This window comes from Pelodiscus sinensis, chromosome 2 (genome assembly GCF_049634645.1).
Source record: "Pelodiscus sinensis isolate JC-2024 chromosome 2, ASM4963464v1, whole genome shotgun sequence".
Lineage (NCBI taxonomy): Eukaryota > Metazoa > Chordata > Testudines > Trionychidae > Pelodiscus > Pelodiscus sinensis.
In genome coordinates, this window is record NC_134712.1 from 150,897,159 (window position 1) to 151,185,516 (window position 288,358).

The 288,358-nt window shown below is 42.6% G+C and overlaps 1 protein-coding gene and 1 long non-coding RNA gene across 5 annotated transcripts; both read left to right on the forward strand.

Annotated features, from left to right (window-relative positions):
* Positions 1 to 8,499: 8,499 nt before the first annotated feature.
* TMEM245 (transmembrane protein 245) lies at positions 8,500 to 156,152 on the forward strand. Of its 4 annotated transcripts, XM_075921638.1 has the most exons (18): positions 8,500 to 9,289; positions 19,368 to 19,485; positions 21,830 to 21,931; positions 25,111 to 25,221; positions 27,765 to 27,971; positions 34,142 to 34,311; positions 47,450 to 47,473; positions 57,200 to 57,304; positions 59,588 to 59,670; positions 63,307 to 63,397; positions 66,186 to 66,284; positions 74,429 to 74,560; positions 90,486 to 90,608; positions 101,165 to 101,310; positions 143,661 to 143,761; positions 145,702 to 145,876; positions 149,036 to 149,230; positions 149,704 to 156,152. In XM_075921638.1, exons 1-18 carry the CDS (start codon positions 8,642 to 8,644, stop codon positions 149,747 to 149,749), a joined length of 2,676 nt encoding a protein of 891 aa, XP_075777753.1. In that variant the 5' UTR covers positions 8,500 to 8,641; the 3' UTR covers positions 149,750 to 156,152. The 4 variants fall into 4 exon arrangements, 3 of the variants coding, with proteins under 3 accessions (XP_075777753.1, XP_075777754.1, XP_075777755.1); XM_075921639.1 differs by lacking the exon at positions 47,450 to 47,473; XM_075921640.1 differs by lacking the exons at positions 149,036 to 149,230; positions 149,704 to 156,152 and adding an exon at positions 109,636 to 109,811 and having other exon boundaries at positions 145,702 to 145,839.
* A 40,347-nt stretch (positions 156,153 to 196,499) lies between these two features.
* Positions 196,500 to 197,873, forward strand: LOC142826796 (uncharacterized). The gene is made up of 3 exons (XR_012901047.1): positions 196,500 to 196,588; positions 196,673 to 196,745; positions 197,254 to 197,873. It is a non-coding gene; the product is annotated as an uncharacterized LOC142826796 (long non-coding RNA).
* Positions 197,874 to 288,358: the final 90,485 nt, after the last annotated feature.

A 288,358-nucleotide genomic window follows, 5' to 3' on the forward strand; every position in this document is an offset into this window, starting at 1 on the left:
CACCTCCCCCCTGCCAGCTCTACTTCCCGCCACCCCTTACTCCCGGCCAGCGCCGCCCCCTCCCGGCCAGTCCCCCCTCCCCCGATATCCCGCGGCCAGCCCCGTTCCGCCCGATCCCCCCACTCCATGACAAGCCCTGCTTCCTGTTGGCCCCCCCATCTCCCCTCCCCCCCATTAGCTGTTTCCAGCCCCCCCCCTCCCAGCCAGCACTGCTCCCTTCTTGGCTGGTCCTCCTCCCCATGAAGCGTGTCCGCGTTTCTTTTTTTAAATGATTACCTGGTAACCCCTAGCAGTAATCCAGGTCTTGGAGTTATTTTTTTTTTTTTTGCACAACTTTGATCCCCACCCCTTTTTTTTCTTCAACAACATTTTTTTCCAGTGTTTTTTTTTGGGGGGGGAGGGGCGGTGTTTGGTATTTTTGTTTCAGCCATCTGGCAACCTTATTGTCCCCTCCCTTTCCATTTTATGCAAAACAGTCCCATTCCTGGCACTTTCCATTTTCCAGGCACAACCAAATCCTAACTTTGGTTTAAGATAGGGTAAAAGGAAGCTGCATACCAAATTTAGTGATCCTAACTCTTACGGTTTAGGAGCAGTTCTTGAACAAAGGGACTCACAGACAGACACACTCTAAAATACATGTTGCACCTCTATAAACTGGGACTCTCTGGTCTGACAACATCCATGATCTGGTAGGACCATGGATCAGAGTCCTGGCAGGTTGCAAGGGGTGGAGGAGAGAATGGTAGACGATATCTCCCCCTGTTTCTGCTTCTCCCGAGCAGACAGGAGAAGCCAGCAAGAAAACCCTAATGCTAGTCACTTGCTCTAGGTCAGCGTCTTTTAAACGTGGGTCGTGGGGCTGCCAGGGTAAACCGCTGGCTGTCGCATGCCACTTTGTTTACTTAGCATGCGCATAGCCACGGAGTCTTGCAGCTCCCCTTGGCTGGAAATAGTGAACCATGGCCAATGGGAGCTGCAAAGCTCTGTGGCTACAGACACATTAAGTAAACAAAGCAGCATGGGTCCGCCAGTGGCTTACCCAGATGGTCCTGTGACCCAAGTTTGAAAAGCACTGCTCTAGGTAATGCAGCCATGGATGGCAGATGTTCAGTGTCCCTCACAGTCCTCCTCACTCTCTAAGCCCCAAGTAGGTTGGAGAGAGTGGTGACCTGAGGAGTTACCCTGCCCAGCCATCAGGCAGGGCATGACCCTGGGTGATTGACTGGCTATGAAAACAAGAATCTGTTTTATTGCCAAGGGATGGAAAAACTCATCCATCAGCAGCAGGGAGTCCTAAACACCTCCCTAGTGTGGGGCAGACAGCACCTCCCAGCTCCTGACATCCTAGCAATTCACACACCTTTGTGGAGCCTCAAAACTCCCTTGACTGTAGGACTGGGGATCCCAACCCTACTGATGGGAAACAGGCCTGGGGAGGGGAAGCTATGGGCTCAGGGTCACACAGAGTGTCAGAGCCATGGATGGGACCCAGCAGTCCTTAATTCCAGGCCCCTTCCCTAACTGTTGCTACACACGCCACTCCCTGCCACAGCTGGCAATTACAAGCAGGGCCTCATGCCTGCTCCCCCAGCCTTTGAGAGGCAATGCGCTCTGCTGTAGTGACTGGACAGGTAATTGGGAGGCAGGACTCCTGGGTTCCATTGCTGATTTTCCTATGGACTTGTGGGCCTTTGGGCAAATTGTTCCCCCTCTCTATGGCTCTGCTCCCAGCAGTCAAAGGGGAATTTAACATTTTCAAACTCTTGTAAAATGGTGGGAAAGTCCCCAGGAAAAGCTGCTCTGTCAGTGCTAAGCAGCCTCTGCCCATTAAGGGTCAGAGCTCACTGCCCAGGAGAAGGAGTGTTTGGCTCAGGATTTCAGTTCAGTCCAGTCTATAGAGAGTGGCCCAGCCTGGAATTTGGCTCAAGGAGATCAATTCTCCAATTAGTTAAGGGTATTTTGAATTCCAATACAGTGCTCCAAAGTGCTTGATGGCTGTGCCAGGGTGCAGACACAAAAGTCCCCTTGGGATTGTTCTGCAGTGTGTTGATCATGCCACAGAGGTCTACCTTCTTGTTCATAGGGACTTTCCACTGCCCTGTCCTGCTAGACCATTTTTTCTGGTATCCCCCAGACAAGGCAAGTTGTTGGAGTTATTGCCCCCTGCAGAGCAATGCAGACACTGAATCACTTCAGCTCTGGGAGGATGTAGTTCTAGGGCTCAGCAACCAGGGAACCAATCCTCAAACGGGACCAAAAATCCCCAGATAAATCCGTCTTTCTCTGTGTTAAAGTTTTACACAGTCCCCTTTACCAATGAAAAAGATATACACAATGGGTGTTACCTGTAGATACTGATTATTTACACTGGACCTGATAGTAAGCAAAAGTGTTTTTATTAAGTACAAACTGTAGGATTTGTGTGGTTGCAAGTGAAAACAGACAGATCAAAGTAAGTTACTAAATTAAAACAAATAGAAAACACATAGTTAGTTTTAATTCAGTAAGAAACTTATTGCAAGCAGATTCTTACCCTAGAGAGCTGTTCTTAATCAGGAATATTCTTCAAGTCAGAGACAAACTCTTTTACTTTGACTCTGTATTCTTTTAGAGTTTGCCAGACCATTTCCTAGGCCAGCCAAAGACAAAGGGCTGATAGCTTCCCACTGCTTAAATAGACTCTTCCCCCAGGATCGGAATCTTTATTTTACATTTCTCCTTCTGTGGAAAAGTACCAAGTTCAAAAATGGATCCTAGTACCATGTAGAATGATCATATGTTTTCCTAGGACTAGCCACCTTCTGGACATAAAGGACAAACAAGGCTGTTGACAAGTTGTTAAGTTGATCACCAAGTCGTTAAGCATCCAGGTCACTCATAATGGCTCTCATTAGCACATTTAAAACTATAAACAGACTCACACTTCATATTTCTAACTTTACACTGAAAAATTATACATGCACCAAAATAGGATATACAGATCTAGCAACTGTAACATTAAAATTGATAGGTCACGTGAGATATTTTGTATAAAACATCTTCAGGTTATTCATATTTGTACTCAGAAGCCAATTTTCATAAAGCATTGGGGGGGAGGACGACAATCATGGTGTTGTCTACAAATTTTATAAGTATACTCTCCAGCATCAGACTCTGGATTGATCCCTGAGAGACTCCACTAGATACACCCTGTCAGTTGGACAGCCAAACATGGGGAAGGATTTTGAGTATAGGCTTCCAACTAGATGTGTACCCATATTATACTAATTGCATCCTGAACACATTTCCCTAGTTTGCTTGTGAGAATGTCATTTGGGACTGTTAAACGCCTCATTAACACCAAGATCTATCATAGCTACAGAGTGCCTACCTCCACTAGGCCAATTACACCGTCAAAGAAGGAAATAGGAATAGTTTGGAATGATTTGTTCTTGACTATTTTGTGCTCACTAGTTTTTATAACCTAATTATCCCGTAGGTGCTTACAAATTCATTGTTAATACTTTTGCTCCAATAACTATCTAAGTATGGAATTGAGGCTTGCTAGTCTGTAAACCCTGGGGAACTCTTCGTTCCCCTTTCAAAGATAGGTACTGCCATGTTAATGGATGGAAAGGTATTTTTTCCTGGGATCCCAGAAGAAAACCTCATTTGTTAAGGCACAGAAACAGAGATAGGAACCTTTTATGTCCCCTTGGCAAATAATCAGTTCTGAATGGACTTTAAGAAAGAAAATGGTTAAAATTTGGCCCCAACCACTTCTTGTTTCTACAGACTAGATATTTAGGAAAACTTAGAATTCTTGGCACTCAGAACCTTGAAACACCCTTTTCTCCTTCCCAGAGGGCTTTAATGCCCCTTATCTCACCCAGCCTCACTACTGCCTGGTGCCTGAGAATTGACCCGATTCCCATTGCACAGATTGGGATCCTGAGGTAAAGAAAAGGCAAGTGACCTACCCAGGGTCCAACACAGCAAGGCAGTGGCAGAGCCAGTAAGAGAAGTCACCAGCCCTGACTCCTGCTCTGACAACACCACTCATCCCAGAGGCAGGGGTATAGCCCAGGGAGCCAAGTGGTGAGAAGATTTACACTGGAACAAAATGGCTCTCAGAAAATCCCATTCAGACTAAACCCATGTGTTTCTTGAAATCATAACAACTTGGATCAAAACTCCTTGCAAGAATATTTTCTTGCAAACCAAAAGGATCTCCTGTTTGTCACGGTGTGGTAAATTGTCTTGTTGCACACAAAGAGGAGACACTTGGATCTAGAAAATTGGATGAGAAGTTGAAGTCTGAGCTATGTAGTTGCGACTCTTAGCAATTTCAAAATAATAAAAGACAATAAAAATAGAAGAGTTCAGCTTTAATGTTTGTCATAATCTGATATAACTCAATGTGAAAAGATACTTCTATCCTGCACTGCTCCTACTGATAATCTCCAGTAGATCCCCATCCTCCACCCACTTTGAAGTAGGTGGTAGGAGAGGATTGTCAGCCCTTCTTGGAGGGAGAAACCAAGGTGGAGAAAGAAGACATGATGGCTGCGTCTAGACTGGCCGCTTGAATTTGCGCAAGAGCACTGACTTTGTAATGTACAAAATCAGTGCTTCTTGTGCAAATACTTTGATGCTCCCGCTTGGGAAAAAGCCCTCTTGCACAAGAATACTTGCGCAAGAGGGCCAGTGTAGACAGGGAAGGACTGTTTTGCGCAAAAAACCCCCGATGGCGAAAATGGCCACCGGAGCTTTCTTGCGCAAAATCGCGTCTAGACTGGCCACGGATGCTTTTAGGCAAAAGCACTTTTTGCGCAAAAGCATCCGTGCCAATCTAGACGCGCTTTTGCGGAAATACTTTTAACGGAAAAACGTTTCCGTTAAAAGTATTTCCGCAAAATCATGCCAGTCTAGACGCAGCCGACTAGTTTTAGGTTATACAGCTAGGTAGTGGAAGGGTTGGGAACAGGACCAAGGAGTTCTTACTTTCAAACTAACCATCACAGCTTGAATTTCATACACTGAATGATCAGACTAAAGTGTTCTCATCTGATCTATAAGCCAACAGTTGTTCATAGTGTTACCCCTGGGGCCTGAATAACACTCAAATATGGCCTGCTGGTGAAAGCCCCAGTCAAAAGGAAACAGATCCGCCCCCTCCCTCAGGATCTGTCACCTATGAATTAGGCCCGTAAGGAAGACAAAGGGAAAAGAAAGACAGACTCCAATTAAAGGTGAAAACAAGAAGAAACTGTTTTAGGGATTGTATACAAAAATAGGGAAGAGCGGGGGAAGAAGCCCGGCGCAAACTAATAACCATCAACAAAACAGTGGAAGTGAACAGTAAAAACCCTCTATATAACCACAGTCTGCATGAAAATAATTGGTAAGTTCTACCCCAAATACAAATGGCTACTTGCTCTTCTTGAACTTGAGTGACAGGATCCGGAGAGTGTTGCTCGGGACCTACAACCCTTAGGCTGGTTGAGAGCCCTCATGGAGGTACACCGGGGAGTCCCTTGCTAATGGTAAAGGAATCCCAAAGAGGATGGCAGGCAGGTGGTATTTGCAGGATGGAAGGTGATAGATGGGATTCCTCTTCCGCCCTCCGGATTGGTCTGCAGCTGGATCAAGTCTCTCAATACCTGCGTGAACACTGTCTCTTGGATGGACAGCACCCCTCCTGGGCTGCATCCGAGCTTATATAAACTTTTGGGCAGGAAACCTCTGAGGTGGTTTGCCCTTCAGTCCACAAAAAGGTGGGAAAATCCAGTTCGTACTGGTTCTTGTTTACCACTCCATATGAAGGTCCCCTCCCTGTCCCAAAGTCACGTCTTGCAAACTCCATTTTGTCCGTATCAACTCCATTTTGATATTTACCCAAACAGCCCAAAATACCATTAAACATCATCAACCTATTAACCTATTTTACGTAATAACTATTTATCATGACAGAGGATCAGCCTACAATAGTAAATATTCAGCAAAGATTTTAGGAAAACTGGAAGGTTAGAGAATGATGAACTGCTCAGAGACAGTGGAGAGAATCATCAAAATTTGTCAAATGTGATTGGTTATGACTTATTGCTTGGTCTTAAAAGAGAACAACAAGGACCTGTGTGCCCTCTGCTCAGATAATCAGGATTAAGACTTTGTCAAATATTTCAAAGAATGGCCCAGGTCACCACCAAAGGGGATAACTCTCAGAGCACTATTCTAGCCTCTCCTCTTTGTGAGTGTGTGACGGGTGTCCATGCCCCTCCCTCCTGCTGGTCCGGCTCTGGCGCTGTAGGCGGAATAGGCCCCGCGGCAGTGCTGGTGCGACGCATGCTCCCTGGTGTTCAGGGAGTTTAGTGCCAGCCTGACATCAGGGGAGAAGGGTGGGGGGAGGAGGGACACTGAAGCTACACCCCCCATGCACAGGAGGCGTCCCAGTGGGAGATTTAAACCCACTGGGTGTGCTGGCTGGGGGGGCCGCTGGAGAATGCCGCGCACCAAACCGGGCCCAGAGGGAGTGCAGTGCAGCGAGAGCCTCTGATCTGTGGGCTCAGTCAGCAGCCCCATGGGGAGTGCGGTCAAGTAGGAATAAGAGATCCTCCGGAAAAGGCTTTATTTTCCGGAGAATCACGTCTAGACTGGCGCTTTTCTCCGGCTTATCTCCAAGCCGGAAAAAAGCGGCAGCCATGTTAATGCAAATACCGTGGGGGATATTTAAATCCCCCGCGGATTTGCCTATTCCAAAGTGCTACATTAGCATCCCTTTTCCGGAAGGGATGCCAGTGTAGACACAGCCAAGTATTGTAGTGCTCTCTTTTTACTGTGAAAATGTAACTTACAAATGTAGCTTTTTTTTGTTACAGAACTGCACTCAGAAACAAAACAATGTAAAACTTTAGCGCCTATACATCCACTCAGTCCTACTCTTTGTTCAGCCAATCCTAAAACAAATATGTTTGTTCACATTTATGGGAGATACTGCTATCAGCTTCTTATTTACATTATCCAAGGCTGTCCCTGTCAGTGTTGATGCCCTATACAGTCCAGCACTGGCACAGGCCATTCTCCATGGGGAACTGGAGCTGCAGGGGCTGAAGATGTGGGGGGTAGTGCGTTGCAAACTCTTATGGCTTGGACACCATTGATTGCAATGGTGTTTGGTTTGTCCAGTCCAGGGGAGTTGGCAACCCAGGAGCAGGGCAGGGAAAGAGGCTCACCTGCAGCCTCAGGGCAGTAGGCGGGATGTGCAGGTGGTGGCATGCAGTGCAAGAGTGGAACAGAGAAGAGGGCAGCCACGCTGCTGGCCGGGGAGAATAGGCACTTTGAAAGGGCACCGTTTCTTTCCAGCTGCATGGCTGCCCCTTGCTCCTCTGGAGTCCTCTGGCCTGCGCTTGCAATGCTTACTGCCACCTGATAAACAGGGGCTGGGTGCAGCCTATGGGACTGGAAGAGAGTCAGGCTTGGAACTGTTGGAGTCAGAGCTGAGCTTGAGGGAGTAGCCATTGGATGAGGTCACTGGAGCTATTCTGCCTGTGGCTGCTTAATGTCCTATCTCAAGGAATACACAGCATATAGGTGCCCGAAATTTAGTGGTGAGCCATGTAGCTACTTATGTCAAGTCAAGAAGAGCCCCAATGTCACCTGAAAGTGAGACCAAGTGTTTACATGGCACTTTTGTAGCTGGTGTTGCAAGGTATTTACATATCAGGTATGCTAAACATTTATATGCCCCTTCATGCTTTGGTCACCATTCATAAGGATATACTTCCATACTAATTAAAAAAATCATGTATTGATTAAATTTTTCCCCTCTCTGATCCATTGCTGCCCCCTGTGGTCATTATATTGTATAACTGTCCCTGCTAGCAGAGCCCTCCCTTGCCAATTTATGAAAATCTCATTTCAGGCACATCCCATTGTCCTGCATACCAAATGTGGTGGTCCTACCTCTGACTGTTCAGAAGGAGGAGTTCTTGAACAGACAGACACAGGCTCTTGCCAATATATAACAGATGAAAGAGAGATACAATGTGCACTTTCACTGTGCATTCTGTATTGTAATTTAAATCAATATATTTGAAAATGTAGGAAACATCCCAAAATATGTAAATAGTCAATTATTGTTAATAGCATCACACGCACTTTTACATTTTAATCATGTAATTAATCACAATATGTTTTAAAAAAAATCGCTTGATAGCCCAAGATTAAAAAAACAAAAACGAAGCAGCGAGTCAACAGTGGCAATTTGTCAAGGCACAGGTAGAGGAAGACGACTTCTGTCTCTTTGGGTGGTTTGTATTTTGTCACCAAAACCAGGGCGTTTCTGCCACCAAGCGTCGCGCAGCAGGGTGTACACATGCAAAAGTTCGTCAAGAAAAGCTGCCTGTTCGCCATGGAATGTTGTCGTGTTACGCGCCCAGCATCACAATCCCCCTAGAGAAGGGTGGGGGGGGGGGGGGGGGGAGAGGAGGGGGTGCGTGTGGAGGAGAAAAAGAAACTACATTTCCCGGCATCCTCGGCGAGGAGCATGACAGACTACATTTCCCAGTTTCCCCGGCGCGTCATACCGCGTGCGGCGGCGCCTGTGCCGTTGTCCCCCAGCGGCGGCGGTTAACGGCTGGGTGTGGAGGGGGCGTGAGCCATGGCTGACAGCGGAGAGCCTGTGGCGGGTCCCCGCGTGCCGTCTCCTCCCGGCTCCCCGCTGCAGGGAAGAAGGCGGCCGGGGTCCCCCCCGGCTCCCTGTGCGGGCAGTAGCGGCGGCGCGGCGGGTCCCCCCGGGGCGGCGGTGGGCGCGGGGCCGCGGCTGCTGCTGCTGCCGCCGGCGGCGGTGTCGTCGCTGCCGCGGCTGGAGAAGCCCATCAAGCAGGCCTTCTACAACACCGGGGCGCTGCTCTTCGCCGGGCTGTGCTGCGGCGCCGCCGTGCTGGTCTACTTCATCCTGGAGGCCTTCCTGCGGCCGCTGCTCTGGGCCGTGCTCTGCGGCACCTTCCTGCACCCCTTCAAGAGCTCGCTCACCGCGCTGGGCCGCCGCTGGCTCGGCCGCCTGCACCGCTCCCGCACGCCCGTGCTGCTGGCCGCCCTGCTGCTGCCCATCTGCTTCGCCAACTACGGCGCCGAGGCGCTGGGCGAGCAGGTGCTGCGCCGGCGGCGCCTCCTGCTGCTGCTGGGCGCTGGCGGGCCGCTGCTCTACGGGCTCTATTGCCTCGGCAGCTCCCTGGGAGTCCAGGTGCTGCTGGCCCAGGCCGGGCTCCTCATCTGCCAAGGGCTCGACTTCTTCAGCAGCCTGTGGGTGAGTCTGGGGGGAGCTTACCCTCACTAGGGTCGGTCCCCGTGGGGCTGGCACCCCTGCCTGTGTGTCTGGAGAGGCTCGTGAGCATCACCCAGGTGGCTCAACATCTCTGCCCCGCCCCAGAGCTCCCGTGTGTCTCCTGGCGGGCGTGGTACCAGTCTCCGCCTCAGCATCCCGATCAGAGCCACCTGCAGAAACTTCACCCATCTCCTTGCCTATACACCCTTCAGCTGTTTTAATAAGAGAGGCAGGATTCTCATACGTGAAATCAGTGGGATCTAGGCATGAAAGTCCTGTGCTGGGATTCACAATAGGAGTCCGATGCCTAAATAAATAGATTTTGTTGTTGTTTGGGAGTTAGGTGTCTAAACACTTGTGGAATCTGAGCCTTGAAGCTCAATCTGGAATGAGTGAAAGGGGACCAAAACAAGTCTCAATATGAAATCTATGCTGATGTTACTTTGAAAGACATGAGGAAGCTAGCATCACTTTCACTTCACCTGTATCTGACCTAGAAACTTTTTGTGATCAGTATACCCTAGCAGTGTAGTTTTGTGTTCTAGCAAAAGTTCTAGTCTAGATGCAGTGATAACATAAATGTGTTTATTTAGCTCATTGAGCTGGTGGTATAAGCTACAGCAGCAAAACTTTTTTTTGCTAGTATTAGTGTCTACATTAAGATGGTCTGTTAAAGAAACCTACCTTAAACATCTCAGGAGCACCAAACTGCTCATTCACTCATTCCTAACTTCTAACCATACTTTTATCTTAATGATGGATTGGAATTGTGGCAGACAGTAGGGATGTTAGATATAGTGAAATTTAATACTTGTGTAACTTCATGAAATCTTATCAGTTACACGACTATCAGGGGGCGAGGCTGGTAGTCAGTGTGCTCCCGGTCTCACTCCCAGGAGTGTCTCCCAGGGAGTGAGACCGGGAGCACCCTGCCTTCCCATGTTGCTGCCTCAGGCAGCAGCGCAGGGTGGCAGGCAGGAGTTGGTCCTCAAGGGGAGCCAGTTTAGAAACCAGCTCTTCTTGCAGGCTGGCTGTTTGCTGCCCCACACTCCTCCTTGCGGACAGAGCCTCTCTGCCTCCCACTGAGCAGCCTCTGTCTGCAGTGATCCTGAGCTGGAGGCTGAGCATTGACATAGGTCCATGGTCCAGTAGCAGCCCCTGTCCTGGGGGTGCTGAGCTCCCTGCAGACAGAGGCTGCTTTGTGGCAGCCTCCCCTTCTCCCCTGTGCTGTTGCCTCTGATAGAAGCTGCAGTATGGGGGCAAAGGTGGCAACACCACAGAGCTGGTGCTGGCAGAAACTGGCTTTTAAGGAAGCTAGCATGCATAGAGAGCCAAAAGCTGGCTCCCCGCACATATCGGCTCAAGCCTGCCCTTCTTGACCTTCGCACTCCTGCCTCTCCATCAGAGGCAGCAGCAAGGGGATGGAGGGCAAGGTAGGCAGATATAGTGCTCATGGGGAGCCTACTTAAAACCAGCTCCTCATGGGCACCAGCTCTCGCTCCCCCTTCCCCCTGCCTCTGCTATAGGGATGTCAAAGTGTAGTTGACTACATGATTAACTTATAAGCCTTAGCTTATAGATTAATGTTATTGACTGCATGCACTCTTCCCTCCCCCCCTCCCCCCCGCTGCCTCAGATACAGAGCCAGGGGGAGGGGAAAGAGTGCATTTAGTCAATAACACTAACCAATAAGCCTTGGCTTATCAGTTACTCATATAGTGGACTACACTTTGACATCCCTAGCAGACAGCATAATGTTTTTAATAACTTAGGACACTAAAAATCACTTTGCCCTACCAAGAAAATTCCTTATTGACAGAAATCTTTAATTTACGTGGTATTTTTCGTCCTAGCACTTACCCAGAGTTCTTCCCAATCAGTCTGCTGAGCTTTTACTTTAGGGTATCGCGGAGTATACTACACACCATTGACAATAAAAGGAAATTTTTGGGGCACTGAAGTAAACTTTACTGCTATACAGAACGCTGAGGAATCTGTTCTGCTCATGTAGGGCACATGTGACTTTGAAACTCTCATTCAGAGCAAATACATTAAATGTCTTTAAATGTTTGGCTTGAGGCTCAAGAGTATGGTACTGAACAGTTTATATAAAATTAAACATCAACATTTGTGGCATTGGTGCTGGAACTAGAGGTGCTGGTATTGCAGGAGCATCCTCTGGCTTGAAGTAGTTTCTGTTATACCCAGGATTTACAGTTTGGTTCAGTGGCTCTCAGTACTCTCACTACAAATTGTGCCAGCACCCCTGAGTTGGTGCAGCAGCACATGTATTTAATCCAAGTATTTTATGCATATACCAGTTTCAATTTTTACTTTCTGCCTAGTTATGCATCCAATCCTAAATTGTTGCACAAAGATGGTCTGTAATCTTAAATAGCTTCTGTGTTCTATGCTAGTTTATTTTTACCACTGAGACAAATTGAGTATGATAATATCTTTTATTGGTGAAAGAGACAAAGCTTTTGAGCCTACACAGAGCTCTCTTCAGGTTTTGTATTTTTACAGTTCTTGATTGAGAGAGATGATCCTTCTGTCTCTATTTTTTGCAATTTATTTCAGAGATGCTTAGAGTTGTGAAACTTGGAGATTTTTAGGGCATGACTGACATGAATAAACATTTTGTTTAAAAAATGAGAAATAGAATTTTTACTTCACAGTATGACCATATTGTATGACAGTTTGTACACTGATACACACATTAGGGATGTAAAATCCAGTTTAATAAGCCAACCATTTTAAATGTAATGTTTAACCTGTTAACGGATTTAAAGGGAGGCAACCCCACCCACCTGCCACAGCTGGGCTGGAGTGCCCTCCCTCTCTGCTGCAGACAAGGGTTGCTTTGGCCAGCTGGCTGGAGCAGCATCTCTCTGCCTTTGGTGCGCTGGCCACGCCTTCCATGGACATGGGCTGTTCTGGCTGGCTGCTCCAGCCATGCTACCTGTTAACCGGAACCAGTAAGCTTCACCCGTTAAGGATGAGATTTACCAGTTAACTGGTTAACTATTCATGTCCTTAGCGCGCGCACAGTGTTTTAAAGGCAGTTACTAAAAAGACCTATTAATTTGTTGAGTTTAAAAGCTTTAAGATTGCGAAGTCAAGTACAGTACTCAGAAATCAGGACTATGGATGTGAAAGGTTAACCTGAACAGATAATTCTTACTGGTAAATGGTGGGGGCTGGAGCAGCTCACTGCCTGCTGCAGGCAGGGGGCTACTCAAGCTTGGCAGGAGTTCCATAGCGGACAAGGCTGATCTTGTCTGGGAGCTGGGCGCGGGAGCCCCGCATGCCTGGTCAACCTAATGTTTAACGGGTTAATTAACTGGGATTTTACATCACTAATCAGGACATGACAGAATTAAGATTGCATGGATAGGATAAGATCAGATTTTTTTTTTAACTGGACAACTCTCTTTTCCCTCATGTCATGCACAGGATGAGTGGTATTCCGGGAATGGCTTAGTGAAGTAGGAGATGGTATTGGGCTTTGAGGGGTGGGAGAATATATGACAAGAACTAAAGACATTTTTATAATGTATGCACATATGGGGTCAGATAAGGTCCCACAAGAAATATGAATTCTGGAATTTCCTAACTGGTGAGGGATTAATTTTACAATGTATACATGCAAAAGCATACATTAAAAGTAATTGTTTCTACTAAATTTACAATAAAAATAAATTGCCATTCTGTACACACCACTAAACTGCCATGTACATTTTTACACCACCACATTAGTAATTGGCATTGTAACCAGTCTTGACCAGGCAATGTATTTCTCAACATTTACTTTTGCTAAAGTCACCTCAGTAAACTATGAAAGTTAATGAGAGCGCTTCCCTGTGACAGTTATTAGGTTACTATTTTTGTGCCTTGATCAGTGATGTTTAACAAGAAGCAGTTTTCTTTGAAACTGCAAAGCAGGATTTGAATTGGTTTTCCTCTTTCTTATAAGAAAGGGTTATTGGTATGTGGTAAAATTGAAATGTAAGTTTGTTTTTTAATTTTTTCTGAAAGTTATCAGGATTTTTGGACTTCAATAGGATTTTGTTGAATTACTCTTTCTGCTAAAAAGAACGTGCTTTCTTTTTTTAAAATTAATATTGGTAGGAGAAGGTAGTCTAACAGTTTGGAGACCTGGAGTCCTATACCTGCAGATTAGGCTGATCAGTTCCTGTTTATCCTTATTGCGAAAAGACCTCCCACTCACCATTACTGGTAGTCTCCCTGGTTTATACAATCTGTTGCTGTCCCTAGGGATGTTAATGTGTAGATGACTACACAATTAACTAATGAACCTGGGTTTATTAGTTAATCCTGTCAATTACATCACCCCTACCGCCCCTGCTGCCTCTGTATCAGCTTAAAGCCGGCTCCCCATGAGACCCAGATCTGCAAGCTCCCTCATCTCCTGTGCTGCTGCCTTTGATAGAGATGCAGCAGTGTGAAGAGCGAGGGGAGCTGTCTACACGTGCCTTCTCAGCAGACCTGCCTGCCCCTTCTCATGCTGCCTCCTACAGAGGCAGCGGGGGAAGCAGTCAGGAGCCAGTGTTGGGGAGAGTCAGCTTAAAAGGGGAGGCTGTGGAGTAGCCTTTGTCTGTGAGGGGCTGGTTTGTCAACTGGCTCCCCTCTCAAACTGGTTCCCGCCTGCCTTCTTGTGCTGCTGTCTCTGATAGAGACACAGCAGTGCAGAGTGACAGGGGGCTCCCCAGGTATGGGGCCTGGAGTGCATTGGCTGTTGGCTCCATTTCCGGGGACTATCAAATAGTCAAGTAACTGATTATTTTTGTGCGGTTACATGCTATCTAACATTCCACTAACTCCCAATGATCAGTTTTCTCTGGTTTTTAAAATAGAGTAATGGTTTCTTCTCTTCAATTAACTCTTTCGTTAGTGAATATAATCCATGAATGTATTCCTCTGTAATAGAAACCCAGGATTTGCCATGCTGGAGAAAACCAGTGGTTCATCAAGTTCAGAATTCTGCCTCTTTTACTGGTTGAAATTGTAAGCTTCAGAGAAATGTGACACCCATATTTATATTCTCTCCCTGCCTTTCTAAATTCAAACTTACCCAATTATGTGGTGTCATATAGATAAATATTCTTCCTAATCACAGGCTTATTAAGGCTTAAGTTTTTATGCCTTGAAGTAGCACCCGTGAAAAGATTTTAGCAAGCATAATTACAAGTATTAGTGGAGGAGAGGGGGAAGATCAGACATTTTAAGATGCTTTTTCTGCAATTTTCTAGGTTTGGCTTCTGTTCATGGGAAAATTGTTTGAGCAAAAAAACAGTTGATTCCTGAATGAAAAGGAGTCCACATACTTTTTGCTTTAGTTAAAGACTTGTTTTCAACAACTGAAGCATCTCAGGAAACGTGATAGAAAGTAGAAATTTTGAGACAGTGTCTCTAAATTCAGTGTTTTTAAGCATCGAGTCCTAGTAGAAAATTAGTTTTGATTTGCCTAATTAGTGGTTCCCAATCACTGTGCTGTGGCCTGCTGCTGGGCCCCGGACCTCTGGCTGCTGGGCCATAGTGTCTCTGGGTGCTAGGGTTCACCACAACTGTTAGGAGAGGTGTGTCCTGCCCTGCCTTTCAGCCAGTCTGCACTGGGAAGGGGAGGGGTATCCTCTCAGCCATGGAAGAGCAGCTCCCTATGCGGCAGGAGGATTGCGTGGAGCCACTCTGCATGGTGGAAGGGCCACGTGGGAAGTGCTCTTCCCCAGCTGGGAGGAGACCCTATGCTGCCCTGCCCTTCTGCCTGGCAGGGAAACACTCTTCTGCTGCAGAGGGAGACCCCCCTGCTGCCTGGTGCTGGTTGGTGCGGGGCAGGGCACACTTCTCCCAACAGCTGCAGCAGGAGGGGAGGTGCTGAGCGGTGTACCCCAGACGTGAACAGCAGCGCAGCGCTAGGTGAGTGGGACCAGGCAGGCGCTAGTGGCTCCAGAGGCGTGGGTAGTGCTGGGGGGCTCTGGAGGCTGAGCTAGTAGTGGGGGGGAGGGTTGCGGGGCAGGGTTGGCACTGGGGGGGCTCTGGGGAAGGGGCTGATAGTGGGGGCTGGCTCTGGGGGAGTTGGGTGCCGTGGGGCTCTGGAAACAGGAGGCTGGTATGGGGGGGATCTGGTGGTGGGGGGCTCCAAAGGGTAGGGGGCTGGCATTGAGGCGTTTGGGATGGAGGCTGACACCGGGGAGCTCTGAGGGTGGGAGGCTGGCACTGGGGGATTAAGTGCAGGGGACTCTGGGGTCAGTGTCTGGGACTCTGGGGTCAGTGTCTGGCACTGGGGTGGGTAGCAGAGGTCTATAGGGTTTAGGGCTGGCTCTGGGGGCTGGGCTTTTGGTGATCGAGTAATGCTTTATTAGCATATTTAAATATTCATCATTTGCGTAATTAATTAGGAATGTCGATTAAGCTATAGACTACATGCATTCCCCCCTTCCCAATCCCTCCCCCCACCTTGCCAGTAACTTTTTTAGCAGGCTGGCCAGCAGCCCAGCTCAGTCCCAGCTTGCACTGGGTCCTGGACCTACCCCCGTAGCGGCTTTGCATTTAAAGTGTATTAGGAGCCAGGCAAGTAGGCAGCCTGGCTCATTCCAGATTGTGCCGGGTCTGGGAGCCCAGACCCCTACCCCCATGGGACTACAAAATAGTCGACTAACCAATAAGAATTCATGAGGTTAATCAACTATTCAGTTAACTGATATTTAACAGCTCTATAATGAATATGCAAAAATTCAAATAAAACGTTACCGGTCCGCCAAAAGTTTGTGAATGGGTTTTCCAGTCTCTGGTATCAAAAAGATTGGGAACCACTGGACTACATTATATTTAGGGTCTTCATGTATAATTAAATTTTACAACCATGGAAATTATTAGGCACTTAAACTAATCTTGAATTTTAAAGCTGAAATTTTGATAAATGCTTCACATACTCCCCAAGTTTGAATGGAATTATTTTACTTTTGAAACAAAATACGTTTTAGGAACTCCTTTGAACTTTCTTGCACACTAGCTTCCATTATAAAATTGTAAACTTTATAAAATTCCATTGTAAACTAGGGGGTAGGACCCTGATCAATTCAGTGAGGAATCTGAAGGTCCATGAAAGCCCCATTTCATTTTTGACCAGCTTAAGTTGCTCAGGAAAAGAACCAAGTTGTAAATATGGTGTAAATTTCAGTTGTTAGAAATAATGTACTACAGGTTCAGCCTCTCAAATCTGGGATTCTCTGGTCTGGTAACATCTGTGGTCCAGTAGGACCACGGATGTTGCTAGACCAATGAGACTGCAGCCATTGGGGAGCCCCCGGTCTGAGGATTCTGGGAGTAGAGGGGTTGGCAGTGGCTGCGGAGCCCCAGCAGGGCCAGTGGCTGCAGTTGGGGAGCAGGCTGGGAGTCCCATAGCAAGGGACCACCCCGATTGGGAGAAATCTCACGTTTGGGGTGGATCAGGTCCCGAGGGTGCTGGAGGAGGGAGGTCCAACCTGTACTCATTAGCAAACACCATTATCTAACATAGCATTAATTCACTTAATCCATAATGTCACATGAATTGAATCCTTCACATCTCTGGAGTCAACTGACAGTTGGTTTCTGTGGCTTTTTGGAATGGTATAGCATTATTTGGTTTTGAAATAAGATTGCTGGCACTTGTTATAACAGGAATCTTAATACGTTTGTACACAGATATGAAATGCATTCATTTAATGAACAGTTTACTATAACCATTAAACTTTTGAAAACAAGGACTGAATTATGCTAAATATTTAGATAATTGTTGTTTTGTTTGAAGTGTTGTGATTTGAGAGCTATATATAATACTTGAGCAGTGAAGCATATTTGGTTAAACTTTGGTATCAGAGTGTTTGTTAATACCCTGCTAATAATTGACTACTGATAAAACGAGCAAGAAATGTTTACAATAAGGCTCTAATATCTCATTAAAAGATTACATTCTTATTAACAAAGTAGAATTAAAAAAAGAACATTACAATCTAAAGATCTCTCAACAGTTTTACAAACTGAAAAACAAAATTGACTAGAGACTGTACTAGTCAAATTTGATACCTTGTTAAAGTCAAGGGTTAGATTGATACCTTTTCTCATGATAAGCAGTGGCTTCCTTCTCAAGCCACTCCACTGAACTGTATTGGGGCTACCTGTGATGATGAGTAATATTTAATATGAATAATCGGTTTCACTCTTCACTGTTACGAAGTTTGTCTACATTTTAAGTGTGTGCAGTGTTTGTTCAAAGTTAAATTTCTATGATGGCTTTTCTAATTAAAATGCATGTTGGACTTAAATTCCTAGGAATTACAGTATTAATGCATAAGAATGTAAAAGTGAAACCGACTATAGACTGACTAGTCATTCAATTTTTGTAATCTTTTTCATTTGTCAAAAACTGAATAAAATAAAAAACCCACAAAAATAATGAATAAAGTAGTTTCTAGTTTTTAATAATCTGATGATTTAACATTGATAAAGAAATATATTTTTAAATCCTGTTCCCTCAGAAGTTAGTAGGAGTCTTGCTATTAACTTTAGTAAAGCCAGGTTTTCAACAACCATACTTGAAAAAAATCACCCTCCTTCCTGAACACTGTTTTTGTTCAAAGTTAGATCAGTAGCTCCCAAACTTGTTAGAATGGTGCCCAGCTATGGGGATCTTTTCTGTGTGACCCACTGACCACTTGTACCGGCACCGTCCACCCAGTACCACAATCTTAATTTGCCATATATGGTGGTAGGGGTGTCAGAGAATGAGCCCATCCACCTTGCAGCCATATTTCCTATTTTGCAAGGTTGGGCCGGGCTCCCTATTGAGGACAACTTGATATTGCTAAACTTGAGTGGCTCTGATATTGGGCACCAGGCCACAATACACAGAACCAGAAGATGGCTGTAGCCCCATGGGTCAGGATACATAGTTGTGGGATGAGTGCAAGTCAGACTTGGTCTCCGTCCCCATTAAATGCTTAAATGCTTTCATGAATAGGATTACCTTCCAGAATCTGGGCTGGAGATCAAATATCTCTTAAAATATAAATTTCATTTTTAAAAAGTGTTTTTCCTCTGACTCTTTTCCTTCTGTTCAAATTTCTGCCTTTTTCTGGTTCAGGTTGCTTGTAATTTCCTTCTTTTGCTCCCTCTCATATTTTACTCTTTCCTCCTGTCCAATATTATTTAAGGTAAAGTAGTAGATCTTAAAAGCTTGATAGTTATTTTTCTGTTCCAGTTATTTGAGTAGAGTTGCAAGAGGCAGATTTTAAGCAGACAAAAAGAATCCCGTGTGATAGTTCTGATCTGCTACAACCTGTTAGTACAATAGGACTGAAAGAGTTTATAAAAAAAACCTCATATTTGCTCAGTACATTCCTGTTGCATTTTAAATGGATAACAAAGTGGTATACTGCATTAGTTCATGAGCCATTCTCTATTAAAGGCTCACATTTAAGTTTAATTCAGTAATAAAATATAACTTTTATTGGCCCTGGTAATTTTCACCACTTGCTTTTTGGTTGGAAAAATACATCATTGTGTGCATAAAGCAGAAATGGATGGGATACTGATTCTTTACTTGTGCCCCAATGTTAAAGTTGATTTTACTATTGTTAACAGAAGAGCACATTTTTTTGTTTTGTTTTGCTACACAGGTGATAACTATTTCGGATTACTTTGACAAAGGGAATAGAGACTATTAACAATGATAGGAATAGTTATTTAAAGCTATAGAGTTCGCCTTTCAGAGTAAAACAACTTTGAAGAATAGAACTGAATTTATTGCTAAACTCTAGAAGAGCTTGAACTATGTATATAATGGACAAATTAATATTTGTTGGTATAGAAACAAAATTTAATGGTTGCAAATATTCTAAAATAAAGATTTTATGCATATTTTTCCAAGAGTACCTTAACACAAAAGACCATTCATGAAGATACAGGAGTTCAGATAAAAACCATACAAAATAAGTAAATGTATCCTTGCGTATGTGTATAACATAAGTATGCCCATAAGTATTTTCTTCTTTTAAAGATATGGACTTTGGTTGTGGGATATCTGTTGACCATTTCATTCAAGTGGAATGCAAGCACTGAACGTTACTTAAGAGCAATTTCTATTCCTGTCTGGATAATACTGCTCTTCCACTTAGGTGGGTAACACATCATAGTATGTATGTATAAAGTATAATTCTGAAGCCTAACAAAACATCACTGAGCCAAATTCTCAACTGAGATCCAGCTCTTTTTCCTTCTTCAGATGGCTCAGAGTATCCAGATTCTTATTGTAAATGGTCAGCAGAGAATTTCTCTTGGTGCAGGAGAACTTGTTGCTATTCTAAAGCATGTAGGAGGCAACTTTTGTGCTGCCATTCCCCTGCAGTGGTGAACAGAGAGGAGTCATGGAGAAACTCTGTCACATTTCCTGCCTCTTATCCCTTGTGTGAGTTAGAGCAGCTCCTCTAATGCTGGCTGGGGACAAGTGCTGGTTGGCCCTCAGGATCAAGGATCAGAAACCAGCTCCTTGACTCCCCTCCTCCTCCCCTCCCACGCTTGACCACAGGAGAGAATTTGGCCATTCATCTAACTTTTTACTTCTGTTTTTTAGAGAATCTCAGTAACAAAGATGAAATAATTCTACCAGCCATTTTTTAGATAAGGTGAAAATAAACTCTTCCTTCGATAGCTATTGTGAATATATTGCTGTTCTCAAGGATGTTTTCAAACATGATTCTGGGATGCATTAGCAGGAGTGTTGTGAGCAAGACATGAGGAGTCATTCTTCGGTCTACTCTGTGCTGATTAGGCCTCAGTTGGAGTATTGTGTTCAGTTCTGGGCATCACATTTCAAGAAAAATGTGCAGAAATTGGAGAAGGTCCAGAGAAGAGCAACAAGAATGATTAAAGGTCTAGAGAACATGACCTATGAAGGAAGACTGAAAGAACTGGGCTTGTTCAGTTTGGAAACGAGAAGACTGAGAGGGCACATGATAGCGGTTTTCAAGTACAGTAATTCCTCACTTAACACGTGCCCGCTTAACATGTTTTCATGATAGCATGTTTTTTTTTTTTTAAGGGAACATTGTTCGAACAACGTGACTCATCCCCACAATAACACGATTTCCCCTACTGGCCAGCTGGTTGCCGGCAGCTGTGCGGGGCTTCCCCTGCCTCCCTGCCAAGCGGCAAAGGTTCGCCACTCACTGCGCCATTCCCCGGCGACCCCCTCTGGCCGGATGCTTCGCTCCCTCTCCTCTGCCCCCCTCTTGCAGCCAGCGGCTGGGTTTCCCCAGCTGGCGACTTGCCAGCAGCTGCACGTGTCTTCCCCCTGCCTCCGGAGGTTCTCCGCTCACCGCGCTATTCCCCAGTGACCCCCTCTGGGGATGCTTTGCACCCTCTCCTCCGCCCCCGCTTGCAGCTGGCGACTAGGTTTCCCCAGCTGGCCGGTCGATGGCAGCTGGTCGGGGCTTTCCCTGCCTCCCTACAAAGTGGCAGAGGCTCGCCGCTCCGTTCCCCGGCGACCCCCTCTGGCTGGATGCCTTGCATCCGGTGAGCCGGGGTCACCGAGGAACGGCGTGGCGAGCAGCGAACCTCTGCCACTTTGTAGGGAGGCAGGGGAAGTCCCATGCAGCTGCCAGCGCCCGGCCAGCTGGGGAAACCCGGCTGTAAGCCCCGTCCCCTGTACTTCTCTTCTCTTCTCCAGAGCCAAACACCTCCCCTCCCTGCTATAACCCAGTCTCCTTTCTCTCCCAACCTTATGTCTCAGTCCCAGCTGCTAACAAGTGCAGGCTGGAGCTGCGAGAGCACGTGGGCTTGAAACACAACCCCCACCTTTTCCATTATTTTCAATGGGAAAATTGTCCCTGCATAACACGCTTTCACTTTGCACAAATATTTTCTGAAACGTATCTACCGTGTTAAATGAGGAATTACTGTATCTAAAAGGGTGTCACAAGGAGGAGAGAGAAAAATTGTTCTCCTTGGCCTCTGAGGATAGGACAAGAAGCAATGGGCTTAAATTGCAGTAAGGGAGGTTTAGGGTTGGACATTAGGAAAAGCTGCCTAACTGTCAGTGTGGTTAAACACTGAAATAAGTTGCCTAGGGAGGTTGTGGAATCACCATCTCTGGAGATATTTATGAACAGGTTAGATAGAACTCTATCAGGGATGGTCTAGATGGTACTGGGTCCTGCCATAAGGGCAGGGGACTGAACTAGATGACCCCTTGAGGTCCCTTCCAGTTCTAGTGTTCTATGATTCTATGTTTAATATAACCTCAGTTAAAAAAGGTGTTCTGTTTCTGCCTTTCTAATAGCGTAACTATGTTTTTTCTTAGATATAGAAAAATTTCACATGCTTCTGTGGCATTAGATACTGATATCGATCTATAATTGCTAGGTTCTGATTGTGACTACCTTTTTCAGTATGTCTGGATTACAGTAACATTTTTGTTGCATGTTAAATTCAGTAAATTCTGAAAAGCCTTATTATTTTCAGCTTCTGTGGCTGGTTCCTGGAGGATTCCAGTGTTTCTGGTTATAGTTTTTCTGATGACTGTGGGCATGGTGCATGAGCAACAGAATGGAAAGGAATCTTCTGGTAAGAAATAAGTCCCTTTTCTTCTACCGTCAACTAAGGTCAACTTACAAAAAATGGAGGACTTGAAATTGTTATGAGTTCATTTTAATATATGGCTTATATATGTGTGTTCTTAATTATAGAGAAACTAAGAGTACTTGCATAATTATGCCTCAGCCATTTTGCTAGTGCTGCAGCTGGGGAGGAGAGTTAAATATAAATTATTAAACAATTAAGCATTTAACTTTCTCATGTTAGTTGATCAAACTTCATTTAAAATACAGTAAAGTAAAATATTATGTCCAGCACAAAAGATATCAATGTTTTTTTTATAGCAGATGTGGGGAACCTTTTTTGGATTGGGTGTCACTGACCCACAGAAAAATCAGTTGGGGGCCACACAAGTAAGAAGTAAAAAAACTCTTCCAAATCCTCCCACCTCCAAACCCTTCTCAATTGAGACACCTCACTCCTCTGTGCACCAGCCCCCACGGGGTGAGGGGAAGGGGAAGGGTCAGGGAGTACTGAGCTTCAGGGCTTCCCATAGGCCAGATTTACTTTCCTGGGATTCTGGAGTTAGTGGATTTTGTGGACCCCCTTATGCTCTGGGGTGGGAACAAAAATGAGGTGTTCAGTGTGTGGGACAGGGCTGCCAGTGAGTGGGATGGGGATGCAGGACGGGGTGAGGAGGACAGGGTCTAGAAGGGAGTTTGGCAGTAGGAGAGGGTGTAGAGTGGGGATACAAGAACGGTTTGGGGACGAGAGGGGGAGTAACAGAGGAAAAGGTTAAAGAGTGAGAATGCAGCCAAATAGCTAGATGAGGCGGGAGAGGCAAAGAAGTGGGGAGTAAAGGAAAGTGCATCTTCTGTAAAGTAATATTATATCCCCCTCTCATCTTCCCTCTGCTCCAACCTCACTCCCCTCAGCTCTGTGGTCCCCAGCCCCCAAGCCTGATCCCTTGCATCACCCCATGCCCCTAAGTGCAACCCCAGCCCCCTCCCATCCTGCCCCCGCAGCTTAAACTCTTGCATTGAAACCCCTGCCTCCTCCCATCCTGCCCCCACATCCCTGTGCCCCCAGCACACTCCTCATCAGAGCAGCAGAGCTGGGGTGAGGAAAGCAGCGGGGGCAGAGTCTCTTCCCTGCCCAGCCCAGGCCTTTGCAGGCAGACTGAGGCTCCTGGGCTGGGGCAGGCAGAGCCCGGGGCTACCTAGGGCTGACTCCAGCCCGGGCGGGTGCAAAGGGACACTGGGGAAGGAGCTTTGCAACCCCGCACACAGCCTGTGGGGAGCAGCCCAGGCCCCGGCACGCCACACCACGTGTGCTGGCTGCCCGGTCCTTGCTCTGTGAAGCAGGGCCAGCCCCACCCCCTCTCAAAGCAAGAATCCTGTAGTGCAGGGGTATGTGTTAATCCCTTAGCTCCTGGAGGCTGCACACCCAGATTGGGCAGGGCCAGCCCCAGGGATACATGCTTAGGCCTCTTCTCCCTACCCCTATCTCCCTGCAGAAATATGGAGCTGCAGCATAGGCTCCCTGCTGCACGGGGGGAGGGCGGGCCTGAGCTCCCACCCTGCGTGCCATGTGAAATTGGCTGTGTGCTGGGGGCTGCTTACCCCTAGACTAGTTAATGAGTTGATAAGAGCCGCCAGGCTTTTATACATTTAAAAGTCTGAAGGGGGGTGTCTGTGCATGTCTGTTTGTTGTGGAACCAGGCTTGAGCCCGGAAAGCTAATTCCTGGCTCACGCCCAGTCCCCAGTTACACCTCTGCCTCCCCTACCCCCCTGCTGAGATGATCCTGGGGGAAATTGGCTTTTAAATAGGCTCCCCACAGCTCCTTCTCCCCCTCCTTGCTGCCTCTCTGATAAAGGCAGCAAGTAGGAGGAAGCGACTAGTCAAATCACTAGTTAAGCATATGCTTATTGGATAGTTATTAGATAGTCGACTAGTTGCTTACATCCCTAGTCTGTTGCTCTTCAGCAGAGTCCCCTAGGGAACAAAGGGGATCATAGTAGGCATTCATATTTAAAATAATGTTAAGAACCTAAAAATGTTTACAAAATTTTGTTAAACTGAAATTAAGATTGAGATACATTTCAATACTTGTGTAATTAGCTGAAGCATTGGAAACCCAGGAAGTTCATAGCTAACAGTAAATTTAAACACACTTGAAGATACTGAATTCACAGTTAAAGTTTGTCAATTACTTTAACTACATCGATGATGATGATGATGGGGGTGGGAAGTAGGAATATGAATGGGTAACTGAACCTTACCTGGTGATGCTTACTGAGTAATGATTAACTGGTTCCCAGGGGCAGCTCCATTGGTGGAGAGCAACCTGCTCTGCATGGTTGGAGGCTGATTCAGCCTGGGCTGGAGCGGTTCCTCAGTTTGCAGTTGTGTGTCAAGACTTTTGTACCAATCCTTAAGTTTTTCATCAGTAACCATAAATGCTCACAATTCTTCTGCTTAACCGTTTTCAGTAAGATTAATCTCAACTGACATCTACACTTTAAACAGATTTCTCCTTGTATGAGTTCCACTAGACGGAAGTCTTGTTGTATGTAATTTTGTCTGTACTAGTTTGTATCAAAATACTTGCTTGTTTCTGGGATCTGAGATCTCCTCCTGCTGGCTGCAGTGATTAATTATTGATGGCAGAGTACATGGTCCAATTTACATTTGGCTGATAGTCAGTACTCCAGCACTTTTAAAACTGAGAATATGGATTTTTTTTTGTTGGGAATGCAGCATCTTCCTCTCATTTGCCCCTCACTGTGGCTGTCAGCAGCTGCTACTACTCAGGAGCACTCTGTTCTGGCACCATAGCAGTACCTGGTGGGCAAAAGGTGTAATTTAATCACCTTGCAAGTGAAATATATTTCTTACAGAGAAAAAAAAATCTGCAGAGGACACGAATTCTGCATGTGTACAGTGGCACAGAGTTCCCTAGGAGTTTCCCAGACCACAGCCATGGCATAAAATGCATACCTTTCTTTGTAAGACTAAATTTTGAATAGTGCTCAATGACAGATGATCATACTGGGTCTACATAATACATGTAACTATTAAAATGAATATTTAGGTATTTCAGTTTAACTAGAGTACAATGTCAGTTAATGTTGGGAAATAAAAATAGTATGATAAAAATCAACCTCTTTCCAACCTTTTACTTACTTTTGTGTATTTGTTTTTACAGGGACAGAACTTCCTGGTCAGATGATTTCCATTGCTGCTTCTACAATTGCCATGGCAATATCGGTCACAGGATATGAGTCAAGTAGTGAGAAACACTCACCCCTACCCCCAGGTGACTGAACACTCTGTAAGAAAATATTTGAATTTGTTTAAAAAAAAAAAAAAAATCGAACCAAGAGGAAACTAGAAACAAACTTTAAAACATTCTCCAATACACAAATTATCACACTTATACCTGTGGCGGTAGTTTAAAAGTTATTCAAAAGGCAACAGTATTAACATTTAAATGCGTCTTTTAAATACAATTTTTATGAACTACTAATTTAAATTGTTACCTGAAGAGGCATAAGCTGTGCCTGGGAGAAGTTTTCAGAATGAAGACTCTTATGTGCTTACTCAACAAAACCATCACTGGTGCTAAGTGATGGTTATTAATTGAGGGAAAAATTGATTATTTGAAATTTTTGATACTGATCCTTTCAATTAGCATGTCAAAGAATAGTGCTTCAAACTTTCTGCAAGTGTTGGATTTACCCACAGTGTTAATTTAAAAAAAATTGTTATTGCAGTTTAAGGCACTTTGGTTATACAGACCTTTATTTGTGCTTTTTTTGTTTTGTGCAAAATAAGATTTGACAGTAATCAAGAAACCTGCTATGTTTTTTCTCAACCAAAACCAAGACACCTCATTGTAATAAAACTTGGGATGTGAAAATGTAACCGTGTACACAGTTAACCGTGAGCCTGGGCTCATCAGTTAACTTTCCCGGTTACATGCAGGCTACCAGTGCACACTGATTCCCAGGGAGCCAACACCCTCCACTCTCTGTGCTGTTGCCTCTATATCAGTGACAAAAGTGTACAAGGGTGGGTGCTACCAGGCAGGAGCCGGTGCTCATAGGGAGCCATCTGCCCACCCCTGTATCAGAGGCAGGGAAGGGGAGCAGGCAGGAGCTACTTGCCTTCCTCCATAAATGTGTAACACCTGAAATTTTCAGGGGTTACAAATTGACTTGATGAAACATGTTTTAACATCCTTAATCCCAACACCTCCGTTGAGCTCTGAGTTAGGGTTGAAGACAGAACCATGTGATGGACAGACTAGTATAGGATGCATATTTGTTGCCTAGTTCTTTTGCAGATGTCTACAACCAGAAAAGTCACTTGCAAATTTCTCTTATCTGGCTTTATTAAAATAGGGTTGCAGATTTGTCATGACTTTTTTTTTTTAAATCAAATATCATGGAGCAGCTAAGGTAACCTTAGTAAAAGTCACAAGTGTTTTGTAATTTAAAAAAATATATATATATACTGATACAAATGAGGAAGGTTGCTAAAGAAGATACCCACCCCATGATTCTTCTGCAGCAACAGCTCCAGCAGTTCCTGTTCTCTGAGGCGTGGCTCCTCACTCTGCCTGTTCCTCCTCGAGCAAAAGTTTGTAGTGCCATTTTGGTTTGGTCTAGCCAATCTTTCATGAACACCACTGGGACCCACTGTACCGGGTCAAAACAGCCAGGTAGGGAGCTGGACCTGGCCTTGTGGGACAGAAACCACTGCTGTGGAGTGACTTTAATAAAATTATGGCTGCACAGACAAATCCAAAAATCACAGTATCTAGGACATTTTCCTCACCGTGACAAACATGCAGCCCTAATACCAATATCCCAGAATTGTCTCCGGAAGACTGTCTCTGTATATAGTGATGAATACTATTTTTAATCATTGTTGAGGACCCTTTTTTGTTCAAAATGTTGTTAGGCTCAGTTAACTCTGAGATTCATGGTCTGTTACCGGCTGATTTTTAAGTTCTCAACCGCTTTTGACTGTTTTACGTACATACATTTACTGATGACACTTAGGTGGAAATGACTAGTTTATCTCTAAAAGTCAAAGAATAAAAAGGAGCTGCACAAATGCTTTTGTAGAATATTAGTACACTGTTTATTATAAGTCTCTTTGGGAGTATAGGAATAAAATGCATGCTAATTTTCTGTAGACTGAGATTTTGATTTGGTGTTGAAATACTATACTTTGGTTAAGTAGTCAGCATGTCCTAAATCTAATTGTAATGTGCTCATCTTTGACTTGTAAGCTAGTGAAGATGAATGCTGAGCATTTAGTGACATCTTAGGCATACTGTGACATATTTGTTATGTACTAATTTGAAAGCAGTTTGTTTTCTTTTTGGTATTGTTTCCCAAGAATAATAAAGTATGACATGCAATGTAATATCAATTAGATCACAGCATGAATATTCTATAATTATAATGTGATCATATCTGAAAAGAACACTGCGTGCTACACTTAAATGATTTGTAAGTTGGGAGTGTTCACTTCAAAGGACACTGTGTGTGCTTTGAAGTGTAGGTTTTGATTTAAAAATAGCCAGGAGCATGCATTTGGATTGTATTGAACTAGTAGACAAAATATATTATTCATCTGTGCCATAAGGATAATACAGTAAATTCTTCTTATTTTGCAGCTAACAATATTGTACACATTTTAGACTTTGATTTCCTCAGGAAAATGTTACACTTTGCACTGCTATTCATTTAGCTGTCAGACCCTAGGGTAAATATTGGTGAGCTGCTAGGTAACCTCTTTCAGTTCATCCATAGAAATTAATGTGATAACTTCTGCTTCTTTTTTTAGAAACAGCAGAAAGTGAGCAAGCCTCAACCTCTTCATTTTCTTCCTCTTCATCTACTTCTGGTGTCAAACAAAGACCTGAGATTGGAACTTTTCTTAGAAAGAAGAAAACCAGTGATATCTACTTCGTAACACTTGTATGGGCCATTGTCCTAGTCCAAATCTGGTTGAATCTCTGGATTGTGCAGTTACTGCCAGTGCCTGTTGCAGGTCATTGTCTAATTCTTAATAATGCTAGTTAAACTATAACTTACAATACTGTTGGATTTTTAGAACATCTTACTTACTTTGCGCTTGAATGTGGATGCTTCATTTACATATTTTAGACTATTCTGAAAATACTGTGTGGTTGTAGCACAAATTCACTTAATTTATAATTATAAGCAGTTACATTATGTCCATTATTGTAGGGATAACTTTATAAGTCTTAAAATTAAATATTAAAAATTAGAGAGAACTTGCTTCTCTGCTGCCTTAATCTCTTAATCAGATAATTAAATTAGGAATTCAGTCAGTTGGGGTAAAGTATGTGCAAAATAGTGCTTGTTCCAACTCTTTCTTAAAATGGTAGGTTTGTGCTTCAACATATTTTTGTGGGTAGCCGCTTTCAGAAATGTGCTCTTCTACCAAGAATAACCTTCCTCCAGCACCCAAAGGTTTCTCTTGATACATATTTCTAGAAGAAAAGTGTTTCTAGTTAACTGTGTTTTATAACTTATCTTTTAAATCAGCTTCAGTAACTAATGACTGGAAGACCGCTAATGTGACACCAATATTTAAAAAAGGATCTAGAGGTGATCCTGGCAATTATAGACTGCTAAGTCTAATGTCAGTATCAGGCAAATTGGTTGAAACTATAGTAAAGAATAAAATGATCACACACGTAGAGATGAACATAATTTGTTGGGGAAAGTAAACTTGGTTTTTGTAAAGGGAAATATTGTCTTACTGATCTACTCAACTTCTTTGAGGGGGTCAACAAACATGTATACAAGGCAGATCCAGTGGATGCAGTATACTTAGATTTCCAGGAAGTCTTTGACAAGGTCCTTCACCAAAGGCTCTTAAGTCAAACTAAAATGATTAGGGGTTTGGAATGGGTCCCATATGAAGAGAGGTTAAAATGACTGGGACTTTTCAGTTTAGAAAAGAGGAGACTGAGGGGGGATATGATAGGTATATCAAATCATGAGTGGTGTGGAGAGGGCAAATAAAGAAAAGTTATTTATTAGTTCCCATAATAGAAGAACTAGAGGACACCAAATTAAATTAATGGGTTGCAGGTTTAAAACTAATAAAAGAAAGTTCTTCGTCACACAGTGTGTAGTCAACCTGTGGAACTCCTTGCCAGAGGAGGATGTGAAGGCTAGGACTATAACAGAGTTTAAAGAGAAGCTAGATAATTCCATGGAAGTTAGGTCCATAAAAGGCTATTAGCCAGGGGTTAGAAATGGTATCCCTGGCCTCTGTTTCAGAGGCTGGAGAGGGATGGCAGGAGACAAATCGCTTGATCGTTGTCTTCGGTCCACCCTCTCAGGGGCAGCTGGTGCTGGCCACTGTTGGCAGATGGGCTACTGGGCTAGATAGACCTTTGGTCTGACCCAGTATGGCCATTCTTATGTTCTTATGTAAGTAAAGTAAGTTGTCATGGGATGAGTGGGAATGTCTTCTCATGGATTGATAACTGGTTAAAAGATAGGAAAGAAAGAGTAGGAATAAACTGTATGTTTTCTGAATGGAGAGAGGTAAGTAGCGGTGTCTCGAACGGTGCGTACTGGGACCATTCCTATTCGCTCTATTTATAAATGATCTGGAGAAAGAGGTAAACAGTGAGGTAGCAAAATTTGCAGATGATACTAAACTGCTCAAGATAGTTAAGACCAAAGCAGATTGTGAAGAGCTTCAAAAAGATCTCTCCAAATTAAGTGATTGGACAACAAAATGGCAAATGAAATTTAATGTTGATAAATGTAAAGTAATTCACATTGAAAAAAATAATCCCAAATATGCATACAATATGATAGGACTAAATTTAGCTATAATTACTTGAGAGAGATCTTGAAGTCATTGTGGATAGTTCTCTGAAAACATCCACTCAAAGTGCAGTGGCAGTCAAAAAAGCAAACAATGTTAGGCGTCATTAAAGAAGGGATAGAAATAAGACCAAGAACATCTTATTGCTTCTATATAAAACCATTGTAAACCCACATCTTGAATACTACATATAGGTGTGGTTGCCTCATCTCAAAAAAGATATAGTGACATTGGAAAAGGTTCAGAAATAACAATGAGAATGGAGAGGGTTTTGGAACGGGTCCCCTATGAAGAGAGATTAAAAAGACTGGGACTTTTCATCTTAGAAAAGAGTAGGACTCGGGGGATATGACAGAGGTCTATACAGTCATGACTGGGGTAGAAAAAGTGAATAAGGAAAAGTTATTTACTTGTTCCCATAAACATAAGAACAAAGGGTCACCATGTGAAATTAATAGGTAGCAGGTTTAAAACAAACAAAAGGAAGTTTTTCTTCACACAGCGCATGGTCAGCCTGTGGAACTCCTTGCCAGAGGAGGTTGTGAAGACCAAGACATTAACAGAGTTCAAGAAAAAACTAGATAAATTCATGGAGGTTAGGTCCATCATTGGCTGTTAGCTAGGATGGGTAGTAAACGTGTCCCTAGCCTCTGTCAGAAGCTTGAAATGGGTGACAGGAGAGGGTGAATTCCTTGATGATTCCCTGTTCTGTTCACTCCCTCTGGGGCATCTGGCATTGGCCACTGTTGGAAGACAGGATGCTGGGCTAGATGGACCTTTCGTCTGATTCAGTATGGCCTTTCTTATGTTCTTAGTTTCCTGTTTGAAAATAGCTAAACTTGTATATCTTCCAGAGCATTAAGAAACTTCACAGTGAACAATTATGGAATAACTTGCTCTTGAGGGATTTTTTTCCCCCCTAATCCTTGTGAGTAAAGGCTAGCTTTTGAAGTATGAACATGATTTATTTTAGATATGGCTAGATCACATCCAGTGTAATTGCAGCTGTTTTTATATTTTTGGTTCTATGCTATTCAACACTTCTAAACAATGACATGGATTGAAACAAAGTTTGAGTGTTTGCAAATGGCACAAAAATGAATGATCCAGTAATGAAGCTGGCAGGATCACTGTTATGATTTTGTTCTAACGTTCTTATTTCCAGTCAGTATAAAGTTATTCTCTTTATTTTTTAAACCTCCCTACTTTGACAGCTCAGTTGCTTCTAGTTTACTCTAATATTGAATGATTTACTATTCTAGATTTGGTAGAGTTTATAATTATACCACCCCTTTATAACTTAATAAAATTAATTAAAAAGGCTAGCAAGGACCATTGTGATTTCATCTGGCCTTCTGGCTTTAAAGGAAAATTTACTTGCATTATAAGAGAAGATACTCCTATAGAGAGAGCTTGGTTCTCATAAACTAGATAGGGATGTGACTAAGTCCAGGTTTCAGAAATGTCTAGTACTATGAATACTTCCCATTCAGTTAATTTACACTTCAGCAGCATGTTATATTCTCTTAAAATTATTTTGGTTATGGTTGGGGAATTTTTTAAATAAACATAAGGATAAGAGGAATTTTAATTTAAAATATAAACAGAAGACCATTATGAAACTTCTGAAACCTTTAAGTGCAGCATGTATGAGAAAATATTTGTATTTGTTCTCATGGTCTGTTGTGGTTTTTTTTTGCTGTATTCTAACTCTTTTGTAGTTCATGTTCACTGCCTTTACACAGTTCTAACGTTCTTACTATACCTTGTAGGTAGCTATTTTCCCTCTGTAGGATTCATATGCTTTCACTATTCTCTTTTTTTGTATTAACAAGATATGATTACCATAAATACTATAGACATGGAGCTTTCAGATAAACTTATTTCAGTGGTTTTAACACATTTTTGGGGGGTAAAATTTAGTGTTTTAGAATGTGTGGAATATATTTATTTTTGGACATTTGCTGGTACTAAACCTAGAAAGATAATTAATTGTTAATGCAGTACACATACACAAGTTTGCCACATGGTGGTGCCAATAGTAAGTAAAAGCAAAGCTTAGAAAAATTGTAAAGCAGGTTACTCTATTTGTGAATTGTTTACATGTAAGTCTAGAACTTTGAAAAACTCCCTGTAGACTTCAAAATTTGATCTTTAGGGCAATTACATCTTGGGTATCTGGATATTTCCGGAGGGGGAGGGAGAGAAGGATATTTTTTGTCTCAGACACTTGATCTAATTTGGAGGACTTCTAAATGAACATTATAACAGTTTTACTAAATATTAACATGAGTTGTTAGACTATTAAACTTTATGGGCTATGTCTAGATTGCATCCCTTTTTCGTAAAAGGGATGCAAATTAGACCTATCGCAATTGCTAATTAAGCGGGGATTTAAATCTCCCCCGCTTCATTAGCATAAAAATGGCTGTCGCTTTTTTCCGGCACGGAGCTTTGCTGGAAAAAAGTGCCAGTCTAGACGCGGATCTTTCAGAAAATAAAGCCTTTTTCAAAAGATCCCTTATCCCTTATTTTAAGCGGGATAAGGGATCTTTCGGAAAAGGCTTTATTTTCCGCAAGATCCATGTCTAGACTGGCGCTTTTTTCCGGCAAAGCTCCGTGCCGAAAAAAAGTGGCAGCCATTTTTATGCTAATGAAGCGGGGGAAGATTTAAAACCCAGCTTAATTAGCAATTGCGATATGTCTAATTTGCATCCCTTTTACGAAAAAGGGATGCAATCTAGACGTAGCCAGTCAGTGTAGGAGTACAGAAAACGGTTAATGCTGCATAAGGGGCTCTGTTGCTACCTGTTTCTTAGTATGTTGACTTCCACACAACCATTGTTTACCTCCATAACCGATTTTTGGTTTTGTGCATTAAATGAACAGATTTAAACAAGTCTTATTTACTTTAATCCATTTTATGACCTTCAGCACTTTTGTCTTGTGGAAAAAATAAGCTACAATTACAAGTTGGACCTCTCTGGTCCGGCACCCTTGGGACTCGTTAGTGTAATGCAGCAATTTCCTTCATTTTCCTCTTCTCCATTTTTAAAACAAAAATCGCTTTTATGCCTGTTAGTTTGTAGCTTAGCTTTTCATGTTTTATCAATGTGAAGCTCAGTCTTGTTGGTTTTTTTCTCGCCAATACTTATTTTTGATGTGGATTTTCTTTTGGGTTTCAGTCTTGAGTTGCTTCTATGACTCTTCTATTGGTATATCATTTTGCCATATATGATGAATTTTTTGTTTTTCACAAGAGCAGGCCCTGAACTGCCACAATTCTCATTATATAAAGCTTGGTGACTGTGGGAAACATAGCCAATGGACACCGACATTGTCTCGGGGTGTGCTATCTTTAATCTCTTCCAGACATTTTCATTAGTCATCACCTGTAGGTAGAGTGGCAAACTTTTTGGAAACACTGGTGAAGTGTTTTTGGAAACATTGGCTATACAATTTAGTGTCATACATGTAATCAAATTGAATTGCACTTATTTATATCAGACTTTGATATGGACTGTAACATCCATAATGATGCTATTTGGAGGTAGTCAGTCTGAACTAGGGATGTTAAATATCGGTTAATTGAATACTTGAGTAACCTCATGAAATTTTATCGGTTAGTCAACTATTCTATAGTCCCCTGGGGCAGTGCTAGTAGCCATTGTATCAGAGGCAGCAGTGTGGCGTGCCAGGTGAGAGCTGGTCTGTGAGGGGAGCCCATTTAAAAACCAGTTCCCTTCACGGACTGGCTGCCTATGACCCTGTGCTGCTGCTTCTGAGAGAGGCAGCAGCGAGGAGTGGCAGCAGTCCCTGTCCAGTGGGGGTCTGAGCTCCTGGACCCAGCGTAAGCCAGAACTGAGCCTGCCCGCCTGGCTCTTAACACACTTGAAAAGCACAGCTGAAATGGGGGGTAGGTCGCAGACCCTGCGTGAGCCGGGACCCTGCCCAGCTCCTAGTACACTTGAAATGCCGAGTTGCAGCATGGGTAGGTCCTGGACCTCACAAGCCAGGACTGAGCCAGGCTGCTGTCCAGCCTGCTAAAAGATTTACTAGCAGGGAGAGGGAAATGTGTGTAGTCTGTGGCATTAACCGATAAGCTTTTGCTTATCGGTTAATCGACTACCATATTACATCCCTAGTCTGAACTTAAAATGGCTGAATGTGTTATTCTGCATGTGAATGACCAGCTATTTTTTAAAAGTTGAAGATATTTAGTACAGTTTTTGACGAGGAGTTTGAATTAAAACAATTTGAATTAACTTCACAGTGGGGTAAAAACACATGGAGCATCTCTGAAATCTTTAATTCTTACTTCCTCTTTTTTTTATTTTTCCTTACAGTTTGGGTTCTTAAAAAACTTGTGGTGCACTTTGGCGTTGTAAACTTTATGGCAAAACGCTGCAGTTGTTGGTGGCATGTTCTGGAAAGCTTTGTGAAGGAGCGGCAGGAGGCTCTTGCTCCACGGCCCATCAGAGGGCTTGGAAGAGTCATGCTGAAACTTGACAGTAAGGTATTTCAGTTTATTTTCTTAAGTTGTGTTTCTGAATAAAATACTCTTTATTTTTTGTGCTCTAGAAAGCTCTGACTCTAAAATAAGTGGCACACTAAAAGTGTGTCTTAGATCTTGAACTATGCTTGCTCTTTTGAAGACTATAGCATATTATTAAACTTTATTATAACAAGGGTTAGCTCCCTTGACACTGAGATGATGTCTGTGTGTTAAAAAAATAGCTTTTAAAATTGTTAGCTTAATATGAGTATCAATTTGGATGTTATTGGAGGTTTCCAATTTTACAGTACTTTTAACTGATTTCTAAGGCGATAAACTGAGGGTACGTAGGTATTTGGAGAGGGGAGTACTGATTGTGTTAAGCTAATAAAGTTTAAAAAAAACAACTTTTTTCATGGTGTACCTAGGACTCAAGTTACTTCAGCTACATTTGTCCTTAAAGTGCAAAAGCATAATGATTAAACACAACTATTTGATATTATAGAACAGACCAATCCATTATTGGGAATAAAATACGGTGATGGTCTATTCTCTTGGGAAGCTATTGAATAAGACATTGCACACTTTTTTTTGGTTTTCTAAGTCAGTGGGTGCCACGTTTCAGGAAAGTTGTGGACAAATGAGAGACAGTACAGAGGAGAGCAACAAAAATGATTAAAGATGTAGAAAAGATGACCTGTGAGGGAAGATTGAAAAATTGGATTTGTTTAGTCTGGAAAAAGGAGGACTGAGAAGGGAACATAGCATTTTCAGGTCCATAAAGGATTGTTACAAGTAGAGCCCTGCACATCTGCAGATATCTGTGGCTCGTTTTTGCAGGTATGGATGTGGATACACATTTTCTTTTTTTTTTATCTAGAACCCTGCAAACTTGCACTTTATATCTGTAGGTCTCTGCATCCATGGATGTGGATAACCGCAGCTCATTTTTGCAGATACAGATGCAAGATGCACAATTTTCTGTCCATGCAAGGCTTTAGTTACAAAGAGAGAGAAAAAAGGATCTTCTGCTTAGAGGCCAAAAAAACAGTAGGCTTATATTGGTGGTTTAGGTTTAACATTAAGAGAAACCATTCTGGTAGTTGAGAACTGGAATAAATGGCTTATGGAAGTTCTGGAGTCTTTCATATTGGAGAGTAAATGAGGGTTAGATCAATGGTGTGTAACCTTTTTTCCTTCACGATCCCCATGGGGCCCACTGAATTTGGTGGAACAAAAAAAAAAGAAGCAGCCCCTTTAATTGTTGGGCTGTGGCCACTCTCCCATCGCCCCTCGCTGCGTATACGTCTGATGTCAAGCTGAGAAGCTAGGAAAAGTGGCCGGCTGGATCCAAGCCTTGCGACCCCCCAGGAAGACAGATGTGACACCCAAGGGGGTAGTGACCCACAGGTTGTACACCGCTGGGTTAGACAAACACTTGTTAGGGATAGTGTCAATAATATTAATTCCTGCTATGAGTGAAAGGTATTGGACAAGATCATCTCTCAAGTTTCCGGTCAGTCCTATGAGTTTATTGACACACTGATTCTGTGATGGTAGGTAGAAATAGACTTTAACATCTTAAACTTCCATTACATGCTTTCATTTTTTTGTAACATTTATTCCTAATACATTTGATAGTGTGGTGCTGTAATAAGAGCAAAGGACTAACAAAGGTCAAGCTTTGTTGCCTTATATTTTTTTATCCTCATTTTCTTGATAAGTAAAAGCAAGGTGATTAACTATTTTAAATCTTCCTATGAGTAAGATTAAAATTTAACAGAATTTGGGATCATTTGGGCCTGCTTTCCTGAAAGCACATGTCATTTCTTTCTGTTAGCAAGAGATGAGGGCTAAGGTTCAGCACCAGGAAGCAGCAGAGACTGCAGAGTGAAGAAAACCTGCAGCTGCTGCTGTTTTGATACACAAATAGCTGTCTGAAATGTGTAGTCAAGAAGAAATCCATTACCAAGAGCAAGGGATCCATAGAGTAGGATGGTAAGATTGGAATAGCAGGTGTTCCCATTCCACTTAAGAGGATCTGTCAGCATAGGCAAGAAACTAGGGAAGAATGTTTAATTCCCTTAAGTTAAACTAAGCTAATAAACAACTGAGAAATGGTGAGGGATAGAGCTGCTAGTGAGCTCTACATTGTCTTTCTCCTACAGGGAAGAGGGGTCATATCTCAGGGTAGGGTAAGTCCTGGGTAAGGGCAGTGTTGCTACTTATTCTCTCACTTAACAAGCGATCAAAGGGAAGACTAGGGCAGAGATTCTGTTCTGTATAGTGCATAGCACAAGAAATCTTGATCTATTACTTGGATGTCTGGGCATGATGATAATAAAAATAATAAACCAGAGATAACTGGGAAGGTCTGAATGAAGCAGCAATGAAAGCTTCTTGTGTATTCCATATAGGTCCTCATTAGGTTAGGAAAGTAAGAAGTTTTTAGCAACGTTGGTTTTTATGTCCCTTAGTGCCACTTGTTCCAGCACTGTCCCTGCTGCTAATAGCATCTTGGGAAAAGTTGGGAGCTTCTGCGGAGGGGTTCCGGCGGCGGGGCATCCCAGGCGCGCCTGGGCTGCCTGGCGCCGGCTTTCCCCGAGGCTTTCAAAGCTGCGGAGGGGCTCCGGCGGGGGGGCAGCCCAGGCGCGCCTGGGATGCCCCGCCGCCGGCTTCCCCCGAGGCTTTCAAAGCTGCTGCGGCTTTGCTCCCGGTGCCTCTGGTCTGCTGGGGACCATCTCCAGCAGACCGGGGACACCGGGAGCAAAGGAGGCGGAGGGGCGCTGGGGTATAAGATGAAACCCTATCTTCTAATTAAAAAAATAGGGGGTCGTCTTATACGCCCAGTCGCCCTATACGCCGGAAAATAAGGTAGTCATTTAACTATTCTTGACAGAGTATAGAAGAACTTGATGTGGATGATACTAACAGGTTGGGTAGCCTTTTTGCTATACAGAGTCCAGTGTCAGTATACATCAGGCATTGTACTAGTCTTGAAGTTCAAATGTATCTTTGTGGGACATGGGCAAAACATTACCAGAATATGGAAATACATATAGGCAGGAAAAATCTTCTTCAGAGAGAAGTCCGCATGAATATAAAGAGCTTCCTCAAAAAGTACTGCAAAAGTGATTGCAGTTTGACCAAATTTTACTTCTGCAAATGTTTGGGTTAAAATAAAAAAGGACTTGATTTTTTTGAAAACTAATTTTATGGTTGGGGTAGAAGCAACAACATTTGTGGGTGTATGTGTCAGTATTACAGTGGGAAATAAGCTATGTGGTATATAATGTCTCCTAATCTGAGTTTTAGTGTAGAACATCTGCTTACTTAATACTATTGACATTTTTCTTTCTGTCAGTGCTGAAAACTGGAAGTCCTGTTTCCAGGCTATTGTCATTTGTTGTATTATTTTTTGACAGGAGAATATAACCTTCCTCCCTCAGAGTATGCCAGTATCATGGTAATTAGGGGGGATGTCAGTGTGTAGTTGGCTACACGATTAACTGATAAGCCTGGTTTTATCATTAATCCCATCAACTATATACACTTCCCTCCCCTTTTTTACCTCTGTCAGAGGTAGCAATGACAGGGGAGGCAGGGCTGGTGCCTGTGTGGAGCTGGCTTTTAAACCAACTCCCAACACGCACTGGATCCTACAGAGCCGCCTGCCTTCCCCACCCTCGTGCTGCTGCCTCTGCTAGACAGGCAGCGGCGCAGAGGATGAGGGGGCAGGCAGGAGCCGGTACATGTGGAAAGCTGGCTGCCAACGGAAATCGCATCTCGTGGAGCTGCTTCCCTCCCCTCATACCTGCTGCCTCTCTATCGGAGGTAGCAGTGCAGGGGGTGGGTGCAGGTGGGAGCCAATATGCGTGGGGGAGCTGGCTTTTAAGCTGGCTCTCCATGCATGCTGGCTCCGTGAAGCTGCCTGCCCTCTCCCTTGCTGTCTCCTGCAGAGGCAGCAGGGGGTGGGACTAGGTAGAGACGGGAGCTGGCTTAAGAGGTAACAGCGAGGGGAGGGGAATTGGAGAGCCAGCAACTTCTGTCTGTGGCAGGCCCAGGCTCACCGCACACAGATGCTGCTCCATGAGATGTTGGTGGAGTCTCTGTCTGCAGGAACTTGCCTCCTCTCCCCCACAGACAGGGCTGCTGCCATCCCACCCTGCTGCCTTTGTATCAGGGGCTCTCAGGGAGTGGGGCTGGGAGCATACTGGCTGCTGCCCCTGCCCCTGGGGACCATTGAACAGTCGTGTAACCTCTGAGATTTGATGCGGTTACACGATTATTAAATTAATTGATATCTAACATCCCTAATGTTAATTTCCCAACCTAGAACTAGGATAACAGTTTTCATTGTCGTCTTCTTCTTCTTATTATTATTATTTTATTATTATTATTATTACCACCATTCAGGGAAGCGATGTAATTGATCAGAATACCCTATTTACATTGCATTATAGTTAATGTTGAAGGGGTTCTTATACTCATTGGAATTTTCTACCCAGTTTCCATGGCGGTAAGGTAAGGCAAGGTTATTAATTAAACCCATAAACCACCTTATATTATTTTTCAAGGATACAAAATCCTGTTTCCGTGGAAGGAGTGGAAACAACTCAAAAGCTGATGGCTGAGATTTCTGAAGCTGTTTTGTACCTTTGTCCTTTCCATGCCTGTTTTAATAGGAATGGATGTACCTAAGCCACATACATATATGGGAAAACCGCATAACTTCTGTTATGTATTGTTTATTTAAAATCTTGAACACCTAAGTTTTTAACTGGAAGCTTGTTGATGGGTTAAGCTTGCTTTAATTTGCATTATGAAATTTTGGTTTTATTTGAAACCTTTTCTCTTGTTTACTTTAAAAATCTGTCCCAATTACAGCAATTGGAAGCCAGCAAATGGTGCAAACCTCAGCTATAGACAAAGTCACAATTTGTTTTGATGGTGTGTTGTAATTATCAATAGTATTTGAAATTATTAATTGTGAACCACTATTCCTTTATTAAATCTGAAAATTATGCACAAGTGTTCTAAACATGCCTCAAAAGCCTAACCAATAAGCAATATATTACATCCACATAATAACAAAGTATTTATAAATATTTGACCAAGATATTTACAAATAGATTAAGCCAGGCTTGCTTAGACCCATGATGGTAGGTTTCAACTTGGTTAGGCAGGTATTAGGAAAGCACTCTTGAAGAGATGACTTTTTATATCCCTTTACCAAGAAGTGGTGTCATTGCCAATCACTAGCTTCAATTAAAAGTCAACCTTCAGTGATTCATCCTTATTTCCAGTTTTAATACATGTAAGATTTACAGCCACTTTTCTTCCGGTTTTAATACATGTAAGATTTACAGCCACTTTTCTTCCAGAAGCCTTTCCTCCTCTACTTTTTTGCTATCTAGCAGTTTTTCCATTGCCTGTGGGTTCTCATAGCTTTACCACTGATGTGTGGGTTGCAGAAGAGTCATGTTGACTCATTTTAAGATGGACAGCCTCCCTGCTTTATTCCTTCTGGCCTTTTTGTTTATTATTTTCAAGGTCTTCCTTCGTGAGAGTTGGAACCTTTCTTGGCAATACATGAATATTTTCTTAACAAAATTAATTATTTAGTTTTATACTTATTCTAATGGGGATCATCCTGGTTGCAGCTTGCACCCATGGAGCTTAGATCTTTCATTGTCTGCACTTGTGGTTTGCATTGATGTATTTACATCTTGTCACCAATAGCTGGAATTGAAGTAAAATCTCATTGAGGAATGGGTCTTAGAATAAGTAATTTGGGTGAGAATTAGAGGAGAAATATTTGTCAGTTCAGAAGTATACAGTTCTTCTTGGAGGAGTGTCCCTGTGGGTGCTCCACCTTAGGTGCTTTAGCGTGAGCCCGTGATCGGAGATTTGTGACAGCAGTGTCCATGGCCAACCACGTGCACGAGGAGCCAGTGTGTATTCTGAGGAGGCTATTGCACATATGCCGCCTCCCCCCAGTTAATTCTTAGCCTCTGCCAGCTTTGGTCGCAGATCAGCAGTCTCCCTTTACCTCATTCAGTACTTACCTAGCTGTAAATAAAGCTCCAGGGGGTAGCAGAGTTAGCCTGTACAGGGTAAACTTAAAAAAAAAAAGGTGTGATAGCACTTTAAAGACTCACAAAACATGTAGATGGTATCATAAGCTTTCGTGGGCACAGCTCACTTCTTCAGATGACCAGAGTGTTGGATGTCAAGGACCATAATAGTTTACCTCAAACTATTTCTATATTGTATTGTTGAACTCTTATTAGGTTTTTAATAATAGTTTAAAGTGCATACCAGCCTCGCGCTAACTACCGGCTCTCCAGGATATACCGGGTTTGCCCAAATCCAAGAGGGGTACAGGCTGCAGATTATCTATCTCCATCTCAGATGGGCATGAGCAGTGTGTCCACATTGCCAGAAACTGACAACCCCATCCAGAAGATGGAGAGCTTTAATTAAAAATGCTTCAAATGGAGAAAAAGTCTTGGTCACCTACTGACCCTGAATAATCCGCTCTTCCCACATAGAAATCACCTTGGACAGGGTTGGAGAGAGCGGCTCCCACCAGGCTGAACTCAAAGGACCGGGAGAAGAGTAACCCTAAGAAAAGGTCTTACTCCTCCTCAGGGACTGTCTCTCCACTAAGGAAACACTCTCTCCATACAAATGCTGTACCCCAACTGCCACCATAAAAAGGGTCAGACAAGCAGCGTGTCAGTGGAACCAACAAGGAGTTAAGCTGGGACCCCAAGCGCACACAATGTGCCTCCGATAAATCACTGACAGAGGCAAAGCCTCCTCATCAGCATCGATCCAAAAATCCGTGCCATCACCTGTGGCTCGAAATAAACTGCGCTCACACATGGCACCAAGCATGAGCACTTTATCTGAGGCGTCACCAGAGAAGCACTTGGCACTGACCTCATGCACAAAGCAGCTGACATTTCAATTAACGCTGCTGCACACCCCGCACGCCTTACTCCCTCTGCTACTGTCCGCTCCCCCACTGATATTGCTGTTCACAATGGCAGCAGAACTATCAATCTAGTCGGTACCAGGGATGCTTCTGTTTGGTATGGACGGCACCCTGAGCACCTCAAGGTATACTCTCTCAGCCACTCCAGCTAGTTCAGCGGCAGTGATGTTTAGTGACGAGGAGGATGAGGTATCCAAACCATCACACTGAGACACTGCTCTTGTAAGTCTCAACAACAAACTCAACAATGACAGCCTCCACAGTGGTTTCCACCAGCTACCATGCCTAACTGGACATACTGAGACCCTTGGGCAGCTTATAGACAGCAACAACTTACAAAGCCAAAACACTCATCTGTGACACTGCGGTCCTATGCACCAACAGTGCAGTCCTTAGAGCAATACAGCAGAGGAGCAGGATGTGGATATCTCTGGGGAATGTCACAGTTGACCCTCTTCCCCACCCACACATACTTCAGCCACACTGCCTGACAACACTATCATGCCTCTGCCATCAACCACAGGGGATGATTTTAAGTCGTTCCAGGAACTTTTCAAGAGAGTGGTAGACACCCTAGAGATTGCCATGTTAGATACACCGCAGACGCAACACAAGCTCACAAACATTCTGCACACAGCCAAAATTGGCCATCCCTATGAACCCTGCAAAGAATATATGGCACATTCTAACCACAATCTCACCAACATCCAAATGAGCATGCAGAAAATACTATGTAGCACCCCAGGAAGCAGAATTCCTGTTTTCCCACGCAACACTAAACTCTCTGGTCATAGAAGCAGTGAATCAAAGAAGGAAACAACAAAATACACGTACAGTTCTCTGTGATAGGGATTGGAAGAAGCTGGATACAATGGGGAATAAGGTTTATTCGTCAGCAAGCCTTCAGATCAGAATAGCTAACTATGTGGCATTACTAGCAAAATATACACACCACGTTTTTGATCAACTAACATACTTTATTGACTCTCTCCCAGATAGCAAAAGGGAACAGTTCAAAGTAAATACCAAGGAGGGTACACTAATAGCTTGTACAGCCCTGCAGGCTGCCCTGGACTCAGTGGACAAACCAGCCAGATACCTGGCCTTGTCTGTGATAATGATGAGAGTTTCTTGACTTCAGTTCCTGAGGTTTCCGAGAGAGGTCCAATACACATTCAAGGGTACAAAGCTCTTTGCGGAGTCCACAAACACGTTTCTCTATACCCTGAAGGACTCTATGGCCACACTCAGGATGCTGGGCATCCAGGTTCCTGTTCCAAGAAGAAAACAAAACAGATCATTCTACCAAAGATACAGATCTGCATTGTTCAACCAACAATGATGACAGTACAACAACAGACACTGTCCATGGCAAAACAGACACAGACAGGCTTCTAATCAGTCCTCCACTCAACAGCCATTAACATCCAGGCAACAGTTTTGAAGTTCTGGTTGAGAGTCCAACAATCCCCAAATTTCCAAGGCAGCAGTCCGAGCCATCCACACTGTTTGGCAACGGACTAGCTGACTTTTATCCAGCATGGTGTTCTATCACCACCGACAAATGTGTGCTGGAAATAGAGAACCGTCTACTGCATTCCATTCATAGTTGTCCCCCCACTCCACCTGCCTTGCCAGTCCCTTTTCAGGGACCCCTCTTGTGAGAACTTGCTCATACAAGAGGTGGAACACCTTGTAATGCTAGGTGCTGTAGAAGTAGTACCAAAGCAACACCAGGGCAAAGGTTTTTACTCCCACTATTTCCTCATCACCAAGAAGTAGAGGGGCTGGAGACTTACCTCTTGTCAGATGCCAACACATCAAGATGGTTACTCTGGCTACCATTATATCTGCCTTGGAAAAACGAGTATGGTTGTCTACCTCCAGGATGCTTATTTCCACATATCAGTACACCCATCACACAGGAGGTTCCTCCATTTTACAGTAAAGGACACATACTTCCAATACGGAGTGCTACCATTTGTTCTCTTGACAGCCCCACGAGTATTCTCAAAAGTACCCGCAGTAGTAGCTGCACAGTTGCACAAAAACCACATTACGATATTCCCTTACCTGGATGACTGTCTAGTAATGAGCACTACGCAACAGGAAATACAACAGGTGGTCTTAGCAATCAGAATACTCTTCAACAGATTCAGGCTACAGATAAACACAGCAAAGTGCGCTTTGACCCCTCTCAAACTCTGGAATTCAGAGGGGAACATCTACAGTGTGCAAAGGCCAGGGCCTCCCTACCACACCACAGATGCCTCTCAATCAAGCTCTTGATAGAAAAAGCACAGACAAGCCCATGTATAACAGCACGATTATGCCTACAAATGCTGGGGCACGTGGCAGCGGCCATGTTCATAGTGTCCCATGCTTGACTATGGGGGTACGTCTAGACTACAGGCTTTTTTCGACAAAGGCTTTGTCTATAGATACTGTCGACACAGCCTCTGTCGAAAAAGAGCGTCTAGACTACAACCAGTACTGTTGACAAAGCAAGCAGCTTTTTTGACAGTCTAGACGCTTTTTCGAAAAAGCACACTTTGCATACAATAGCGCCTTTTTTCAACAGAGTACTATCGAGAAAAAGCGTTATTCCTTGTAGAGTAAGGCTTACTGCTATCAACAAAACTTCCTCGTTCTGTCGACTTACTATTGACAGAATGTGGTGGTAGTGTAGACACCAGTATAGTTTTGTTGACAAAAGCCCTCTTTTTTTGTCAACAAAACCCTGTAGTCTAGACACACCCTGGATGTGACCATTACAAGCCTGGCTACGCACAGTCTAATAGCCTTGCATTCATCCTTTGAACAAACATCTCACCATGCCTAACAAGATAAAATCCTCCCTCACAATGTATGCGTAGGAGTCCCCTTCCAACAGAATCTGCCTGTAGTAGCAATCACGAAAGATGCCTCGCTTCTAGCTTGGGGTGCCCATCTATATCTCAAGGTTGTACAGGGTCTGTGGACCCACAACGAGATCAAGTACCACATAAATCTGCTAGAACTAAGTGTGGAAAGGAATTCTTGCATGCACGGTCTTCCCCTGATTCAGAAAGGAATAGTGCAAGTACTAACAGACAACATCTCCACGATGTACTACATCGACAGATAGAGAGGAGCACGCTCACACCATTTATGCCAGGAGGCCATCCACCTCTTGGAATGGTGTATCCCACAAATTATACACCTGGTCGTAACCTACCTCTCAGGCAAGGACAATCCACTAGCAGATAATCTAAGCATACAATTCCTACCAACCCACGATTGGGGGATAAACCAATTAATGCTCACATGCCTCTTCAAGAAGTGGGGGTTCCCAGTCGTGGATCTGTTCACTACACACAGAAATGCCCATTGCCCAAAGTGCACTCCAGAACGGGCATAGGCCTTCTTTCCCTGTGGGATGCTTTTAGTATAGAATAGAACATACACCTGGCATATGCATTTCCACCATTTTCCCCTTATACAATAGGTGATCCTCAAGATCAGACATGACAGAGCCAGAGTAATAATAATAATAGCACCCAAATGGCCCAGACAAACCTGGTACCCGTACCTTTTACAGATGAGTGATCAGCTACCACATCAGTTCCCCTCAGTCACGTCTTTGCTCACACAGCGAAATGGTCAGATGCCCCATCCAGCCATCCACAAGTTATATTTCCAGGTGTAGATGCTAGTTGGTTAAACGCCGTGGAAAGGACCTTCCTGGAATCAGTGCAGCTTATCCTCACAAATTCCAAAAGACCTACAACAAGAAAGACATAACGCAGACCTATTCCTGAGCTCCGTTAAGGTACACCTTGCTTCGATCTCCAATCTTCACACCCCCATACAAGGACACTCGATCTTCATTCACCCTCCTGTCAACATTTTATACGGGGTCTCCACAACATGTTTCCTCCAGGCAAGGACCTGATCCCAGCATGGGACCTGAACTTTGTGCTGAAGGTCTTTACGGGCAAACACTTTGAGCCTCTCACCACCTGTTCTCTACTGCATTTATCAATGAAAGTGGCTTTCCTTGTAGCTATCACCTCTGTCAGACAGGTTGGTGAAATAGCAGCTTTAATGGCAGATCCACCGTACACAATATTCCATAAGGACAAGATGATGGTTCAGACTCATTCCAAATTCCTACCAAAAGTACTTAACTCGTTCCAGTGCAGTGAACCTGTACACTTACCTGTCCTTTTCCCTAAGTCACACAAGAACAACAATGAAGTAGCTCTCCATACCCTGGAAGTCCGCAGTGTACTTGCGTTCTATCTACAACTAACAAAGCCTTTTCAAAAAAAAACCTTGGTGGTTCGTTTAATCAACAGAGAGATCACAGGAATTGCCTATACCAAAACAAAGACTATCAAAATGGGTATCTAGTTGCATTAAACTAGCATATGCTTTAGCCCAGAGAGAGCGACCACCTACCATGTGGTCTCACTTGACAAGGGCAATGGCAGCCACAACGGCATTCCTATAGGGTGTTCCCACAGAATACATCTGCAGAGCCGCCACATGGGCATCAACACATACCTTCATGCAGCACTATGTGCTCCAGCCATTTGCTGAGTCAGAAACAAGATTTGGCCACACAATTCTCTCGGTCATACAGGCTCAGCAGCTGAAGCTCCCACCTCCTACTACGAATCCTGCTTTGTAATCACCTAAGGTGAAACACCCATGGGGACACTCCTCAAAGAAGGGAAGGTTACTTATCTATGCAGAAACTGGAGTTCTTCAAGATAGTTGTCCCCGTGGGTGCTTCACCATCCTCCCCTCTATTTTGGAATAGAATACGTCTGGATCAGAGAAGGTTTCAGGAGGGGAGGCGGGGCATGGCTGCACATGCACAATAGCCTCCTCGGAACATATGTTGGCTCCTCACGCACGTAACCGGCTATGGACACTGCTGTCACAAATCTCTGATCGTGGGCTCAGTGGCGCTGAAAATCCTAAGGTGGAGCACCCATGAGAACAGTCACCTCGAAGAACTCCAGTTACTGCACAGGTGAGTAACCTTCCCTTCCTTTTCAGAAAATGGCTTAGCATCTCTTCTGTAGTTTGACTGGCTCGTTACAGATAGCATATAATAAGTTTTGATTCAAGGAACTCTTGATCTGTACAGCATGCATATTAATGTTTCTATGAATTTTATATTCCTTTTCATAATATTTCTCATTGGCTGTGCATGTAGTAATACTTATAGGATAATAAAATGAATGTATATCACAATAGATATCAAAGGACACGAATATGTCTGAAACTGTATGTTTGGTCAAAGTTGGATTTCAGTCAACTAGTGTCTGAGATGTTGGTTCCTGATATCGCAATAATGTTCCACTGTATTTAGAAAAGAACTTTCACAAGTGTTGCATTGATTTTTTTTTTTAAAATTTGGCCTATTATTATTAATCTGTAACTACTAAAGACAAAGGGATGCTAATTTTAAGAAGTATTAAGACAACTATATAATTATGCTAACAAAATATGCTTGTGAAGTTTATATTCATTCACTGCATTTCTCTTTCTAAATATTATGCATATTTAGGCTTGAAATGATTAGATTATAGAAAAATGTCAATAAATATTGATTTCACCATACATCGAACAGAAAAATATTTCTATACATAATCAATTTACAGTTAGGCAAAGTAAGAAAAATATTGCTTGAAGTTATTAGTATTTGATTTAGGGATATTTGCTTTGTATATTCTGACATGTAATGATGAATTGCATTTTAATCATTATAAAGTTTTCCCTTGTTGATTCTGTGTTTGCCATAATTAAATAATTAGTTTTATCTCTGCATAATCCCACAATTGTGAAAATGTAAATAGATAAAAGTAGAAAAAAAAGCTTTGACGTATTGGTATCTATTATAATTATAAGTATCTTAAAAATTGAATTCTGCCACCCTTTTGCATTTTTCCGATAAATCCTGATGTATTGCATTACAGATTTCACTATTTCCTGCTGTAGTTTACCTTTGGGTGTGGAATTATTTAATTTTCATTCTGTGGATGACTTTGTCTGCCTTCATTTCTAGTCACGCTATTACTGCATTCTTCAATAATCTTCCACTGTCTTCTTGTCTTTTTTTCCCCTCTGCTCCGTCTTCCTTCCCTCTCCTCCCTCCACAAGCTGTGGCACTGGCTTAATAAGAAGGTAAATAAAGTGATTGTGATTCCAACTAAATTGTGTCCTTTTTGCAGCATGAACATGCTTTTCTCTGTAGTTCTCTCTCCCAGTTGTTGCCCTTCCCCTCTCACATCTAAGCTACTGGAGGTCATATAATGCCATCTGATCTATTTCTTTTAAATAAAATGAAAGCATTTAGTTAAATGCCTTGTATAGCAGGATAGTATATTAGGGTTTTTCTTTTGTGGACTTGGGTTCCAATAATTTTTCTTAAATCTTAAAATTTGATCTCTGCCTAATCCCCATCTGTACATAACAAAGCCAATGAATAATTTGACTTTGTAAGCATTTATTTTCAGTGGTATATAAAGGTGTTTACAAATTTACAGGGGTAAGTTGAGAAAGATTTGAGTGGAATTGTACATATTTCCTGCAATATGACTGACTCTGATCAATGTTATTAGGCTTTTACTTTAAAAAGCACCACATTTTCACGTTCTGAATTCTCACATTCTTTTTCAGAGGGACTAATAAAACAAAATATTACTCAGAATGGAATGATTGCTAAAGGAAATGAGGAACACCTAAGACAGCAAGTAGGAGGGAAGACTGCAAAACAGTTACTGTAGTTAAAAGAAAATAATTTCTCTTCTGTGAAGTTCATAGGAAGAAAAATAGCCATGCAATCTAGATGATACACAATTTCATCCTTAACTCATCCTGTGTTGCTGAGGTACATCAGTGTACATATTTCAGTTCTAAACAGGATGAGGTTACTGGGGATGTTAAATTTCAATTAATCAGGTAATCAAGTAGTCGATTGATGGTTCTTGCTACATTTAAAAGGTAGAAGTGCAGTGGTCAGGACCCAACGTGAGTGGGGACTGGTTCAGTCCCTGCTCGTGCTCTTTTCCCACTGTGACCCTACCTTCCTTGTCTCCCCTCCCATGAGATGGTGCTGGGGGGAACCAGCTTTTAAGCCAGGTCCCCCCAGCACTGGCTCCTGCTCCCCTGCTTGCTGCCTCTGATACAGAGGCAGCAAGGGGGCAGGGGAAGCGACTAGTCAGGTAGTGACTTGACTGCCCGTATGCTTATCAGGTAGTCAACTAGTCGCTAACATCCCTAGAAGCTACTACACTCCTGCAAATTGCAGCTTTCATTGTCCATAGTAAGAACTTCTAGCCACTGCAGATGTACTAATGTAATGTGGGCAAACTCTTATTTTTGACAAAGCCTTAGGACAGGTCTGCACAACAGCCGAAGTTCAGTTTAAGGCATGCTATTCCAGCTGAATAAATAACATAGCTGTGGTTAATATACCTTAAATCGAGCTTTGGTGCTCTCCTTGCAGCAGGCAGAATGCATTCCAATTTACTTCCCTAACTCCTCGTGGCATCAAGGAGTACTGGCACTAACAGGAGTGCCTTCAGCATTGGATTTAGCAGGTCTATGTTAGACTTGCTAAATCGAACACCAGAAGATTGACTCCCACAGTGTTGATCTTTCTGCAAGTATAGATGTGTCCTTCGACTCTGGCAGATCATACTAGCTTCACAGGAGAGCTGAAGAAGAATGCTAGTGAAACTTGTATGAAAATCAAGGTGGGAGATCTTGCATCAAAAGTACAGTATTAAAATACAAATTTCAAACATAAATTCCGCAACAGGAAAGGCATTCAGATACACTAATGGTTGTAGATGGGTGGCATGCAGCCTGTGGTCCAGAGAATGTACACAGCTCATTGGGGAAAGCTGCCTGCAAGTTGTTTACTTTGCATCCGCAGGTTTGGCTGTTCTCAGCGTTCATTGCCTTGGTTTACCATTCATGGCCAATGGGAGCTGTGAGAAACGGTATGGGCCACAAGGACTTGTTTCCTACAGCTCCTATTGGCTACAGTTCTCTGCTCCTGGCCAATGAGAGCTGCGGATGGTCATATCTGCTGACGCAGTTTAGTGACCCGCTGGTGGCTTAACCTGACAAATTGTGTGCGGGCTACAGGTTGCCTACCACTGTTGTAGATATATACGGATTTAAATTAATAAATGTTCAAACACAATATAAAGGGCAGGAAGTTAAAGGTTATATCTTAAACAGAAAAAAACACAACCCCAAAAAGCAAAACCAAATAACTGGGAATGAGCTACATTTCTAGCACCTACCTCTATTGTCATTTATATCCGTACTGGTGAGAGAATCCAATTAGCTGCCACTGCATAGAAACTAGATGTTGTCTGTATGAAGTATAGTCTCTTTGATCAGGTACATAATGTACAGCTTCCCTTGTGGACTGTAGTGTGGAGTATACACCTGGAATGTGGTGGCTCTGGCCCATGAGGAAAGATGAAAGGAATACTGTTGTAAAATCAGTCCAGAGTGAAGCTAGGGATGGAGAAGGAGATATAAAGGTGTTTTCTAAACAGTCTTGGTTACAAATAGAGTTGTCAATTAATCTGCATTAACTCACATGATTAACTGAAAAAAAATCCCAATTGCAGCTTTAATTGCACTGTTAAACAATAGAATTAAGTTGAAATTTATTAAATATTTAGATGTTTTTTTACCTTTTCAAATATATTTATTTCAGTCAAAATACCAAATTAATAGTGATTACTTTGTTGTTTTTGTTTGCAAATATTTGCACTTAAACTATATCAATATTTTTTCAGTTCACTTTGTACAAGTATCGGAATGTGATCTCTTTATTATAAGAGTGCAAATAACAAATGTAGGTTTTCTAATTAAATAACTGCACTCAGAAACAGTGTAAAACTTTAGAGCCTACAAGTCCACTCAGTTTTACTTCTCGTTCAGCCAATCACTCAGAAAATTTCTTAGGTTACAGTTTGCAGGCAATAATGCTGCCCCTTTTTTGCTTTACAGTGTAACCTGAAAGTGAGTACAGGCATTCACACGGCACTAATATAATGTGTCTTGCAAGACATTTACATGCCACATGAGCTATAGATTCTTATGTCCCTTGATACTTTTAGCTACCATTTCAGAAAAACGCTTCCATGTTGATGATGGGTTCTGCTCAATAATCATTCAAAGTCTTACAGAACAGCACATGTTCATTTTCATCATCTGAGTCAGCTGCCACCAGCGAAAGTTTGTTTGTTTGTTTATTTATTTTATTTTATTTTATTTATTGGTGGTTCAGGTTTTGTAGTTTCTGCATCAGAATGTTGCTTTTTTAAGGCTTTTAGACCGGGGTCGGCAATAATTTTTTGAAAGGGGGGCCACTTTGCGAATTTCTGAAGTGATTGCGGGCTGGCCTGAAAGGGGTGGGGCCTCAAGGGAAAGGGGTGGAGCCAAGAAACTTCACTGCTCACCGATCCTGATTGGCCTGGGGCTTGGGGAGCATGTGAAATCTTAGCCTCTCTGCCTGCCCTGCCAGGGGCACAAAGTGCCTAGAAAGAATATCCAGCTGTTTTGAGCATCTGGCAGTTCCCTCTGGTTCTGTATACCGCTGGTGGTGGGAAGAGACTTCATACACTCTCCTTTTCCCCCAAGTCTCAATTGACCTGGGAGTGGTAGAGCAGCCACAAGCCTGTAGCCCTTTCAGTTGCTGCTGTTCAAAGAACACTCAACTCTGGCTCCAGGAGCTGTGAGCCCTTTAAATAGCAGCAATTGAAAGGGTTTTCACCTCTCCCAGCGGCTCCCAGGCCATGCATTAGTGGCCGGATTAACGTCGTGATGCTGTGATGCTGCTGCCCAAAAAGCAAACACAATTCTGGAACGTATTAACAGGAGTGTTGTCAGCAAGATACAAGAAGCAATTCTTCTGCTCTGCTCTGATTAGACATCAACTGGAGTATGGTGTCTAGTTCTGGACACCACATTTCAGGAAATATGTGGAGAAAAGAGGAATGAATAATGTCTAAAAAACATGACCTATGATGGAAGACTGAAATAAATGAGTTTGTTTAATCTGAAAAAGAAGACTGAAAGACATGACAGATTTCAAATACCTAAAATAATGTTATAAAGAAGGTGTAAAATTACTTTTCTTAACCTCTTAAAATAGGACAAGAAGCAATGAGCTTAAATTAAATCAAATGGAGGTTTAGATTAAACATTAGGAAAAACTTCCTGACTATCAGGGTGTTTCAGCGCTGGAATGAACTGCCTAGGAAAGTTGTGAAAGCTCCATCATTGGAGATTTATTGTTTTTAAGAGGAGGTTAGACAAACATCTGTCAGGGGTAGAGGGTGTTTGGTCCTGAGCACAAGGGACTGGAATTGATGACCTCTGAAGGTTCTTTCCAGTACTAGTATTCTGTGATTAAGAGCTTTCTATCAGGGGCTGCTTTTAAATGGGGAATTGGGTGAGTAAAAATTACATCTTAATATTACTTACTGAGTCCAAGGCATTGAAGATATTTCAGTAGGCTAGCAAGTCTTGCTGTGTATGGCACTGTTTATGGAGTGGATTTTAAAAATACCTTTCATATTTGGTAAAATCAGCGACTCCTGCACTGGTGTTAGGCAGCTCCCTAGCTTGTACTCATCTGCACTTTTTCACCCTAACCCTGATATCAGAGTAACTGACCTCACTGGTGATAAATTATTTTCTTTTAACAGTCCTAAAAATAATTAATTAAATTAATTCCTTACCAGAAAATATATCCAACCTGATTTATTACTTTATTTTAGGGGAACAAATTAAAATACACTGAAACAAAGGTGTTTGCATAAAAGTAAGATCCTCAGACTGTTTGTATTTTATCACAAATATTTTTCAGATGTCTATATATACACTTTACGTGTGTGTGTGTATATAGTGTAATATTGAAAAACATTTTATGAAATCAGCATTCATATATGTATAGCTGTCATTTTAAGATGCATTGACTTGATGTAATTTTTTCATGATGTTCAGTGCCGTATAAAATATAGAAGGCATAATCACTCTCCTAATTACAATACATTTAAATATGCTTTTTCAAAATTTATTTCTAATACAAACTGTAGCTTTAAAAAAAAACCCATTGTTAGTGTTCATCCTAATTACTTGTTTTCCAAATGATTTTCTCCGTGAACTCTTGAATGCTTGTACTTTGACTCTTCTTTTAGTTTTCAGGAATAATTCATTTGTTAATTTTGGTTTATTTTTGAAATGTAAAGATAAGTTTATACCCTTCCCTTCAAAACTCTGACATTTTAAGATAGTTTCCACTGATAGTTTCCAATGACTGCATCTTAGAAATCCATATTTTTTTTAAAGAGTGAATGACCTTCTGTAGCTTAGCAATCTGGTTTCTTTCTATTCCTTGATTTAGATGCTTTGGCAACATCTGCTTGTAGCTATTGACTAACAATTAAATTAGAAGCTAACATTTTACAATACTGGAATAGCTGCTGACTAATTTTTAGACTGTGTTTTTGTGTGCATGTAATGTATTTTAGGAAAGTCTATAAGAATGAGCTACAGAAATATGCACCAGATTCAGTGGTAAATTTGAACTGGTGTAATTTATACTTATTTTTTTCCACTCCTTCAGCATGTAAATTGAACCACCTGTGAGTTGGAGTTTATTTTTTAAATGGGCCATTACAGTCACGCATGTATAGGAGCTGCTGGGTGCACAGCATTTTTAAAAACTGAGACACTTACTAGGTGACTAAACATGTATTTATCAGCCTTTTTTTAGGCACCCAGGATTTGAAAGTCTTTAAGACTCCCTTAATCTCTCTCTGGTTTACAAGGACGTAACCTGTGCCCCTTATTTCATTCTTTGAGCTCACCTATTGAGAGAGAGAGAGAGAGTCTAAGGCTGCGATACTTGTATTTTGAGGGGCCAGATGAAGGGGGTATATCAAAAGTTAAGAGGAGGCTATAAGTGAATTAATAATAAGGAGATCATGCTTTCATTTACACCTTATTACACCCTTATTCTCTTCCCTTTTCAGCCTTTCCCTATAGACTACCTGCAAGTAGCATAAAATCAGCCTCTTAGAACTTACCTATAGTAAGGACATGGATGACACTACTGGTTCAGTGACTCCAGTGAGAGTCCTACTTTCCAAGACTCTAAAGAGTTCCAGATCAAGCCAACAGTTTATACAACAGTAACACACTAAGCTACTAGATTAATCTATGCTGAAACATTATCATCACTGGTACTGTTCGATCAGTGCTGACTTTGATGGAAATTGCTCATACAGTTCCCTAAAGCAGATATGGCTATGGACTGAATAGCCAGTGGGACAGGTTCAGAGGTGATATGTAAACTTATTAATTGGATGTCTATTTTTCACAGACTGATTCTAATTTTAGCATACCTGTTGATGCTGGAAATAAGAGCTAAATTACATTAGTTTCAATTGTCTCTGAATTTGGCCCTCTGAATAGAATCCACAACTTTTTTTGTAGCCTAAGAAAGAAATAAGGTAAATTACATACATTCAGGTGAACATTTATTTATAATACAATATTTTAAGGCATTATATCTCTTTTATTTTCTGTCACTGTGCTATGAAAATCCTTAGTGTATAAAAACTTGGGAAGGGCAAAACAAACAATTTTCAGTAGTTTCCTAGGATATGTCTACACTGCAGAGCTATTTCGGGGTACTGAAAGTATCCCAAAATAGCTATTCCTCGTCTGAGGCAACTCGTCATTTCAAAATAGATAATTCTGACATCCTACAATCCACGAAGGTTAAAGGGAATTTCACAATAGAAATTTGATGCTGTGTAGATAGTGCCAAATTACAAAATAAGCTATGTAATTTGCGTAACTTATTTCAAGTTAAGAATGTTGTGTAAAGACACTTAGAAAGTAAATAGTTCAGAATTCAAGCTGGTGGGAATTTTTCAAACTACCACCTTGCAGTCAGCTGATCTCTCCACCAATAGCAACTAGAAAATGTAATGGTCACTGAAGCGTTTCAGGATATGGTGACAAACAATGAAAATTTCCATGTTTTTCTCTAAGAATTGTGCTGGGAACTGCAGGTTTTTTGAGATTCCTTTCTGCAGAATATAGTATAATGCAAGTTTCATTGCAGGAATTTGCAGATCTCAACAATTACTTCTCCAAAGAGAGTATCACTTTCACTGGCTCCACACTGTATTCTGAATGGTTTCTCTAAAATGCTGATTTTATGCCTTGAGACAAGAAGTCAGTTGTAATGGAGTCTCTGGGTAAAATCATCAATGTATATTAGGTGTTCATATACGAGATATAATTATGAGATTCAACTACTATAGCTCTCAGTAATTTATCAGTAAACCAACTTAATATGCAGGGATAAGGACAGTAATAGAGAAATAATTCCTATTACTTGAATGTTTGGTATTCCATGACACCAAGGAAAAGAATAGCCACTAAAATTATCAACACAACCACTGAATATATAACCATTTCTCATTTCAAAATATCTGTTTGCAAATTGCCCTTGAACTCAGTTCTATTTTAAAGTAAATGTTTAGCGCACAGGTCCATTTCCCATGCTAATTTATTTTACTCAAGTGCTTTTTCTGATTTCTGAGCCACAAGAAATAGAAAAAATAAATTTTCCTACAGTGAGGTTGAGCAATTTTTATTTAATCAGACTCCTGTCATATTGTTCACTCTTTTCTAAAGTGCTTTCTATACAGCCATGTAGTTAAGATTTTTCCTTCTTTGAATGACACTAACACAACTTCATGAACCTGAAGTTGTGCGATTATGGGTTTGGTTTGGTAAAATCAAAAGGGTACATCTATACTACAGCGTTAATTCGAGTTAACTTAATTTGAAATAGTTAATTCGACTTAAGCTAATTCAAATTAAGACATCTACACACAAAACCTATTTCGAAATAGCACGTGCACACTGTGTGGACCCTGAACCGAAGTTAAGGCTGGCTGGTATCAGTGCCGGCAGGGCATCAGGTTAGGACTTAGTGTTTGGGGCTGCTGCCTGAGTCTAACTGAACTCCGTGCTTAAAGTGACCTACTCTCACCCCGGAAAGACAGTTCTCAGGGTTCCCCGCTTGCTTGTCTACCTCAGAGGGGGACAGCAAAGCAGTCCTGTCTTGGAGTGCCCTGAGCGCCCGCACTCGGGACACCACAGTACTCGGTCACATGGAGCCAGAGCTGCCCCTGGGCACGCCGGTGCGTTTCGTGGGGTTGTTGCCATCAGCCTGGCGGCACTTGCTGTAGGCTGCCATCCAGGAGGTCCATTGGGGGGCTGTCAGGATCCAGGAGGCGCTGCGGGAGAGCATCTACCCCGAGGAGCCCTCAGAGCCACCCCGATCCTCCCCACCGGGGGCTCGTGCCCCATTCCTCCCTCATGTCCTTCCACTTACTCCTCCCTAGCCCTACTTCCTGATGTCAGACAAAAGACACATATGTTCAACTCGGTTTATTGAACAAAACTGGGGGTGGGGGATGAATCTTTGGGGAGACTGGGAAAAGGAGGTAGGAGAGGGGAAGGGGAAACCTGGGGGGAGGGGAAGCTCAGGGCCCAGGGTTGGAGGTCTCGCTGGACCAATTTGATTGGCATGCAAACCTGCTCCTGGGTTTGCATGTGGCCTTTGGTGGCCAGGCTGGCAGCTATCCTGCCATAGATGGCTGCATTCCTCCATCTAGTGCGAGATCATAGATGTTGGGGGCATCCCCCCCCCAAACTTGAATAAGGTCCATGATCTCCACTCTGGACCAGGAAGGCACCCACCTTCTCTAGCCCCTGTCAGGTACCTGGAAGCTGGCAGACTGCTCCTGGAGAGTGGTGGAGAGCTGGCTGCCAGTGGCTTGCTGGCCCATGTTTTGGGGCCACTGGGTCATGGTTCCCAGTGGCCACTGCTGGCTCTGGGCTGGCAGGCTTGGAGCTGGCACAGGCACTGTGGCCAGAGTCTATCCCTTTAATGGCTCTGGGGCTGGGGGAGAGGAGAGTAAGTTTTCCTGGTTGTGCCCAGAGTGGCCACCAGGGCTCCCTGGGAAGGGCTGGAGAACCCCTATTTAGCATTAAGTATCTACACAGCACTTAATTAGAAATAGCTATTTCGAATTTGGTGTTACTCCTTGTAGAATGAGGTTTACCAAATTTGAATTAAGCGCTCCGCTATTTCGGATTAATTTCGAAATAGCGGTTTGCAGGTATAGACGCTATTAAAGTTAATTTGAAATAACAGCTGTTATTTCGAATTAACTTTGCAGTGTAGACATACCCTAAGTGTGTTTGTATTTATGTTCAGGCTGCCTGCACTGAGCTCAGGTAAGGCTTGAGGATGCTTAGCAGCGTTAAAAATTGGGTTACTTATGTAGCTATTGCATAGAGGCTTAAATGATTAACTTCAGCCACCCAAATTTGAAAATTATGGTTGTATAGCCCACATGGGTAATTTCCCAAGTTTTGGGCAGATTATTGTGACCCTAAGTTTCTCTATTATTTGAAGAAAAAAACTAAACCAAAATCTGAGTTGAGAATTAAAATGAGAGCTATTTTCTTTGGATCAGATAACAAAATAATTTAAAATGTATATTTGCTTTGCTGAGAGCTTGCTGTGTGATTCACAGTAATGTTTAAATTTAATTTGAAAAATCATTTGCATTATAACATTTTCCTTAGTTGTCATTATGTTTATTACTTATTAATTGTTTGTATCTAAGCTTGGGCATAAATAATACTTGCTTATGGCCTGACTTTTCAGTCTTTTTGTAAAGAAACTTCCTATGAAATCCAGGATTGTCATATTGGGCCAGTATCATTTGAATAACAAACTGATTTTTATATGCCATAATTTGTTTTTGTTTTTCTGCACAGATGATCGTGTGGCTGGAGAAAATGCTTGATAAAATCATTAGCATTTTCATAATATTTTTGCTAGTGATAGGAACCCTTCTCCTAGCCCTGCTCCTTACGGCAAAGGTACAGTACATCAAGAAACATCAAATTGTTCTTTTAATCCCCTTTTTAAGTGAAAATATTACTGTAGCACTAAAAAGCAAGAAGGCTTTTTTGAAATATTTGATAATCAAATGTTCTTCATTCTATCCTATTAATAATATGTATAGGTGAAGAAAAATTTTTGTATATGCAAAATATGTCACCCTAGTAAACTGTGTAGTTAGAGAATTGTGAGCCATGTTATAATTTTAAAATAGTAGCACTAGAATTATTTTGCAATCTGTTATAACTGCTTGGTTTCAGTGAGTAAGGAAGATACCTTCGGATTCCTTTTGCATCAGCATTTTGTGTGTAGAATATTACTATTATGAAACTACTTCCCATACTTTTATCTGAAGGATGATATTCAAATGCATTGAAAATCATTTTCAGCATAAATCTGTAGAAGTATGGGAAGAGCATACATTTGTATATAAGACCATCTGCATCTCACACTTGTAAATATTTGTGAGGTGTGTCGGTACCCATATCCACATGTAGGTACCCATAATCATTTTGATCTTTTGACACCATATTATCAAATTAAGATATACCCAAATTCATGATCATATTTTCTGAATCTGATTTTATGTAGTTAGTTTTTCTTACCAGTAGAAATCACTCACTTAATGTGAACTTTTTTATCTACAGAATTCTGTGCCACTCTCTACTTGCAGAATTCATGTCCCCCCACAATTTTTTTTCTCTGCTGCTGATGCATTGTGCTGAAGCGGTGATGCAGTTACGCTTCTTGTCTGTCAGGGGCTGTTGTGTTGCCACAACAGAGGGTTGCTGCTTCCATTGAGGAACAGCAAGACAGGAAGAGGGGAGAGGGAGGAGAAGAAGCTGAGCTCCTTGCAGCACCCTGCTCACAGGGCCAGGAGAAGAGGCATGGGACATGGCACATGAAGATTCTGGGGATTAGAGATGAGGCATCAGAAGAGGTAGTAGGGAGACAAACTGGCATGGTATCTGAATCAGGTATGGGGAATTCAGGGTCACGTGAGGGTGGAGGAGGAGCAGGGATGGCTGCATGAAGGTACAGGGATACATGGGGACGAGGAGGTGGGAGAAGTGGCTAGCTGAGTAGAGGTACAAAGACAAATTGGGACGGGGCAGATGTGCCTGATCGAATGAAAGTGTAGGGGTCGACCAGCGGAGGCTCCACAACTCCATAATAATTTTTCCACCCTTCCCCCCTCTCCCCAAAATCCTCTGTTTCCATACTTCTCATACTCATGCCCTACAGCCCTTGAGTTTTACTCCCGAGCTCCTTGCAGCAACTACTTCCCTGTTCCTCAGCTCTGCACTGCTTCTGGGTGGTGTAGGAAATATGTTCGGTATTGTAGTTTAAATAAGTTATTACTCCAAGTTCTGTATTAATAGAGCTAGTAAGGAGTCTATTAGAAAAAAAAATCCTGATTTGTTTGTCTTGTTACACACATTTATTGATGGGTGTTCTGAAATCATCAAATAATTGAAACTAGCCTGATAATATTGTTGCTTTGACAAATATTCAGAATTTTAATTTTTTTTGTGCACAGTTCCTTGAAATGTTTTTGCTGATTGTGTTCACATTAAGGACTTATTGATCATTTTTACTTATACTCTGTTTTTTTTAATTACAGAGCCCATGTGGCCATTCAGTCTGTAGTTAATGTCAATTTTCCCTTTTATATGATGTAGAATTTATTAAGAATATTGAGTATATGAAATCATAAGTTTTAGCAAGTGTGTAAACATTTAACACATCTATTTCAAGATACAGGTAACACTTTTTCTAAGAAATATATTTTATTCTAGAATTAAACTAATTCATTTAATAGCATAGTTGTTCATTGTAGCACAGAAAATGGAGTGACGTTCACATTTCTTTTATTCATGGCTCAAAAATAAAATTAGTAGCGGTACACTTACTTTAGGATTATGTAGACTCTTTATTTTCAGTATCTTACTGGTCAGTGAGTCTAGATCATAGTTGAGAAAACAATTTACAATTTCTGGGTTGTTGACCACTTGTATATTATCCAGATTCACAAAAAAGACTGGTAATTTTGAATTCATTAATTTTTGGATGTAGGAATTCAGCCCTTTTAAAGGGACTCTACTTTGTATCTTTCTGTCTTGAAACATTTCAAGAGCCTGATGTTTATAAATTGAGCACCAGAAATCACCAATCATTCTTGAACATTTTAGATGTAAATATCTTGTTAATTCAGGGTATATAACACTTTATATTGTTTCTTTTGTCTCGGTTTAACTCAGGTACATCAAGAAAGCGTTCACTTGATTCAAGTCACAAGCAGCTTGATCAATGAGACTGTTGCCAATCACCCAGAATGGGCAAAGTAAGAATGCTGAAATTATGAGTAGAGTAAATACTCAAGTTTCAAAGTGCTCTTATGTGCATTTCTTATATTTTTAAAAGACTCATGTTAAATGAGTGACTCTTTCAGGCATGCTGCTGCTTCCCTTCCAACAATTCTGGTGCAAATTTACCTTCCAGTCAATCCCTTGGACTAGTGATCGCTTGTGAATGTGAAAAGGCAGATGGGAGCTGAGCCTAATGATTTAATTGTGGACTGGTGGTGGCAGAGAGTTGTGTAATTTCCTGAGTGGTATCTGTTTTAAAATGGCTTGTCTCCCTGGCTGTAGTTCAGGAGAGCAAAAGGAAGATAGCTACATAATCTGGACCAGAAAATTAACTGGGAAGCCCCTTTATAAGATTGGAGGAATTAAGGCAATGCAAGCCCCTGTAAGGGTACCATGATGTCTGGGAAACTTTTTTGAGGAACTAATAAAATTGGGGGGAAATCTTTTGCAGTGGATTAGCAAAAAAGGAATTCATTTGGAAAAAAATTTAGTGGGAAATATAAGCGAAAATAGTGGAAGGGGAGAAGCATATAGTATCTACATGCAGATAAAAAGTATTCAAGTGCAGAGAAGTAGTGGGAAGTAGAGATGTTAAATTTAGATTAATTGGCTAATTGAATAGTCAATGCAGTTTGACTTTGAAGTGTAGCAACAGCAGGGCACTCCCATGTGCCCAGCAGTGTTTCAAAGCCTGCAGGCAGCCTGCAGGCAGCTGAGGACTCTGGGGAGCCTGGAGTCATGATGCCCAGGGACAGCTGGGGTCTCTGGGGAGCCCAGCATCAGGCTCCACGCGGTGTTTCAAAGTGGCATTGCCACATGGAGCCCGGGGGCAGCAGAGGACTCCCAGCTGCCCTTGGGCTGCACGCAGCGTTGCAAAATGGCAGACCCTGGGCTCCATGCAGCGCTGTCTCTTTGAAACGCTACGTGCAGCCCAGGCCAGCTGGGCACTGTATGTGGTGTTTCAAAGTGGCAGCGCTGCGTGGAGCCCAGGGTCTGGCCGCGATGCTGCTGCTTTGAAGCATCCCGCTCACCTCCTTTCCCCCCTCCCCCCATTGTTGTCTCTTTCTGATAGAGGCAGCAGGGGGGAAGAAGTGACTAGTCGAATAGTGTGTAGTTACTTCCCTAGCAAACATCCCACATCGTTCACATCCCTAGCAGAAAGATTAGAGGGAATATTGTGCAATAAGGAGAGCAAATTGGAATGGAAATGAAGGGAAAAATTAATGGAAAGGTAAAAAGGGGGCAGTTAGGGGAAAGGGAGGGAATCACTCTGTGTGAAGGGAGTGCTCACAGTGGATTGTGTGAATAGCAGAGATTGAAAAGATCGGTCTGAGGAGTGATTTTTCAGGTGATATGATTACAGAGTAAGTTTCATCCTTACTTTTATGGTGCTTTAAACAAATGAATATTGGCTATACTTTACTTTTTCTTTAGTCCCAAATTGTGTATACCAGTGATAGTCAGACAAATAGTTCTTTAAATGTGTCTGTGACTCTTAGCAACATATGATATTAAAACACTGCAGGACTTGAATTATTACCCAATCAGAATGCTTTTACTCTGTTAACCAGTTGTAGTTGATTAAAATAATACTTAGTCATTTTGATGTAAGAATGATATATATATATATATATATATATATATATATATATATAATATAAAACCAAACTTTTCCATCATACTGTTTAAATATGGGGGCTGTGCCCTCTTCTCGCTGTGCTTCCCAGTCCCCCCATGCCAGTCCCCCTATCGTGGGGGGGTAGTCTGTTCCAGCTCTGTCCCCGGCCACCAAGGAGGGCCAGGTTGTGGCTGCGCCAGCCAAGGTGCCCCCCTAAATATTTCCTGGTACACTTTAACATATTACGTTAAACAAAACTACATTGAAGTACACTAGGAAACCTTTAATGCACAACGGGGTTGACATAGACCACTTAATTTAAAACACATTGCTATGTTTAAAAATCACATACAGTATGGAATATTATCCCACCATGTAGACAAGCCCCTGGTTGGCAGCTATTGTAAGATTCAGACCTTGCATTCTGCATACATGGTAAAAATCTGACAAAAATGAGACTAATACAAGTTGGCAGTTGTAGTGACCAACTAGATTAAAATGAAAAACTTAAAAAAACGATCAATAGTCTAGTCTAGATCTGAAGAAGTGGGTTTTGCCCATGAAAGCTCATGATGCCATCTACGTGTTTTGTTAGTCTTTAAGGTGCTACAAGACACTTTGTTTTAAGTTTTTTCTGTTACAGACTAACTCGGCTACCCTTCTGAAGTCTTAGATTAAAATGGCTGATAAGCAGTAGAGTTGCTAGATATCCGTTTCGATTGGAGTGCCTATTTATCAGATTTTTTTCCTTGACTGGAAGATACGATTTTATTTGATTTCACATTGGAAAAAAAATTGATTCAAGCCTTGTTAAATCATCCAGCAGGCTCTTATCAAAAGACTTACCCTACTTGCTTTCGGAGTATGAAGTGTATATAAGTTACAAAGTGGGCAAATGAGAGATCAGAAGCTTCCAATACCATATAACTGTATAGGGTTTTTGTTTTTTTTGACTGTCAGAAGCATCAGTTAATAGCTTATTGAGGTGAATGAAGGCATTTTACACCTCTTCTGGACCAAATACTGCTCCTCCCAGCATCTATGGGGAACTGTATTCTTTTCTGCACTGGTGGGGCAAGATTTGGGGAGCACCGGTGCATTGAGGCTTGAACACTCGTCACATAGGATATGTCAACACAGAAATAAAAGACCCACTGCATGGCTGTGGCTGGCCCTGGTCAGCTAACTAGAGCGTGCAGGTCTAAAAATTGTTGTGCAGACACTTGAAGGTCTTACTGGAGCCTGGACTCCAGCTTGAGCTTCAACACCTACATAGCAGTTTGATAGCCTCTCAGGCCATGCTCAGTGAGTCCTAGTCAGCAGACCTAGGCCAGCTCCAGGTGTTCATTTACTGTGTAGATGTATGCAGATTAGCCCTCTTCCTTTAGAGTGACCTGAAGGGGAATGGGAAGATTTTTTTTTCTCAGTACTAAAAATAGTCTCCAGCACACACATTTTGAGTTGGAATAGGATTTGAGCAGTGAGTAATTTACATAACTTTGTATTTTTAGGCTGTCTGTCAGTTCAGAAAGACCACGCTGTATCTGTTTATAGTCATTTCATATTTGGAAGGCTTTCATTGCAACCATATGAGCTTGAAAGATAAGGTTTCCAAATTATATTTCCAACAAAGCAGCAAATCCTAAGAACCCAACAAGTGGCTAAACAATTATATTATAGCATACACATAGATCAAAAAGATGTCTTCTAAAGTTAAATTTGATAAGTTTGGAGTACTTTTCCTAATCAGCCTTAGAGTGAAATGTAAATGTTATAATCTTTATCCTCCGCTGCTTTGTATATTAAGTTGTTCTGTCATTGTAAGAGGAAGAATTCTAGTTTTAACAAAGATGTTAGTTGATGCATATTTAAACTATAGTTGCTTGTTGGTTGGAAACCTTTTGTAATCTTTAGTGTTTCAGGCATTGTAATGAAATGGTTGAGAAGTATTGGAGATAATTTTATTTATACTTTCCCTCCTTAAAAATATCAGCTGGCTTCCAGAAGCTCAGGTTTTTCAAAAAGCTCTCAATTCGGCTGCTAACAATGTATATCAGTATGGCAGAGAATGGATTACACATAAGGTAAGAACACCTTGCTAATATTTTTTTTTAATTTTAGTGTTTTGGTTTTTATTCTCTTGCAGAATAAGAGAATGATCTATTTCTATACAGTTTTTTCCTCCTTGTAGATGTCAGAGTATTTCCTGGTTTGCTTTAGTTACCTTGAAAAGTTGTTTTGCAGAAAATTGATAAATAGATTGGAACAAATAAGGCTAAATGTGATATTTGTGAATGATTTTAATGATCTTCCCCAGGGCTGCTGGAAGCTGCTTTTAAGAGCTTGAAAAAGGAGAGATTTATCCATCTCCCTTGTGACTATCCATGTAAAATCTATGGAAAACGTAATTTGTTTCAGAAATTGTTCTTAGTAAAGTATTTTCCTGATGACAGAATGCATTTTTGTGAAAATGACTATTTTTATCCAACCCATGATCTTCTGAAGTTCCAGTCTCTAAAGTACAAAGTTAATTGGAGATTGGGAGTTCAGCATTCCTTGGGAGGGTGGCAGTATCTGCTCTCATAAACATTATGACATCTAGCAGACCTCTCGGATCTCCTAGGGAGGATTGACTATATCAGAGTTGGGGAACCTTTTTTTATGTCGGGGGTTGCTGACCCACAGAAAAATCAGTTGAGGGCCACGCACAAGTGAGAAGCAAAGTAAGAAACCCCTGACTTAGAAGAAGAAAGACACTCCCTGCATTCCACTTCCACACCAGAGCCTAAGGGGTCCCAAGCTAGCAGATTTTGTGTGTTCCAGCCCCGTGCATGGGTGGCAGGGGGACTGGAGAACCAATTTAGGCTCCCCAGTTCTGAGCCAGGTAACCTGGGGGCTGCATCTGGCCTGTGGGCCTGAGGTTCCCCACCCCGGACTATATAGTATATTTTGACAGAAGTTTGTGCTTAGTGTTTTATTAGGGAGGCGTCTCATTTCTGTTTCCAGTTAATGTAGCAAAATTCCTTGTTTTGAGTAAGGTCATAGGCATGTGCATGGGGTGTGCTGGGTGTGCCCAGGCACACCCAAATGTCTCGGGCCGCCTAGCCCGACCCATTTTTGCGCCCGGGGCCACACCCGGCCCAGTGGCACGGTGAGGTGCCCGGGAGCACCCCTGCCTGGCCCGGCAGCACGGCGTGGTGCCCCTGAGGCGCCCCGGGCTAGGGCCCGGCCAGCCTGTAGCTTGGGCTGGCTCTGACTCCAGCCCTGCAAATAGGAAGGCAGAAGCTGAAGGTAAGGTAATGGAGGGGACGGGAGGAAAAATAAGAGGAAGGGGTGGGAGAGGAAGGGGCTTGTGCTGAGGGGAGGGGGCAGGTCAGGAGAAGAAAGGGGAAGGCACCAAGGGACAGGGTGGAGGAGAGACAAATGCCAGGGGCCCAAGTGGAGACAATGAGGAAAAGGGCAGGAGGGGAGGTGTCAGTGGGAGAGGAGACAGAGTGATGCTGGGAGAGGAGAGGGTAAGGGCACAGGAGGTTAGAGGGGGAAGGGAGAGGTGCTGGGAGAAGGCTTGAAAGAAGGGGTGGGCATGAGGAAGGCAGGGATGGAGCAAGGCATGTGTGAAGGCACGGGCATGAGGGGAATGGGGGAGAGGGTGGTGAGAGGGTGGGCACCAGGGAAAAAGGGGGCAGGGGTAGTGAGGGAAGGGGGAGGCACCAGGAGGATGCAGGGCTAAGGGAAGGTGCAGGTGCCAGGGAATTCTGGGGGTAAAGCAGAAGGGCAGACACCTGCAGGGGAGGGACCAACACCAGAAGAGAGGGGCAGGGCAGGTGTGTAGAGGGAGGTGTTGGGAGAGGGGATGAGGAGGGGTAGCTCACATGATTAGAGTGGGGCTACTAGAAGAGTGGGCACAGGGGGCAGAGGAAGGCTGATGGAGGGGGGCAGGTCTCAAGAGGGCTGAGGGCAGTGAGAAAGGCAGGAGTCAGGACAGCAGAGGCAGGTGAGCGGTTGGGGGGGAGCAGGCACCAGGGGAGCTGATGGAGCAAGGGGTGGAGACATGGCAGCAGAGGGAAAAGGTAGAGGTTTATGAGATATTTATTAATAACTTGGGTGCCACAGTGGCACATCCAAACAAGCCACATGAACTCAGTACTGGTGCACAACACAAAATTCATTCTGTTCATGGGAGGAAACTCTGAAGGAACACTTTCCCCAGCCTCTCCACCCCCGAGTTAATGTCACACACATTGGGTTAATGCAACTTCAGGATAGTTGCATGAGGGGGGGTTTGGTGAGGGCCAAATTAATACCTGTTGGTAGGAGGATGGTGGGAAAAGTCCTTGGAGGGGGACGTGTCACATGATACCTTTTACTTCTGGTTATGTGCCCATCTTGCCCCCAGAGGGTTACCTCCAGAGGTGTGGCCAATGGGGATCAGGGGCATGGTTAACAGGGGTCAGAGGTGTGGCTAGTGGGGGTCAAAGTAAATTTAAAAAAAATTCTTTGGGTGCACACCCTAATGAAATGTACTGCGCACGCCTATGGGTAAGGTGTTATGTGCAGTAAGCTGCAATATTTAAAATGCATGTTGTGTACTTGGAGACACTATTGACTTGCTTGGTATTTTTGGACCTTAGCCAACCCTTCAGTGAAAATCTAATGTGCAGAGCCCTGTAATCCATGGATATCTGCTTTATATCTGAGTATCCACATGCTTGGATGTCAATGCAGTTATCCGTGGCTCATTTTTGCAGATGTGAATGCGGATGCACATTTTTTTTAATCTGCTCAGGGCTCTACTAATGTTGATGGTTCTGGCTTTAAGTTCAGCTAACTTTAAGTTTTTTTTTAACATAATCAAGAATATCTATATTTTAGCTCCATAAGATATTGGGAGAGAAAGTGAACAACACGGCTGTGATTGAAAAACAAGTGTTAGAGCTCTGGGACAGACTTTATCACTCGTGGTTTGTGAAGGTGAGTAATTGATACCCATTACACATATCACTTTTTATGTCTGACTGATTCAAGATAAGTTTTGAAAACATGCTAAGTAAGAAAGAGAGGTTTTAAAAAACTTGTAATGTGTAGTAAAAGAAATGAATGAAGTGTTAGTCGAGACATATGCACAAATGAGATCTCTCTAGAACCGGGTCATTAACCTTTTCAAACCTAACAGCCAAACTACATCAAAATTGAGAACAAGTGGTCAACAAAGAGCCAGTGTAAGTGTGCCCATTTTTGCATGACTGAAAATAGACAACTTATTATTATTGATAATTGATATGATCAGGGCTCGACGAACCGCGGCGAGATCTACTCGCCAGCCCCACACCATGCATGTGCCAGACCAGCACTGCGCATGCACGCTGCGCCGGTGAACGGGGTGAACGGCTGAAATCTACTCGCCACGGGCGAGTAGATATAGTGATTTGTCGAGCCCTGGATATGGTGATTAATAATGGCATAAATGAAACACTGTACTCACAGCCTTTATTTAATTGGACTTCTGCTACTGCTGGGGGTATACTTTGGGGGGGTGTAGGAGTCAAGTGCCTAGGTGTAGCAGGAGCTCAGAGCAGGGAGTTGGGGTGTGTGGGAGGTTCAGGAAGCAGGGTAGGGCACTGGAGAGAAAGGGGAGAGAAGTAGAATACATGTGGGGTTCCTCGCCAAACTACCTTATCTGGCCAGGGCTGGGCTGCTGCACCCAGGCAACAATGGCTGGATGAGGGGCTAGGCCAGGATCACCACAGCAGGATTATGGCCTTTCCTCCTACCCATTCCTCAGCAGCAGGGGGGTTGCTGCCAGCCTTTCCTGTGGACAGATGGGGACTAGACCGCAGGGACTGCCCCAGAATTGGGGCTGGGTACAGGATGCTGTGGCCATATGGGAACTGGGCACTGATTGGGGCCTTGTTGACAGCTGCCCGAGCAGGGCCGCTGGGGCTGTCCTGTGGAGTCTGCCCCAAGAGCATGGCAGCTGGGGACAGACCATGGCAGTCAGATGGGGGCAGGAGCTAGGTTGCCACAGCCACATGGAGGCATCTGCCACCACTAGCTCCTCTCACTATCCTGACTGGGAGTGCATAGGCATCCCCTACAGTGCGTCCTCAGCCAGCCCTATAAATGATCAGAGTGATTGAGCCAGCTTTTGTTGGAACCCAGCTGTTCCTTACTGGGGCGCACCACCTTACTTTCACCTGTGGTTAAAGGTGAAATAGACAAAAAAGACCATTTTGACATGAGTAATTATGCGTTTTTAAAATGTTGAATTTATTTTCATTTTACTTTAAAAAGTTGTGTATATTTAGGGAATAACAAAAGAGCCATATTTGGTTCTGTACTGATCCATATTTGGCTTGAGAGCCATAGGTTGTTGATCTCTGCTCTAGAATTAGGTTTCCAGTTCATCTAGAATATAATATGTATTTATATGTGCTACTTAAGCGAAGTTTGATGTCTGTTTTAGTATGTCAAACCTTTGCATTGAATTCTTATTCTTTGAAAGTAAAATGAAAGCTATTTGTATGTATATTTGCATAAATGAATTAAATATTTATTTGAATATGTAATATAATAACATAAATGAAACATTGTAATAATTGAATATTAAATACTAATTTGAATTTGTGACAAGCAGTTTTCTAGTTAAGTGTATTTCCATTGAATCTGAATTAAGTATGTGGTAGCATTCATATTATGGAAGATTCTGTATGCTGGAGTCTCTTAGAACACATCAGAGTGAACTTAATTTCATGTGCAATCAATACTCCTTTTACTTAAAACAAAATAAGGCAAGTAAGTAAAGAAACATCCATTAGACAATGCTATTATTGTTTTTCTATGTTTAAATTGTATACCTTTAAAAATTATAGCAACTTAGTAAAATTGCTCTTAATTTCATTGTGTGTGTGTGTGTGTGTGTATATATATAATTTAACTTTTCAAGGATTTTATTTCCCACTCCTAAAATGTTTGTAAATTTCTATGAAGCTTTCTATATTTCTGGTAATAATATTATCTTTGTAGGGTTGCCAGGTATCTGGTATTCTACTGGACAGTCTGGTATTTCCGCTCTTTGTCCAGTAAAAAATCAGAATACCGGACATGTGCAATGTCCGGTATCTCTAATTTTTCTCTGGCTGCACACCGGATGGAAACCTGGCGTGGGCAGGGGGAGCAGCTGGAAGGCGGGGCCACGATTGGTGCTGGGAGCCTGTGATTGCACAGACGCCTGGCGGGGGGAGTGGCTCGAACTCCCAGCCACTCCCCCCGTCCCCGCCAGGCTTCTGCGCAATCACAGGCTCCCAGCATTGATGGCGGCCCTGCCTCCCAGCCTAAGAGTCCTAGCTGGGAGGTGAGGCTGCGGTTGCCACTCTGGGCGCTTCAGAGTCCTAGCCACTCCCCCTGCCTCTGCAAAGCTTCTGAAACACCCAGAGTGCTACCAGGAGGGGAGTCCCAGCTGGGAGGCGGGGCCGTGATTGCTGCACTGGTGGTGGTGGTGGTGGGGGGGAATTCCCTGCCACTCCCTCCCGCCCCGGCTAGGCTTCCGAAGCGCCCAGAGTGGCAATCGCTGCCCCGCCTCCCAGCTGGGGACTCCCAGGCTGGGAGGCGGGGCTGCCATCGGTGCTGAGAGCCTATGATTGCGCAGAAGCCTAGCGGGGGTGGGGGAGTGGCTGGGAGTCCCCCTCTCCACCAGGCTTCTGCGCAATGACAGGCTCCCAGCGCCAATCGTGGCCTCGCCTCCCAGCCTGGGAGTCCCCAGCTGGGAGGCAGGGTTGCGATTGCTGCTTATCTCGCATTCTTTTTTTTTTTTTTTTTCTCAGCCTAAAAATACCGGGTGTCCGGTATTTTTTGGGAGACCATCTGGCAACCCTATATCTTTGTGGAACTGTCAAAATAGAAAAGAAAATTGGGGCTGGTTTTCTTAAAGTGGGGTGGTAAGAGGTAAGCAGATCTGAGGTAGCAATGATCAGGCCCCTAATTTTCTTTAAAAGGTTTAAAAGATAAGCTTTTTGGTAGCAAATTACCACAGCAGGCATTTTTTGGTTGAAGAATAGGTTACATATACAGCAGAGTTACATTAATGATCTCAGAATTAGCCTCTCACGAACCAACAATAGAGAGGCTGTGGCCAGGTCCACACCCCTGCCCCTCAGGCTGCTGCTCCAGCCTTATACATGAGAACTGTGTCACCTTGTGACCTCAGGCTCCACTGGTCAGTGCAAGTTTATTAAGTAGTTTGCCACTCCCCCAGTGTGCAGTTTATTCACATTAGGCTTTGTAAACTGAGCTGAGATATTGCAAGTACTTGCAAAACACACTTGTTTAGTAAAATATAGAAAACATATTTATGAACTACAGAAAGATTTTAAATAAGAGATAGGGGTAAAAGGTAAGAGATAGTTACCCTGAGAAAATAAAAAGTAAGCATGCATTCTAAATTCTTAACTTGATTTAGAAGAGCTGAATCAAACAGCTTTTCTTACTCTGACAAATGTGACAAACCGGTTACAATTTCTCAGTGTGCAGGCTGGGTATTCTTTCCAGTCTTGAACCAAACTTCCCCAGTTAAGGGTCTGTTTTCCTCCCCTCATCTCAATACCAGCAAGCATGTCTGGAAAAGAGTCTAAGTGGTGAAGTCACTGCTCTTTTTTGTACCTTCCTTCAGGTGCTAGAAAGATCCTTACTGTAATGTGGGGGATCAGGCAGTGGCCATTTGTCTAGCATTTGCCATTGTGTACATTTTCGCCTCTGAGAAGCCTCTTTGACAGTGGATGATTGTGTGTTGATCCATTGATGCCTGTCTGGTTATGGATATTTGCAACATCAGAATGGTTATGGATATTTGCAACATCAGAATGTATTTCAGGAACATAAACAGCTCATAAATTTTACATACAATCCATCAAGATATTATTAAATGAATCAAGATTTATATTATGAGGTATCATTTTGTATCATGAACAAAACATAATTATGTGCTGGGGTGAATATGGACTTTCCAGAGTGCTACTGTGAGATGCAGTGTCAGTAGATAAACACAGACAAATTCAAGAATAAATATTAATTGTTTCTCTTATCAGTTAAAGGCTTGTGTCCAGGATTCTAGCACTTAACATGGCTTTGATAATTATTTAAGAGAATTGGCCCTGTTCACCATTTCAATCTTCTTTTAATATGTCCTTACAGGCTGCTTTCAGATCAGGCAGCCTGCTGGTTGCTTAACCCTCTCTGGCAGGGAATCAAGAAGGTGAGAAATAAACCAATATAGATAAGTAGCAAGATTGAAGAGAATTTTTGAGCCAAAAGTAATCCAGTGGAATCAGTAAATAGTATAAATTACAGCAAATAATATGTGAGAGCAATAACGGCCAAAGAGGATTTTGAAGAAGCAAGAGCTAAAGGGGTAAAAATGAAACCAGTTATTCTTTAAGAATATCAGAACTAGGAAGCCTGTGGGAGAATCAGTGGGTTTTACTGGATCACCAAAAGTCAAAGGGAGAAGTTAAGAAGCAGAAGGACATTGCTGAAAAACTAAGTGATTTCTTTGCACAGTGCTTAACCACAGGGGACGTTAAGCCTCTGTTTATCTGGTAAGAAAGGCAAAGCAGTATTAGTGACTCAAGTGCCATCATAATAAAAGATACTGGAACAAATTCTTCATTCAAAGAACAGCAAATTATCAGGCTCACATGATACGTATCAAAGTATTCTGAAGGAGCGTAGCTATAAAATGGTACAGAAAATACATACCTTTTCATTAAAAACTTTCTACAGGATTGGAAGTTATCAAATGTGCATACACTTAACCTAGATCCATAGTGATTTTGTTTGTTTAAAAAGCAGTAAGGCTTGCATTTATACCTGACAGATTGGTTGGAACTAATTACAAACAGGTAATAAAACCTGGGGTCACAATATTACTTGGGGGTTACACGTTTTGTAATGTAAGTTGACTAAGCTTGTTGGATGTGGAAGAGTTCCTTACCTTACCTCATTCTACAAGCTTTCTGTATGCCATCATCCTCTATTTCAGGCATTCCCTACCAGTGCCCTCAGTCTTTCCCTGTCAGGTTTCCGTGGCCCTCTGTTCTTCCCTTTTCCCTTACCACGGTGTCTCATTTTCCGTGGTCCCAGAGGCTGTGTGTGCACTCTATGTCTTTCTGCTATTAGTTGTTCTCTGTTTACCCCTGTTGTGGCAGGGGTTTGGTGTGCTCCCTTATTCCTGATATCCTCCCCCCACTAATACTACTTTGTATATCACCAATGGAAGGAGCTCTGTGTATCCCATTCCTCCAGTCTTACCCTTCAAGGAGTGAGATGATCCTTACCCATGCCATAATCTATATGCATGCCTCGGCTCCATAATACCTTCTTGACCTTCATTCCACCTCCCTGCTCCCCTTATTTCTCTTCAGTCTGAAAGATAAATCATTCAGGCTATCTACATGTTCTTTGCTACTGAGAGAATGGACAGGTGTATTGTATGCTGGAAGAAAATAAGAGTATCGTTAGTAGATAACAGTGGCTTCATGGAATCTAACTAAGCATGTCCATTTTGGAAGATTTAGAAAGCTTGACCTTTAAACTGATACTGTGATGCAACCTTAATTATAGTATTACTGCTGCATCATTACAATTAAAGATCAGGAATGATAGGTGAGCAGGGAGTTAGCAGGACTCCAAGGAACTTCAGTGAGTTAACAAAACTAGGTGAATTTGCATCAAGATGGCAGACTAACGATTTTGGTATGTTAAAAGTAAAATAATGCACATTTTAAAAAACCAACCTACTCCTACACCTTATAGGACTATATTAATGAATCAGCTGACACACAGCTCTCTCTCTTAACTGTGAACAGTTCAAGGAAAACCTTTGCTTGGGGTGCGTCTAAGGTCAAAAAACAAATAAAATATTAGGAAGCAGAAGCTACTGTGTTGAGAATAAAACAAAATAATGTTATACCATTATATGAATTGCTTGAAATAGTTGAGGTAACTATGTATCAGAAGAAATTGGAGATTCTGAAAAGGTCAACAAATTGTTAGCATTGAAAAACTCATATGAAAACAGTTTGTGAAGACAGGGATTGTTTGCTTTTAAAGGGAGTTGAAGAAGAGGTGATTTTAAAAAAGAAAATAGATAAGGTAGAGAGCAGATGATCCCTCCTGTGTCTGAACCGAATAAGAAAAAATTCAGTGAAAGGCAGTAAATTCAAAACCAATAAAAGGAAATATTACTTCATCCACTTTTCTACTTGAACAGATAACGTCTGTTGAATTCGTTGATGCAGAATGTTATTGGGGGGCCAAGAACCTGGCAAGATTCAAAAAGGGATTGAACATTTATATAAAGGGTTTTAATGTGGCCTCTAATTGTTCGATTTTAAGATTAGACCTATTATAGCAAGCTGATTGTCGTATATTTGCCTTATTTGTAATATGTACAGTTAAGTTTTGTGAATTGATAATTTAAAATCCAATTCAGTGCCATCAGAAGTCACTCAACTGGGTGGCACTCAACTGGTTTCTGCGATCATTCGATCAGCTCTTACATGCCCCAAAATCTATTGCATGACCAAACTAAGTCTTAAAAAATGGGCACCTCAGGAGGAATGGTCAATTATTTAAGCTTGCACTTGCTTTTTCCACCAAGGACAATATTGGAAAAAAAATAGTATGCCACTTTCATTAAGTTGTGTAGGTATTCATGTGCAAAATATTAAACAATAAAAATAGCTAAAATTAATCCACACCTAGGCTTCAACAGATAACATCTGGTTAAACTGAATGGGTGCGGTTCACACTTCTCAAATTTTTTTCACTGTTTTCCGTCATTTACTTAACCCCTTTGAAGGCTTTCTTCTCAACCAGATAGGCTGGTGACTTGATACATGTGCTAGATGAAAGCTTAAATTCTGGAGCACAAGAATTGCACTCGAGAGGATAGGATTGTCTTTCCAAATTGTTGTGAACCAGATCAAATTAAACCCTTTTTCGACATGAGAAACACTTTCCTCCAAAACCACTTCAATAGATGTACACACTAAGGCTATGTCTACATTGCGCATTCTTGCGCAAGAAGATATGTAAATGAGGTACAGCGATGAATATTGCCCCACCTCATTTGCATACCTAATGAACCATCAGTTTTGCGCAAACACCTCCCCCGCGCAAGAGATGTTCTTTCTGAAAATAAGCGGCAGAACAGCTCTTGTGCACGAGGAGTGTAGACTGCTCCTTCTTGTGCAAAAGCCCCTTGTGCAAAATGGTGGCTCATTAGGTATGCAAATGAGGTGCAGAGATATTAATCACCGTGCCTCATTTGCATATCTTCTTGCAAAAGAATGTGCAACATAGACGTAGCCTAAAGGAATTCTTAAACTTCATTCTGGGGCAGATTTTCAAGGTAATGTTTAACAGCTAATAAAGGGGAACATAAATATATTAAAAACTTAAATACATAAACACTTATATATTTGTGAAAGTGCAGTTGGAAGTGTCTTGTGCAAATGGTCTCAAGTTGCAATGCAGGAGGTTTAGGTTGGATATTAGGAAAAAACTATTTAACTAGAAAGGTGGTGAAGCACTGGAATGGGTTACCTAGTAGAAATGGAGATTCCACCATGTCTCAGGTTGTCCTGGCTTGACAAAGCCCTGATGAGGACTGGCCCTGCTTTTAGCAGACTCGATAACCTCCTGAGGTCTCCTCCAACCCTATGATCTAAGCTATGTACTGGACATGCACTCTCTCTAAATTAAGTCCCAGTAGCTTGTTTTGGTAAATTGCTATGGCTATGTCTACATTACAGCGGGGATTGATGCTCTGAGATTGATCCACAACTGGTTAATTTAGTGGGTTTAGTGAAGACCACCAAATCAACCATAGATTAACTGTACTCAATGCCCAATGAGAAGAGGAAGGTAAGTTGATGGGAACGTTTCTTCTATCAACCCTCTGTGATGTAAACCCCTTGCTAATTCAACCTGCGTTATGTCAACTCAAGCTATTTTTCTCTCAAAGCTGGAGTTGTGTATTTTAGGTTGACTTTCTGTGGTAGTGTAAACATTGGCTACAACTTAATTTCTGTCTTAAATCTGTTGGTTTTATTTTTCAGAATGTAACATATTCTGGAAGACACAAAGGACAAAAGTTGCATATAAATCGTCAGAACAGCTGGCTGGGTGACATTCTGGACTGGCAAGATATTGCTTCTTTTGTTCATGAAAACATCGAGACATTTCTTTCAGTATGTATCTTTTTTGATCAATTCAACTGTTCATGAATATTCTCTTAGTACAGATCTGAACATCTAACGTGATTTTCTTCCTTTACAATAATGCAATACTCAAGAGTGCATGAAAAGTTAGAGGCAAAAGGAACTGTACCTGTCTGAGAGCCCCACCCCCGCAACCCTGCTGGGCATGCTCCAACTGGAGGACCAGTATAAAGGCCAGTAGAGCAGCACAGTCAGGGCTGACCACTATAGAAGAAGGAGCTGCTGCCAGAATTCAGGAGGAGAAGGGGGAGGAGCAGCAGCAAATAGACGCTGCAGCAGATGTCAGCCAGTGGAGACAGGCTGGGGAAGCTCCCAGTCTGGATGAGGCAAGTGGGGAAGATGCTGGCGATTGTGAACCAGGTAGGAAATAGACCAGGACGAGGAGCTGGAGACCCCGAGAGCTCAGTGTGTTGCAGGCGGATTCTCCGCTGAGCTAATAGTAGGATGCACCCACCACTGATAGGGCCCTGGCCTGGGACCCAGTGGAGAGGGAGGGCCCGGGTCCCCATACTCCACCTTCATTATACCCTGAAAGGATACTACTGTGGTGACTACTAACTTTGGCCGCCAGGCCTTATGGCCCTGTGAACTGGAGGCTGCTATAGACTCAGGCTGCTGCTCCAACAGATGGTGACCCAGCAACAACTGCAGGCGACACAACAATAGGAGCAGCAACAGCAAAGGGAACTTGCTGCACAACAGCAGGCTCAGCAGGATCAATGGATGCACGAGAAGATGATGCTGTGGCAGACTGCACCACCTCCCGTCCCTAGCCCTGCTGATGATGGTGCTGGGGGTGGCCTATGAGGGTTGCCCATATGACTCACAAAGTTGGGACCCCACGATGACCTTGAAGCCTACCAAATGATGTTTGAGTGGATCACTGCCATTGCAGAATGTTCACCAGAGCACTAGGTCACATTACTGTTACCTTACCTAATAGGTCCTGTTCAGATGGCCTACTGGAACCTGGACCCCCCATGAGACACTGGAGTACCCCCTGGGTTAAGGCAGCCATATTAGATTATGCTGGGGTCAGCCCCAAGATGTACTGCCAGCAGCTGTGACAGGAGTGGTACCCTACAGGAGCCAGGCCCAGAGCGATGGCTCAGCAAATCTAGGATCTCTATTGGCAATGGCTGGAACCAGACCAACAGACAGCAGCACAAGTAGCAGAACTGTTAGCCCTGGAGCAGTTTGTGCAGGTCCTGTCTAAGGGTGGGAAAGAGTGGGTGCAATGGCACCTCTCTAAGACCCTTGCCAATGCTGTCTCCTTGACAGAGTACTGTATGGCGGCTGATGAGCCCACAAAGCTGGATCAGAAACCAGAGAGTCCGAGGGCCCAGAGCAAGCAGCAGGACAGGGGGCTTGCGAAGGCTAATGGAGGGAGGTAACCCTCCCATGTCATCCCACTATGGCAACTCAGTGCATCCTCATCCAAAGGAGCCTGTTGGGGATACCTTTGGAAGAGGAGGGATAGACCCACTAAGAGAGCGGAGGGCTTCGCTCAAAGAGGCTTCACCTATAGGACAAAGTCATGGCTGCTGCTATGAGTGTGGCCAGAAGGGACATTTCCAGAGGACTGCATTTATGGGTGGGTGCTGGTGGCAGGATCACGGGCCAGGAAGAGACCGTGCCAATATAGTGGTCTTGGTAAGGGTTAAGGGAATGCTTGTCATGGCGTTGATGGACTCTGGGTACAGCCAAACCCTCATCCAGGCAGGATTGACTTCTCTACCAAACAAACTGGGCCACCTGGTGCAGTTACAATGCATCGATGGGGATGTGAAATAGTATCTAATGGCCTGGATGAATCTGGTGGCCAGGCAACAGGAAGAACGACGCTGAGTGGTGGTGGTTCAGAAATTAGCCTACCCATTGTCTTAGGGTGCAGTTGGCCTGAATTTCCAGATTTCCTGAGAAGTGACAATATTCAGGTCAGGAAAACGAAAGCTCCTCAATGCATTTGGATGGCGCTGATGGGACGAGCCCCACTGGACAACCCAGGTGAAGGTTCCTCAGGGACCCTGAAGACAGATAGATCTGGGCACAAGCCCGTGGCAGCACCAGACAATCCAATGCAAGCGGTATTGGACCTTGAAAGAGATTTCCTTGAGGAACAGAGGAGTGACCTGATCCTCAGTTGAGCTGGAAGCAGGTAGCAGAACTGCCCTCAGGAAGCGATCTGCCATGACGGCAATCTCAGGGTCCCTGGTTTGAGGTCTGCAAAGACCTTTTGTACCAGCAGGCCCAGGACCCACAAACCAAGACAGACGTTTGCCATCTGTTAGTTCCACGGAGGTTCTGGCAGAGGTTACTATGCCTAGCGCATGCAGTGCCCTGGGCAGGGAATTTGGGAAGAAAGAAGACATTACAAAGAATAGCTCAGTGGATTTTTTAGCCAGGGATACACCAGCATGTCTGCGACTACTGTGCATCCTGCCTTGAATGTCAGAGGACCAGCCTTGAAGAAGTCTTGTGGGCGCTACTGGTAGTTGGGACTCCTTTTGAATGGATAGGCTTGGTCCTCGTGGGACCCTTGGAGATGAGCAGTAATGGGCATAGATACATCATGGTTATAGTGGACTATGCCACGCATTGCCCCAAAGCTGTCCCCTTGTGAGCTGCTACCTCCCCCGCTATAGCTGAGCTCCTGAAAGTATTTGCCAGGGTGGGCCTACCAAGGGAGATATTAACTGACCAGGGAACTAACATGATCTCAAGGGGCCTGTTAGAGTTAATGCACTGCCTTGGACAGGTGCTGGGTCTAAGACTGTGGTGACTGCCTTTTAAAGGTAGTAAAAGCCACCCAGCTATTACTACATTTAAACTGCAGAGCCACAGGGGGCATAGCTCTCAGACTCAGCATGAGCCAGGACTGAACTGGGTTGCTCAGTCCTGGTTTGTGCCAGGTCTAGAGACCATGCGGACAGGGGCTGCTGCTGGAGCAGCCTGTTTGCGATTAGCCCAGGCTGCTGCAGACAGGGGCTGCTGCCAAGAAGCAAGTCCTGTCTATGGTGGCCTGGGCTGTCTGCAAACATAGGCTATTCTGGCAGCAGCCCCTGTCCATGGGGGTTCCCAGGCTACACAGTGGAGACGGTGCCAGGAGGCTCTTAAGCAGTCTCTCCCAGGTCACCCCCTGCTGCCTCTGATACAGAGGCACCAAGAGGTGGTAGAGGAAATGTGAGTAGTTGGCTACTCGACTAGTTGCTTACATCACTAATCTCTCCTGCTTTAAACCTGTCCCCTCCCAATAAATCTCATTGTTGCAATATTACTGTGTTGGGTTCAAGTAAGTTTTTAATTTCTGTAAAGCTTTTTTTTTTTCTTTTTACTTTCTTGAAGATAATTACAGTAATATGAATCTCTGGCTACTCTTGTGGTCAAATATTAATTTGCTTCTCTCCCTTCCCAATAAATTCATATTGCTCCTTTTCTGTGGCATAGTTCCTTTCTCACCTCTCTTGGATCATTAATTACTGTTCTTATTCTTATTAGGAATTTATGCCATTAAAAAACACTTTTTGTGGGGGAAGGTGGCGAGTCCCTTTTTTGCCTGGCAAGTAGGGTTTTACATAATTTGTCGACCTCTGATCATTACAGTTGTCTTTGAAGTAAATTTTACCACTTGCCTATCACTGAGGAGAAAGCAAAAAAGTTGAATTAAAATGGCCTATATTTTTGTTTTCAAGCTCCTAAAAAGGAAATAAATGTTTAAGCTTAGTTGAAAAATGCTAATATGGCAACAGCAGACTTAAAAGGTTTTCTATAAGACTAACTTGACCCAACGTAACTTTTTTTTTTGTTAAATTCAGTCTATTTAAGTCATAGCTGAAGGAAATATTGATCAAAGGGTTGAGAGGTTGGTTCCTTAACCTCGTTTTTAAAAATTGTTATTCATTGTTTTGAAAGCAGCTTATTCTTTGTGAAAGTTCTCTGAAGAATGAAATTAATATTTTACACTGTGTGGTTCCCTGAATTAATGCACTGGTCTTCTCACCTCTTCAAGAAAAACTTTTTTTACATTGAAACCAATTCAGACTGAAGCAACTAACTTGTACTTAAATGGCCTGTTAGGTCAAGAATTGTTAACATGCAGAATCCCTACTTTAATGTAGTGATAGAAATGTAGCCGTGTTAGTCTGGGGTAGTTGAAGCAAAATGCAGGACAATGTAGCACTTTAAAGACTAACAAGATGGTTTATGCGCAGGAATATGATATGCGCATCCAGAAATATAATCTATGCTATCATGTGCCGAAAGTGTCCGTCTGCTATGTACATTGGACAAACATCTCAGACACTTCGCCAAAGGATTAATGCCCACAAAACAGATATCAGACAAGATCACAAAGAGAAAACAGTTTCTTGCCACTTTAACCAGAAAGGACACTCTCTAAATGACTTAGCCACCTGCATTCTGCTACAAAGACCTTTTACATCTGCACTTGAAAGGGAATCCTCTGAACTGTCATTCATGTTAAAATTCGACACCTGCCAACAAGGACTTAACAAGAATTTGAACTTTCTCACCCATTACCAAGACAGTTTCCCCAATTATCACCTGTAATACCATTAACTCACAAACATCCCACTCTCCCTACCTTTAATATCAGCAATTCACAGACACTTACCTTCCTTCCTCCCCCTTCCCACCCCCCCGCATCCCCCTTCTGTTCTGCAATGTGATTTGTCCTTTTCATATTTGTTCATTTTTGTAATTGTATCCTTTGGTATATATGGTTGTGACTACTTTCTTCCACTATTTGATCTGAGGAAGTGGGTCTGGCCCACGAAAGCTCATCATCTAATAAACCATCTTGTTAGTCTTTAAAGTGCTACATTGTCCTGCATTTTACTTTAATGTAGGTACTTTGAAATTCTTGACTTGATCACTATAAAACAAGAACAAAAAATGTTACTGTTTGTCTATCTCAGAAAATAACTTCTCTGCTAACATTCAGCATTTCTTGTGGAGGTAATTTAAACTAAAGCTTCCCCTGTGGCACATCTTGTCATGAACTGGTAGGTATGTATTCATTCCTTATATCTTGTGTTTCTAAAGATGTTACAGTTTTGACTCCTGAATATTAAGCAGGATGAAAGTAACTCAAGGGAAACTTACTTCAGTGAACCTTTTACAGAAATGATTTGTTTAACCCCTTCTTTATGTTGACTTAAGCATGCATGAGACACACTTCTTTGACCTTGCCTTTGATAAATAAAAATGTACGGCATGGTGTGCGTGTGTGTGTTTTTTTTTTTTTTAAATCCATATGCAATATCACACCTAGCAAGAGACCTGGAGAAGGAAACATACTTGAATGTGCTAATTCATGTCATTTAATGCATTGCTGGGAAGTGCTTGGATACCATGGTAATATGAGTGTTATAATAACCTGAATAGACTAGAATGACTATGAATTCAATGAAGATGAGGATAAGGGCTGAAATCTAAAAATAAGCATTTAAAAACACATACAATTTCTGCTATATCAGTGTGTTTTCTTTTCAGTTCTGGTTTAGCAGTAAGAAAAACCTGCAATTGACTTGATTTCCTGTTTATAATTGTGAACTCACAACTTATCCTCAGTTACAGGAAACACCTGTACCTTCTCTCTACACTCATGTGCTTTATGATATCCTGTAGACATCATAGCATAGTGCGAAGCTGTAAATTCTGAATCTGTGTGCTTTCTGTGCAACATTCCCTTCTTGGCTCCTGTGTACACAATCCCTTATATAAGTTTTATTCCCTCTGATATTGCAAACTCAGAAATAGATGAAACTCTGATTGTGTGCCACTAGGGCATTGATTCTTGGACATAATAAATGGTTTTGTTTGTTAAGGCCAGTATTACGGAGGTGAGGATGTTTCAATCTAGTATGCAGTAGTACTTTTGAGATGTTAAAGGTTTTAAGGCAAGTAATAACCTTTTATTTAGCTGGTGATTAATTATTCAGTAGAAGGGTTTTGCTAGGGAAGCTAGGAACTCACTAGCAGACTAAATGAGTCCCCAAGGAGCAGTAGCAGTAGCTTAAACTTTTTCTTTAAGATGATCTTTGCATTTTCAAACTTCTAGGCTGCAACCCAGATTTGAAAACTTACGGAAAGCCAGCACTTACTTGGGACTCTTTAAGTGTTCTGTAGGACACGAATACTAAAAGTAACAACAAGCCTATAATTTTATTGTAATTCAAACTATTTTAAGAAAAAAGAATGAGAACTGCTTTTCTGTAGGCATGTCTACTCATAGAACTATGCTGCGGTTAGATGCTCGCAGCTGACCCATGCCTGTTGACGTGGGATCGGGGAGCTGGGGCTGTGGGACTGTTTCATTGCAGTGTAGACTGACCTTCACACCTCACAGGATACTGCAGCTTGTGCTCCACCTCAAACCCCAATATCTGCACCACAATTAAACAGCCTTGAGCCCAAATCCCATAATCCATGTCAGCTGACATGGACCAGCCATATGTTTTTAATTGCACTGTAGAAATGCCCTAAAACGTTCTAAAGCTCTGCAGATAATTCTGGATGCATTCTAAAGGTGTGGACATGCAGATGCAACTCTATTTAGTAATAAGAAACCTCTCTTTCTCCTTCATTGGAGTCCTAATGAGTACTCTTCATTTTTAAGAGACGGGAAGCCCTAAAAGCAGGTGATAGAGAAGACACAGTCATAGGATATGTAAATGAATTAAGAGAATTAGCATTCTGTTACATGCTGAAAGACTACCATAATAGGCTCCCAGATGTACTATTCAGAAGAAGAGATATACTGTAACTGGAAGTTCAGTATGCTGCTTTATTTGTAATGCAGGCTAATATAACATGAACATGTTTGATAAATGTCAGTATAATACCAATGTAGCTCAAAAGGGCTGGTATATTTCACAGAACTTCATATGCTTGGTCAAAATTTGACATTTATAGGTATTTATTACATTAAGGTTCCCCCCCCCCCCCCAAGGGAGAATGTGTTACTTTGTACTGTCAAAATGTTTAAGATAAAATTTGCAAAATGGCCTACATCTCACATTGTTCAAAAGCAGTTTAAATTCTTTGGAGCCTGAGCTTCCATCATGTTTCTACTTTGAACTGTACTCCGTAGTCAAGAGCAGAAATAGTAGCATGGATCCATTTTCCAGTGATCTGTTTATTGTAAGCAGTGCTTTTCTTGTAAGAAAAAAGATGCCGGTATTCTGGGGCAAACTTATTGAGCAAAAAAAGGAAGACTTGTTGAGCCAAAAAAAAAACCCGTACTGGGGGCAAAAATTGGGTCACGGTCCCTTTAAGAGCCATAGTGCCGGGCTGGGAGCCAGAAGAAAAAACACTGCATGTCCCAAGCAAATTTCTGTCAGGAGCCGAGCTGCCCCAGGATAACAGATGCCGGTACGCGCAGGGGAAATCCCATTCCCTTTCTGTGGGCTGGGAAAATAGGTGATGGTACGCCATTCTGGGCAGTACCATCACAAAAAAAGCACTGATTGTAAGTATAAATCATGGCCTGTACTAGCCCTACTCCTGATATGTACAAGGAGAAGGAAAAGGTTCTGATTCCTGCCTCCAGGTTCTCTTCCTGATTTCTCTCTAAGGCTATGTCTACACTGGGAAGATTTGGCGACAAAAGTGCTATCTACATGCAAAGGTTGGCAAACTTGAAAACCGCTCCAACTAGTTTTTCTGCCTCCCATTTTAAACATTTCATGGCCACATTGCTAGCTCCCCCATTGACCGACAGAGCAAAGCAACGTGGGTAAGCATCTCACAGGTCAGTGTTGTGGGAAGGCAGAGCTGATCCCTGCACATCTTGGAATTTTCGAGTTCTCCCACTGCCTCCTCAGCTGTAGGGAGCAGCATCGTGAATAGTTCTGTCAGCAATCCATGCTGAGGAATGTCAAAGCAGCACCGTAGTCTTTCCAGCCTTCCCCTTGCAGCAGCAGTCTGCCTGCTGCTATGTTTCTAGCAGGGCAGAATGGGAGCATTCCAATGATTTGCTCTTTTTGTTTGATCCCCAAATAAAGCAGCTCACTCAGCTGTCATAATTCCTTGAGCTTTGAAAGGGGAGGGGGCGTATGCCTGCAGGGCAGCAGAGATCACAAAACACTGAGCACAGCCATCAGGGCCGGCATTGTGGAATACTGGCTCTTTGACAAAAAAGGGAGGAGAAAAGACAAAAGTCTCTTGCAATGGTTTAAGTTTCTTGTTGCCAAAACTGGGTGATTTTCCTGACAAAAGTTGCATGATAGTGTGTACATTCTCACTGTTTTGTCAACAAAAGCTAGTTTTTGGTGACGAAACATCTCAGGGTAGACAAGGCCTTAAGACTATCCTTTCAGACAAATGGTCCCTGCTTATCACATAGCCAGCTCTTCAAGATTCAACATTTGAAAAAAGGAAATAGTCATTTCTTTTTCTGAATTATTCAGAAAGAAGAGTCATTCCATGTCTGTTACTTTTATAGTTTAAAAAAAAAATCATGCTGGGATCCTTGAGAGCAAAATGACCCTTTCTAAACTTATGAATAAATACTTGAAGCTTTCCAGATGATGAGAGACCTGGCTTATATCTCCTTAGATTGATTCTCTAGCTGCTTTCATAAAGTCATCCATCTTTACACTAGCACTTAATATTGTCAGAGATGTCCTGGACTGGAAGAATAGGGCACTCTGTTACAACTTTCAGTAAGCTGCACCTATTTAGGATACTTTAGCTATTTTTGTTCCAATTCAAAAGCCTGCATAGTGTATTTATGTTCCAATTTGAGTTATTTAAATAGAAAAATTGAGATATGAAAGTAATCCAAGTGTTAAAACTGTGTTTTGGCCCTGGGTCAGCAATCCAGACCTCACATAATAGGAAAATCTTAATTCTAATGGCGTAAGATGTTTTTCCTAAAGAAAGAGGTCTTGGTTTGTCCTACAGCATTGCACTATAATCACGTAAGACGAATATATTTGTGTCTGTAGTAACACATGCTTATTTGGTAGACTTATTGTACCCAACTTTCCTCTAGGGCAGTTCTACATTTTTCTTTTTCTTTTATTTACAGCATAATACATCTATACCAAATATTTTGCACAAAGTCCTACACCTGGTTTCTACTATAAACCTCTTTTTGCTGCTATTTCTAAATTAAGAGTATGATGCATCTTGTAAAAAACTGATAAACTATTTTTCATAATAGTTGTGGTTTTGTATTTGATTTTCTTGGCTTTAATATCTGTTAATAAATATGAATGAAATGTTTACAACCAAACCAGAAATTATGTGAAACTCACCTTGTTTAAGATGTTTGACAGATTCAAACTCAGACCAGATTGGTCAAATGATTTAGAAATCTGTCTTACATGTGTGGGACAATTTATAGTGTACATGTTTAACCATTTAACCATGTGGTGTTTAAGATTAAGTCCAGTGTTGCTTTGAGTTTTTGAGATTGTTAGAACCTTATATTTGAGAGGGGCATAGCCATGTGAATTAAGACTGATGAAGGTGTTGGCACAATTCCTGAAAAGGGATTCTTTTGAGTTTTGCGTAGCTCCATAGTACTATGTTCTTTGAATACTGTACTGAGATATTAAGAGGGCTGTGTTTAAAGTAGCTTGGGGGCAAGGGCTGAATTAATATTAAATAACTCAAATTTTGGCAGTTTGTTAATTGAATATGAATATACACAGTGGGTATATTCTAGACCCTGCATGGGGAAAAATTATTCATGCATAGCTAGTGTTAAATATATTTCAGGAAATGAATTAATGACATGCTTTGTTTAAGAATCTGTATAGGTTTTTATGCCATGGTCCTCACTGTAGTATATTACTACTTTCCAGTGGCACACAAAACTAGTGACTAGCATCTACCATGTGTTTATACTTTCTCTCCCCAGGGAGAAAACTGCAGTGGAGTTATTGGTTTTGGACTTTTTATAATATAATTAGCGATATGTTGCAATATTGTTAGAGAAAGCAAGATGAAAGAAATCTGCTTTACAGTTAAAGCAGAAGGTGGTGAGGTTTGTGATGGTTCTTGTGGGAGTTAATGTCATAATCTTAGGCAGGGCCTGGAGAAAGCACCCTCTTCTGAACAGATAAGCTTTATACTTATTGTAGGAAGTTCCATTATGACAGAGGAGCAAAGCTGTCAACTGCAGTCTTCATTTATACCCAGGCCCAAACCATTGAGTATCTTGAAAGTAAGAACTGAGAACTTGAACTTCTCTAGGAAGTCATTTGAGGATGAGTTTGAAGTATTTGTAATAACCAATGTTGGTGGGGTGACATTCTGCAAGTCTGTGTACCAGTTAGCTTCTTTTGCTCAGGCTTCACTCTCAGGTACATTAAAATACTGTAGTTCAGCCTAGAGTTGTCCCAGTTGTGAATAACTTCACGTATTGTGCATAGGAATTGAGAATAAAACCCATTATATAGCTAAATTTTTCACTTTGACTAATCCAATAGATTGTGTGGAAATTATTAATGCTGAAATCACTAATTGCATTTTCCAGTAACTATTATTACTAATTTAAAATCTGATTTTTTTTCAATCCGATTTAGTTCCTTTCCTCACCCAAGTTGTAATTTCATCATGCACTGGAAAGACTTTGTTGCAATTTTTGATCAGAATGTTCATAGAATCATAGAATACTAGGACTGGAAGGGACCTCGAGAGGTCATCGAGTCCAGTCCCCTGCCCTCATGGCAGGACCAAATACTGTCTAGAGCATCCCTGATAGACATTTATCTAACCTACTCTTAAATATCTCCACAGATGGAGGTCTACAACCTCCTTGGGCAATTTATTCCAGTGTTTAACTACCCTGACAGTTAGGAACTTTTTCCTAATGTCCAACCTAAACCTCCCTTGCTGCAGTTTAAACCCATTGCTTCTTGTTCTATCCCCAGAGGCCAAGATGAAGAAATTTTCTCCTTTCTCCTTATGACACCCTTTTAGATACCTGAAAACTGCTACCATGTCCCCCCTCAATCTTCTCTTCTCTAAACTAAACAAACCTAATTCCTTCAGCCTGCCCTCATAGGTCATGTTCTCTAGACCTTTAATCATTCTTGTTGCTCTTCTCTGGACCCTCTCCAATTTCTCCACATCTTTCTTGAATGCGGTGCCCAGACCTGTACACAATAGTCCAGTTGAGGCCTAACCAGCGCAGAATAGAGCGGAAGAATGACTTCTTGTGTCTTGCTTACAACACACCTGTTAATGCATCCCAGAATCATGTTTGCTTTCTTTGCAACAGCATCACACTGCTGACTCATATTCAACTTATGGTCCACTATAACCCCTAGATCCCTTTCTGCTGTACTCCTTCCCAGACAGTCGCTTCCCATTCTGTATGTATGAAACTGATTGTTCCTTCTGAAGTGGTGCACTTTGCATTTGTCTTTATTAAACTTCATCCTATTTACCTCAGACCATTTCTCCAATTTGTCCAGGTCATTTTGAATTATGCCCCTATCCTCCAGATTAGTCGCAACCCCTCCCAGTTTGGTATCATCTGCAAACTTAATAAGCGTACTTTCTATACCAATATCTAAATCGTTGATGAAGATATTGAACAGAGCTGGTCCCAAAACAAACCCCTGCGGAACCCCACTTGTTATGCCTTTCCAGCAGGATTGTGAACCGTTAATAACTACTCTCCGAGTACGGTTATCCAGCCAGTTATGCACCCACCTTACAGCAGTCCCATCTAAGTTGTTTTTACCTAGTTTATTGATAAGAATATCATGCGAGACCGTATCAAACGCCTTACTAAAGTCTAGGTATACCACATACACCACTTCTCCCTTATCCACAAGACTCGTTATCCTATCAAAGAAAGCTATCAGATTGGTTTGACATGATTTGTTCTTTACAAATCCATGCTGGCTGTTCCCTATCACCTTGCCACTTTCCAAGTGTTCACAGATGATTTCCTTAATTACTTGCTCCATTATCTTCCCTGGCACAGAAGTTAAACTAACTGGTCTGTAGTTTCCTGGGTTGTTCTTATTTCCCTTTTTATAGCTGGGCACTATATTTGACCTTTTCCAGCCCTCTGGAATCTCTCCTGTCTCCCATGATTTTCCAAAGATGATAGCTAGAGGCTCAGATACCTCCTCTATCAGCTCCTTGAGTATTCTAAGATGCATTTCGTCAGCCCCTGGTGACTTGCAGGCATCTAACTTTTCTAGGTGATTTTTAACTTGTTCTTTTGTCAGCCGACGGTCAGGGCTCCCTATATCTGTCCCTTAAGACCGGCTGAAGTTCTTTTAAATTGTACTTGGTTCTGTTACAGCAACTGAAGGAGTCAGGTTAAAACTTAAACCGTTACAGGTTTATTAAAGAAGCTTATAAATCATATGGTTACAATGGCTATTGCTCTATTTCTTAACTACTAGCAAAATATAGATACTGCTAGCAAAATATAGATCTTAAAAATGGTTACAAAGAAGATAAAGATAGAAAAATAGAAATAATGGTACCAAGTAACAGCTTACTCTTTCTATGTGTACACTTAAGACAGAGGACCACATCCAGGTACAATTTTTACCCCCTTCTGTGCTTCTCGACTCCAGCATGTCAGGCCAGGGCCGGTCCCTCAATTCCTAGGAAAGACGAAAATACGAGGTGGGCGTCCCCATAGAACCTCGGGAGGTCAAACACCTAAGCCGACCAGCAGGTAGAGGGTAGAATGACACTCAAAGTGAGTGTGTGCTGGGCCCATCTTTTATACTCATGGGGTCACGTATTTCTCTTTCTTATCTGTCATGCCAAATGGGGCTGGTCTGTCTTTTGTGAGACCAGTTCTTACAAGGGAGTTGTGAACTTAATTTACACTTGTAAGAGAGATAACTAAATTGGAATTACTGGGGATTCTTTTCTCAGTGGGAAATTCCTCTTCCAGGGACTGTGTGTGTGTTCGAATCAACATAGGTGCCAGCCGGTGGCAGTCTCGCATATCCTGATCTCTCCTCATATCTATGTTTCAGCTTCTCAGGATCAGATGAGCCAGCATAGACTATGCTGATTTTAGTGCTCCTTCTCTGTCCTGTATGCTTCAGGAAGGCAAATAAGATGGATGTGGTGGAGGCGGGCTGTCTGGCCACATCTTTTTTTATTTTACCTTCTAAAATTACCCCCTTCCCACTAGCATTCACTATGTTAAGCATTCCTACAGACTTCTCGGAGAAGACCGAAACAAAGAAGTCATTGAGCATCTCTGCCATTTCCAAGTTTCCTATTACTGTTTCTCCCTCCTCACTGACCAGTGGGCCTACCCTCTTCTTGGTTTTCCTCTTGCTTCTAATATATTTATAAAAAGTATTCATGTTTCCCTTTATTCCGGTAGCTAGTTTGAGCTTATTCTGTGCCTTTGCCTTTCTAATCTTGCCCCTGCATTCCTGTGCTGTTTGCCTATATTCATCCTTCGTAATTTGTCCTACTTTCCATTTTTTATATGACTCCTTTTTTATTTTTAGATCATGCAAGATCTTGTGGTTAAGCCAATGTGGTCTTTTGCCATATTTTCTATCTTTCTGACACAGCAGAATAGCTTGCTTTTGGCCCTTTAACAATGTCCCTTTGAAAAACTGCCAACTCTCCTCAGTTGTTTTTCCCCTCAGTCTCGATTCCCATGGGACCTTACCTACCAGCTCTCTGAGCTTACCAAAATCCGCCTTCCTGAAATCCATTGTCTCTATTTTGCTGTTCTCCCTTCTACCCTTCCTTAGAATTGTGAATTCTGTGATTTCATGATCACTTTCATGCAAGCTGCCTTCCACTTTCAAATTCTCAACTAGTTCCTCCCTATTTGTTAGGATTAAATCTAGAACAGCTTCCCCCCGGTAGTTTTTTCAACCTTCTGAAATAAAAAGTTGTCTCCAATGCAGTCCAAGAACTTATTGGATAGTCTGTGCCCCGCAGTGTTATTTTCTCAACATATATCTGGATAGTTGAAGTCCCCCATCACCACCAAATCTTGGGCTTTGGATGATTTTGTTAGTTGTTTAAAAAAAGCCTCATCCACTTCTTCCACCTGGGTAGGTGGCCTGTAGTAGACTCCTAGCATGACATCATCTTTGGTTTTAATCCCTTTTAGCCTAACCCAGAGACTCTCAACACTTCTGTCTCCTATGTCCATCTCCACCTCACTCCAAGTGTGTTCATTTTTAATGTATAAGGCAACATCTCCTCCCTTTTTTCCCCTGTCTGCCCTTTCTGAGCAAGCTGTACCCTTCTATAGAAACATTCCAATCATGTGTATTATCCCACCAAGTTTCTGTGATGCCAACAATGTCATAATTGTACTTATTTATTAGCACTTCCAGTTGACAGTCTTCAGGATGATCCCAGCCACTACCATGCACTTCTTGAGCATTTCATTTACTCCAGTGCCCTTCTTTATCTCTACTTCCTTTAATTTCCAGCATCCTTCCCCTCATTACATCTGACCTTATTGCAGGCAAAACAAAAGAATCATTGTCCAACAGCCAAAGACAACCAAAATGTTGCTATTTAATACGAGATACTTAATTTTGTTTTGCTAGAGAAGCTGCTGACATCAGCTTAAAATATATCCTAATTGCAGTGATGGACTAATGCCTCTGATCTAAAAATGTAAATCAACCTCCCACTTAACCTGCATTTAGTAATATAAAATTTAACTGGGTGTTTTTCTTGACTTGACCCGCTACTTTGTTGAATGGCTTCTGCGTCTTAACATTCTGCACTCTGACCTTGTATTTACCTCTGAGCATTGAAGTAATCTTGGAGTATAAATTCATTTGCACCCTTTACAATGGTAAGCTCAGTAGGTTTTCTTTAGCCTCTGTCATATCCTATCTGTTATTATCTGAGCACTGCTCGTTCTTGCATTTGACAATTCTTACCTTGCTTACTGCAATTCTTCCTTTAGGGCCTCCCAAAAACTGTTACCTAAAATGTGAATATTAGTCTTTCAACATCATGTGGGTGCATGCATGCACACTGTACACATTGTTGTATCCTTACCAACTTCAGTATCCACTGAAAAACTGTTGTAGGAATTTTGAAAATGAGGACCTTTTGTCATAACTCTTCCTACTACTTCAGTTTATTTCCACTCAGTTTTACCTTTTGCAGTTCCAAGCTCCCTGTGCTATCCTTTTTTGGACATCACACCCTGAGAAAGCTTATTGTAACAATCTGAACTAAGTCTCTCTCACTTTTTTTTAAAACCATCTCACAACCAATCTCTTCCTTGTCACCTACAACTAGAAAGCATTGTCAGTTCCCCAAAATATCATTTGCTGATTTTATGAGCTTATGTACTCAGCTAATCTAATTTATTAATTTACCATTACACATCATAATTTCTATATTGTGTTAATTGTGTGAACAAATTAGACAATAAAATAGCCCAAATTAATATAAAACTTATTTTTTCTTCAGAGTTATAAATAACAGTATTTTATTTAAATTTTGCTTAAATAGTTTTAAATCTGCTAATAATGTTACTATAGCATGTTTCTTGTCTTAACTGGCATATCTGCTTTTGAGGAAAGGGTGAGATTTTTATCTCCCACAAAGTTCACTGCTTGTAATGAAAGTGGCAACAGAACTGCCTTCCCGGTAAGAATTGAAGTCTTCACATAATCTTGTGAATTGAAATCACGCTATTTTATTAGAATTGTCAAAATAATCCATTAAAACATATCTGACAAAAGGGCTTTTATGAAAAAATTGTTTTGTGAAAAATCTTAGCTTTTGATTTTTGACAAAAATCTGTCTTTTTAAATATATTCTTTGTAGCTGTGTTGTAGGGAGAAATCATTTTCTGGCCATGTTTATATTTCAGATAATTTTAGTCCAAGTAATGATTTCAGATATTTGACTTTTTTTATTTTCTTTCCAGATTCTGGAATCCTTGTGGATAGTGATGAGTCGTAATTTAAGCCTACTCTTTACCACAATAACAACATTAGTGACAATCCTCTTCTACAGTGGGACAGCCCTTCTCAATTTTGTGCTCTCACTGGTAAGTAACATGCAGTGGATGGTTTATACAACTTGTCTTACTTCCCTATAAGTTGATGTAGCTTTCAATTCATCTTTAGAACACAGAATGAAAGGTTTAAAGAACATATTTAGTATTGGTGAATTCTTGTTCACAGATTAAACTGGGTTTTTTTTAAAGTGCTTTTGTTTTGTATATCCGAGTAATGAATATTTATACAGAATAAAGGTTTTATAAGCATGAGGTTTTAGGATAACCATTTTGCCCATTCATAAATAATTCAAATAATCCTGTACTTATAAGTGCCTACATCATCAACTGCAGCTATGCATCCAGCCTGAAGAAGGATGGAGATAGTGGTGTATTTACCTGATCCTGGAACCAGTTCATTCTTTGGCACTATTTAAATATCTTGGAAGCTACTGACAATTACTTTATAGGTGTTGCTATTTCCCTAGGGACTGTTCTAGAAACTGGGTCATTCTAGGGTATAGGAATGTTCTTCCCAAACATCACCTATTATGGGTGACCGAAGAAGAAAGTATAGTTTTACTTGCCCGAAGGGTATATCGAGAAGCTAATTAATCAAGCTTTCCAGCTGATTTGTGCCAGCAGAATGGTGCAAGGCAGGCAGAATAATCCAAAATTATTTATTTCAAATCATTATGTATTCTGCATATGCCTGAGTCCTACTGCCTATAAAGCTGTGTATTCTCATTGCCTAGAATCCACCTTCTGTACCAGTTTTATAGCAAAAGGAGTAATAAAAAGAACATCTCTCAAAAGTCCTTTAAATGTGATCTAAAATAGCTTTTAAAATTAATAAAAATGCCATGACATCTAAATCTGTTACCTTGGGACTTTCTGGGTTTAGCAACAATAACTGTACCCCTCTTTGCCACCATTCTCATTGGGGACATTGTTAGTTCCTCCTTTGTAGTTTTACAAATCTCCTATTTCTAGACCTGCAGAATCCTGAAAGATTAGACCTTAATCATATCATTGGCTTATAATATAACCTATCCTGAATTTAGACACAGAATAATTTGGGCAGAGGGGAGTGGGAATTCTACTGTTTGATGGAAAAGGAAGGAACATGTAATTGGTAAGGGTTTTTCTTAACACCTCCCTTCCCCCCCCTCCCCCCCCAAAAAAAACAAAAAAAAATCTGTCAAAACATGGTCAGGGAGTTAAAATAAGTCCTTGATTGGACAGGTGAGCAGAGTATGACACCTGAAGAAGTGGGTTGTACCCACGAGAGCTCATGATACCATCTACCTGTTCTGTTAATCTTTAAGGTGCTGCTAGGCCAGTGGTTCTCAAACTTTTTGGGCTCCAGAGTCCTTTACATGCGTAAAAATTTATGCGGAGCCCCAGCGGTCCACTGATTGTATGTGTTGTACCTATCAATGTTTCCAGTTTGTCAACTTTGTGGAGCCCCTGGAGATGTCTCACGGAGCCCTGGGGCTCTGCGTAGCAGTTTGAGAAACACTGTGCTAGGCTGTTTTTTTTTTTTTTTTTTTTTTTTTTTTTTTTTTTTCTGATACCAAGAACTGTACAAAGTATTTCTTTAGAAAGGGGGAAAAATCAAATGCTCAACTGCAAAATAGAGAATAACTGGTGAGGTGGGAATACTGCTCGTATGTAAAACATAAAAGGTAACTATCTTGGTCTACTCAATTTAGGTGGTGATAAAAGGTTTAGAAAATGTGACCTATGAAGAAAGGCTAACACAACTAAGTATGTTTGGTCTTCAGTTTTTTCTAAAGGAAAACTGATAAAACCCTGTCTGAAGACTGTTACAGAGAAATCTGTGACCAATTATTCTCCATGTCCACTAAAGGTAGGACAAAAAATTGGCTTTATGTAGCAAGGAATATTTAGTTCATATATTAGAAAAAAACTTTATAACTTTATGGGTAGTTATATGATGGATTAGTATTCCAAAAGGAGGTTGTGGAATCCCCATCACTGGATTCCACTACTGATGCTCTGTAGTTTCCTTAGGAAGTCAGTGGTGTCTCGAAAATAGCTAGGAGTGCTGGTACATTAGAGTTTGCAGAGAGTGTCAACAGGGCTGGATATTCCTGCTGTAAGGATACCAATGCCAAGCTAAGCATTAATCTATCCAGCCCCACAGTATCATTTTAAATTAGTACATCTAACATAACTTGTATCCTCAGCCTGTAACCTTTCAGAATCCTTTTAGTCTTGTTGAAAATTTTTGACAGTTTCCACTTATTTTGCTTATAGTTCATTCTAAAATCTAGTATTGTCAGTTTTTCCATAGTACATCTCCAAAGGCATTTTCTCTAGGGTAAAATTATCTGGAATTGTAAGCAAAATTACTGATTACATAGTTACTGTTCCGTTGCATTCATTAAGAAAGCATTTACAATAAATTAATTTTTATTTTCCAACTTTTTTTTATTACAAGATGCTTTTTGGACTCGGGTATTAACACTAGTGCACATATTCAAATAATGCTCTTATACCTTTTACTAAAAACAAGCTTTTGTTTAAGTGTGTATCACTTTGTTTTTTGTGTAATGTGGCTTAACTTTTTTTTTCTAAATCTGATGGTCACATCTGTGTGGAGAGGTTAGGAATGTTAAAGGTGATTGCTTTCTTTCCATTGCAGCTGTGTGTTGACAGCTGCTACTTTAAAATAACTTAATGGCTGGAACAGAGCCTGTGGCTTGTGATCACTGAGCTAGCTTGGGTCAAGGACTCTGGTCTGAGTGTGTGTTTTTTTAATCTAAACAAACACTGACCTTGGAAGCATGATGGAAATCCTGCTGGTGTTTTTGTTATGTGTTTTAAAATATGTTTTGAATAATTGTAAGAAAATATAGGCTTACTGTTAGACTAACTTCAGCAGTTAATAGAAACAATGAGAAGAGGATGCAAGATCTTTTTCCATTTGTTTAGATAACTAAGACTGTATAACTTGAATCAACTCCAGTCATCTGAAGAAGTGGGCTGTGCCCACGAAAGCTCATGATACCATCTATATGTTTCGTTAGTCTATAAAGTGCTACCAGATCATTTGTTGTTTTTTTAATCAAATGCTAATTCAGGGCATTTGTGGTGGCCCACAATAACACTTGGGTAAAAAATAAGAGTGGGCCGTGAAGATTTCTTAGCTGAATTGCTACCCTAAGTTACCAAAAAAAATTTCTTACATCTATTAATAGTTTTGCTGTTCTGCAATTGTCCCTTACTTCAACCAGGGGAGAGAAAGCATCAAAAATAAATAGTGTATACAAATATTTACATTTCTTCCTGGGTCTAATATTTCATCCCTGGTGAAACACTGAAAGTGGTGTTTGTTGTCTAGTGAGATTATATTAGAAATAAAAATATTTGAAGATGAAGTGAGCCTGATGAACAGGTCTTCAAGACCACATCTTTACCCCATTCCTGAATTTCTACCTTTTTTTTTTTTTTTTTTTTTTTTTTAAGAAGGGTGTGGGTGGGAAGGAGGTATTTTTGATCCTCTTCTATCTTCTTTGCTTTCATTTATGAATCATTTACAAACATTCTTACCGAAAAAGGAGAACACGCTGTACCATAAAAACTTATGTCAAATGTTTAAATTAAATGTAAACATTAAGTTCTCCTAATGGTAAACCATATAGTAAAAAAAAACTTATTTAAAATTATTTATGGTTATAAAAGAGGAAAAAAGGATATCCTTAGGTTAAGCAGTAAATCTGTCTACTGAGCCTGGTATACAGGGATCCAAACAGTTCACTGGGACAGTTATTAAAATCAACATATTAGTTGTCATTCTCAGAGCTCTGGAGAGCTGGATTTGTTGAATTTAAATTCTTTCCTAGCAAAATATCAGCTGAACTACCATCCAGAGGATGATTTTTCTTTTAAAAGAGCATACATTATTTCCAGAAAAATTCTTGGTCTTTCCACTTATCTCTTCGTGTGGTGCTTTTCTAATGTAATAGGTTTGAGAAGTGCAGTATATTAAGGCATTAGTAAGTGATAACTATTATAGATTTTGCATCTTTTAAGATTCACTCCCTATCATGTATATCAGACGGTATCAGTAATCCTTCATAAGTTCCTCTTCCTTGAGCTTGTATGAGGGGTCCTTACAACTTGTTTCCACATATACTAGATTGTATGAATATCTAGTTTGTGAATATTAGCTGTAATCTTTTTCTATAACCTCTGAGGCTCAGAATCTGTATTCTGAATTCAGTGGATGTGTTAAATCCTGACTTGGTTCTCTGAAGTTTCCAGTTTTCCCTTTTTATTAAAATTGTTTTAGTAACAAATTCAGTATGTTCTAGCCTCTACTTCTTTTCTTTGAAAACACTTGAAATTAAAAGGTTGACAGTTTTTCAGAAACTCACTATTTTCTAGCAAGAAAACATTTTTGTAGAGATTTCATCTTATCTGCAGCACCAAGATAATGTTGTCTTAAAATATTCAGACTATCCTTTCAATTCAGCCAGTAGTTAGGAGAGGAACATTTTGCCAAATGCACTATGCTGCTACTCCTGGATTGAAAAAGCCTGAGACTTGTTTTCCACTTATTTCCTCCTATTTTCTGCTTACATCTACAAAAAGTACAATAGATGCTTGTGTGTGATTCGATTTTTTTTTTTTTAAGTCTCTGGAGTTGCTTTTTTCTCTGGGTGCTAAGTTCTGTATCCCCCACCACTTCCTCCTTTAAAAAAAATGGATGCCATCAAGGTGTAACTCAAGGACTCGGGATACAACAGGCCTAGGGCACCAGATTGCATAGGGATACAACGATGCCCTAAGTTCATCATCAAAGAATGTCAGGAAAGGTCTCCACTAAAAGCCTGTGTGTCAGGGGTTGTCATAATCACTGTGCGATGTGTGTGTGGATAATACTAGCAGACTTACCCAGAGTTGCCCAGGTCCTTCAGGGCAGGGGCCTGGTGATTTGGGGTTCAGGACTCAGGGCAGGGCCTTGGGGATGCGAGGAGGCAGTGAAGAAGACTGGGGGCAGAGGAGGGTGCAGGACTTCAGGTTGGGAGTAAGGAGGGGTTCAGGGTGGGAGGTTCCCTCTGGCACGGGCCTTTTCTCTTCCTTCCCCCAATCCTCCTAGCTGCTAGGGGTGCTTTTCTCTTCTTCTCCTGCCCCCTGGCTGCCAAAGGTTCTTCTTTTTCTCCCCCCCCCCACCCCCCTATAGTGCTGCGGCCAAGGGCCGCGGGGTGGGGGGGGGGAGAGAAGGGCTTGGGGTGAGGGGCTACTTAATCGGTGTGCTCACAGGCAAGATGGCAGAGCCCCAACCTTGCTGACCACTCCCTTGGTAGCATAGCTGCCCCCAGTAGTCACTCTGAACATCCTGCTCTGAACTCCTTGGTTGTGAAAGCCTCTTACCAAAGGAACAAGCAGCAACATTATCACTCTACTCCTTCAGACAGGGACAATAAAAGGCTAGACCTCTTGGTCTGGAAAGTATATGCTGCTTCTACACTCCAATTTAGTGGCCCTCCTTAGTAAATACAAACACTAATTATTCCAAATTCAATGACTTAATGATTAACATTCCTGAGGCAAAAAAACAGCTTAAAGCGGTACTAAAAGAGTCATACAATTTCACACATCTCTCTATATGCTTCTTTTAATGCCACTGACACAGCAGTAAGATCCATAGCTACAACAGAATTCATGAGGTGATCATCGTGATTCAACTTTTGACTTCCCACGTGAGATACAGTCCATGGTGGAGGATCTCCCATTTGATGGAGAGAAACTCTTCACCATAAACACCAGTGAGGTCCTCCATGCTATGAAGGACTCCAGGGCCATACTTTGATCCTTCGGAGTCCACACATCAGCACTTAGACATAGATAGTATAGATATCAGCCATTCCCACGCCATGGTATCCTGCATACATACTCACAACAACCACAAAGATCACATGACCAGCATCAATGCCAGCAAAACAGAAAGATGTCTCAACGTCAGTGTCTATCCTCAGACACTGCGCCTCAGTCCCCTCAAATTTAAGAAACAGATTTGAGGAATTAGTCAAGAGTTTGGAAAACGGCTTTCAGTCTCCAGCTCCATTGCTCTCTCCTAAATTATTCAATTATGATGTCCTTGCATTCTGTGGAAATTGACAAGCCATAACCTCAGATAAATGGATGTTGCAGACAGTAGAATTAAGCTACACCATCTCCTTCACCCCCCAACTTGTCCCTCTTCAGGGACCACTCTCACAACCTGTCCAACTGAGAGCCACAGAACCCGTTCTGACCCAATACAAAGGGTTCTAGTCTTATTAGTTTCACTTAGAAAAGAAGAGTGGGGGATGGTGCCCAATTCTTGACCTCAGAGCTCCCCAACAAATATGTGAAAAAGCTGAAGTTTAAAATGGTGACCCTCACACCAATTATCTCAGAGCTGGACAAGGAGGTTGGTTTTCATCCCTCCATCTTTCAGACATTTGTTTTCATGTTTCCATACAACTAGCTCATAAACATTTTCTCTGATTTATCCTAGGTCCCAATCACTATCAGTACAAGGTCTTACCTTTTGGTATCAAGTCTTTTTTCCAAAATCCTGGTGGTAGTGATTTTGCGTCTCAAAGAAGCACATCATTATTTTTCCTTATCTGGATGATGACCTCCTGAAGACACAATCCATGAAGGGACTCTCAATGAAATACTTTCATCATCATCTGATGCTTCCACTCTCTCAGCCTACAAATAAAACAAAATCAACTTTCACTCCCAACACAAAAGGTACATTTAATAGGAGCTGAACTCAATGCAACAACTGTGACTGTTTCTCTGCCACGCAACAGATTCAGAAACGATGAAGTGCAGTTCCCAGGTTACGGTCCACTATTGTCTCCCAACTATTCAGACACACAGCCACCTGTAATGTGGTTGTCCCGAATGCACACATCTCTGTGCAGTGCTTACTGGAATGGCTTAGTACAGTTTACAGGCCGAACATACGCATTCACCAAGGTCCTTTCCACCTCCACCCAAACCCATCATCGGTCAAACAGTTTCTCACATGGACACATGTTTGCAACCTTTGGTCAATGATCCTGTTCACATGACAAGATCCCTCTGTGACTATCATCACAGATGCCTCCCTTACTGGATGGGGAGTATACTTGCAGGACCATATCACTCAGGGTCTATAGTCCACCTCAGAAAGAGCACTACATACATATACATACTGAGCTCCAGGCAGTACATTGGCAGCCAATTTCCTCCTTTCATCAGCAACAAGCATGTCAGAGTCTACACTGGCAACTATTTTATATAAATAGACAAGAGAGTGCTTGATCCCACACCCTCTGCACAGATTCCATGACATTCTGGAACTGGTACCTCCAGCACAGAATAACAATATCTGCCTTTCACCTTCCAGATGTTCTCAATGCTACTGCAGACACACACAGCAGAGCTCTTCCTTGAGGACATGAATGAGAGATAAGCACTGCTATTATCAACCCAATCTTCAATCTGTAAATCACCCCAGGATCAATCTTTTTGCCACTCACAGCAACAAGAAGTGCCAGACTTCTGCTCCAGAGCTGGAAAGGGCGAACAATTTTTGGGAGATGCACTCTAATAAAATGGGATTATGGTCTCTCTTATGCCTTTCCACCAATATCCCCACTCTGCTGAGTAGTACAAAAAATACAGAGGGACGGAGCCACAGTTATTCTCATAGCCTCTTCATGGCCCAGACGACCCTTTTGTACTCTTTCTTTAGCAGGATGTCTGCCTTTGCACCAATCACTCTTCCACCCAATCACAATCTTCTATCATGTCCAGGAACCCAGGCACAATACCCTAGCCAAAATTTGTATTTCTATACTAGTATTTATATATAGTTCTCTTTAACATTGTTTAAGACTAGTTCAGTAGTTTGTATGTTTGTTTTATAAATTTTAGTTGAATTTTCTCTCTTCACCCAGTATTGGGGCTTCAGCTTCATGGCCGAAGGAAAATCTCCTGGGTTTAAGTATGTCTTGCTTCCCCTGTATGATGGATGCAGAGTTTATTTCTTCTCTGAGGAACACATCACCCAGAAATTTGTTTTCAAAACCAATTTTAAAATCACAAGATATTCAATTAAAGCTCTTCACCCTAGATATGCCTAAGGCCTGCCTACAATCCTGGAGAGCAAGCTCCTTCTGGGTCCAAGCAGTGTTCTGCAAAACGTGTTTCAGCAGTAACTGCTTGTGTTAGCTTCCAGGGCTGCTACCTAATCAAAGCCTTCTACTGTTGTCCTCCCCCCGCCCTCTCCCTCCCATCCAGAAAGGAGAAGAGTTCAGCATTTTTCATCCAAAGAGCGTAGATGACAATTTACATGAAAGACATCTCCCCTTTCAACCAGGAAAAAAAGGACAACTGAAAGCTTTATCAAGCATTTTTCTGGTGTCTGCAGAAACATGAAGTTTATACCTGTGCTGCTGATGAAGTCATTCTATCTCTGGCTTGTGTGTAGAGACTTAAGTATCACCCCATGGGTTTTCTCTAGTGCGGATTGGCCCATTGGTTCTGGTACCAATCACTTTGGCACCACTCAATCTGGTATTAACTATATCTTGTTTCCTCTTAGCACATATGCCATCAGAGCCAAGATTTACAGTGTCAGAGGGGTTGGTTATATTGGTCTTATCTTAATAATCTTTGCTTTCTGTTAAGATTACTGAGCTGCTAATGCAATTACTGAGCTGCTGGCCTGGTGCAGCATCTCTCCAGCTGTATCCCTCATAATACCTTCGTTTTAAATAAAATCCTCACTGCTTATGTCCAAATAGACCAGGTGTGGGGAACCTTTTTTGTGTTGAGCACCTCTGACCCACAGAAAAATCAATTGGGGGCTACACACAAATGAGAAGCGCAAATAAAATAAAACAACCCCCCTCACTGATTTGGCCCCTAATTAAGAAGGAGAAAGACACTCACCACATTCCTCTCACACACCAGAGCCTGTGCAGGGGGAGGGCGGATTAGTAGATTTTGTGTGCTCCAGTTCCACAGGGGGATAATGGAGGACTGGAGCACCAGCTCAGGCTCCCCAAAGCTGGGAGGAGCCCCAAGTCTTGGGGCCAGATGTGTGTGCCCTTCTCTCTCCCCCTCCCTTGCCTGGATCCAGCCCCCCGGACCTTAGGTTCCCCACCTCTGAAATAGACCAATTGTCTTCATTTAACTCAATATTCCTCTGGGTTTATCGGCAATTCAACTTAGTGCAAATAGGAACGGCTCTTTTTTTTTAGCAGTATTCTCTCAAACCAAGGCTGATTTTGATCCTCTAATCAGTGACACAGGCTGACTGTTTTGTTACTGTTTTAAGTAGAATTGAATTTACACACTTTCTGCAGAACAACAGTGAATAAAATTGGTTCAACTCATTTTTACTGCAGAACAGGAAAATACAAGTGCCATTTGTCAGAAAGAGACCTACAATTCAGTTGGGGAATATGGACATTTTCAACACAGATTAAAAAAGTCAGCAGTAAAACCCCTGGACAGAAAGTAACTCAGTGAACAGCAGGAGTAGAAATGATTTGCAGTGTACAGAGCTGTCTCGCACACAATTAAAGTATACTAATATATAGGGCTAGGTTATATATTTTAGTACAGAATCTTCTCGCCAGTCCCTTTTCTTACTGCCTCAATTATGACTTAGAAGTTTAATTTTTACACAGTGATTTCTTAATTTAAAAATTCAACTAAGTGCTCTATAAAATGCAAAGATTAGCTTATCTGGTTATCTTCAGTGTCCTCTCTCTCTCTTCTTTTGTTGATCCACAATTGAAATTAATAGAGCTATATGTTACTGCTTCTTTGGTGGTTAAAGTGATTCTGAAATTTTTCAGAATATTGTGGCAGAGTTCTGGCTGTGCCTGAGTGACCTGTGCTTCTGGCAGATAGTGTTCAGCCGGAATAGCCTCTTCTTTTTCTAAAGGGAAGATCCACAGCCTACTGAGCCACACTCATCACAGGATAGTCCATAACATGGGGTGAAACTCTGTAGTCCTGGTCCTCCCTACTCAGGGACAGTCTCTGTAGTGGCATGGAAAGGGTTGGGGAGAAGCCAGGGCCACCCACTACTCCAAGTTCTGGCCCAGGAACTGTAAGGCTGTGGCAACAGTCAGGGCTGTTTTTTGGGTTTCTTTTTTAAGCCAAGACAACTGTTGCTTTTTCAAAGAGAAGGTTTACTTTCAGATGTGTCCTCTGTATGACTTGCCATGCATTTCTCGAAGTCTGTGTGTCTAGTAGCATTTTTTGTGTTCCCCAATTATATTAAATCATCTGAAATATATTTGTATGCTATTGCAGGCAGCCCCTGACTTGCAACGCAATTGGTTCTTGGGGAAGTGTCGCAAGTTGGGGGCGTTATAACTCGAATCAGCATTTACAGTAGGCGCTGTGTACTGTCACAGATGCAGGCTGAGGATGTAAGTCGGGGGTTTCGGCCCTTTCCACACTTATAAAAGTGGTCGTAAGTGCAGGGGGTTGCAACTCGGGCTGTCATAATGTGGGGGTTTCCTGTATCAGCATGTTTAATTATTTTTTTTAAATTGTGATTTGTTTTACAGGTGATTTTCCTGACCACGCTGTTTTATCTGTTAAGTTCCAGTGATGAGTATTATAAACCAGTGAAGTGGGTGATTAGCTTGACACCTTTGTCACAGCCAGGCCCATCATCAAATATAGTTGGCCAGTCTGTAGAAGAAGCCATAAGGTATGATGTTGTTGCTTTCCCACTAGGTGTGAAAAACAGTTGTTCTGTGAGTGAAATATTTTTGTTGTATGAATATTGAATAATTTTAGTTTCATTTAATTTTAACTGGTCATGCTAAGGGTGTACAGTTGTGGTTGCTCATATTTCAAGGACTTAATATATGTTAACAGACCACTGTTTCCCTATTGGGATGAGGCAGAGAAGTAAATCTTGATCCAGATTGTTCCATACTAAACATGCCATCTCTGTTCTGCCTGCCATAAATTATTGGAACTTTTTTGAAAAATACATTTTACTGAGACATCTTATGATACAGCTATTTTTATGTACTGTTACTTATTTTGTAATAATTAACTAAAGATGTTCCTACATATTCTTTCACTTTAGCAACTTACAAACATAGATATGGTTGAACGATACTTGACTTTTTACTTTTTGTCCCATGATATGAGAGGATAGGGGAGCTGTAATGGCAGAGGCTATCATCTTTGATTGATTTGTGTGCATCTCATTGGGTTACTAAGTAGAGGTGCACTAAATAAACTCATCCTGCTTCTGTACTTCAGTGCCCAGTCAGTTTCTCCCATATTGTCTATCCATGACCCTGTACATTTTATATAATGTAGACCTGAATGTTGTGAGCTAGGGTTTATGGCTCGCCACTGGCCATATTTGACCAGAAGATACTTAATTGTTATCCCAAACCAGGCTACAGAGAGAGAATCCAGAGGGTTCTATCCTAGAAGACTTAAATAGAGGACAGTAACTATTCCTTAAAACCTTTATTGAAATAAGTAGAAGAGTAACAAACATCAAAAAGCATATAGTTGTTAAAACATAATACACTTCAAGAACTCCCTCTGGTAACATTACTAAATTAGAGAATTGCTTAATTCAGCATACTTAGACCCCTTCCTGAAGACCTGTGGTTAGGTGATAGAGGATCAATCTTTCCCCTGACATACCATTGAAGTTGAAAGTGTAGGCAGGTACAGTGGAGATCAGAAGCTAAGCTAATAGTTGATCAATGTGCATGAGCAGTGTAGAAGTAGTAGTGCAGGAGAATGAACCAGAGCACCCACAAAGCTCACTAAACCAAGCAACATGGATATTTATAGGATCTTGGCATTACTTTATCCTGACCCAATCTACCATGATGATCTTTTATTTCTACATCCTAAGAATTTATGGGTACACGTATTCTATAGGTTAGCAGTACTGCCAATATAGTGCTGTAGCAAAGCTACTGCTTACTTTTTTTTTCTGTGAATACTTTAATTCACATGTCCCTGAGGCTGTAGCTAGGTTGGCAGAAAGGTCAATGGAAGAATATAACCACCTTTACATAGAGGGTTTGGTTGACCTAACTGTGGTGTTGTGGGCATGAAGCTTTCCACAGCCCTTAGCTATGACACTCTAATTTTTAACTATATACTAGGCATAACGTGGAATTTTGATGCCATTCTCAGAGTAGTAATTAATGGTTCACAGTCATGCTGGAAGGGCATAACAAGTTGGCTTCTGCAGGGGTCAGTTTTGGAACCTGTTCTGTTATCTATCTTAATGATTTAGATATTGGCATAGAGAGTACACTGAGAAAGTTTGCAGATGATCTGGAGCTGGGAGGGGTTGAACTGCTTTGGAGGGATCTGACAAAGTGGGTCTTTGCCCACGAAAGCTTATGCTCCTACACTTCAGTTAGTCTATAAAGTACCACAGTACTCCTCGCCGCTTTTGCAGATTCAGACTAACACGGCTACCCCTCTGATATTTGGAGGGATAGGTTCATAATTCAAAAGGATCAGGACAAACTGGAGAAATGATCTGAGGTAAATAAGATGAAGTTTAATAAGAACAAATGCAAAGTACTCCACATAGGAAGGAACAATCAGTTTTACGTATACGATGTGAGAAGTGACTACCTAGGAAGGAGTACTGCAGACAGGGATCATGGGGTCATAATAGACCACAGGGTAAATATGAGTCAGCAGTATAACACTGTTACAAAAGAAGCAAACATGATTCTGGGATGCATTAACAGGAGTGTTGTGAGCAAAACCCTTCTTCTACTCTATTCTGCACTGATTAGGCCTCAATTGGAGTATTGTGTAGAGTTCAGGGTGCCACATTGCAGGAAAGATGTGGAGAAATTGGAGACAGTCCAGAGAAGTGCAACAAAAATGGCTAAAGGTCTAGAAAACATGACCCATGAGGGAAGGCAGAAATAACTGGGTTTGTTTAGCTTCGAAAAGAGAAGACTGAGAGGGGACATAAGTTTTCAAGTATCTAAAAGGGTGTTACAAGAAGGAGGGAGAAAAACTGTTCTCCTTGGCCTCTGAGGATAGGGCAAGAAGCAATGAGCTTAAACTGCAGCAAGGGAGGTTTAGGTTGGACATTAGGAAAAAATTTCCTTACTGTCAGGGTAGTTAAACACTCGAATAAGTTGCTTAGGGAGGTTGTGGAATCTCCATCTCTGAAGATATTTAAGAGCAGGTTAGATAGACATCTATCAGGGATGGTCCAACGGAACTGAGTCCTGCTATGAGGGCAGGGGACTGCACTCGATGACTTCTTGAGGTCCCTTCTAGTTCTAGTATTCTATGTTTTAAGAATTACTTTGGGGAAGTTTAATGGCCAGATCAGATTTGATGATCACACTGGTCCCTTGTGGTATATTAGCTGCAGCCTTGAGGGTGGAATAAATACAATTGATTATGATGAGTGGCAGAAAAGAGAATGAAAGGACTTGTAGTGGTGATCCAGTTGTCATAAAGCAGCTTTTGTTGAACTTAATGACCAGTTTCTTGAGGACTAATGATCAGAATAGACTAATGATGCTGACTTATCTTGAATTATTATTCCTAGCATGGTTGGATGCTTATTGCTTTATACGTCGGATGGTTCATTGTTTGCCAAAAGTCATGCCATTTGGAAAATAATTGAGTTTGTCAGTTCATCAGTTTGTCAGTTCATCAGTCTGTCTGGGAAAATTGCTTGCTTGTTACAATGTAGTAAGTATCTTTTAAAAAATCTGTTGTTAATCTCAAAGGAAAGTAGTAAGCTAAAAACGGTGTGTGCATCTGATATGTTTTTATATTAAATCTATAGATGCATTTTTGTCATAGTAATATTATGAATAATTCACAGCACAATTTTGTCAAGAAATAGATAATTTCACAATATGATAATGGGAACCTTGTGGACCCTGCTGCTGCATGTTAACAGTTGGTTAGTTTACTTTCATCTAGTCCTCTTTGAAATTGTAATTAGATCAGAGCAAACTAGCAAATTGCTAATGCATGGCAGCTGATCAAAGCAGACTAACAAACTGTTAAAGCACATAAATGGCAGTACATGAATGGCAGAATTCACAGGTTCTGTGACAGTGGTGACCTCCATGCTATAATTATATATCTAACTTAAATCACATGGTGATGAATAGTAGTCTGGGATGTACAGTAATGGGATCAAGCTACTCTGATGGTATGAATTATAACATTATAATGGCACTTCTCTAGTTCCTTTCATCTTAGGCTCTCATACCATTTTATAACCATTAATTGAGCCCAAAACATCTATCTGCACCAACCTCTTCCAAGTGACCTAAAGAGATTAGTTATGGGGGCTACCCAAAATGGAGCTTGTAACCTTTCCTAATGTATCATGAATCCATAATTTTCACTCTTGGTCATGGGCAGTGGGTGAACTCCTGGCTTGCTGAGGCAAGCTATGGTTAGCCCCTCAGCCCTGCCCCTTCTGTCTGAGTTCCCATCCCTTCAGCACAAAATAAGTCTCAACACTTTTTAACATCCCTATCCTAAACTTAACTTGAATTATTATGAAAGAACTATTCCAGTTAACTGGATTGTTTGGCAATCCAAGGGTGCAATGAATAATACTTCGGTAGTGAAGCATATTTTTAAAAATTCAGTGAGACTCAGTAGTGAAAGATAGGGCAGTTAATTTCCCATGAAATAGCATGTTTGGAAAACTTAAATGATTCTTCTGGATTGTTGCATACTAGAACTAACCATTGGTACTACAATAACTGATTCAATGAACGGAGTTATTTATCATTAATAATGGTGACTGGAATTTCCATCGATTAGGTAAGACCAAGGGGACTAATCTTGAATTGTTTGAAGAAATAAACCAAGATTTGCCATATGTCTTGACACTGAAGCTGTATGTGCTTATATATTATAATTAATCCAACTAATTAGAATATAATCAGATCAGTTCTACATCTGTACACTAGTTGCTTATTTCTTTAATTCATTCACAAGAGGGCCAAGTAAATTGAAAATTAGTGTTGATTTGGTATTCTGTATTTAAATTGATAGTATTGTTAAAAGAAATTGGTGAATTTTGGTTGTTTAAGAAGCTTGTCCTAACTCGTTCAAAGTAATCATCTGTACTGAGTTCTTCTGTGCATATGGGATAGGAATCAAAATTATAATTAAAATATTGTTTTGAGCTAACTCAGTCATTTTTTAGTTAGTGCTTTGCACTGCCACTTAGGACTTATTCTCTGGGCCAGAAGGTCTTGGGGGTGTTGCATGGGTAAATGCTTCACTGTTAGGAGAGAACATACCTTCTATTGTTCCATACAGATCTTTATATGGCCTAGCTAGCAGCAGTGTGGTGCATATTAGAAAAAGAAACCTATATTGTTTGTTGGCCAAAGATTTAGATGACAGTTTTGAAATAATTGAAATATTTGAGTTTTTCACTCAGATCTAACAAGAAAACTTGTTTCAGATATGAACCCACATCAGGGGAGGGCAAGACAGCCCATCCAGGCCAGATCTGGCTCACTAAGCCGGTTGATCTGGCCTCTGTGCCGCCCACAGGCCAGTCAAGACCTGGGAGTGCAAGAGTGTGCGCAATCTCGTCTCCCCGGCCAGGGCGTGCAGCACCAGAGGGAACCACCAGCTATTCAGAACAGCTGGTGGCTCTCTCTAGGGTTCCATGTACCCCTGGTAGGGCAGGGAGTGTGAGACAAAGACTTCATGTGCTCCCTGCCCCCAGGTTAGTCAAGGTCTGTGGGTGGGGGAGCATGCAAAGTCTCCTGGCCCAGCTCCTTTTACCCAAGGCCCCACCCCTTCTGGGACAGGCCGCAATCACTTCTGAAATGGATGAAGTGTTCCCCCCTCTCAGATTATTGGCCACCCCTGATTCACATTATTAGATTTTACAGGACTATTATTTTGGTATTTATTAGCCATTAATACTTCAGTAAGTGGAAAAAAACTCAGAATATAATTGTTTTTAAATAAAGCAGTTAATTGCTTTTCCAGGGCACTAGAGGCTTTTGATTCAGGTTTTTAATTCCCTTGTATGGAGTTAGTTCCTAATACTAAGCTACTTCACTATGCCTTTGACTATTACCATCTTGATACATGTATCCCTAAAAGTAGAGGGTTGGTGTTTGTCTCCTCATTTCTGATTGGATGAAGTGGCATTTTTCAAGTTCATGGATCTTTATAGTAGCAGCATGCACACCTTTGCCTGAACCATTTTCCTTTCCCTTGGCAGCATGTCGTTCTCTTCCTGAATGCACCATACCCTTCTTCCCTGAAGCTCCCATTCTGCTTGCTCTGGTGGAGATATTGCACATTACTAAGTTGCATGTTGTCACGGCCTCAGTGCAATTTAGTGTGTGCGATATTTTCACATGAGTGCATGCACACGGGTATGGCTGTGGCTTTGGTGGGGGCAAACTAGTGTTGTAAAAGTTGTAAGGCCAGTTCAGTGTTTTGACTAGTTTCTTAAACATACTTAACAAAAGTTCAAGTTTTATAAAATCACGAAAATGATCTCCATTTGAGAAATGCTACCAATATTTTCTTTATCCAGTTAGAATACACTTCAAAATCGTCAGATTCATAATTGGTTATAGGAAATTCTCCTAAATGATCAGAGTTTTTCCTAAAAAGCAAATGGAAAAATTGAGAACATTCTCCTGACAGAGAGGATGAACCAAAGTTGCCTAAAAATGAAATGGGGATGTTGTGGAGAGCTACAGTGCCTTGATTAAACAATCAAGTTTCTATTATTTCTTGCAAACTTGTATTTAATAACTTAAAAAGATACTATGAGCTGTGTTGTGCAAAAGTCTCATTAATCGCCTAAATGTATCCATGCCATTGGTCTCAGAATAGTCAAATAATGGAGAAAATTAGTTCCCAGAGAAAACAATTCTCTTCCAGCATATGACGGGTAAAAGTAGATAATGTGCTCAGGAAAGCTAAAATGTGTGAATTTGACTGTAGTATTAACAATATATCTTTTTAATTTAGTGAGGTTTTTAGGAAGCAAATGTTAACCAAGTCTTCAAAGAAATCTGCATGCACTGTACATCCTTTCAATACAAGAAGAGTCTCTTACAGAGACTTACTTTTCTTATAAATAGCATTACATTTTAACAATTTATAGTTCCTGTATCTATCTGCATAGTGTTCATTTGATTTCAGTGGGTATAATGTATGAATAGTGTGGAGGCAAAAGGTTATGTATCAGGACAGAATCTACCTTTTGAACCATATTTCTATGCTTTGGCCTTTCTGATTGACATTCAAAGTAATTACTGATGTTTCAGATTGTGTGCAGAATGAGGCAAACAATAGCTCTGAGGAAAGGGTCATCTACCTGAGAAAACCTAATGATGATAATTTAAATGTCAATAATTACTTTTGGCTAATTACTGCCAGTAATTTTAATACAAATAACCAGTTAACTTGCTTATTTCACAAGTTAAAATAGCTTCCCTTATCTTCCTGTGTTTGAGAATACTAAATTTACCCCCACTTTATTTTAAAACTCCAGTTTTCCCTGAATATTTCCAATAGATGGATTAATGCCATTCTTTTACGTTGCTTGAGTCTCAGTATCATGGTCTATCTCATAGGCTACATTGGGTTTTATTCCCAGCTCTTCCACAGGCCTGCTGGTTGACCTTAGTCAAGTTGCTTTCCTTTTCTGTGCCTCTGTTACTTCATCCCTAATATAGGTTAATGACAATGATCTTTCTAAAGTGTTTGAGATCTTCTGATGAAAAACAGTAGATAAGAGCCAGTTATTGTTGAAAATTAGTGTTCAGAGGGAATATAAATTTAATTGTCATATACAATTAAATAATGTTAAGGCATACTTCAGTTTATTAATTCACTTTATTGTGCAAACCCTCTCATATTTTTTAATTTATCCTGAGCTACCACAGAATTTCTAGTCTTCTGCAACACTGAAGTGCAACATTTAGGTCAAGCTTGCTAAAAGTATATACAGGCAGTCCCTGGGTTACGCGGATCCGAGTTATGTCGGATTCGTACTTACGAATGGGGCTTTTCTCGCCCCGGAGGACGCGGGCGGCGGGACCTCCCAGACGTGCCACGGTCCCGCCGCCCGCGTCCTCCGGGGCGAGAGAAGCTGCTCCGCGTCTCCCTGGTCTGCTGGGGTGTCCTGATTCAGCCGCTGCTGAAACTGACCAATTAGGACGTCTGGGGCAGAGCAGCTGGGGTGCTGCTGGGTTGGTCCAGAAGCGCCGAGGAGCGGCAATGCGGGGACCTACCCGGCAGTGCCCCAGCTGCTCTGTCCCAGGTGTCCAGATTCAGCCGCTGTTGACACTGATCAGCGGCTGATTCCAGGAAGCCCGGGGCAGAGCAACTCTGCCTCGGGCTTCCTGTAGTCAGCCGCTGGTCAGTTTCAACAGCGGCTGAATCTGGACGCCAGTTCCGACTTACATACAGATTCAACTTAAGAACAAAACTAAAGTCCCTATCTTGTACGTAACCCGGGAACTGCCTGTATAGGCTCTTAGTAATCTGTTACTCTGAGTACACAAAATCATTTGCATGATCTGAAACAGAAAATTCTAACACAGTCGGTACTGTAACTGACCTAACAATCTGCATGATATATGTTTATAAGTCTATATAAATGTATTTACATACATACAATTTTCTTTTCCTTTAATGCTCTGGGAAACAGGATATGCCAGATTAAGGAAGTTTTGCAGATCATGGAGGGTGCTAGAGTGGGATTTGGGAGGAAGGGTGCATGGCAGGGAGGGATAGCTCAGTGGTTTGATCATTGGCCTGCTAAACCCAGGGTTGTGAATTCAATCCTTGCGGAGGCCATTTAGGGATTTGGGCAAAAATTTGTCAGGGATGGTACTTGGTCCTGTTGTGAAGGCAGGGGACTGGACTCAATGACCTTGCAAGGTCCCTTCCTGTTCTAGGAGATAGGCAATCTCCATTAATTTAAATTTAATTTAAAATTTAAAATGATGGGGATGGGTCACCTTACTTTGCACCTTGCTTCCAGGGATTTACGTGACTGTGCCCCCTGCTGCTCCCATGCACTGCCCCCTGCTACTATGGGGATGGAGAGGGGAAGGGAAGGGGGGAAGAAGCCTCTAGTGAAGTGGCTTGCTGAACTGCAGTTCTCCCAGCTGGGGAAGACAGGGAGTGGCAGCCCACAAAGCCACAGACCAGCTGCAGGTATGTAATAGCAGTGTAGATGTATCTTGTGTTTCTTTAGTCGGTCACATAATTGGTATTGAAATAGTGGAAAACCTCTTCTAAGGAATCATGTTGGAGGATATCTTTTCAAGCTGATACAGAATCTAAATTTGAAAGTTGGTCCAAAACTGTTCCATTGATTTATTTGAGGATATTTTATGTCTCTTCAACACAGGATTGTCTTTATCAACACAGAGACTACGTCTACACTGGCCCCTTTTCCGGAAGGGGCATGTTAATTTCAGAAGCCGTAATAGGGAAATCCGCGGGGGATTTAAATATCCCCCGCGACATTTAAATAAAAATGTCCGCTGCTTTTTTCCGGCTTTTAAAAAAGCCGGAAAAGAGCGTCTACACTGGCCCCGATCCTCCGGAAAAAAAGCCCTTTTCCAGAGGATCTTATTCCTACTTTAAAGGGCTTTTTTTCCGGAGGATTGGGGCCAGTGTAGACGCTCTTTTCCGGCTTTTTTAAAAGCCGGAAAAAAGCGGCGGACATTTTTATTTAAATGCCGCGGGGGATATTTAAATCCCCCGCGGATTTCCCTATTACGGCTTCTGAAATTAACATGCCCCTTCCAGAAAAGGGGCCAGTGTATACGTAGCCATAGTGTACATAACTATCTCTGCTTATCTTTTTATTGTGCTGGGGATGAGGCTAAGTCTGTTTTTTCCTCCCCCTCCTTCCTCTTAGTAAAGTGGCTTCTTAAGGATCTGATAGTGTATTCCCAGGTTTGCAAATGGACAAGGGTATTTAAATTTCACAAGTCTAGTACAATTTGAGAAATCATCTACCTATTTCTTCACAGTGTTCATTCAAAAGCTTTTTTCTTTGTTGCTGTAACATTAGTTAATATATTTTTCTCAACCGTGAGCTCTGATAGCACACAAGCTTGATCCTGTATATACCCTCTCTTGAGGAAAAAGTAGCTTTGATCTCATCTCTATTTGTTTAATAGAGTGGTCTCTGAATTTTACTGTGTCACACTATTACTTCATCATTTTTCCTTCCACAACTTCATGGTAGAGCAAACTCTTTTAAGAGGGCTAAAAAGGATTGTGGAATCACCCTCCTTTCTCTCCCCCCTCCCCCCAAATAAAAAAAACCACCACCAAAAACCAAAACAAAAAACTTAAGGACAAGCCACTACTTGCAACTTATTTCCTGTTTCACAAAACAGTATTCTTTCAATAATGTTTCATATAATGTCTCTCCATTTCTTCCAGTTCAGCTGATAGCAAAAGAAATTCTGTCTTACTCCCTAGATCTGCTTCCTTCCCCCTCCGTACTCTAACTTCATAATTATAATTTAGGGTTACTAGCAGTTCTCCCAATGTAGTCTCCTTTCCGCAAGTTACCTGCCAGTTATGGGTTTCCTTTGCCTTTCCTCTGAGTCCTGCTGTTGCCAAATGTTAAGTGGCAATTTTCAGCTTTGTAATTAGTTTGCTGTCTTGTAGCCAGCTTAACTTCTAAGATAGCAGATTGCTGCTAAATCAAGTGTGTGTGGCGGGGGGGTGATTGAAAAGTTTACTACTACTTGAAGTAGGCTAGGTCTATGTTGCAGGCTTCTTGCACAAGAAGCTTTTTGTGAAAGATCTTCCGCAAAAATTTCTTGAGCAAGAGCGTATCCACACCACAAAAGTGCATGGACTGCTCTCTCGCAAGAAAACTCTGATTGCCATTAACAGAATGGCCATGAGGGCACCTGTGCTTGTTTTGATAAGCTATTTTTGCACAAAAAATCCCTGCTGCCCGTCCACTCTCACCTTTTTGCACAATAACTATTGCACAAAAAGGAGTTATTCCTCATAGAAAGAGGAATACCTATGCTTCAAAAAACCCTCTGTTCTGTCGATTCACTGTAAATTTTTTTGCGGAAAAAACACACTTGAGGGGTGGATATGACCAAGATATGACTTCTGACAAAAGCAAAGGCCCCAACGGCATAGGCTTCAATGCCAGCAGCAACATGAAACAGCTGCAGCCCAGCCCTCCACATCCAAACAGCAAACTTGAAGGTTCGGTCAGGAGCCAGAAAGAAACTCTCCTTGTGGTTACACCATCAACCAACCATCCACAATTCAATCACTGCCTCCGCCCCTTCTTTCAACAATGGGCTCAAATCACATAGGACAAATGGGTGCTACAGCTCATCCACTATGGTTATTCTATCCCTTTCATTTCTCTTTCCCCTACCCATCCTCCCTCCCCATCCCCCTCTTCAGGGACCCTTTTCATGAGACCCTCCTCGTGCAAGAGGTGATTCACCACCTCCACCTACGCGCCATAGAACTGGTACCAATAGAGTTCCATGGCCAAAGGTTTTATTCAACTTATTTTCTGACACACAAAAGGAATGGAGAATGAAGGGCCACTCTAGATTTACAAAAGCTCAACAAGTACATCACTTATCAACGATTCAAGATGGTGACCCTAACAACAATAATCCCAGCATTGGATCAAGGAGATTGGCTTTCGGCTCTCGACTGTCAAGATGCATACTTCCACATCATAATCCATTCTACCCACAGACATTTTCTACAATTCACGGTTGGTAGTCATCATTACCAATACCGAGTGCTCCTTTTGGGCCTTTCAGTGGTCCCCAGGGTATTTTCTAAAACGCTAGCCATTGTAGTGGCATGCCTTCGTCATCAGGGAGTCATAATAGTTCCATACTTATATGACTATCTCATAAAAGGTACATCTCTCAAAGAGACAAAACACGTGACTGAGACTGAGACTATCACAAATATTTTGCTTCGGCTTCCACATAAATTACGAAAAATCCACGCTCCATCCCACACAGGTGCTGGAATTTACAGGAGCTCACATCGATACCATCGCAGCCAAAGCGACTTTGCCCATGTACAAATTCAACACCCTATGCAACCTCACAGCAGTAGCTTGAGCGACCCCTACCACAACAATTCGCAAATGCCTAAAAATTTTGGGCCACATGACCACCACGACCTACATTGTCAGGCTGGTGAGGTTCCACATGAGATGCCTTCAGCCTTGGCTCGCCACACTTTACACTCCATCCAGAGACCCACTCTCCAAGTCAGTTAACATTCCACCACGGGTCCTCAACTCCTTGGACTGGTGGATGTCTTAATTGGCGTTCCCTTCCATCAGCCGATCCGTATACTTACCATTCTGACCGATGCGTAGCTCATGGGATGGGCTGCTCACCTAGGAGCTCTGGCTTGGGCCACGGAGCTCTGGCCCCTGTCTCTCTGCCCCGGCCGCAGAGCTCCGGCCCTGGAGCCAGATGGCTGCGGAGCACTGCCCTGGCTGTGGAGCCAAGCAACTGTGGAGCTCTGCCCCAGCTGTGCAGCTTTGACTGTGGTGCTCCAGCCCTGGGGAGCTGAGGCAGCAGCAAGGGCAGGCTGGAGCCATTGCCCAGTGGCAGCACAGCCATGAGGAGATGGACCTTCCCTGGTCCAGCAACTCCCATCGTTTGGGACCAGTTCTATTCCGAGGATGTCAGACCAGCAAGGTCCAACCTGTACAGTGTATTTTGAAAAGTTTAATTATATGCTTATCCAGTGTTGAGAGAGGGAGAGATGGGGGTGGTAGTTTAGGATAACGTCCAATAAATCAATCCCTTGCAGGCTCACTTTTACCTCTCAGATGAAAACTCTCCTACCAACCCAATCCACTTGTGCCCAGGAAAAACTTTATAAAACAAATAGGCCTTGCTGAGCATTCTGCAAGTAAATAATAATATTTTGAGCGTATGCATAAAATACATTCCACAGTCCAGAAAACCTCACTTGTGAGTGTTCTTCCACCTTTTCTTGGTTAGAGTAAGGACTATTGGCCTCCTCTGAGCTCAGAGAATCTCCTGGGGGGAAACTTCAGAGGGTAGCCAAGTTAGTCTGTAACTGGAAACTCGTAAAAAACAACAAATAGTGTAGCAGCACCTTAAAGTCTAACACAACGTGTAGATGATACCATGAGCTTCTGTGGGTAAAATCCACTTCTTCAGATAAATGGTGTATTAAAAGTCCGGTTCCAAAATAAATATGGGATATGGGGGGGGGGGGGAAGAAAGGGGGAAAATAGTGAAACAGAGAGTTCATGTTACCTGAGGCTGATAGAGAAGGTGCAAATTGTTCTTAACAAACCAAACAATGGGTACTTAAGTCATTAGGATGTGTAAGGTAGTGTGCTAGCCAAGTAATGTCTTTATTCATACCTTTGTGAATTTGAGAAAATGATCACTGTAAATTTTAATAAGCAATTTAACAGGGAGCGTTAGCCTAACTGAATTAATTTTAACCCTGTACTAACTGGAAAAAGTCAGGCATCACCATAGTAAGCTACAAAAAAAAAAAAAAAAAAAAAAAAAACCATTGTCCACAACTTTATGGTTTAACAGAAATGATAGTGTGTTTCTAGCCAGTGCCTTTGTGAACTATTCAGAAATGGATCGGGATCCAACATGATTTTGCCCTCTCCCCCTCTTTCCCCAAATTTTAAGCTTAAATTACACAAGATGAGCACTTTTGCCATTCTTATGTTTTCTCATATGTTGTATGTCTTTTTAGTTTTAAATAAAACCAAGAATACCAAGTTATACTATACATCAGGGTTTCCCAACCTATGGGTCAGGACCCAAATATGAGTTGCCATTGCATTTCAAAAGGGTCACCAGCTATCTCACCTGGCTGCTCTTAAGGAGCTATTCACACATTTTTTGAATTGCCCTGCATCACCAAGTCTTCCTGAATTGTCAAAATGGGTCCCCATCTGGAAAAGGTTGGGAACTGCTGCCATACATGGTTTGTTCCTTAATTTCAATTACAGACCACTACTCCTCCAAATGATGTTTCATCCATATGATGTTCATAAGTGATTAAATTTTGCATTTGTCTTTCTAACTTCTTTGATACATGTGTAAACTGTTTTAAAAGTTGAAATTAATCCTTCCTGGTTTAGTGAAAATATTAGCTTACTGAATTTGCTCCAAAAGGTCTGCCTTTCTTCGTGGTAATATAGAACTTCATGATTTTTGCATCAAGCCCACTACATGCCCTACAACCTACTCCGAGTATCTGTCATCACAAAGATGGAGGAGATAATGCATAATATTGAAATCAGTTTCTAAAATGTCTTACTGGACTCTCATTCAGAGATATGCTTCATGGTTTTGATAGGAGAAATTGGATCCAAATTTGGCAAGGTTTGAATGTAACAAATTTAAGTCTGTACAGTTAATTTCCTGGGTTCTGTGATTGTAATAGCATATGCATAATTAATAACTGGCTTATCAGTTAAACCAGTTTCTCAAAGTGGTCCACGAAACCACTTTGAGAAACACTGATGTAAACATGATTATACTTAAATGCACTGCCTATTGCATTATCAATAAGTAATAAACAAAGTAATTCATCTATAATAAATATGCAGCTGTAAAGACCTGTAGTGATGATTTTATGGTACCACCGAGATTAGTTTTTAGTCATCTGCGTAGATTACATATTCCCCACGGCCCCCCGGACACCCCTCCCCTGCCAGCGCTCCTTCCCTTCCCCCTTCCTCCGGGCCTCCCCTCCAGCCCCACAGCCCCCAATCTCCCCCCAGCTCTGCTTTCCACCCCCCTTCTGGCCAGCCCTGCCCTCTTCCCTTCCTTGCGTGGTGCCCGCCCCCCTTCCTGTTCCCCTTCCTCCGTGGCACGCTGTGGTGGTCCCACTGGGCCCAGCTGAGTGGTGCTAGGCCCTGGCGGGTGAGCAAGTGGCGGCAAGTGGCCCTTTGAGGTCTGCGCTCCCTATGCTCAGCTGAGCGAGCGGCACAGTGCACCAGGGAGGGAGGGGAAGTAGAGTGGGGCACCACTCAGGAAGAGGAAGGGGGGTGGGAAGCAGAGCTGGGGGCGGATTAGGGTCCATGGGGCTGGATGGGAGGAGCTGGCGGGAAGCAGACCTGGAGAATGGGGGGAGGGTGCAGCCACTGGCCGCAGCCAGACCCCAAATGGCCGCTTGCTCCCCGGCCACAGCCCAGCTGAGTGGCACTAGTGCTGTGCTGCTCAGCTGAGCCCCGATGGGACAGGAAGGAAGGCAGGGCGGTGATGTACATGGCCCAGGGGTGGGGCCGTACACGTCACGGTCCCCCTTTCCTCCTCCCGCCATGGCGCTGAGTGATGAGCTCCTCAGCCTGGCTGCTGTGGGAGAGGGGTGGGGGGTGGTGATGTAGACAGCCCCGCCCCCGGCCGTGAATGTCACTGCCTCGCCCCTCTTCCCCTGCAGCGTCCCGGCTGAGCATGCAACACTCAGCTGAGTGCCACAGCGGGAGGGGAAGGGGGCGGTGAATGTTGCGCACTCAGCTGGGCCGCCATGGGAGAGGAGGGGCAGGGTGGTGACGTACACAGCCAGGGGGCGGAGCTGTGTACGTTACCACCCCCTTCCCCTCCTGCTGTGGCACTCAGCTGAGTGCTGCGCCCCTCAGCCGGGCAGCCAGGGGAGCCAGCAGCGCAAGGGGCTGTTTGGGCTCCCTGGAGTGGGAGGGGAAGGGAGGACGGTGACGTACATGATCCTGCCCCCTGGCCATGTACGTCACCACCCCGCCCTGCCCCCCTCCCTCGCGGCAGCCCGGCTGAGCAGGCAGCACTCAGCCAAGCGCCATGGCGGGAGGGAAGGGGAAGCGGGGCGGGGAGAGACGGAGGGGAGAGAGAGGCAGGAGGAGAAGGGAAAGGGAGAGTGAGAGGCAGGAGGGGGAGAAGAGAAAGAAAGAGACGGAGAGAGGCAGGAGGCGGAGGAGAGCTGAGAGAGGAGGGGAGGCAGTAGGAGGAGAGAGAGAGAGACAGAGTGAGAGAGCTCAGGAAAAGACATGAAAATCCTGTCTTATGACGGGCTAATTGGCTAGTTATAAAAGACATGTCTGAAATGCCTGCATTTTAAACTCTGAGTTCATGGCATAATTGTATGCAGTTCTTAAAGATTTCACTTTGTTCCTAAAATGAATTTGGTCTTCTATTTCAAATGCTTTCTTGTGTGTAGAAAGCAGATTTGCAATTGTTTGCTAAGCCACATGTTTATATTTAGAAATCCAAAGGGTGTTTTTTGGCTCATGAAGCTGTTTCTGTTTAGTGTTGCATTTATCATAGTAGGACAGTCATGTTTTATTTTTTTCCCTTCCAGTAGGATATAAGGAATGTTAAGTAACTGAGAACTCAAAAATCCCTTTCAAGTAGTTATACAGATTGAACCTCTCTAGCCCAGCACTCTCTGGTCTGGCAACATCCATGGTCCGGCATGATTTCAGTTAGACAGATGTCCACTTATGGGTGTGGCCATGTTTCCCGCAGTCCCATAACATTTATTTACAGCTTTCAGTATTCCGTGTTATTTAGTGCTATTTTACCCCTCAATATCTTCTAAAAGTCTAGTAAGCAATGAAAGTGGTAGTAATGCTGCAAGATCATATTGACCTCCTATCATTCAGCAGATTCTCTGGGTCAGCAACTGGTCAGGTCCCAAGGGTGCTGGACTAGAGAGTTTCAACCTGTAGATGCAATGGCTTAATTTATAGTGAAGTGGTACCTCAGACACCTGCCTCAAGACAGAGTTCATAAACTGAAAACTAATATCCACCCATTCTCAAAAATCTCTTTGGAGACCGTTTATGATGCTATTTTTGGCAAATTATACAAGTATATTCTAAGAAGAAGTAAGCAGACACACACTGTGGGGATACTTTTCAGTTATTTTTGGCTGGACATAACTTCAACTTTATTTGTGTAGCAGTTTGTATTCAGTTTCAAAGGATCATATAAACCTGAGTATTTAAAAGTTGTATATTAACCTATACTGAAACCCAGCAAGTTTCTGCGGCCTGCAGGAGGTTGCAGGGGGCTGTGCCTTTGGATCTCAATATAAACTAGTGTCCAAACAGCAAATTACCGTGACGGGCTGCGTGCCAAAAATTGTTGACCCTGGCTTAGGGGTTAGAAGAAGATGAGAGGGAAGAGATCAGTTCTTCTGTTGCCAGGAAGAGAGCTCTCAGTTGGACTAGTTGAAATTTTTTTGTTTGTTTCCTTTTGGGCTTGGTGGTGCATTTGTAGCACCTCCTCTTTGAGCAGCTGTGAAGTCTTTCCTCATCAAAATCTCCATTAGTGCTAAGACTTTCAATCAGTAAACATCTTAGGCATGGAAATTTACTTCAGACAAAATTGTATATAGAGTTTAAACTGATACCTGCCATGCTATTTTTGAGAAGCTAGTGCTTCAGTTGATCAGAACAGAATTTACATTTTTTCAAAGACTTAGATATGGTTTCAATAGATAGTATAAGTAATTAAACAGAACTAGTTCTTTAAAAAGGCTCACATGACAAGAAAATTATATACTTTAAGCTTCTTTAGAACTCAAATTGGCATATTGAGTTCAATGTAATATATAAAAAAGAAGAGTACAGAAATAATGTTCATTATTTCATCTAATAGTTGAAATTTGATAATATATTAATATCTGGAAGTTTTTATACAAGCTTAGATGTTTTGGTTGCTGCTTGTAATTGTTTTTTTCCTTGTGAAGATTTGAGCTGTTTTCTTTGTAGCATAATGAAAATATAAAATATATTTTGTATTAACCATGCCCTAACGTATTTTATTTCAGAATACATTTCTTCATGTGATACCATGGTAATTGAAATCATCTAAAGTGCTCAGTGTTTTCAGTGAAGCATCAATAGCATTGCAAACTACCCTGCCACCCACATAAGTCTGAATTTGTTGACTTTCAGGTCACTCTGGAAAACTTTTTTTTTTTTTTCCCCTCTTCCTTGCCCTGTCTTTTCTGGGAAAGTGGCTGAGTGGTTTGTATTAGATGACAAGCTTGTCGTTCACGTGTGTTTATAAGGATTTCATATTTGGAACATAGGTCCTAATTTTAAGTTGTCTGTATATCCACAACTTCAGATCGGTACTACAGCTCTTAAAATCTGGAATTAAGGTGGCAACCAGAAGAGGATAGAAGAAAGTTGAAATCATTGTGTTCTTAAGCTCCTGCAGAGAGAGAGAGACTCATCTCCTGCAACATGTAGTAGACGATTAGTCAGGGAAGACCGGTAAAGCCAGTAAGTAGAGCTCTATGAAAGTTTGCAGATGATATCAAGATAGGAGGGTTTTCAGGTGCTTTGGAGAATAGGATTATAATTCAAAATGATTTGGACAATAGGATGAAATTCAGTTAGGACAAATATAATTTTCTGCAGAAAACGACCTAGAGATTACAGTGTATGAGAAACTGAATATGTCAGCAGTGTGCTTTTGTAGCCAAAAAGTCTAAAGGCATATTTGGGGTGCATTAGTAGCAGTATTGCCAGCAGATCCAGGGAAGTGATTATTCCACTTTATTCAGCACTGGTGAAGTACTGTATCCAATTCTGGGGCTCCCATTACAGAAAGCATGTTGTTACATTAGAGAGGGTCCAGTGGAGGGCAACAAAAATTATTAGGAGGCTGGAGCACATGACTTATGAGGAGAAACTGAGGGATTTGGTGTTATTTAGTGTACAGAAGAGAGAGGTGTGGGTGGGTGGGGAGGGGGGAGAGGACTCAATGATGTCCTGAGATCTCTTCCAACCCTATGATTCTATATGAATACTCCGTTTAAGAAGGAACGATTAGTTCTTCCTTGAGCAGTGTCCCGTGGGTGCTCCACTGTAGGTGTCAGGCTTGTCCTAGCACTGCAGATCGGAGAGCTTTTTAAGTCTTAGTTCGCTAGACCGCGCATGCGCGATGTGCATCTCGTGTCTTTTGCACTGTTTCTGAGTGCGCAGTCCATCTCCTGCCAGTTTACTCCATCTGCGGCCGAGGACGGTCAGAAGGAACACTCTCATCTAATCCTGTCAGAGATTGAGAGAGAAAATTGTCGTTAGTTAGTTAGTTGTACAGTTATTAGTTTACATAGTAATAGTTAGTTTCTTCTAGTGTCAGCTTCGTTTAAAAAAAAGAAGTAATATTTGTAGCGTAGTCAGTTGTTATAGTTCTTCCTCGGTTTGGGGATGGAAGACGCTCTCCGGTCGAGCCATGCTGGGCTCACCCGGTTTTAAAAAGTGCGGCAAATGCCACGAGCCCGTGTCCGCATCAGATGGGCACTTGCTCTGTATACGGTGCCTTGGTGAGGGACATATCCCACAAAAATGTCCCCACTGTTCAAAGCTCACAGCACGAGCTAGACGAGACAGGGAGATGAGGCTGAAAATGCTTCTATTTGAGAGAGCATTACAGCCGCCTGAGACTGATTCTTCCCGACCCCCTGAACCAGCTGTAGCCAGCAGATGTCGACCTGCTTCGCCCAAGCCTGCCCACGCGAAGAGGAGGCTTTCTTCTTCACGCTCTTTGCCTCCAACTCGTGTCAGCACAGGGGAGAAATCGGGCACATCAGGCACGGCTGTTTGCTGCCAGCCCGATAAACACAAGCAGGGCTGGAGTACCTCGGCACCAAACCCGGCACCGCCCAGAGACTCGGTGCCGAAAACCTCTGCCACATTTCGTCCGGCACCGAGCCCTGAATCGGTGCCAACAATGGCACTGATTACAACCTTGCCACCAGCACTAATGACAACTATGGTGCTTGTGGCATCAACAGTGGCACAGAGTCCTCCAGCTCCGACTGCAGCGTCACCAATATTACAGCTGGCACCTCTGTGCCACCAAGGGTCGGTACAGGGAACACGTTCTGCACTGCTGCACCACTCATTGCTGGCACCTACTTTGCACACGATTGTGCACTTGGCACCGACGCTAGTGTTGACACTGACATCACGCAGTCACCAGCACCAACCAAAGTGCGCCAAAAATCGCGCAAGCTGCCAACTCCATCACCCAGTCCGGACCATGCTGAATTTTCCCTGGAACTACCTTCTCCATCTCCAGCTCGATCTTTTCGGTCCAATCATTCAGCAAGGCACCAGACCACAAGATGAGGATACTACTGACCGCCTTACACTTTGCCACGTTACCATCTGTCAGCTGACGGTCAGGGCAGTGTGTGTGTGTATGCTTCTGAGAAAAGGTTTAACGTCTGTGTCTTTACTGCTAGGACCGGGGTCCCGTCGCAGAGGGTGGCCAGCAGGCCAACAGACGCCTCGTTATATAGAAAGAGCTTATTACACCTTAGATTTTAACTGCTAGAACACAGGGGTTCCTTTGCAGCGGGCAGCCTGGGAAAGGCTGGAAAGGTGCCTCAACGGATCTTGTCACCTGGGAGTGACACAGATCCAAACGCTTAAGCTCTCTTTATGTCTGTCTCTTTATGACTGGCTGAAGTTCTTTTAAATTGTGCTTGGTTCTGTTACAGCAACTGAAGGAGTCAGGTTAAAACTTAAACAGTTACAGGTTTATTAAAAGACTTATAAAAGCATATGGTTACAATGGCTATTGCTCTATTTTTTTAAATGCTAACAAATACAGATTTTAAAAATGGTTACAAAGAAAATAAAGATAGAAAATAGAAATAATGGTACTAAGTGACAGCTTAATCTTTAAAGAGCTCTAAGTCTATGTATATATATACTTAAACAAAGGACTACATTTAGGTACAATTTTTACCCCTTTCTGTGCCTCTCGACTCCAGCGTGTCAGGCCAGGGCCGGTCTCTCAATTCCTAGGAAAGACGAATACGAGGTGGGCGTCCCCTTGGAACCTCGGGAGATCAAACACCAAACCCGACCAGCAGATAGATGGTAGATTGACACTCAGAGAAAATGCGCTGCTGGACCTATCTTTATACCCCTGGGGGCCCGTATTCTCTTTCTTATCTAAGATGCCGAATTCTACTGGTCCGTTTTGTGGCGCCAGTTCTTACAAGCAAGTTTCAAGTTAATTTACACTTGCAAGAGAGATAACTAAATTGTGAGCACTAGACATTTTTTTACTGGGCGAGAGATTCCTCCCCCCACGGATGGATGTGTGTTCGTATCAATATGGGTTTCAGTCAAGGGCACTCCTTGGCAGCCTCTTGGTCAGCAATTGGCGTATCTCTGTTTACAGCCATTCACGGTCACACAGCCTGGGCCTTCTGCTCTGTGTGCCCTGTATGCTCCAGGCAAGCAAAAATGGATGTTACAAGGGGGTTCCTGTCTGGCTACATTCCACCCTCTGATACGACACACCACATCCCAGGATACAAGATGGCGGTGATACCAGCACCTCTTGCCTACCTTGGGGGAATCTAGAAGTGCCCGATGGCCGGAATAGAAGGTTCAGGATCTAGGAATTGGCTAGGGTCTTTTCCTAGTGCTGTATATCGAATGTGCACAAAAAAGGTAGCTGCTTTAACTAGGCATTGCACAATACATAGAGCTATGCAGAAAATGATTACAAAAATTACAGTGGTTAGAGCAGTGGTTATAACAGAGTGTAAAAAAAATGGAGTTAGGGAAAATTCTAGCTCTTGGGCTAAACAATTTAGCCATGAGATGTTTACATTCTTAGTTACAGCATGTCTTACCTTATACCATCCATTGCCACTTCCTTTGCCTCCCCCCAAAGTTATTTTGAGGATTGCGGTGGTCGCTGTTATCGAACTATACCGGTCTCTATTGGAAGATGTCACTCTTGTTCCATCAGTTGTTTTGGGCTGAGAGGGACAAACTCGATTCTCAGTCTAGTAGAGGAGTTAAGTAAGGTGTTCTGGTACAGCAGTAGCAGTTGGGATGAGGAAGAAGACCATGGCGAGTTGAAGTACTATGTCTTGCTTCAGCTTAGGTTTCTTTTTCTATAGTTCAGTCTATAACAACAGCGATTGCAAGCGCTGCAACAGCAAGCAGTATATATACAAAAAGTTCATGATGGTTTCTCGGATCTACACTAGCTCTGGGAGGGATACATCCCACTGGAGCACTGTTCAGGGCCATTGCCTCAGTTTCCTGTAATAAAACAAAAAAGTTCGCCGGTCTTGGATACAATCCAAGCCTCAGTAGTGGTTATTGGTGTTAGCCCAGCATCTGCAGTGGTCCAGACTCCTTTTCTCTTGTAGGAGTGCAGTACGTAGGTTTGCATTCTTAAACTGGGGTGTTTGATTACTACAGTGTCTTCAGGTGCATATTTAGAATCTTTGAGTGGCACAGTGTGGCTAGGAGAGGTTCTCCCTGTAGGGAAGAAATTTCTTACTGATCGGACTGCCTGTAGGGGTCTGCCGATTGTTTAATCTTTGCACCACAGTATCTAATCTGTTTTCTTATTTGCCATCTGTGGGCCTTTGGGTCCTCATGGATTCTCTACTTTCCCACTCCCATGGGTAGGCACGGAGGAGATGGGGACTCACCAGCATAAGGGCTGGGTGGTTAAAGCTATCTTATTCTTCAATACTGGCCTTCTAATTCTTTTAATTTAGTTCCATTAATTAACAATCTAGTTAGTCTCTGGTCTAAATATCTGGTTAGATCTAGTGAAGTGGACACAGAGCTGGACAGATCTTTCAAACTATCTAGGATCACTTGGTTGGCTTGGCTGGTGTGTAGGCCTTTACAGGCACTGGATATTACTGCATCTACCAGCCTGTATTCTATACAAACTTTAACTCAGAGGACTGTGTATTTGTTCTATGTATGTGACTTGAAGGAGGTTACGTTGACTAGAGTCACTGTTTCTTTTAAAGGACCAAGCATGGTTCACAGATATTTAATTGTTAACCTATGCAATTCTATAATTCTTGAGGCCTTTTAAGGCATCAGGCACCAGTAAGTAGCAGGGCAAGTAGCTGTTATTGCAATGGTGAGGTTACTAGTTTCCTCATTGTTGTGGGCATCTTTACTTAAATATGCTGATGTCCCACTTGCCTGTGTTGTTTCGTATAGATTTCTTATTATCTCTGGCGCTCTAGAGCTATTAAAGCAAAACTAATCTGGTGGGGGAGAGGGCTGTTACCCCACTCCCAGTCTTTCTGTTCACGTGATGCACTCCTTGCTTCTTTCTAGTTTCTTCTTTATTCACCTGTGGAGACATTGTTAACATTCTCCTAGCCTAAACAATTTCCAAACTATTATCCTTTCACTGAATTTTAAAGTTGCCAATTGATTGGGCCCAATTATTAATTTTGATGGTTTAAATTAATGCTTCTGCTTTACTCAAATTATCCTTTCATTAAAACACTATCCTACACACAACAATATTTGCAATACGTATTACAATTAAGACACACAAGACAAACTTGGACAGAACACAAACTTATTGTGTCATGACACAGAACCATGGTTTTTTGTCGTTGTTGTTTGTTGTTTTTCTTCAGCTGGCACCAGCGCTTTCTGATGATCTGAAAGACAAGAAAACATTTCTACCCCTGTCGGGGTGGTCTATTATAACTTAAAATACTGCCTAAGATCTGCTAGGGGAATCGGTTACAGCTAGTTCCTTAACACTTCTATGGGCGAGTGAGCTACAACTTTACGAGAACAAGAGCGCTTCATCGGTACTCGTGACCTTCTACTCCCTCGAATTACCTCTAGAGTTGCTAGCCTTCCCCAACAGTGGCATGCCTCAGTTTCCCTCTTGTACCACAGATCAGGCTTAATGTGTAAAGCTATAGTGCTTTTCCTTAGCACAAGGTGTTGGTTGGCCAGTTACTGTTCCTGCAAGCAAAAAGCTTTTATTTTCTTGAAAAGAATCATATGTACAATGTTACAGGCTTACTTATGAGGGACAGTTGGTTTCAAACCTCTTCAGAACAGACAGGCAGTCTGCACCCACTTACAACCTTGGATCTGAGAGCAAGCTAAAAGTGTTATCAACTCAGCCTTGAACAAAGATACAGTGAATTTTCAGTTTGGATTCTTAAAACAATAACTTGGTTTTCTTAGAGAGCAAATTTAACCTTAAAAGTTGAATGCCTAACACAAGCACTAACTAATTTGTGCTTTGTCTGTTTGCAATTTTAAGCAAGAGGACATTATCCAAAACAAAATAAAACTAGTTCATTTGAAACCCACAAAATAAAGTTACAATATATAGAGCTCATTCTTTGGACAGTCATTTTCCTTTGGGCTATTCCTGGTGGCAACTCCTTTCCCTCCAATATGGGCTTAATGATTGGAAGAGGATTGTGAAGTGTTATGGCTTGAGCTTGGGTTAACTCCTCTGTTTCTCTTAGTGCTGTGTAGGCTGCCCGAAGCACTTTTTATAAAGCGTGTAATTTAAGTGTGACCCTTGCCATAACTTCGAGCCAAACTGTATGGGGCGGCGGGGTACAGTTTCTCCTTCTTGCCATAAGGCATAGGACATCTCTGTGTTTCCCACAGTGAGGTTCAAATGAAATGGGGCATTAGGGTAAAATCGGACCTATAGACTGATAAGTGCGTATCTCGTTATCAGCTGTCTCAGAGCTTCCTCATGGGGGGGGGGACTCATTCCCAGCGAGCATGCTTCCTGAGCAAATTATACGGGGAGTAGGTACGAATTAAGATTCCCTGTTTTTCTAGATCTTTAATTAGTTCACAGAGCGGAGCCATAGCTTCGGCTGGAATGCGGTACTGTTTTATCTTGGTTACAGTGGAAGGCGGGAGAGCGGGGGTTTGAGCTAGCAAAGTTTTAAAGCCAGCTCCAAAAGCTCATTTTTCTCCATTAATTACTTTCTCCTTCCCCTCTCTAGCTTCAGGAGGAGCCGTTCCTGTAGGTGCTCTATGTCCTTATTTAGGGTTCACACCCGGGTATCCAGGTTCTGGCATTGCTCCCAGAGTTTGTATCTCTCTCTCTGCACCTTTATCAGCTCTGTTTCTAAGTTCCAGTAGCTAGAGCAGGCTGCTTGCCACACACCCTTTAACAGCCAGATGCAAGCGCCTTTCCTTAACATCTCTTTATCCCACTTAGGGTTGCCCCATCCCTCTCGGGCAAACTCCTTTTCTATACAGTTAAAATCCATGTCAATCGTGACTGGCTTCATGCTGCTGTATTTGAACCAATAGCACAATCCTGCCGACTACGCCAATTCTGTCAGCCGACGGTCAGGGCAGTGTGTGTGTGTATGCTTCTGAGAAAAGGTTTAACGTCCGTGTCTTTACTGCTAGGACCGGGGTCCCGTCGCAGAGGGTGGCCAGCAGGCCAACAGACGCCTCGTTATATAGAAAGAGCTTATTACACCTTAGATTTTAACTGCTAGAACACAGGGGTTCCTTCGCAGCGGGCAGCCTGGGAAAGGCTGGAAAGGTGCCCCAACGGATCTTGTCACCTGGGAGTGACACAGATCCAAACGCTTAAGCTCTCCTTATGTCTGTCCCTTTATGACTGGCTGAAGTTCTTTTAAATTGTGCTTGGTTCTGTTACAGCAACTGAAGGAGTCAGGTTAAAACTTAAACAGTTACAGGTTTATTAAAAGACTTATAAAAGCATATGGTTACAATGGCTATTGCTCTATTTTTTTTAAATGCTAACAAATACAGATTTTAAAAATGGTTACAAAGAAAATAAAGATAGAAAATAGAAATAATGGTACTAAGTGACAGCTTAATCTTTAAAGAGCTCTAAGTCTATGTATATATATACTTAAACAAAGGACCACATTTAGGTACAATTTTTACCCCTTTCTGTGCCTCTCGACTCCAGCGTGTCAGGCCAGGGCCGGTCTCTCAATTCCTAGGAAAGACGAATACGAGGTGGGCGTCCCCTTGGAACCTCGGGAGATCAAACACCAAACCCGACCAGCAGATAGATGGTAGATTGACACTCAGAGAAAATGCGCTGCTGGACCTATCTTTATACCCCTGGGGGCCCGTATTCTCTTTCTTATCTAAGATGCCGAATTCTACTGGTCCGTTTTGTGGCGCCAGTTCTTACAAGCAAGTTTCAAGTTAATTTACACTTGCAAGAGAGATAACTAAATTGTGAGCACTAGACATTTTTTTACTGGGCGAGAGATTCCTCCCCCCACGGATGGATGTGTGTTCGTATCAATATGGGTTTCAGTCAAGGGCACTCCTTGGCAGCCTCTTGGTCAGCAATTGGCGTATCTCTGTTTACAGCCATTCACGGTCACACAGCCTGGGCCTTCTGCTCTGTGTGCCCTGTATGCTCCAGGCAAGCAAAAATGGATGTTACAAAAAAGTTCCTGTCTAGCTACACCATCTTCGACACCGAAACTCCCTAGAATGTTCCATGCATTCAAGGGGCAAATCACGGTCACCCAGGTCTCTCTCACTCTCCAGTTACTATAGACGCCACGATGTTCATAGGAGCAGATACTCCTCCAGATATTCTCCGCCTTCTGCACGTCACTATGACCATCCATGCAAACATGACTGCTATTATGACGGATGTCATTTATACTCCCCTCGACACAACACAGTAAGATCGCCTTCCTGTCACCAGCCTCAAACTTCAGATAACAGGACAAACTCTCTAGCTCCATCAGTAACCAGGCCTCCTACTCCAACTGGAGTTGCACCCCCTGTTCCATATCAATCTGAATCCTAGGAGGGTCAACTGTACACTACAAAAAGGATGCGGAAGCATTGGAGAGGGTCCAGCGGAGGGCAACCAAAATGATTAGGGGGCTGGAGCATATGACCTACGAGGAGAGGCTGAGGGACTTGGGTCTGTTTAGTCTGCAGAAGCGAAGAGTGAGGGGGGATTTGATAGCAGCCTTCAACTTCCTGAAGGGAGGTTCCAAAGAGGATGGAGAGAGGCTGTTCTCAGTAGTGACAGATGGCAGAACAAGGAGCAATGTTCTCAAGTTGTGGTGGGAGAGGTCCAGATTGGATATTAGGAAAAACTATTTTACTAGAAGGGTAGTGAAGCATTGGAATGGGTTACCTAGGGAAGTAGTGGAGTCTCCATCCCTAGAGGTATTTAAGTCTCGGCTTGACAAAGCCCTGGCCGGGTTGATTTAGATGGGATTGGTCCTGCCTAGAGCGGGGGGCTGGACTTGACGACCTTTTGGGGTCTCTTCCAGTTCTATGATTCTATGATAAGGGGATGGTTGGATGAAATAACATGATCTTGGTAACTAATTGACCATTCATTATCAGTTGGAAATAGGTCAATGGAGGGATGATAGGAGTTGCTATAGGGAACTTTCTGGGTGTCTGGCTGGTGAGTCTTGCCCACATGCTCAGGGTTTAGCTGATCGCCATATTTGGGGTCGGGAAGGAATTTTCCTCCAGGGTAGATTGGCAGAGGCCCTGGAGGTTTTTCGCCTTCCTCTGTAGCATTGGGCACAGATCACAGCTGAAGGACTCTCTGCATGTTGGGTCCTTCAAAGTATTTGAATGCTTCAATATCTTTGATATAGGTGAGAGGATTATTCTAAGAGGGGTGGTGGAGATTCTGTGGCCTGCACTGTGCAGGGGGTCAGACTAGATGATCATAATGGTCCCTTCTGACCTTAAAGTCTATGAATCTATGAAACTGTTGGACCCACAGTTATTTCATCTTTGTCCCGTGACGCCGCCGTCTTCCCCAGTGACTTATCTCCCACTGCTGACATCCAACAGTTCCAAGAGTTTTTCAAGTGAGTCGCTGATAGCCAACAAGTGCAACTCTCAGAGGTCCAACAGAAACAACACCGTTTACTAAGAAACCTACAACCGTCCCAGAGGTGGAAAGTCGCCCTTCCACTTGATGATGCAATTTTGGAAATAGTGATTATATATGGCAGAGACTGGCATTGACTCCTGCTACAAATAAGAAAGCGGACAAGAAATACTTTGTACCCGCTAAGGGCATGGAATTCCTCTTTCCGCACCCACAACCAAATTCTCTTGTTGTGGATGCAGCAACAGAGAGCTAAAGCTCCTCAATACAAGAGTGCTATACTGACAAGGAAAGCAGACGTCTGGATCTTTTTGGAAGAAAAGTTTACTCATCAGCCATATTAACTCTAAGGATGGCAAATTACACTGCGCTACTGGCCAATCACAATTTTGACAATTATTTGAAATTGGTCCCACTTCTTGAACATCTGCCAGATAGTAAGCATGAAGTTCTCAAGGCTGTAGTACAGAAAGGATACACGGCTTCCCAAACAGCCCTCCACATAGCCATAGATACTGCGGATACAGCAGCATGAACCACTGCCACATCGATGGTCATGTGCAGAACATCTTGGCTGCAGCAGGCGGCAGTGCCAAAGGACCTCCTGCCAAAGGTCGAAGACCTTTCCTTTGACAGGCAGAGCCTCTTCGCGGAAAAGACAGACCAAGTCCTCCATTCTGGCAAGGACTCCAAGACAACACTTAGGACGTTGGGGATGTATACACCACCATATTGCAGGAAACATTATATGCCTTACCAAAACAAAGGCCATTCTCACACCCAATGCCTCATTACAGACAACAGGAGCACCAATGGACCAGGCAAAGGCAGCAGGAAAGATGACCACAGTTGATAGCGCCTAACCAACAGAACACCAGACAATAGGTTTGATGCCTTGGTCAAGGAACTATAGACCGCTGACTGCTCACCATCATGCCACAAACGTACTTTTTCACCATTGCCTGAGACTATTCCACCAATGATGAGCCTCGATTACCACCGACCGATGGGTCCTACACCTAATTGTGTTGGACTACACCAACCCCTTTGTCACTTCCTCCCCATCCCTCTTCAGGGACCCATCTCACGAGTCTCTCTTGAAACAGGACATAAATCGTCTTCTAACTATCGGAGCAGTGGAAATGTACTGGATGAGTTCAAGGGCAAGGGATTTTATTCCCGCTATTTTTTGACCCAGAAAAAATCAGGAGGTTGGAAGCCAATCCTAGACCTTTGACGCTTAAATCAGTACCTTCGCAAACGTTTCAAGATGGTGACCCTAGCGACTATCATTCCAGCATTGCACAGCGGAGATGGGTTTACGTCCCTTGACCTCCAGGATGCCAATTTTCATGGGACCATTCATTCAGCTCACTGACGCTTTCTACATTTTCAAGTTGGTTCAGAGCACTTCTAGTACAACGTCCTGCCTTTTGGTCTATCATCAGCCTCCCAGGAAGTGGTGACAGCTTACTTACGGCACGTGGGATTTATTATATTCTCTTACCTTGACAATTGCCTGATCAGAGCACCTTTTTTTTGATGAAGCACTTCAGGCTACCAACATAACAAGAATCATATTCGAAGCATTTGGTCTTATAATCAACCTCACAAAGTCATCCATGTCACCTCAGCAATCCATAGAGTTCATAGATGCATGCCTCAACTCCATCATGGATCGCGCATACTTAGCAACAAACAGGTTCCAAACTATCCAAGATCTAATACAGGTTCTCTCCATCAGCCCCAGAACCCCAATACTTACCTGTCTACAACTCATGGAGCACATGGCGTCTACGACGTACGTCATAGCACATGCAAGGTTGCACTTCAGATGCCCTCAATATTGGATTGCCTTGATTTGATATATGCACCAAACGGTCACAACATCCACAGGAGGGTCACGGTGCCTTGTCACACAGAAAATTGTTGGCATGGTGGACCATCCCCGACAACTTGATAGATGGCATACCTTTTCATTGACCTCAACCAACTATGCAGATTACCACTGACACATCACTTCTAGAATGGGGCGCTCATCTACAAGACCAACAAATCCAAGGCCGCTGGTCCGCTCAGGAATCCTTGCAACATATCAGCCTGCTCAAGTTGAGCACAGTCTTCAATGCCTGCAGACACTTCCTTCCCCTGATACATGGTCGTGTCATTCGTGTTCTTATTGACAGCATGACAACGGTATACTACATAAACCGACAGGGTGGGGCTCGATCTCGATCCTTTTGCATGGAGGCAATGCAATTATGGAACTGGTGCAACCAACACAGAGTTACAGTTATCACAACATACCTCCCTGGCAAGCAGAACATCAGTTGATGCCCTCAGTAGGCACTTCTCGACAAAGCATGAATGGGAATTGCACCCAGATGTGGTTCACACCTTTTCTGCCGCTGGGGATATCCATCCATAGACCTCTTTGCCACGCACCACAACGCAAAGTTCCCTCAATACTGTTCACGAGCAGATATTGGACCAAAGTCGATGGGAGATGGCTCCAGTCGCATAGGAGCGCAACACCTTCTATACGCTTTCCACCTACTCCTCTCATTCCCAAAGTTCCGGAAAAGATAGCAATGGAAGGAGCCAGAGTGAAACTAGTAGCCCCCTATTGGCCATGGCAGGCATGGTTCCCTTACTTGTTTCGCATGTCAGTCCATCCTCCGTACCATCTTCCCAGATGCCGCAACTTGCTGACGCAGAACGACGGACGCTTGATACTCCCTCAGCCTCAACCACCTCGCTCTAATGATATGGTACCTAGTTGGTTCCAACAAACAGAGATGAGATGTTCCCAGTCAGTAAAACAGGTCCTGTTACATAGTAGGAGATCCAATACACGCAATACTTCCCTGCATAAATGGTGACGATTCTGTTCATGGTGTTCTACTGCACAATTGGACCCCTACTCGGTCCTTATTCACCATATTTTGGACTATCTCCTAAATCTCAAATGCTCTGGCCTTGCATGTTCCTCCCTTAAGGTTCACATTGCGGCAATCACTGCCTTTCACCACTCTGTGGATGGCTATTCTGTGTTTTCCCACCCAATGATGAAGAGATTTATGAAAGGGTTGGCTAATCTCTTCCCATGCCACAGGCACCCTGTCGATCTGTGGAACCTGAAGCTAGTTTTGGACGCCTTAATGGGGACCTCTTTTGAGCCCAACTTGTGACTTATCCACTCTAACCATGAAGGTTACTTTACTTTAGTTGGAACTGTTTTTTTTTTCTGTACTGTTTTCTGCAGCCCAAAAATGTAAACACATAAAAACAGAGAAAATACCAGACATAATATGTCTGATATTTTCTCATTAGGAAAGTTTTTTATTATTACTAAATGTATCAGTTTGTAGTTTCGAACTGCCTGGCTGGTAAATGTGCTCAGACTGCATGAGTGTGTCGACCAGCCAGCCAGTTCACAACTACTCGAGGGGGTGTGGGGGCGGGGGGCACAGTAGAATCCCCAGGCCGGACTCACTCGTGCTTTCTGGGGGGGGGAGGGAGAAGTGCCCCGAGATCCACATATGGCCGGGTCAGTCCTGCTCCCCGCTGGCCGATTCGCTCCCCCCGCTGCGCCTCTGGCCAGCCCCTCTTTCCCCAGTCCTCTCCTGGACAGCCAGTTCTGCTGCCTGCGTCTGGCCCTGTTTCCGGTGGCCGCTTCTCTCCCCCCACCCCCCATCTTCCCCGGCCATCTCCCTACCTCCAATTTCGCGCCCCCCCCCCGGCAGCCCTGCTTCCACCAGCCCCCCCAGTCTCTCATGGACAGTCCCGATGCCCCAGGCAAGCCCTGCTTCCAGCAGCCACTTCTCCCCTACTCCTTATCCCAGTCACCCCTGGGCAGCCCCCTGCCCAGCTCTGCTTCCGCCGGCTGCCCCTCCCCCAATTTCCTTGGCCCACCCCGATTCTCCCGTCCAGTGCTGCTTCTGATGGCCGACTCTCCCCTCCTCCTCTCCCCCTACCTCCCCTAGCTACGCATCTGCCGGGAGCCAGAAGATCCAGCTGCAGACTCCGCCCAGGCCAGCCAAGGGTTTGGGAGACCTAGCGCCACACAGGCACTCTGGGAGCCCAGAACACCCTGGCAACCACACTGAGGCCTGGTACTTGTTTCCTGCGGCCCAGTACTGGGCCGCGGCCCATAGTTTAGGAAACGCTGCTTTAGAGGATCAGGAAGAACCAATGGGAGCTGGACCGCGCACTCAGAAACAGTGCAAAAGGCATGAGATGTGCATCGTTCATGTGTGGTCCAGCGAACTACAGCTGAAAAAGATCTGCGGTGCCGGGATAAGCCCGACACCTATAGTGGAACACCCACGGGACATGCATCTTGAAGAACCGTCGTTACTGTATATGGTGAGTAACTTCTTACTTATATACAAAATGGGAAGTATCAACCTAGCAAGAAGTACTGAAGAAAGGGATCTAAGGATCATAATGGACCACAACTAAATAGGAGTCAGCAGTGTAACACTGCTGCAAAAAAGCAAGCATCATTTTGGGATCTATTAGCCAGCAGTGTAATAGAGTATAAGAAGTAATTCTTCCACTCTAATATGCATTGATTAAGGTTCAACTGGAGTATTGTGTTTAGTTCTGGGCACTACATTTCAGGAAAGATGTGGAGAAACTGGAGAAGGTCCAGAGAAGAGCAATACAAATGATTTAAAGCTTAAGAAAACATGACCTGTGAGGGAAGACTGAAAGCATTGGGCTTGTTTAGTCTGGAAAAGAGAAGACTGAGAGGGGACATAACAGTTTTCAAGTACCTTACATATAGTTACAAGAAGAAATATTTTCCTTTACTTCTGATCATAGGACAAGAAGAAATGGACTTAAACTGCATCAAGGGAGGGTTAGATTGGACATTAGGAAGAATTTCCTGTCAGCGTGATTAAACACTAGAATAAATTTGCCTAGGGAGGCTACGGAATCTCCATCATTGGAGATGAAGAGCAGGTTACACAAACACCTGTCAGTGATGTTCTAGACTCTAGATCAGGGGTAGCCAACCTAAACCTGAGAAGGAGCAAGAATTTATGCATATTGCCAAAGAGCAACAGTTACGTCACCAGCCCTGATCATCTCCCCACCACCTACTGGCAGCCCACCGGTCAGTGCTGCCTCCTCCTTTTCCTCCTGCCCACTGTGATCAGCTCGTTCTGAGGGGGAGACGCTGGAAGGGGGAAGTATGAGTGTGAGAGACTCGGTGGAGTGGTTAGGAAGTGGCAGGATCCTGGGGGTAGGGTGGAGGGGAATGGCGCCTAGAACAGAGCTGTGGGTTGAACAGTGACCACACTCCAGCCCAGAGGAATGTTGGCATCTGTAGCTCCAGTCCTGGATTGGGTACCTATGTAAGGAACCACATATTAACTTCTGAAGAGCCGCATGAGGCTCTGAAGCCGCAGGTTGCCCAACCCTGCTCTAGATGGTGCTTGGTCATGCTATGAGTGCAGGGGACTGGATTTGATGAACTCGTGAGGTTCCTTCCAGTTATTTCATTCAGCTGAATTTTCAGCTCACATGCAGTTTAGAAAAAAGTGGGGGAAAATCATTTTTGGTTGAACCAAATCTGACAGTTATGAAAAATTTGGCAGATCAAACAATCTGCTTTGGGTTGAATGCAGCATGTTTTGTTCAATCATGAACGTTTTTTATTCCTTATAAAAGATTATAGTTACAAAACAGGAGTGTGGCTTACATACTCCCTTAATATTTTATTTGTATTATTTAAGTGTCCTTGATCTAGTCGTATCTGTGCAATCCAGTACTACTCAACATTTTCATTGAGTTGGATGATGGAGTGGAAATCATGCTTATAAAATGTGTAGGTGACCTTGAATTAAGATGGTTTTGCTAGAACTTCAGAGATCAGGATTAGAATTCAAAATAACCTTGACAATTGTAGAATTGGTCTGAAATTAACCATATTACATTCATTAAAATCCAAGTACAAAGAAGGATTTAGGAAGGAACAGTCATACGCCCAACTACAAAATGGGGGTTAGGCAGTAGTACTGTTAAAAGACTCTGGGGGTTATTGTGGATCACTAGCTGAAGCGGAGTCAGCAGTGTGGTTCAGCTGCAAAAAGCATTAATTCTGATGTGTATTAATGGGATTGTCATATGTAAGATATGGAAAGTAATCTTTCCACTCTGTTCTGCACTGGTGAGGTCTGAACTAGAGTACTGGGTCCAGTTTTGGGTGTCATATTTTAAAAAAGATGTGGACAAATTGGAGGGAATCCAGAGGAGAGAATCCAGAGGAGAACAACAAAGAGTATAAAAGGTTAGGAAAAACTCATCTATTAGGAGAGTTTAAAAAATGGGCGTGTATAGTCTTGAGACAAGTAACTGAGAGGACTTGATAAATCTTTAAATATGTTATGAGATAATGTGAAGGAGAGGGTGATCAATTGTTCTCCAGGTCCACTGGACGTAGGATAAAAAGTAATGGGGTTAATCCAAAAATAAGAGATTTAGGTTAGATCTTATTAAAGCTGTTCCACTGTATATAAATAATTTACTGAAGCAGTACTTGAACTATAAAAAATAGTAATGTTAAATTAAAACTGAAGGTGCTGTAACCACTGGTCTAAACGTCCTCTCCCTGCAACTCTGTCCTGAAAAACATTTCGTTTTGGCTGAAATAATTCGGTGAAAACACATATGCTTGGAAACGTTTTCTTTTTCTGCCAAAAAAGTCATCTAGCTATACGAATACTCCAGAGAAGAGTGAAGCTTGACTCTTGCATGTCTCATTCTGTTTAGTTTTTCCCCACTGCTCTCTCAGGCTAAGTTTACACTGCAGAGTTTTTGTGCAAGAAGTCTTTTGTAGAAGAATTCTTGCGCAAAAGTGTGTCCACTTGTCAAAGCACATCGCTTTTGTGCAAGATAGCGTCCACACTTCCTGGACGCTCTTGTGCATCTGTGCTTTTTCAGATAGGCTCTTTTTGTGCAAGAAACCCCTGTGGAGTGTCCATGCATGCCTTTTTGCACAAAAGCTGTAGTGCAAAAAGGAGTTATGCCTCATAGAAGGAGGTATAGCTACACCGCAAAAAGCCCTCTGTTTTTCTTCAGTAGTCCCCGTGGGTGCTCCACTGTAGGTGATGGGCTCGTCCCGGAACCACAGGTCGGAGATTCTTTAGCCATGGTTTATCCAGACTGCGCATGCGCGGGTGCATCGCGTGCCTTTTGTGCCATTTCTGAGTGTGCGTGCAGTCCAATTCCTGCCTGTTCCTCCTAAGTGTTCACGGTCGCAGGTGGAGTGAACTCCTTCTCCTCAACCTGACAAGAAAATGTTTAGAAATCTGTAACTAATTGGTTTAGAGTTAGTTGTTAGATATAGTTAGTCGTTCTTTATACATAATTACTCTTCTAGTTGAAAAAAAAAATTCTCCTCCATTTTTCTCTACTGTTAGGCTTACTAGTTAGTTATATTTATCAGAATGCCGGGGTCTCTTGGATTCAAGAAACATTCCTCATGCCATGAGGCAATGCCAGCTGTGGATGGCCATGATAGCTGTATCAAGTGCTTGGGCGAGGGTCATATCCCTCAGAAGTGCCAGCACTGCTCCAAGCTCACGGCGCGCACAAGACGAGACCGCTAAATGCGCCTGAAGATGCTGCTCTTCAATAAGGCTCTTCAACTCCCTGAACTTGAACCTTCGGCAGCCTCTAAGACCATGAGCAAACTGGCAACGACCCATAGAATAAGCATGGGTGACAAGCCAGGTACATCTGGCTCCTCTTCTGGCAGTCAGGCTCAAACACATAAGACAAGCCGTACATTCTCAGAGCCAAGCCCGTCTTCACGTAGAGAAGTGGCACCGCCATCAGAAAGGCCTCCAAGGGCTGATTTGGCACCTGCGCCAACGAAATTAAAACTGTTGGCACCGAGCAGACCGGCACTGAAGGAGCGCCTGATGGCACCGGTCCCGGCACCAAAGCCATTGACTCAGGCACCGCCCTTGAGTCCCTTGCCATCCTCTTCCTCGGCGCCTAGTCCAACGGTGCTTAGTCCCACGACACCAGCGCCGACAGCACCAATGACAACATCTCCGGCACCTCGGGTGTCGGCTACGTCTGCACTGACGCACGCGGCACCGGCACCGCCGCATACGGCACCGATGTATGCAGCACTGACACCTTCCATGCCGCTCGCTGCCGTAACATCGCACTGATCGGCACTGGGAGAACCAGCACCGGGCTTTGATGATGAATCAACTCGAACGGTGCTGCTGACACAGTCAGCACAACAACAACAGAGAAGGTCTCGCACCCACACGCGAGTATCTCCTGCGGCACGCAAGGCTGCTTACAAATCCAGGAGGGTACTTATGCCTTCTCCTAGCCCAGAACCAGCTGCATTCTCTTCACAACCGCTATTACCAGCCTCAGTACTCTCAGTTCACTCTCACCATAGGAGCCCTCCTAGATCCTGCCACAGAGGATCTCCACAGTACTCACCCTCTCCGCACTGTTATCATAGATCACTTTATTTGCCTGCGTACTCCAGACGGAGGTCTCGCTCCCCTAGATCTCCTATGAGATCGTCCTGCACTTAGGACAGGAGATATTCTCCATATTACCATTCATCCTGGCATTACCACAACAGGTATTACCATCACCAAGGCTACTACTTGCACAACTGCTTGTACAGTCACTCCCGTTCCATCTCCCCACACTATCACGGAAGATGATCTTATAGTAGCGCCAGGCTGCCATCATCTCACCCATCTATCAGACCACCAACTCTCTCAGGGGATACTCCTGCTCCGGTGGACCACCCCGATGAGCATCGGGAGTCTCTCCAACAACAACCGCAGCCTGAAACGGACTCAACTAACATGTTATCTTCTTCCCCAGACGACACAGTCTTCCCTGGTGATACTTCCCCAGTGGATGACATTAAACAATTCCATCACCTTTTCAGGAGGGTGGCAGAGTCTCAGGAGGTGCAACTTGGTGAACTTAAACAGAAACAGCATCGTCTGCTTAAAAACCTGCAGCCATCACAGAAGAATAAGATGGCCCTCCCCTTAGCCGAAGCATTCCTCGAGATCGCAGATGACATATAGCAGTCACTGGCTTTTTCCTGGGCCACGCATAAACAGGCCAATAAGAAATATTTTGTGACTTCAAAAGGGATGGAGTTTTTATTTACCCATCCACAACCAAATTCCTTGGTTGTTGACGCCGCTCAACAACGAGCAAAGAACCCTCAGCACAAAAATGCTCCCGGTGATAAAGAGGCCAAGCGTTTAGACCTGTAAGAGGAAAGTCTATTCATCCTCCACATTAACGCTTTCAATGGCAAACTATTGCGCTCTCCTCTCTAATCACAGCTTTGATAACTATTCAAAGCTCATGGCACTCCTGGAGCATCTTCCGGAGGACAAACGCCAGTTACTAAAGTCAGTGGTAAGGAGGGCTATATGGCATTGAGGACTGCCCTGCAAATTTCCCTGGACATTGCTGATGCTGCAGTTCAAACCTCTGCTACATCTGTGGTGATACGACGCTTCTCCTGGCTGCAGATGGCGGCGGTGCCTAAGGAGCTTCAGGCTAAAGTGGAGGATCTGCCATTTGATAGGCAAGGTCTCTTCGCGGCTAACACAGATCAGGTCCTCCACTCAGGAAGGGACTCTAGGACTACCCTCAAGACACTGGGGATGTATATGCCACCGTATCGCCGAAGGTGCTATACCCCTTACTACAGGCAGCGGCAGTTCTCCTTTACCAACCCCATGTTCCGGCAATATGAACCCCAACAATGGGGCAAGCCACGTCAGCAGAGGCGACGCCCGCAATCTACGAGAATGCCTGCTCAACACAATAACAAGCAGCAATTTTGATGGGCTAGTCGAGGGACTGCAAATCATCTCTCTAACCGCTCGTACAGAGACCGGAAAACTTTTTCACCATCGTTTACGCCCATTCAGACTCAGGTGGTTCTCCATCACCACCAACTGATGGGTCCGTGAGCTGATAACATCTAGCTATACCATCCCTTTCCCCCCCCCCACCAGTCCCCTGCTCCTGTCGATCTTCAGGGACCCTGCTCACGAGGCTCTCCTCATGCAGGAGCTTTCACGTCTCATCGATATTGGGGCAGTGGAGAGGGTACCTGAGCAATTCCAGGGCAGAGGGTTTTATTCCTATTTCCTAACCGAGAAGAGATCAGAGGGGTGGAGACCTATCCTGGACCTTCGATTGCTCAATCAGCATCTCAGAAAGTACAGATTCAAGATGATGACACAAGCTTATATCATTCTGGTGCTGAACAGGGGAAACTGGTTTATGTCCCTCAACTTACGGGATGCATACTTTCACATTACATACACCCCGCACGCAGATGATTCCTCAGATTCATCGTTGGCAACCAACGTTTTCAATACAGAGTCCTGCCATTTGGCCTCTCATCTACTCTGAGAGTCTTCTCCAAAACAATCGTGGTAGTATCAGCCTATCTTCATCGCCAAGGCATTACGATATTCCCATATTTGGACGATTGCCTGATCAAAGCAACCACTTACCACCAGTTGCTCCATGCCACCCATGTGACGAGAGCTATTTGTGACACTAGGACTTCTAATAAATGTCCAGAAGTCGTCATTCATACCCCAAGAGTCCATCGAGTTCATTGGGGCTCGGTTAGGACTCTTTAACAGCCAGGGCTTATCTTCCCATAGACAGATTCAACAAAATACGAGATCTAGTCCACATCATATCTGAGTCCCAGAATCGACATACTTACCTGTTTACGACTCCTGGGACATACGGCAGCCACCACTTACATGGAACAGCACGCGAGGCTCCATCTCAGATACCTACAGCATTGGATAACTTCTGTGTACTGCCCACACAGCCAAAGTGTTCATAGAATGGTAATGGTACCACCTATGGTACGACAGACCCTTAAATGGTGGGCATCCCTCGCCAACATGCTTACTGGTCTTCCCTTCCACAACATGTAACCCGACATACAAATCACGACAGACGCCTCTCTGATAGGATGAGGAGCTCATTGTGCAAAGGAACGCGCTCAAGGTCAATGGACAGTGACAGAGGTGCTCCAACATATCAATTTATTGGAGCTAAGGGCCATATACAATGCATGCAAGGCATTTTCATACACAATCCGAGGACATACAGTCCAAATCTTTACTGACAATACCACCATGGTCTACTACATCAATTGCCAAGGCGGCACCAGATTGAAATCCCTCTGTGTGGAAGCCACCAAGCTATGGAACTGGTGCATTCACCAACAAGTCAGCATCATGGCCACATATCTGCCTGGCAAAGACAACATCACTGCAGATACGTTCAGCAGACATTTTTGTCTTCAGCACGAGTGGGAACTCAACCGATGTGTAGCACACTTTCTCCTCCAGAGATGGGGGTACCCCACCATAGACTTGTTCGCAACCCACCTCAATACAAAATGCCCGAAGTATTGCTCCAGAGCAGGGATTGCCCTGAAGTCTCTAGGGGATGCGTTCCTGATACATTGTGGCCAAAAGCTACTCTACGCTTTTCCTCTATTTCCACTTCTTCCCAGAGTACTGGAAAAGTTAGCCATGGACAAAGCCACAATTATACTTGTAGCCCAATTCTGACCCAGACAGATGTGACTTCCCTTTTTGATGCAAATGTCTGTACAATCTCCGTATCACTTACCAGAACATCCAGATCTCCTGACACAATGGGGATGGTCTGTTACACACTCCCAGATCAACCGACTACATCTCATGGCTTGGCTCCTAGCTGGCTCCGCCGCGCAGAGATGACCTATTCTCAACAAGTAAAGGAGGTATTGATACATAGTAGACAATCCACACGCAAGACCTATCTGTATAAATGGCACCGATTTCATTCCTGGTGCACTGATAATAACCTGAATGCTTTGACCATCCTTCTCCAACGTATTCTTGGTTATGTATTACACCTCCATCACTCTGGACTGGCGTTGTCATCAGTCAGGGTCCACGTCTCAACCATCTCTGCCTTCAGGCAACCCATTGAGGGCTATTCGTTATTTGTCCACCCCATGACCAAACGATTTTTGAAAGGACTCATGAACCTTTACCTTCTACGCAGGACTCCTCCTGAACCTTGGGACCTGAAATTAGTTCTGGACACACTCATGTACCCACTGTGTGGTAAGTATGGCAAGTTCACCATACTTACCATGAAAGTCATCTTTCTCCTGGCGATTACATCGGCACGACGCGTGGGTAAACTCGCTGCCCTTTCGATGAAACCTCTTTATATTACATTTTCTAGCCACGGAGTTGTACTAAGACTCCACCCCAACTAAGACTCCTTAGTTGTACTAAGACTCGGCAACTTCTTGTCGAACGTCAATTCAGAATTTCATGTTCATGAACCTGTAGTACTTTCAACCTTCTACCCCAAACCTCATGCCTCACTGCGTGAGGCCCGCTTATACTCTTTGGATATTTGCAGGGCGCTGGCTTTCTATTTGGAGAGGACTTGTCCCTTCCGACAATCACAGTGCTGACGCTTATGCACGAATGACCGAACCAAGGGCCAACCCTTATTGTCGCAATGCATCTCCAAATTAATTGTAAAATACATCACACACTGCTACTCGTTACGCAACAATTCTCTACCTACCTCTCTCTGTGCTCATTCCACGAGGGCGATGACTACAGCATTTCTCAGAGGTGTTCCCTTACAGGCCATCCGACGCGCGGCAACCTGGTCTTCCGACATGACCTTCGCAAAACATTACATGGTAGATGCAATCCTCCAAGACTCAGCACTGGCTACCACAGTGCTCTCCACAATTCACACATCATAATTCTGAGCCCTCCTCCATAGAACAGACAACAGCTCACCTACAGTGCAGCACCCACAGGGACTACTGAAGAAGAGGAAGTTACTCACCTTGTGCAGTAATGACCATTCTTCGAGATGTCCCCATGGGTGCTCCAGGACCCACCCTCCTCCCCGCTTCGGAGTCTCCTCTTTATATTTTTCAGGAGTAACCCGATTAGGAGGAACTGGCAGGAGCCGGACCGTGCACACACTCAGAAATAGTGCGAAAGGCACGTGGTCCGGCTAAACCACGGCTAAAGAATCTCCAACCTGAGGTGCCGGGACGAGCCCGTCACCTAGAGTGGAGCACCCACGGGGACACCTTGAAGAACTGTCGTTACTGCACTAGGTGAGTAACTTCCTCTTCTGTCGACTGACTGTAGATTTTCCTGCATAAAAATGCGCTTGAGGTTTGGACGCTCTGCGGGTTTTTGTGCACCTGTTTTTGCACGAAAACCTGTAGAGTAGATGTAGCCTCAGAGATCCTAAAATTGCAGGTAGATGAGGGAAGCAGTGAGAAACGATTTATGCTGGCTCTTGACAAAAAGGGAAACTGGTACAATTTGTGCAACAATGTAACAGTATCACACATGGAGTTCAGTTCTGAAGGAAAGATCCTGGGGTTTTTCTGGATAATTCTGTAAAGCTGCTTTTCCCCAATATGGAGCTGCAATGTTTTTTTTTAAAAAGGCAAATATTTTGATGCTTTTTTCAAGGGACTAAGTATTGGCAGTATATAACAACATGTCTGTAGTTTGAATATCATTTCAGTGTTGATTCATAGAACAAAATGGAGAATGAGTAGAGACATAAATATTGAATGCGGAGGCAAAGCTGTGAGAACTAGTTTGGAAAGGGAGGCATACAGAGTAGAGTAATAGCATGTATAATATAGTGGAAAACAATCAGTTACTACTTTTTACTCATCGCATTGAGCAAAAGAACATCCAAAGAGAGTGGAAACTTAAATGAAAATTTAAAAGCATTCTATATGTAACATGTCATCAATTTATTGAGTTTATATCTGCATGAAGTCAAAGCAAATGTTTCATGAATTTAAAAAATAAAAGCCTAGATAAATTTCTCTAAGATACTTTCGAAAAAGCCTCTTTCGAAAAACAGCATCTAGACTGCAAGCAATACTTTCGAAAAAGCAAGCCGCTTTTTTGAAAGAGAGCACCCAGGCAGTCTGGATGCTCTCTTTCGAAAAAGCACAGTTTGCATTACATAGCGCCTTTTTTCAAAAGAGCACTTTTGAAAAACGTTATTCCTCATTAAATGAAGAGTACCACCGTTGAAAGAAAAGCCGCGTTCTTTTGATTTAATTTCGAAAGAACGCGGCTGTAGTCTAGACGCAGGTGAAGTTTTTTGAAAAAAAAAAGCTACTTTTTCTTTTTCTTTTTTTTTTTTTTTTTTTTTTGAAAAAATCCTGCAGTCTAGACACAGCCTAATAGTGGGAAGCTATTATATTGGTTCAAGGGTTAATGAGCCTTATGCTTCAGAGAGTAAAACAAGAGAGGCCATGGAGAAGTGAAGTGATGCATTGTAGCAGAGTTAAAGCAAGGGTTTCAAGACAACTGAGACGCACCCGTAAACGAGGTGTGATTATACTGAAGCAAAATGCAGGACAATGTAGCACTTTAAAGACTAACAAGATGGTTTATTAGATGATGAGCTTTCGTGAGCCAGACCCACTTCCTCAGATCAAATAGTGGAAGAAAATAGTCACAACCATATATACCAAAGGATACAATTACAAAAAATGAACACATATGAAAAGGACAAATCACATTTCAGAACGGGGGGGGGGGGGGAGGGGAGGAAGGAAGGTAAGTCATCAATTCACAGACACTTACCTTCCTTCCTCCCCCCCCCCCCCCCCCCCCCGCATCCCCCTCCTGTTCTGAAATGTGATTTGTCCTTTTCATATGTGTTCATTTTTTGTAATTGTATCCTTTGGTATATATGGTTGTGTGACTATTTTCTTCCACTATTTGATCTGAGGAAGTGGGTCTGGCCCACGAAAGCTCATCATCTAATAAACCATCTTGTTAGTCTTTAAAGTGCTACATTGTCCTGCATTTTGCTTTAGCTACCCCAGACTAACACGGCTACATTTCTATCACTATTCTACGTGTGATTATACTTTGAACCTTCTCTACTTACTGTCTCCATTTAAATCTAAACAATTCTGCAGTACTAGATCTCACAAATAGTTCCTGGGAACGGCTGAGCACTGTCCCATAACAAAGCCACAAACACTAGAAAGTTTTCCTTGGTATGTTGAAACTCCTCAATCATTGTTTGCTTTAATAGCAAACAAGATGGATGCTCATCCTTTGGCATAGGGAACAAATGGATAATGTATTCATTGTTAGAATTTGAACCAGGTAACTTACTGCACTACCGATATGATTCAATTATTCACATGGATGTTTGTTTTGATATTTCCCCCACTTTTGTAATCAGCAATTTAATTGGGTTTCTTTGATCATTCTAGAGGTGTGTTTGATGCTTCTCTCAAAATGGCTGGGTTCTATGGACTGTACACCTGGCTGACTCACACCATATTTGGAATTAATATTGTCTTCATACCATCAGGTAAGAACCAAAGCAAATGTTATTTAATTACAGATGGCAGCTATGCATCCATTTATTGTGCAGTGGCAGTACTGGTTAAATATTGCCTGAATGAAGATCTTAGTTTGATATATTAATAATTACATAATATAATACATAGTAATACATAATATATAATTACACATGCAAACTATGCTTAAAATAATGTTAAGGCTTCAAATTTGAGTATTCAGAATTAAGAAAATGCCAGAACAAAGGTCCTTTGTGTGGTCCTATGCTCACTGGACATCTTCTCCTAATCTATTCCTCCCCCTCCATCCAGTCCCATTTTTGTCCCTTTGCAGTAAGATTGCTACCTTTTGCCATGCTTTGAGAGTGCCATTTGTGGATTATCATTGAGAGCAGAGGAGTGAGGCTTTTTGGTGTCACCATCCTTGCCTGGCCTCACTACATCCTGGAGCAGTCACAGCTTTGTCCTTGTAGCCCTGGGCTAGTGTGCACGTGTGCTCTGTGGGTATGGCATAACACAAGCCTGTTCGTTCTCTCTCTCTCTCTCTCTCTCGTGCAAGATGTGAAAGGGTAAATGTGTACATGGTTTACTGATGAGCCTGGGCTCATTCGTTACATGCAGGCTCCCAGTATGTGCGGGGAACTGACTTAAAAGCCGGCTCCCACTGTTTCCTGGGGAGTCACCTGTCTCCTTCCCCTCCACACTGCTGCCTCTATATCAGAGGCAGTAGCATGGAGAGGATAAGCAATCGATGCACACAGGGAGCCACCTACCCTTACTTTCTCCCCATGTGTAATGCCTGAAATTTTCAGTAGTTATATAATTAAACACATTTTAACATCACACACATGCACATGTGCACGCTGGGCGGGGATGAAGTATGCTCACTTGTTCTCTCACTCTGGGTTGGCACCTGCCTAGTCTGACGTTAAGGGCTCATCTAGATTACAGGGAACGGTTGAAAGAAGATATGCAAATTCTTCAGGAATGTGCATATTTTCTTCCAATCACACTTTCGAAAGCGGAACTTTTGAAAGTGAAAGTAATTAAAATTCTCTTTTTTGAGAAAGCTCAGCTTTTTGACAAAGGGGGCAGTTTGCCGAAAAAGCCGCGTCTTAATTACTTTCACTTTTGAAAGCTTTGCTTTTGAAAGTGCGATCGGAAGAAGATATGCAAATTGAATTTGCATATCTTCTTTCAACCGCTCCCCGTAGTCTAGATGAGACCCCTGTGCTGTAAGAGTCTAGATCATGCTCAGTGAGGACAGAATCTTTCTTTGTTTGGCACTTAAATCCTTTGAAATCTCAGTTCATGTGGAAACTGATCAGTTTTCAAAGGCATTTAAGTCAGTCAACTTCGGGTTCATTCTTGGAAATGGCTGAAGCTTTTTTATTTATTTATTTAAATGACTTCCTGAGACTTACACATGACACCTACAATTTCAGTGGAAATGATTAAAATTTAGCAAAGTTATAAGCAACTGGAAACAGGGCCTTGAAAAAGGGGAAATGTTGGGCAACCATAATTACAAGTCCTATCTATGATTAAAAACTATTTGGGAACAAAAAAACATATTGCCTATCACAACTGTATTGGTGTATAAAATACAAGTTTCTACCATCGGTTGACAAGACTGTTTCTCCAGCTTGCTTTTTTCCCCCCATCCATTTTGATGTCATGATCAATCATTTTTTATGTGGAAAGAATTTAAGTATCAAAATATTGGAGAAGGTTAGCTGTGATGTGTTTAAAAAGAAAAGGAAGAACTGTATATTCCAAATGCCTGATCTGCCACCCTTTTTTGTTCTTATTCCAAGTGGACCTGTTGATTTAAATGGGCTGTTTTCACAGCAAAGGTGGCAGAATCTCATCCAAAGTATTTTTTTGTAAACTGTTTATTTTTTCAGTTCTCTCCTTAACATCTGACTTATAGTGTACTCTATTATGTTAGCATTGGCAGCAATCCTTGGAGCTGTTCCATTCCTGGGAACATACTGGGCAGCTGTACCTGCAATTCTAGATCTGTGGCTCACCCAAGGAGAAGGATGCAAAGCCATTTTGCTTTTGGTTTTTCACCTGTTGCCAACATACTTTGTAGACACAGCAATCTACTCGGATATATCAGGGTAAGTGTCTCACTGCAGACTTCTCAAAGTAAGGTGTTTTTTAATGTTGGATTACACTCTTCCCTTTATTAACTATTGTGGGGATTTTCAGTGTTTTGAAGCACACTGAACGGGTTTAATAAGACCATATAATAATAAATCTAACTTTTCAGAATATCAGTACTACCACGAGACTCTTCTCTCTAACACACAATCAGAAAGTCTGTATAACATAAGTCTTACATCATACCCTGAAAGTCCACCAATTCTGTCTTTGCTTGAGCATGAATGGAAGCAAATATAGGAGCACAGGAATTGCCATATGTACTGAATTAGACCAATGGTTCATCTAATTTAGGGTCTTCACTCCAGAATGACCAGTACGAGATGCCTAGAGGAAGACACAAGAAACTCAACAGTAGGCAACTATGGATTAATCAGTCCATAGTGGAAGTTTCTTTCAAACTCCCTTTATGTAGAGATTGACTTACTCTCTGAAGTCTGAATACCAAAGTCTGGGGCTCTCCTTAAGAATGTTCTGGCACCTACCACCAGACATAAAAATGTCAGGACTACAATTCAGATTTTTAAAGATATCTTTAGATGCCTAAAGATACAGACAGGCACCTCACCCCCATTGTAGGTACCTAAATATCTTTTAAAAATCTGGTCCTGTCAGCTTGATCTTCTTCCTGATTTCAATAATTGAGAGAGAAGAAAAACTCCAAACCTATGTAAAGTTGAAATCCAACCCCTTCAGTGGCATCTAGAATAATGGGCAGCTGAAACTTTCAGGTGGTCTTCCTCTATGTATAACACTAACTAGAGCTCATTGCAGTGATCTAGTCTGGAGGTGTCAAAAATAACTCTGAGATCCATATCCGTGAGGAATGATCACAAGCTCGTAGTGATGTACAAATATAAAAATATGCTCTTCAGCACTGCTACTGTCTCTGCCTTTGGGAGCAATTGTAAATCTTTTAGGACCCTTAAATTATTTTAGCAAGATGCTTGAACAGCTTAATTTTTAATGTAATGCACCTAGGGATGTTCATTAAATCAGAGCAGTAATAATTCTGTGAAAGTACAAGATTTGCCATAGTCTTAAAATCTTTTGGAGTCCTCCAACTGGGCCAGGTAATGATACTGTGCAGAGAGAACTGGTCCTGGTCTTAAGTTTCTTCGCACTATGACATTAGTTGCTTTTCTTGTGAATTTGTTCAAGTAAGTGAAGTATAAATTACTACTGTTCTCCTAGGATAGATTATTTATGCTTGTAGGGACAGTGCTCATTAAAAGGTCAATCACTTCATTTATTTATTCATTAGAAGTTTGTTTTTCACCTGCAGTAAGATGGCTATGTTTATTTCCCATAAAATGCCTGTGATGGACATTTATTTACTGAGGGTCAGAGCAGAAACCCTACTTTTCCCATTAAATAAAAACAATCTTAAATTAAGTGCATTAGAAATAACTATAATTGGGTTATGCAGGGTTCTCTAAACGTGTAAACTGATATTGGTCCTCTCTCATCAGGCAACTTTTTGCAGCAGCTGCCTATGCAATTTAACAATCTGAACCAAAAAAAAAAAGTTGACACATCAATGGAGAAAACGTACAGTTAAAGAACTCAGGATTCAGTGACAAGTTGACTTTTTTTAGTGAGAGAAACAAAAGATATGTCTAAATCCCACCTTCTCATAATCAGATGGTTTACTCCTGTCCCTGCTGTGTATTAGATCTGATTTATGTCACAAGCGAAGCTCAGTTGTGTGTTACGTTTTGAGCTCCCAGTCTGTGCAGTAGTGCCAAAGATCAGAGCAGCAGTAGTGGAGGTGGTATAAGTCCAGACTATCATGTCTCTTCGGCACTGTGTATAGAAGTTTCATAGCAATTGCCAGAACTGTGCCTGACTAGACAATATTCTCATTCCTTTATATTCATTTTCACCAAAGCATGTCAATTACTTACTTTAAACTACAAGCTTGACCTGGTGGCTGGTCGGTCCTGTCACTCTTGTTCAAAGGGGGTTTGGTGCATCTTCCTCTGCCTTTCCATTTCTTTTTTTAAGTGGGGAGATAGCCAGGCCTTCAAACCTCAGGACATCATCTTTGAGACAATTGCTACAATCTTAGAGAGCATTTGTTGCTAGATTGCTCCCAAACCTATGTTACCTAGACGGCTTTAGATATTTTCTTTCATTTATCCAGTTTCATTCCACAAATAAAAATTAATTCTAATGAGAGAATATGAAATGTTGTGAATATACAAACTACTCTTGTTAGTGTATATCAAGGTTAGAAAGCACATGATAAATTATTGTTCAGTAATAAGAGGTTATATGAAGACAAATATTGTGACCCATTTTACAAATTGTAATTCAAACCTTTTTTTTAAAAAAAAGGGTTTTATGCTAATCCTTTAGCATTTCCCTTTCGAAAATCTGAAGCCTACCTAGAATCAAATATTTGGAATAAAGTCTTCCCTTCTTCAATATATGGAATGTGTCTACTACATTGTGGACATTACCAAAATCAAAATTTAATTAATAATACTTAGAATGTGTGTACTCACAACATTGATAGTGATCTGTAGTTATATCCGCTTGATATGCTAAATAACATTTGCTAATCAATCCACATTTCTATAGATGATACTACAGGTTGTACCTCCCTTAACCGGGACACTCTGGTCCAGCAACATCCATGATCCAGCAGGACCAAGGAAGTTTCTAGTCCACAGGGACCCAGAATAGGGAGAGGTTTGGCTGTAGGGCAAGAGTGCAATTATGGGGAACCAGCGACTCAGCCAGAACCCCTTTCTAGAGGGGGATGTGGGTGGTACAGCAGGGAGTTCTGGCCCCGGCAGCTGTGCGGTAATGGGGAGCTGGCCCTGGCCACGCAGCTCTGGTCCCCATGGCAGCTAGGGATCTCCAGCCCCAGCAGTAGTGGGGCCAATGGCAGCTAGAGAGCTCTGGCCCAGGCCAGGCAGCAGCAGCAGGATGGGGCTGGAGCCCCATTCAACATGCCCACGTGGGGAGGGACCTACCCATCTCTAGCAAATCCCCTAATTCAGGACCGATCAGCCCCCAAGGGTGCCAGACCAGGGATGTCCAACCTGTATTCAGCAATGTTTTATAATAGCAAATAATAACTTATCCTTCTTGTGCTGTAATTCCAGAGGTGGCCATCCCTACCTGACAGGCCTTGCAGTAGCTGGTGGAGCATATTACCTTGGATTGGAAGGAGCGATCATAGGACCCATACTTCTTTGTATACTGGTGGTTGCCTCTAACATATACAGTGCCATGTTAGTGAGTCCAACAAATTCAGTTCCTACCCCATCACAAACTTCATGGCCTTTGCAGATATACCAGTAAGTAATAGATTAGTGTGGTGTGAAATGAATCACTGACTGTATAGGAAGAAACTTTTTAAAAATAATGACTATTCATTTTGGGGTTTAGGAAGAATTGGTTATTCTATAATACTCTAGAAATAAAATTTAGGGGGTGGATCGTGGTTTCTAAAGCAGTCTAAAGAATAGTACTGCAACCACTGATATAAATAACATTGGGAAGGTAAGATTAGGGATTGTGAGTTTGAGCCTGCAATTAATGTACATGAAAAATATCAAAATCTCCAACAGGGGCTGCTCACATGAACAAAAAATAAAGAATAGGCCCATTGTAAATTTGTCTTGCTTTGTGAGTGTTATAATGCTTTCCATATTTATGCAGTCCCACAATATACATTACTCCTGTAGCTATCCATTGTATCATTCTTTTTCCTTTGTTGTGAAAAAGCATTTGTTTGCTTTCCCTCAGTAAGTGAATTTTTTTCTTTCAGGACATCTAGAGAGAATCCCGAGGAGATGAAAATAGCCACTGAGTGATATTTATGCTATCTTGCACCTCATCAGCATGAAGTTGTCATTCTCTTCTACCTGGATTGAGTTCAGAACAGTCATGGCCTTCTGTCCCTTTTTCACCTGTGCCTAGTTACAACTCACGGTGAAGCACAATTAAAAAAACAAAGCAAAACCCATCTGCTGGCCTTATATTAGTAAGCACTTTGCCTTTGCAAGAGAGACTGTCTGCTTCCCATCACTTTGCATATTAACACATAGACTTAAAGTTCAGATGCCTTGTTTATAGAATTTTTCTTCATAAAAATGAAGGACAAGTAATATCCACTGAGTCAAGGATACCATCTGCTGAAATGACTACCTTGGCTTTTATTTCTTTGGAAGTTAGCATTATTAGATTTTTTTTGTAATTTTATACAAGCTAACCCCCAAGTCTTTTGTTGCTGGAATATTTAGTTGATCTAAGGGTATATTTACCCGTGGAGATGCTAAAACTTTTAAAGGTATGAAGCATCGGCTGTTAAAAGAAAATGTAGTGTAATTATCACCTGTTTCTTTGAGAGGTGTGACAGTCTCCATTCAATAAATAACGTGAAACTTACTTTATGTATACACTAACCGTGTTCTTGCTGTAAGGGAGTGGTAGTTCCAAGTGTGGGTTATTCTCATGTGGAATAGGAGTATTTGTGAAAACAATTTAATCCTTGGGTTCACTTTTGCAGTTAAACTTAGTATTCTATTGTTTTAGTTTACTGATGAAACTTAATGCATCTAAGATGATATACCTGAAGTCCCAATGGATTTTGGCCAAATTTAACCAAAGAACTTAAATATTTCCAGGCAGATGATGCTGAATGATTGTGTTCACACTATTTTTTTAATTCCCATTTATTGAGAATGTAATGAGATGGTGGGGAGAGCGGAAAAGTGCAGGATGGACAGACCTCAAATTCCTAAAATTTATTTTGTACTGAGCACCAAATTCAAGTACATTAGAACTATTTTCCTGATCTGCTGTCCTTACATTACAGTTTTAGTGGCACTGAGGCTTCCCATGCCTTGGTTATTGATGCAGGTTTGGAATAGTGGTTTATTAGCATCAAAAAAGTAATTTAAATTATTTTTTGTGTAAGTTCTTAAATTCAAAAGACAGATACAGTTTGTAATACCAGAGCAAAACCATTTAATTCCTGATAGATTGTACCTTGAATTTATGGCAGGGTTTCTTTTCTGATTTATACAAAATACAGGCCATATCATGCACTTATCTCTCCTTGCATTATAAAACAGCGATAGTGCAAATCTTTCCATATATTAGACCCTGGAATCTGGTTCAACCCAAGAGTGAGAGGTTGTTATAGATCACTATTGGGTATTTGATATGACATTGCATGTATTTATATATAATATTTCTAAGACTGAATTTTAGTTTTCCATCTAAACAGTGCTCTAAAGCAGTCTAATGTGTTTAGTACTTAGAGAAGTACTGATGTAGACTTGTCAATAAACTAATGAGCACTATGCATTCAGATATTTAAAGAAGATAACTTTGAGAAGTAGTCAAAAATAGTGCCTGCAGTTTTTTACATGAAACTTCTTATGTATAAATACAGGGTTATTACACTTAAAACCACAGGAACAAATTTGGAGGCTAGAATGACACCCTTTCATAAATTTTGCAGGAAGGCTTTGACTTAAACTTGCTAACTCAAGGTACAGTGTGTATTTTTGAAGGAAGTGATGGCTTTAACTTAGAATTTCCTTGCTTTTGTGAAATAAAATTAGAGCCTTTACATTATTTGACATTTTGTTTCATAAATGACACAGAAAAAGTCAGGATCTCACTAAGAGTATTAGTATTCCTGTAGTACACAGGCTAGTATATGAATGATAGAAAATAATTGCTTTTGGGAAATTGCTACATTTGGTTATATTAGTTTATTCTATTGTGCTGAGCAACCTTATGAATCTGTTTTGATTTATCAAGTCATTGCGTACCCAGGCAGCTTTTGAAGAGGGTTGTCACTTGAGAGAAGAATGCATGCAACTATCAAGAATCCTTAAGCTTCAGTAATACTTACACTTTTCCCTTGCTGCTTTTTTGTCACTATTAAAGATTGTGTTTTCTACATTAGACAGCATGTTCATTTGTAACCTGATCTTCCATATTCCTGGGTTACTGAACTTGTGATGTCAATTATTTCCATATTATCAGACTTATGTAAATGTATACCTTCCTTGACTATCTAGTATGTGACTCATTGTTAGTCTGTTAGTGTAAAAAAAATTGTTACTAGTAACTAATAGCCTGCACATTTTCACTTTTAATAAATCCGTTTTCATATATGAAAACATACAAAATTGGAAATATTTTTAAAGTCAGCTTTCCAGCAACTTAAAAATTATTTCATCCATGCTGTTCTTTAAAAGGCAAGAGAGAGAGGGAAAGAGAGAATAATTCAAGGTGTGATACTTTTTTATGAAAAGAAGCATGATTGAGTAATTTTTAACCCAGGTGTAAAGATCCCAGGGAAAATGTGTAAACTCTTTTTGAGCAGCTCTTTGGCATTCTGAATAGGGACCTCCCTCTACTCAGTATTTATAACCTCTAGCATAATAAGATTTGATTTAGTCTGGGTGGTCTTAGCATTACCATATAAAGTGTTTCTATAATAATAGGCAAATTAAACACTGTGTGTGCAAATAGAAATGCAGTCATTTTTAGATGGTGCTCAGCAGTGGAATAATGACAACATAAGGTTGCCAGCTATGATGCTATCATGTTTTTCTAGTTAACAATTATTGGATTAGGAAATCATTAATTTCTTACAAAACTGCAGACCGCAATAAAAAACTGTAGAAAATGTAACTGCTGTCTCCAGTGATAAACATAACGAATGCTATCTTCATTTTCAAAAAATGTTAATGCAGCAAAAATGTTAAATCGTCTTTTTAAAAGGCTGAGCCTAAATTGAACAACAACACCTTTTAAAAATGTAAAAGAAAATTCTGGTCATAGTTCAGGTTAAACTCCTTATCTTCTCAGATAAAGTTGCCGCAATGCTAATCCCTAGCACTATGGTTATTAGGCTACTTATTAAGGCTGCCACCCCAGCAGACTTATTTGTACACTGGAGCTGGAAGGACACCATGATGCAAGAGTCCAAGATGGCACTTTGCATCCATGCATGGCAGAATGGCCCACCACTTCCTTCATAAAATATTGACTGTTAGTACTATGAGTATACCTGTTTACATATAGTCCCCCTCACTGCAGAGCACAATGCTGGACTCATGGTAACAACTCTGAAGTTAGACTATATTTTAATGTCTTTGCATTAAAGATGTGTATTTTCAATTAAATTTCACAGACCTTATTTAATATTGAAAACTGCATTTAATTTTCTGTAGACAATTTCAGGGATGCCTGTAGTCATAACAGAAAATAATGATTTCCTCTCTTCCAGTTACTGTTGACATTCCTTAAACCTACAGATGGATCTTCTCCAGAGCTCCCTTCTCTGATTTGGTTTACTTTGAGAATAAAAACAGTGTTTTCTCTTCCTCTTTTGGCACTCCAGTGAATTACAGAATGTAGCAATGCAGTTCCCTTTCATTCCCAAGATTTCTGTGAAATAAAATGGCTTGAAGCTTTTAAAGTCATGTGGATTTAATCTTTAATGTGGCATTGTTTCTTATTGTCAGATTTAGTCAAGTTCCTTCATGCCTTACAATGAATGTCCACAAGTATTTTTTTGAAGGTAAAACAGGAAATATATGACAATATTTGGAAGCATGAAAAATGAGCTAAGTGTTTTTAAAAATCAGTAGTAATCCCAGAAGTAATGATGGTATTCAAGGATTCCACATTAGTTGGTTTTTTTAAAACAAAAGTGCATAAATATGATCCACCTGTTTTTCTTCAGATTATTTTTAATACAAATTTTCTTTAGTGTTACCTAGTAATGAAATGTTTGTTGCCTATAAATAGTGAATATAAACATTTTCTAGAACTTATCTGTATAAGGTATACAATAAATAGGTAGAGACTGGGGAGCAGCTGTCAGGTGACTAAGTAAACTGCTCGGATGTAATAGTGGTACAAAACAAGTCATTGTTAGTCTTTTTAGTAACAGCTCAAGAACTAGTATTTATAGCCTGTTCAATCTGTACTTCAAAGAGTAGACACGACTGGTTCCAAATGAGGGAGTTTGCCAGACCAGGGAAGGTCAATTCCATCCCTTTGCTAACAGGTCTCTGGGTTCTCCCAGGGTCCATCGGTAGACCAAGTGGAGCTCCCTTGCCCCCAGGCTACCAGCTCCCAGCTCTGCTGGCCAGTCCCCTGGGGCCATCAGGCTCCACTCACACTCGGGGCTACCATAGCTCCAGTGACCAGCAACTTCTGGGACCCCACTGTCCCTGAGCTGCCGCGGCTCTCAAACACTAACACTGCCACAGCTCCAGAGTGCTGAGGCTGCTATGGCTCTGGGGTTGCCGGGATTCTGCTGTGCGAGGCTGCTGGACCCCATTATCCCGGGGCTGCCACGGCTTCCCAGCTCCAGGGCTGCCATAGCAGCCATGGCTCTGCTCCCCAGAGCCACCGGGGTTCTGCTCCTTGGGGCTACCAGGGCTTCTGCAGATTCACTACCCAGGACCCCTGGAGCTGCTGTGGATACGCTTCTCTGGAGGTCCTGGGGCTTCACTCCTCAGAGCCGCAAGGGCTGCCACAGCCAACCCCCATGGCCACCCAGCCCTCTAGTCCAGGGGCTCTCTGGTCTAGCAATATTTGTGGTCTTGCTGGACCACAATTGTTGCTGGGCCAGAGAGTCCTGGACAAGAGAGGTTCAACCTGTATTTGCACTGGTCCACCATAGCATTTCTAGCCTTAGTAGGTCATGAAATGCTAGGCCTTCAAATCCCCAATGTTGTTGGGTTTTTTCCTCCCCCACTTAGTTTAACATTTTATTACCTGGTATCTTTTATGAACTACTAGAATTGGAGTTAATTGCTTTGTCTTTTTTGTAAAATATGTTCCAAAATTCAGAGAGCATTTCTCTTTAGGACAACATTTTAAGTAAATTCCATTTTAGTCCATATTAAAGCCACATGTATGCTTCAGAGCTTCCCTAAACTAGGGAAGGACTTAAGCGCACATTTAAATGCTTGTATTCTGGTACTGAAGATGGAAGCATTTAGAGTCGTGTTGGAATTAAAGCAGGTGGGATAGGAAAATATTCAGATCTTGCACCTTTCCATTGGAATACATTCATTGTATATCTACGATGGGTTTTCAGTATGTTGAATTTAAAACTGTTTTAATAGTGGCCTTTGTCTTTGTTTTTATTTTCTCATCACTGGATCAGGGTGAACTATAACACTGGACTTCTGGTAAAAATAACTTCCATTTTTACCAATAACTGTGGAAGGCTTTGACATAGTCACAATGTTACAGCATGATACAGAGTTACATCAAAACAAAAGTCTGTTAAATGAAAAAAAACCAAATTGACATTCAGGAGTCAGTGCTGAAATAATAAACAAAACCTCTATAGTTGGCCTCTCTGCTGCTAGTCTCAGCACAGAGCACCTCTCTTCTAGAAGTACCTTGTCAAAGCAGCATCAGGGAACATTATTGCATTCTTACTGCCTGTGACTTATTTTTTCTGTGGATGGATGTCTTCAGTCTCCAGTGTCAGTCTGATGTATTTCACATGCACCAAATTCAGTCAAATGTTCACCTTTTTAAAAATGTAATAAAACATTACTCTGCAACATTCAGTAAAAGTTAAGTCTTTGTGTTTAACTGAGTAAGAGCTAAGCAATTAGCATATATATATACTCACCAATATTTGGTGTGTTGATAGGAGGGCAACACAGCTTCTTTTCTGTACATGTTTGGTTACAACTAAACCCAAAGAAATTGTGTAACATTGAATTCCAGTACTAGTTTGGTTAATATCACCATAAATCTTTTGAATTACTAACCATCAGTTATTGTCCCTGACTTGAGGTATGCATTCCTATTTCAAATTATTTGTAAGGATTTAGAAAAGTAACTTCTACTACCCATTGTGTGTCAATTAACATGATGCATCTTCAGAATAAGAATTATATTCCAAAGTAATATCTGGATTGGCATTTTATAGTAATTGTTACTGCTTGTATCATTTGAAAAGAGAGCCCCTGTTGCCATCTATAGTGGAACAAGAAATATCAGTTGCTATTGATAAGAATTCTTGAGTAGACTGAATAATTATTTTAAAAACTTATTTTATTTTTGACTACTCGGAACATTGTTTCCTAGTAAATAGGTTTCATGTAGCAGCTATTACAAGCTTTTAACACAATATTGTATGACTAACAGAGTCCTTTGTAAACACAATGTTTAATATGCTTTGAAATAAAAATCTATACTGAATGTTTGAAAAAAGTCTGGGCCTTTGTTAATGATTGAATGATAGCATAGTTGAACTGAATAAGCATTATGGTAAATTTGAGTAGATTCCTGGATGTAAATGTTCAAATAGATACAGTACAGTAACTCTCTACGGCAGGGGTGGGTAATCTTTTTTGGGGTTGGGAGCCACTGACCCCCTGAAAAATCATTTGAGAGCTGTACACTTTTAGAGCATTTCACCTGACCATAAAAGAGAAATGGTCAAATACAGCCTTTGTGGTTCCTTTCATCTTTAAAAATGTGGGGGCTGAAGATTAAGCTTGCAATATTCCAGTTTGGTTAGGCCAGTAGTGTTTGGCTATGTATATTTATATATTTGATACAGACATTTTTAGCAAATGTAACCTCTTTTCATAAAGCAGTCATCAAAAGGCTCCCAAATTACAGGATGTGGTGAACAGTGCATACACAGTTAGGGTACGTCTAGACTACATGCCTCTGGCAACAGAGGCATGTAGATTAGACTACCCGGCATAGGAAAATGAAGCGGCGATTTAAATAATTGCCGCTTCATTTAAATTTACATGGCTGCCGCACTGAGCCGATCAGCTGTTTGTCGGCTCAGCGAGGTAGTCTGGATGCTCCGCGGTCGACATCAAAGGCATTTGTCGACCTCCCAGGTATGCCTCATCCCAGGAGGCATACTTGGGAGGTCGACAAATGCCTTTGATGTCGACTGCGGAGTGTCCAGACTACCTCTCTGAGCCAACAAACAGCTGATTGGCTCAGCGCGGCAGCCATGTAAACTTAAATGAAGTGGAGATTTAAATCGCTGCTTCATTTTCCTATGCCGGGTAGTCTAATCTACATGCCTCTGTCGCCAGAGGCATGTAGTCTAGAGGTACCCTTACTGAGAAGATCTTAAAGTAACTTCTTCAAATTACTTAAAACCAGTCTATTTTCTCTTGTGTATCCATGCAAGAGGAGTGTCCGTGATCAGTACTAATCTAACTCCTTTTTAATTGGGTATCAACACAAATAAATGTCCATTTTTGATAATCAAAAATATACCATGTTATTGTGAGACCTCTTTATATTACATTTTGGAGCCAGATCCTATAGGAAATGAATTATAACCTTTAACATTGTGTGTTTTCTGCTGAGTGGAGGCCAATTTGTTAATATAAACAATGGGATTTACAGACTGAGTAGTTCACACTCCAGTGAATTATACCCCAGATTTATTTGGACCAGTTGACATAGAGCAGTGGTGGGCAATAATCTTTGACCGGGGGCTACTTCAGAAATTTTTCAAATGGCCCCAGGCCTTCAGGGAGAAGGGGTAGGGCCAGGATGCTTCATGCTTCCCTGCCCACAGGTCCTGAGTGGTCTGGGGGTGGGGGAGCATGTGAGGTCTTTGCCCGTGCCCCCTCACAGAGAGAACTGCTAGCTGTTCTGAACAGCTGGTGGTTCCCTCTAGGCACCCGCGCCCCTGGAGGTGGGAGGAGACTTTGCGTGCCTCTCCCCCAAGCCAATCAGAACTTGGGGGTGAAGGGAGTATGCAAAGTCTCTTCCCGCCCTGCCCCAATCCTGCAAGGAGCGCACAGCCAGGGGAGTGCAAAGTGTCTCTCTGCCTGCCTTCTGGCGTACAGTGCTTAGTCAAAACACCAGGGTTGACTCTAAGCACCATGCACTCCCTGGTCCCTAGGCCATGATTGGCCTGGGGGTAGGGAGTGGCAGGACTTCTGTGGGCTGGATCAACCCTCTTGGGCTGGATTCAGCCCACGGAGGCCCTTTTGCCCACCCCGACACAGCCTTTTGGTGCTAAAGGAGTATGATCAACACTGGATACTTGTGAACAAAAGAACTAAGGGAAAGACCCACTTTTCAGGAATTTTCAAATGCTGAATCTATTTTGTGCATTAGAAGACCTCCTGGCACCATGTCTCTTTTCAATGTCTTATCTTTTGTATTTGCATGTTGCCATTTCTGACTTAAATTAGTTCTCAGGTCCCCCCTCCCCCCAAGCTATTTAAGCTGCCAGTATTGAGCTAAATTATGTGAGGAAAATGGGAAAAGTGTGCCAGCTGTAGCTTCTTATTGCATTATATTATCTTTTTAAGAGATGCAAGTAGTTGGTACATTCTTATTGGACATCAGTCCTTTTTACTGTTACCATGAAGGACCTAACATTTGGGAATCCTAAAAAATCTTCTATGTACCCAGCCTTGCATGCATACAATCTGCATCTGTAATAATTTTTCTCTTTTTTTTTTTTTTAACTGAGAATGTTATTGTCTACAGATTGGGGTGTAATAAAGTTGAACAGTTAGGCTACGTCTAGACTGGCATAATTTTCCGCAAATGATTTTAACGGAAAAGTTTTTCAGTTAAAAGTATTTGCGGAAAAGAGCGTCTAGATTGGCACGGACGCTTTTCCACAAAAGCACTTTTTGCGGAAAAGCGTCCGTGCCAATCTAGATACGGTTTTGAGCAAGAAAGCCCCGATCGCCATTTTCGCGATCAGGGCTTTTTTGCACAAAACAATACCGCGTTGTCTACACTGGCCCTCTTGCGCAAAAGCATTTTCGCAAGAAGGGCTTTTGCCCGAATGGGAACAGCATAGTATTTCCGCAAGAACATTGACAATCTTACATGAGATCGTCAGTGTTCTTGCGGAAATTCAAGCGGCCAGTGTGGACAGCTGGCAAATTTTTCTGTAAAAGCAACTGCTTTTGCGGAAAAACTTGCCAGTCTAGATGCAGCCAAGGTGTTAGTATCACAGTAAATTTTCAAAGCAGAGCAAAGCATAAGTCTATAATACTTTTAACTGTAGGTTCTAAAAGATCAAATGTTGCAGGTTTCAGAACATGATTACTTTTGTTTCTTAGTGAAGGTGGAAACTAAAGATGGGCAGTTTTTTGCCCCAACTTGTACCATTCTCAACCCCTTTGAAATTATTGTTGCAACAGGTATAAACCAGAATAAAATTATATGAAACAAATCTCTTCATCTGTTGCCTTCTCTAAGGATACCCCATCTCAGAGATCTGCAAAGTGATGACATGGATGTCTGTCTACACCTTTGCATAACAGGGTGCTCAGGGAGCAGTTAACCCTATTAAGAACATAAGAACGGCCATACTGGGTCAGACCAAAGGTCCATCTAGCCCAGTATCCTGTCTGCTGACAGGGGTCAATACCAGATGCCCCAGAGGGAGGGATCACAACAGGCAATCTTCACGTGATCCCTCCCTGTCCCCCAGTTCCAGAGAAACAGAGGCTAGGGACACCATTCCTATCCATGCTAGCTAATAGCCATTGATGGACCTAACCTCCATGAATCTATCTAGCTCTTTTTTGAACCATGTTAAAGTTCTAGCCTTCACTTCATCCTCTGGCAAGGAGTTCCACAGTTTGACTGTGTGCTGAGTAAAGAAACTTGTTTTGTTGGTTTTAAACCTGCTGCCTATTAATTTCATTTGATGATCCCTAGTTCTTATATTGTGGGAATAAGTAAATAACTTTTCCTTAATCATTTTTCCCATACCAGTCATAATTTTATAGACCTCTGTCATATCCCCCTTTAGTCTCCTCTGTTGTAAGATGAAAAGTCAAAGTCTTTTTAATCTCTCTTCATATGGGACCTGTTCCAAACCCCTAATCATTTTTGTTTCCCTTTTCTGAACCTTTTCCAATGCCACCATATCTTTTTTGAGCTGAGGCGACCATATCTGTACGCAGTATTCAAGATGTGGGCGTACCATGGTTTTATATAGAAGCAATAAGATATTCTCTGTCTTACTCTCTATCCCTTTTTTAATGACTCCTAACATTCTATTTGCTTTTTTCACTGCCGCTGCACACTGAGTGGATGTTTTCAGAGAACTATCCACAATGACTCCAAGATCCCATCATATTGTATATATAGTTGGGATTGTGTTTTCCAGTGTGCATTACTTTACATTTATCAACATTAAATTTCATTTGCCATTTTGTTGTCCAATCACTTAGTTTGGTGACATCATCTTGAAGCTCTTCACAGTCGGCTTTGGTCTTAACCATCTTGAGCAGTTTGGATTCATCTGTAAATTTTGCCACCTCACTGTTACCGGTTTCCCTAGATCATTTATAAATAAGTTGAATAGTATGGGTCCCAGGACAGACCTTTGGCGGACTCCACTAGTTACCCCTCTCCAATCTGAAAACTTACCATTTATTCCTACCCTTTGTTTTCTGTCTTTTAACCAGTTATCAATCCATGAAAGGATCTTCCCTCTCATCCCATGACAACTTACTTTACTTAAAAGCCTTTCGTGAGGAACCTTGTTAAGGTCTTTCTTGGAATCTAAGAATACTATATCCGCTGGATCCCCCTTGTCCACATGTTTGCTGATCCCTTCAAAGAAAGGCACAATTTCTCTTTACAGAAACCATATTACTTTCCCTCAACAAATTATGTTCATCTTTGTGTCTGACAATTTTATTCTTTGAGGGTATGTCTACACTAGCCCCCTAGTTCGAACTAGGGTGGCTAATGTAGGCATTCAAACTTGCAAATGAATCCCGGGATTTAAATATCCCGGGCTTCATTTGCATGTTCCCGGGCTGGCGCCATTTTTAAATCCCCTTAGTTCGAACTGACTGCCCACGGACTTGGGACTTAGTTCGGATTAATTTCTGACTGCCGCGTGTAGCCGCGGGCAGTCAGTTCGAACTAAGGGGATTTAAAAATGGCGCCCGCCCGGGAACATGCAAATGAAGCCTGGGATATTTAAATCCCAGGATTCATTTGCAAGTGTGAATGCCTACATTAGCCACCCTAGTTCGAACTAGGAGGCTAGTGTAGACATACGCTACTATACTTTCAGCTAACTTGCCCGGTACTGACGTTAGACTTACCAGTCTTTAACTGCCAGGATCACCTCTAGAATCCTTTTTAAATATTGGCGTCATGTTAGCTATCTTCCCGTCATTAGTTACAGAAGCTGATTTAAAGGATAGGTTAAAAACCACGGTTAATAGTTTTGCAATTTCACAGTTGAATTCTTTCAGAACTCTTGGGTGAATGCCATCTGGTCACAGTGATTTGTTACTGTTAAGTGTATCTATTTGTTCCAATACCTCCTCTAATGACACCTCAGTCTGGGACAATTCCTCAGATTTGTCACCTAAAATCAATGGCTCAGGTTTGGGGATCTCCCCAATATCCCCAGCTGTGAAGACTGAAGCAAAGAATTCATTTATCTTTTCCGCAATGACTTTATCATCTTCGAGAACTCCTTTAGTATCTCGGTTATCCAAGGACTCCACTGGTTGTTTAGCAGGCTTCCTGCTTCTGATGTACTTAAAAAACATTTTACTATTACTTTTTCAATTTTTCGCTAGCTATTCTTCAAACTCCTTCTTAGCTTTTCTTATTGTATTTTTACACTTAATTTGACAACGTTTATGCTCCTTTCTGTTTTCCTCACTAGGATTTGACATCCACTTTATCTCACACTTCTTTTACTCGGTTGTTAAGCCACAGTGGCACTTTTTTGGTTCTCTTACTAATTTATTTTTTTAATTTGGGGTATACATTTAAGATGGATCTCTATTATGGTGTCTTTGAAAAGTTTCCATGCAGCTTGCAGAGATTTTACTTTTGTCACTGTACCTTTTAGTTTCTGTTTAACTAACCTCCTCATTTTCATGTAGTTCCCCTTTCTGAAATTAAATGCAACAGTGTTAGGCTGTTGAGGAGTTTTTCCCACCACAGGGATGTTAAATTTTATTATATTATGGTCATTATTTCCAAGTGGTCAAGTTATATTTACCTCTTAGACCAGATCCTGCATTCTAGTTAGGACTAAGTCAAGAATTTCCTCTCCCCTTGTGGGTTCCAGAACCAACTGCTCCAAGAAGCAGTTATTTAAGATATCAAAAATTTTTATCTCTGCATCCCGTCCTGAGGTGACGTGTACTAGTCAATGTGGGGATAGTTGAAATCCCCCACTATAATTATTGAAGTTTTTATTTTGATAGCCTCGCTAATCTCCCTTAGCATTTCATAGTCACTGTCACTGTCCTGGTCAGATGGTTGATAATAGATCCCTACTGCTATATTCTTATTATTGGAGCATGGAATTACTATCCATAGAGATTCTATGCAACATTTTGCTCATTTAAGATTTGTATTTCATTTGAGTCGACATTTTCTTTCACGTATAGTGCCACTTCCCCACCAACACAGCCTGTTTTGTCCTTCTGATATATTTTGTACCCGGGTATGACTGTGTCCCATTGATGGTCCTTATTCCATCAAGTTTTTATGATGCCTATTATATCAATATCCTTCTTTAATATGAGGCACTCTAGTTCACCTATGTTATTATTTAGTCATCTAGCGTTTGTGTATAAGCACTTAAAAATGTTCACTATTTATCTGTCTGTCATTACCTGATGTGTTGGATGCTTTCATTTGATTGTGTCTCATCTGATCATACCCATACTTCCATCCTCTCCTCCTGACTAGAACATAGAGAATTTCTATTAATAGACCCTCCCCTAAGAGATGTCTCTGTCCGATCCATGTGCTCCTCCACACCCATCGACTTTTGCCCAGCCCTTAGTTTAAAAACTGCTCTACTACCTTTTTAATGTTAAGTGCCAACAGTCTTGTTCCATTTTGGTTTAGGTAGAGCCCATCCTTCCTATATAGGCTCCCCTATCCCAAACATTTCTCCAGTTTCTAATGAATCTAAACCCCTCCTCTCGACACCCACCCAGCCCTGTGTGTAGAACTGGAAGCATTTCAGAGAATGCTACCAAAGAGCCCCTGAATTTCTATTTTTTTCCTAGCAGCCTAAATTTGGCCTCCAGAACCTCTCTCCTACCCTTCCCTATGTGATGGGTACCTAAGTGTACCATGACCACTGGCTCCTTCCCAGCACTACACAACCAATCAATCTAGATGTCTCAAGAGATCTGCAACCTTTGCTCCAGGTAGGCAAGTCACCATACAGTTCTCCCTGTCATCAGAAACGCAGCTGTCTGTTTCTAATGATCGACTCCCCCATTACTAACATTTGCCTTTTCCTAGTGACTTGAGTTCCCTCCCTCGGAGAGGTATATTCAGTGCAAGAGGATATTACAGCACATTTTGCATTATAGAAATAGTATGATTTAGACATATTTAGGAGTAAGATATGTTTGCCCACTAAACCTTAACTTTTCTATTCTTGACTTCAAGATTGACTTCGTTAATGTTGACCTTTGGAGTTCAGTCCTATACAAAACTGCAATTTTGAAGAATTCTAGCTTCATGTTAGTAACACTAATTCTGTCCTTTTATTGTGATGTGACTCGTACAGTTTAATTACTGAATACATTAAAATATAACTGTAATGATTTTGTGCTAGAGCCTAGACGCCCCATGAGGCTGAAGGTTCATATTAGAAATTGTACAAACACCTACGTGGCCATGGTCCCTACACCAAAGAATGTTGCTTTGCAATCTAATTTAACAGGTGAATGAGTGATATACAACACTAGGAAGAAAGTTAATTTCTGGCTTCAGTCACTGGACCATGGCCAGAGTTGGGAAGGTCATAGTCTGGCCATTATTACTCTACTGAATTAAAGGGGAGCAGCAACTCTGCTGTACTTAACTTTTAAATTTCTTATTTTAAAAAAGATGGCTGTTCTAGGTGCTTTAAAATCCACCTGCTTACTCAGATTCTGTTGCAGTTTGCTGTGCCTCATGCTGGGTGCTTCTGCTCCTAGAGGAAAGGTGAGGTTTGATGAGTGTAGGAGAATGTGGGGAGGCAAAGAAAGAGTCAAAGTTGTTCAGTGGAGAATAAAAGGAAGGGCTTCAGCTTTTCCTCTAAAATTTACCACAGTCCTGTTCTCTTTCCCTCCTTCATCCACTATTGTCCCTCATTCTAAACCTGTTCCCACAGTGCTGACATCAAGATGGATAGCAGCAAACTGGCCTGTTCCATGCATGGCATGGCCCTCCACACACTGAGATCACAGAAGGGGAAAGAAAATGCCCCTGAAGTGAATGGAGCAGTTCACGCCTCTCAGCACTATCATTTTAGGCTATATTTATTTCTGTGGGGTGTTCTCATTTAGCACAGAACTTTGCATTTCACTTCTCTGAACCATACATTATTCAGATGGTTGTACAAAGCCCCTCCCCATACACTAGACCACATCAGGCATAAGGACACTGCATCTCCAGGCGCTCTTCCTGCCTCAAACTGAAGTACATGCTCCTCACAGTCCCATGTCCTTCCCACTTCTCCCTGGCTTTCCCTAATTTACACTGGGCATGAACTGGCAAGAAAGAAGGTGGAGGTGGTGTGCATGTTGCATTACTTTGTCCCCTGATCTTTAGAGGTCTGAGTGTAGCTGAATGTAACATTCTAGAAAGGCACTGTCAGGATCTTGACAATGGTTGGAGTAATGTCAAGTCAGAGGCCAAAAGCAGCAATGAAGTTTATAGTCGAGTTCCAGATTGGGGTTGAGACTGAATTGGGTTTTAGGTCTGGGTCAGGAAGCAAGATCCAAATCCATACAAGATTGAAGCCAGTAATTAGAGTGCAGAAATGGTCATGGCAACTACAGAAGATCCACATTGGGTCCCCAACAACCAAGGGGCATTTCTGGAGGTGTCTGGGTAACTAACAGAAGCCAGGAGGCTGCCTGTCAGACCCTTTGGAGTGAGACTTCCCATTGTCTCTGGGTAGTGGAACTCCAGAGAGACCCAACCAATTCAGTATCAAGGACTACAGCCCAAAGGGGATATTTGCGATGCCAAGAAGTGGAGTGTAAATCAGTAAGAAAAATGTTGGAGGCCAAGTTTTGAGAAAGTAGGACAGGATGTTGGAATAAAATCTCCTTGTATAAAAATTGTTTGAAGTAGAGCAAAATTTGGATTTGAAGTTTAATAAGTAAAACCGCTTGGATGCATTCCCAACAAAGAAAAGAGCTGAAACAATAACTCAGTTTCCTTAAAGGGGGCTTAATTATTTAGCCTGGTTGAATTTTGAGAGCTTCCATTCCTGTAGAAATGTTTTGGTAAAAATTGAACCATGATACAGCTCTGACATCACATTTATTGTTTGCTCAGGTCTTTCTCCCCTCTTGAGTTACAGCTTTCCATAGCCTTTGTTTATTATTTTAGAGACAAACTGACTCTGCTCCATAACTTGGCATAGGCCATGGATATGAATCAAGTATTTTTCTGGCCAGAGACTTTCAGGAACTGGTACAACTGCAGGAAATTTCTGAAGAGTCTGCAAAGCAATAGATTGGTAACAACAAATAACCCCCTGTGTATAGCCCACAAAACCTAGGGCTGGGATTTAATCAATTATTTCTTTTTTTGATTTTTTTTAATGAAGAGGATAACTGATGGTAGGCTGTAGTTGCTATTCTCTTGTCATAACTACAATTGTGTTGGTTGCTATTCATGTACCGTATTTTCCGGCATATAAGACGACTTTTTATGCTAAAAAACATCCCCCAAAAATCAGGGGTCGTCTTATACGCCGGGTATACAGGCAGTCCCCGACTTGCAGGTAGGAACGGGGCTTTTCTCGCCCCGGAGGACACAGACTGCGGGACCTCGCGGTCCCGCTGCCCGTGTACTCCGGGGCGAGAAAAGCTGCTCCACGTCTCCCTGGTCTGCAGACCAGGAAGACGCGGAGCAAAGCCGCGGAGGGGCTCCAGCAGCGGGGCAGGGTCCCGCGCCTCTGAGGCTGTGCCAGAGCAAAGCCTCAGAAGTGTGGCACCCCGCTGCCGCTTCGGCTTTGCTCCCGGTGCCCCTGGTCTGCTGGGGACCGTCTCCAGCAGACCAGGGACACCGGGAGCAAAGCCGGGGAGGCGGAGGGGTGCTGGGGCGCTGCCGGTTGGCCTCTTAAGGGGGGGTAGTCTTATACGGCGAGTATAAGACGAAAACCTATCTTTTAACTAGAAAATTAGGGGGTCATCTTATACGCCCAGTCGCCTTATACGCCGGAAAATACGGTAAGCTACCTTTTCCCACTAACTGTAAACAACAAGAAAAATACTGTTTTACATAGTAAGTCATTTTAAATTAGGTTTGTTTTCTTTAAGATGTCCATAATTGGCTTGTTTCTAGTCATCATTAATTGATGCCAATAATTATGTAATTTATGTAATTAATAATTGATGTAATTATCCTAATTAAGTTAGATTTTTCTCTGGAAATGGTAATAGTTAATAACAATTACTTTGCCTATACACATTCAATAGATACAGGTTGATTTAGTCACACAGGTCCCATTAATTTTAAGTGGAAGTTTATGGATAAATCCTTAGCTGTCATGAAAATCTTAAGCATAGGTATATAGCTGCCTAGAGAAAGACTATTGAGAGGGCAGAAAATTCCTCCTAGGCACTCAACAGCTTCTTGCTTGTCATCCCAAAAAGTCAGTGGTCTTAAGTGCTTAGAATGTTTTTTTTTCCTTTGGAACATGTCAAGCATTTTAATCCTAAACATATGCAAGATGCACATGGCTAATAAGATGAAGGCAACTGGGAGAATAAGGTAGTATTACTGTACTGGGATGTTGGGTTGTGTATTGGTGGTGAGCTTTTGTTTTTCCCTTTACTTAATTTGTGGATGCTCTAAAAAAGGAAGAGGAGGAAAATAGCATATCACCAATGCCACTGCTCACACTTCCTCTCCTTGCATTGGTTTCCCTTCCCATTCACCCCCAACAGGTATCCTGAACTTGGAGGCTTCCACCTAGGACCTGGTCATGACCATCTGGGATTGTGTCCTTCATGGCCCTGCCAACACAAACCCCTGATATGAGAGGTGTCTATTGGTGGAGCCCCTATAGGAACAGGTCAGAGAGTTGCAGAAGAAGGTGGCTCATCTGCATATCATCTAAGAACATGGGGACTTGACTGACAGGATGCATGTAGAGACATCTTGGATGGAGAATGCTAGCTGATTACAGTATGTAAACCCTTTCAATGTATGGACACCAGAATTGGACACATTATTCTGATAGTAGTCTCACTGTATACAGAGGGAATATCATCCCTTTACTTATACATATTACTCTCTTTATATGCCCACTAATCAAGTTTGGTTTCTTAACCACAACTTTACAGTGTGAGTTTGTGTTCAGATGGCTATCCACAATGAGCCCTAACTCTTTCAGTCATTACTTTCCGAAATACAGCTCCAGATCGTCTGTGTGTGACCTATATTCTTGTTCCTAGGTATATAATAATTCATTTGGCTAGAATAAAATGCATGTTGTACAAATAAGACCAATTCACTAAGCAGTCCAGAGGACTCAGTAGAACTAACCTGTCCTTATAATTATTTATCACTCCACCAACATGTGCTTTTGGCAAACTTTACCAATAATTAATTTATATTTTCTTCCAGATCATTGAGAGAGATATTGAATAGCTTTGGGCCAAGAACTGAGCTTTTTAGTCATCATTAGAAATATCCCCTTTACAATTATGTACTCAGAGCAATCAGTTAGCCCATTTCTAATCCATTTACTGTGTTGCATTGATTTGGTATGGTGCTTTTTAAAAGCCAAATATTATGTGATACTCATTCAGAACTATAGACTTCTATATATATATTATGCCAACACAATTATTTATCAACAAAAACAGAGAATATTTAAATCTGCTATAGGTTCATATACCGAAAAAAATATTGAAGATTCCTTAGTTTAAAGGATCGGAAGTCACGCTCTGTTTTATTTCATTCTTATGAATAATTTATCAGATTTTTATGTTTCATCGAAGTCTGGTGCTGAGGTAAGGCTGGGTCTGTTGAGAACTTCTTTGTCCATCTTTTTGTGTGTGTGTATGTTCTACTCTGGTTGTAAGCATTTTTCTAATTTTGATTTTTATTGGCCTATTTCCTTTTTTTGAAATTTCCTCATAGAATTTTTAGTCATTTGGTAAATAGCTCTAGGGTTTCCTATCATAGCAGCAGCTTCAGTTGCTACGTCTTCAACATGTCTCCATTTGTCTTACCCAATATTGCTTTTTTACTACTTTGTGTGCTTTAATGTTATCCTCCTTTGGTTTTCCTCCTGACATTGTAACTTTACAAGCGGATGAAAACATGGGGGAATTCCACCAGTACTGATATTTTTAGAATGAAGCTCAGTTTTAGGGGAAAAATTGAGCACATTTTCTACTGCAGCATCTTTATTACAGACATTACTTTTATTGAATAAACGAGTCTCTTCGTCTGCTACTTGTATAAATCTGTAAGCAAGACTAGATCTGCTAATAAAAATTTTGATTTTAAAACCAACTTGTCCCTTAGGCATTCAATTTACAACCCAAACCATTTACAGGCAGTCCCCGGGTTATGTACAAGATAGGGACTGTAGGTTTGTTCTTAAGTTGAATCTGTATGTAAGTCGGAACTGGCGTCAGCCGCTGCTGAAACTGATCAGTTTCAACCGCGGCTGAATCTCGACGCCAGTTCTGACTTACATACAGATTCAACTTAAGAAACCCAGGCGTCCCCAAGTCAGCTGCTGCTGAAACTGATCAGTGGCTGATTCCAGGAAGCCTGGGGCAGAGCAGCTCTGCCTCGGGCTTTCTGTAGTCAGCCGCTGGTCAGTCTCAGCAGCGGCTGACTTGGGGACGCCTGGGGCAGAGCAGCTGGGGTGCTGCTGGGTTGCTCCAGTAGCGCGGCTCCTCGGCGCTACTGGAGCAACCCAGCAGCACCCCAGCTGTTCTGCCCCAGGCGTCCTGATTCAGCCGCTGCTGAAACTGACCAGCAGTGGCTGAATCAGGACGCCTGGGGCAGAGCAGCTGGGGTGCTGCTGGGTTGGTCCGGAGCGGTGCTGCGGGACCAACCCGGCAGCCCCCAGCTGCTCTACCCCAGGGGTAGGCAAGAAAAGCCTGGTCTTCTGGGGGGGGGGGCACTAGCTGCACCACCCCCCCCAGCAGACCAGGGGGACAGGAGCAAAGCCGCAGAGCACGCCGGCAGCGGGACAGCCCAAGCGCGCCCGGGCTGTCCCACTGGGGGCGTGCTCCAAGGCTTTGCTCCTGTCCGCCTGGTCTGCTGCGGGGGTCCAGCAAAGCCGCTGGACCCCCCCAGCAGACCAGGGACACCCGAGCAAAGCCGCCGCCTGGGCGGCTTTGCTCGTTTGCCCGGGAGCAAAGCCGCCCAGGCGGCGGCTTTGCTCGGGTGTCCCTGGTCTGCTGGGGCAGTCCAGTAGCTTTGCTGGACCCCCCCAGCAGACCAGGGGGACAGGAGCAAAGCCGCCCAGGCAGCGGGAGTCCCGCTGCCTGGGCGGCTTTGCTCCGGGGCAAACGAGCAAAGCCGCCCAGGTAGCGGGACTCCCGCTGCCTGGGTGGCTTTGCTCGGGTGTCCCTGGTCTGCTGGGGGGGTCCAGCAGCTTTGCTGGACCCCCCCAGCAGACCAGGGACACCGGGAGAAGCTTTTCTCACCCCGGAGGGCACGGGTGGCGACCCGCCGCCCGTGAGCTCCGGGGCGAGAAAAGCCCCGTTCGTAAGTGCAGATCCGACATAAGTCGGATCTGCATAAGTCGGGGACTGCCTGTACTGGATTAATAGCAAGCTTTTTTGTTGGAGGTGCCCATATGGTCAAGTTATCACCTATGCCAGCTATGTTCTGGGCAACATAGATGCCAAAAAAACTCTCTTCTCATCTTTCATATAAGGATCTTTGTGTAACTCTCAGACAATGGGAGTTTTACCATCAGTGTCAATGGGAACTGAGGTAGGCCAATCTCCAGGCTTTTGAAAATCCCTATGTGACTTATAGCAAGCTATTGATGGAATTGGAAATGGCTCAGGAGCTGTACTACTGAGCTCCTATTAGACAATTTGGAGAGGTGTTGTTTGTTTGTTTTTGTTTTGTTTTGTTTTTTGTTACCAAAAAGTGTTTCAGTGGGTGAGGTCCTTTCAAACTGTCCTATACATCCCTGAAACTCAATTCAGGTTAGAACTGTGTTAGTGTTACTAAAAGAGGGTGTTGCCCCATCCTCTCATTTTTACACTTGATGTTAAATGTGCTGGTAACGTGTCCCTATAGATCTTAAGTGAAGATTATTAAGTTTTAGACTTATGGCAGCATGGTGAAATTTTCTTCCTCTGGTGCTTTTCTTAAATCACAACTGTTTGTTGTTCATAGTGCAGAAGGAGTGCTTTTCTTCTGTTCTTGGTGTCACAAAGTACTATGTATTACATGGCCTATGGAGCAGAGTGAGCAGTTTACAATAAGGGGCAATATAATAGGGAACAGTTTTATAGGGTCTAAATCCACTTTTTTTTCCCATGTCAGATTTATCTACTGTTCTGAAAACCCAGCCCCATTCAAAGATGCTCCATTGTCTCTAAAGACTCTGTATTTACAGAAGCAGGAAACACTCTCTAGAAATAGCTGCTTTTCAAGAATGAACTTGAAGTGACATAACAAATAGGAGATTGATCTTAAAAAAAAAAAAAAAAAAAAAAAAGAGCCCAGAAGGGACCGTTGCAATACACTGCTCTGACGTTCTGTATAACTCAGGCTGTAGGACTTCCCTGAAATAATTCCTATTTGAACTAGTGTGTTTCTTGCAGAAAAATGTCCAATCTTTATTTACCAGTTTCCAGTGGTGAAGAATCCATCACACCCTTGGTAAACCAATCAAATGATAAATTATCTGCACCCCTTTTCTAGTGTGAATTTATCTAGTGTCAAATCCCAGCCATTGGATCTTTGTTATACCTTTGCTGAATTAAAGAGCCCTCTGCTCTAAAATATCCATTGCCCATGTAGATGCCATGGTGCCTGGTTGGCCACCTCAGCAGAAATACCTTTTTTAGTTCCCAAAATGCACAACCTCAAGTGCAGGGCTTTGCTTCCACTTTTGGGGGGATGGGGCCCTGTGGTCCAACCATTCCTCAGTGAGGTCTTCAGGTTGCACCAACCAGTAGCCCATATCAGTCCTTAGCAGTCCCAATGAGCTTGACACCGGTACAAATTTGTTTTTGATCAATATCAGTATGCAGTGACCTAGAAGAAATTTCTTCAAAACCAAGTATGATGTCTTTTGCCAAAAAATTCACAGCACTTAGAGAAGTATATAAAATAAGATACCTACACACACATTTTTACACACATGGCTAGATTCCTTTTGAGCCCCTATGTAGGACGTGACATTTTATTTTGGGAACGAAGTTGTAGCCTGCTTGCTTGTTCTCAGTCAGTGCATGTCATCCTGCAGCATGCTTTCTGTGAGTCTGCTACAGGGCATGTGACCTTTCTCCCTGCTCTCTATCTGCCAGAGGCACCTTTTAGCAGAGGACAGTCTTGCTTTTTCGTCTCAGCCTGGGCTGTGTTGCCAGCAGAGGTGAAATTAAGGAGGTGCGCCTGAGCTGGCTGAGCTGTGGCAAAAGCTGGCAGGGACCCCAGTTGCAATAAGACAGTATCTGTAAGTAGTGCTTTTTTTGTGATCATACTGCCCATACGCAGTACTGGCACCTCCAGACGCAGTACCGGCACCTCCGGTCAGAGCTCAACAACTTTTCCCCAAGAGTACTGGCACTTTTTTTTTTTAAATACAAAAAAGGCACTGCCTGTAAGAAATGTTAAGTTGCTTTCATTGCTGGTCACTAGAATACGAAGAGTCCTTTTTCACAGCTATAAACTTCTCTATTTTATTTGAGCAGAGGCTCCTTCTCTGGGGCATCGCTTTTCCTTTCCTGCATAGTTAATTTAACACCTTTTTGAGATAATTATGCCTTCTGGCAGGGTAGGATCACACAGATACACTGAGGGCAATGTTCCCTCTAATCTTTTCAGTCCATGTGCAGATTTTTTTGCATCCATGCATGGAATAAAATTTTTATGTGCACCGAGGCACATGACGATGTGCACCACCAACAGAAATGCAAAACTCATGTGTGGGAGCTCTGCTAATCAGCTGGATGGAATTTGAATTTTTTCTGAGTGGCCACAGAAGTGCAGAGCTTATAGGGAACACTGACCAAGGATAATATGTTGTTGAAAAAAACACAAATATTTCCCAGTTCTTAACAGTAGGGATATTGTGAGACTATAACTGTCATGCCTGAGCCTTCTTGTTGTTCACCTTAGTAAATTGAGCTCCTGCAGTCTATCATTTTCCAATCCAATAATCATTCTCATCCTGGCTCTTCTCTGAACCCTTCCTAGGTTATCAGCACTCTTGAATTGTTGGCACCAGAACTGGATACAGTATCCAAGCAGATGCTGCACCATGCCAAATACAGAGGTAAAATAACATCTCCACTCTTACTCAAGATTCCCATGTTTATTCATCCAAGGATCCCATTAGCCCTTTTGGCCACAGTCACACTAGGAAGCTCATGTTCAGCTGATTATCCACCACAAAGCCTCCAAATCTTTTTCAGTCAGTTTTCCAGCATGGAGAGCCCCCCTATCCTGGTAGCAATGGCCTGAATTCTTTATTCTTAGACGTATGACTTTGCATTTGGCTATATTGAAACATTTATGAGTAGCCTGCACATATATCTTACCAAATCACTCTATAGCAGTGATCCCCAACACAGTGCCCACGGGCGGCATGGTGCCCACGGGGGCATTTGTGTGTGCCCGCCAAGTGCTCGGGGCTGGCCCGGCCCCGGACACGTGGCGCATGCGCTGTGCCAGAGCCGGCCTCGGGCGCATGGCGCACATTGAGCGCCAGCCCCAGGAGTACGGCGAAGTGGCCGCCCGTGTTCCGGGTGCACGGCGCATAGGGAGCGCCGGCCCCGGGCACGCGGCTATGGGGGGGGGGGCGCCGTCCCTGGGCATGCGGCGAAGTGGCCATCTGTGCTCCGGGCGCGCGGCGCATGGGGAGCGCCGGCCTCTGGTGGGTGGCTTTGGGGAGCGCTGGCCCCAGGCACGTGTCTCATGGGGGTGTGGCATATGTGCGGCCCTGCCCCCTGGTGCGCAAGTGTCCCCGCCCTCTGGTGCCCAGCAGGTGAACGGCCACGCCCCCTGGTGCCTGGCGATGTCAAATGGTTGGGGACCACTGCTCTATAGTGATGCCCTATCCCTTTCATTATTTACTTGCTCCCCCAGTTTGTTACCTAAAAACTTTCAGTGATGATTTTGTTTTCTTGCTCAATCATAGATAAAAATGTTAAATAATAGAGGGCTAAGAGCCAATCCCTGTGGGACACAGCTGCTTAATGATAATGAGTAGTCTTATGGCACCTTAGAGACTGAGAGTGAGAGAGAGAGAATATATATATATATATATATAGAGTGAGAGAGAGAGAATCATGAGCTTTCATAGGAAACCCCACTTCTTCAGATGAGCTTGGGGGGGGGGGGGAGGGGGAAGGAGGACCCAGAATTTTTCAACTCAAGCTCATGTGAAGAAGTGGGAGTTGGCCACGAAAGCTCATGATACTGTATAGATTTTTGTTAGAATCTAAGGTGCCACAGGACTCCTCGTTGTTTTTAAAGTTACTGACTAACACGGCTACCTCTCTGCGACTGCTTAATGATGACAGGTTTCAGAGAGTAGCCATGTTAGCCTGTTTCAGCAAAAACAGCAAGGAGTCTGATGGCACTTTAAAGACTAACAAATATATTATGGTATGAAAGCATGAGTTATAACTCACTTCCTCAGATGCAAGCTTGTGAAAGCTCATGCTCTAATACCCCAATACATTTGTTAAAGTGCTACAGGACTCCTTGTTGTTTCTGCTTAATGATGATTCCCCATTTAGAGTTTCACTTTCAGACAGGTGAGTTGGCCAGTTTTTAATCCATTCAATGTGCGCCCTGTTGATATTTTTAGTTTCTTAATCCAAATGGTGTGTGATACCAAACCAAATGCCTTACAGAAGTCTAAATATACTACATCAACACAATTACATCTATCATTCGCACTTGTAATCTCATCAATAAAGGTATGAAGTTAGTTTGACAAGATCTATTTTCCATAAACCCATGTTGCTTGGAATTAAAGGAAGGTAAGACAATGCTTTATTAATAGTCTCATATCAGCTGCTCTATTTTGCCTGGGATCTGTGTCAGGCTGATGGGCCAATAATTGCCCTATTTATGGTGATTACCCTTTTAAAATATTTCCACAGTCTTCATTTTCTTCCTGTCCTCTGCATGGTTTATTTAAAACCATCATTAATGGTCCAGAGTGCTCCTCAACTAGCTCATATTAAAACTCTTGGATGCAAGTTATCTGGGCCTGTTGGTTTTAAAAATATCTAGCATTAGTAGCTGCTGTTCAATGTCCTCCCTAGTTATTGTTGGAGTGGAAATTATTTCATCCTTACCTGATATGACTGTCATCTGGCTTTTTCCCAAATACAGAACAGAAGTAATTACAGCCCATTTCTGCCTTTGCTGAATTAGTGACAGTTCTATTATATCCATCTAGTAATGAACCAGTGCAGTTGTTTGGATTCATTTTGTTCCTAATATCCTTTAAAAGCTTCTTATTGTTGATGGCAATAGATTTTTCCTCATTCTATTGCTACCCTTGTCAGTTTTCTATAGTTCATAGATTCTGATTTATATCAATTACTGTCAATTTCCCCTTCCTTCCATTTGTTCTCTGTGGTGGTACAGTTTCTTGTTTTGTTTTTGTTAGTAGCTGCTTTTATTTCCCCTCTAAGCCAGGTTGGTTCTGTAACCAATGTGCCCTTTTTCTTAATTGTGGGATTGTGCATTTTTGGGCATCTAGCACAATATTCTTAAATAGTTTCCAATTATTCATAATTTACCATTTAAATTCTTTCCCCCGACTGACCTGGTTCATAATTGTTTTCAGCTTTGTGAAATTGCCCTTTCTAATGCACCAAGATGGCTTAGTTCTTAGTCATTTGAAAACACAAATACCAAGGTAATATGTGTGAACCTGTTGTCTAAAGTTTCATTTTTGGAGACTATATTTTTTTCTCCTTCAGAGAGTTTGTTTACTTAATGCTTTAATTTGCATTTGCTGCTTTCTTTTCCCCATCAAAACACTGAAAAGCAATCATGGATATATCCAAAACTACCAGTGCTGCTCTGTCTGAGACTACTAAGAATATCTATCTAAGGCACCAGCCTTCATGCTGAGCTGCTTCTCTTCCTGTGTATCAAATATTTCAGACTTAATCCCTGTTTTGATGTTTTGTTAGGTCATTTTATAATAATCAAAATATTTACTTTCTGCCATTATCAAGTGGTGCTCGCAATCTCTTATTTTCTGTGGTTGATACAGCTGGTTGGCTTATTTTCTTGGGAGTGTACATACCATTGTATTCACTCTTTAAATTGAAGTGTTTCACCTCTCTTCCATTCAGAGTAAATAGTTAAGAACACAAGAAAAAGTAAATTGTCAAGATTTGTATAAAAATTCAGAGGTGAATTTTCTTCAGCCTGGTCTCATGTTGTTTTCTACTTTATAGATGTGCTTATAGTCTCACTATATATTTTAGAAATGTGAGTCCATTTGTTCAAGAATTCTGCCTAAACAGTAAGTGCTAGGACCACCAAATTTGGTATGCAGCTTCCTCTTCTAACTTAAAGCAAGGTCAGGGTTTGGTTGTGCCAGGAAAACGGGATCTGCCTGGAATGGGAAGGCTAGGTCTGGCGGGGATAATTATACTGTAGAATCTCCTGTCAACCTGATTGTCTCCTGTGGAGGTGGAGTGCCTAACTACAGCTCTTCTTAATAGTGCGATGTATGGCTCAGAGTCATGGATCATATATCACCGCCATGTTTTGAAACTCGATCAGTTCCATATGCACTGCTGTCACACCCCAATGGCCCTCACTCTCAAGGGGTCCCCCTGGGGAGACAGGTCAGCACTGAATATTGCTAACACTGTTGCAAGCATCGCAAGGCACTTTGGGGAAGGGTGAAAGGTATATGTGTGGAGTGAATGAAGGATTCCTTTGCAGGTTGCGAGAGGCCAAGGGCAGGTGGGCGGGGGGTGGGCTGAAGAGAGCAGAGAACGGGTAACTCCACACTTCTGCTAGGCCTGAAGATAAGACGTTGGCTCCAGCCAGCTCAAGGCCACAGCACACATCTGACTCTCAGCTGCAAGCCAAGAAAGAGGGGGGCCTGGAATCCACGAACCAGCCATAAGAGAGACAGATTCAACAGAACAAATCTGCAGAGCCAGCCCATAACAAGCAAGAATAGCGAAGGCCAGCATGGAGGAAAGCAAAGAGAACAACAAAGTCTAGCTGGTGTGTTTTGGAAATGTCAAGGAGACCACAGAAAGCTGGTCTGGACTGTCACAAAGAGCACCAGGACCAGAGGTCGCAGAATGAAACACCCCCAAAGGAGCCCAGGCCTTAAAACCCTCCTGAGAGCTGGAGCAATTTGGAGAGATCACAGCGGACCCTGATCTGTGCGCACAGGACTGAACTCCCATCCACCCTTCCCCCTCTTCTTCTTTTGTTACACCCAGGCCTGGCCAGCCTCTGGTAGTGAGTGTGTGAGTATAGAAGTGGGTTAGGGCTGAGGATGCTAATGTTTTCTTCCTTCCTCTAAGTGACGTGGGAAGCACCCATCACTCTCCACTGTTATTTTATTATTTTATCAATAAAGCTTTAAAATGTAGACACTTGGTGTGTTCCGTCATCTCCTCCTAGTGATCCTGTGGCCTCAGCCCGATCACCTGATGTCTCAAGGAGATTGGTAATAAAAATCTGTCTCACTGCCTCAGGAAGATTGCCCACATGAATTGGTGGGACAAAATTCCTATCATGGAGGACCTTAAGCTGCGTGATATCATAACATGGAAGCAATAGTTCAGGGCAGATGGTTCTGGCAGCAAACTATTGTACAGGCTCCTGAATGCTTTGAGTCAATGTATCCACACATTATAAAAAAGCATAGGATCCAAAAAGAATGTACAACTACCCCCCACATACGGCAGATTTTTGTGTGACATCTGTAATTGGAGTGGCTGATCGCGGGTTGGCTTAGTCCCTCACCAGCAGCATCACAGATGAGAGCCATGTGTAGTGTTTTGTAGACAAGCCCTCAATATCAATAAGCTTCTATTTATGAGAAATAGGAATCTCTTACATCTCATTCAGAACATCCAAAAATGTCCATATTAGAAGACTTGACACTTTCAGAGGCAAGGTAATAAAAAATGTAAAGCACATCCTACTCTCAAAAGTTATTCTCTAATTAGGGAGAGTTTACTAGACCTAGAAAACACATTCTGTTTCCGTAAATCCTGCATATGTTTATTTGCATGTCCCTATATCCACTCAGAACCAGCCACTGTGTCATAAGCTCCATGAGATGACATCAGTGTTAGTACGGTGACCACTGCTGCTCATCTCAGAAAACAGACTGTTCCTATTTCATATTTATATGACTATCCAATGAAAGTAACATCAGAAGCAGAAAGGGAATTTCAGAAGTATTTGTCTACATTGTTTATACCGTTTTTGCCAATAGTTCATTATAGGCCTCACATTGGAGGCAGTTCTGAATACAGGAAAAGGAAAAGCCTTTCCTTCAAAAGAAAGCACAGAAGTTTTGGCTGTGAGTGGTGATCTTACCTTATACCATACCAGCTACCATCTCTGTGATAAATACCTTGTGAGCAACCCATAGGCTGAAATATGTTCATATAAAGTGTTAGTAGAACATTGCTACAAATCAGATAACTTGTAGATAACTTGGAAACAGGAAAAAAAGGCTAGGTTTGGACAAAATGTTTGCTCCAAACACATGAGCTATCTATAAATGGAGTCTCCAACCTAACTATGCTTTCACTCTAGTCCCCTGATCCAAAAGCTGTTATAAAAGGTGGATATAGAAATGGGTTCACAAATGATGATTCTGGGTTTTTTTGGCCAAGGATAGCTGCTGAAAAAGTGCACTGACTTGAGATTAGACTTTTCTCTGACCAGGCAATGTATTATGAGACTGTTGTCTCGCTTAGGGCTTGTCTAGATGTTGCCGCTGTACCACCGTAGGACTTCAGTGAAGATGCTAACAGGAGCAGTCTGTCATTATAGGAAGTACACCTGTTTGAGGGGCAGAAGCTAGGTCAACTTGAGAATTCTGTCAACCTTTAGTGTGGACTACACTGACCTAATTCCCAGTGTAACTGCATTGGTCAGGAGTATGGCTTTTTCACACCCCTGAGTGAGACAATAATACAGGCCTAATTTCCTAGTGTTACACTCGGCTTTATCCTCTTGGGTAGAGATCTTGTGTTTTGCATGTTTTACAGCACTTACAGCTCAATAAATAACCATGATAATATTATCTCCAGTGTTAGCAGAATAATCATGCAGGAACCATTTAAGTGCCCAGACACACATCCAGTGGAATTATTGGCTTAGCTCTTTAGCAGTCAATACTTAAGTAGGAGTAGTACTGTTGCACCCTTGAGACTAACCAAAATATATAGAATCATGAACTTTCATGGGTCAAACACACTTCATCAGGTAGATTGGAGCCCATCAAATGAATTGGAGCGTAAGTACTTGAGTCTTTGTTCCAAAGAGGCATTACAATATTCATTGCACAATAGAGCAACGGTCTTACAGACGTAAAGTAACATTATTATCACTGAAAAACACCTTTTGACTCAGCAGTGCGGAGTCAAAGTTTAGGCAACTTATGCATTGTTTAAGGAGTGAAATGCACAATTAAAACCTAAAATGTAAATCTCACTGTTATCCATGGTTTTTAATAGGCAAAGCTGTCATTCACTTGAATCCCATTCTTTTTTTGAGGTTTTTATCTTTGAAAGATGGTGCTGTTTTGGGATCAACTCTTGCTCACAAGTAATTATTGGAGGTAGGAGCTCTTCAGTCTACTCTTTCTGATTTTTAATAAGAACCATGCTATTCTCCAGATACCTGTACATTCCAACTGTTGAGTTGTTCACCGGGTTTTCAATTCTTATCTCAACAGAGGATGATTTTGCTTTGTTTAAAGAGAATGAATAGGCAAGTCCTAATCTAACAAAGATCAGCTTTTGCATAAAAAAACCCTTACAAAATAGTTGGAGGGAACACTCCAAGGAACATCACAGCCAGCTCGAAACTGTGTCTGCATTGTAAGGAGAGAGAACTCAGAATATTTCAGCAGCCTGAAAAATATCAGGCTGCAACTGTTTCAAACCATTTTATCAAGAATTTGAAACAAAATGGTTTGGCCTCAAGAGATGATGCCTTTAGCCACTAGATGCTTGCAATCTTCTCTGTCAGTATGAAGACCATGGAAGCCCAAAATTCTGGAACTGTTCTTTCCTGTGGCCTTCAAATTTAACTCTTAAGTACAGTAGGCTCTAGTGGTGCACAAAAAGTGTCTCTGAGTTTCCTTTCTCTTCTCTGAGGGAGAAAAGCTTTAAGGGTTTCTCTAGAACTTCTCTCCTGCTTTGGGAGCTGTTCTTTCCTTGTAAGGAGTAAACCCAACCCTCAAAAGTCTGCACATCCCTTCATGCTTTATGTCTCACACTGCTGCCAGATGGTAAATAGCATGACTCATGTTGTGTGAGGTGTGGAAGGTGCAGCAAAGCATTTAAAACCCATACGTTGTTTCTGCCTTTCTAATTTTAAATGGTTCAAACTGAATTTAGTTAATGAAATTTCTTTGGATTTAGGCTTTCCAAGCTCTAGCCAGGAGCAAAATTTTAGTACTGAGTTATAAACCTCAGAAAAATGGGTTTTATAATAGAAGTGATTACAGAAAAAGAGTAAGAATTATAGGAGTGTTTCTAGTATTGCTGTAATTCATGATCTTTCTTACTGCTGCTTTTTGTAATTTTTATGTTGTGCCACAAATTTTAACCATTTCTATTACAAGCATGCACACACCTGCTTCTGTTACATTTCTTTTCTCTTACCGCAGGTAGCTGATCTCCATTACTATGGAATTTTATTTCTAAAGCTGTATGTTACTTACATACTAAATATTAGATACTTTCATAATAATTTGCTAATATAGCATTTAAAAATTCCCTACTCAGCAACTTTCCTTCCAACATGAGATTATGTAATTAATATTAATAATATTAATATTTATTAATACTAATTTTTTAGTCATGACTGCAATCAGTGGACACTTAACTGAGAGAAACAGTTTTCTGTAAGTAGTAGTGAAACTAGTTACTGTAAGAGATTCTGCATTGGTTAGCTTGTGTGAACTTAAGAAGTTTTAAAAGTTTTAAAATGAACAATCTTCCTGCTTACTCACATTTGAAAGTGCTCATTCTTTGGTCTCAAATAGCACAGAGGTTATCAGATAAAATAATATTCCAGGTGCATCCAGGGGTGAAAGTAATTTAAAATTTCTTACAGGCACTGTCCTATTGCAACCTGGGTCCCTGCCAACTCTTTAAATATTTCCCTGATGGCTTTTGCCGCAGCTCAGCCAGCTTTTGCCGGAACTGCACAGCAGGTCTCACCCACTTACTTTTACCTCTGGGTGCATCAAATGCCCAGCATACACCTGCAGAAAGACACCTCAGAGTATTTTCTGTTTAAAAAAAAAAAAAAAAAAAAAAAAAGCTAGTGCTGCCGACACTTTCAATTTACTCGGGAGTCTCATGACAATTGGGGTTTCTCTTAGAGCCTGAGCTTCTAAAATCAAGGGATTTTAAAAATACAATTTCTAGCATTGGAGCTGCAGAGCAAAGCTTGACCATGTGATCTCTAAAGACTTACAAACAGAAAGCAAATAGAAATACCCTGCAAATTTATTATTTTTAAAATCTCACAATGTTGAAAATAATCTCTTGATTTTGGGGGGCTGGACACATGATTTCTGAACACTTCACACTAGCAGTACTGTAAAGGCCATGGGAATGGGAGACAAGATGACCCTCATTCCTACAGGGCAATTGCTGTGCCTTGGCAGAGCCTTATGTGCCAGTTCAGTAGTCTCCCTATCATATTACTCAATTTCAGGGTTCAGGCCATAGACTCTGCCTCAAGGAGTGGCTGAGGTTTCTCTCTCTCTGACCAGTTTTAACCCTAAGTGAAGGAGGCAGTAAAACTACGGCTTTCCTTTCTTTGTCTTGCATAAGCTACTGTGTCTAACAAATTAGCATTCTGAAGAAATCCCCATGAATATTGCATCATATCCCAGTCGTAATTTAAATCCAGTCATTAAACAATTCTAACCTGTAAAACTCACTGTGAAACAAAGGGCTCAAACAACGAGCTTTTGAAGAAGAGAACGGAACAAGATTTGTTTTGATTAGTTATTTTTTCCATTGATGTTTTCCTTTAAGCAGATGAAATAGATCTGTGTATCAAAAATATGGCAGTTAAGGCCTTCATCCTGCCACAGCTATAAATTTACCCACATGAATAATCCCATTCTGCTCAATGGGCCTACTTGGGTGAATAAAGTTAGGCACATGTGTTCTCAGGATGAGGGCCTGACTAGAGCCTCTAAGGAACAGAATTACACATTCATAAGTAAAGTGGGAAATTTCCCCTTACACTATTTAAAAAACGTTTTAAAAGAAAATGCTGAGAAATGCACAAACAAGAGCCAGAAGCCAAGAAGGACACTCTTACAGAAAAAAGTTTCTGTAACCACATCTCCAAAACGTGATTCAGTGGGTGAAGAGAACTGGGGAGATTTTAATTTAATTTATAATAAACTTCCTTTTAACCATTCTCTTCCTCACCCCTTCTCCATCACTGTCACTATGCTCTCTTTACAAACTTTTCCCTCTTATTCTGCCATCTTGGTTAAATCTTTTTTTTTTTTAAATCTTCTTCCTGTGATGCATACGAACACCAGCCACACCACTTCTGTATTGTATGATGCTCACTTGGTTCTCACTCAAGTAAGTCATCTAGAGCAAGGAACCTGCTGTTTGGTTTAACCTTATACAAATACAAGTGATGAGCTTTGTACAAATTAGTCAATACCCTTTTTTCTGCCATGGAACTAAACTTGTTATGCCCTTGTAACAAAACAGAAAATGTTCAAGATACTTTGCAATTATTCTACATCTCTTCTGTCCCTCTGGAACTGCTAATGTGTACTTCAGAGCTACAGTAATAAATACATTATTATTAATTATTATATATTATTTATAGAGGGGTCTTATGCAGAGAGGTAGAATAGCCTGAAATTGGGACAGGAGGGTATATATCCTGTCTTTGATTGGTCACTGCACATTGGGTCATTTTATTTACATGAATGTCAAAAATACCCATCCTCCCAGAAGGCATTATACAATTCTGCTACATGCTAAGCGTCCTATTGACAGCAGTGAGAGTGCATAGTTCTCAGCAACTTGAAAGCTCAAGTTCTTTATGGTCAATGCTCTTTACTGTTGTGTTGCATACTATGGATGTATGTAAGAGCTTGGTATTATTTCATTTTATTATTGGTTATTACTATAACAAATCATTTATCTGATCATCTGTTAGAAGCAGGAACCAGAAGTAGGCGTTAAAATCACTCATAGCTTTTCATACAGCATGTTCTAAGCAAAATGCAATGAGACTTGACAAATTTAATAACTACAAACAGGAGACTTTCATAAAAACCTGGAAGCAGGTAGACGGTTTCATAAATCTGTGATCAAACTTTTTTCTTCATCTGAGAAGGGGGGAAAGTGACATTTTAATAAAACCTGTGTCCCATTGTGATTTTCCTCTTACTTTGTTTCTCAAGTTTGAATAAGTCCAAGTTGCTATAACGAGCAGTTGTGCTTTAAGTCTATTTGTGCCAAACTTTCTCAGAAGCAGAGACCAGCCTCAGGGAAAGGAAAAAGGTTGGAAAGAGATGCTTCATGCTTAAAGGAAACAGACTGTAATTACCAACTAAATAAAGCAATTTTCTGTCCCACAGGGCTGCAGTCCTGTGAAGCCTGCTAGGCTGCTGCTGATATTATAAAATAAACCTGCCAGAAAAATAAATTCATCTAAGCAATGTGCACAAACCTTTGTAAACAAAGAACCAATGAAAACATGTTGAACAGAGTAGCTATCTTATCTAATATTAATAGCGAACATCCAGGCCTTTTAAATTGTTAAATCCACTTCCATGAATATTGATTTAGGTAATAAGAAATCTTTCCTTGGGGGAATACTTGATAAAAGATCTAAAGTGGGAAAGAGAAAGGAGGAAGAGGGAGGAGTCCGTGCAGGAGCTAACTTCAAAAAGAGAATATTTAAACAAAAAGCTATCATCAGGATCAGTCATTTTCTGCATTCCCTTTGCTACAGTTTATGTATTTGAGGCAAGAGCTGGTACCCTCACAGCCCAGCATCTTCTTGTTTACCAGACTGGTGTTCACTGGGCATGGTCCCAAATTTATCATCCTGATTTCTTCACCAGCGCAAGTTGAGAAAAGGAGCTGGGGATGAATCAACTCTTACACAAACACACAGCATTTCTGGAGCGCTCAGCTGCCATTAAAGACCTGAGTAAGTGACCAGCATTTCAAAAGAATAAGAAGGACAGCTGGCAGCTGATCCCTTTGGAAAATGCTGCCCTTAACAGGAGACAAGAAAATGGAGCTAGATCAATGGTATGGCAAGAAATAGGGCTCTTTGTGGAGGATTAGTAAGAATTAAAGGAGGGTAATATAGTGAATGCCAATCAATATTGGCTTATGGCAATACATCCTGTCCAACAAACACATCTTTTGTTTTAGTGATGAGGTGATAGACTTAGACTCCAGTAAGGCATTTGTCTTGGTACTGCACAACATTTTGATGAAAAAAATAATAGAATAACATACAACTAACATGACACACAATGAATGGATTAAAGGTGGCTAATAACTGGTCTCAAAATGTAATTGTAAGCAATGTATCATCGTTGAGCGGATGTGTGCCTTGTGGGCTCCTGCAGGAATTGGCTCTTGGTCTATGTTGCTTAATATTTTTGTCAATGACCTGGAAGGCAACATAAAATTACTACTCATCAGTCAAGAATGGATAATTTTTTGTTTATAAAAGAGAAGCTCTAGTTCAAACTGGAATTAATTCAGTGAAGTCTTATGGTTCCTCTTGGCCTTGGAATCTATGACTCTGAAACCTGTGAACCACAGAGTAGGCTTTTCAGATGCAGCCACTGTTAGCTTACCTTTGCTCTCATTTAGCCACTGGAATTTTACCATTGACTTTGATTTGAGCAGACTTTACCCAATGCTGAACACTATTGAAAATAGCATTTCTTATGCTGAGTTCATGCCAAAATAGTAAGGTGATGGGCATGGCTGAAATACCTGATGGGTGAGGTGGGGGTGGGAAGGGAAGGAAGAGATTAGTAAATGGGGGGGGATGGGGAAAAACAAATAATCAGTAAATGTTTGTTTAAATGTAAGGTGTTTTAAATTTCATCCCTTATTAAAGTATTTATTTGGATGTCCGTAGCAAATTTGTAGCAAAATTGATATTGAGAATAAAAAAGCGACATTTTCTATGAAAGCAGCATTCTAATTGACTTACATAATGCCACTGAAGTTAATGGAACTTTTCCTATTTAAGACAAGGTCCTTTCCCTGAGTTCCTTGCACTCTAATTTATGCAGCTGGTTAAAGTGAAAACAATAGCCTGTTGAGGTGGTACAGGGGAGCATAAAGAATAGCGGAGATAAGGTCTTGTAGAAGCTTTCTTTTGGTATATGATGCCTTGGTATTGCTTCCTGGCACTGCTTTGTTAACTTCTTTGTCTTTCTTGCTTTTGTTTTATTTCATAACCCTATTATGGCATGGTAAAAAGAAAAGATCCAACAGATTACTGGTGAAAGTCAGTGCATGTACCGATCTGAAAGACAAGGTGCAGCAGGAGATAAGGCACAAATGCGAGAAGGAAGTAGAGGATGAATACAGGTGAGGTAGAGGAGGAGTTCTAGAAGATGAACTTTGATGCAGCCAGTGCATCACCAGGGAAAACCATGAAGCTAATGACAAAAAGGGTTGAAGGGGGTGTGGAAGGAGACGATGCAAATAAAGGAGGGGTGGGCAATAGATTTTCACATGGCCTTCTCTTGCACTCCAGGACAGTATCACCCAACTGCAGCAGCCTTGTGTGAACAATAACCCCTTGGGCCCCCTACTTGTTAATCCCTCTACTCTGAGAAGTGAGATATTTAGCTGCTACTCTGTTTCTTGTCACTTCATCATTTTTAATACATGAGCATAACTGAAGTAAATGGAATAGTTCTGACTTACTTATTTTCCCTAATACTCTTTTATGAGAGACCTTATCAAAAGCTTTTTGAAAGTCCAAGTAAATGAGGTCACTTTCACAAAGTAATTTTAGTGTGGGGTTTTTGGTTTTGTTCTTTGTGCTTCGATGCTTTCTTTGTACTGTATTTAGTCCAGTGGAACAGGGAAGCATCATTCTTTCATCATTACTTTTGCTGTGTTCAAAGACTCTCTCTCCCCCTCTGAGTGTGTTAAAGCTCTTCTTACACTGGATTTTTTAAACTGCTCACTAAAGAAATAAACATTTTTTGTGAACCTAAATTACCTTGTAAGTAATGTTCTGTGACATTGCTGTTCTCAAGGTTGAAGAGAGACAGCATGGATTGTAGTCGTACATATTTAAAGAGATGTGCAAAAGCATTTATTTCTGAGACTCAGTACATTTGACAGTTGGAGACATAAGTTTTCCTAAATGCTTCTTACACATATTCTGTATAATTTCTGAAGGTATTTTATGGTACTTGTTAATGAAGAAGACTGACTTTGAGGAGATCAGGATTAAACATGTTTATATACACATGCAGAAATGGAGAGGACTTATATAAGAAAACTTATATTTTATATTGTGTGACCATTACAAAAATGTCTTTCACTAAAATATGCCTAGGATTTACTGGCTTTCATTCTCAACCTACCATGCTATCCCTGTCTAAAGAAATGTGTTTCAAGGCTAATTACATGAAATTGATTCAATCAAAGAGAGTCAAGACTTGTTTCTCTTTGTCCTTGATGGAAAGAAGTTGTTGAATTAAAATCAATATTGTTTACTTTCTCAATTATCCTGGGTAAACTTGAGTTAATTCTGAGCTTTTTGCGCTTTAATTACCTCAACCTTTAGTATATCAAATGCCAGCTATTCCGAAATAACACTGCTGTGTAGACATACCCTCTATGTTTGTTGTGAATTACACAGAAATATTTACACCAGTCAGTAGAATATCTGAGAAGAATCCCGTGTCTTCTGTCTTTCAGCCAAGTCATTCTTCACCTAGGACAAAAAGAGAGTCATGAGCATATTTTGCAGATTTGCTGCTGTTTATTTTTGTAAGGGAGAATTTTTAACCCAATGACGTAAAGGCAAAAAGAGGCAGGTGTTTTAATGAAAATCTCTTACCTACATCCGGGAACACCCATGGTAGAGACCAGGGCTACTTAACTTTGGAAGCCATGGGGGCCACAGTGATACTCACAGCACATGCCGAGGGCCACAACTTACGCCTGGTTGCATATACATGCAAATATATATGCTAATATATGCAAATAGCTTATTTCACACAGGCAGACATGAATACAAAGATTAAGGCAAGACTACACAACATGCAGGCCCCATTTAAGTCAGTTCTGCTGATATTAATAAAATTTAATATTTACCTGATTTCCACCCAATTTGCACTTTTAATGAGCAATGACAGTCCAGGAATTTAACTACTAAAATGCATATCAACAGAAGACCATTATATTGACTTGCCGTTGTGGAGCGTGTTCGCAGTGGAGGTCATATGCAAAGGATCCCACCTGTGGACAGCGTGTTGAGCCCTGTGTCAACCCAAACCACATCGCGGGCCACAAACAAACAGGCCACGGGCTGCAGGCGACCCATGTGTAGAGTAGCCCTGGTATGGACTCTGGCTGGAAGAGGAAGAAGCGGCTTTGCATACTGCTGTTCCCCCTCCTTCCCTGTTGGGGTAATAGCAGTGCGATTAAGAGCTTTACCGGAGACTTTTCCCTGCTGCTCCATAGTGGCAGAGGGTGGTGTCTGGGATTGGTGGGGGGCATGGAGCCATGTGTGCCCCCATGAGTGGGGTGCCAGGTAAGTATCACAACCTAAACTCCTCATACACCTTTCCTCCGAAACCCTGCCCCAGCACCCTCCATGCTCCACAAAACTTCCTTAATCTGGCATACTCTTTTTCCCAGGGTTGCTGGATTGAAGAGGTTCAAGTGCATTGGCTTGTGGCTTTGAACAAAGTTAAGTGCTGAGGAAATGTTAGTAAATGTCTCAGTCAGTTTTCTGTTGCTAGGTAAAGGCTACATTCTCTAGTACATTTATCAGAGAGACAAGTTGGGTGGGCCAGCTTTCATTGAAGATAAATACATGGAAGATGCAAGGTTTTGAATTTACACAGAGCACTTCAGTTCTGGGAAAAGAATCTGAGTATCTGAGCTAAAGGCAATGGCTACGTCTAGACTGATATGATTTTCCGCAAATGCTTTTAACAGAAAAGTTTTTCCGTTAAAAGCATTTGCGGAAAAGAGCGTCTAGATTGGCATGGGCGCTTTTGCGCAAAAGCACTTTTTGCGGAAAAGCGTCCGTGCCAATCTAGATGCGGTTTTGCGCAAAAAAGCCCCAATCGCCGTTTAGCGCAAAACAGTTTTTAGCTGTCTACACTGGCCCTCTTACGCAAATACATTTGCACAAGAGGGCTTTTTCCCAAACGGGAGCAGCATAGTATTTGCAGAAGAACACTGACAATCCTACATTAGATAGTCCGTGTTCTTGCGCAAATTCAAGCGGCCAGTGTAGACAGCTGGCAAATTTTTCCACAAAAGCGGCTGCTTTTGCGGAAAAACTTGCCAGTCTAGATGCAGCCAATGTGCGGCAGATTGTTAAGCATTGGAGGAGGGCACCTGAAATGAAGTGGTCCTTTGGATAGGATTAGATTGTTGTGTGTAAAGTGTTGGAAGTAGGCAGTTAAAAGTTGCAGGCAGTGTTGTAACGAGCCATAAAACCAGTCCCCCTGTTAAGTTTATGGCTTTTGGCTGTCTAACAGAGGTTATGAGTATAAGGGCTTGTCTACACATATAGTGCTGCAGCGAAACCATTGTAGTTCTGAGTAAAGACTCTTCCTGTGACAATGGGACAACTTCCCCTGTCAGCATAGGTTCTCCACCTCTTCAAGATGCAGTAGCTGTGTTGATATGTGAAGCCCTCCCATTGACACAGTGCTCTCTACACCACACCTAAGCAGCATAGTTACACTAAGAGAAGTTGGTAGTGTAGATCAACCCTAAGTTCCCAGGGTTACCATTTCAAGGTGTTGTGGAGATTTCCCTTGCGGACAAGTATCGAAAGATCATATAAGGGGGGATTTGCTTTATGAAAAGTGTTCAACCACAGTTGATACCATGGTCATCATTTATCTGTGCGAGCTCATTCAAGAGAGTAGTGATTGTTTGGCTTCACTCATTACATGTGGTATTTGGATGAAGCACACCACATCAACATAACATTAATACAAATGAACATGTGTAAGATGCGTGAATTTTGCAAGAAGTGTTATGGGGTGTTGATTGTTGTAGTAGTGAAGCTATGTCTATAGGTTTTGCATCTATTGTGGCAGGACTGGTGCCATTTAGAGTGGATGCATCTTGGTCTGTGTGGAGTTTGCCTCTGGTTGTGAGCTTGGTAAAGTTGGGAGGTTGAGGGCTAAAAGAGGAGGGCTTGGAAAGATTTCTTTCAGCATGTGGTCCTCATCAAATGTGGGTTGTAACAGTTTGATACTTTCTATGGGTTCCAGTGTGAAGTAGTAGATGATTATTATGGGTGTGAAATCAGTGGGAATTTTCCTGTGCCGAGAGGCATTCCTCTTGGTGCATTATTTTGCTCTTCAAACTCAAATGATATAATTTATGATGTGTATTTCTGGAAGTATGAATTCACTTGGTATCTTGTCATACACAAACTTGTTATCGGCCCTGGGGCATGATACCCAGTCCTGGGTTTTAGCTTCTTTCTCCCAATATTTTTAGTGGTAACCTTCTGACTTCTACAACATGTGGAAGATGATGATGATGATTGTTTGCATGTATTTCTATTGAAACTCTGTCATTCTGCAAAAGGCAATTTTATGCTCCTTTCTTTCTAAATGGAGGGACTCAGCCTTCATTTAGAAAGCATGAGCTTCAATTCTGTGGGAAGGCAGGGGAGTGTGCATCTATGGGGAAAAATCTACTGTAGAATGTGTATAGCAATTACCATAAAAGTGAACAAGGAATCTGACAGAGTGAACTGAAAGAAAATCAAATATAAAACATCCATAGAGTTAGATGGTTGTCAAGCAGAAGGAGCAATTGCTGGAGCACAGCTACAATCACCAATACAGACTCAGAATGCCCACAGCTGAAAAGGAATAAGTAACTAGAGGTTATACAAGTCCTTATTTCTATAGTTGTGGAATGAACATTTGGCCAAGGTTTAAAAAATTTAGAATTGGAGCTATTCAGCTGAGAAAAGAAAAAGCGTTATAATTAATATACAAGAACCTAAAGCAAACCTTCTCAAATTCAATGTATTTGTGTAGGAAAATGGGAATTTGAAGGGGAACACTAATGCAGTGTATGTTATCAAGGTAGCATGCAGTAGAAGGTGCTGCTGCTTACAGTCACTAGATGAACAGGAGGGAAAGACAGACAAAGAGGGTGTGGCTCTTTCTTTCAGAACAATGTCACAATGCCCTGCATTCCCTTAGAGGCTGGAAATACAATCAGAGGAGTAGTCGCATTGAGAGAGTCAAAACAATGGCAAACTATGTTCTTTCACTATGTGTAGAGTACAAGGGTTCAGTAGTGTCCCTTTAGAGTTGTGGGCTTCCTTATTTTCTACAGCTGAAGGCCCTGGAACCTAGCAGAATAGCCGCGTATTGATATTACCTAGCTAAGCCTTGTGTGTTTGTACAGTGCTAATAAACATGGCTATTTGGAAGTCAACCATGTCTTCATAGTTTCCTCATATCCTTAATGTGATGACAGCAAAGGTATAACTCAGTTAGCCCACTGTGGCACTATTGCTGTGGCTGCCTTACCTCCCTGCCTAATATAATGGAAAAGTAGAAAGGCTGAGATTTTTATCTTGCCTGGTTTCTGCCTCCTTCTGGGCTTTTCTCTATCTGAATTTTTAAGTCAAATTTAGAGGTTTTTTTAATTAGGAAAACCCTATAATTTACTGTGTGTAAGTCCAGATAACAATGGGACTTCGACCATAGCCATTAAAACAGTCTGCGCTCATGTTATTTCAAGATGTCTCCAGAACACTGAGTGTAGGTTAGGTCCATCAAGTCACCTTGAAGATATCTGATGGAGCACGATGGGCCACTGGCCTCCCTGCTTCTATCCAAGTGACCATCATCAGGTAGGAGGTATTCAGGGCCTGTTTGGGGCAGGAGATTTTTGGGGAGAATGAGAGAGGGATGAAGGAACGTAAGGCTCAGACAAGCAGCCATTCTTTTGGATGCCTATCTGAGTTGAACCCAAACTCCAAACCTTAAGTCTTCAGGGGTGGGGAACTTTTTTTAGGTCGCAGGCCACTGATCCACAGCAAAGTCAGTCGGGGGCAGCACACAAGTGAGAAGAAAAAACCACAAAAAACAACCAAAAACCAAAAACCACACTGACGTGGTCCCTTACTAAGAAGGAGAGACACTTCCCACATTCCTCTCCCATATCAGAGCCTTCGGGGGCCTTGCCAAGTAGATTGTGCGCTACCGCCCCACAGTGGAGCAGTGGCAGGGGGGAGGGTGAAGCTGGAGTGCCAGTGCGGGCTACCCAATGCTGGGCTTTGAGGGCTAGATCAAGGCAAGCCAGGGGATGCATCCAGCCCCTAGGCCTGAGGTTCCCCACCCCTGCCTTAAGTTGTTTGCCCGGCACTAGTGATAAGTATTTTACTGCTAGACAGGGGGGCAAGGGAGGAGAGAAAGGACAATGGTTATCAAACTCCAAAATTCTTTTGATTCTCACCATGAGCAGATCTAATGAGTACTCTGTTAATTATCACAGAGAAAATTGCTGTGCCAGTCAGAAGATTACTTTTATCCCCTGTACACTCATAGAATTTCTTCAAACTAAAAGCTGCATGAGGAGTGAGGCATAGGGTACTGATCTGAGATCCAGGGCTGGGAGCTAGGGATTCTTAAAATTGAATTGGGATTCTAATACTTTCTCAGTGGCTTTGGGCAAGTCATCAAATTATGTCTCAGTTTTTCTGTCAGTAAAATGGGCCTTGGGCTTACTGATATCATGGATCTCCTATGAAAGATTAATTAGTATCTTCAGAAGGTTAATGTTATATATCATATTTATTACTGTGTTCAGTTTTGCTGTCCACACTTTTAAAAGGGTCTTGAGAAATTGCAGAGTGAAGAAGAGTGACAAAATTGTTAAAGGGCTAGTGACCAGTGTTCCCTTTGATTTTTCCTACACGTGTGTGGAATGAATTTTGTTATGTGCACCTATGCGGATGTGATTTGTGACACCTGCGGGGACTGGTCCAAGTTCTGCTGCATCCCCCTTAGGGTGATGTGTCCCACAGTTTGGGGACCACTGCTTTAGCCAATCACAAGTTATTGACTCAAAGAATTTCTGTAAAGTAGGGATATAAAATCCCATGTAATTAGTTAACTGTCAAATGTTCTGTTTAATGAGTTAACCAGTTAAAGGAGGATGAGTGGCCAAGTGGGGGCTTCTCTGACTGACTAGAGTGCCCCTTCTGGCAGTGGACTGGGCCTGTCGTGGATGGAGGGTACTCTGGCCAGGCTGGAGTGCACTGTGGGATGCTGGGCAGCACATACAGGGGCTGCTTTGCAGGGCTGGAGTACCCCCCACCTCTGATGGACTCTGTGGCAGTAGGGCGGCTGCTCCAGCCCCCACTGGTTAGTCATAACCAGTAAGCAGCACTCAGTAAGGCTGATCCTTACCAGTTAACCATGCACATCCCTACTGCAAAGGACACGTTGTAACTGAAAAAGCAGAGAACAGGAGATGTATGGAGAACCCCACAGGCTGAAGTAATATTTTTAACTCATGACTCAGGGGAAGAGATGATAGATTAAGAAGGGGATTAATGTGAAGGAAGCGCTGGCATTGGGAGATCACTCAGCTCACAGTGGACACGATTTTGACCTGTCACTTGCCTTTCTCATCACACTCCATTCCCTCGGTTTCCTTTTTCCTTTATCCCCTTTTTCCCTGATCAAAGGCTTTTATTTTAATTTAAACATAATTCTTGACAATGGTTGGCAGCTCTCCAGCATATCTGCATGCATGCTGCAGTGGGCTGGCACCAGAGAGCAAGGATGGAGAATGAGTAACACATGGTGAGGGATGAGAGAACTGGTGGGCTCAAATAAGAGATTGTCAAATTAGAAAAGTTGAAACTTTAACTGCATCCCTTTTAGCACAAAAAGGGTCAAGAATACTGGAATGGGCTTCAAATGTTCAGAGACCATGCTTAGGACAAGAATGTGTACACTCTGATTTTTGGAAAGCTACATCAAGAAACAGCACTTAATCCCAAGAAGCAGCATCCAGGCTCAGACTGAAATGACAAAAGGCCTGTATTTGATCTGCTCTCATTTATGTTGGAGTGTAGCTCAGTCCAGCCCAGCCCAACCCAAGGAGAGCCAATACCTGTGCTCTTTTGGGCTGTGTAACCAATGACAACAGCTTAACAGTTGTCGGACAAGTTTGCCAACCTGCACTGGAGAGGCAGTGTGCTGCCAATTTCCATGGAGTTGAATGGAAACAAGGCTAACACTTCTTTAAACCTATTCAGCTTCTCCTGTAATTCTCACCCTCAGGATTGCTGTGTAGCACAGGGCATTGACCTAGAACTACAGGAAACCTGGGTTCTGGCTCTAGCATCCTGGATAATCTCAGACAAATCACTTTGCCACTGAGCCTCAGTTTCCCCATCTATAGAAGGATTATACTAATCACAGAATACTAGGACTGGAAGGGACCTCGAGAGGTCACCAAGTCTAGTCCCCTGCCCTCATGGCAGGACCAAGTACTGACTAGACCATCCCTCATAGACATTTATCTAACCTACTCTTAAATATCTCCAGAGATGGAGATTCCACAACCTCCCTGGGCAATTTATTCCAGTGTTTGACCACCCTGACAGGAACTTTTTCCTAATGTCCAACCTAAACCTAATAGTGATGTCCCTTATGAAGTGCTTCAGTATCTACTGGTGGAGAGCACTAGATGTTATTAGCACTGCTAGCAATATGTGTAAAGGTTCTTCCCTACTCCAAACAACTCATCCCATGTGCAGAAATCAAATACTGACAGATTTTGAGCAACAATGTCTGTATTGAGCAGCTCTGTCTGCCTGGTCAAATGTTTCCCCCTTAGCTCTAAACTATCTGCATTTCTTTCTCTTTCTTCAGATATATATATGCTTCCTGTCACCACCTCATCGTGCAATTTAGAATATGTATGACTGGTATTACAGCTCTCATTTTAACTCGGGGAAAGGGACTATTCAAAGAAATATTATCTGGAAACACAATCAATCCTGTTTATAGCAGTGAGATCCCATTCAGAATATGCTCCAGTTACGAGTGTGGCATCTGCTTTATACCTTGGTGTATCAACTTTGTTACAGAACCTGTTGCCCTTTTCTTAGGGGCTCCTGGGTTAAACTAACCCTTTTTTGTGAGAGAAGAGAAGTTTGTACATTTCTGGTGATGTTTAAGTTTATTAGAGTATAGAATTAACCACCCTTAAATAAAAGAGACACTGTCAACTTAAATCTAGGCCAATGCTATCATCCTGTATAAACAAGCTGTAAAAAGCTAAAGTTGATAGAAAAAATTCAGAGTGAACAGTTATTTTTAAACACACAAATATTTCCAGGCATTCACTGAAATTCAAATACTGAAGTAAGGAGAATCTGACAGGGAAAGTAAATGGAAACCAAAGTAGAAGTGAGTCCATTGATTGTTTTTTTTCTTATTGTCCAAAATGAGAGAGACAATAAATAAAAAACTCTTTCCCTTTTAATAATCCCAGCTGGTATTGGGGAAAGTGGGAACCTGGCTACTGCTGCTACTATTCAGACAGTGGAAAGGAGGCTGTTCTTCAGGCAGCCGGGTAGGGTTGGAGAAGGGAGTCCTTTGCTGCTGTTTGGGTGTCTGAGGTGGTGTGGACATGACTATCTCCACCTCTTGTAGCTGGGGTCTCCTGTAATCCCCGCTGAGATGGGCACAGAACACTCATACAATCCATATGATCACACACACACAGGTCCCATTTCTCTCAGATGGGGTAACAGTGCTGCCAGCCAGTGGCTGCTCTCAGCATCCTGTAGCCATTGTTCCTGGATCAGTCTTTCTGTTCCTTGCTTTGTCAACACCAAATGTGTCCTGCCAATAATAATCTCTTCCTCAGGTCCTGTCTCTTCTTCCTCTTCTGCTCCTTCCATGCTCACTTTCTGCACGTCTGATAGTTGGCCTAGGGATATTCAGAAAATGTGCAGGCTGGGGCAATGACTCCACCACAGGGTGTGAAAAGAGCTTCAGGGAAGAGGCCTTTGTGTCCGTCTTAGCTCAGGACCCTGCAGAACATGGACTGGCACCTACTGCTTAATTCAGTTGGCTAGAATACAGCATGAAAGCAATATTCTCGATAGCTACAGGATGCTGTACAATAATGGACCGCCAGTGCACTCCTGGAACCTAATGCATTATAAGAATGCCCAGTTCAGTCTTTAGAATCATAGAACACTAGCACTGGAGAGGACCTTGAGAGATCACCAAGTACAGCCCTCTGCCCTCACAGCAGGATCAAGCACCATCTAGATCATCCCTGATAGATGTCTGTCCACAGCCTCCCTGGGCAATTTATTCCAGTGTTTAACACACACACCCCCACCGACGGTTAGGAAGTTTTTCCTAATGTCCAGGCTAAACCTCCTTTGCTGCAGCTTAAGCCCATTGCTTCTCATCCTACCATTAGAGGCCAAGGAGAACAATTCCCTATCCCTCTTCCTTGTGACACCCTTTTAGATACCATTGATCATTCTACTTTAACTTTGTGGGTGTATTAAGAGAATTGGGAATGAGTGGTCTAGCTCAAGCCTGGCATGCTCAATCTCATCATGTAAAACTAAACAGCTCAGTAATCCACTTCTAGGTATTATCCAAATGGTGGATATGAAGATGTGTTAATTGCTTGTTAGTAATCTGATCTGCAGCAATTCTACCCAACCAGGGAGCTGATCTAGAGGAGCTTGCCTGCAGGCATATTGACAAGCTCCAGGGAACCTGCTGAAAACAGCTAACGTTTGACCCTTGGCATTGTGCATTACATGCAAAGGCAGGGATCAGAGGGCTTCCTTGCTGGGCGGTGCACTTGTTCCATGCCGATGCTCCTTGTGTGCCTGCAGCTGATAGCTCCAACATTTATGGCAATTGGCCCATTTAATAGATACTGTGAATTGGTTTAAAGTGGTGCTGCTTTTCTATGAAAAATCAATCATATGGAACATCCTCAGAACAGCATCGGTGAAGTGTATCATTGCAAGCATTAGCTAGGCAATAAGTGCCTCCTGAAGAGCAGTGTCTGGAGTAATGCCCCCCCTGTCACTAGGGAGCCTAAGGCTGCTGTTACCTTGACAACTGTAGACAGGACATGATTCATCCTGGTGTGAATCTGAATCCTATTATAATTCCTGGCACTGATCACAAACTGTCCATTTATCAAATCTGTGGCAGTGGCACGCTTTTACTTCAGTGATTGAGGGAAATGAGGGTTTTGGGTGGACTTCTTTCCTGGCTTGATGCTACAATGAAGGATTATAACCTTGTGCTTAGGGTTCCTGGCTCTGTTATTGACTCCCAGTGTGATTTTTGGCAAATCATCTTTTCTCTTAGGGCCTCAGTTCCCAATCTATAAAATAGGGACACCAAAACTTCCTTGTGTCAGAAAGGGTAGTGAGGTTCAATCAGTGTTTGTGGCACTGAGAGATACTATGGTAAGGATGACTTGCAAGTAATTAGACAGGTGGAAGAACAACCTGGAAGAATACTATGCTACTCCCAGGGATCAGCATAGAGAAGGGTGGCTAGCTAGAAGGAATTGTAGGCCTTACCGATTAGTCATGATTTGTGCTTCAGGAAGGCTGTCCTCACAGCCACTTGATGAGTTATATTTTTATATTTATTCTGCCCCTTTTTTAAATGCTTGAGGATTCATTATAAGCAGATTTGGATGGCCCTTGTACAATGACAGGTAAACTTAGGGTTAAACCCCTATCTCATGCCTGCAGAAATCCCACAGCTGCCAGCTATTAGCATTGGCAGCAGGCCTTCTCAGGAACTCAGTGCCGGCTCATCAAGATTAATTGCCAGCAGCACCTGAGTTCCCAAGAGGTTGGCGATACAAATCCAGCAGGGAGAGACTTGAAGGCACAAGATATGTTGGTTTCCTAGTGCACCCCAAAGAAGAAGTGTTCTCTGACCCTCCCCTCCCCACCTCTCAGGAAACATTCATGTAAAGTTGAAGACTAGACCGATTGGGCAAACTCCTCTCTGAAAACAGCTTTTTTTCATCAAACTCTGATCTTTCCCTTTTTAGCTGCCACCTTAGAAGAGACAGGACCACCAGATGTCCAGAGTTCACCAAAAAATGTAATATCTGTGGATACAAGGTAGCTACCATTTTTATTATAGAGAAGTTCTCATTGAATGGAAACTATAATAATGCATGTGGACTAGTGCTCCCTGATGTACTTTCAGTCTTGGTTTCCAGGGAGTGGAGCTGTTTTCCCAGGTTTCCCTTAGATACAGTGTAAGTGAAATGTGAAGGTTGTTGGTAGAATGTTCTTCCTGTTAGTGTGGGATGCCTGGCATTTTAATGTGTGATCACCTCTGCTCTGAAAGGCATTTAGCTGTAGAACTTTTGTTTTCCTGAGGACAAATATATGTATGTGAGAGGGGTATACTGGTGTTTTCTTCACAGTCATGTTTTAAATTGGTCTCTCATGTTTACCTCATTCCTTCCTGCCTTCTCAGATTTGCTGATGCATAATTATATTCTTTTCTTTGTGTTTCTCCTGGAAACAGCTAGTTGTCTTTTCCCTGCCTTCATTAGGAGAGAAAGAACATGACTTTGATTTTAGCTCTTTCCTGTGTTTCGGTCCATTTCCATCATTACAGAGTGTGACCTATACTGTGTGAATCCGAGGATTAGCAGAATCAGAGGTGTTTTACCACTCAAGCTGTCTGAGAGCTTCCCATGCACTGCAGCAGTGTGAAAAAGATGCCAAGAACAGAATTCCAGCTGCAGAAGCCAAATACACATTTCAAATAATGCAAATTAACAAATGGAGATAGCTTGGATATGTGAAAAAGGAGTGTTTACTGAAGATTTATTGCAGTACTAGATTGTCCGTAACATGAGCAGAACATTTTACTTAAATAAAATCCATAAACTAGAATCTTGAGAGCCTGTGAGCAGGTTTCTGCATACCCCTGAGCAGAATTTGCCACAGAATCTACCCCCTATTACAGAACTGAGTACAGAAGAGAAAACCTTTGCTTTCCCAGTATAGCACCTTTCCAGCATTCATGTCTGCTAAAATCATCTTGAAAATATGAATGCAGAGCAAAATGGTACCATTGTCTGCTGAAAGCTGGAACCAACAGGTGGGCACTGCCCCATTCTGTGCCTGATGGCTGAATTTGAAATTGAAAATGGTATCAAGGTCGACATTGCTAACTCTTGCACTGTGGGTCACTTTAAAGGAGGGATCCTGAGTTTTGCCCTCCTACTGTCTCCTATCCCACCCCATGTGTCAGAGCCTCCAGCTTCTCCGATTTCTTGTAGTTGTGCATTGTCCACACCTCCATTCTGGCAGGTGGAAAGCTGCAGAGGAGAGCAATGGAGTTGGAAAACAGTAGCGTTTGGGGGGGGGGGGGGAGGAGAAGGTGCATCTGCTTAGCAAATACGGAAATCCATACTTTTCAGTACCAGACTAACAGCCTCCTTTCTTGCTGGAAATTCGGTACCGTCTTCACTTAAATGTGCAGTGGGCACAGCTCTGTGGAAGCCAGTGGGCTGGTTGCTGCAGGACGTGGGTTCTGCTTGCCATGAGGCGGGAGGGAGGGAGAGGTGTTGGGTGTGGGGAGTTTTCTCTCCCGGGGGAGTAGGGCCATCCCTCGACGTCTTGGTGCCCTACACATCCTTCCATAGGTAGGAGGGGTTGCAGGAGCGGAAGGGGTTGGGCTCATTCCCACACTCGCAGGCAGTGGTGGGATGGGGGACCTTGGGCCATCAGCCCTTAGCGCCATCAGAGCATGGCACTGCACTCCCACAAGTACTCAGAGCCGTGCAGAGTGCCCGGCATGGTGTTCCGGCAGCAATTGAAAGGGGCCCAGCACTTCGGCTGCCTTATGGGCCCGGGATAACTGCCCCCCTTGCTCTTCCCCTGTCAGCAGCCTATCTGGCGGGAAGCCCCTGTGGCATCTGAATCCAGCAGAGATGATTTTCCACCTCATTCATATGGAGTTCTGGTGGGCATAGCACAGATTTGACTATAGCTTTTTGTGTCAAAAAGATACTCAGCGAAAGCTTCCCTGTTTGGTCTCTGCTGTCAGGGTCTGTTTTATTGGAGTCTGTTTGACTGAGCAGAAGTTTTGTTAGATAACAGATTTTCAATGGGGACTATTTGGTCACTGAAACTATTGATTCTCCCTATTGAAGGTGAAGGAGTGGCACTGGGTGTTCCTAGGCATTTGAGAAAAATCTTCTGATTTAGCTTTTGTCTCTCCTTTCATGATGATCCTATTGCGTACTCTCTGGGGTTTAATCTCCAGTCTCAAGAACTCATTTGGGGTTCTGTACTTGTGTACCTGCTAGAGTCTGTGTTCAGACAGAGATTTCCTCATCATTCCCCGCCCCCAGGCAAGTTAAGTCTATTACTTGACAGGCCCACTGGCGGTGGGGGTGTAGGTGGGGGTGGTGGAGGAGTAAAGGAAGCAATTTCCCTGGAGCCCAGGTATTCAAAGGCTCCTGGCTGCCACTTCTGGTACTGTGGTAACAGTGGTGGCTGGAGCTCTGGGCCCTTTAAGTCGCTTCAGGAGCACTTTGGTGTGTGCTCTGGGTGACTCTGAGGGCTGGGGGTGGAAGGTGGGCACTGAGCTCTGAATTGGCTGTCCCTAGCCTTGCCCCTTCTGTCTGAGGACTGATGGCTCCCCTGTACTCAGTATAAGGGGTTTTGTGCACCAGATGCTGCTAAGTGAAAAGAATATGGGGGATATGGGGGAGGTCTAGGTTGGATATTAGGAAAAACTCTTTCACTAGGGGGTGGTGAAGCACTGGAATGGGTTACCTAGGGAGATGGTGGAATCTCCATCCCTAGAGGTTTTTAAGTCCCAGCTTGACAAATCCCTGGCAGGGTTGATTTTAGTTGGGTTTGGTCCTGCTTTGGGCAGGGGGCTAGACTGAATGACCTCCTGAGGTCTCTTCCAATCCTAGGATTCTAAAACAGTGTTTCTTAAACTTTTTAAGACTGAGGAACACCAAACAGTTTTTTTATGAGGAACACCAAGGATTTTTTGGTGGCGGAGATGGGGGGGGGGGGGGAGTTATTTGCGGGGGGGAAGGGTCAGGGGAAGTTTTTGAGCAAAAAAAAAGGTCGCCTATCCCTTTAAGGGCAGCCATTTTTAATTGATTGCCTTGTGGCACACTGGTGAACCATGGAACATAGTTTAAGAAACACTGTTCTAAAATGATCCATGTGATAGAAAAATTATCCTCTTGCACCTCTGTGTGCACCTTTCCAAGCCCTGTGTTTTAGGGACAGGTAGTGTTGGGATCCATCCTGCAACTGAAGTTCCTGGTTATGAATTTGAGTGACTCAGTCTGCCAATTTGAAAACTAACTGGTTTTGGGAAGAAGGGAAGGATTAATACTTCCTGTGGCTCATAAACACTAATACAAACTCAGTCCCTCCTGTTTATGCCCTTCTGCTCCTATCATTGACATTCACTTCTTTTAGCTCAGCTGTCACATTGGGCTGCCTCTAATGGATCAGCAACAGGCATTCTTCTTTCTGTGTGTGTGTGTGTGTGTGTGTGTGTGTGTGTGTGTGTGTGTGTGTGTGTGAGAGGGAGGGGGAAGGTGGCTGAGAACAGTGATGACCCAAATTATCCAATGCCATTGAGCTAATGAAAGCAGAACTCAAGACAACTTGGCCAAGTTAGCTGTAGGCTACAGCAAGATCATTATAAACTTTAAAAAATAGAAATAAAGATGTTTCAATTGTACAGGCTGCTTGGAGTGGTTTGAATGGAGGATAGAGCTGTGGGAAAGGTGAGGTTCAAGACAATGTGCTTGGATGGTTAAAAGGAAAGTGGCAGAGAGAGAGAGAGCGAGAATGAAAACACTATTTAAAGACTAACTTAAACACCTCCAAAACTGAGGAGCTACTTGAAAGATGGGGAGGAATGTGTAACAACGGGGCTAACAATATCTTCTACAAGTTTCAGGAAGGACAAGATGAGCTCAATAAGTGGGTGGTTTTGTTAAGCACCAAAACTCTAATTTTTGTCGTCAAATGTTAAAGGGGCAAAAAAGTCAACTGTTTCGAATAGCAGAAAAGAAATCTCTTGCTGAGAGGTGTTATATGGCAGGAAAGTAATTCATTGAGAGTACAGTTAACTTTATCACAGAAAAGTTACAGAGACTGCTAAAGGATGTGGCTACAGTATTTACCTTAATTAGGAAATTTAAGAAGGCAATTTAGAGAAATCTATTTTACTTTGAGGAATGTATTTTATCAATGTAACTATAGACTGATTTCTGCAAAATTTGTCCAAGTGGTGAGTGAAAGAGGAAGCCAAGAAGGGAGAAAATCTTTGATGGTAAGTGTTTGGTTGGGATTAGGTTGGGTGGGTTGGCCTCTTTCTTTGCCAGCATGCCTGTAAAATTTACCATCTAATATTACAGTTAATAAATTTCAAAGATTAAAAATTGGTTAATTTAATTACATGGCCCATTAACATCAGACATGCATAAACTCAGTTCAATGTAATCCTTAAAATAACAGTACGCAACAACTAAAGTAAAACCACAGTGAAGCTTGAGAGGCACTTGTTAAATTCTAAACATAGATGGTAGACAAGAAAGTTGATGATAGCTATGCTCAGAAAATGCTGAGAACAGGTAGCTGATAACATAGTAAATTGAATTTGAGCTACATAATTCATCTTGTAATATTGATCTAGAGCCATGTCTAGGTGGTTTAGTTCAATACTTTGCAAGTGATGTGTTGCTAGGCGCTGTCTTCTGCCCATGCAAATATGCATCAGAAAAAAACTTAGAATCTTCATTCTCAAAATACTCTAGTACAAGTGCCTCTGACAACATTCTTGGATGCCAAAACACTTTCCTCTTTCAAAGCAGTCTTTTCAGTGGAGAATGTAACTATGATAATCCAAATGTATGTAGATATGTGGGCAGGTGAGATTCTGTGGCCTGTGATGTGCAGGAGATGCGACTAGATTATCATGATGGTTCCTTCTGTCCTCAAAGACTATGAATCTCTCTGTAAGGTTGTCTTGTTTTGTGATTGTTCCACATCTCAGAGCCCTTGGTTCTCCTTTGTCAATGAGCCATGTCTATTTCTTTGAAAGGCTGCACAATATTATGCAGTCTCATTGTGGTGCCCATTGCTGTCATCTTGACTCACAATTAATCATTATTTCTACTCCATTCAGATCCTCAGAAGCTTTTCAGTATGATGCTTGGCACATTTTGGTTACTGAGGCAAAACAAATCATTTAAATGTGTATCTACCAAGAGGGGAAAAGGCAGCCTTGAGTTTCTGTGTTGAACTTGACCTGCCAAAACATTTGACTTGCATACAAAAATGAAAATTCCATTGCATTTTGAAAGTTAGACATAAGAGACAATTTTTAAAAGCATCTTAATTACTAAGGACCCCAGTCCAATCAGGCAGTTAACATATTCAAAATGACTTTTCAATTACCTCCCATATGTTGTTATGGGCAGTACTTGTGTTCAGTGCAGTGGTTCTCAAAGTATGGTCTATGGACTATTAGTGGTCCACGTCCATCTAGTAGGTGGGTCACTGGCTCGGGGTTCCCCCCTGCAGTGGTGAGTCTGCAGTGGCACTCCAAGCCTGTGCCCCCTCAATGAGATTAAAGTACCAGCGCTGGCTTCCCACTGTGGGGGGAGGAAGGGTGAGACTTGTGGACCAGGTCCACCTTGTGAGGGTAGGAAGTGGCTCCGTGTGTTGCCATTCTCCCTTCCCCCCAGCTGGGGCAATGCCAATGCAGGAAACTCTTGCCTGGAGGCTGTTCTCAATGCTTCCATTGGCCAGAATCATAGCCAGTGGAAGCAGTGGGTGGTGGTAGTGGTGGGGGGGAGATAGTGTCTGGGAGCAGCAGGAGGTTCAGAGCCAGGTAAGCACCCCCATCTCCTTCACACCCAGACTCCTCACCCTCATCCCACTCATGCACCCTTCCTCCTGCCGACACCCTGCATCCCCACCCTGCTCCTGCACACAACTTCCTGGCCAGATTCCCCCCACCCTCAGCCCATTCCTGCACCCATTTTCTCATCAGAGGTGGTTGGCTGGGTAATCTTCAGAAAGGTCTGCATTGAGTGCGCTAAAAGGTTTGAGAACCACTGGTTTAGTCTATATTAGGGATGTTGGATTTACATGGTTAACCAATAATCCTGGTCTTATTGGTTACTGTGAATGATTACATGCAGGCTCCTGCCCTGCCACATCCACACTACTGGCCCTATATCAGAGCCCACAGTGTGTGATGGGAGCTGGGAGCCAGCTTAAAAGAGGCTGTATCATGGGACTGCAGGCAGGAGCTGGTGTGGCATCAGGAACCAGCTTTTAGGATGGCTCCTGGCATGTACCAGCTCCCTGGGAGCTGGCGGACACCCTGCCTTTGCTGCCTCTGTACACATCCTGCACTGTGTGTACCCAGTTACCTGCTTTTTAACATTCTTAGTCTGTGTATATCTTTAACTTGCTGGGTTTTATTACACTGGTTAGTCTGTTAGCCTGATCTGTTGCTAACTGTCCTTGCTCCTTATTCTTTCTCTTCCTATCCAGATCAGTACTTGGTTGTGATGGTGTATTTCATATTCTGTATGTAAATATGCTGATAAATACAAATATGCTTTATGCAAAATATTGCATGTAATATGATTGGAGAGCTTGTAATCCCTGAATGTGTATATTTGTGTGTATGTATCATTCCTATATTTGAAATTTGAAGCATAAACCTGTTTACTCATGTAGGCATACTAAGTGAGGACCAATAGCAGGATTAAGGAATTTAATGGCCCAATATTTGAAACAATCAGGAGTTACATGATAACACGCATTTTAACATCCCTAATACTCCATATCATATTGCAGCCCAGGGTATATCAAAATAGTTCTTTGGTCTTTCTTCATAAACCGAAGAGTCTCCTGCTGTGTAGTTCATTCCATAGACTTCATGATCTCGTCAGTTTTGCAGTCTTAGGTAGCTCGTGACCAACGTGAATAACTTAGGCTACGTCTAGACTGCAAGCCTCTTTCGAAAAAGAGCGTCTAGACTGCAAGCAGTACTTTTGAAAAAGCAAGCTGCTTTTTCAAAAGAGAGCACCCAGGCAGTCTGGATGCTCTCTTTCGAAAAAGCCCTGTTTGCATTCAAGAACGCCTTTTTTCAAAAGAGCACTTTCGAAAAAAGGCGTTCTTCCTCGTGAAATTAGGTTTTCTGCCGTCGCAAGAAAAGCCATGTTCTTTCGATTTAATTTCGAAAGAACGCGGCTGTAGTCTAAACGCAGGAGAAGTTTTTTCGAAAAAGGCTACTTTTTTCGAAAAAACCCCTCGAGTCTGGACACAGCCTTAGTGCTCAGCATGAGGGTTAAAGCTGCTGCCCTGCCAGCTGTGTCTTCCACCAGCACAAATGTGATGGACTGGTGCCAAAGCATCCCTGGGGATTTATGTCCTCTGTCAGCAGCTTTATCTGTGATATGCCATGACCATGCACTCAATTGTAGCAGAGATCTCTACTAAAGCACCAACCAAAATTTAACCTGGAATGTTACAAATCTTGACAGGCACGGTCATCAGGTTCCTGTCTCAGTATATTGTGTTGGCACATCAATTGCTGGCCTACCAGAAGCAAGGTTGGTAGATCACAGATACCATGAGGGTAGAAGATTCATTGCTTCTGTATTCTGGTGGTGGCAAGCACTTACATGGAGTTCCATTACTACTGCGAGGTTAGGCCAAGTCATCTTTTATAACTTGGATGCCTGTATCATCTTGAACATTTATTGCATGTTTTAAACATAGGCTTGGTCACCTTGCTGTCACAGTAGTCTATGCACTGACAGAGGAATGATTTAGTCCAAGATCTAAGTCATTAGATAAATCATAAGTCATTTAGTCATTTCTGTGATCACTTGGGAACACTGGTATACACTACACCTCCACATGATAATCTCAGGATCCGTGGCTACCTGGGTCCCTGTAAAATGGCTTGAAGAGGTCATTGGCCATAATGGTTCTAGAATACCCAATGATAACTCTTGCAGCTTGCTGACATTATGTGCCTTTCAGAAATCTCTGTTCTCACCTCATCATTCAAGCAATGATACATACATTGGGTGTCCCAGATCTCTCACAAAGGCATCACACAAAAGGAGTTGGACCTCATCACACATGACAGGTATGTCTTCATCTCCTGCGGTGTATATCATGGTGCAGAATGTGCTGCAAACATGGATCACCACTTAGTAGTTGCTTGCATGGTGCTGATGCTTTGAAAAGTAAGCCCTCTGCAATGAGGAAGTTTGACATGAATTCTCCAGGTACCATATTTGGCCAACAGGTTTTGTATCAATATCAGATTCTTGGCCCTCACCAATCCACTAAATGATGTTGAGGTTGCCAGGTCCCTGTTCACTTCTATCCTCCACCAATCTGCCAAGCAGACAATCGGCTATCGTTGCCAAGAATGTCAATCATGGCAATTGGAGGAGGCTTTCCTGGCAACTACGTTGAAGGCCACAGCCTACCAGCATGGTGCTAAGTGAGCTTGTAATAAGGCTGTGCCATCTACTGTTGAAGGTAGTGACTATATTTATAGAGGTGCAATCCCCAGCTCTTGATGCCTATATACAGTATAGTGGTGTATGTTCCTCACTGTGATGTGATAGTAGCTCTGGTCATAGCATAACAGTTTAGAAGACAGTTATAAAGAGCTGTAATGTTTTGGGATGGACTTGTCAAACAACTTCAGGATGCTCTTCTCAAAACTTAACCAAAGTAGAGTCTCTCTAATGGCCCACTAGTCAGGATTTGGGACTCCCATCTCCATGATTCAGGTTCAGTTCTCAGTCAGGTGAAGCTTTCTCCTTAAGATTCGAAAGATGGCCTACTAGATAATGCACTGCACTGAGACTTGGGTTAACCTTCTTTGTGACCTTGTGAAAGTCACTTAATCGGCATTGTTTATCCCCAGGTATTCAAATATATCAGAAAGATTTGCAACACTGAATAATGTACCTTTTGCTTTAATTCCCTGTCTGCAAAATGGAGGTATTGCTAGCTGGAAGGTAGGTAATTGTTTTACTGATACTGGGGAAACTGAAGCATGTATCAATTGACTTGCTCAAGGTTGGATAGACTGGCAGAACAGTGCTTTAGTCATAAACCATTCTTCCTTGTTGTGGAATTAGTTGTTTGCGTTAACCTATTACTCCAGGCCTGGGGGGAACAAAGATAATTCAGTTGTGAGCAGGTCTTGTAATGAGTACTTCATGAAAATATCAAGAGTTCGATGTCAATGGACATTAACAATGAATTGTTACACTATTATATTGGTCATGCAATTTTTGTATCTATTGGTCTATCTCTAATAAGCAGAAGTAATTTTAAAGTTTTTAAGAAAGCAGAGGCAAACATACTAATTAAAGGGAAATAGCTTATCTACCATCAGTCTTTTTTTTAACACTAATTACAAACTGAGGCATTTATGCATCTGGGTAGCCCATATTGATAATAGTGAGGAGCAAGTGTTTGTTCATGTTCACACCAGATGCCCTAATAATCATGTACTGTAAATAGTTTCAAACTTGAGGATTTCCCCTCCCCAATTTGAAGGTGAGGAACACTTAAGGGTTTTTTCCACTTGAAAAATATTTGTAAGAAACAGCACTGACACAAGATCTTGCAGCAGGGTCTAATAATCTCTTAGGCTATGTCTACATGACCAGGCTATTTTGAAATAAGTTATTTGGAAATAACTCCCAAAATAACAATTTTGAAATAAGCTTATTCCTCTTCACAAGTAGGAGTTCTTATTTCAAAATAACAAGCCCATTATTTCAAAATCAGAGTCTGTAGTGTGGATGCTCACCTTGTTAACTAGAAATAAGGAGAGTTATTTTGAAATAACTCCCCCATGTAGACATGCCCTTATATAGCACTTTGTAATCAATAGATCTAAAACCACTTCACAACACCCTTGTGAGATAGGGAGGTACGACTACCCCCATTTTTAAAATTTGGGAACAGAGGCTAAGTGACTTGTCCAAGGACATCTGTAGTTGCACTGAACACAGGTCTCTCATCCTAGGCTAGTTCCCTAGTCATAGATCCATCTGCCTTCTCATACAAACTGCTTTGGGCAGCTACTGGCAAATATCTGATCCCTAGTAGTGATGACCTTGAGCTAAGTTACAATTAAATAGCACTGGAAACAGTCAAGAGACTTTAAAACCAATCTTAATTTGTCACGGGCTCAGCTCTGGCATACTTTTTCACTCCTGGCCACAGTTGAGTACCTCTTCTGTCAGAGGTAGGTGGAGCAGGCTTTGATGTGAGAGGTCATGTTGGGTAGAGAACACTGTTGCTTGGGCCCTTTAAGCAATGATTAACTTTTCATGTACTTGTTTGTGGTGAGAACTTGCTTTTTGAAGGTGCTGTATTGTCTTGCTCTCTCCCCTCCCTCACTCCTAGAGTGTATTAAAAAACCCTATTCCTTGAAAGTAAATTCACTGGCTACTTCTAAGGAGAGCCTTTTATTCAGCACCTTTGCATTTATACGTTGTGACACAGTTGCTACTGTGTAGAAATCTTAAAACCTGAATTAAACTAGATCACCAATTAGATACACAAAACACATGTTTGGCACTAAATCTACAGAGAATGACAAGTTGGCCAGTCAACTAATCCTCTCATTACCTTTCAATTCTCTCTCTCTCCCCCTCCCCCCTTGTTTTCTGAGATCAAGCCCTCAAGTACCTTGCAAGGAGACAGTCAGGTTGGTAGGAACCAAGGTGAGGCCTTTGGGTTGTGAGCAGCCTGCTGGTGCCAAGGCCCTGAGCCAAAGCTGGATAGCACAGAAACATCGAGGATTATAGCATAGGTCGTGATATGACTCCTTATTGGTTTGGGTGAAGCCCCAAAGCATTACAGCTACAATATGATTTGGCCCTATCCTCACAAACAAGATAGAATACATGATCCTGATAACTGACACTGTAAATACTGGTTTGTACCCAGGACACAAAATGGCCACTCCTTCACGTTGTTCTGTGTGCAGCAAGAACTCCGTCAGATCCATTACTTTTTCTCCTGAATGCAGGCCCACATTATTTTCAAATTTGTGCATGTTCAGAGCCCCAGGATGAATTTTCTCATCATGTGGAATGCCCAGAACTCCAAAGATCTGGACATCTGACTTGGATCAGAAATGGAGGAGATAGAGGCCCTCAGATGGATTTCAGCAGCAGAGAATGCAGCCCACTGGATGGTGAGTATTTATCCAGAAAACTTTAGAACAGATTCATTCATTGTTGGCTGAAGAATAGGGCTGAATGCAGGGACCTGATCCAATACCTATTGGAAAGAAACAGAATCCTCATATTAGCTTCAAAGGGATCTGAAGCATACAACAGGTTCACCGACTTGTTTTTTTCTGAGCAGATCTGGCCATTTCCAATAATAACCTTGTACAGTCCCCATCATAAAGCAGCGTTAGAAGTAGCCAGGGCCAATCTAGCAAATTGTCCTGCTGGTAAAATAGTCACAGTTATTACTAGATCATGCACGATTGAGGGTTGTTTGGAATGTTATGACTTCTAAGCTGTAAATTGTGCTGATTGTGTCTCAGCCCCATACGTGTGTTTGTTCAGTAATGATGAATTATTTTAAATGTTATTTGGTTCTAATAAGACTCTCACAAATGTTGTTCTCTGACCTCATTCTCCAGAGTAGTAATCACAGCACACTTTCAGACAGCCTAGTTTACAACTGTGGTATTTTAAGAAGTAGTCATTAAAGTACAGTATAATTTGCCTTTTGTATTACTTATTAGCACTAGGTTTTATAACTCTGTGTATTCACTCTGAGCTTGTTTTTCAAGAAACATTAAACAGTGTATTAATTCAGATGATTTTTCTCTCTGGCTGTGATTCTTTTTGAGCTTTAGGGATTACTTCCTAAGTTTAAGCAGAGAGCAAAGTAATTATTTCTTGTCATATTTTTGGATGGTGGTTATCTTGAAATAAGATTTGTTTCAAAAACATTCACAACTGAGCTGTTTAGCAATTCAGCAGTTAACACCTGAACCGACTTGTGTTTGAAGAAAAGCTGGATGGATGAGCTACATTGAAACACTAGGAAATGAAATAAAGGCATAGAGAGTTCCGGGGATATTCTAAAACATGAGAACCACAGTGATCAGAGGTTTAGATTATTGATTGCTAACACGTTGCTTGAGCTGGAATTACCCTTATGCATTAATTTGTTTAATACATGGAATGGAAACTGCCTTTAAAGTTCAATATTTTAAACATTTAGCTTAGCATTAAAGCTTAACATTGTAGTATTAATGAAAGGAGCCTAAACTGAAAGCCCTGGAGGTCAGTCCACCTACCCAATAGAGACAGTATGAATAACAGTAATGCACGTTTTCTCGTGTGGACCACAGATAGGCCTCAGACTTGACTTAGAGGTACTACAATGAAGGCAAGAAGACAGTATAGCCTCTGTCAAATTCCCTATTTGGATCTCCCCTTATCTAATTTAGAAAGGATTCTTAAAAATTACACTACAACCCAAGATGCTCACATAATGTAAAAATACTCCAATACTGAAATGATTCACTCTACTAAATGCATCTTCATCCAGCCAACACGTGCTTAATTAATCTGGTGTATACAAGTAAATAGTGACTCCACAGTTTGGGATTTTAGAGACTTGATTTTTTTAATCCCTGCTACAAATGTAATCTGGCATTGTATCCCTGGAAAATCACTTTTACATCATGGTGGTTTGGTCATTTATGTGAAACGAACTGGAAGACTTGCATCAGATTCTAAGTAACTGAATACTGTGAATAATCAAACACCATTCTGTGTGAACAGGGCCACTACTTCCCTACCTGAAGCTATAGCAGCATTTGCTGTGTGTTATAAGCAGGTCTAGATCTGTGTGTTGTAAGCAGGGCAGATCTAGATTGTTTCCAAACAATGCTTTGTCAAACACCCTTCTATCCTTCCTACCCTGTGCTGGAAAAGGCTGTTCTAATCAAGGCTCATAAGAATTTATGGTCAGTTTCTATCTCTGTTTACCATAGACCTATTGATAAACCCTTCCATGTCCAAAAGTAGTAGAAATTATCTTTCTAGTGAAATATAGTCTCAATTGTCAGCTGGTTACTACTCTTGATTTGTTATCACATTCACCCTTCCTTGGCTTTGCTTCTGCCTTTCTCGTTTTGTTAGTCATTAATAGAATGGACTTTTTCAATGAGCTGGCTTTTATTTAACGACTTCCATGCCATCTGTTGCTTTATTTTCTTTCTGGTTAATCATGGTTTTTATTTGTAATTTAATAACTTCTTCAGATCAGCTGCTTTAATTAACACTGTGTGGCTCTGCTTAGAAATTATGTCTTCACCCTAGGATTATTTAGCACTACAAACCACCCTATTTATCTTGTGCAGGACATTAGACTAAGTAAGAATGATAAAGGTCCCTTCTTACTTTAGTGAGTTTTCTATTGTATTTTAATCTCCCACTTTTTCCTGGTGTACTTTCTTATAAGACAAGATACAAGAAATAGCGGTGACTTCCTTATTTGCTTTACATACAGAATAGCATATTAACACATGCTGTCAACATACATTAGTTGGGAAAATTAGCTAACATAAAAAGTGCTCTGATCTTTAAATTGTGGAACTAAGGTACAGTATATTCTACAATGCACTAGAGAGGGTTGTGCTGCTTTCCTCTCTAACACAGAGAGCTTTATGCAGTGCTTATTCCAGATGCAAAGGACCAACTTCTTTCAGATGGAACTTTGTGCCATGAAGAACTGTGATGTCTCCTACATATATTGTTTCCTAAGCACTAATCAAACTTATTTACAGCCCTATCTAGCTGCTCTTTAATGCTCCCTCTTAAAGGTGAATGTGTGTTAAACCTCTAATAATCTTTCTTCCACCACATACTGTGAAGCAAACTTGTCTTGAACTCCACAGACTTTTCTTCTGGCGGCACAGCCATTAAGGACAGCAGAAATATTATTGTCATAAACACTTCCTGTAAGAGTTTGCATGAAAGGGGTTTGTATTTTTTTCCCCTTAGCTTGCTTGAGTTTCATTTCCCAAAATTATAATGCTGTATTCAAGGAGTGGCCATTTTGGATCCTATTGATTATAAAATGTAGGACTGAAAATGACCACAAGAAGTCATCTAGTCCACGCCTCCTCAATGAGGCATACCTGACAGGCATTTTGTCTAGCCCATTGTTCAAAAAACCTCCAAGGAGAGGGATTCCACAACATCCCTAGCATAACCTGTTCCACGGCTTACCCAGGGCTTAGCTACCATGTAATGTTGTCATTGACAGAGAGGGCATGTGAATTCCTGAGATCTCATACTCCCAGCCTGTGGGCCATGGCTGGCTGGCATGATTGTATAATCCAGCCCAGGACTCCTGGTGGGGATGGGAGGCTGCCTGTTACCAGCCCCTAGCCTGCCTCTTCCTGCCATTAGCACACCCTCTCCCCCATGTCACTCCATCCATGAGGATGCAGGTTCGGGGATCATGGAACGGGGGAAGGCTTAGCTCTGCTTCCCCCATAGCTCCTGCTACCATGGAGTGTGCAGGGGAATGCAACCGCTGATGAATTCTCCTTTAGGTCCTTTTGAACCTTTTCCCACAGAGGCAAAATGAAATACTTCTGTGTCTTTCTCTCAGTGAAACAGTGAAGGACTTGAGTGGCATTTTTTTGTTTGTTGGTTGGTTTTTATTTAACTGATTGCAGCAGTCAAATACAGATTCTTTCCAGTCAATATTGCAGTGATCTTGTTATGCAAGGACTTGCCGAAATGCATTTCACAAGCCAACTGTGGACTGCAGATACCAGTCTCAAACTTGGACAAAGCACTACATGATGGGAACTGTAGTTTTCACATGAGGTATCAGTCTGCTAAAAAAAAAAGTCATCATTCCATGTGAATTAGCGGTAATATAGACTGGTTTGTCAGTAGAGTAGTCTTAGAAAAAAAATGAGTTTTGTTAGTGTTATATAGAATTATTGTAGAAATTAACATAATAAATGTGTTTAAACATTTGAAAACTGCTTCCCTGATGAAGATTATTTATAGAGTAAAAGTAAGGATTAAGGATCAACATGTTAACCTTAAAAAGCATACCCTTTTTAAAACCTAAGAAACATTAGTTAAAATTGATTGAGAAGTTAAATGGAGTATGGCAATAAGTTTTGATAGTCCTTTTTATCAAGTTCTCCAATTTCAACAAATCTACTAAAGAAAACTAAAACAGCCTCATTCTACAGTGTGCAAATGGTCTATCAAGTGATAAAACTGACATCAGAACATGTGAATGTTTTCTTTCATTTGCATTTACTCTTATTTCTTTCATTTTCACTCATGAGAATCAGGATTTTTCTAGATGTCAGCCCTAAGTAGCTACAACAGATCACTTTCATTTTGCCCAAAAGATTAGTTGCAGAAAAACCGCCACCTGCAACTAAATATGTTTGAGTGCTAAACTAGATCTTTTTTTATCAAATCACAGACAGTCAGAATTGGCCTCTGAATTATTCTACTCCTGAAAGCTTGTTTGTAAAGAGAGAACTCTAACTCAGCATAAGAACCTCTTGACGTTTTGTGTGTATAGATTTTTGCAAAGCCCTTCTTTTACTTACACAGTTCCTGAAATCCTCTTCTCTCAAGTGTTTCTCATTTGAAGAGCTTCCCTGTGATAAGAAATAATATACTTTGAAAAATTATGGACTCTGGTTCAACATCAAACACATCATATGATTTAAGATCACATTCTTACCCCGCTTCTCCTCAATTCAATATGAATCTTTTTTTAGGAGTGCTCATAGATAGTCATGCAAACTGGGAGAAATGATGATCAAGTACAGGCAGTCCCCGGGTTACGTACAAGATAGGGACTGTAGGTTTGTTCTTAAGTTGAATTTGTATGTAAGTCGGAACTGGTACATATTGTAGGGGAAACTCTAGCCAAACATTTCTCCAGACCTCAGTTTTATTCTCCCACACCTCACTTCCCTCAGTCCTTTATTCTCAAGCTGAGGTGTCTGCTGTGAAAAGCTGCTCTGCGTCTCCCTGGTCTGCTGGGGGGAAGCAGCTAGTGCGGGGTTGCCTCACCCCGTTTGTAAGTAGGGATCCGATGTAAGTCGGATCCATGTAACCCGGGGACTGCCTGTAGTTTACCCACCCTCTGATGCTCTATTTCAGTCCCCACATGCCTGTCCTGGTGTCAGATGGGACCACAGCAGAGGCAAATGCCCGCTACATTACACATCAACTCCTGTTTCCAACTGTGAACATCCTAGATTAGAGGGACCCAGATTCAGACCTGGATCCAAATACCTGAACTTTGCTGGAAGGGCAGATGAGGTTTTAATTTTGGCCATTCATGCCAGATTTATTTGGAAAAAATGACCTCACCTGAGGAAGCTCTTTCCAGAACTTGGTCCTGGAAGGGCCTTTTAAAGCACTTTTTAAATTATTTTAATTGCAGCTCTGTAGTGTTAAACCAGTGGGACCTGCTGAAGAGGGCCGTTTCTATGCTAGTTCTGCAAGCTCCCTCTCTGTAGGAAGCAACGTAGTGCAGTACGGATTTCCTGTCATTCCTGCAAAATCTCCCAAATTCCTCCCTGCAGAGATTTCACTCACCAGCCCTGTGTACTGAAAACAGACAAGTGCCAGGAATTTGAGTTAAAGCTGACCCTGTCCCTGGCTCAGAGTTTTACGTAAGCAATTCAGCTTTTTTGATACAATACAAATTCACCCACTGTTCTTTCAATGTTTCCACTTGGTAACCTTAACGCTTTAAACACTGGGAGTTATATGCTCTTGACTGGCATGTATTGCGTTAATGGCAACATATAATGTCTATGTCAAAGAGTTAACTATGTATCTTTATTTTAAATGTCTTCCTGGCCTTTAGTCAGTTTATAAGAAAAAAATTAACACCCTCTTAAAATATTATGTTTTATATTGACACTTGCTTAGAATAGTGTACAAGAGCTCTAATCCTACTGTAAAGTGTTTGATATGTTACTGACCAAATCCTGCAGAGTACGCTCAGGAAAAATACCTATTACTATTGATAGGCGCTCTCTGCACATAAATAAGGTAGGGGTAAGAATGACCGTATTTGGCCATATAGTGAAGTCACTTCATGTACCATGTAGCCACTTCCAGGTTGAAACACAGCAGCTTTTAACAATGAACAATCACTAAGGACAGGAAGTGAGGAAGAGTACTAAAGTCACCTGAAACCACAGAGGAAACTGGTATGTAAATGGATTTGTATTGGACATTATTGTGGCTAGCACCCTGATGCTTGTGAAAGGTGCTACAGAATGTTTAGTGTCTACAATTTCTCACTGAGGCTCTTCTTGGATTACAAAAAAATAGTCTTGAAAGACAATTTTATCTGCAAGCCCTCAGTGTAACATGCCCTTCTACGTCATCCTTGTAACCATCAAATGTGACAATTCCATGGAGCTCTTGTGGGGGAGCCTGGATGGCCCTGCCTTGACACATAATAAAGTCTGCTTTGACTGCAGTGCAGCTCTCTAATAAAGCAAAACCAGGCCTGTCTCAAGTCTGGTGCATGTAAGCAGCATGCAGGTAGGGTTGCAGGGGGGAAAGGGGAGAGAGAAGCTTTGAGAGGCAGGATATTTTTTTTTTTTTTTTTTTTGGTACAATCATGCCAGATAGAGCATGGTACAGTGAGACCATGCAAAGGACATTAGGAGGAACTTTGTACTCGTACTTTTATTTTTGATAGGCAAAAATTCCAGATACAGTCATAAAACTGTTAACCATGCACATAGTTTTTACAACATCCTGAGCAGCAGGTTGTACCCCAGATAAGGGCATTGGGCATTTTCAGTATCTTACATAATATGTAATCAATTGGTAAATATCTAGTCTTGCTTTGCTATAAAATGGGCTTAGTAAGGAGAATCGATGGGAGGTAGTGAGCAGGATTGACCCACAGGTCCTGCTCGTTGTATCTAGAAGTACAAGACCCTTCACACTGGCTATGGCAATGCCTGGCATCCCAATGCGTGGGAGTAAAAGGCATCACAAACCTCCTTCCTGGTACTGTAGGTGGCATACAAGTGACGTGTAAGTGAACTAGGCTTAATTATTATAATATCATAAATCTTCTATTAATTGCTTTTGTATTGTTTTGTGCTGTACTAATTGTTTTAGAAATTACAGTCTTTAAGGTTTAAATTGTATAGTAATTTGTTTTTCAGGTTTGTAAAATGTGAACAACTATATTAACTGCTGAAAGCTTGCAATAAGTAAGGAAGTGGTCTCTGGAGTGTCCTGGTTTCCCTCGGATCTAAAATAAATTGACCCACACGACAGCTCTGTTGCACCAACCAGAGTGATCAGTTGATGACATGACATCAAGCACTGAGGCTATGCCTAGACTGCAGGCTTCTTTTGCAAGAAGCTATTTTTGGAAGAGATCTTCCGGAAAAACTTGTTCCAAAAGACAGTGTCCACACTGCAAAAGTGCATCAAAAAAGCGATCTGCTTTTTTGAAAGAGAGCATCCAGACAGGACTTAAATCTGTGTATTGGATTGTGATTGCTGTGTGTATTGGATTGTAAGATGTGATTGCTATGGATGGAATGGCCACCAGGGCACTTGTGCTTTTGCCTCTCCTCCTCTTCCGAAAGAACTCCTTCTTCCCCGTCCACACATGCCTTTTTGAGAGAGAGTGCTTTCACAAAAAGGCTTCTTCCTTGTAGAATGAGAATTACCAATGCCGGAAAAACCCCTCTGTTCTTTCAATTTTCTTGCGGAAGAATGCAATTGCAGTGTGGAAGTTCCTCAGAGTTTTGTAGGAAAAAGGGCCGTTTTTCTGACACAACTTGTAGTGTAGACATACCCTGAGTAGTGAAGTTACCCTGAGCTGCACTCGACAGTGTGTGGACACGCACCCTTTTGAGCATTGACAGAGAGTTTGAAAGCACCATGTGCTGGGGTGCTTTTTTCCATACTTGTGATGTGGCTGAAAAGAATGCAAAACAGCTTTTGAATATCGTGAAGGAAGATCAGATCTCTGTGAGATTGGCATTTGCCTAAAGTCAAACCACTTTATGCTAGCAATACCGAAGGATTCCAGTTGCCCGAAGTCTGTCTATAAAAGGGGGGTAGGTTTCTGATTTATATGGGTATGTCTACACTACAGCGTTATTTCAAAATATCTTATTTTGAAATAGTTAATTCGAAATAAGTTATTTCGAAATAACACGTCTACACACACAATGCATTTCAAAATAGCGCGACCACACTGAGTGGACACTGAATAGCATTTAAGGCTGGCCGGAACCAGTTCTGGCAGGGCACCAGGTCAGGAGTTACCTTATGTGGCTGCTGCCTGAGGCTATCTGAGGCCTGTGCTTAAAGGGACACTCCCCACCCCTGGCCCGGACAGCCTTTCCCTGCTTGCTTGCCTACCTCGATGAGGGACAGCAAAGCATTTTGTCTCTGTGTCCTTTGGTTGCCCTCACTCGGGACACCACAGTGCTCTGCAACCTGGAGCCAGAGCTGCCCCTGGGCACTCTGGTGCTTCTTGTGGATGCGTTCCTGCAAGCCTGGCTGCACTTTCTGCAGGCTGCCATCGGGGAGGTCCATCGGGGGACTGTCAGTATCCAGGAGGCCCTGTGGGAGAGCTTCCACCCAGAGGAACACTAAGAGCCTCCCTGGTCTGCCCCACTGAGGGCTTGTGCCTCATTCCTCCCTCATGTCCTTCCACTTACCGCTCCCTAACCCCCCTTCCTGATGTCAAATAAAATACATGTATTTTCATGAACACAAACTCTTTATTTAACAAAACTGGGGGGGGGGAGGGGAATGAAACTCTGGTGAGACTGGGGAAAGGAGGTGGGAGAGGGGAGAAGAGAAGGTGGGAGGGGGGAGGAGGAAACCTAGGAGGAGGGAACTGGAAGGGGGAAGCAAGGGGAAGAAGCGGGAGGGGAAGCTCAGGGTTGGGGGGTCTCGCCAGACCAACTTGATTTTCATGCAAACCTGTTCCTGGGTTCGCATGTGGCCTTTGGTCACCAGGCTGGCAGCTATCCTGCCATAGACGGCCGTGTTCCTTCATCTAGTGCGGAGTTCATGGATGTTAGGGGCATCTCCCCTACCCCACAACCCTGAATAAGGTCCATGATCTCCACCCTGGACCAGGAAGGCACCCACCTTCTCTGGGCCCTGGCAGGTCCTGGGAGCTGGCAGACTGCTCCTGGGGAGCAGTGGCTTGCTGGCTCATGTTTTGGGGCCACTGGGTCAGGGGCCCCAGTGGCCACTGCTTGCTCTGGGCTGGCAGGCTTGGAGCTGGCACAGACACTGTGGCCAGAGTCAACCCCTTTAAGGGCTCCAGGGAAGGGGGGAGGGAGAAGAGTGTTCTTGGTTGAGGCTGGAGTGGCCACCAGGGCACCCTGGGAAGGCTGGAGGCCCCCTATTTCGAAATAAGTGTCTACACAGCACTTATTTTGAAATAGCTATTTCAAATTTGGCATTATTCCACGTGGAATGAGGTTTACTAAATTTGAAATAAGTGCTCCGGTATTTCAAATTAATTTTGAAGTAGTGGTTTGGTTGTGTAGACACTAGTAAAGTTATTTTGAAATAACTTTGCTGCGTAGACATACCCTATGGTAGTATACAAGTTTGATAGATCCTGAAATTTGTCGTGGCCAAAAATGTTTTTTGCATTCGGGAGGTGGCAAGACCTATTCATCAAAGAATTATAATTTACTGTGACCATTTGAACTGTGCTTTCAGCCTAGATAGATGAAGTTGTCAGTGTTCTCCTTGGTACTCAACCTTATCTGCAGCCGGGGTTGTGATGGCCCAGCTCAGAGATTCTATGATCTGGTCTTTTGCTATGAGAAGTTAACTCAATCGTGCAGATAGTGCCTTTGAGTGCAGGGATGAAATTCTGACTTGTCCACAAGCAAGAGCTCCAAATTTAAATCCAATTCAGAGATACTTAAATGAATTAGCAAAGCCTATAGTACAGAGTTGTAAGTGCAAAAGTCCTAAGTCCCGGTGTGCTGCTTTGATTGCCCTACAGATAGCACAGTGCCATAGACTGTGGCCTACAATTTTTAATTTGTTATTTCATATTGTGCCTGGTAAAATTCTCATTTTCCATTAGGGTCTCCTATTAAGCATTGTTGGAACCTGGGCTTATCTAACTCTATCATAATGTGGTCAATGACTTCATAGTCTCTTGTGGACTCCTCTCTTCCCGTTTGCAATCCTGTAACTTTCTCATAGCAGCTACAGCCATCATTTGCATGAAAAAATATATCTCAGATGTCCATCAAGTCAAGAGATGTTTCTCATTTTTACTCCTACTTCACTGGTGTTGCCTAGCAGTTTGGAGTCTCCCTCACTTCTGTTGTTGCAAATTCCCACTAGAACGAGAGACTTATGAAACTGAAATGATAGAATGTAACAATTGCCTGAAATTTCAATCACAATTAATTTAAAGTTTCTTGCATAAATCATGTGATTTTTGTCCCTTTTTGGGGTCTTTATCACACATGTAATTTAATAGAAACAAGAAGAGCTGGCTCACGTGACAAATGTTCTCCATGACAAATGTTCTGTGGACTCTCACTACTTCATAGACACAGTTTGAGATGCATCTGTTTTCTCTTCCAACACAAAACAAACCTGCATGGATCGAATACTTCCCACCTCTCAGATGAGGGGCAACAATGATCAAGTTGTAGGTGACAGCACGTCTTTCGTGTATTGAAATGCCATCAGGCTATTTAGGAAGTAGTGGTCATAAAAGTGCATAACCAACTCAAACTCTCCCAAAGTTAATATTGAGCAAGTACATAGCAAGTAACTTGAGGGTGTTTAGGGATTAACAGGGCCATCCTTACCAATATGCAAAACACACCGCATTTCATGGTGCCCTGTGCAGCTGGGTGCTGCGTATGGCTCAGTGCTGGTTCTGGCTCTATCCCCTAGCCTGGACTCCTGCCCATGGACTGCTCCTTTCCCCCATTCATCAGGGGGTGGCAAGCGGTGAGTGTGGGCAGGAGGATTCAGGAGGAACAGCGCTTCACAACACTGCTTCTCTCCAGCCACCAACTGTGTAGCCACCTCTGCTCCTGCGGCCCATGCTCATGCTGCTCACTGCCGCCTGCACCTCCCCGCTCCTTCCCAGAGTCTGTCAGGTGAGCCTCCCACGCAACACTGCTCCTGTCCACTCCCCCAACCGGACAGACTGGACTCCATCTGTGGCAATGGCATCCAGTCTCTGCAAGTTGGCAACCCTACTCCTGTCCCCTACCACAGCAGAACGGTTGCTCCCCCCGTTATTGAGGGTGTGTATATGCTGGTGCTGGGCTGCATAGGGCACTAGCATTAGTAGGGAGGGGACTGGGTGTTAATACTCCATTTGCCGTATCTATTTTTTTTCCTGCTGAGCAATTTTAGAGCAAACCCTTTAGTCCAAAACTGCACAAGTCTAAAAGGCTTTTGGGCACAGAATGCCTTACAAATACTTATCTCTTAAAAACAATTCTAAAACATTGTAGTTTGAACTGAAACAAATACAGTAACAGACCAACTTTGTTCTCTCTTCCTCCCATCATACCTTTCTGTCTTGTTCCATATCTACCAAGGAGGGTACAAATAATTTTGTTCCAAAAGGAATCCATGGGGGGATGGGGAGAATCGCAGCCACTTGTCTGTTTTCCTTGGTACTGCACAACTTAAAAGTTTACAAAAATATCTATTTTTAGTTAACTTTTATGGTACCTAGATCTGTAGACCAGTGGTTCTCAACCTTTCCACAACCTTACTGTATCCCTTTCAGGAGTCTGATTTGTCTTACATACCCCCAAGTTTCATCTCCTTGAAAAACTACTTACAAAAAGTGTCCCAGTGCACTGAAAATTTTGTCTCATTTTACCATAAACTGTACAATAAATCAATTGGAATATAAATATTGTACTAACATTTCATGTATAAAAGTTTCAGAGAGGTAGCCGTTTTTGTCCGCAACTGAAAATAACGTTAAAAACAGTGAGTAGTCCTGCAGCACCTTAGAGACTAACAAAAAATGTGGATGGAATCATGAGCTTTTGTGAGCACGGCCCACTTCTTCAGATGAATCACGTATAGTATGTAGTGCAGTATAAACAAGTCATTTTCTGAAATTGTAGTTTGTGCTGACTTAGCTAGTGCTTATTATTTAGCCTGTTGTAAAAGTAGGCAGCTATCTAGAAAAATTGATGTGCCCTGTGGAAGACTTCTGTGTATCCTCAGGGGTACGTATATCCCTGGTTGAGAGACCTTCAACAGAATAATGATGCTTTAGTGAATGGTTACCTTCATTTCTAGGTAGTTGGAGAATTGTGACCAAATATTATTATCCAAATTGGTGGTTTTTTATGCTCCCTTTGTCTGTCTGTCTGTCTAGGCACATGTTGCCCCTTGTCTGTGTTCTGATTGTAAGATCTTAAGGGTAGGGACAATTTTTGGTTATGTTTTTGTCTGGCATGTAACACAGAGGGACCGATGACTTGGTTCCATAAGTGCTACTGCAATGCAAATAAATATCCCCAACATGTGACTAGGTTTCTGCAGGGGGCTGTTGTTTGTTTGAGCAAATGTCTGGATGACAGACACTCCTAAGATCTAGCACTAGCTCTGGCACTAGCAGTGTTACCAACTTTTGTGATTTTGCTATCAATCTTGCGATAGAAGGTAATACTCTTCTGTCACTGGAGTAATGTGAGCACATGAGAATCTTGACTTTCATTTAGAAGGAGTAAGTTTTTCACCTTAATGCTCATAGAGAAAAGCTGGATAATCTAAATGCTGGAGGCTAGAGCAGAATTGGGAATTTTCTGACTAGACACGCTTTTTGTCTCAAAATTCAGGATCGTAGGAAAGGGTTGGTTTTGATAAATCTCCTGATCAGGAAAAAATGTTTTGAAAATGTCGAAACAAGACATTTCAACACTCTATAAAGGAAAAGCTGTGTTTTGTTTTGAAACCACAATTTTTCTGGTTTATTTTAAAATGGTATTTAATGTGTGTTTTAAAAGGTTATAACATAAAGGTTGAAAATAAGTGGATTGAAACACAGTTTCAATCATTTCAAAAGGGGGTCATCTGATTTATTATCCATTTGGTTGGTGAAAACTTTCAAGAGTTCCTCCCTCCATTCCTAATTAAGATGTAAACTACAAAATCTGAAGCTTTCATAAAATAAAAAATTCCTACCCAAATCCACTAGAAGCTCAAAAACCAAAAGAACCCTAAATATACTATTTTTATTATTTGATGTTCCATGAGCTGACTTGTGATTTAGGAATCCTTGAGGTTCTCAATAATGCTAGCACTCTTTGTGACTGTTGCCAATTTCCTAATCATGCTCTCCTATTTTGGCCCTTCCTAAAATGGGCTGATGATTATGACTTGTACAGAAGATTAGTTAATGTCTGTAAAGTGGTTTAAAGGTGAAGAGTATCTCACATAATGTATTGAATATCATTCATGAGAATATTTCTTTGATCTATTTGGTTTTATGCTTCATACTTGCTGATAAAGCTAGTATGAATAAAGCTAAACTATCATCTGATTAAAGATGAACTGTTGTGCACCTAAGAACTCTTTCCTCATGTCTGCTTCACATATTAAGGCCTTGCCAACTTTTCAAAATAACTCTTTAAAATTAATTTAAAAAATGCATTTTGGAATTAAAATTTACAAGACAAGCAAACTCTAGTGCATATTGACTTATCACTCTGTAGGCAATACTGAAAGTTCACATGCCACCCAGTGAACACGCAACAAAATATTAGTTTTTGTGCAGCCCCATCACCTTTACGTTCCACTCTATTGTTGACATTCATGCCATGTTGTTTACCCCAGCAAGTAATTCTGTGGGTTGTGCCTCAGACATAAAAAAAGCAGTACACTCTCTCTCCCCTTTGTTAGCTATTCAGTGGCAAGAGGAGTTTAAAAACATTTTTTTTCTACCCATAAAGTAAATAACTGTCATAGGATGTTGAATACTCTGAGAGCAGATACAGTGACATACAATATAGTCACTTTTCAGAGAAGAATCCCTCTTGAAGGATTCATTTAGTTTAGTGGCAGTGACTTCGTTACATAAATAAGATTTCTGACCGTTGTAATGAGTACTCAAAGCGCCAAAAATGTATCCACTGATGTAATAAATGGCTGTGCTGAAAGCTTAAGGTAAATTACTGAACATGTTGTCTGTTTATAGAAGAACATAAGAGGACTGTGTACGTGGTTGGAGGATCATCCTGAGTTTGTTCAAATCAAAATAAAAAGTTTCTTTTTTATAAAATACAGGGCTAGCTATCCTCCTTTGAAGTGTGCACTTCAGACTGTACTGCACATAGCTTGTTATTAAAATGCTTGACTTTTGTAAGCCTTCCCATAGGGCTAATACAGGTTTGTTTATTAACACACAGATTTCTCCCTTTATCCCTTGCCTTAGAACAATACAGAGCTTATTTAATATGAATGTCTACTGGAAGCAGAGACTCCAATTCAAACACTTTGGCTGGCAGACCAGCAGAGGAGAAGTAGATTAGAGGACTGATACATTTGTTAGCCTGTGGGAGAGATGGAAGCAGGGAGCTCTGATAATGCTGCTGTAGAAAGTTGTCTGCACATCATTTTTTGTTCTGCTTCATACAGCCATATTGGTACTGCATCTGGGGCAGTCACTCACCAGTACCTTAAAGAGAGAGAGAGAAAAGGCATTTAAAGAGGCTAAGAATCTATCATTCATCCTCCACTGCTTTCTCCGCACCCATCTGCAGATGTGCACTGCCAGTAATCAGATGTGTGCAAAGCTAATTTATGTGATATTAGCAAAATGTCATGTGTGAAGCATTCACAGCTAGTACAGGTTGAACCTCTTTAGTCTGGCACTCTCTCAAGACCTGATGGTTGCCGAACCAAAGAATTTTTCAAACCACAGAAGATCAATATTGTAGTGAGTGGGTCTCTCTTTATTTTGGAAGGTGATAAACAGAACAGTGCTGGTCATGTATGATACTGATACACCTTATGTACAGATACACCTTATATAAGCCTACACCAAGCCAAGTCTTAATCAGCTGTCTTTATAACAAAGTGTTAGTGTTGCTACACAATGTTACTGTATTGGCAAGTAGATAAAGCATAAAAACCATGCTTATTCTTAGCAGCATTACCAACATTTCATTGCTTACTGGGCTCTAAGACATTTAGGGGTAAATTAGAGCTAAATAACAGCACAGAACAGTGAGAACCAGGGCTGGTGGCTGTCAATAAACTTTATGGGACTACGGGAAACACCCAAGGTAAGTGGACATCCAGATGACTAAAATCATGCTGGACTACGATCATGCTGGACTGAAGAGATTCAATCTGTACTATCAACATAGATTTCTTTTAGGAAGAGATGGGGAAAGGACGACAGGATAACAGAGTACAGAAATAGCATCTTATTAGGAACAGACTTGCTGGCCAAAGTGGGCATCAGAACCGATTAATGAATAAAGTATATGAATGCTGTGCAGGTGCTGAGTGCAATACTTTTGACTTCGGTGATGAAACTGGACTGGGTATTGAGACAGAGGAGTGTTGATGTAGCTGGCTGAGTTGTATTTATTTGGGATTAGGTATGTGTTGTAATGGTTCTGTGAATAAGAACCTGGAATGGGAGGTGGTGATACATGGGAAAGGAAACAGCTACTGCTGACTTGGTTATATCAGTGAATTGATATGGGTGGTTAATTTTAGCTTTCATGGCCAACAGAGTTGGGAGCCAGTCCTCAGATGTAAATTATCATAGGTCTACTGATTTCAATAGAACTATGAACAGGGGGCCTACCCTGGATTCCTTTCTGCTGGTGTAATCCTGAGGAAAGTATCACAGAGAGAGGGTTCTTATGTTTTTATGGATGTTTGAGGGTCAAAGTTACTTTAAAAACTATCTTTGGAAACACTAAATATTCTGGATAACCCCAAAGTATTTGATTTGTGAGATGCATTATTGCCACCCATAACAGTTTGATCTCAAGCTGTAGCAGCTCATGCTTTTACATGTTGGTTCAATCCCTGGTGTGTCGACCAAGATGGTGTCCTTCTCAGTTGGGTCCTACCAAATATACATCCATGAAAAACATGTCACAGGCCATGAAATCTGGTCTTTTGTGTGCTTTTACTGTATACTATACAGTTTTATGGGGGGAGACCAGTGTTTCTCAAATTGGGGGTCCTGACCCAAAGGGAGTTATGGGAGGGGGTCACAAGCTTATTTTAATGGGGTCGTGATATTGCCGCACTTAGTTCTGCATTGCAGCCTTCAAAGCTGGGCAGCTTGGCTACGTCTACACTGGCATGATTTTGCGCAAATACTTTTAACGCAAGAGTTTTTGCATTAAAAGTATTTGCACAAGAGACAGTCTATATTGGTCCGGGACTCATCGTAAGAACGATGTGCTATCGCAAAAAAGCACATCTACATTGGCGGGATGCTTTTGCACAAAAACAGAAGTCCGGAACCATTCTGAAGAGGGCAAAAGGGCAGCAGCCCTTTCTGGGGGTGGGGGCTGGAGCTCCTTTGAGACACGTGCTAAAAGGGATCTCCCCGGACAGCTGTTTCTCTCCTGCTGTGTGCTATAGGAACTCTTGCAGGGACTGACAGCCATAGCACTTCTATTTGTGGTTGCCCTCTGCGTTCTCGGACACCACTGCCTCGTGCCTTTTAGTGCCTTTGGTTGCTTTTTTTTTTTTTAAATCTCAGGTTGTTTCTTGTGCCATGGAGCCAGGGGTGGCCTTGTGCCTGCTCCGGCTCCTTCCGGCCATTTTGGAGTGCCTGCAGCTGCTGCTCCAGGCTGCTGCACTCCTCCTCCAGGACCTCGAGGCGCAAGTCGCTCTGGACTCCCTCCCCAGGGAGGCCATGGTGTCCTTGTGCCATCCCACCGTGCAGAGGTCCTTGTGGAGACTGGACACCAGTACCGACTGGTGGGACCGGCTGGTCCTGGGGCAATGGGACGACCAGCAATGGCTCCGGAACTTTTGCATGCGAAAGCAGACGTTCCTGGAGCTGTGCGCCTGGCTCGCCCCTGCGCTCCAGAGAGCCACCACCCGGCTGCGGGCACCCATCCCAGTGGAGAAGAGGGTCAAAAGTAAGGGTGGTAATAACATACCAGGCCATCCTTACTTCTGTGCTGCTGCTGCTGCTGCTGCCAGTGGAGGCTCTGCTTTCAGAGCTGGGCTTCTGGCCAGCAGCCACCACTCTCCAGCTGCTGAGTTCTGAAGGCAGCGCCACTGACAGCAGCGGTGCAGTCGTAAAGGTAGCAGTACCGCAGCCTTTACCCCATTACTTTGGAACCCCTCCCACAACTCCTTTTTGGGTGAGGACCCTACAATTACAATGCTGTGAAATTTCTGATTTAAATAGTAGAAATCATTAAATTTACAATTTAAAAAATCCTATGACCATGAAATTAAGCAAACTGGACCATGAATTTGGTAGGGCCCTATCTAAAACTAAGAATGTGTCCATTGTAGACAACAGTGAAATTCTTGACAGTTGGTATTTGCCATAGTATTCCCCCATTCCATTCATGTAGCTAGCCTTTCCAGTAGCTTTGAAAATTATATAGTTGCTGGTGTAGAGAGTGCCAACCCCCTTTTTTCCCCCAACAGTAGCTGTACAACACAACTTCTAGATAATTCAACTTTATCTGTACGGGGGACTATGGTTGTCATCTGTGACCATGTCACTTTCCTAGGCTGTAATGTTATGGTTTGTGGGTACACTGGCGCTGGAGGTGTAACTTCCAGTTTGGATAGATGTAAGTACACTGGCTTTCACTGTCGTACCTAGGATCCAAGGTGGGATAATACTCTAGGCTGCTAAGTTCTCCTGCCTCCCATGCTGCTGCAGCTATGCTGCTAATAGCACGCCAGCTCAATCAAAGCACGTGTGCAGACATCTACCTGAGAGAGAAGTTTCACCCCCACATTGAGTGTCGGTATCTTTGTAAGGCAATTTTTATTTCAGTGTGTGAAATAATTAAACACTCTCTCCTTTTGCTGTCTCTCAGCTGTATAACTGCCATCTAAGTAGGGTTTTCCTGGGATCTTGTAAGGATCTCATACACTCTGCTGATGTCCTGTGTTTTATGCCTACTGCATCAAGTATATCAGTGTGCCCACATTATACTTAAGTTTGTGTACCTGCATTTGCTGAAAAGAAGCAAAGTTTGGGGCAGTAATGAGTGTGTGGATTTTCTCTATTGATTTGCATATAAAAAACCCTAGTGCTTTTATCATCAGACTATATGACAAATAGCAATTTATTCCACAGTGATGTTGGGAGGATAAAGATTTGCTATCCCCATTTTTAAGCAAAGTGTGAAATGACTTGCCTAGGAAAAAGGAATAATTGTCAAAAACAGGATTAGAGCTTGAGTGTGACTCCCCGACCAGCGCTCAAAGTGTCAGGTAATTCTGTGTTTCAAAACTGTAAAACCTGTTGTGGTTGATTCATACTACTCAATGTTAGTTGACAGTGATTTGAGGAGAGCTGCAGGGTTACACATTCACTAGGATTTTTGACACTTGGGCTGCTGAGTTTATTTTCACAGGGATAGGTTCAGACTTGAGAAGATACAGAAAGTTCAGAAGAGCAATACAGCTGCTAAAGAGGGACTTGAGTACCTTTCCAACTAGACACTTATCCGACAGACAGCTCCAAGGGAATGAAATGCAAGAGGGGTGATGCAGTGAGATGGATACATAAATATGTGATCATAGCTTAGGAAAGTGCATCTTGTTTCCTGAACATGCATAAAGTTTTAGTTGTGTTTTTTTTATCTTGATTTTTATGTAAATCCAGTGCTATAAGGAGATTTTGTTTGGAAAATAGAACATTGTGTGCAGCATATGGCATCAATCCACATATGCCGTAATAAAACTCAAGAAATGGTTGAGCTCTTTTCTGCTGACCTACTACATACCACCACCTGCCATTGCTGCATGGGAAGAATACAGAATGAGGACCCCAGGTAACTTTCCATAATCATACTGCTGGGGTTTTTCACAGTAAATTTTTAAAATCTCTGCAGCATATAATTTGTCTGGGAGAAAAATCAAGCTTTTATTTAAAGTAAGTGTTGGCAAATAATTGACAAGTGGGTGAGATACATTTTGGATATAGTACATTTTTCACATGCTATGGCGCTTAAACCGAGAAAAACAGCTTCTGAATCCTGATTGCTGCTGCTCTGGGCAGACATTCAAATACAAGTTTGGTCACCCTATTTTATTTATCAAGTGAAACTTCCAGCTACCAATAAAACAACGAAAGCTCCTCATCAATAATGAATTCTAGAATTTTTTAATAAATTTTATACCCAGTCTATAGAGGCCAGACCTGGGTATCACTGACTCGTAGAAGTATAGTATGGAGGATTAGTGTAATTCAGAAATGTGCACAACTATAATTTATACACTAGGGAAGAAAGCCACAGGCTCAGATCTGCATGCTAAAAAAATTGCAACCATTCTAAATAAGGCTTATATTCCTTCAGCAGCTGATCTTTTCTCCCTCCCATTGCCATGACATTTAAGTACATGAAGGATCTCTGTCAATCTAAGTACAGGTTGAACCTCTCTGGCTTGGGGCTCTCTGACCACAGATGTTGCTGGATCAGAAAGCATCAGGAGGCCAGTGGCAGGGAGCAGCTGGCCAGTGGCAGGGAGCAGTCCTGTCCAGCTCCAGGACTGGCTGCAGAACCTGACAATCTGCTGACAGAGACCCCAGGAGAGCCCAGAGTCTGTCAGCAGAGGGGCTGATTTTCCCTGCTCCGGCAAACTCCCTCCTTCCGGATGGGTCAGGTCCCGAGGGCGCTGGACCAGGGAGGTCCCACCTATATTTCTATGGCTGTTGTCATCTTTGAGCATCTCCCAAGTACTGAAACCTAGAAATAAGAATGTGTCCCTTCTAAGTTTGTGGAGAAATGTCTTGATTAGGAGCCTATCGTTACACAGAGACCAAACTAAAATGAATAAATTAGTTTAGTTCCAGGGTCATTCTTTTCTCCCATGGCTGTGAGTTCCTTAATAAATGGCCAGCTCCTGTGAGATTCTGGCCTCTCCTTGCCCATGGGCATCTCCCTATGGGTAGATTCTTGGACTGCACAGAGCTTTCATGGAGGGGATCGTGACTGTGGAGGCAGAGGTGAGCACACTCAGCTAGCTAGGGGTAAGGCTCGTTAAGGGTTTTGACTATCTGTACAGAGTGCTGTAGTAGCTCCCATTCGATAGAGAAGATGGAGCACCAAGATGAAGTGTTCATGGCCGCCTGTTCTTCTATGCAAAAGCATTGTTGCATTGTGCACCCTGCCTTTCTCATGGGGTGTCACTTCATTCCTCATTGTGGTTGCAAGAATCCAGCTCGAAATAGGTGGCTCTCCATAGCCAGTGCTATCCCATAAGATGAGGTACAATCGTCTGGCTAGTCACAGGTGGAAGTGGGTGACTTTTGCTCCCTTGGCTACTTAGGCATCCATTAGCCCTGAGGAGGTTAAAAGGAGCCTGAGGTTTTATATAAGTTTAATAGTCTAAAAGCAGGTGCCCTGAGTACAAGGGTTTTGTTACACATGTGGAAAGTTGCAGGAAGCACTTAATTTCACTGCTAGTATCAACTCTTTGTTGCCTGGGTTCTGCTTTAGGCAGGTGCTGATGTTTTGAAAGACGGAGACAAGGTGTGACTTTTTTTTAAATCTAAAAGAGGAGGAGAGTTGAGTGTCACTTGCATGCTGCTGGTAGGTCAGCTAGTGCTGTCTCTCAGCTCTCCCACCAGCTGTGTATAGCTGTTGGGGAAAGGACTAAGCTTGTGGGACTCTGCAGGAGTTGTTCTTTCCCACCTCCACTTTTCTTGACAATTTGGAAGTAGTGAGGCAGAGATGACTTTGGAAGAATGATTCATAGTCAATTCTGTCTCCACCTTGTGCCACTGTTCTGAGGAACCATCTGCGATGGGAGGATTTAAATCTTCAAAGGTCAGACTAGTCTGGTCATCTAGATCCTGGCAAAGGAACGTGCTGTGACTCTGACTCTAGGCAGGAATGTATGTCACCATGTCATCATGGGCACAGGGGATTTTCCCTTCTTTTGTTAATTTGAAGGCCTCTGGCTCCAGAAGCCTTTGACAGCCCAACACAATGGCCATAATAGAATCCTAGGAGTTTCCATACTGCATCAGTCCTGTGGTCCATCTAGTCCCGTGCTGTAAGAGTTGGGTGATGTAGCATGTTGGGGGAATGGGAGGTGCCAGTTAATCAAATATTATAACTGAAAGTTATACTTTACCAAAGAATTAGAACACAATGAAATGAATGAAGTACAAAATAGCACACAGGTACACACCAATCCGGTGGTAGTACTGCACTGAAGAGTGGTTGCTTTCTTGAAGCTCTTAGGTGTATCCTTAGATTTTACACTTAGGGAACATTTTCTACATGGTAGGTTATCTTATGACCCTACGTATCACTATGGGCAATGTATGGTGTGCATCCCGCTTACTAAAATATACTTAACACAAACTATAGTGAACATAAGTGAATCTTTCTTTGATACAGAAGGCACTTTAGGATCTTGCAGTGCCAAAGGATCATAATTATCAATATCAGGTATCACTGTAGATGCTGGTGATTGGGCTGACTCTGTAATGACCCTATGACACTCAGAACACTGCTTTTTTATTTTTAAGTAAATCCCTGATTTTAGCCTTTCTATGTGTCTTCTGTCTCTTGCATATAGTGCAGAATGTGCAACTGCATAATGTGCTGGTCAGTCCACTAGTCCCAGTTACTAGATTGAAGATTTGTATTGGAAGATTAAGAAATGGTGGTTAGTTGAGCGCTCTGTCTGGTAGAGCACTGAATAACACAGCTTTTACATGATACAGTAAAAGCTCAGCTGGAACAGCCGGCTAATAGGAGCTGAGAGACTGGCCTGCGGAATGGGGGCAGCACAAGCCACATCCCCCTCCTGGAGCAGAGAGCCAGATGGAGGGAGCAGCCTGCAGTTCTAAATGATTTCTGTTCGTTCTATTTCTCTAAATGCAAAATCTGCACATCCCCGTAGCCCCAAGAGGGTGTCTCCATGTACCAACTCTGCAGTGCCCATTGACCAGAAACTGTGGCCAGTGGGAGCTGCAGGGATGGTGCCTATGGGCAGCAGCACGTACACAACCCCTGGATCCCAGTCAAGGAGTCACTGCGCAAGGGAGGCGCCAATCACTTTGGGGAGCCACCTGAGATAAGCATAGACACCCTCCCCCCCCAGCCTAAAGCCCTCATGCAGGGTCCTCCTCCTGTCCTGTGCTCAAACTCCTTCCCAGAGCCTGCATCCCACACCCCATCCACCACACTCCAACTCCCACCCCTCTGGTGAAAGTGACGGAGGGAGGGTGGGGAACAGTGAGTGACGGAGGAGGGAGGAGGGAGGAGCAAGCTTGTGGCTGGACCTCAAGATGGGTGAGGCAGGGGTGTGGCCTCAGTGAAAGGCTGAGGCAGTAGGTGGGGCAAATGTCTGTGGGTTTGTGCAATTAGACAGTTGGTACCCCTTCTGGGTGGGCATGTGGCAGTATGCGCTGTCCTAGCAATGCGTGAATGTCAGGCAGACTGCACAGCTACAGCTTGTGCATGTGTGGTAGCGATTGACTGTTCTTCCCTGGGACCCTGCTTTTGGTGAGCCTGGCAGTGGAACAATTCTCTCTCCACTTGCTTAGGAGGTTCTGGTGATTTTAAGTTAAATAGGGCAAAAGTTTGATTCATCCACCCCTTTATCTGTCTCATGTTCACAAAATTGAACAATTTCTAAATCTTCAGCAAAAATGTTTTTCTCTCCATTATGCTTCATACAGTGTAGAAATATAGTGTCTTTTTAAATAAATTGCCTTTCTTTTTCTATTAAAAGGCATTAGCAATAGCAATCTTCTGGAAGTATCAGTAAAGATGTATTTCTTAGGGGTTTGGGCTTTTTTTGAGCAAGAACCATAAAAAGTCGCACTTGAGTTGTGAGAACCTCGTAGTGCATTAACAGAAAATAAGTCACTATTTAACTGACTTTTAGCAATTCTCAAGTCAAGCGGGAAGAAAGAGAACCTGAAACCGGCAGCATTTTATTTAAGAAGCCCATTTGCTTTAAATGTGACCAGATTGCTCATGTGGTTTTGTGTTTTGCTGCTAGCAAAACTCCCTCCTACCTTCCCCAACACACACGGTTTTTGGTATATGTTGAAGTAAACAGTAACATGTTTTTCTTTCTTTTAAAGCTTCATCTTCCCCAGAACAAACTGTTTAATGTGTTGCCTTGTTAATAGCTAGACGCTGACGGCAGTGGGAGCAATGGGTGTTTGGAACCAGTCACAATCAACGCAACTATAGAACACTGGGTGTGTTGTGTTTTGGTCCTTCTCTACTATACTTGAGAGAGCAACTTGATGGATTAATGGGTTTGTTGCCTCGACTTCCTCTCCCCTCTGCTCATGATTCCCTGCTACTTGCTAACATTCTTCCCTGGACATGCTAACTAGTCACCTGGGTGTCTGTCTTCTCTCCTGAACATTCTGCCAGACACCTCATATTTTTTCCCCCTCTTGGTGACTCTCTTCCTGCTGGTGGCTCTGGTTTATGAAATAGGCTTCCTCTCATCCTTTTATTAAAGACACATCACTATGCTGGCAGGTACTTTACAGGGAAGAGCCTAAACACCTATAGAAACTGCTGCAGATGATGGAAGCCAACTCTTTGTGACCACCCAGCTCAATAGGGAGCACTAGCAAAAGCGTTATAGATCACACTGTAACAACCTCTCATCCAGTGGGTTATTCAAATGCTACCTTATCTTAGCAGAAATACTGTCCCTTGATTTCCATTGATTTCGGTGTAATTGTGTGCTCTTCAAGGGGAGTTCAGAAAGTGCTCAGCAGTTGCAGAATTACGGTTCCTGATTACTTAAATCTGATTAGGCAGATCTTGCTGTATGTATCGGTTTCCTCTTACCTTCGGTGTTTCTAGACCAACGTTTGTGTTCCTTCTTTAATATTTATTATGCTTAAATAAAGTCAATAACACTCTCTTTATTCTGGTGTAGGAAAAAAAGGGAATCTGCATACTTGCCATTCTTCCCCACTATAAAACTCTCAAACTGTTCTTGATCTATGGAAATTAACATGCTCACTGGCATTCTATCAATGGAGAAACTGAAGGGCAGTATTATTCAGGTGACTTTGAGGTCAAACAGCTGAACAATGGTAACTAATGATAAGAAAAGGTTTTCTGACTCACCTAGCAAATGTCCACAGGGACAGCATGTAAATAAAAAGTCTGTCAGCCAAAATAAGAACTATAAATGTCTGGGAGCCAAACAGGGAATCTTGAACAAAAAGGTGAACCAGATGCCTGGTGATTGTATAGGGCGTTGGTATAACAGGCACTGCATGAAACATGGTGGAATGACACACATTGATCACTGGACTATCAGCTCTATGGGTAGAAGAGATGGTCACAGAGGTGGGAGAGTAGTGCTGTGTGTAGGATTATCTTTAACTCTTGTGGAGTGTATAAAGTGGAGAGCTAGGTCTGGTTGCAACCTTAATGTTCAATTAGCACATTTTTTCCTGTGGCTGTACTTTGATTGGATTCTTTAGAAGGCTATGCATGAAGTCTGAGCTAGTGAATACAAGATTTTACAGTGTGTATATGGCTAAACTATTTAGTTCCACATCAGCTAAGTGGTGATGTACACAAAGGTCCTAAGTATTGTGTGTGTCTCAGTTGAGCAGTTAAATCTATATTGTCATGGGGAGCCACTCAACCTTCATCACTGAATTAATAAGGATGCTTTTGGTGAAAAACCCTTTTCCCTGCCAGAGAAAATGTGCAATTACAGTGGGAGCTGGGAAAAGGAGTAATTGCTAAACATATCTTTGGACAGGACTTGGTTTCCTAGCAATTAGTGAGTGTCCCATACAAATTAACCTTTTATATAGATGGTGCTCACTCAACAGGTCCTCCATGTTCTAGATTAAAGCTGGAGCGGCTGAAACTCTCCATGGTGAACCAAAGAGGTGTTCTGACAAGGCAAAATCCTTTGTTTACCACCCCCCCCCCCCCCAAAGACAACAAGGTGATTGAGTGGTCCTTAACAATTCTTTTAGTCACTGGATGAGGAAAATGCAGACCTCAGCTAGCTCCTGCTTTACATCAGAGATGGATGCGATTTAAAATTCTCATCTTTTTCTTTCTCCTACAAAGGGCTAGTGGCCTGTTTAATATTAATTTTCTATAGTTTTTATAGCCCTAACATCTTATTGTTACCAAAAATGTTTGAATACATTTTAGATAAGCAGTTAATTCATGGTGTTGGGGATATAAGGACCTGGGGCACTCTCTAAAAATCATGATAATCAAAAAAGAATTGGCATTGCAAATCAATGTAAGATCTCTTGCTCTATAATATTTATCCCTTATTTAAGGTTGAAAATTGTGCTAGCAACAAAATAGCATTTGAGACCCAGGATATTCACACTGCATTCCTACCACATAATGTTGTCAGAACTTGATGTTAAATAGAGGAACTGTTGCATGATAGAATCCAAAACCCTCCTATGGAATAAATGTTGTCTCTTGATACAAGAATATTGAATTAAATCTGAGATACACTAACATTATTGAGTCATGGGACTATATCACTCTGGACTGCATTGAAAATTGTCCCAAATAGCAGGATTATATTGAGCAATTAATCTGTGCCAATCACACAGCCCAGCTTCCTTACACAGCCTGTGAAAGAGGGTAAGGGCAAGAGTAATTCTTGATATAGGCTGTCTAATGTAGTGGTGCTGACACTGTAGGGCACTTAGAGGTTGTGAGAAAAGGTTCTGATTTAGTTATTAGAAAAAATAAAGATGTTGACTCAGCAGATGTGAAAGTGCAGTAGAGCTGAGTGAAATCAAGGGAGAACTGGGAAGCAAATGAAATTGAGGAGAATTGGAAAAGAAAGATAAAGTAGCGTATGTTCAAGAGTTATTCATTTCATATAGCAATAACTACTCTGGGAATTAAAAGGTCAATATGAATGAATCAAGAACTGCAATGAGTAATTAATGATGAGAATGAAACATGTAAGGACTAAATCATGGTCTGCAGAAGACAGATTACAGAAAAGGTAAACAGTTAAGAAAGGGTAAGAAAAGCAAAGGCAGAGAGAAAAAGGACAAATACTGTACTCTAGTGTGTGTGTGGGGGGGGGGGGTGCGCGCGCGCGTGTGTATATATAGAATAAAATATTAATGCAGGAGTCTGCTGGGTGTTTGACAGGGCAATGGTATCTTCTTGATATCAGAAAAAGCTGCTAGACTCTACACTAAATTTAAATTTTGTCTTTTGTCTTGTTTACCTAAAAGGGTAGGAGACAGATATTTGGGTCTGATTCTCCACTCTTACACAAGTGTAATTTCAATGAGATCATGACAAGGTAAAACTAGGAACAGAATGAAACTTCAGCTCTCATATTTCTTACAGGAGGAAGAAGATAAGAATAAACTGGAGAATAGGCCCAATTTAGAAATAATGAAGAAAAAAAAATGGTCAAAAATGGAGTGAAACCCCAGATCGTCTGAGATGGAATTGTCTATAGAGTTGAAGCAGTGTGGCGGTGGTGGAAGGGAAGGCAAGTTGTATTAACTAATACGTTTTTAAATACGCTGTCTGGAAAAAGTATGGATGACAATGGAGAGAAGAGAAAACTGTACACCTCCATTCCTGTATTCCCTCCCTCCTGAAAGGAAGCTCACCAGCCCTTCTTCAAGGTAAAGAGACCTCAAACCCTTCATTTAGTGGCAGTAAAGCTTTTATGAGGGGAGGCCACGCATTCTGTCCCTCAGTAGGACTTGCCCTCGTTTCAGGACCCAGTAGCCTTTGTGCTTCACATGCTTTATTTGTATCTTGCTTTCTTCCTTATTTTATTCCAAGGAAAACAATGAACATAATTAAAACAAAGTCCTCAGAAAACTGCCCTCACCCTACTGGAGGGCAAACCTGCTAGAACTGTGAACAAATGAAACACTGATTTTAAATGACCAGAGGCCTTTCAGATATACATCGGGCCTTCTGGAATGTGACTGATTAAAAAGCCAGAATTCAGTGCTAAGTATGTAAGGAATAGCACCAAGGCCAGCCCACAACATTTTGGCACCTGAGGCTGGGAGCTCAAATGACACACCTACACCTCTTCGCTTGGGCCAAAACTTTGAAAGGTCTCAATTCTGCCTTCTTCCCATTCTACTCCTCTCATGGTACTGTTCTGCTACCTACCCCAATAAAGGAGAACTAACAACTTAAAATGCCTTGTTCAAAAATTTTAAGTAACACTTAACTTTCAAATGCCTGAACAGCAAATATAACTTTTCTTGTCTGCATAATAAACACTGGCATTTTGTTTGAATAATCAAAGTGGTGCTTTCCATGTCGTCTTGGTTGCAAAGATTTGAACTGCTTCCTGAAGGTCCACTGTCTGGGCCAGCTCATGCTCTATTGACATGGTTGCAAGGCTGACCAGCCTCTCCTGTGTCATTGTGGAGTGTAGACATGTTTTTATTAACTTCAGCTTGGAGAAGCTGCGTTCTCCACTGGCAGCTGTTACAGGAAGTGTTAGAAGTATGTGCAGAGCAACAAAAGTATTTGGAAAAAGAGTGGTCATCTTATTTGTGCACATATATTCCAGAACAGCATTTGGAGTTGATCCTACTGAAATGTATCTTGAAAAGGCTTTCAATTCATCACCTAAGTCACTCGCATCAATATCGCTCATTGTCATTGTGTCAACACTGTCTCTTGTGCTCTGCATTGCTGGTGTAGGTCATCTTCAGGTATAGCGAGGAGTTTTGGGATATCCTACAACATCCCAAATATACTGCTGTGTTCCTTGTGCTGCATGAAACGTTCTTCAACTGACTGTATTGCACAATCTAGCACCTGGTTAAAGAATTCAACTTTGAATTGTTGTTTGGGATCTATTAGGGGATTATCCCATACCTCGCAATCAAAATGTTGTTGTCTTCGGTGACTCTTGTATTCTTGAATGGGTGGGAAAATAGCTTCAGTGTGAAGTTCCTCTGCCAACTTCTGTGCACTCTTCAGAATGTTTTGAAATCCTTCATCGGACTGGTAAGACTGTAGGTATCACTTTGCTTTGTCCAGTTGTTCCATTGCTCCAGATATATCAAGGTCAACACCTTGGAGTCTCTTGCTTACAACATTTATTTCAAACAGTATGTCATGCCACAACACTAAGCCACACAGAAATTTGAAGTTACATATGTTTTTGGTGATTCCATTTCCCTCTGCCACTGTTCTCCCACGAACAGTTCCTGTCATAGCATTATCCTCCATAATGGCAACTATGGCATCATTTATCTTCCCAATTTGGTGTTTGATAGGCTTTCTCGCCTCCACTCAACTTTCCCATTGTATGGCATTCAGTGGTTTCAGTGTCAGAGAGGATGTTCCCAGATGTTGCTTCAAAATTTGCCATCAATGAGTTGATGCAGAGAAAAATACATAGATGCTTTGCATTACATTAAAAAAAATCAGTAACCACACTAGAAGCTGATGCTGCATCACTGACCACCAGGCTCAATGAATGAGAACTGCCTGGGACAAAAAAAAGCTGGAGGGTTTAACTCTCGGATTCGTGTCTGCACTCCTCTGTTCTTTCCTCTCATGTTGGCACCATTATCATAGCCCTGACCTCTCATGTCAGCTATCGCAATTCCTGTATTTTCCAGCTTTTTAAGAAGCACATTTGTCATACCAGCTCCTGTAGTATCATCTATGTCAATAAATTCTAGAAAATGCTCTCTGACAGTCACCATTGCAGGGACATTTTCACTAAGTTCTGTTGTTGTTACAAAACGCACCATTAAAATAATTTATTCCGTATGGCTGATGTCAGGTGTGCAGTCCAGAATAAGAGTAATATCTTGCTGACTTCAGATCTGCCACAATCTTCTGTTTGACTTTGGTTGCCAGTAACTGTATGATCTCATTTTGAATTGTTTTTCCAAGGTAGTGGTGTATGTACATTTCTTGGTTGGAGGCTCTTCTTAGATGCTCCTGGAGTACAGCATCAAACTCAGCCATCAGCGCCACAATTTTAAGGAAGTTTCCATTGTTTGGTGCACATAGCTGATCTGAAGTGCCACGCAGTGCTAGGTTTTGGGTAGCAAGCATTCTCACAATGGCAATGAGCCTTTTCAGAACATTTTGCCAGTAAAGAGACTCTGATGCAATCTTCTCTTGATGCTGATCATCTATGGTGGCCTTTAACCTTAGTCTCATCTCAAGCTCTTTCCATCTATGGAATGCTCTCTGGTGATTTGCTACCTTCTCATGGCATGCCAGATTTCTAGCCAGATTTTTCCAGTTCTTTGTTCCTGTAGAACCCGATGTGGCTGGAACTGGAAGAGTTTGCAACAAAAACAGTATGCAGCATTCTGGGGTTTTGAGTACATAAGCCATGGCCTCTTCATTTTGGCACCACTGGGGATTTCATGCCAGTAATGTGTTGGATGGAAACTTCTATTTTCATTGTCTTTGGGGAACATGAACTTTTTCAGTTGCTGTGGCCCATGCAGTACAAGAAAGTCCCTCAGGCTACTGCTCAAGTGGGTCCGTAGTCCTGGATCATCTAGACTTAAGGAACTAAACTCAGCAGCAGCTGTTTCTTGTGCCTCCACCATACACTTCTTCAATCTTCACTTTTCTCCAGGAATGTGCATGGTTACATCCATTTGAGATGGAGATATGGATGCTGCAATAGCTGCCAGGTCTCATGCACTCTGACTAACTGGAAGATCAGGCATCTCCTCACCACTCACATCCTCACTGGGGCCTGAAGGCTCACTGTGAACATTTGTGTGTCTGTATCTCAGGAGAGCTCCTTCCTGCTTAGATAGAAAAGCTTCCTTTGCTTTCTTTCTTTTTCTGAATGAGGGGTGTTTTCTTCTTTCACTCATAACTGCTGTTCTGTGCCAGCTATAGTGGCTCTCAACACTCCGTTGAAGGGGACAAATAGGCAGACTGGTAGCAGGGCCTGAGTGAGGGAAGATATCAGCATCTTAAGGGCTTAACTGGCTCCTACTACTTTGGTTGACTGCCTGTTCTCCTCAAGTGGGTTCAGGGAAGCAGCAGGAAACAGGAAGCTCCCTGAGAAGCTGGAGTTAATCAGTCCAGGATTCTGAGGATGCTAGAGAGGTACATAAGAGGCTTCTTCTCATCTCTCTCCCTGCAGCTCTTGCTGCTTTCTGTTATTTCCTCTCTCCTTTTCTCCTGCCTGCCTGTTATGTCTCTTATGCCCTCCTTCCTCCAGCACAGCACTCCACCATCTCTGTGCATCTAGAGCAGAGAGAATATATATGCACCGGCAGCAGACACAATTTTCTACACTCTGGGTCCTAGTGGTGCTCCCTCCTCCTCCGCCTCCTCCCCTCCCCCCAAGTCTGGCACCTAAGGCGGCCACCTCAGTTTGCCTCATGGTAAGACCAGCCCTGAATAGTACCAGAATCAAGCAGTGTGTGTGTGTGATTTGCTGGTTCTCCAGTACAGGCAGTCCCCGGGTTACATGGATCCGACTTGCATCGGATCCCTACTTACAAACGGGGTGAGGCAACCCCGCATTAGCTGCTTCCCCCCAGCAGACCAGGGAGACGTGAAGCTAGCGCCCCCCCCCCCCCCAGCAGACCAGGGAGATGCGGAGCGGCTTTTCTCAGCAGACACCTCAGCTTGAGAATAAAGGACTGAGGGAAGTGAGGTGTGGGAGAATAAAACTGCGCTCTGGAGAAATGTTTGGCTAGAGTTTCCCCTACAATATGTACCAGTTCCGACTTACATACAAATTCAACTTAAGAACAAACCTACAGTCCCTATCTTGTATGTAACCCGGGGACTGCCTGTACTAAAATGGCCCCTCTGTGTTTGAGTGGAAAGGGTAGCCGGAATTACAGGGTTTGCCTGGGAATCAGAAATCTGTTTTGAAGGGAGAATGTATCCAAATTTGAAGAGAGATAGAGGATGTGTGTGAAAGTTTGAACTACTGCTTGTCTTGCCTAACCTGTTCAGTGCATAGATAGATATGGATGGATTCTGTTGGAAATAAAGAAAACTGAGGATATTAAACCATAGCAAAGTGTCTCAGTTATGGGTATAATGGGCCTTGGGTCCCTTTCTTTCCTCTTGAGTTGAGTTCAGGGACAGGCCTGACTTTCTGCACTTCACCCTGGGTGGAACCATGTGGGCTAACTGCTCTTAGCAGGGCCAGCCTTAGGGAAAATGGTGCCCTGGGAGAATGTGTATTTGGCCCTCCCATAGACCCTGACCACTGCAAACACAACATCCCACCTGGGCTGGGTATGGGGAGGGCAGTAGAGCAACACCTCCTGATGTTCTCCTCACAGCATAGCCCAGCCCAGGTGGGAAAAGTGACCTAGATGCAGAAGGCTTGATGTTACTCCTTGCTCCCACTCTCACAGTCCCTAGGACGTGTCAAAGGAACATTTAGGTGGGGAAGGGGGGGAGCAGTATTTGTGTAATGCAGCAGAATCAAGCCTGGGACCTCTGGGAACTTAGTGCATTAGCCACATGTGGCCTCCACAGGTTTGCAGTGCTCTTCTGCCAGTTGGCAATGTGCACGTCTGCACTGCTTGAGCCAGGTAGGGAGTATCCTCCAATTATCCTCATTTTTCTGTCCAGGACTCTCCTGTGTCATTGTTCTGCCTTTCCTGCTTGGCTCCTTTTAACAGTCCCTTTGATTCAACTCCAAAGCGAGTAACCCATTTGTGAACAAACACACAGCAGCATATTAATAAAAAAATAATGCAGACATTTCCCAGTCTGTCACATCAAGCAAAGGTCAGCTACTGGAAAATGGGTTATATATTTATTGAAAGGACAGATCAAATGCAGGAAGTAGTTAAAATATGGAATAGGCCACCAAACCTGGTCTGGTATTCTAATCCATGTCAAAAATGAGTTATAGATGTGCAACATGATGAAATGAAGTAACATGAGGGATGGAGGAAATCTGAGATTCTTGTATTGGCAAAACTGTTTTGTGTATTTGGGGCGGGAAGAGGAGTATGTAGAGTATCAATATATGGGAGAGAAACTGATGAACTGGGACCAGCTGTATTTCACAAACATTAGATGAAAGGGACCCCTTTTCCAGCTCTGATGCTGTCTTCCCTTCAGGTGAAGATCCTCTCCCACAGCCAACCTATATACAGTACAATTTTGATTAACCGAGACACCATTAACCTACTCTCTGTTTAAATAAGAGTTTTGGTTAGTGCCTTGAGGTTGCACTTTCAGTCTGGGTGTCTGGTATCACCTTCTTTGTGCATGGAGTCCTGTGACTTTGGGACATGTTTTCCCTAGTAGAGATAGTGTGTGTCTGGGAAATCTTCTATCACTAGGATCCTCCTGACAAGCCTGAACTGCTCCCTTGGATCTCCATATATCTGGTGCCCTCTTGATATCTTTTGGGCCTGAGCTGAGGCACTTATACTCGGAATGGATTTCCTCTGCAAGTGACAGGGTCAGAAATGGCTGTGCTATTTACAACCCCTATCCAGATATAGAGAAGGGTCAGCCTGAATGGCAGTTGTGGATTTTTGGCTGCGAAGTTCTTCTTTTCCTCTGAGGAATTAGGAATCCTGTGAGGCTACAGCTATTTCTTCCAGAAATCTTATGCAAATGAAGCACGGTGTGGAATATCTCCATGCTTCATTTGCATAATTAATTAGCAGCCACTTTTGCGCAAGAGTCTTTTGTGCAAAAAGGAGCAGTATAGATGGCGCCTTTTTGTGCAAAGACCCCCTCTTGCGCAAGGGCTGTCATTCCTCATTTTTTCAGGAAGAAGGGCTTTTGCGCAAGAGGGGTTTTTTGTGTGAAAAGGATCAGTCTACGCAGCTCCTTTCTGAGCAAAAGCCTCTTGCACAAAAGCGGCTGCTAATTAATTATGGAAATGAAGCACGGCGATATTCCACACAGCACTTCATTTGCATAAGCTTTTCTGGAAGAAGGCTACAGTGTAGCCATAGCCCCCATGTTTGGGGGGGGGGGGCTCTCCTGGATATCCTTCTCAAATCCCTACTGCCTCTGCAAGGACAAAAGATTGAGACATAAGAACAGCCATACTGGGTCAGACCAATGGTCCATCTACCCCAGTATCCTGTCTGCCAACTGTGGCCAATACCAGAGGGAAGGAACACAACAGATAATCCTCACATGATCCCTCCACTGTCACCCATTCCAGACAAACAGAGGCTAAGGACACCATTCCTATCCATCCTATCTAATAGCCATTGATGGACTTAACCTCTGTAAATCTATCTAGCTCTTTTTTGAACCCTGTTAAAGTTCTAGCCTTCACCACATCCTCTGGCAAGGAGTTCCACAGGTTGACTGTGCAGAATCAGGCTACCATCTGTAAACCCTAGGCTTGTATGGGAATTCTTCTTTGTGGGTTCCATTGGCTCAAACTATGTCTGGGGATAGAATTCAACAGTACAAGAATTGCCTGTACGTAGTAACACTTGAGAGAGGTGAAAGGGGCCAAATTCTTTTTATACTTGTGAAATGGGAGAATTTAGCCCAGTCTATTTAAGTATGGCAGTATGCAGACTATACCACACACAAGCTCAACCGAAAATAAAATACAGATGGAATGATGGTGGCAAAAATGAACATACCAAAAGAGTATCTTAATTTTGCAATAGTCATTTCTCCTTTAAGCCACCAAGAATAATTTGCTGGGCACATTGTCTCATTTATTGATAAATGCATGAGTAAGGCAAAAGCCACAGGAAAGCAGTTTGATACCTCTCACTGGCTATGCAAACACAAAACTATTATCTTCAGTAACTATTTTATTTCATTATAATGGAAGAATGGATTATTCCCTTGAATACCCGCAAGAAGGATTAAAAATTGAAGGATCTACTTGGATAATAAGCAATCTCACTCTCGCTATTAATGCATACAAATTATATAGCAGACAAGTCTTAATTCATTTAACACAGCAATTTCTATCATTTTAATGTATCTACAAAAAAGACAGGAGCAATATTTTAAAGAGATGGTCTGTTTTTAAAAAATTTACTTACTGTTCAGTGGCTATGAAATCACTCTAGGAGGGCCACTTTAGGAGTTAATTTCTGTAGACTGGACTCCTCAAATACTAGAACTGGAAGGGACCTCAGTCCCCTGGACTTACTCAGTGTTGCTCAGGTCCTTAACTCCATTAATTTTTGTTTCCTTGAAAAATAAAATGAAAATGTGCATGCTTCATTGAAATCATTGCTCTGGGATGGAGCTGGGGATGAGCGGTTCAGGATGCAGGCTGCTTGGGGGAGAGAGGACAACCCCAGCCCTCTCTCAATGCAGCAGCCTGGGCCGGGTAGGAAGCACCTTTCCATGGCTGCTGCAGTGGGAACAGCCCAGGGAAGAGTGCCCGTCCTCTGCCTGGAGCAGGTCCAGGTTTATTTGCCTCCTGCACTCCTCAGCTAGAGTGAGGAATGCAGCAAACTGTGCACTTCCCCTTTGTCAGAGAGTAGGGGAAACAGCCAGCAATGTCCCTGTATGAATTGGGGATAAGCTTCAGCCCCCCCTCCCTTAAGGGTAACCGTGGTGGTGGTAGGCTGGGGGCAGTCCTGGATGGAGGGAGTGCACCCCCAGCCAGTTCTTTCATCTGCCTGGTGATTGTCTATATTTTCTGTTGGACTTTATGAGAAGCAATCCCATTCCAGGCACATCCCATTTTTGTGTCACAACCAAACCCTCAAGTTGCTTTAAGTGATGATGAGGAAGCTGTATATCAAGTCTGGTGGTCCTAGCCTACCATTTAGGAGGAGTTCTTGAACAAACACATGCATAGACAAATTCTCTCAAATATATAGCAGGTTTTTGCCAGCCTTTGATCCTGGAGATGTTCTTGCATTGGAGGTTGAAAATAAGTGTCTCCTTCAATTGTCCACTTAATGCCACTTGCCTGTCTCAATGATGCATTTCAGTGAGGCAGCTGAGCACCATGTCGATGTGAGTCTCAATGCGTATGAGGTGATGGGCACAATAGTGTGTAGATCATGGAAGCAGACAGAGGAAGGATCCCTGGATTGTACTGCTCCCTTCTGCTAGACTTCACTGTGGTTATGGAGGACTTTACCCACCATAGGACATGGAGACATACTTCCTTTCCAGCAGAGGAAACTCCTGTATGAAGCAAATTCTCATTCATACCTGCAAGGAAGTGGGGCTGATGGGTAGCTCCTATAGTAGAGTAAGAGAAGGGGTGGTGCTGCCTCTGCCACAGGGCATGAAGAGGAGTGTGGCATGCTTTTTGTCCACAGTGAGCAAGGAACTGTAGACGGACCATAAAGGAATATGTAGTAGCTGCACATTGCAGAGTGGAATGGTGGCTTGCTAAGACCATGCTAAAAAAGTCTTATCTCCAAGTCCCTTGTGCAGGGGGATGGCAGCTGGAAACTCAGCAGTCCATGCCTGTTGGATGTGATGGTGCTACAGAGAAGAGAGGCCTCTGGAAGATTGCAGATGAGTCAAGGCAAATGGGAACTGGGTTTTAGGAACAGGTGACAGGGATTTTTCTAGCACATATCCAGGCATACTCAGGGTCAGGATTCAGAGGAGTGTACAGCATAGAAGCCGCACCTGTGGAATTTTCACATGGGTGCACAGGCAGTGGGACTAATGAGTAGACTGGAAAATAAGCAGGTGAAGCGGGAACTGGCTCAGTTCTGCTGAAACCAGTATCAAGAAGACTAATTTCAGATGGAATGTCAAGTCATAGGGGAGGCAGCTCCTCTAGATATGTGTATAGCCTGCAGAGGAAAGAGGCAGAAGAGGCATATTCTGGGCCTTCAGAGTGAACCAAAAGGCCAGGGAGCCAAAGAGACTGGAGAGATGCCGGGAACCATTGAGAGGCCTGAGCTGTTCCATGGTTAGGATGTTCTTTGTCAGGGACAGATGCAGTTTCTTTCACTGGGCTGAGAGTATCCTCAGCTGCTGACTACAGACAAATGACAAGGAGAGTTTGGCTGACCCGACATAAAAGTGAGGGTAGTGCTGCTTCTAGACTGGGAAGCTTAATCTTCCCTCCTCCCGACCCCCCGCCAGTCTAGCTAATTGTTTTTGCAGAGCCCATGACCCTGACATTTTTATCAGCACATCATGCAAGGAGGAAACTGAGGCAATCTCCATAAGCAATGTTTTGGGATTGCTGGCCAAGAGAGGGGGCTTAACTGCAATTAGAGGGCCATAATCCAGCCTAATGGTGAGCACCCTGGCTCAGGCACTTAGAAGGAGGTTGGGATACGTATCGGATGCACCTCTACATTTTAATTACCTAATTCAATGGTAAGACAGACAGTTCCATTTATTGACCTTTTTGTGGTAAGCACAAACTCTGAGGCAAGGGGCACAGTAGAAAGAGGCTCTAGAACAACCCAAAGCATTGGTTTGAGTTTCTTTTCTGTATTTGTGACTGGTGTAGAGGAAATCTGGGATCCTTGAGAAATGCACGTGATGATTGCTGGTACTCTATCTATGTGCCTCACCTTCCTCTTTGACAAATACTGGGTAGGACGAAGGACTAGAATGGAACCCAGTAATAAAAGGAGCAGAAGCTGAGCCTTTGAGAGCTGTTGCCCAAGACTTAGAGATCACCAGGTGACTGCCAGTCTTTGGACCAGTATTTGGCTATGTCTAGACTATGTTCTCTTTTTGAAAAAGGATATGCAAATTCCATAGATAAGATTTGCATATCTTATTCTGATCTCGAAAGTGAAAGTAGTCTGGATGCAGTTTTTTCAGGGAAAAAAAAACCCTTTTTTGAAAAAAAAAAAACCACTCTTCCTTAAAAAATGAGGTTTACGCGATTTTTTTCAAAAAGGGTTTTTTTCTGAAAAAGCCGTGTTCAGACTACTTTCAAAAGTGAGGAAATGTCCCCTGGGTGTGTGTGGATATTTGGGTGGGGAGGCAGGCTTGATGAATAATGACATAAAGTTGTTGAACTGGGGAAAGCAAGTAGCTACCTGTAAGGGACACTGAAGGTGAGCCTGCCTCTGGCCAATTTACTATATGCCAGTCGTCTCCTCAGTCGTGTCTTCCTTCCTGAAGTTGCCACAGAATGTAGTACCATTGCTTTCTGTTTTGAGGGCAGCTCAGCCTGTTTGCGGAGCAGCGTTACTTTTCCTCATATGAATTGGCATGGTGTGTTTTGATGATTTGGTTCCACCTTCATGTTTAGTGAGTAATACAGAAGGAACAGAAAAAAGCAGGTTTACATAAAACCAGGGTTAACAGCCTTAACTTTAACTAAGATTTTGACTTCACTTCCAAAAAATGTGTGTTCCTGCAGGATAACTGATGAATGTTCGCTATCTATTTGGGTACTTCAATGACTCACAGCACCTGAGCACCTCATGATCTCAACTTATTCTCATAATACTCGTGTGAGGTGAGGAAGTGCTGTTGTGCTGATTTTTACCAAAGCACAACTGATGCACAGAGAGGATAAGTGATGCCTAAGGTAAATAAGAGATTTGTGGCAGAGCAGGGAACCAAACCTGGGTCTCCAAAATATTAGATTACAGTGTCCACCTCTGGATGTCTTTCCCAGCCTGCTGTAAATGCCTTGAGGTGAGATCAACCATTGGTAGAAGGTGGGGACTAGTGTTGACCTCACCTACCTATCTGATGGAGGAAACTGCAGGTGTCTTGTCCACAAAGATTTTAAAGTGTTTGTTATCCCACAGCTTAAAAAAACCCATCCTGTTTGCAGTGAAGATGTAGCAAATGGGAACATCAGTTCCACCTCTGCGAGCTGCTGTTCAGGTAACCAGAAAGGAGCTAGTGCAGGATCAGAATGTATTTGAGCTTTAAAGGTTACAAATAGAAGGTCTCACCAATTCATAGAGAAGTAGTAGTAATTGTGGAGTACATTGAAGGTATGTTGAACCAAACCCATCAAATGACAAATGTGTGTAGCATCTAGAAGTTAGCCCTAAATTGGTTGGTTCATTTTAGAGGAAAGAAGGATGCCTAAGATGATGTACAAGTGCATTAATTTCTATATAATATTGAGTATTAAACAAGTGTATCAACAGATGGCTGCTTAAAAGAATCTTGATTTGCCTCATTTCTTCAGTTAGGGACCTCAAGGTGGAGCTTTTAAAATATGCTCTCAATTATGGTCTATCTTTGTATGCATTAGCTTCCAGCTCATTTTTGGTACTTACAAGACAGTACTCAGCATCTTCAGGGGGTAGCCGAGTTAGTCTGTTACAGAAAACAACATCAACAAATGGCCTGGTAGCACTTTGTAGACTAACAAAACATGTAGATGGTATCATGAGCTTTCGTGGGCACAGCATCTGGCAATGATCTTGCCGACACAGCATGAGAGCGCAGTGCTGACTAAGTTCACAGGCGCCTCAGCTTCCACCACAGAGGTACCCAAAGTACCAAAACTGCCCTTGGCACCAAGGCATGATTCAGCGCCTCAGCCTCCGTGCCTTCCACTATGGCACCAGAAACACCTGTTGGGCATTACACCCAACACAGGGACTTATTAGTCTCATCCATATTTAATTTGCCATTTTTACAACCTGAGTGCTCTCCCCCTATGTTAACATCACAGAGATCACTCTCTCTCTCTCTCTCTCGAGAGATTTTCATCTGAATCTGACGATGACTTCTCTGGGGGGTTTTCACCAGAGAATTCTCCTTACACAGCTCAGAGTATTTATTTACCCAGATTTGGAAATATGCCTCCATATTATGGCAATCTCTGGGCACCTCCACCTGAGCTTTATCCATACTGGAAATACTGAGACAAATGGCAATCTTATCAGAAACACCAGCAGGGCAGGAAGCAACACAGTGTGCAATACTCCCCCTCCAAACAAATACAGGAACATATACAAATATTGGGAACAACTCTCACAGGAGGCTGTGACTCCTCCTGACCCAAAGGACTCCCCCTCCAGTGGAAGGAGGGCCTCTGGCCTCAGCTTCAATGACTTTAGATGACGCTGCACATTTCCAAGACTTTTTTAAACATGTAGCTGTGGAATTAAACATTCCTCTCCAGGAGGTTGTGGAAAATCAACACGACCTAACAGACATACTGCACTCAGTAACACCATCAAAGATAGCATTGCCAATTAATCCAGCAATAATGGAACCAGCAAGGACACTGTGGCAAACTCCGGTGTCAATCTCTTCTACAGCTAAGAGAACTGATAAGAAATATTATGTCTCACCCAAGGGTTCCGAATTCCTTTTTTCTCACCCAGCACGTAATTCTCTTGTGGAGGAGGCTGCTTGATAGAAAATATCGGGGAGTTGGAGGTCCATCCTGGACCTTCGAGCACTCAGATTTGTACAGAAACAAAAATTCAAGATGGTAACGCTTGCTACCATATTACCAGCATTGGAAAAGGATGACTATCAATACAAAGTGCTTCCCTTCAGACTCTCTGTGGCCCCGAGGGTCTTCTCAAAGGTGCTGGCAGTTGTCATAGCATACCTGAGGAAACACAGTGTTGTTATATTTCCTTATCTAGACAACTACCTCCTCAAGTTGCTCTCTCGCAATGATTCCTGCCGCTCTGTCAGTCACAAGACACCTATTCAGATACCTGGGCCTTCAGGTGAACAAAGCCAAATCATCGCTCTATCCTACACAAAAGATACAGTTTATTGGAGCATGCCTCGATTCAACAATGGCCACCACATTCCTACCTACAGACCGTTTTCAAAAAATTGTGGCCTTGGTAAATACCTTATGGTCCAGCCCCACAAAACAGCACTCGACTGCCTTCAGCTGTTGGGACACATGGCAGTGCGCAACTTGATAGTTGGTAATGCCTGTCTGCACATGAGATGCTTACAGGGCTGACAGGGTCAGGTGTACAAACCTAATGTCCATCCGCTATCCAAATCCCTTGATCTTCCAGGGGTAGTAAAGGAATCCTTACATTGGTGGCTGAGCCCATGGAACCTGTGTTCCAGAGTCGTCTCCTGCCCACCAGAACCATCTGTCTCTATGATAGATGCATCTCGTGCAGGAAGGGGCACCCATCTGCGTCATCATACCTGCCAGGACCTGTGGTCCAGCACTGACAGAATTTGCACATAAACGTCCTAGAACTGCAGGCAGTCAGAAACACATGCCTCAAATTTCTCCCATTGGTCACCAACAGGCACGTCAGACTGTACATAGACAAAGTAGCAGCAATGTTTTACATAAGTCATCAGGGTGGAGCCTGATTTTGAGCACTGCACAGAGGCCATAGCACTTTGGTACTGGTGTGTGAAATGCACTGCAATGATAATTGTGTTATATCTTCCAGGTGCCCTGAATACAACAGCAGATGCACTCAGCAGAGCCTGCCTGGTTAAGCACAGGTAGCAAATGAACTCGCACATATTGGTGGACATCTTCCACCTGTGGGGTCACCCTACCCCTATTCTGTTCCAGGGCAGGAATAGGTAAGGAGTTAATGGGGGATGCCTTTCTCATTGCATGGACGTCCCACCTATTCTACGCATTTCCTCCAATGCCCCTGTTGAACAGGGTAGTTCACAAGATAAGGAGGGACAGGGCCTGTCTCATAGCACCAGCATGGCCACGCCAGCCATGGTTTCCTTCATAGCGGCGATGTCCTGCACCCCACCTATCCACTTACCTTGCATCAGGGATCTCCTTCTTCACCTGGGCTCACATGATGCCCACCTGAACCTCCACTTACTACACCAAAAAGCATGGCTCCTGGATGGTTCTCTGATCTAGAGTTGACCTACTTACAGCATGTACAAACAGTCCTTCTACACAGTAAGGGCATAGAGCACTGGCAAGACTTACCTTAAAAAATTGAAAAGATTCTTAACGTGGTGTGCTCATCACCAGCTGGTTCCTTCAACATTCCCCTTACCTACCATCCTCAACTATCTTCCGCCCCTTAAACAAGCAGGTCTCACAATAAGCTCCATTAAAGTTAACTTTTCGGCCATTACTACGTTCCATTCCAAGATAGACAACTCATCCATGTTTGCCCATCCACTCACCAAGAGGTTGTTAAAGGGCCTACAGGCACTTTATTCAGATATCAATCCACCAATGCAACCATGGGACCTGCATTTAGTATTGAATGTTCTAACTAGGCTGCCCTTCAAACCAATGGCGACCACCTCATTATTACACTTGTTCATGAAAACTGTTTTCCTGGTAGCTATTACCTCTGCTAGACGGGTAGGAGAGATCGTGGCCCTAATGGCAGATCCTCCATACACCATCTTTTTTTAAAGACAAGGTCACTTTATGTACCCATCCCAAATTCCTCCCTGAAGTACACTCATCCTTCCATATCAACCAGAAAATACATCTTCCCACCTTCTTCCCCAAACCACACATCAACTCTTTCGAGATGAAAATGCAAACTCTTGACCTGCGCAGAGCGCTCTCTTTTTATCTTCAGTGAACGAGACTATTCCAAGCGTCTCCCAGACTATTTGCTTCAATAGCAAACCACAATAATCATCACAAAGACACTCCCACTGGATCTCAGATTGCATCAAGGTTTGCTACACACAGTCAGATGTGCTCCTCCAGAGAGCATAAGGGCACACTCAACCAGAGCCATGGCTACCTTAATGGAATTCCTCCTTAAAGTACCCATAAGAGACATCTGCGCAGCTGGTTTTGGAGTAGAGAAGGAACTGAGGAAGGGAGGGAGGGGCTTACGTGTGACTGCTGGTGCATGTCTGTGTGGCCCCAGGGACACTGCTATGAAATCTCCGCTCTGAGGCTCGGCAGCGACACACCGACATAATGTGGAGCACCCACAGGGATGCTTATCTCAAAGAACATCCGTTACTATCGAGATGAGGAATCTCCTCTTACATCGGCCACATTTGCAAAATTTGAGTTTGATTAATTTAGTACTGTCCCTCATTAGCTCTGAGAAATCTCAATGAGGCATGTTAGTGGTGTTCTCTCTTCACGATGTTTACATTAACATGTGTCTGATACCTAACAACTAGGACGCTTTAATGAACAATTGCCTGAACATACATGCAAAAAGGACAGCATGAATCATGTAGGGCAAGTACGGAATGATTTCAGAAAGGAAGGCTCTATCATACTGTATCATTTTTGCAGAAGAGGAAATGCAAATAAAGCACTCATTAGCATTTCCCGTGCTGTCACTTACACATTCTCTTCCAATCCTTTTTGTGCAAGAATCTTTATTCCTCATTTTTTTGGGGATTCTTGCACAAAAGGATTTTTTTTGCAAAAAATGGCCCCATCTACACTGCATTTTTTTCTGCCAGAAACCTCTTCCACAAAAAGGATAGGAAGAGAATATGAAAATGAGAGCGTGAGAAATGCTAATGAGCGCTTCATTTGCATTTCCTCTTCCGCAAAAATGAGGAAAAAAAATGTGGCCGTGTACACACAGCCAAAGTGTTAAATAGAAAGTGTAGTGTTTTTTCACATCACATAATATTTTTGTTGGCTTGTGTGGATATAACAAAGGAAGGCTCTCTGTCTCTTTGAGTTTCTTAGGTATAGATTAAGGAACACATTTATTAGTGAACATAGCTGTGACTAAAATAACAATTGACAAAAATAATTTCTTCAAGATGCAACTACTTTTGCATTCAGTTAAAAATAATTTGTATAACTACTTGTTATACTGTCAACCCGACACTCTGAGTAATGTTAGAAGAAATATTGAAGAGATTTTTTGATAGCAGGAAAAAACGGATTTTGAGCAAAAGAGCTGACAGTTTAGGTGATGCTAGTCAGTATCTCTGGCAATCACTGTTAAGAGAAACATGCCTTTGTTAATGTTCTAAAAATCAACTCATTATGTTGACTGGAATAGCTAGGAGCCTTCTCACTGCAATTTGAAGTTGTACAATTGAAAAATAATCAATTTCAGTAATAGAAAATGATGATTATCAATTGGGATCTTGTAATATGTGAGGTGAAGAAGAGAACTGATTTGCTCCGATTAAATATCCCACCAAATGGAACTGAAAAGTGGTTGAAGGATATAACCCTTCTCCAAAGTGCATAGCAAGCGCCCTGTTTTTGCCTAAATCGGTCTCAAGGGTTCAACAGCTCTGACTTCTGAACTAGGGATTATATTAGCAAAGGAATGGAGTATAGGGAGGAAAGCAAAGCATTTCTCCTCTTCCAATTTGGAAAACATGGGAATGTAAAATTGAATAAATAGCTCACTAGAGCCCAGAAGAGACGCTAAGACCACACCATTGTCAAAAGTTGGTGACTTTTAAGAATCTGACCGATCTTCTGATTATAGAAGAGTTGAATCAGGTTGGGCTAAGATCTGGACAGGAAAATGATGTAGGAGGAAGGAAAAAATGCCTATTGTCCTCAGGAAAATTGGAATGTAATTTTTACAAGTAGTTGAGTCCTCCAGTGCCCACCTTTTTCCATTACATGTATGCCTATCTACCATTTCCCCCGATTATGGAAACATTATTTTATTTCCCAGGGGGAACAAAACAGCACATTCTCTATTTGATTGTGTATTTTTGCAGATGAAATTCTACCCTGTGCAAAACCACACTAATTCCTAGAACTCATTGATATTTTTCATATCAGTTTTTTTAACTTCAATAGTCATTAGAGTGGTGTTCCATTAAACAGTGTTCGCTACAACCCTATGCTGGGAGGAAGGGGATCTACCAGCATGTTGCTATCAGGGTAGGCAACACTCCACTCTTGATTCTGCTTAGAGAAAAAGACCCTGAGGCACAACACAGTCATCTCTCTGAGTCTGGTACTTTTGATAACAAACTTAAAGAAGGAATGAGGCCCATGTGAGAAGGTTGCTGTGTGCTCTACATAAGCCAGGCTGACAGGCCTGGGAAGGGGCAACTGCCTGGGGTCTGGGCAGTTTAAAAGGGTGCAGGGGGTCCAGACTGCTGCAAGTGCAGTGGGGCTAAAACAGGCCAGAAGTGGCCAGCACTGACCCTACAGTTCCTGGTGGGGAAGGATGTGAGGTCTTTGCTCAGTGCCCTCACCGTGAGCATCAACTCCACAGCTCCCATTGGCTGGGAACTATGGTCAATGGGAGCTGCTGGAGCAATGCCTGTACGTAGCAGTGCATGGAGATCCCTGACTAGGAGCCACTGCTAGAGGGGTGTGCCAGTTGCTTTTGGGGGCCACCTGAGCTAATAGCCAATACTCTGATCACCCTCCCTGTCTCTACTCAGAGCCCACACCCCAAATCCCACCCCAGCCTAGAGCCCATGTTATGCTTATAATAAGCATATGGGATATTTTGGGATCTTTTAGGAGAAAAAGGAAATGCACTGCATTTACTGGGAATACAAAGTAAAAAGCACACGCACACATGTACTAGTCCTGCTGATGTTGTTATACTTACCAGCCTATGGCTTGGACCAATCTATTGACCACTTAGATTGGGCCCAAGTGGGGGAGCCAGGTTTTGTCAGATGCTCAAGGCTGTGGGCAGGATGAACCAAAAGTACCATGCAAGGCTCACAATCTCTAATAGGAATCCCATCTCATGAAAATCTATTGGATTTTGCTGCATCATAGAATCATTGAAGATAAGGGTTGGAAGAGATCTCAGGAGGTCAGCTAGTCCAACTCCCTGCTAAAAGCAGGACCAACCCCAACTAAATCATTCACTTTGTCAAGTCCCACCTTAAAATCCTCTAGGAATGGAGATTCTATCACCTCCCTAGGCAACCCATTTCAATGCTTCAACACCCTCATAATGAAATAGATTTTCCTAATATCCAACCCAGACACCCCTCCTGCCCCGTAGCATGATACCATTGCTCCTCGTTCCGTCATCTGCCACTAAGAAAAGCCTTTTTCCATCCTCTTTGGAACTCCCCTTCAGGTAGTTGAAGGCTGAGATCAATCCCTCCTTCTCCCCCCTTCCCCCATTCATCTCTTCTGCAGACTAAATAAGCCCAGTTCCCTCAGCCTCAGCCCTGTAATCATTTGCATTGCCCTCTGCTGGACTCTCTCCAATTTGTCCGCATCCTTTTTGTGGGGGGGGGGGGGGGCAAAACTGGATGCAAAATACTCCAGATGTGGTTTCAGTAGTGCCGACTAGAGGGGAGTAATCATTGGCAATGCTCTCAGTAATTCAACCCAAAATACTGTTAGCCCTCTTGGCTACAAGGGCACACTTTGACTCATGTTCAGAAAAGGACCTTGGGATTATAGTAGATGAGAAGCTGAAGAACTGCTGCTTAGCCATTCAGTCCCCAACCTGTAACAGTGCTTGGGATTCTTCTGTCTAACATGTGGGACTCTGCACTTGTCCATGTTGAACCTCATCAGATTTCTTTGGCTCAATCCTCCAAATTGTTTAGGTCACACTGGACCTTATCCCTACACTCCAACGTATCTACCTCCCCCAGTTTAGTGTCATCCACATACTTGCTGAGGGGGCAATCCATCCCCTCATCCAGGTCATTAATGAAAATGTTGAACAAAACCATCCACATAACCAACTGCTGGGACACTTTGCTTGACTTTGGCTGCCAACTAGACATTGAGCCATTGATCAGTATACATTGAGCCCAACAGTCTAGCCAGCTTTCTGTCCTCTTTAAAGGCTGTTCATCCAGGCCATACTACTTTAACTTGTCAGCAAGACTACTATGTGAGATCATATCGAAGGGTGAGGCAAGGGTCTTTGGATTTGTGTGACTGGGCATATGGAAGCCCTGGCCAGGCCAGAAGAGCATCACCAGCAGTGCGGCTAGCAGCTTGCTGGGCACCAGCCAGTAGAGGCGCAGCACTGCCCACTTGTCAGGGGGATCGCATCAGTGCGGCAGAGCTTGTGTGCACACAGCGGCCCATTGAACATTTTGCCCCATGGCCCAAAACTGCAGTCGGTAGGACTGGCTCTGCTAAGTAGGCGGCAAAGAAAACAAGCCATTTGAAATATCTTATTACCTTGAGAGAGGCAACCCAGAATCCCATGGCCGGTCTGGGAGATTTTCTCTACGGGTATATCTACACTAGCCCCTTAGTTCGAACTAGGGAGGCTAATGTAGGCATTCGAAGTTGCAAATCAAGCCCGGGATTTAAATATCCTGCGCTTGATTTGCGTCTTCCCGGTCGGTCGCCACTTTTTGAAATTTACAAGTCCGGACTAACTGCCCACGTCTACACGTGGCAGGGACCCTGTATTTCGAATTAAAGCCTTAAATCGAACTCCCTGTTAAACCTCATTCCAGGAGGAATAACAGATAGTTCGATTTAGGGCTTTAATTCGAAATACCGGGTCCTTGCCACGTGTAGACGCGGACAGTTAGTCCGGACTTGTAAATTTCCAAAAATGGCTACCGGCCGGGTAGATGCAAATCAAGCGCAGGATATTTAAATCCTGGGCTTGATTTGCAACTTCGAATGCCTACATTAGCCTCCCTACTTCGAACTAAGGGGCTAGTGTAGACATACCCTAACAGTCACATTGTTGGAAATTGACTATACTCTTGTTGAACCTGAGAAAATCCTAGACTTGGAGAAGACTGTTCTTAATCTACATGCTCTAGTAGTTTTCCCCCTATTTGTGTGCGGAGGGGCGTGGTAGGAGGGTTGAGGGCATGAGAGTGTATGTACCTTTGCCCAAGTTCCTTTAATAATGTCAGGGTAAAGATCAGTTTCTGAGCAGGTATCACCACTGACATTCCTACCGACTGTCCCTGGAATTCATCCCTTGTTGATTTTTGAATGGTCTGTCATTGCCTTAATAGCAGCATCAGACTCTTGGCTGGGGGGGTTGGGCTGGGCACACCTTTTGTGAAGGCTGGATCGCCCCCTAACCCACATAACAGGAGATTTGGCAAATAGGCAAATCCATTTTGTGGAGAGTTAACTTGTTTTGTATGTTCCCCAGTTGGAGTTAATGGATTAATTTTGTGTCCCCCCCCCCCCCTTCCCCCCCCGGTAGTGAATCTTTCTGATGTTATTTACCTAAGCGGGAGCAGAGGCTTTTGCAGACTTGATTTTTAAAGGCGAGACAATTACAGTACTTTTTCCTATGTATATCAGACACCATCAATCACAGTGAAAGGTGACCTGCAACTACTGTATGCATGTGTGGGGAATTGGAGGCCTTTAGAAATATGTGCTGAATGCTCTGAGTACCCAGGCAGAGCAAGGGGCATTCAACACATTTGTCATGTTGCTTAGTTTTCTTTTTTAGGTATGAGACTTCCAGACCTGCCACAGATCACTGACTCCACTTAGGGTGATGCATTAGTGTGGGTTATTTTGGGACCATACAGCCCATAATGCTAAGGCACTTTTAATTTATATTTTGTAGAGAGGTGGCTTTTGCAGTGGGTTATGGATGGCTCTTTTCACCTCTCACATTCTGGCTTTTAATCCAGCCTACCCGTGTGAGAAACTGGAAGTCTGTTGCCCTCTAATGGCTGTGTGAAATGAGTTGTTGGTCTCTGTCCAATTCTTTGTAGACATGTGTCTATATTATGAAACTACCATCGTTAACTAACCACATTGCTGGCAGGGCAGTATCAGCACAGAAACCAAGGTGTAGAATTGAACTGTCTGCAAACTCAGATGTGTTTCTCTTCTCCCTCTACTGCTCTCCCTTTTAGGGTATTTATTCTGTGGATAGACTTCATTCTCCAGAGTTGTTTCTGTCGTGTCTGTCTGAGCACTAAATTAACTGGGCTCTCGTGAGGGGTCAGAAACAAGGAGTTTAGGTGGCATAGGGGTGCTCTGGGCTGGGACCGAACGATTTGTGGGACAGAGGGGAATCAGGTCTGAGACAGGGAGTTTAGGAATTGGGGAGGGGAACTCACTCTTCCAGGATTGTCGCAGCTCATTGGAAAGCCCAACTGGGTCTCTGACCTCTCCGCCTCTTGCAACTCACAGGATGCTCCTTCTCTGGGGATGAATCCAGGCTGTGTAGTGCTGAAGGTAGATAGGAACTCTGCCTCATTTGTTGCAGAAATTAGAAGTCTCCTTCCTGGCTCCTTTATCTAGTGCCTCTCTCCCTCTGCCCCCTTGTCTGATCTGAGCCCAGATCTCAATCTCCATCCCCCTAGTTCTAGTCACACCCTGCTCTTTTTTCCTATCCCCATCCCACTGGTTCCAGTCTCCTTCCTTGGATCCTTGTCCCATTCTTAGACTAGCCAGTCCCAATCCCTCTCATGCACCATCTTCCCATCAGCATTGTCTCCCTTCTCTGCTTTCTTGCCATCTCCTCCTCCCAGCCCCAGCCTCCCTCATCTTTCTGCTCAGTACGTTCAGCTCTTGTTTCGCTGCATTCAGTTCATCCAGCCATGGGAGCAAGGGCAGCACAGGAGAGACTAGTACCCTGCTCTTAGTTCTGGTGCTTGGATTTGGCTCCTAGAACAGCTGGGTGTTGCAATTTGAGGGAAAGCCTTGTATAGTCCCAGCCCTGGAGCATGCTTATTGCAAATGGAATCTTCAGGGGGGTCCAGCTGTGAAGCTCTAGCAGTCTGTACCAAACCTGCAAACTGCAATTTTTTAGATGCTTAAAACTTGGACAAATGGAGGAGGATTTATCAGGATGGCTAAAAGCACCTTCTTCCACATTTCAAGTCTCTTCTGTACAGTGGAGTGGCACTAGTGTCTCGAAGAAGAAAAGTCATCAGAATGTGGCCCAAAACAATGTATTTCCCCCCACCCTTTTTTCAGAAACAGCTGAAATTTTCTGGACAAGTTCAGCCTAAGGCAGACACCTAGCATAGGAAAAAATCAGTCTGAATGATTGAAGTGTGGCAAAGTTATAAGCAACTGAAAACAGGGTGTTATGATAGGAAGTGGTAGGCACTTTTAATAAAAGGCTTTGCTCCCAGCCTGAGTATAATCACACTATATTTTCAAGTGGTACCTGATTTATAATCTGCCATTTGGATTATGATCTATTAAAGTATACTTTTTAATAAATCACTGGCTGGTAAATGACACTGATGACCAATACCATGGCATTTTTGAACAGTTCTGAACCACAGATTTACAGCGAAAAAAGGTTGGCGATCAAGTGAGTAATAGAACCAAGTACATATTGATGGATTGTGTTCAGAACCACATTTCAGAGCACACTCTTGGGCTCCGTTTTCCAGCATATTTTATTTGCCTTGACCTTTGCTCAGACTTCAGAAATGTTGACTAACTACCTCTTGCTGACAATGTCATTAAGCATTTTGGAGAGAAATCTTATGCAAAGGCTGAGATCTTTTGCGGACTTTCAAAAAATATCTTAAATGCTGCAAACTTTTATGGAATATTAACACTGTGACCTTTGCTTCACAGCTCCAATAGCAAAGAAATCTCATTAAAGCCACTACAGTGTAACTTCAGTTTGACTCTGTTTTTTCTTTCTAAAAACCTGCTGAAAATGTAATTCAACCCTTAAGGAGAAGATATTTTTTCCTATAGTTTTATGAGGGCTTTTCTTTTATTGCAAAATGAGTTGTATTTCACAGAATGGTAGACAGCTCTATAACAGTTTTTGAAGAGAGCCTGGAGTAGAAATACTTTAAACTCTATAGCCATCCACTTCTTTAAGTGCTGTGGCTAATATGATAATCCAACTCAGAGGATAAAGCCTAATTAGTCACCTATCCTATCCACAAACCTTCCTCAAACAGAATTGATGGGATAGCTCATTTTACGGACTAAAGGTGATACTCTGACACTTGGTTACAATCACACAACCCACTTAAATCAATGAGCTTTTATGGCTCTTACAGCAGTGTTTGGCTCTAGTGTGGCATCATGTCTGGCTATAAACCCAGATCCAGACCTTGAAATCTCCACCTCACAAATCTGGAATTCTCCAAATTAGGTTTTTGTGCAGCCCACTATAAAGGAACCATCCTAGCTGTTGTTTTGGCTCTGCATTCAGTTTCTGTTAAGTGAGGTATTCCTAGTATACCAGCCTTCATTTTAATGTTTTGGTTGTCAATGCAACTAAATCCCAGGAAATGAAAAAAAATATTTAATTTGGTTACTTACTTAGTAGCCATTTAAGGAGCTAACTTCAAACAGGCCAGTTATGGAATATTAAGAATAATAAAATCCAATTAAATCCTTGTACTTTTCTGCTTACCAGTGTTTAGCCATGGTATCTTTTCCAGGAATACTGTTTAACAGGATCAACTGTTAATAGTTTGTAGTGGCCCAGTAAAGTTATTACAAGTCCTTGCCAGTGTGTCAGCTAATTTCCTCTTGCCAGTCCATACTGAAATCTTAAAGGTTTTTTTTTAAATCTATTTTCTTCTTGAGTCATCTCTGTTTTTCAAACAACAAGAAAAGGCTTTTGAGAAGAGAAGGATGTTTTTTTCCCATCTAAAGTGCTGATTTGTAATCTGAGGTCAGGATTATATTCCCCTCTCTGTCATGTACTCTGTGCAATTTCTCCCAAAATCATACTCTTCAATACTTACAAAACCTTCCACTAAATCTGAGTGCTTTCGTTTTTGGTTGCCTGACTAAAAGCAAAGAGAGTCTGACATCTGAGACCTGAGTTGCTCATCATTTTATGTTTTAGTCCAAAATTTCTCATCCTCAGTCTCCAAAAATGAAGACACTGAAAATTAATGTGTACTTAAAAACAACAGCTTTCGGTGCCTTAGTTTACCCAGTGTCAAATGTAGACTAGTTGGGAATGGGAATTTCCATTCTGTGTGAAATTCTGACACTTCAGATAGAAAATGTTTGTTTGATTCAGAACAAAATGTGGAAACCTGAAAATTTCCCACAAAATGGAAATTCTGGAAAATTTTGATTTGGGACCATTGACATTATTTTTGTTCAGAGTTCATACATTTTATATAAATGCTGTTAATATATTTTAGATAAGTGAATAGATCATTAATATTTTAATACAATATGAAATCCATAAAGAAATGAATTGAAAGTCTTTCAACTTCTCATTGAAATTTTTTGTTGAAATTGACATGTCCCATGAAACATTTTGATTTGGAAGACTGAACTCTTCAGCAAGAAAGCTTCTGTTTAAAACTTTGCAGTCAGCCCTAATGTGGATGTTTACCTCGCTCCAAACCTGCTGTGAGTCTTAGCATTCATCAAGTGTCTTGATAACCTTGTATGGGAGGCTGTTATGCAAATGATTATTTTATGATGGGCATGGATGGATGAACAAATATAACAAGCTTATATGAAAATCTACAGCAATACCAAGACAAGTACTGGAAAAAGCACTGATCTTGCATATTTAATCTGGACCCATCGTAAGTGTCCTGACATTTCTCCTCCTTTCTGACAGTTTTAGGTCTTTTGCTTAGCCTGCTGTGTGGACAGGTGAATACCAGAGTCATTTCTCCACAGTGTGTCCCTGTCTTGGAAGGGCTGAGTGTTTGATGAAGGCAGATGTGGCTTAAATCTACTGCTTGAGCCTGGGAGATGTGTGAATGTAAGCAGCTCTTTCAGAGGGATGTGTATAATTGAAGTGTTAAAAGAACTTGATATTATTAATGACCTCTGCTGAAAAGCGCTGTTGAATTACCATCTGTTAGTTCATTACTGCCAAATCCCTGTAAGACTGGGCTGGCTGAATGTAAGGAGGCAGAACTGGAAGCATTGAAGGCTTGTGAAAATGGGGACGCTATTGTGAAATAAGCAGAAGGGTGTGAATTTTTAAAACTAACTTTCTATGTGGACACTTCTTTTATACTGAGAACCTTTTTGCTATTTATCTTTATCCACGAAAAATCATTCTTAGTACAGAATGCGGGTATACGTATAGGGAGCTAGTATTGAATAACTATTTCAGGCTGTTACTGAGTGTGGAGAACCCCTTGGGTTCTGTTTTGCTTAGGCAGTAGTGGTAATGCTGATGGTGTATGGTTTGCACTTGTTGGAGAACTTACTTCTGTTTAAAATCAAGGGAGCTCTGCTTAAATAAGGACTAATAAGGATTACAGGATTGTGTCTGGTATTTTCAGGACTCTGTATGGTTGATCTAAATGAGTCTGATACTTAGGGAAATAAAACAGCACAGCGAAACTTGTGGTGTGGAGAATGACAATGTTAATAGAAAGTGTGTGTTTGTCACCAGTAGAATTCAGTATTATACATTCCAAAGATGGCTATTTTTCCTCTTTCTTTCCCTTTTTGACCAGAGGCTTTTTGTTTGTTTCATGTCATGCAAATAAGTAAAATTTGGCATTTGGTTCTGAGAATAGAGACTTTCATGGCCAGAAGTGAGTTCCAATGCTAGAGACCCAGGCTCGCTGTCTGAGGGGAGAAAGGAGAAATTACCTAGGGGCCTGAGCAATTTAAAAGGGCCCCGGGGCTCCTGGCCTCCATCGTCATCACCAGCAACACAGTGGAGCAAAGACAAGCTTCTGGAAGTAGCCAGCACTGTCCCTGAAGCCCCTGGAGATGTACAGAGGAGCCCAGTGTTACCTGTAAGCTAAGTGCTTGGATGGCCATCCAGGAGAAATTCAAATGCTGTCCAGCTGATTAGCAAAGTGCCCAGAGCACCCACAGTGGGCAGCATGTTTCTACTGGGGGTGCACATTCACACATGCCTTGGTACACATAACAAAATGTATTCCACACATGGATGGAAAAAAATAGAGGGAATTGGGGGAGAGGGAGAAGTCTCATGGGAAGATGCAGAGTAGAGGAAGGGCACGGGGCAAAATAAAAGTCAGGACCTAGCGGGGTTTCACCTTACTTTCCAGGATGGGGCAAGGATAACTTACAGGGTTAAACTAGTGTAAATGATTCTCTGTAACTTGAAATCTTTAAATCACGGTTTGAGAGCTCTAGAACCTTAGCCAGAGGTTAGTGGTTACAGGAATGGGTGGGTAAAGTGGGTGAGGTTCTGTGATCTGCATTGTGCACCTGGTCATACTAGATGATCATGACATTGCTTTCTGACCTCAGAGTCTATAAATGGGTCACTTTCCGCAAAAATCACACTATTTCCAGATTGCTTCTAGTCCAAAAAGACCAGTTACTTACCTCAGATCAACTAGTCCCTCGTTCATCATCCACCAGAGACAATAGCCAGTCATATAATAAACTAACCAAAGGTTTAGCTTAAAAAATGAAATGAGTTATTGAGACTAAAATATATTTGTAGGTGAGGCACAGGCTCTGATTCCGAATGGTAGCAGAGTTGTAATAACTATCAGTGTTCCAAAAGCGTCTCAAGGCTACCCAGAATAATTACGAGAAGACTGAAGCCCCCAGGAGTTATTCCATTTTCTTAGAATCCACATAGTCCAAAGATGTAGGCTCCTTCCCTGAATCTATGCTTCTTATAGAGAACTAGTTGTCAGAAGAGAGAGAGAGAAAAGTTCTGTTGACGTCTGATCATGACACGCAATGACTGCTTGCCTTCAAATGTAAAAGAATTAGTCCTGTACCAGGGAAGTTCTTTATTTGCCTGACACAAGGTGTCTTTCTTTTTGAGGTTATTAAGTTACAGGCGTATAAATAATGTAAATATTTGCTTTTTTGCATTATAACAGGATACAGATTAAAAAAAACAGTGCATGCAGCATCCCATTAGTTTTTATTCATTCATATATATATATATATATATATATATATATATATATACTTACACATTTTATAATCCGTTTGATCACTAGTATTACACATGTGAATTGATCTGGTTTCTAGCTGTGAGGTTTGTCAGGTTTCATGAGAGATGGCATCAGCATCACAAACTCATCCCAATTTCTAGGAAAATATTCACTATTCAGTGAACACTTGGGATGAATGTTTTCCAGCCTGTTGAGTTTTAGCAAGCTGTTAACGCCATTGATTTTCAGCACATGTAGTACATGTTTGGTTAGCAAAGTCACTTGATATCCTGTGTGTTCCCTGGTTAGATGAGTGAAATCTCTGAAACTAGGATATGGCAAATACACCATTGTCCAGTGTAAGTCTTGAACAAAGAAACATGCTAAGGTCCATGAAATATTTGAGGCTTGCAAACATCTTCATGCAGTTCCTTAGCTTAATCACATGTACATCCTCATGGTTCATTTTTTTTATATTCTACTAGCTCTACCCTTGATACCCATCTATAACTAAGGATATGTCTTCACTACGTATTTAACCTAAGTGTTTACTTGTGCTTTTAGCACAGTATCCTACCATCCTCACAGAAACTTCCTTTCCTGGGGATGGAGGTGCTTTAAGCCTTGGTGAGCTGAATCAGCTGGAGATGTGGGTTAGAGCCGGGTCCCCATTTTCCCCTGACTGTGGCCTGCCCAGTTTACAGTGAGCAAATTCACTTGTAGGCTGATAGTCTTCCCATGCCCTTTCCACAATTCTCTGTGAAAGACAGACACGCTTTCCTGCAATGGACACAGCTGACAGGAGATATTCTTGGAGCAGCTCAGACCAATAAGCCCTGTGATATCCTCCTGGACAAGGACTGGTGCAATAACAGGAGAGGCATAGAAATGTGGAAGGAGCTTTCCTGTGGGGATGCTCACCCCTAGGCTAGGCTAATTTGAGTGTTCAGACGAAGGTTCACTAGGACAAAGACGCAGCCTGACACCTATCTGTATGGTCACAATCTTTTTTTCCCTCATCTAGCTCCTCAAACAAAACAAGATTCTACACTGAGACTTCTAAAATCCACAAAACCTGGAGGTTTTGCAACCCAATTTCTGTATTAGAAAATAACACCTGGGCCAGATTTTGCCCTGGAGAAAGCAGGTGCAATTCAGTTGATTGCATCTGAATAATAGTCACACAGAGCTGGGCTACTTAGCCCACTGTGCATAATGATAAATGTTATACAGTAACCACCTGAAACCATCTCACAGGAGCTCTACCCTCTCCCAGCCCTTCTTGCTGAGAAAATAGAGTCTTAAAGTATTTTAGCCAAAGAGACTGAATTGCTAAGGCAGATGGTAATCACATGTTCAGATTTAAGCCGACAGGAGACATGAAAGAGGGAGAGAATGAATTGAGGAAGCTTAAAAATGCCTTTGTAGAGACTAAAATTCCCAGTTTTATACCCAGTGAAGCTGCATGCATACTCAATAAGACCTCCCTCTTCTTGGACATGGAATCAGTGAAACAGCTTTTATCAGACCTTACATCTGCCGGTGCCCCAGGATATTCAAACAGTAACTAATGCCAGAAAGCCAGATATGTGGCTAAATACAGGCAGATTGTGTTTTATGCGGTTGGGTTGTTTTGCTGGAATTCTCTTAAGTGTACAAATAAACAGTTTGAATATATGTATTTTTTCCTCCTGTTAGCTTGAGTAAATGTATGAGACTTTTTGCTCCCTTTAGCAAGGTGCTAGGTATGTGTGAAGTATAGCATTTTGGATTATTTATAATTGCTCTTCCATGCATCAATGAGATATCTGTTCCTCCCCAAACTCTGGATGGACAAAAATACCTCAGACAGTAAATGGACAACCATTAGACATTCTGTTGTAGCTTCCGGTTGTATTTTTAGTTTTTAGTTGTTTCTCCCAAGCAGACTTGGATTTCTATGGTTTAGGACTATAGCAAGCATATCACTTATTTCAAATGTGTCTTCCAAAAAAGGGCTCATCATTTTCCACTATGTCCTCCAAGACCCTTAGTCACATGCTCCCGCTCAGTGGTATAGTGCAGCAAAAAGACAACATGTGGGGTGCTGTAAAGAAGGAAAAGGCATCTCTGCAGTAGCAGGCCTCACAGTGCAGCTGTATTTGATCTTTCTGTGCCAGGCAGGAAGGAATTCAGCTCAGTATATTTGAGAGCCTGGAAAACAGGCACTCAAAGAGACAAGATGACAAGTGATGTGGGAAGTTTCAAGCCTATCTCCCTTCCTGAGAGGGTTTGTTTCCTCTCATTCCTGTATTAAACCCCTTTGCATAAAGGGGAGGAAATATACTTAGTAAATGTGATGAATGTGAGGGTGCTCAGTGGAGAATATGGATCTCTGCCCCACAATGTGTGGTTTTATTTTATATATACATAAGCAGGCTCTGAATGAACTCTGCCCTGACAGCCAGTTTAGGAGAGGGAGAGACTTCAGGAGCAAACTCTATTTACAGGAACACACCTATTCCACATAGGGGTCTAACAGACAGGGGCTGTGTAGCTGAAAGTGCGCAGCTTTGGCTGGTGTTGGGTTATAAATTACTTTAGTACTGACTGCAGGGGTAGTTAGCCATTGTTATCTTCAGTGGATGACTAATGGGGAGAAGAACTGTGCTGAGCTTGTCCCAACTGAGGGATTACTCTCAGCTGAAAGGAACTTGCTCAGCCAGGGGCTCGCATGCCAGGCCCCTGTGAAAATAAGAGGGGTGGGGTCAGTTGTCCCACCCAGCAGGTGTGGACTCTCTCCAAGGGTTCTGGGATGGTTTAATTGGTTCCTCCCCACTGTTCAAAGAGACAGCTAAATAGGCTTCCTTAGGAGCCCTGTGTTGAAAGTGCTGAAATGGCTTGTGGCGTCCAATCTGCAGAGCACTGAAAATTACTAAGGACCTCCAAAGGTGACTTGTGGTAGCACTTAGGAGGTGCTCCACCCTCTCATTCCCCCACCAAAATTTTAGTTGCTAAATGGGGTGCCCTCATACGTCCCTATGGGTGGTCCTTCCTGCACCACCTCTCCTTGCAGTTGTCACCTGTTGCTTCTGAAGGGACTCGTGCAGAGTCACAGCAGAAGGTGACTCATGGTTGGCCGGTGAATGAGCAGCCAGTCGGAGCAAGTGCTCATACAGCGGAGCAAGTACGGTGCCTTTTTCTTCGGGTAGGAGATGAACTCGCTTCTGAACCCAGGGGTCCTCTCTGGCTAAGGAGAACCACTGGGAGTGGGGTTTGGTGAGGGACCAAAACTGGGGTGGGGGGCTCGGGCTGGTTCTGGGTTGTATTATTGAAAAGGAGGCCATAGATGTCGAACCCCGCCCTGGCTGCTGCTGGCTTCCCCTGGCAGAAGGGTTACATGTGCGGTTTCTGAGGTGGTGGGTGGGAATGTCAGGGAAATGGACAGTTTCGGCATATTGCCCTGTGGTCACAAGGCCTGGGATTGCAAGTCATTAAGGCGGAATAGGTCTAGCTGCCAAACAATGGAACATGTCTTAGATCGGGGGTTCTCAACCTTTTTCTCTGAGCCACCTCCTCCCCTCCTCCCAGAAGGCTATACAAACCCCATGGCACATCCGTGTCACAACGACTCCCTTTTTTCTGCATATAAAAGCCAGGCAGTGTTAGGGGGTAGCAAGCAGTGCAGCTGCTTGGGGTACAATGCCACAAGTGGACCAGAGAAACCAAATTGCTCAGGCTTCAGCATTAGCCCCATGGGGTGGGGCTCAGGCTTCAGCCCCAGACCCTAGGGAGTCTAATGTTGCCCCTGCTCTCTGCTTTATTTTGGTGGGGCCTCTGAAACCTGCTTGCAGTGCACCAGGGAGCCCCAGACCTCTGGGTCAGAACCACTGTCTTAGATGACCTGGTCTGACAGATTGGAGTGTGGGGGAGAGAGTCTGAGGCAAAAGGAAGTCCCTAAGTCCTTGACCTTGAGCAGAGGAGGAGAAAGGCCGCTGAATGAGATGGTAATTGGGCTCGGGCTCATGCACCAGCAAGGAGGGGCTTTGAGGAAAAAAAGAAGAGGGAGCAGTCTGGGGGGCAGGGAACATGCTTCTCTGGAAGGAAACCAGAGAGAAGGCTGGGACCCAGGTGCTCCTAGGCTTCCTACAATAATGTTATTTGCATCTCTTCTTTCCCAGTTACTCCCAGAGGGAAGCCCATCTAACTTAGCTAGCAGTAAAGTATAAGACTAGATGAGACTAAATATGTATGCTGGCTGTTTTGAAATTACTTTCTCTAATGCTTTGTTCCATTTGCTAATAAATGTTTGTCACAGGCTCCTAAAAGTGGACGAGACAGGTGTCCAGTTGGACCTGCCCAGTTACAGGTTGTGGCATAGCTGGGTGTTGTTTCTAGATCATAGTTACATCAGAAAGAGGTCAGAAATATAGTCCACCTTGCAACCATATGTGTTTTTTTTTATAGAACTTCCCTCTACCCCACTATTGCTTCTCATTATTTTGAGTATTCCTGGACTGGAGAGGGCTATTGACTGGGAGTAGTGTGTGTGGTGAGGGAACTGGAAGTTGACAAGGCAGTTAGGAAAATTCTGGAGGGGAGAAAAAAATCAAATAGCTCATGCATTTTATATCATTTCTATATTTTTTCATTTTTTTCCCTTAAATTGGATTAGACCTTGCTGCTGCTAATACTTGTGCATATACTTAGCTCTAAACACCAGAGTAGTCCCATTAACTACAGAAGGACTACTCATGCACCTAAAGTTAATATGTTTAAGTACTGGGAGAAATGGGGCTCCAGACATGAGAAAGATGATCTAGCTCTCACAATTATTTGCTCTTTGCTTCACTCTTTGGCTTGGTCTCCTCCTCGCTCTGAGTTCGCTGGGTAGGAAAATAGCATGAAATTAGCTGATTGCATGACAATCCTCTTGTTAATGCTTTTGAAAGCCAATAAATGTGAAAATTATCTTCAGAAAGTCACTGAAATACCATAAAATGGAAATTCAGTATTTCTACCCTTATTGTCAGTCTCTTTTGACTCTGTGTATCCTAAATAGGCATTGATCTCCTAGTTGCCTGAAAAGAAAAGAAATTAAGATACGTGGAAGACAAAAACATTTCTAGATGTTTCTTTTTATAGCTCATTTCTCACCTCACCTCCAGACACTAATACTTTTGAGCTAATTAATTAAAAATTATCAAAGCATAGTAGAAAACAGTTGCCAAAGCATTTTTCTGTATGTTCTTACCTTCTTTATACAAAACTTCCCTAAGTCCTAACTAAAAACCCTTTTTAGATCAGCAAAACAAATGACAAATCTGAAAGCGATGGTAATAGAAATATTTTCCAGGAGATTTTAATCTTGCAACTTTCCCTGTCTCTCTCTGACTCAGTCCTTATTTGTTTCTACACAGAAATTAACTCTTCATAAACCAGCAAACTTTCCGTTAAAGATCAGTAAATTCCTTCTCTAATGATCAGTACCAAGTGCCACTCACGTTCAAGAAATTGGTGGGATTATTAATTTTTATTCTTTTCATACTTTTGGAAATAACCATTTTATAAAAGCAATAATGTATTTAAGAGTGTGCAAATGCCTTTTTCAGTGGCACTAATCATTCAACTGAAACATGATTTTATGGAAAACTAGGGGGCTGTGCCCCCTGCTTGCTATGCTCATTAACCAGAGAGCCTGTTAATCTTGCACTGAGCCCAGCCGAGTTCTCCATGGCCCCAAGTCACTCTCACCCTTCTCTGCACCCCTGGATGGCCCCTCTATCTGAATCCTCTCAACCCATCTTGCCTGCTCTCACCCTTGAATTGCCATCCAACCTCTCTTCCCCGCAGCCTTCCTGCTCCTGCTTCACCTACCAATGAAATCGTTCATGTGCAGAGTTTAGACTAGCCTCTCCTGGCAGCTAGCATGGGGCTACTGAGAAGTGACCTATCGGGAAGGGCTGTGCTTTGTGGGCTTGTGGGCCTCATGTGTAAATGAAAACCAAATGCAGACAGCAAAATGGGGCCCAACTCCAAATGATTCCCTTCGTTCCAGGTGTTCCTGGGCACTCGGCTCGCTAGCGAGGGGCAGGAGCTGAGTTACATCCGAGTGACCAGGTAGAGAGAGAATTACCCACTCTCTGCACCTGGTTACTTCCCGACTTTGCAGGGTGACAGCGCTCCAGATGTGCCCTTCCAGCTGGAAAGGGAGCTCCTGCGGCAAGGCTGGGACATGCTCTGTGCAGACAGGGCACATGGAACCATGGGGGAACTCTCAGTTTTACATGCTTGTGCCCTACTTAGAACCAGATTTGGGTCACGTGGGAAGAGCCTGGCGGAGTAATCTGGGCCACCAGTCCTCATCCCAGAGCTCCAAGGTCTACAGACCATCCCCCACCTCCATTCCTACAGCCACCATCCTCCCTAACCCCTTCCTCTCCCCACTCCATGTTGCCTATCTCTACCCCCATGTCCTTGCTCCATTCCTACACCCCCATCCTTTCTTAACCCCTCCCCTGCCACACCCCCACACTACCCATCCCTCTGCTTCCATTCCTGTATCTTCCTCACCCCCCCACCAACTCCCCCTTACTGCACCACCCATCCCCACATACACCCTATCCCCCTCCCTTCCTTCCTACCCACACCTTACCCCCTCCCAGAGGAGTAGTGGGGGGGGGGCAGGGAAGGGCAGTTGTCCCCAGGAGCCATGCTGGGGGGGCACCAATTTAGTCCCCCCTCTACTCCCCCTGTCATCCCTTGGCTTGCCTGCTCCTCCTCGCCCCCTGCCACAGGCTGGAGCCTCCTCCCTGCCTCTCCAGCTGGATCCTCCTCCACCTCCACTGGCAGGTTAGTGCATTCGGGGGCCTGGCCCCAAACTGGAGGGATCAGGGGAAACCATAGTACAAGCTTCCCCCTTCCTCCCACGGTTGGGCTCAGCCAGGTGCCAGGTTTGGGGCCCCACCGCACTGCGGCGATGGGGGGCTCAAATTTTGCCTTTGCCCCCAGGCCTATAGCACCCTCACTATGCCTCTGCCCCTAGGGTTACTAGGTAGTCTTAAAAAAAAATACCGGACACACTTCATGGGTTGGGGAGGGACCGGCTGGGAGAGGAGTGGGGCTGGCCGGGAGGAAGGGTGGGGGGGGGGCTGGGAAGCAGAGCTGGGGGGGATCAGGGGCTGGCCGGAGGAGATCGGGGGGGTGGCTGATGGGAAACAGAGCTGGTTGGTGGGGGGAGGGCAGAGTGGGACTGGCTGGGAGAGATTGGGAGAGGAGGGGAGAACTGGCCGCCGGAAGCAGGGCTGGTGGTGGGTGCAGTGGGGCTGGCTGGGGAAGATCAGGAGGAGAAGTGGGGGAGAACTGGCCAGCCGGCCAGGAGTGGGCAAGTGGGAGAAGCGTATCAGCCAGTGGGGAGCGGGACTGTCCCGGGCAGTGCACAGCCAAGGGCGCTCCCGCCCCCCGCACGGTCCAGCCGAAGCGAGAGTCAGTCCGGCTGTGGCTCCACAACGTGCTTGACCAGCGCGCAGGAGCACGGACCGGGCTGCCCCCCCTCCTCTCACACAACCAGGGCTCCCAGGACTGATTGCACCCCGCCTCCCAGGTACTCCCCCGCCAGGCTCCGGGTGCCCAGTTGGAAAACCAGAAAATACCAGACATTGCATGTGTCCGATATATTTTTTTTAAAAACTGGACAGAGCCCCAAAAAACTGGGCTGTGCGGTAGAAAACCAGACACCTGGCAATCCTGTCTGCCCCTTCCCACAAATTCATCAAGCTGCATGCTCCTTCCCCTGCAGGAGCACCACCAGGCTGGGCAGCACAGCCCTGGCCTTTGCAGCCCACTCTCAGCCCAGCCTTTCTGCATGGGCCTATTGGGGCAGCTTTGCTGCGTGATGAGCCCAGGGAGCATGGAGTGGCCACTCAGGAAAGCCAGGGAAGCAGTTGGGGTGCAGCACAATCACACCGTCCCCAAAGGACTGGGTATGTGGCATGGCCAAGACCTGCCCAGCTCATGGTGGGCCTGGGAGAGCACACCTGAGCCAGGGGCCTGGCCCTAGGTCAGTTGCATGGTCAGGGTTTCGGGGGCGGGGCCACTGGGAAGCGGGGAGGATGTGCAGCTGAAGGTGGGGGGAGGAGAGAGAGAGAAGGAAATTTTTTAGTTCTGTTCAGCTATATAATCTTGCAGATAAAGAGCCAGGCTTACTGTGGGACAATAAAATAAATTATGTCCTGAAGACCATTTGTTATCCTGCATTTATGACAGACGGGAATTGTATGGCACAACAAATGTATCTTAAAAATTCATGTGTGTAATAAAATATCAAAAAAGTTCTCTTGTATTTATATCAAAGCAACATTTTAGTACACTTATATAATTCCTTCAGCACTTGCCTCTCCCAGACTCCTTTTGTTCCCTCATAGTTATCTAAAATGAATAGAAAGTTCTCAGACTTGCTAAAGATGATTTAGTGATGTAGACGATTGCAATGCATTTTCAAACCTGTAGAAAGAACTCTGGAAAAACTGATCTCTGTTCAGAAAGAAGCAAATGCCTTGATTGAAAAATATAATACTTTTAGCGATTTATAAAAGATATTTCAGTAAAAAGGATAACTTTAAAAGTATCATTATTTGTCTTTCTATTTACAACTGACTGATTCTGATTTCATGGTGTTGGACCATAATATAGAACAGGAGCTTAGAGCGTAGAATTTGAATTTTGTTTTAAAATCTCTGCTGCTTATCGTTCTGTGGTGATAGGCTTCTCCTGTGGTTAGAATAAAGGAGGATACAGCACAGTAATCCCTCTTCTCTAGCTGGAGAGAGTTTACCTTCCTCATTCCCTGTCTTGGGGGGAGACTGATCTGGGGATCACCTTTGGGAAAGTGAAAGCTCGTCAGGTAAAAAATCCGATTGTAGAATCATAGAACACTAGAACTGGAAAGGAGCTGAAGAGGTTATTGAGTCCAGTCCCCTGCCCTTGTGACAGGACCCAGCACCATGTAGATCAGGGCAGGGCAAAATACAGCCCGCCGACTGGATCTGGCCCACCAAGCCAGCAGATCCAGCCCACGGATGCAGCAGGGAGACCCAGCAGGCTCCCTTGCTTGCCTCACCCCACCAGCATACTGCCCAGAAAAGCGGCTGCTACAGCCATTTATCTTTCACAAGTGTGAGCCTGGAAGGGAGGTCGGGGGGTGGGGAGGGGGGGGAGGCTTCATGATCTGCTCTCGCCCTTAACACAGTCCTGTTGGTTGGCTTCTGGACAATGGGAGCTCCTGTTTGAAAAGTATCACACTCCCTTCCCTTCCAGCTTGTAGTTATTCACACACACATGGCCCTTGCAGCCTGTACAGGGGTGGGGCAGGCAGGGAGGCAGCCTCAGAAACATGCTGGGCTGCTGGCTGGGAGTCACCCACGTACTTCAGCCTCTCCCTCCCCCCAACAATCAGCAATGTAGACTTTTTTCCTTGTCAGGTCGAAATAATGAAAATGAGAGAGGGTCAAAATTTCTTCAAGTGTTTTTAACCAACTCCCTTTCCCTGAAACTACTTTTTTTAAAAAAATGTTCATTTCTATCTAAATCAGGGGTGCCCAAACTTTTTTCAAAGAGGGCCAGATTTGATGAAGTGAACAAGCGTGAGGGCCGACCATTTTGCCTGACATTCTTTGAACCATTAAAATTAAATGCAAATTAACTATTTTATGCAAAGTTTATTGCAAACGGCATACTTTTCATTTTGTCACATGGATGACAAATCTAAACAGGTGTTAAATCACTCTGCCTTTCATATCTGAAGGCCAGATGAAAAAAAAAATCCAAGAAGCTGAAATATATGTCAGGAACATTGTAAAGTACATTACATATTATTGGTAATAAAGGTTGTCTGTCAACTTTTAAGTTAAAAAAATATGAACAGGAACATAACACCAAGTATACATGTTGTGTCCAAATATATTTATAACTGATTTAGACCAACTGACATTAACTGAGATTTTACAATGTATTCATCTCAATACATATGGATTCGTTGGGGGCCATAAAAGATAGATATTGCCAAATTACCTGTGGGGCCGTATTAAACCGGAACACAGGCCGCAATTGGCCCACGGGCCGGACTTTGGACATGCCTGATCTAAATCGTCTAGCTTTGTGATGGAAAAATGGAAAAACTTGTCTATAAAACCCCCAAAAGCCCATGCAGGAAACCCAAAATGTTTCAGTTGCTGACATTTCACAAAAGAACATTACCAGATGCTCTGTCTAGCTTCAGTGATAACATTTGTAGAAAAGGGAAAGGGTATATAGAAGTATGACACACAGGAATGTCTGTGATTCCAGTCCTCAATCACATGATATCGGTCAGGGTTATAAAAGTTATACTTCTGTTGCACAGCAAGGATCACTATCCATCTTCTGGGGCAAATTGAACAGTGCTGAGAGGTAGGATGGAGTTCTACACCTTGACACATTGACTAGCTGGTTTTGAGTCCAGGAGTTCTGGCTCATCTCTAAAAAGGACCAACCCTGTTCTCTTACCCAATCTTTTAAACCTTGCATTTTAGGCCACTTCCAACCCTAATGTTCTATGATGGGGAGAGTGTTAGGGGCCCTGGATTGGGGTGGGAACAAGTCACATGGGGAGATTACTCTCCCCCCATCCCCTTTATATTCCTCCCACTAGTCATCCTTGGTTACGCTATGAAAGGTTCTGCAGAAATTGGAAAAATGTGCACAGGATCAATAAAGTTGTCGTCTTTTTTTCACATCCTGTCTTCACTTACAAGGCAGTAGTTGTATCTGATTTAGTCTGGGCAGCTCTTCCATATTTGCTGTGACATTTCTCTGTGCCTATTTTCTCTTAAAGCCAATCACATTCTTGGACGACCTTCATAGATTGTTTAGAGTGGTGTAAGATTTTGCGTATGATTTATGTGCTAAGGGATCAAAACAGAGATGGCTAGTGGAAAAGACAAACTAACAGGAAGTTGTACATTGTGTTCTATGCTGCCCCACCGAGCCAGTTTAAATGTTTGCTCCAAGCAGTAGTCCATAAACGGTATTGCAACAGGGCTTCAGAAATGCCTTACTTGCCTTAGGGACTGCACAAGGTCCTGGATCTCCTGAATGAGGAAAATGTAAACTTTCCCCTCATCCTTCCTTGGAATATACAGCATGAGGCAGAGCCATGTTCTATGAGATCTGTTAGACTTTGTAAAAATAGATATACATGTTTGTAGTTCCCTTTGTAGATGGTTACTGTCATTTGTCAATGAAATTGTCATTTGAGAAAGGGGGAAATTTTAAATCAGGGCTTGCTGCCTCTTGAACAATTTAGCGGGAATGGAAGAGCATAATCCTTTACCCCAATGCTGCCAGAGTTCCACACCAGTTTCTTTGAAGAGGTGGTAAGTTAAGTCTTCTAGACTCGAATGAATGAAGCTACTAATCTGTTTACATGTGGAATAGTAATAGAGATGTAGCCGTGTTAGTCTGGTCTTGCTGAAATGAAAGACAGGACTATGCAGCACTGTCAAGACTAACAGGATGGTTTATTAGGTGATGAGCTTTCATGGGTCAGACCCACTTCCTCAGATCAAATTGTGGAAGAAAATTGGCATGACCATATATACCAAAGGATACAATAAAAAAAAGTGAACACACATAAAATTGACAAATCAGATTTTAGAACGGGGGGGGGGGGGAGTGGGGGAGGTTAGTGTCTATGAGATAATGATATTAGGGATGATAATTGGGGATAATCTTACCCATTACAAAGATAGCTTCCCCAATTATCACCTCTAATATCATTATCTCATAGACATTAACCTCCCCCCCATCGTCTCTCTGTTCTAAAATTGATTTGTCTATTTTATATGTGTTCACACTTTTTTATTGTATCCCTGTGGAATATATGGTCATGCCAATTTTCTTCCACAATTTGATCTGAGGAAGTGGGTCTGGCCCACGAAGCTCATCACCTAATAAACCATCCTGTTAATCTTTAAAGTGCTGCATAGTCCTGTCTTTCGTAATCTGTTCACAGTCATAGAGCAACAAATAAAGGCATATTTGCTGATCGTACTTCACTCATATTTTAAAGAAATGCGTTTAATCCATTTTACAAAACTGGGAGTGAAACAAACAGCATTGATGAAAAGAAGCAAGTGCAGTCCCCTCTGCAGTGAAGTCTCCTCTGGGCAGATAGGGCCTTCTCTATTGGATTTCACATACAATATGATATTTAGCCTTTGCAGTAAGGTGGCTTTGACTTGCATAAATTTCAGCTATTCACTTTGTGCAGCCAATTGGCACTAATTGCCTGGGAATGGGCCAGATGCTGAATTCCTACCAGAAGCTAGCAATCCCAGACTCTGATGTTTCTTAGATAAGAGAAGCCTGGAGGAGTCACTTTTGCCTTTCCTCTTCCTCCACTGTTTAAGATAGGAAGATCATAGTTATTACTCCAAATGAGTAACCCTAGCAACACTGTAAATGTGCACTGACCCTTTGGAATGTAGGGTTGTTCCTCCCCCAGTGCCAACATCCAGTTACAGCCATTAGCAGTCACGACAGCCAGCATCCAGCCTCTAAATGATTTGGGGCAGGGGGAGGTTCTGCAAGCCTGGCTGCTGGGAATGTTTTCCCTCACATTTCTTATTCTGCATATGGTGAGCAGTAGTAGTAATGGTTTATTGAGCACCGTGCTCTAAAGCTCTTAACAGCATAGCTAGCCCTGAAGCTGCTCAGTCTACAGGAGCAGAGATGTTATTTTACCTCTGTATTTAACACTGGTGCAACTGCTACTGGAATACTGTGTCCAGATCTGGTACCCGCAAGTCAAATATGTTGGGTATGTCTACAATACAGTTTTGTTGGAAAAACAGCTGTTTTTCCGACAAAACTTGAGGAATGTCCACACTGCAATTGTGTTCTTCCACAAGAAAATTGAGAGAACGGAGGTGTTTTTTTCAGCATTGGTAATCCTCATTCTATGAGGAAGAAGCCTTTTTGCAAAAGAGCTCTTTTGCAAAAAGGTGTGCATGGACAGGGAAGAGGGAGTTCTTTCGGAAGAAGAGGAAAGAGGAGAAAGCACAGGTGCCCTAGTGGCCACTCCGTCCATAGCAATCACAGCTTACATGTGAGAGAGTGTCCATTCAGTCTGGATGCTTTCTTTCGAAAAAGCAGATTGCTGTTTTGATGCACTTTTGCAGTGTGGACATTCTCTTTTGGAAGAAGTTTTTTTGGCAGATCTCTTCCGAAAAAAGCCTGTAGTTTAGACGTAGCCATTGATAAATGGGAGAAGATTCAGAGATGAGCCACAAGAATAATTAAAAGATTAGAAAACACATCTTACAGTGATACTCAGGGACCTGAATCTATTTAATTTAACATACAGAAGGCCAAAGGATGGCTTGATTCATGTGTAAACTCCTATATGAGGAACAAATATTTAACAGTGAACTCTTCAATCTAGCAGGGAAAGGCGTCTTTCCTACTGCCAGTTCTAAAAAAATAGTTTAAACAGATTTCTTTAAAACACGAATGAAGTTGTTAATTGTTTAAAGTGATAGTGCAACAAATTTGGACATATCACTGATTCAGGAGAAGAAATATTCCCAGGCATTTGATTTGAGCTACCACTCGATCAATATTTTAGTGCCTCCTCCAGTTTCACAGAATGTAAGATTTCGTCTAAAATTCTGTGACTTGTGCCTCAGAGTGTGAGGGTAATACACATAACTTTAAAAAAAAAATTTAAATATCTAATCCTTATCGCTTCAAAGAAAAACATGCTGATGGGAAACACATGTGATGCCTTGCTGCTGAGTTTCCAGATGGAAACCTTTAAAGGATGTGCTATGAAAGGGTGAATTGTCTTCATTTGGTTTTAGTGACACCAGTAAATCATACATGGTACCATGAAAACAGAGCACCTGGGATTCCTTTATACTTGTGACCTTATTCTGATATTTTATAACAGCCAGCCCATGCCTATATTATTTGTCAATCTGTATTATCTACTGGATACTAGAGACTCTTAAATTCTGTATTAGTTCATATTATAGCCAAATAACGGAGTGTATGTGGGGGAGGGGTGCGTGCATGTGCACACACACAATTATTTAAGCACACAGGAATTGACTTACTGGATTAGATTCCAGTTCAGTAGCCTGTCTTTGACAGGGGCTGGTGCCCTGTACTTCAAAGGATGGTGTAAAAACCTCACTGTAGGCAGAGGTGGAATAATCTGTGCCCCTCCCCACATCCTTAATTCCTAACAGAGACAGATTTAAACCATGAAGCGTAGAGCCCTGAAGCATTTCTTCTTACCTGCTATCACAGCTCTTTTATAGAAATCACCTTGATGTTACTTACTATGGAAAAGCTACAGCAAAAACCTCCCAACAAAATCACGATTCACCCAGTCATTCAAGCTCTCTCTGCCAAAAATTAGTGGAATCTGCTTCATAAATTGCATAAATTTAAAATGAAAGTTAAGAGGATTTGTAATAAATAAAACCAGTTATGTCCTCAAATGAAAATTAACCAGATGCAATACCTCCTTTTTATACAATCAACAAACATTTGGGGTATCTTCTGGCCAAATTAAGGAATTATAATTGCTTATCTTCAGTTCTGTTGGAAAGAAGGTGCAAGTTGCTCTTTTCTCCCAGCACTGAAATAGTCTCCTCAATTTTTTTCAGTGACGATACACACACAACTTCCACTGATGTCTCAAGGGGTATTTATATGTAACAGCAAAATTTAGCACTTGTGAGCTTTAGCACTTCTATATGTGAAATAAATAGAACAGGTTATTTTTCCCTAACCCTCCCCACCCACCTTGCCCTGCTGCAGGGATGAAATTCAGCCCCAAAAAAGCCCCAAACCCAAATGCCACCAATCAGGACTAGTTCAGGTTCATGAACATCATTCCTTTTAATAGTATTATTTAGCCTTTATATAGCCCTCCTTTCTTTTGGAGATCACTATTTTATAAAGATTGGGGTAATCCTTATGTCCATTTAAGATAGTTAGAAGTTAAGTTGCACAGAATCTTTTGGTGGTTTTTCTCCAGGTCATATAGTGGTGGCCTGGGAGGGGAATCCAGGTCTTCCAATTGCTAGTTCAAAGCACTTTCCAGCACAGTTGCTTTAAGGAGCAGGGCTTAGCTCAGGAGTGGGGAACCTAATTCCTATGAGACTGGAGCACCAGTGCAGGTTCCCTGATGCTGGGGGCAGTGGAGTCCCAAACCTCACAGGTTGGAGTCAGGCAAGCCAGGGCCCGATCCAATCCATGGGCTCTGCCTGGTGGCGGGGAGGAATTGGCTGTGTGAATTGCTGCTCCCCTTCCCCTGGCTGAAGAAACGGCAGTGCAGCAAAGTGCTACCTGGGGGCTTTTCCTCCACTACTTTGATTGAACACAGTCATGGACAATAGGAGAGCAGGGTGTGATGCCTGGGAGCTGTGGGAGACAGAGCCATGTGCATCCCTGGGGAGCTGTGTCTGGTAAGCATCCCCCATCGCCTAGACCCCTCACCCGCACTCTGCTCCTGCACCTACCTCCTGCTCAGTCCTCCCACCCCCAGCCTGCTCCTGTCACCTTCCCAGCCCCCCCAACCCACTCCTGCACCCTGCCTAGAACCCACACCCCGAGCCTGCTTTCCAGCAGCCCCTTCCCGCATACTGAACCCTTTATTTTTGGCCCCATCCCAGAGCCAAGGTGGCCCACAAAATCTTCTAGCCCAGTCCCCCCACATGTGCCAGGGAAATGGGGTGTGTGTCTTTCTTAGGGTGACCACATTTCTGAATATGAGATAATATTCTGAATATGAGATACCAAAGGGGGAGCTGCTGGTGCTTGGGCTTCAGCCCCACAGCGGAGTGGGGGGAGCTGCCAGCATTCAGAGCTTCAGCCCCACAGTGGAGGCAGGAGCAGGAGAGGAACCACCAGCACTTGGGGTTTCAGCCCCACAGAGTGTGTTTGGGGAGCCGCTGGTGCTCGAAGCTTCAGCTCCACAGAGGAGGCAGGGGTGAGAGAGGTACCACCAGCACTTGGGGCTCCAGCGGCTGAAGCGCCAAGTGTTGGTGCCTCCCCACCCACCTTGCCCTGCTGCAGGGATGAAATTCAGCCCCTGCAGCATGCAGGGAGTGGAACCACTGACACTCAGGGCTTTAGCCCTGCAGTGGGGAAGAGGAGCCGCTGGTGCTTGGGGCTTCAGCAGCTGAACCCCTGAGTACTTGTAGCTTGTCTCCTCCTCTCCACTGCAGGAGAAATCTGGGATAATGTGCCTGCTTTTTTTAAAAGTCAGGATCCCGGGAGGAGGTCCTAAATAAAGGACTGTCCTAGTAAAAATGGGATGGACGGTCATCCTAGTCTTTCTGAGTCTCAGTGGGAGGAGAGGGGGCCTTCACATTTTTTGTGTGGACTCTGAGTTTTCTGTGGGCCAGTGGCCCCCAACCCAAAAAGGGTTCCCTACATCTGGTTTAGCTGAATAATTGTTTGAGGGTGAATTCAAAAAAGGAATAATTCTTATGAGGTTATAGTGGAATCACTGGACACCCCCTAGAATGATACTTAAAATGGATATTCAGCAATTGTTTGGGTTTTTTCCATTGGAAAATGCTGATTCATTGAAACTTTTTCACTGAAACGTACAAGTTTAGACACACATGTAACTCAGGCCCAAAGTGGAATTTCTGGTCAGTGTGAGTGAACCCAGAATTTCCAATAGCCCAGGAGTCAAAGCACTCACCTGTGATGTAGAAGACACCCAGGTTCAAGTTTCAGTTTCAAATCAAGATGAACAGGGACCTGAACCTGGCTTTCTCCTCTATGCCTACTGAATTCCCTAACTTGGCTATTCTGGGGCAATGCTCTTGTCTTTCATGCAAAAGTTCAAAAGGTTTGATTTTTTTTAAATGAAAACAAATGGTGAAACCTCAACATTTTTTTGTGTTAAACAATTCTTTGTTTTGGGCCAGTCCTAGTAGGTGGGCCTATGATGTGAGAGAACATACCAGCCACTTGTATGTGTAGCCCAAGCATTGCCCTTATAGTTTATTTTGGGAAACACGGAACACAAAATCAGTCATGCTCCTAGACAAGAGAGCAAAGTTGATGTGTGGGTTGTGCAATGCAGCCATCTGGGCCAGCTTGTGGCCATCTGTACATTTTAATGTACCTGGGAGCCAACTGCCTTTCTTAACTTAATGATGACTTTCCCTAATTAAGAAATTATTAGACAGCATTCTGTAATGCTATTAGAGATCCATGGTGATTATAAGTCTATGTAGAAAAGTGTTTCATTGATGGTTTTTTAATTTTCTGTGTGTCAAAGCTTTGTAAAGTGAACCATGTAAACGCACAGCTGACAATGGCAAAATGCAACAACTCACCACAATCAAAAAGTTTTGTAAGTGGAAAAACAAATTAGAAGAATAACTGACAAATGTAAACATACATAACACGCACACTCTTAGGATAAATTCTGTTCAGTTAAATGTTTTCTAATGCCATTGAATTTAATGGGAGTTTTTATCTGAGAGCAGAATTTGACTTCCTTTCTGTGTCTGATTCACTAATACACATTTATTCAGGTAACTCATTCTGTGAAGGCTATGTACATATTCAATTTATCTTTGGCAGTATAAATAAATATGAAAAGGCTGCCATCTCTGTCTGTATGAATCCCAATAATTTAATATGTTTCAGGATATTTATTGAAAAAGGTGAGAGAGGCATTTTATCTTAATCAGGTATAGGGATGAAGTCTTGGAATAGTGACTATTTCAGAAGACTAGATATGAAAAATTGTGATATTTGTGAGAATTTAAATGAAAATTGTCTTAATTCTATAGAGTGCCTTTCATTTACAAGATCATACCAAGTGTGAATAATGTGAGTAATGGGACAAATAAAATGCATAGAAATCACTTTGCCAGCCAATGGCATGTGGTCAGCATGTGGATGAGAGGTGAAAACCATGCCACAGCACTACTACTCAATGGTATAGAACTGGCAGAAAGACTGCCATATCCTTGAGGCTGCAGTGGGAATTTAGCTAGGCAGAACGTAGCTATAGGAAAAAAAGGAATTTGGCCATAAAAATGGAGTTAATACCATTGCTCCTATGAAAAGTTTGCGGAATCTTTGAATACGAGTGATCAGAAACTCAGTCATATATCTCAACAAAAGCCATCACTGTCAACATCACAGTGCCCTCTAGCATCAAAATGGGGCATTGCTGCAGACTGGATCAGACAGGAGAGATCCACCACCTGTATTACCAATTCATTGAAGTATCTGGTTTTCCCTAAAATCCCACATCCTGGCCTTGTTTACTGTGTATTTATCTTCCTGCTTGTCCTTTCCGTACTTTCCACATTGTTCAGTTCTCTCTCCATAGCCCTTTGCTGTCTACTTGTTTGCTTCTGCTCCTTTTACTCTGACTCATCACCATTTCTTTTGCTCTTCAGCTACCCTTCCCAATTCCCCTGCCCTTTGTCCCATGTTACTAGATGTTTTTCCATCTCTCTCCTAGCTATTCAGGATCATCAATCTCCATCTCTTATCCAGCTACTTCCCATCACTGCTCCACTGAATTATAAAATAAAATCAAGGTATGAAGGAGTCAGATAATTTGGTTTCAATAGTACTAAAATCTTCCATCACTATTAATCTTTCTTGGGGACAAACATTGTTTGAATGAGGCGGGGAAAGTGGTTTCCAAAGGATATTTATATGGTGGAAATTGGAGTTAATGAACAAGAAGTCATTAATCAATGTGCAATTGCAAGCATGAAGTCTTCCTAAGGCCAAATTCTCATCTTGGCTACATCAAAGCTCTTCTTTTTCTCCTCCCAAAATCTGATAATCACAGAATTGAGGCTGTAACCTATACTGTGTACATAAATAACATTTTCAGTTGCGCTAAGTGCTTCAATTTTACTTGAGGAAAAGATTGTTTCTTTATACATCCTGGTTTTCATGTCTAAGTCAAAACCATTGCTAGTTTAAAATGCCATTCTAGTACTGTTCTCCCCCCTTATGCCACCAATAATGAAATTTGTTAATTGTCCTTAACTGAATTTATGGCTCAATTTTGTAAGGTGCTGAACACCCAGAAGTTTATTAACTTCAGTCAATCAGAGTAAATGTACTTCAGTACTCACCAACTACGAGCCTGGGACCTTCACAATTCACTCATTGAAAATGTAGCCTCTAGTGTTAATAAGGAATTGTATTATTTTGGGAAAAAATAACCTGAAGTTTTCAAAGCTCTGATTTACTAAAATAATTCCATTGTCATAGAATAATAAAATAAGCTGCCTTTGCTTCAGAATAGAAACAATAGCACCAGGAGTTTATAGAGAGCTTGTTCTATACTTGATTGATTATACTTATTATATGTAAGATTTGCTGCATGCAGTTGGGACTCATGAGTTATTCTGTTATGCCTATTTTGTGCGTCAGTAATATAGGTGGCTAAGAATGCTAAGAAGGTAATGTTTTGCATATCTCTGTGACATTACGAACTTGGAAATGTGCTTGCTAGAACACAGTAATCTTGCTACATTTTGGAGACGAGGACATGATGCTTAGAAGATAGGAGCTTTAAGCATTATCAGTATCACTAGTCTTCATTACAATAACATCTTCCTAAATAAGATAAGGTTTATAAGCTTTGAACACCCATTTTTCAAGAACCGAAACACATTCTGTTTCTGTGTTTGTAATACATTCTGAAGAGATCATGACTCTGAACAAGAGAAACAAATGGGCTACGTCTACACTGGCATGATTTTCCGCAAATGCTTTCAATGGAAAAGTTTTCCGTTAAAAGCATTTGCGGAAAAGAGCTTCTAGATTGGCACGGACGCTTTTCCGCAAAAGCACTTTTTGCGGAAAAGCATCCATGCCAATCTAGACATGCTTTTCTACAAAAAAGCCCCGATCGCCATTTTCGCGATTGAGGCTTTTTTGCACAAAACAAATCTGAGCTGTCTACACTGGCCCCTTTGCGCAAAAGGACTTTTGCCCAAATGGGAGCAGCATAGTATTTCCGCAAGAAGCACTGATTTCAGACAGTAGGAAGTCAGTGTTCTTGCGGAAATTCAAGTGGCCATTTGCTTTTGCGGAAAAACTTGCCAGTCTAGACACAGCCATGCAGTGGGAACCTATGCATGTTAAGTTTTTGTTTTAATCATTCTTTTAAAATGATTTTTCAAAAGTAGCTTTTTACATACAAGAAGCAAGGTGGTAAAGTTACATCAGAACTACTGAAATCGGGCATGACGGTGAACTGAAATTGTGGATATTACCTTTTATGACACTCTGTGAATTGTTGCTTTATGTGTGAGTGAAAGAGAGAGAGAGAGAAATATAAACTGAAACAAAATGGAATTTATTTGAGTCCAGGGAGCCAAAGGGTACTCCTTTAGTAGAGGTGAACAGAACCGCTTACTGATTGAATACAGATTTAAGAGCCACAATCTTTTAGCTTTAGTCCAGACTAGTTGTGAGGCTTTGTGATTCAACCCTCTATGATAAGTCTCCTTTTGTTAATTATAGATTACATCACCTGCTTGTCTACCTCACTTCTGAGCTCTGCACCACATAAATTAAAGTTCTCAGTATCTTTGTGATAGCTTTGAGTTCATGTAGTTTTGGTGAATCCAAGTGAGTTACTTTGGTGTCTAAAGGTTTGTGCCCCAAGAGGTTCACTTGTGCATCTTTGAGAGAGAATTTCTGTAGTCAGTTTGTATCTGATACAGTTGCCTGACCTGTTTGTAGCAACCCTACAGTTAGAAGAAATATATGACATAGGAGGAGAAGTAAACTAGTTCCAGAGAAGAACAAAGTGAAGGAATGAAGCAACAGAAGCTGTGAACAGAAGGAAAACAGCAACTTTTTTTTTCAAGATCTCATTAACATGCCACTTTTTAATGCCCCAGAGAACTTCAGCTTTGACAAATCTTCACACTGGACAGTCTGAAAGCAATGTTTTGCAAGATCTTGAATTGCTGCAAAGCTCCATCAGGAAATTAGAAATATTCAAGTATCTCCTTTAATTTATGGATTAGGGAAGCAGGTAGAACATATTTTTAAATCCTTTGACTTTACCGAAGTCAGTCACAGAAATGATTGTGAACAGGTTCTAGCTATGTTTGATGCATACTTAATATCTCAGAAAAATGTTGTTTATGAATAACCATGTTTTCATCAGAAAATTCATGAACTAGAGAAAATTGCTGAATGTTTTATAATAGCATTATATACATTGGATGAAAATGGTCATTTTGGAACTGCAAAAATGAAAATGTCAGACTGATTATTGGGATAACATATTTTAAAAAATTACAGCTGCTACAACTGAAGAGACTTAATCCTAACTACAGCTATACATATGGCAAATCAGTGTGAATTAGTGAAACAACAGAACAAAAGGCAAATTGAAAATCCTGAAACTAGCTTAGAAACTGTAAACAGACACATGACTACTAAAAGTAATGATCAGAAAACATCTGAGGCAAGGGAAGAGAGCTCCAAAGACAAAAGGGACAAATTACAGCCTATATGTACAATATGTGGAAAAAGTCAGAACCTAAGAAATGATACATGCCCAATCAAAGATACAAGTTGTAACAAATGCACTAAATATGGACATTTTGCAGCTGTTGTCCACTACAAAGCAGTCAGGGTGTTGTCCAATATTACAGATAATTAAGAGCCCTCATTTTTGGAATCTATCTCTTGTGATGACACATACATCACTCGAGTGAAACTAAATATTCATGGTGAGACTATTGACTTTCAAATTAACTTGAGCGGACATCACAGTCCTGTCAGAAGGGACTTAACATCACTCTCAAACTCTTCCAGAGCCAAAATCACCTGATACCGCTCTAATTAGCCCTGGAAGTATTCTGAACCTTATGGTCTAGTTCTCCACAGAAACAATTTATACATAAGCCATTCAGAGTGCATGTGATCAAAAGTTCAAAGATTAACACCTGTCTTAGCTGCAGTGTGGTAGAAATGATGGGCCCAGTGAGGAAGGTAGAAAAACTCAGAGGAATTAATTATATTGAACTTTGTGAATTAGAGGGTCAGTACAAAGCAACTGAAAGGACAATGCTGAACCATATAAAGAGTCATGCATCTGATGAAGTGGGTCTTTGCCCATGAAAGCTTATGATCCAATACATCTGTTAGGCTATAAGGTGCTACAGGACTCCTTGTCGCTTTTGCAGATCCAGACTAACATGGCTACCCCTCTGATACATATAAAGAGCAATTACCCCTACCGGAGAGATCTTGTAAGAAATTATCTGCTGATTTTATGCAAATTCAGAGAATGTTGTTACCTGGTTGTAGTACACAATTTTTCTAGGCATATAGAAACAATGTATTTGGAAGACATTACACGTTGCAGTGTTACTGAGAAATAGAAGTGAACTTTTGTTCAGTTTTGTATTTCAGAACAATTATTGAAGGACGACAGGCTAAAATTCACTGCAGCAGAATTTACATCATTCCAAATGAAATATGATTTTGGTCGTATTACTAGCGGTCTACATTATCCATGAGCAAATGGAGAGTCTGAGAGATTTGTACAAACAGCCAAAAATATCCTACAGAAGAGAGCTCCATTCCTTGCTCTTCTTTACAAATCAACACCAATAGCATCTACTATATATAATTCAGCACAACCTTTGATGGGAGGACAATTTAGAACAATTATTCCAACTTTGGAAAAGAATATATCCCCAAAGTGGCCCGACATGAAGACGGTAACTAACTTGGATAAAAAGGCAAAATAACCTACATATGATTTCACAATAGACATAATTCAATCAGAGCAGCTGGATCTAGAACCTGATGACCATGTTGATGTCAAATTGGATGGGGGAAAAAGAATGAACAACTTCAGCTGTCATAAAGACACAAAATTCAACTCCCAGATCCTATGTGATTGAGACTGACAGTGGAGGGTTCAAGAGGAGCTGTCAGCATCTACAGTATTTCCATTAGAAAGAATTATCAGTAGAGCAAACTCTACAGGTGACAGATGAAGAACTAGAAGACCTCTCAGAAATTCCAAACTGACCAAACGCCATCATTTCAATTAATGGACAGTCAGATGATGAAGTTATGCGTTCAGGAAGTGTAATTAGAAAATCAGCATGATTCAGAAATACTTAGATTAATACATAATGAACTTCAAAGATGGTGGTGTATATTTTATAAATGATAGGAATGCAGAGCTTCAAGGAGAGATGTAACAGAATGCTAAATTGTCTCAGAGAGGGAGCCATTTTAGTCTGTAACTTTAAAAACAATGAGTAGCTCTGTGGCACATTAGAGACTAACAAAAATATATATAATATCATGAGCTTTCCTGGGTGACACACATGCCATCAGATCAATTGTATTTTACCGTTCAGCCACTAGGTGGTGCCATAAATAAAATACCTTATTTAAGCTAACTTTAGTCTGACACAGAAGGCTGACCTGCTAGTAGCAGCCTTGCAACCTACCATGAGTACAGGACAACCTCCCACATCTCTACCCTAACATCATTACTTTGGTCTCATCTCTGATCAAACACTTTCTGATCAGAACCTGGGATCTTTTGAAGGCAGGTAACTGGCCTGTTTTATCCTGGAGTTCTCTAAGAAAAAAAGTACATCTTCTGCCCAGTGGCCATCAAATTTCTTTGAGAAGGGTTTCCTATCACAGTCCCATTCTAAAGAAGTATCCTTTCCCTAGTATTCCCATTGCTAAATTCAGTATATGTCTTGGTTCTGAGAAGTACAATCTGCCCCATGGTAGGAGATAGGGCAAGGTACGTCCCAGAAGTCTTGTGTGGGGACATAGACTCTCAGGTCATTTTGGAGTTGATTTCTGGATGACCCAAGTCCTTTCAAAGATTCAAGATCTTGTGTGACCTTCTATGAGTGTTTGTTTCACTACACGACGTTTTGTTAATCCTTATGTTATTTAGCAAACCAAGAGAAAAATGGCATTAGCATGATTCAGGAGAGACATGTGACTCAAAGCCATGTGAGATCGTTAGGTATTTGGGGCTGAATTCTATTGTGCAATATTAAGTCTGAACATTGCATGTAGAAGAATAAAAACTCCTTTAATGACCAGCTAGGTCCACAAACCTAAACTTTAGATTTTCCTGCTGCTATTAGCAAGGGGATTGGCTTGATGCAGTGGACTGATAGTAATGTGTTTTGCTCAAATATATCAAGAAGTTTTATGAATCTACAGATTAAAAAAAAGCTGTCACATTTTGAAATGAACAAATCAGACGGAATTCTGCATCTCCGGAGAAGTTCTGATTTACTGGATTGGTTGGTATTTTTCTTGATGTTTACATTAATTTTTCTCTTTCCTGCATTTAAACTCTCTCTCCTTGTTGCTCTTCACTTCATTTTATAATTTTAAGTATGTGTAATTCTAATGAGTTCCTGAATTAGCATTTGTCTCATGTACTAGCTATGTCCACCTACTAACTGCCTGGCTGCAGGTCCCCTTATGCCCTCTCCACTTTTACTTTCATCTAGAGCAGGCTGGCAAAGGGAAATTCCCTCTCACAAAAAGATTTAGAATTTTTTGTGGGGTAGGCAGGTGGGATTCATTTTGAATCAGGATACAATTGTGGGAGGACAATTTATGGAAATTCTCTCTCCTAAAAGAACCATGATGGAATAGTTTGTCTTCGTCCCCTGGAATTTGGTGCCACTGAGTCCTGGTTCCCAGCTTGGGGGATTGCTCAGGTGTTAAGAGAGACTGAAAGTCTAGCAACCAATTAGGCAGGCAGCTGAGGAGCCTGATGACTAAGGCAGCCCAAGAGCGTGGGACCCCACCAGGTAGGCAGCCAGGGTGCCCTGGGCGGGAGCTTTCCAGCTGAAGAGCCAGGGGGCCTGCTCGATAGGTAATGCAGGGAGCTAGTCAGTCCACTTGGCAGCTGATTGGCAGGCCATCAGGCAGAGGGGCAACTGGCTGGTCATTCTACTTGCCTCCCTAGTTTCTATCAAAAGTTTATGTAGAATTGAAATATTGTCACAGAAAGTTTTGGTTCTATTAAATCTGAATTTTCTGAAAACACAGTCCCGTTGGAAAATTTTCAACCAGCTAGGCTTCCTGGAAGTATATTATTATAAACTTTCCTCCTTGAAAATAGAAGGCTGTTTCAGAATTCAGCAAACTTTTTAGTAGAAAAGATTTAGAAATATTGCCACAGACAAAGCTCTCTTTTGTCCCCTATCCTTAGTTTTTTAAAAAGAGTTTCCCTAGATTAAATGTCTCCCAATGAGGTTTCTCTCTCTCCAAAGGCCTGCGCTGAGACTTGGCCTGATTTAACAGTCTCCTACAACAGAAGGCTTTGTTTTGTAACAGTGGGGACTCTACCAGGAAAATTATGAAGCATAAAAATGTCATTTCCCAGTAAATAAGCCTTCCTAACGTTATAGTCTGCTAACAGCAATAAATAATGTCATGTTTGAAAAAGGAGACCATTTCAGGTTGTTTTTAAAGAATGGCTCCACTCCTTTGCAAAACCATGAGGTTGTGATCTAGAAGGAAAAGTTTTAGCAGTCTGCTGGTTTTTTTTCCATGCTATGATTTTTTTCTTTCACCCCCTCACTTGGCTGAATGGGAAACACTAATGGCATGTCTACACCATAGCTTAAGTTCTTCATCAGTGAGTCTCAGAGCCCAGATCTACAGATTTGGGCTTGCACTAGGGTGCTAAAAACAGGCTTAGTAGATGTTCAGGCTTGAGCTTGAAAACTTCCCCTCCCCTGGGCTTTAGAGTCCAAGTTCCATTTCCAAGCCCCAATGGCTACACACCCCTGATTTTTAGCTCTCTAGTGTGAGCCAGAGATTACAGACCTGGGCACTCAGACTTGCTGCCATAGCAGTTAGAACACCGTGTAGATGTACTCTTCCGACCTGTGAGTTGCAGAGCTCAACTTAGAGACATCAGAGGCTTGGTCTGTAACATTGGTGATAGCTGCTACTGGGTGCTGAGCCCTACTGAAACTTCGCTTATCATGTTCTGGGATGCAGTTTGGACTAGTGTGAGGTTGTTACCACTTTCTTGTAATCCTGAGTGCTCTGATGCTGTAACTCCCTGCGTGGAGGCTCCCAGCCAGTGTACAAACATGTCAGTGTTGGTATGACGAGCAGCCCTGATTGAACAATTGTGATTTCAGCAGCCTGCTTATGGAGTCTAAGTCTGGGCTCCACCAGCCTTTGTTATTACAAGTCAAGTGCCCCTTCAATACATCCCCAATCCTGAATTTCTCCAAGGCCTTCTGCCCTGAAATATCTTGCACTCTCCTGATCGTCCAGAGGAGTAATAAGATCCATTGCTTTTTTAATGAAGAAAAAAGCATAGCAGCTTGTGGCTGAAACTTTAATCAATAATCACTTCAAGTTAAACATAGGACTTGGTTGATTTAGAATATAAGAAAAACATGTTTGTTTAATCTAAAAGAGAGAGAGAGAGTTTTAAGTGAGCCCCAGTATAAGGGATAAAATCAGAAATGGTGACAAGGAAATAACAATGAAAAATGCCTTGTAGTGACTATGACTCAGCAAAGCTACGCGTTATTCTGAGTAAGATTCTTAATACGCTTCCTTTCTTCTTCCTTGCTCAAGATCTCCCACACAGCACAAAGTTTGTCAGCAGCTTGTTGGCAAAAAGCAGCTGTCAAGACGGGGATCAGGTGACAAAGAAAGCCTTTGTTGCTCGATCCTGTAAACCTCGTTTTACGACGCTTAAGGGATCGGCCGACAAAGGCTTTCTTTGTCGCCCGATCCCCGTCTTGACAGCCACTTTTTGCCAACAAGCTGCTGACTCGGCAAAACGTGGCAGCCATTTTTATTCAAATGAAGCGCGGGAGATTTA

Excerpts from the sequence above, each read along its gene's own strand:
- TMEM245 (XM_075921638.1), top strand. The coding sequence starts at position 8,642 with ATGGCTGACAGCGGAGAGCCTGTGGCGGGTCCCCGCGTGCCGTCTCCT. Across the intron at positions 19,486-21,829 it reads AATACTGCTCTTCCACTTAG|CTTCTGTGGCTGGTTCCTGG; the intron begins GTGGGTAACACA and ends TATTATTTTCAG. Across the intron at positions 149,231-149,703 it reads TGGCCTTTGCAGATATACCA|GACATCTAGAGAGAATCCCG; the intron begins GTAAGTAATAGA and ends TTTTTCTTTCAG.